The 278,248-nt window shown below is 53.3% G+C and overlaps 13 protein-coding genes across 30 annotated transcripts; 7 read left to right on the top strand and 6 right to left on the bottom strand.

Moving 5' to 3' along the window:
• Nucleotides 1-5,562: 5,562 nt before the first annotated feature.
• Nucleotides 5,563-12,120, bottom strand: LOC137159103 (leucine-rich repeat and fibronectin type III domain-containing protein 1-like protein). Its single transcript, XM_067557302.1, has 4 exons — nt 10,745-12,120; nt 8,338-8,886; nt 6,928-7,175; nt 5,563-5,844 (listed from the first exon to the last, which is right to left on the bottom strand). The coding sequence occupies exons 1-2, from the start codon at nt 12,118-12,120 to the stop codon at nt 8,388-8,390; spliced, it is 1,875 nt and encodes a 624-aa protein (XP_067413403.1). The 3' UTR covers nt 5,563-5,844; nt 6,928-7,175; nt 8,338-8,387.
• Nucleotides 12,121-34,788: 22,668 nt separating this feature from the next.
• On the top strand, nt 34,789-42,689 carry LOC137158828 (cytochrome P450 2B4-like). 6 transcript variants are annotated; one of them, XM_067556747.1, is made up of 9 exons: nt 34,789-35,013; nt 36,109-36,271; nt 37,412-37,561; nt 37,858-38,018; nt 38,764-38,940; nt 39,549-39,693; nt 40,328-40,515; nt 41,003-41,144; nt 41,922-42,689. In XM_067556747.1, exons 1-9 carry the CDS (start codon nt 34,843-34,845, stop codon nt 42,107-42,109), a joined length of 1,485 nt encoding a protein of 494 aa, XP_067412848.1. In that variant the 5' UTR covers nt 34,789-34,842; the 3' UTR covers nt 42,110-42,689. The 6 variants fall into 6 exon arrangements, with proteins under 6 accessions (XP_067412848.1, XP_067412853.1, XP_067412849.1 ...); XM_067556752.1 differs by having other exon boundaries at nt 34,875-35,013; nt 36,109-36,266; XM_067556748.1 differs by lacking the exon at nt 34,789-35,013 and having other exon boundaries at nt 36,132-36,271; nt 39,359-39,693.
• Nucleotides 42,690-59,997: 17,308 nt separating this feature from the next.
• SYCN (syncollin) lies at nt 59,998-60,399 on the top strand. The gene has a single exon (XM_067557301.1). The coding sequence runs from the start codon at nt 59,998-60,000 to the stop codon at nt 60,397-60,399; it is 402 nt and encodes a 133-aa protein (XP_067413402.1).
• Nucleotides 60,400-62,676: 2,277 nt separating this feature from the next.
• On the bottom strand, nt 62,677-67,924 carry NCCRP1 (NCCRP1, F-box associated domain containing). The gene is made up of 6 exons (XM_067557300.1): nt 67,729-67,924; nt 65,841-65,909; nt 65,259-65,346; nt 64,319-64,414; nt 63,346-63,487; nt 62,677-63,066 (listed from the first exon to the last, which is right to left on the bottom strand). Exons 1-6 carry the CDS (start codon nt 67,922-67,924, stop codon nt 62,926-62,928), a joined length of 732 nt encoding a protein of 243 aa, XP_067413401.1. The 3' UTR covers nt 62,677-62,925.
• Nucleotides 67,925-69,250: 1,326 nt separating this feature from the next.
• On the bottom strand, nt 69,251-76,793 carry LOC137158822 (sushi domain-containing protein 6-like). Its single transcript, XM_067556736.1, has 5 exons — nt 76,559-76,793; nt 75,547-75,678; nt 74,053-74,265; nt 71,786-71,933; nt 69,251-71,202 (listed from the first exon to the last, which is right to left on the bottom strand). The coding sequence occupies exons 2-5, from the start codon at nt 75,653-75,655 to the stop codon at nt 70,878-70,880; spliced, it is 795 nt and encodes a 264-aa protein (XP_067412837.1). The 5' UTR covers nt 75,656-75,678; nt 76,559-76,793; the 3' UTR covers nt 69,251-70,877.
• A 10,641-nt stretch (nt 76,794-87,434) lies between these two features.
• Nucleotides 87,435-177,200, bottom strand: PAK4 (p21 (RAC1) activated kinase 4). 4 transcript variants are annotated; one of them, XM_067556709.1, is made up of 10 exons: nt 121,275-121,305; nt 121,026-121,175; nt 119,067-119,290; nt 102,591-103,286; nt 100,839-101,315; nt 98,084-98,217; nt 95,948-96,074; nt 92,870-92,995; nt 89,114-89,248; nt 87,435-87,951 (listed from the first exon to the last, which is right to left on the bottom strand). In XM_067556709.1, the coding sequence occupies exons 3-10, from the start codon at nt 119,268-119,270 to the stop codon at nt 87,796-87,798; spliced, it is 2,055 nt and encodes a 684-aa protein (XP_067412810.1). In that variant the 5' UTR covers nt 119,271-119,290; nt 121,026-121,175; nt 121,275-121,305; the 3' UTR covers nt 87,435-87,795. The 4 variants fall into 4 exon arrangements, with proteins under 4 accessions (XP_067412810.1, XP_067412809.1, XP_067412811.1 ...); XM_067556708.1 differs by lacking the exons at nt 121,026-121,175; nt 121,275-121,305 and adding an exon at nt 177,079-177,200; XM_067556710.1 differs by lacking the exons at nt 121,026-121,175; nt 121,275-121,305 and adding an exon at nt 176,381-176,584.
• A 4,612-nt stretch (nt 177,201-181,812) lies between these two features.
• ACP7 (acid phosphatase 7, tartrate resistant (putative)) lies at nt 181,813-197,326 on the bottom strand. Its single transcript, XM_067556746.1, has 15 exons — nt 196,942-197,326; nt 196,238-196,397; nt 193,864-194,102; nt 192,992-193,192; nt 192,057-192,239; nt 191,461-191,486; nt 190,366-190,463; nt 189,785-189,847; nt 188,210-188,324; nt 187,995-188,108; nt 187,670-187,727; nt 186,187-186,254; nt 185,338-185,409; nt 184,482-184,619; nt 181,813-183,047 (listed from the first exon to the last, which is right to left on the bottom strand). Exons 3-15 carry the CDS (start codon nt 193,973-193,975, stop codon nt 182,982-182,984), a joined length of 1,314 nt encoding a protein of 437 aa, XP_067412847.1. The 5' UTR covers nt 193,976-194,102; nt 196,238-196,397; nt 196,942-197,326; the 3' UTR covers nt 181,813-182,981.
• A 174-nt stretch (nt 197,327-197,500) lies between these two features.
• LOC137158820 (F-box only protein 17-like) lies at nt 197,501-206,902 on the top strand. Of its 2 annotated transcripts, XM_067556734.1 has the most exons (5): nt 197,501-197,968; nt 199,213-199,324; nt 200,607-200,702; nt 201,428-201,566; nt 204,821-206,276. In XM_067556734.1, the coding sequence occupies exons 1-5, from the start codon at nt 197,629-197,631 to the stop codon at nt 204,965-204,967; spliced, it is 834 nt and encodes a 277-aa protein (XP_067412835.1). In that variant the 5' UTR covers nt 197,501-197,628; the 3' UTR covers nt 204,968-206,276. The 2 variants fall into 2 exon arrangements, with proteins under 2 accessions (XP_067412835.1, XP_067412836.1); XM_067556735.1 differs by lacking the exon at nt 201,428-201,566 and having other exon boundaries at nt 204,821-206,902.
• A 588-nt stretch (nt 206,903-207,490) lies between these two features.
• Nucleotides 207,491-211,584, top strand: MRPS12 (mitochondrial ribosomal protein S12). 3 transcript variants are annotated; one of them, XM_067556742.1, is made up of 3 exons: nt 207,491-207,570; nt 209,389-209,488; nt 210,657-211,584. In XM_067556742.1, the coding sequence occupies exons 2-3, from the start codon at nt 209,440-209,442 to the stop codon at nt 211,067-211,069; spliced, it is 462 nt and encodes a 153-aa protein (XP_067412843.1). In that variant the 5' UTR covers nt 207,491-207,570; nt 209,389-209,439; the 3' UTR covers nt 211,070-211,584. The 3 variants fall into 3 exon arrangements, with proteins under 3 accessions (XP_067412843.1, XP_067412842.1, XP_067412844.1); XM_067556741.1 differs by lacking the exon at nt 207,491-207,570 and adding an exon at nt 207,658-207,774; XM_067556743.1 differs by lacking the exon at nt 207,491-207,570 and adding an exon at nt 208,596-208,616.
• A 298-nt stretch (nt 211,585-211,882) lies between these two features.
• SARS2 (seryl-tRNA synthetase 2, mitochondrial) lies at nt 211,883-234,574 on the top strand. The gene is made up of 16 exons (XM_067556715.1): nt 211,883-212,328; nt 213,459-213,554; nt 215,034-215,063; nt 216,543-216,683; nt 218,631-218,685; nt 220,004-220,067; nt 224,910-225,015; nt 225,857-225,904; nt 226,545-226,653; nt 228,515-228,560; nt 229,174-229,261; nt 229,917-230,029; nt 230,274-230,367; nt 230,847-230,939; nt 231,391-231,456; nt 232,699-234,574. The coding sequence occupies exons 1-16, from the start codon at nt 212,077-212,079 to the stop codon at nt 232,813-232,815; spliced, it is 1,518 nt and encodes a 505-aa protein (XP_067412816.1). The 5' UTR covers nt 211,883-212,076; the 3' UTR covers nt 232,816-234,574.
• Nucleotides 234,575-236,422: 1,848 nt separating this feature from the next.
• Nucleotides 236,423-252,328, top strand: CCER2 (coiled-coil glutamate rich protein 2). The gene is made up of 7 exons (XM_067556720.1): nt 236,423-237,323; nt 238,415-238,639; nt 243,799-243,845; nt 246,390-246,483; nt 247,232-247,300; nt 247,914-248,743; nt 249,803-252,328. Exons 2-7 carry the CDS (start codon nt 238,594-238,596, stop codon nt 249,884-249,886), a joined length of 1,170 nt encoding a protein of 389 aa, XP_067412821.1. The 5' UTR covers nt 236,423-237,323; nt 238,415-238,593; the 3' UTR covers nt 249,887-252,328.
• Nucleotides 252,329-255,397: 3,069 nt separating this feature from the next.
• LOC137158817 (inositol-tetrakisphosphate 1-kinase-like) lies at nt 255,398-269,250 on the bottom strand. The gene is made up of 10 exons (XM_067556724.1): nt 268,900-269,250; nt 264,437-264,461; nt 261,911-262,033; nt 260,256-260,367; nt 259,533-259,631; nt 258,761-258,801; nt 257,417-257,582; nt 256,907-256,974; nt 256,012-256,174; nt 255,398-255,663 (listed from the first exon to the last, which is right to left on the bottom strand). The coding sequence occupies exons 1-10, from the start codon at nt 268,992-268,994 to the stop codon at nt 255,398-255,400; spliced, it is 1,158 nt and encodes a 385-aa protein (XP_067412825.1). The 5' UTR covers nt 268,995-269,250.
• Nucleotides 266,595-276,424, top strand: LOC137158819 (proteasome subunit alpha type-6-like). 7 transcript variants are annotated; one of them, XM_067556731.1, is made up of 9 exons: nt 266,595-266,652; nt 267,173-267,302; nt 272,051-272,134; nt 272,943-273,037; nt 273,646-273,727; nt 274,766-274,921; nt 275,367-275,542; nt 276,005-276,099; nt 276,184-276,424. In XM_067556731.1, exons 3-9 carry the CDS (start codon nt 272,059-272,061, stop codon nt 276,239-276,241), a joined length of 738 nt encoding a protein of 245 aa, XP_067412832.1. In that variant the 5' UTR covers nt 266,595-266,652; nt 267,173-267,302; nt 272,051-272,058; the 3' UTR covers nt 276,242-276,424. The 7 variants fall into 7 exon arrangements, with proteins under 7 accessions (XP_067412832.1, XP_067412831.1, XP_067412829.1 ...); XM_067556730.1 differs by having other exon boundaries at nt 271,944-272,134; XM_067556728.1 differs by having other exon boundaries at nt 271,934-272,134.
• Nucleotides 276,425-278,248: the final 1,824 nt, after the last annotated feature.

The raw sequence follows: 278,248 nt of genomic DNA, 5'->3' as shown, positions 1-278,248 counted from the left end.
ACCAAGAACAAAAACAAAATAAACTATAAAAAATAACAAGTCATGCCTGCAAAACATGAGTCGTTAATAATCACACCAAAACGCACGTGCAGCATAGCAAAGCAAAACCGATAAAATCGCATAAAAGCTTACCCGTGATAAAACCCCCCAAAATAAAAACTTTGGGTTTGCTTCTACAATCATCCTCCAGGAGCATTGATGCGGCGCGCACCGACAAGACCCTGCTCCCTCCCGCGTGTCTTAGCCACCTGGCCAGTGGACTAACACGAGCAACTGAGGCTAGTAACTATACTTCATCTTTGTAAAACCTTGTGTGTGTGTGTGTGTGTGTGTGTGTGTGTGTGTGTGTGTGTGTGTAAAAGTGTGCAGGAAATTGCTTTTTAAAATCGTTGTATTCACAATAAAGGTGGCGTATTGCCTTGTCCCCTAAATAAAATTCTGCTGTTTATTTTATAAGCATAACGCCTCCTCTGCCTGCCCCCTCCAGCCTTCCTGCTCCTTTCCCTTTTCCCCTCCCTTCCTCCCCCCTTGTTCTTCTTCCCCATCTCCCCCCCCCCCCCCCCCCCACAATCTCTCTGAGTTAGGACTTTGCCGGGCTAACATCAACCAAAGGCCTTTCCCCTGCTCCAGCTCCATGGCAATTGCAGACCATAAAAGAGGGCAGGCCAGCCAATGAGCTCTCCCATTGGCCGGGGAGGGGGGAATGAATCAGTCACAGAGGAGGGGAGCGCCTGGGCATGTGTGTCTGTGTGTGCGTGGAGGGGGAGTGAGAAGGGGCGTGTGCGTGTGAGATGGGCAATGAGGGAGTCCTTGTATAACCAGCCCCCACGCCCCACCCCAGAGGTGGCTGCATCTCCACACCAGGTGAGAGCTCCCTGTATCAAAAGCTGCCAGAGGTGGCTGCATCTCGCCCTTTCACAGGGAGGCCTTGGAGCATGGACGCCTCTTCCGGGGGGCTGGGCTGGTTCCAGTGCCAGCTGGAGAGAGCTTAATGCCATGGTGCGGTTACATGGCACTGCTCCACGGACATCAGCAGTCAGGCTGCAGCAGGGATGCCTCCTCGGTCGCGGATGGGCCCCAGCGTCCTCTGTCTGCCCCCGCACATTAAGCTGTCAAAGTGACCATGGCCCAGCAGTGCCCAGCTCACTTGACAACATTGCCTGATGGGACGCAGGGCTACCAAGCACTTGTCTGGTCCCAGGGGGCTGGCCCGATCCTGATGTGCCCAGCACTGAGATGCAGCCGCTTCTGGGGTGGGGCACAGCAGCTGTTTATCCAGGAATTGCTGAATCAGCACTGAGATACAGCCCTCCTCCAACAGCTGTTTATATGCCCAGGACTGAGATAATGCAGCTGCCTCTTGGGCAGGTTGCAGGGGCTGTTTATACAGGGATCCCTCATGCAGCACTGAGATGCAGCCATCTCTGGGGAAGGATGCGACAGCTTTTTACATGAGGGGCCCAGGCTGATGAGATTTGCTCCTACGGGCACAAGACAGTGAGATGGGGGCTGGGTACAGAGCCCTTCCCAGCCACGGTCTACCAGCATCTGATCTTCCCAGTTTCAGCCAGGCCATTGCCAGTTCTGTACTTGGGGCGGGGGGTTGGAGAGGGGGAAGGATTGATCTGCCCCAACCCTGACACTGTGTGTCCACCACCTCACACTTGTGCTTTACTCAGGGGCAGTGTGTGTGTGTGCGCAGGGGGCAAGGTGACCACACGAGGGGCAGGGCCGGATCAGGGTCTAGGGGTTGAACAAGGGCCGTGCAAGACTGGCTGCATGGCCCATAGGTTCCAGCCTCAGGTCAGGCACATGCAGCCAGCTGGTTGCAATCAACTGATTTGCCCACACAGCTGCCAGCATCACAGGGAGCCAGGGTGGGGAAACTGAGGCACAGAGGAGGATGTGACATGCCTTTAGGGTCACATGGGGTGGCAAACTGGAAATGGAACCCAGGAGTCCTGACTCCCGCCCCTCCCCTTTAACCACGATGCCCCTTGTTGCTATTTCCCAAGCCGCAAACGCCCCATCGTGCCGGGCATTGCTCATACACAGCAAGTGACAGTCCCTGTGCAAAGGGCTTCCAGTCTAAATGTACACATGATAGGAGGGGAAACTGAGTCACAACTCTTCAGATGTGATTCAGCCAAGGTCACCCAGCAATAGTGGAGCTGGGGATGGAACCCAGGAGTCCTGATTCCCACCCTCACCCCCAGCTCTAAAGTGCTAGACCCCCACCCTCCTCCCAGAGCCAGGGACAGAACCCAGGAGTCCTGCCTCTCAGTCCCCGCTGCCCCCCAGCTCTACCCACTAGACACCACTCCCCTCCTTTCAACCCCCCCCTTGTCTAAACACCGCCCCCCGGCAGTAACACCATTGGGGTTCTTAGGGTGTCTTTGGCTTCTCTGCTGTGGGCTTTCGGGTGACAAATGACCATCCCCCCATGTCTGCCCCCCCCCCACCAAGCTCCCCCCAGCTGTCTCCACGGTAAATGGGCTTTTAAAGAAACCCATAAAGGCAGCGGGGAAAATGTAAGATGTGGTTGCCATGGAGATCTCATCCTAAATCCCAGAGATTAACCAGGCCGAGGCACTCAGCGCTGGGATGAGCAGATGCCGCCGTAGACTTTGTCCTCCACCATGGACCCAGCCATCCCTGCCCCTCCCGCCATCAGGTGCCATCCAGATCAGCTGCTGAAATTGGGGTAGAAGCCCCCCAGCGTTGCTCCCGGAGTCCAGATCCCTGTGTGTGGGCCCAGGACAGGGGCAGGGGGCGCCGCCCCACCTGCACCCTGTGTACCCCGCACTAGTGTCCTGTGGGCAGAGCAGGCCTCAGCCGTGCCTCCCCCCCATTCACGGCTGAGGTTGCCAGAGTCGGTTAGTGCCACAGAGCGGCACCTTTAACCCCTAGGCAGAAGGGCCTGGGGGGCATGTCACAGGGTATGGCACCGATGGGGGGGTTGCTGAGGGTACCTGGCTCCCAGCCGGGTCCAGCTGGCCACCGATGATGTGTCTGGTTGTCACCACGTGGAGCAACAGCCACAGGGAGATCGACACTGGAACCAGCTCCTTCCTTCCAGTCATCCATCTGTCTACCATCCATCCATCCTTCCCTCCATACATCCATCTATCCACTCATCCAGCTGTCTACCAGCCAGCCAGCCACTTACCCAGTCAACCAGCCAGTCACTCATCTATCTATCCACTGATCAGTCCATCTGTCTGGCTACCCATATGTCCATCCATCTATCAGTATAGCCATCCATTCATCCATCCACTCATTCCTCTATCCACTGATCCATCCGTCTACCCATCCCTCCATCCATCCATCCATCCTCTGATCTGTCCATCCATCCACCACCATCTGTCTGTCCCTCTATCAGTCCATCCGCCTTGCTCCCTGCCCCCCCACCCCGCCTTGGTGGAGCTCTGTCGCGGGACGTTACTCTGCCGAGCCAGCCCAGATGGTGGGTGCAGGGCTGACCTCGACCAGCTACACGGAGGAGAGATCTAGCTGCCCCGCATCTCCTGGGATTACACAGAGAGGAACCGTCCCGAGGCACAGGCAATCCCTTTGTTTGCAGTAAAAACAAACTGGCTTTTTAACCGTTCTAGCCAATCAGGTGCAGAGGCCTGTGTGGACGTGCCGCTTTTGGGCTAAAAGAGTCTGAGTCTGGTTTAGCTTCGCCCCTGCTCTGAAACGACTCCGGCTGAGTTTGGCTTAGCTTGATCCAGTTAGGAATCAGCGTTGGTTTGACACTCAATCCCATGCTGCACTTGCAGTGTAGACGTATCCCCAGTGCTCCTCCCCCCCCATCCTCCTCCCGCCCCACCGACAAACACACAATTCCACATGCATTTTTCAAAGCAAAAACTACTTAACAACGCGGCAGCCTAAATTATTCAGGGCCTCCTGGGCAGAGCGCAACCAGCCCTCGGACTTGAAAGCTTTCCACGGCAGGGGGACGGCTGGAAGCAACAGCGCGGGGAATGTCAGGGGAGCCTCCCCGCCAAGGGAGAGCTGATTCCCAGCCCTGGCATGGCAATTTTGTCAGGTTCTTTCCCATTTGCTCGCATCTGTTCCGCCCCCCCATCCCTGTGAATTCACCACACTCTGTCTCCCCACCTTGGGCAGCCATGGTGCACCCCCTCTCCCGTTTGGAGTGAGACCAGCTCTAACCACTAGCCCCCACTTCCCTCCCAGGGCTAAAACCCAGGAGTCCTGGCTCCCAGCCCCCTCAATCACCAGCCCCCCAGCCCCCTAGCAGACCCAGGAAAAGAATCCAGGAGTCCTGCCTGTGGAGAAGGGAATCCAAGCATCCCGCATACAGCCGCCACCTGGTCCACAGGGTACAGGGGGGGGGAGCGAAGCGACACGACGCGGCCCCTGGAGCCGAGTGATGGGATTTCTGGCCATCACGGCCCAGGGATCCCATCGGGGCACCCCATTGGCTGGCCCCGCCCTGCGTCACTTACCCAAAATCAACCCAGACGGGCCTGGGGACATGCCCTGCTGCCTAGCGGTGGCTTGAGGCAAGCATCCGACCAAGACACCTCCCTGAGCTGATTAACACCACGCCCTGATACTGCTTAGCTGATCCGCAGCTCCCCTGGGCTCCCCCCCAGCTCTGCCGGTGTCCCTGGTACCCCAGCCCAGAGCTGGCATCGTTCAAGCTCCATGGGATGCACTTGACATCCCTCCTCCCCAGCAGCATGGTGACGGCTGCCAGCTGAGGACTAACTCGGCAGGACTGGTGCGTTTAGAAGCATTTGGTTTCGCTGCTAATTAAGGCGGGGGAGAAATCGCTGCCCTGGGCCTCATCCCAGGCCCCAGGGCGCCTCTCACGCCTTGCCCGGCTCCTCTGCTGGGGGGCCCAGCCGCAATGGTTATTTCCTTGTCTCGCTCAGCAAGCCGGGCTGGCGCAGGAGGAAACAGCAGCCGGGGGTTGGAACCGGCCGGCTTCCACCAGCTCCGCGGGCCGGTGCGTCCATCTAGGAGGCGGTGGCATGGACGGCACAGTCAGAGCCCGCGGTTAACACCCCCCACACCTCCTGCAGGCTCTAGAGGCTCCTGTCGCACAGGAAACCCGCCAGATATGACCTGAGTGGGCCCGACGCTGCCTGAGTTTGCAGAGAGCCTGAGCCTGTCGCTGAGTGAGGAAGACACGGGGAAAGACCCGCCGTGGGGATACATGGAAAGGCTGGGAAGAGCCAGAGGCTGGGTCTGAACAAGCCCCAGGATCCCATAGAGGAGGAGGGATTGGGAAGGAAACCCAGGAGTCCTGGCTCCCAGGCACTCTCCCTCCCCAGAGGTGCCAGGTGCCAGTTTTTGCTGCCTTGATTCTCCAGGGCAGTGACCCCTCCCCCAGTTCAACCCTCCTCCCCCCATGCAGCGACCAGCCCCAGCTCCTCCCTGCAGTGACCCTCCCCATCCCCCTGATGCAGTGGTGCCCCGCCCCCGACTCTGATCCTCTCCCAATCCTCCCCCATACAGCAGCCCATCCCCACCCCCACTATAATGACTCCCTCCAGACCCTGCCCCTGCCCTGACCCCTCCAAGGCAGCTCCCCCCACTGAGTCTCTGACACCCCCAGGCCAGCAACAGCCCCCAGCCAGGGTCCACTCGGAGCCGGCAAGTTTATTAGAAATTCCCGCCGCAGTTCGAAAGGGGCGTTTGTAGAAAAACAGCTGCCGGGCCTTGGAGAAGAGGAGGGGTCAGGGGGGTGGTGCAGGGACACCCCCCCTCCTCACAGCACAGGGCCAGCCTTGTGGGCCCCGGACAAATCCCGAGCCAGGCCAGGGGTCGGTGGCACTGTGGGGAGAAGCAGGGTCCATGGCAAACGCCCTGAAAGAGAGAGAGAGAGTCGGGGTCAGTGCCTGGGGGCTGAGCACCACAGGACAGGGAACCCTCCCCCATCTCCTTGCTATTCCTGCCCCTCCCCATGGGCTGCAGCCCTGGGGGCTGGGTCAAACCAGGTATCCACACAGAGGGAAACTGAGTACTGCAGATGCCTCCTTGCCCCCCCACCGCAGATCAGGGCTGGGGGGCTCAGGCCCTAGGGAGACAAGCCACCCGGGCTCCCCCAGGGCCCGCACTCACCGCCTGGCTCGGCATACTCCCACACAGCCCCCCTCACAGGCCCCGCTCCATGTGGGGGCACAGTCTGGCTCCCAGGGTCCCATCCGGTCCGGGCTGCCCCAGGCAGGGTCCTGGGAGAGGCAGGGCAGGGGTGTGAAATGGGGAACCCTGGAGGGGCAGGGAGGGGGTCCCAACCAGTCCCGGTGAACAAGGGGATCAGAAGAGAGGAGAAAGAGGGTGAGGCTGGGCAGAGATGGACCCTCAGGCTGTGGGGCAGGGAGAGGCCAGAGGGGGTCTGGGGAGGGGCCTATGGGTCTGAAACCATCAACTGCAATGGGGGCAGGGCCAGGTTCTGATCTCAGCCCCCCAGGACCAATCCAGAGGGTGACCAGATGTCCCGATTTTATAAGGACGGTCCCAATATTCAGGGCTTTGTCTTGCATAGGAGCCTGTTACCCCCCCACCCCCACCCCCCTCGGCCTGATTTTTCACACATGCTGTCTGGTCAGCCTAGGAGTCACCCTACTGCAATAGGGGCAGGGCCAGGTTCTGATCTCAGCCCTGGGGTCAATCCGGAGTCACTCCTGATTGCAATGGGGCAGGGCTGGGTTCTGATCTCAGCCCTGGGGTCAATCCGAAGTCACTCCTGATTGCAATAGGGGCAGGGCCAGGTTCTGATCTCAGCCCTGGGGTCAATCCGGAGTCACACCTGATTACAATGGGGGCAGGGCCAGGTTCTGATCTCAGCCCCTCGGGGTCAAACCGGAGTCACCCTGGGCGATCTTGGGCACCCGCTGCTCGGCTCTTCTGGGTGCAGGGCAGAGGGTCAATGTGATGCCCCTGGCTCACCCCAATCCCTGTTCCTCTGCTTTCCCATCACCCTTTGCAGATGCATCAGCGACGCTGCCCCAGTGGAGGCCCTCGGCGCAGCAGCTCCCGGCGTCCCCTGGCCTCCCTGGGAGAGGGAGTCACCGCACCTGGGGGCGCCCTTGATGGCTGGGCCATGCTCCTGCCGGGCGACATGCTCAGATCTTCACGTCGCTCCATTCGCCGGCCTGTCTCCTCACGCCCACGGGGGGGCACCACCACCAGGGGGGCTGAGCAAAACGGGGACAAACACGGGGGTTGGGTGAGTGCGGGAGCAGCAACAGAATAGGGCCTGCTCAGGCTGCTTGGAACAAGTCTGTCCATCCATCCACCCTTCTGCCTGCATTACCCGTCTGTCCGTCCACGCACCCACCTGTCTGAGTTACCCAGCCACCCATCCGTCTGCATTACCCGTCTGACTGTCCATCCACGCACCCACCCTTCTGAGTTACCCAGCCACCCATCCGTCTGCATTCCTCATCCGTCGGTCCGTCCACATTACCCATCCACCCTCCCATCTGCATTACCCATCCGTCCATCTGTCCATCTAGCCGTCTGCATTACGTATCCGTCCATCCACCCATCAGTCTGCATTACCCATCTGTCAGTCCATTCATCCATCCATCTGTATTACCCATCCATCTGTCCATCTATCCACCAATCCACGTTACCCATCCATCCACCTACCCATTTGTCCATCCACCTACCTACTTATCCACCCCCCACCTGCAGTATCCAGCCAACTGTCCACGTTCTCCATTCACCCATCTGCATTATGCCTACCACTCTGTCCAGCCAGCCAGCCAGCCAGCCAACCATCTGCACATGTATCTATCTACCCACCTTTCCACTGACAGGCCAGGTCTATCCATCCCTCTACTCCGCATATCCATCCGTCCGTCCATCCCGGAGCATCCCCTCCCTTTTTAACTCTTTACAACCCTCTCCAATCCTTTCTTTCCAAACCCTTTGCTTGGCACCATCCCTCGGGCTGCAAGGATCAAATGCTGCCCAGAGAGGCCCCAGCACTGGAGAAGGTCCCGTTGGGAATGTCCCTGGCTAGACATCTGCAGCCCTGAGCTAGACAGGACCCCCTAGCGGCTCTTGCTGGAGTTTCTGCTCCGGTCGCCCCCACCGAACGTGGTGGCCACGTTCTCCTCCCACCAGGGCAGAGCACTTTCCAGAGAAGCCCGGCTGCTGTGGGAGACCCCAGTCATTTGGGTGAGGGCTGAGGGGGAAGCAAGAAATAGGTTCATCTATCCGAAATAGGGCGAGACGCACGACGGTGTGGAAAGGCGTGAGTCAGACCGGCATCAGGCACGGCAGATCCACGAAGCGTGAAACCCGGCCTCCCCCGGGCAGACCTTCGCCACGCCCGTAAGGCCCCGTTACCTGGTTCCTCAGCTCTCCCGGGCACGGGGCTCTTGCTGTACAGGGCTAGACTAGTCCTTGACCACGTCCTCCTCCTGGGAGAGGGCGTCTCCCTCGTGCCCACCTCTTGGCCAGGGGTGGCCAAGCCCCTTCTCGCCATCCTTGCTCAGGGCCACCCCCGTGAGGTCCCCGGTGCTGTCCTCGGCCCCATCCGGCGCCCTGCAGGCTGGGGGCTGCCCGCCGTTGGTCTGGGAACAGCCATGCCTGACCTTGGCCATCCGGTGCCCGTCGTGGGCTTTGCAGCGGCTCGTGAGGAGGAGGATGAAGAGCAGGATGGAGGCCACGATGAGGCCGCCAATGCCGACGATCATGGTGCCACCAAGGAAGTGGGCGTGCCGGGCGTGGCACGGGGGGGAGCCGGGCCAGGTGCGGAACCGGACGCAGCCCAGGCTGCGCGTGGCCGGCAGCGCCGTCGGCCCGTCGGCGGACACGGCCAGCACGCACAGGTCGTAGGCCCGCCCCGCTGCCAGGTCCTTCACCAGGAACGCCTTGTTGGATGGGGGGATCATCCTGGGGGGCGGGAGGAGAGCGGTGAGCGGTGCCTGCGGCCACGCCGGATCCCTGCCCCATCTCAGCTCCACTCCCCTACTGCTGCCCCTGCCCCACCTCACTCCCACCACATGGCCACTCTGCTACCCACCTCCAACCCCCCCAATTTCCCCCACGACCACCCTCCTCCACCCTCCCCCCAGACCCACAGCCACCCTGCTACCTTCCCCCAGCCCCCCCCAACTACCTTACTTCACCTTTTCCCACAACACTTCCCAGCTCCCCCCCACTGCCTTCACCCAGCTACCCCTGCGCTTGCCCCATCTTTCCAGATCCCCAACCCTGTTACCCCCTTGCCCCACCAACCCCGCATAAAGGGCTCATTAGCAGTTTTCCAGGGCCAGTTCCGGGCCAGCTGCAAAGGTCCATGGCTACCGTGGGTGGGGAGGCTCTTAAAAGTCCAAAGCAGCAGCTGCTGTGGAAGGCCCCGGCCATCTGGGTGAGGGATGGGGGAAGGGGGGGAAGGAAAGTGGGGGGGTGAGAAGAATCCAGGGCGCAGGTCCATGGACTGGGGAGGAAGCACTGCCTGATGGTTTGAGCGAACACCGTTCACAGCGGGACGCCTCTGACGGCGCCTCTCCGCTGGGAGAGCACAGAAGAGCATTCATAGCGGGCGGGTCCCTCACCCCACACTGAGCTGCGGCTGGCTCTGGGGTGGGGCACAGGACTGTTTATACAGGGACCCCTCACCCGGTGCTGAGATGTAGCCAGCTCTGGGGTGGGGCGCAGGGACTGTTTCCCCTAACCTATCCTTTAGGACAACAAGCACCCAGGATCATGGGCCTACGTACAGAAGGTGCCTCTGGCAGCTCCCTAGCGCCACGCTGGGATCAGCACTGACTGCAAGTAGAGAGCGCCCCCTACTGAGCCCCCACCCCACCCTGGGAAACTTTAGGCCCCCACTCAGAGCTGGCACATCCCATTGCTCAGGACCCCCCCCCAACCCGCGCTGAGCATGAGGTTGGACCCACACGAGGCATCCAGCCCGTGGCTGATCAACAGCTCATCAGTTTATTCCTCTCTGCTCCCCGCTGGGGAAATTTGGGGAAGGAAACCGATGCCCCGAGCTGAACCCAACTCCAGCCCAGGGGAGCAGGGGTCATGGGCAATCGCCGGCTGGTGGGTGTGGTGGGGTGCCAGGAAAATTCAGGGGGTGGCTGGAGTTGTAGGGAGGCACACAGGGAGGCACACAGGGAGATTAGGCTCTGGGAGGGGGGCAGTTTTGGCCCCAGCCTTCCAGCTCCCCTGATTCACGTGAACATAGGACGGTGGCCACACAGGGCCACATTCCCGGCTGCTTCTTGCCCCCCCATGGGAAGCGTCTGGGATCGGCCCACCGGGCTCAGTTCTCCCCAGCACCAAGCAAGTCCAGACCATCTCACCCTGGCATGAACAGTGACCAAGGTGGCTGGGAGGGCCATGCCCTGGGGTCTGCACTGGGACCCAGAAATGGGGGGGCTGTGTCTCCGAGGGGAGGGGGTGCCCAGGGCTCAGCTCTAGGGCACCCAGCATGGGCGACTCGCGCCAGTTCATCTGTAAGCAGTTTAGTTAAACAGACACCGACCCCCCATGGGGACGCACTGCCCTGGCGTTACAGTCACCTCCAAGCCAGCTGGCTTATGCATGTTGGCTGGCATGGACCCACCCCCCCACCAGCCAGACACCCCCAGACAGGACCTCCCAACCCAGACTCACCCAGATGGGACCCGCCCCCTGACCCTCCCAGCCCAGAGCCACCCAGACAAGACCCGTTGGCACCCCAGGCCAGAACCACTCGGATCCCCAGCCTGGCACCCCCCGCCCGGCGGCACAGGCTCACCTGTACACCAGGGTGTCGTCGGAGGAGCTGTTGTACTGGATCTGGTACATACGGACGCCGGGCACGGACCGCTGCGGGAACCAGCGAATGAGGGCGGAGGATGCGGAGAGCGCGGAGACCAGCACGCCCCTGTCCTGCGGGGCGGCGCTCTCGTGGGCGCCCGCCTTGGCCGAGGTGAGGATGTCGGAGGGCCCAGAGGCGGCGGGTGCCGGGGGGCGGGTGCCATCAGCCAGCTGGGGCAGGGGGTGGACCAGCAGCTCCACAGAGGCGGTGGCGTCGCCGGCGGCATTGGAGGCCACACAGGCGAAGGCGCCGGCGTCCTTGACGGTGGCCACGAGGATCTGCAGGCTGCCGTTCTCGTAGGCAAGCATCCGGGAGCCGTTGGCCACCACCTTGCCCTCCGGCGAGACCCAGTGCACCGCCGGCTCGGGGTCGCCCGCCCCCTGGCAGCGCAAGGTGGCCACCTGGCCCTCCATCACCACCAGCCGCCCCGTGTGGTGGGTGATGACGGGCGGCTCGCAGGCGAACTCCTCCTCGGGGACGCTCCAGAAGGATTTGCCCAGCAGCGCGGGCGGCGAGGCGCAGGTCTCCAGGTCGTCTTCCCGCGCCAGGCGCCGGAGCCACAGCAGCTCGCAGTTGCAGTGCAAGGGGTTGCCGCCGAAACCGAGCACCAGGGAGGAAAGGGGGGAGCCCCTGGCCTTGGCGTAGACGGGCCGGCGGAGGAAGAGCGGGTCCGGGGGGATCTTCTTGAGCCGGTTGGAGGTCATGTCCAGCCGGGCCAGCTTGTGCAGGTTGGCGAAGACGCCCTGGGGCACGTGGGCGATGAGGTTGTGGTCCAAGCCGAGGGAGTTGACGTTGCCCAGCCGCCGGATGGTCTCCCAGGGCAGCCAGGCCAGGTTGTTGTAGGAGACGTCCAAGTCCTCCAGGGTGCCGGCGAAGTCGTCGAAGGCGCCGGGCGCGATGTCCCGCAGCTGGTTGTTGCTGAGGATGAGGTGGCGCAGGTTGGGGAGGCCCCGGAGCTGCTGGCCGCTGAGGGCCAGCAGGCGGTTGCCGTCCAGGTGCAGGGCGCGCAGGCCCCGCAGGCCGGCGAAGGCGTAGGGCACCAGCTGGCGGATGGCGTTGCGGGAGAGGGTCAGGTGCGCCAGCCGCGTCATGTTGGCGAAGTCCCGGCGCCGCACGGCCGCGATGAAGTTGTCCGTCAGCCGCAGCTCCACCGTGCGCCGGTCGATGGAGGGCGGCACGAAGAGCAGCCCGGTGCGGGCGCACAGGACGGCCAGCGAGGGGGACAGGTTCTGGCACATGCAGCGTGTGGGGCACAGCTGGGCACGGGAGGGGCCCAGGCAGAGGGCCAGGACGCAGAGCAGCAGGCGCTCCATGGCCGTCAGGGGGCCCGGCTGCAGGAAGAGAGACAGGCCAGGTGATGGGGGAGCCTTTCTTACCCGGCACTGGGTCCTCCTTCACCAGCAGGGGGCGCCCTGAGCTACTTCTAGCTCTGGGAGGGAAGTGGGATCTAGTGGTTAGAGCAGTGGCTGGGAGCCAGGACTCCTGGGTTCTATCCCCGACTCTGGGAGGGGAGTGGGGGCTAGTGGTGAAAGCAGGGGCTGGGAGCCAGGACTCCTGAGTTCCATGATTGATTTTTTAACTGACTCACTGTGTGCGGCTTTAGGCTACTAACCTCTCCTTTGTATTCCTCGGTTTTCTACCCTGTAAAATGGGCCAAATAACCCTTTAGCCACAGACCCTTCCCCATAGCCCCAGAGCACATGTCCCCCCCGCAAGTCCTTTCCCAGCAGCTCTGGAGACACACACACAGGCACTTCCCAGCTGCCCCCAGGAACAAAGCAAGGGAGGCGACCAGAGTCCAGAGGCAGCTGCCCAAAGCCTTTCCCTACCAGGGCGGGGTGCTGGGGCAGCCACTGCTTCCAAGTGATGCCCCGAGGATTTGGCAGAGCTGGGACAACTCAGCCCTGGCGCAGATTATGGGGGCAGAGGGGGTTTGTGCTGCTTCAACTCGACCAAGCTACTTAAAGCCAGCCAACTTCACTCTGCACGAGACTGGCAGAGCTGGGGGGAGCCCAGGGCTGGGACAGCTGGGGGCTGCGCATCAGGATTGAGGGGCACCGGTAGAGCTGGGGGGGTGGGGAGCCCAGGGCTGGGATATCACAGCGGGCTGTGGGTCGGGAGTGAGGGGCACTGGTAGACCTGGAGTTAGGGGAGCCTGGGCTCTGAGCCGGTCCTGCTTTGTCTCGTGTCTCCCACCCCACAGCTTTACAGGAGGAAACTGCAGCCTTCTTTGGATTCCCAGGGTCCCCCCTTCGCCCCCGCACTTCCTCCCTCCCACTGGGTTTAATTCGGGAATCCAGGGCTCGCATGACACACACAGAGCTGAACTAAGACGCAGCCCCGACACCCCCCACCTTGCAGCTCACATAGGGGAAGGCAGGCAGCAGGGTCTGCCCAGGACACCCCCCCCCGCCCACACACACACACACACACACACACACCCTGCATCAAGCCGTGCTGGGTTCAAAAGGGGCTTCCATCGGATCTCGCCAGGCATTCAAGGCAGGTGCGGGATGCTGGCGCAGGGATGGCTGACTGGGCCTTTCGTGGTGTGGGGGCAGGCCCCCATTTCACAAATGGGGAAACTGAGGCATTCACCCAAAGTCCCAGAGAGTCAGTGGCCCAGACAGAAACGGAACCCACAAGTCCTGACTCCCAGGCTACCCTGCATCTGTAACCCCTTGGTGATACCCCCTTCCAGAGCTGGGAACAGAACCCAGGAGTCCTGATGTCCCTTCCCTGCTCTTGCGTCTCAATGGTGTCCCTCAGTCCCGACCCGCAGCCCCCTGCTGTCCTGGCCTTGGGCTCCCTGATTCCCGGGAGCTTCTCTGACCTCATGCCTGACCCCTTTGGCATCTGAGCTGGGTTCCTGTCCCCACATCTCAACTGGCCCCTCATCAGTCCAGTTCCGGGTCAGATTGGGACCCAGGTGGGGGTCTGATGATTTGGTTCGGGGGGAAATCTTGTGCTTTTGGCCCAGGAGGCTGGGAGTCTCAGTTGTTTGAGGGCACCAGAACCGGCCATGAAAGCTGGGCCCCGCCGGATCGGAACCCTGCACTACAGCCTGAAGCCACCGCAGCTCCCAACGGCACCTCTTGGGCCCAGCTGGGTGTGGGGGACTCCCAGCTGTGTCCCCGCTCACGGAGTTCTCCTGGCCCTGGCCAATGGGCCCATCTAGCCTGGCGTCCCGCCTCCCTGTCACAGGTCAGACCCCTGGGCTGGGCCGTCCTGCTGCCCGGCAGCTCTGGGATCCCCATCCCCCCCCGCCTCTGAAGGTGGGATGTGACCAAGCTGCTGTCCCTCCCGCCATGCGGCGCCTCTCCCCACTGCAGCCGGGACCCTTGTCTGTGCAATGGGGCGGCTGGGGGGGCTGGAGTGAGGTGGAGCAGCCTAGGGGCAAGTGTCGCCTCGGCCAGCTGCCCCGCCTGGGAACTGGGGCAAGACAAGCCCTGCCCCTTGCTTCAACCTGCCCTGCCCCCTAAAATGCCCAAACACCCTACAACACCCTCAGGACCTTCTGCCCCCCAACACACCCCTATGTTCCCTCCCCCCATGCCTCAACACACCCTCTACTGCCACATTGTGGCCCCCCCCCACAGCCCTGCTGTCAACCCCTCACGCCCTCTAGCACCCCCTGCCCTGACACCCCTCACGTCCCCTACCACCACCCCACCTCTGACAACCCTAGCAGCCCCTTCCAGCGGTCCTTCCCCAATGCACCTTCTCCCACCCACCCTCATGCTGGGGGAGACCTTTGGGGCAGGAGCTGGTTAGGCCACGACCCCAGGTCACGGACACCCGCCCCCCACGCGTGGCTGGGATTTGGAGCCGGATGTGCAGAGATCCTGGCCTCTTTGTGCTGTCTGAGGGACCTGGGCGGTTGGCAGGGAAGTGGGGGGATCTGCCCCAGGGATCCAGGCTACCCTCCACCCCCCAATCCCTGCGGGGACAGACAAACTGTGAAATCAACGAGCCCCAGCCCCAAGTGGGATGGGGGAGATGCGCAGGCAGAGAGGGGCCATGGGCGGGGGGGGCAGGTCTGGGGCTGAAGGACAGGCTTGTGCTTTTAGCTGAATTTGACAGCGATGGGGGGAAGGGGAAACAGGTCAGGACAGCTCCCCACCCCCACCCCCATCCTTCCCACAGCACTAGCCCCTCACCAGTAAGGGCTTGGGAGGGAGGGGTGGCTGCCCACCTCCCTGGAGACAGCCATGCCCTGAGGCCTAGGGGTGGTTCTCCCTTCCCAGACAATGCTGCTCTCATCCACGGACATCTCCCACCACCTTTATGCCAATCGAAACCCTGTGGTGGTGAGTTCCGCAGGTTCTTGACAAGAGGCAACGCTCCCAGCCGACACCCCGCGCCCCTTTCTGACATCTCCCTGAGTCGGCCCTGCCCTCCCACGTCCCCCCAATGCTGTGGCCTCCCTCTCGCCCAGGACCATGGAGTAAAATGTGGGGTCCTGTTATACCCCGTTCGTTCCCCCATCCCATTTCACTGTATTTACACAGATGTTTGGGGGGGGGTACAATTGTCCCCCGTTCTCTTCCCCTCTCTTCAGCCCTGCCCCCAGCCTCCCCACGGCGATGGTCACAGTCACAGGGAGGCACTCACCTACCTTGCACTGCGGTTCCAGCGAGCCATAAACCTCCAGGAACGTCTGGCGGGGCTGGGGGGGCCGGTCTCAGGTCAGAGTCGGGCTGGCTAAGGCCAGGGGTCAGCGGGCCACGCCGGCTCTGATCTCCCAGCCGGGGGCTCCACGGGGTCCTGAGTCTGAGCCCGGATGGCCAAGGCGAATCCCACTGGGTGGCCTCATCAAAAAAAAATATTGGGGGGATCTGAGCAGCAGGAACTCTCCCCACCAGCCTCCCACAGCCCCCCATATGCTGTCCCCCCACAGCCAGCGCCTCGCTCCTCCCGATCCAGGGTTCATCCTGGGCTTTTCTCGGTGGCTGGAAAGTGTGTGGGGGGGAGCTGTAAAATATCCACCCTGGATTTGAGATTGGAGGACGTGAATTTCAATTCAGACTGGGGGGGTGTCAGGCAATGGGGGGGGTCAGGCAATGGGGGGAGGAACTAGCTACATCTCCCCAGAACCAGGAGAGCTGAGCCACCCAAGGTTTTAGCTCGGTGCTGATACACAAAGGGTGGGGGGGGGGCGCCTTCAGAAAGAAGCAGTGTCTGGCGGGGGAGGGGGAGGGCAGTCAGGAGTGGGGGAGTCAGGTGGGTCCCTTGATCAGTCCGTAGAGGTCGCTGCACCACAGCCATAGCCGCCTGCCATGCATTCCAGGAACCTTGGGTACCGATTTGGGACCACCAGTCCCAGCTCTGCCTCTAGGGAGGGCATGGTCAGGATTGGGCCAAATCTCCCTGGGATGGCACTATGGGGGGGATGGTGTCAGACAAATGCAACCCCGCCCCGGGAATCCAGTCTAGGCAGGTGCCCCCTGCCGGAGCGAGGCTGGTACCTGGTGCTGGGGTACAGCGGGGTGCTGGTTGCCACGATGCAGCAGGACGCTGGTTGCCGGGCACTGGCCACAGGGATGAAGAAGGATGCTGGCCAGGAAGATACTGTGGGGCACTGGTGCCGGGTACCGGCTGCCAGGCTCTGGTTGCTGGGTTATAGCAGGACGCTGGTTGCCGATGCAGATCAGGGGGATACAGCAGGGGGCTCGTTGCCAGGTGCTGGTTGCCAGGATACAGCAGAGTGCTGGTTGCCTGGCACTGGTTGCCAGGTGCTGGTCAGGGGAATACAGCAAAGTGCTAGTTGCCTGGTGCTGGTTGCCGGGCTACCGCCAGGCACTGATTTCCAAGTGCTGTTTGCCGAGCTACCGCGCTGCTTGCCGGGATGCAGCCAGCCGGGGCAGTTCCCCCGGGCCCTGCCCTCTCCGCTGCCTGGGGCCGCAGGGGCTGGTGCAGGGAGCAGTGCAGGGCGGTGGCTGGCAGGTCCCTGCAGCCTGGCACAGCTGCTCACCCAGGCTGGGAGTGGCCCCATGGCCTCATGAATAAGCAAAGAAGAGGGCAGGGCCCACACAGCCCCCCCCCCTTAAAGGCACAGCAGCCCCTTTCCATCAGCACCACCTCCCCCCCAACCCTTCCCCCCGCATCTTGCCAGCACCCAGCACCCTGTTGTTTCCCCAGGAGGACCAGTGCCTGGCAACCAGCACCTGGCAACAAGCCTCCTGCTGTATCCCCTTGGCCAGCTCCCAGCAACTAGCACCCTGCCGTATTCCTGTGACCAGTGCCTGACAACCAGCGCCTGGCAACCAGCGCCCGGCAACAAGCCTCTTGCTGTATCCCCCTGACCAGCGCCTAGCAACCAGCCCCCTGTTGTATCCCTGTGACCAGCATCCTGCAAAACTACTCCTACCCCCTAGAAGAGAGGTTCTCATTTGTAGGGCGAGTGTGTCGGACTCGGCAGGGGGGCAGGGCCAGCCTGCTGATGGTGGGGTGGTTATGGTTAGGGGAGGAGGGGTGCCAGCACCACTCCTCTGGTTTGGCCTGGCTAGCCCTGCAACCCCAGGCGGCAACCTAATTCACCCATGGCTTGAATGTCTCCCGCTCCCAGAGTTGGCCCAGAGCCGCCCCCCGGGACCCGATGCCTGAGGCGTTTGGAGTCTCCCCCCCCCCCCAACTCCCCACTGTGCCGAGGCAGAGAGACCCAGTGAAACAGCCTGCAGGGAAACGCGCCCCACGGAGCTCGCATCCGGGGTCAGCCCCTCGCTTCACAGCAGCCCACCAGGGGGGCTGAGGTGGGCAAGACCCTCCTCCCCTCATGGGGGACACACAAGGGAGCTGGGGGGGCAGCTAAACCCCCAACTTTGCCCCCGTAAGCTGGGAGCTGCTCAAAACTGGGGAAAGCAGGGTCTGAACTAGCCTCAGCACAGCACTGAGGGCGCCGGGAGCGGGGCAGGGCACAGCAGGGGGCTGGGCTGCAGGACATGCCACCTAACCCCCCCTTCCCCACTGCTCTAACCACTAGACTCCACCCTCTTCCCCCACACCGGAGATAGAACCCAGGCGTCCGGATTCCCAGCTGGTTCTGCCCACCCCAGGGAGCCCTGGGCCCTGATGGGGATGGGGGGGGGAGAATTGGGCAGAGGGGTGGGATGCTGCTGGTCTGTGCCTGGTGCCTCTAAATGCCAGCACTGCAGCACGGCTCCTGCTGCCCTTAAACCACCAGCCGAGATGGGGCAGGCACTGGGGGCCTCATGCTGCCTAAACAGGGCTGTAAAATACCCTTCCAGCCCGCCCCACGCAGCCAGGAGCGGCAGCTGCAAACAGAGCAGAGAGGCAGGGACTGGGGGGCAACACCAAAGATGGGGTGGGGCCGGGTGGAGCCCAGGGCTGGGCTAGCAGGGGGCTGCAGGTTGGGATTGAGGGGCACCAGCTGAGCTGCAGGGGGTCTCTCTGTCATCACCCAGCTGTTGTTTCCACTCTCTGCTCCCCTCCAACGCCCCCCGGGTTCTCTCTGCCCTTCCCCCTCCTGCCTGTCCCCCAGCAATGGTGGGGGGGGGCGGTTGTGCCGCTTTTCTTCTGTCCCTTTTTTCTCTTCCGCTCCGTGACTTTCCTGGCAGCCCTTCTCTCTGCTTCCCGACCCAGCTTTACTCTGATGGGGGGCCCGGGGGAGCTCAAGGTGCAGAATTAACACCCCCCCCCCAGCCATCGAGCGGTAGCTGCTGAGGCGGAAAGCGGGGGGGGTGGGGGGTCCAGGTGACTGTGGGTGCCCCTCCAGTAATCCCTATATTAAGTGGGTCTGCTTGGGAAATCCAAGCCCATGGGGGAATCTCGGGCGGGGGGCAGAGCCGGAAACTGAAGTGTCCCCTGTTAGTGCCGCAGCAATGCGACGGTGAGGGAGGCTGGGGGACGCAGCCCCTTCCCTGGAGAATTGGGGTGGCATGGCCCCCGGCATGACTGCTGCTGGCAGTGGGGTGGGATGCAATGGGGGGAGCTGATCTCCATTGAGCCAGCAGGTGGGATGCCGGGCCAGATGGGCCCTTGGGTCTGCTCCCGGCTGGCGGGGAGGGGGCAGGATGCCGGGCCAGATGGGCTCAGCGCTCTGTTCTGGGATAGAGGAGGAGAAGGGGGTGACAGCATGTCTGTGTCTCACAGACAGCGGCTCCACCCCCCATCTACCCCATTCCTTGGTGCTGGGTCTGGGCCCTCGCTGCCCCCACGCCTGCCAGCTTGGCACAGCTGAACGTCCCTGGGGCCCACCCCACGGGCACCCTGTTAGCCAGTGGCTGAGGGGCGCCGGGTCTCTCGGGCCCATCTAGTCCTGATTGGTGCCTTGGGTGGGTTACGACCATTAGCTGGGTTTTGCAGAAGGTGAAACTGAGGCAGACAGAGAAGCCAAGGGGTCTCCCTACTATCACACAGAAGCTGGGGTAGAGCCAGGGATTTAACCCAGGAGTCCTGGCTTCCTCCCAGTCCCTCCCCGTCTCTAACCACTAGACACTCCCACCCCACTTTAGCCTCTAGACCACATTCCTTTCCCAGAGCCAGGGAGAGAACCCAGGAGTTCTGGCTCTTAGCCCCAGCCTGCTCTAACCCACGAGACCCCACGCCCCTCCCAGAGCTGGGAAGAGAACCCAGGAGTCCTGCTAGGGTGCCAGATTTGATGGCCTCCTCCCCCCCCAATTCTCATGCGCTGGTGCTCGAAGGACAAGGCAGCTATGGAAGGGTCTGACACGTCTCCTTAGACCTACACGTGTAAACAGGCCCATCTAGGAACCAGGCCCAGGTGGTCAGACACGGCGCCCAAGCCTGCAATGGCTGGGAATTTCCTTGCGGGGGGAGGGGTGGCTTTCCCAGACCTGAAGAGTTGTGTGGGGCTGACAAGCGGGTCTCCTCTGGGGGCAGAAATCAGTCCAATAAAAGACATTCCCTCCCCCACCTCGTGGCTGGGTGCGTGCAGAGAGCAGCCAGCCCCGGCTGCTGTTTTGCCAGCCCATCTGAAGATGCACACGCCTGCCCGAGGCATTCACGTCCCACTGGACGCCTGGCAGGGAACAGTGATAAAAGGCAAGAGCTGGCGGTTCGGATCGCGTCAGTCGAGCCTTGTGCCCAGGGCCCCTCCCAAATCACATCGAGTGGAACCAGAGCCAGAGGATTCACAGCCGCCATTTCAGCTACGAAAGGGGAATCGACACGCGCCCCACAACTGCTTTTCCTCTGTGACTGCAGCCTGATCGCTGCCTCTCACACGCAGACCCACACGCTGGGCTCTGCCAGCAGCAGCTCAGAAAGCAGGTCCCCCAGCTCTAGCAACAGGAAGCAGCGAGCTCACAATTCTAACACCCAACAGGGGTCCCAGCTGCATACTCCCGGCTCGCTCTGCGTCTGAGCTGGAAACAGGGCGAGGGACTGGGCACAAGGGTGGATCGCTCCAGAGACTCCCGTGCTGATCCCAGTGGAAATCCAGATTTGGTCATGTTAATTACACACACTGACCACTCATGAAGCAAAAGCAACACCGTGGGATGTCGTTCACTGGTGGAACTCACCACTGCAAGCTTCCAAAAGGTGGGAGGAAAGGGGACCTCGGAGCCTAGACAAGAGCTGGGTGGCACTTGGGTTTTCCTGTCCAGCGGAAAGGTTTCAACCCAGCAAAAGGTTTTGCCATCCGCGACTTCGCCAAAAATGTTTGTGAACCAGGGAGGAAGAATGATTTGGGGCCAATCAAACTGGTTCATTTCAATTCCGACCATCTTTATTTTATTCTGACCACAGTTAAGTTTTTAAATAAGTTGTTTCCAACCAAAAACTTGGACTTTTTTTTTTGCTTCGAATAAAAAAAAATGCTTTGGCAAGCGGCCCGAAATCTCTCAGTGCAGTTTCTAGCTGTGCCACTGACTCTTTGCATGCCCCCGGTCATGCCACTTCACCTCTCTGGGGCTTCTTTGGAACACAGGGAAATGGCTGGGGGGGGCAATGGCTAGGGACAAGACACCGGGGTAGATGGGCCCCTGAGCCTATCCAAGGCAGCTCCTACGTGCTGGGAGAGTTTCTTGGAGTTGCCAGGGTTGGGTGAGTTACTAGCCTTGCCTACCTGGCCCTTATTATTGTAATAACCCCCTCCTCCGGGAGGCAGGCCTAGTAGCCCCATTGTACAGATAGGGAAACTGAGGCACCGGGAGGCTACGTGACCTGTGCAGGGAGTCTGGCAGAGCCAGGAATTGAGCTTGGGTCTCCCAAGGCTAATGCTCTAACCACTGAGCCAGCCTTCCTCTGCTCATACACCTCTGTTCCTAACGCTGGATGGGGGTGGATCCAAAATATTCCCCCTCCCCCCCTTTAATTCAGATCCATCCAAGGAGACATTACTAGCAGGACAAACTGGCTGAATTACAAGACAGACAGACAGACTCCCCTGCCAGTGCCTAGCCCAGCCAAGCCAGGGTCGAACCCCTGTCTCCATTTGTCATTTCCCACTGCAGCGTCTCTCGGGCAAGACATCTGTGCTGGCTCCCTGGCACCGGAGGGAACAGTGCTTCCGTCCCCGCAGCGTGCAGGACGCTGGCTAGAACGTGCCCCCATCATTCCTCCGCCGCATGGTAGCTTCTCGCTGGGGTCAGGCCGACCTTCGTGCCGGGGGCCTGATCACGGACCCACCACCTGCACCTGCACCCTCCTGCTTTTCCTTGGCACTCATCCCCCCCGCCCCGGAGCTGAGACGACACCCTCCCGTGGGGGGATGCTCCACTGGCCCATCTGAACCCCCGTGGGCCCCCAGTCTGAGATGCCGCTTCCCCCCCCACACGACTCAGTCGCCCCCAGCTCATTGCGCTGCCCAGTCTCTCTCTCCCCCTTCCCTCTCTGACGACTTGGGGACAGCACCCCCTACTGAGCAACCCTCCCCCATAACACGGCGCCCCCTAGTGCCGCCCTGGGGCATCGGCCCCAGCCCTGACTGCGAGGGGAGAGTGCCTGCCCCCACCCCACCCCCTGCAGCGTGGTACCCCCTAGTGCCGCACTGGGGTTTTGGGGTCAGCAGGGACTGTGTGGGGCGAGCGCCCCCTGGGGAGCCCCCCGCCCCGCTCCCTGCAGCACGGTGCCCCCTAGCGCCTTTCCTTGTGTGTCTGCCTCCCGGGGGCTCCACTTTCTCTCTGATGAGACCAAGACACCCCAGAGGGGCCCAGCTCTGGGTGGCGGGGGTCAGACCCTTCTTGGCCCCATCCAGAGCAAGGGGCTGCCCTCCGGCTACTTGACGCGTGTGGGTCACTCGGTGCTCGAAGGCTGAGAACCCACAGACTCCTCAGTGGTGAGCAGTGCGGCAGTGACTTGCACAAGGTCACAGAACCCAGGAGTCCTACATCCCAGTCCAGTGGTTGCTCCACTAGGCTGCGCTGCCTTTACCGTAACCCAGGGACGCACGGCCCCGACGTGCAGCTGGGCTCTGCAAGGAGGCAGGGGTTGGGGGCAGGGAAATCCCAGACCCCCGGCCAGCCGAGTGTTGTCAGTCGTTGATCCGTGTTGGCTGCGTGCGTGTGCCCCCCCGTGCAGGTGCTGTCCCAGCTCTGCGCAGGTCACCGAGACAGCGCTCGCGATTGAATGAATCGCCACGACCACGGATTCGCTGAGCAACGAAGGCACCAGCTCAACACCGATGACTGGGTGTCCTGGCCAATGGCACGCGGCGGGTATACGGCTGGGGGCACCGCCAGTCCAACACCACGGCTGCTGTCAAACACCCCCCACCACCACCACCACTGCAGCAGTCATGGGGAGGGGGCGAGGGTCACTGTATGTGTGGGTTGCTCGGTGTGTGTGTGTACATGTGTGTGTGTACACGTGTGTGTGTGCACATGCACCCAGAGCAGTGGCCCCGACATTCAGGACTCCTGGGTTTTACCCCCACAGTTCTGACCTTGAGCAGGTCACTTCCCTGCTCTGTGCCTCAGTTTCCCCACTGAAGGGGGGGGGGAAATCACCATCTCTTGGGCTCTTTCCAACCCTCACTCACCAAGTGGCCATTGGAGTTGGCGCCCCCTAGAGGGGAAAGACCCCATGCCCCATTCCTCACTCCACTGAGCCAGCCAGTCCCCCTGCCATGGGGCTGGAGTGGAGCTGGGGCCCCCTAGAGGGGAGAGACCCCTGTACCTCCACCCCCAGTAAAGCATTTCCCAGCCCATCCCCTTCTGGCCCACGGCCTGTGCTGATTGGCTGGGGCCTGTGATGGGGTGCTGGTGGGGGGCCAAGGGAGGTCCCCTGATACAGACGAGGGGTTGAGAAGGAACATGGGAATGGCCAGACTGGATCCAACCGGGGCCCATCTAACCTGGTATCCCAGCTCCAACAGTGCCCAGCACCAGATGCAACAGAGGCAGGGGAGGCGCCCCCCGCGATCTGCCCCCCAGGCCAGTGTCTTCGTGTCAGCGAGCGGCCGAAAGCCAGACAGCAGAGATTGAACGTCCCCACCCAGCCCTCGTGGCATCGTTAGACGCTGTAACCCGGCTCTGCCACTGAGCCAGGGACACGGCCGAGCCCCCCCCGGACCCCTCCGGCCCTGCACTCTGCGCGCGTGAGATGTGTGTCTCTGGGTCTGTCCGTCTGTCTCCGTGTGTGAGAAGCCATCTCTGTGTGTCTGGCTCTTCCTGTGGGTCTGTCTGGCTGTGCCCAGGCGTACATCTCCGTCTGTGTCCATCCCTGGCTGCGTGTCTGTCCGTCTGCCTCTCTTTCCGTGTGTCTCGGTGGCTGCCTGGGCGGGTGGGAGCCGACCCAGGCTTGCCCTTGCTCCTGACGGGTTAATTTAGCACCAGAGCCAGACGCGGGCGGGCGGTTTCCAGGGTCGCACAACGAGGGTTTTAACGAGCTGGGCTATTTTTAGAGGGAACATTTGGCAGACAGGGAAAGAGCCGGCGTGTGACCAGGCTTGTTTGGGGGGGAGGGGGCGTGAATTGGAGGGAGGGAGTTGGGAGTGGGGGATTGAGCATGTATGTGGAAGTGGGGTCTAGTGGTTAGTGCAGGGGGCCTGGCAGCCAGGACTCCTGGGTTCTATCCCAGCTCTGGGAGGGAAGTGGGGGGGTCTAGTGGTTAAAATCAGGATGCTGCCAATGGCCTGGTAGGTGACATTGGGCAAGTCACTTCCCCGCTCTGTGCCTCTGTTTCCCCTTCCGCCCTTTGTCCATTTAGACAAGGTCTTTGGGGCGGGGGTCTCACGACGGGGCCCTGATCTCAGGCCAGCTGCCATACAAAGGCCAGTGATGCCAGCCGAGGGCCTGGATCCCTCCTACCCCAGGTTGTAAAACTCGGCTGCCTCCGCCCCTCACCCAGCCCTACCGTGCCCCTTCCTGCAGCTCCGGCTCCAGGGCCTCCAACTCCACCATCCCTCCCCAGCCACCCAGCAATGCCGAGCTGGCATTTCCGTGGCCTACTTTCCAAGGCAGGTGATGGTTCCCCTCGGCTCCCTCCCTCCGCCCTCTCCTTTCCTGCCTGACCTCAATAATCGCAACTTTTCAGCAAGTCCTGACGCCCTCCCCTCCCTGCACCAACCCTCCAGCCTTCAGGCTGTTAATAGCTGTAGGGCCCAGCCCTGGTGCTCGCCGCCCAGGCTGGGATTAACCCTTTCCTCGCCCGCCTCGCTCAGGTTTCTCTCTCCCAGGTCCCTTTTTTAGCCTTTTGACCACTCCTTGTTCAAATCCTCGGGGCTTTTGTCCCCCTGTAGTTCCCTGCCTCCTGGACATCCAGGAGCAACCCCAGCCCCCTGTGCAGGGCCCATTGGAAGAAGGGAGCGAGGGGGAAACTGAGGCACGGGGTGGGGGGAGCACCCTGGCCAAGGTCACAAAAGGAAGCCTCGGAGAAAGTCAGGGGTGGAACCCAGGGGTCCTGGTGCCCAGCCCCAACCGCGTGACCCACCTCGTTCCTGGGGTGGGGGCAAACTGTCCAGGCATGCAAGTCATTCAGCCTTGAGTCTCATAACAAGGGACGCGGGTGTGTCCCCAGATCTCACCACAGCGGAGCAAATGGGGGGGGGGGGGGGCTGCAGCTCGGGACTGAGGGGCACCAGCAGAGCAGAGTAGCAGGATCTTTCTTTGCCCATAATCTTGGGAGGCTCCGTGAACTGCTTCCCGTGGGGCACGGATCCTGTCTGCCCCCCAAAACAACCACCCCACCCCCACTGCTCCAGCCTTAATCTCTGCAACTAATTAACATCTCATTAGTTACCCATTCAGAGTCCCAGCGGCTGGCACCCTGACCCCACAGCACCGGGCACAGAAGTGGGGTATCGGCACTCCCCAAAACCAACCTGGCACCCTGCTGGGCCAGGAGGGAGGGCCACCCCCAGACAGACAGACAGACAGACAGCCCGCCCAGAGATTCTACACCGATATTCAGGCTGGGGCAGCTGGGAATTGGCCTGCCTGGGAATCTTGCTGAGTCCAGGGGTTTTCTGCCGAGTGGCAGCTGAGGGGAGGGGAGGCCAGTGGAGCTAGGAGGGTTTTGTCTGTCTGTCTGCAAGGGGGATTGCCAGTCCCTGAGCAAAGTTAGGGGCCCGCAGGTCCCTGCCCCCCCAGGTCTATTATTTATCTAACTGCCAGCAATTAGGGATGGAGCCAGTAACCCCAGGCCCTGCTGTTCCCCTGCTAGCCCAGCCCTGGGCTCCCCCTCCCCGCCGATATCTCTGCCAGTGCCCCTCACTCCCGACCTGCAGCCCCCTGCTGTCCCAGCCCCAGAGGGTGGCAAGGGCAGTACAGATGGGCTGAGGTAGGATGAGACCATCTGGGAGTGGGATGATTGATCGGAAAGAGACCTGGCTGAACCAGACCGGAGCCAAGCAGGATGGAAGGGAGGGTGCCAGGCTGGGAGTGGGGGATGCAGGGGGGGCTAACCTGGGTGGGCCCCCTTCTGGGGGGAGCAGGAGCCGACTCATGCAGGCCTCGAGCAGCTGTTGCGGGAAATCCGGTCCAGCCATCGGGGTTCATCACAACAGAGTCACTGCTGTGTCCATCCACCCGTCCATCCCCCTAGACACCCTTCTGTCCATCCACCTGTCCGTCCCCCTAGACACCCTTCTGTCCATCCACTCACCCATCCCCCTAGACACCCTTCTGTCCATCCACCGGTCCATCCCCCTGGACACCCCTCGGTCCATCCATCCCCCTGGACACCCCTCTGTCCATCCATCCCCCTAGACACCCCTCTGTCCATCTACTCACCCATCCCCCTCTAGCAGAGCCGGCACTGGGCAAAAGCCGACTGAGCAATTGCTCAGGGCCCCGAGCAGCTCAAGGGGCCCCAACTAATTAGTCTGTGTCGTGGGGTGGGGCGGGTCCCCCAGTGGGCTAGCACCTGCATTGCCCTCTGTGCATCCATCTGTCCCCATCCACCGCCCAATGCGGCCCCTTCTATCCACCATACACCTTCCACCAGACCTCCCCGGTCATCCATCCATCCCCCTATACAGCTATCCACCCCCATCTGTACCCCTCCGTCTGTCTGTGTCTGTCCCTCCAGCCCCCTACATACCCCTCTCGCTCTGTCAGTCACTGACTCTCCTCCCCGGCCCCGAAGATCAAGCTGCTTCTCACGTCAGGCTCCCTCTTGGGGTTTTAATTCTTTCAAAGTCAAGGGCTGAGGCATGACCAGCTGCATCTGTTGGATGTGGGAAGCCCAGGGCTGGGGTAGCAGGGGGCTGCAGGTGGGGAGTGAGGGGCACCGGCAGCACTGTGTGAGGGTGGGCAGGCCGATTGCCAAAGACATTTGGGCACCCACAGCGGCAGCTGGGCCCCGAGCGGCATTTCCACACGTGAGGCAGGCGCCCGACGCCCTGAACGCCCTGTGCAGAGCCGGCCCCAGCCCCTCAGCGCCCTCCCCCCGCCCTGGCCGAGGGGGTGTCACTGGCTGGCTGGGGGTTCTGGGCACAGCTGGCAGGTGCCACAGCTCAAGGGCACCCACCATCCTCCCCCCTCACACCCAGTCCTGACAGATGCCCAGGCACTTCCCAGGCACTCCGCTCCAGGGACAGAGAACAGCCGGCCCCTGAGAACCAGGAGGGCTGGTCCAGGCATCCGGCCGGCCCCACAGCCTCCTTGAAATACCTGCTGTCCGTCTGGGCCCAGGTGCGCCCCTCGGTCTCTCAATCCATCCCCCAGCTCATCACAGGACTGAGACCAGCCTGCAGCCCGCAGCTGGGAGGTCTCCAGAGAGGGATCTAGCAGAGGCAGACGGGACTGGAGTCGGCAGAGACCAGGTCTCTGGGAGGGATTTCTTTCTTTGAGAGGAGCAATTCAATAGGCCGGGCCTGTTGATCTGGGAGAAGAGTTGTGCTGAGATGAAGCCACCTCTGGGTTGGGGTTTTGGGGGCTGTTTATACAGGGGTCCCTTGTCCAGCACTGAGATGCAGCCACCTCTGGGGCTGGGCGTGGCAGCTGTTTATACAGGGATCGCTCCCTTGTCCAGTGTTGAGATGCAGCCACTTCTGGGGCTGGGCACGGCAGCAGCCCGGGGCTTCCCCCCACACCCCATCTCGCTGAGCCATTGAGCCAGCTCCCAGAGCCCCAGCTCCGGGCTGACCTGCTTGGATGCGATTCCCAGCAGGAGCAGAAGGAGAGAGGCACAGCTGGGGATGAGCTGGGAGTATCCGTCAACAGCGCGGGCACCAGGGCTATTCAGGGGCGAGGCCCAGGTTCTCGAAGGGATTTGGGCACCTCCCGGCTATTGAAATCCAGGGGAGTTTGGAGCCTCAAACCTTCAAGGCTGTGGCCCCACGTGTGTGAGAGACACCGTGAGAGGTGTCAGCCGACCAAGAATGGAGCCCCCCATTGTGCTGGGACCTGCACAGACCCCAGCCAGGACTTCTGGGTGCTACCCCCAGCTCTGGGAGGGAAATGGGGGCTAGGGGCTAGATGAGGGAGCTGGGAGTCAGTGCATCACGGCTCTGGGCAAGGGATCGCTATATAAACAGCTGCCACGCACCTCCCCAGAGGTGGCTGCATCTCATCCATAGGCTGTGCTACTTTTACACAGTGTTTCATGCACCTTGGGACTCTTTTAGGCTGTGTGGCAGCAGTGAAATAGAAGCTAATTATTATAATCATAACAAATCAGTCGCCGGGGAGCCCGCCTGGGGGAAGAGGTGAAATTCCAAGGAGAAGCCCAGCACCAGCTAGGGGATTTTCTTTCTCCTGAAGCACTAATTTCCCCCTTGCCTCTGTTCTGCAACATATAATTAAGCCGTCAGCGGGACGGCTCTTCCAGCCAAGAGCCGAGCGTGCCCAGTGGCAGACGAGATGCCAGAGCCTGGCTTTGCTCTGCAGGGCGGGTACTCGCTGTCCCGGACAGCAAAGGGATGAGGGAAATTCACCGCCCACCCGCTAGCTTGGCCCCAAAGAGCTGAGAGCAGGATCGTGGAGCCGTCCACCCGCAGTCACCCCCCATCACAGCAGAGGGGATTGAGGCACAGGGCGGGTGACCCAATTCCAGCAAGGTCACGGAACAAGCTGCGAAGAGAACCCAGGAGTCCTGGCTCCTGCCTACCCCCCCGCCATCTGGGCAGGGGGACCCACTGGTGAGGAGACCCAGCTGCATGGACCTGGGGGGGGGGGAGAAATGAGGAGACACAACCCACGACGGGTGGTGACCCAGGAAATCAAGGCCCGGGGGCCCCTGCCTGTCTGGCATCAGCCCAGACCCCGTCAGCGACCGCTGACCCCAGACACCCCAGCCCGTCCAACCGCCCTTGCCCCCAGCCAGGCAGCGGAGAACAGTCCAAGCTGCAAAGCCTAGGGGCCAGTCTCAGCCCCGTGCCCTGTCTCCACGCTGGATGGCGGGACAGATCCCCCTATTGCCCTCCCCCCCTAGCTGGCCCAGCCCTGGCATCTTGCCTGTTCCCCCCACTCCCCGCCAGCTAGAAACACCATGTGACCCCTCCCGCACCCACGCTCTGCTCTCTGCGCGGCTGGCACCCAAGGCACCCCCGCCTCCTCGGGGACTGGCATCACCCGCCCCCACCCCCACGCCCAGCGACCCGCCCTTGGCACCTGATCCAGAGAATCTCTTCGTACCAAGTCTCCCCTCCCCCGGTCACTAAAGGCAGTGACCCCACCCTGCTTTTTCTCCTCTCCCCGCTGCAGGCGCAAGAGACGTCTCCTCTGCATCCTGCACCAGCCAGAAGGGTCTATGTGCCCCCCAAGGCCTCCATGGGGTGCACTCTGGGGGGGGGGGGCTGCATCTTTCAGTGACCCTCTGCCCTGCATGCGTGAGCCCCACTGCTCCCTCCAGCCCATGGGGGTGAGGAGCAGTCGCCAGCCCCCCAGACAAACCCCGCTAGATTGGATTGACATCAGATTGATCCGGAGTGACTCCACTCTAGATTCTCCTCAGCATCCCCGAGACCGGGGCCTGATCCTGGCTCCGTTGCATGGCGGGAACGGAGATCACAAGGCGGCCCCTGGGCTGCGGATCCCAACACCAGCCAGGTGTGTAACATCCCGGCGCCTCGGCACACACGGCAAAGGGGGGAGGGGCTGGTAGCCAAAACCAGCTCAGCACGGGGGAACCTAGCGGTGGGACGCGGGCACAGCCGGTGGGCTTCCTCCCAGGCACTCCCCGGCCCGTCTGTCCTCACAGTTTCTCCGGCCAGGACCCATTTTCATACCCCGCCCCCCCTTTGGGGTGGATATAGAGTCTGATAACGGGGAAACCTTGAGGATCAGGGATCCAGGGAGGGCGAGGATCAAGGGAGAGATTTTCCCGGGCTGGATCCTTCCAGGCTAAGTCCCTGGATTGCTTCCCACCAGACCCCTCGCCTCCCGCAGGGGACAGCAAAGGGCTAGAGAAAATCTCTGCCTTCCCAGAGGCCCGGGTGGCTCCAGCCAGCCTAAATCAGATCAGCTCCTTCTCCAGGATTTGCGGGTGTGGTGGGGCGGGGCTTCTTAACCCCTTCCTCACCCGTGGGGGGGATTGTAAAGTCCACCCCCCCTCCCCAGTGCGCAGGGTGTGTTCCCACTCCCACACCCCCTTGTGCCACACACAAGGGGGCAAGCTTGTGTGTGAGCGGAGGAGAGACGCACGCCGCAGTGCGGGTCTGTGCACCACGGTGAGTGTGCGCGTGCGAGCGTGGCTCCATGTGCGCTGTGTAACACGGGGCCCACGAGCCAGAGGTCCTTCGGTGCCTGTTTTTATTCTAACGTTGCCTGGGAATTTATCCGGGTTCATTACGAACGTTTAAAAAATGGTGAAAATCTACAGAATGACCCAGGTTTCTGGGTAAGTAGCGGGGGCGCTGGTGAGCAGGGGGGCAACAAGGAAAGAAAAGTCAGAGTATAGGAAGCACAAGCAGATGCAGGGGTGGCTGCTTTGCTAAAGGGCATTATTTTGAAAGCGTCCCTGGCCTGTGATCCAGGGGCATGGCCTAGGAAGGATCCAGCCCCGGAACCTCTGAATCTGTTTCACACGCGTGTGTGTGAGTCTCGAATCTTCCACTGCCTCGCCTCACTTCACCCGCCAGCCCCACGGGGCCGCTTGCACCGATTTATTGCACCCAGAAAACATAGCTCCCTAAAGCCTCGGATTGAGTTTGCGTAACACAAGCCGAGTCTTTGTGGACCTGAGCGGTGCAAAATCCGGGTGGAAGTCAGGTGGAGCGACGACATGGAAGCCAAGCACCAAATCTGGGGGGCACGGGGCCCGGGGCACCTGCCTGTGAAAAGCAGAGGTTACCCGCTGAGCGATCGAAGCCCTCTTCGTGGCCTGGCAAGGGCAACCTGGGCCACCCAGCTGGCGAGGAGATGCCCCCGCGTGGAGAGCCGGGCTGCAGTTGCTGGCTGGGAATGGATGGCTCAGCTGGTCTGAAAGGAACAGAGGGAATTAGATGTTCAGAAGCAAGAATTGTGGCCCCTGGTGTGAGATCAGAATCCCTCCGTGCCATTGCAATCAGGGTGTGACTCCGGATTGACCTCGGGGGGCTGAGATCAGAACCCAACCGTGACCCCTTTAAAGCAGACCGAGTTGCTCCAATTTACACAAGTCTTTATCTGAGATCCCCTAAACCAGCAGCTCTCCTCATCTCTCTAACATCCCCCATCTCTCCCCCTAGCCCCCAGCTGCTCAGATCCTGAATGAAGCGTATGGGCAGCGTCTCTGTGACCTTGCTGAGCCAGGGCCTTTGCTCAGGGTGAAACGGCCCAGGCAGTGTTGGAAAATCACAGCTGAATAGCTTCGCTGGGGAACCGGCCCAGTCCATGGGCTGGATGGGAACAGAGAGTGCAGCGCCCGCACTGCGCCACACGGCTGGGCTGGCACCGCGCTAACGCACCGAGCCACCGGGTCCTCTGTCCGCCCAGCCCCAGACGCCGCCCTTTGTCCATCGACCTACTCTGGCAACCGGTCCCCATGCGCCCCACTCGGTGCATCCCTGTACACCCCCGGCTGTCCTTCCATTCATCCCTATACACCCCCACCTGTCCGTCCAGCCATTCCCATACACCCCCGTCTGTCCTTCCATCCATCTCCATACACCCCCGTCTGTCCATCCCTCCATCCCCACACACCCCCGTCTGTCCTTCCATCCATCTCCATACACCCCCATCTGTCCGTCCATCCACACACCCCCGTCTGTCCATCCCTCCATCCCCACACACCCCCGTCTGTCCGTCCATCCATCCCCATACACCCCCTCTATTGACCTGCCCTGGCTAGCTATCACCATGCACCCTGCAGGTCAGTCCATCCATCCCCATATGCCCCATTTGTCCATCCCCATACACCACTGTCTGTCTGTTCATCCATCCCCATCTGTCCATCCATCCATCCATCCCCATGCACGTCTATCTACCTACCCTAGCTAGCTTTCCCCATTCACCATGCTCTATCCATCCATCCATCCCCAGACACCCCCTCTATCTATCTTCCTACCTGGCTATCTAGCGCTATTCACACCATCTTTCTATCACCATTCACCCCCCTCTATCTAGCTAACCCCATACACATCCCGCAAGCATCCATCCATCTCCCTTTATCTACCTATCTATCCAACCCCGTACACATCCCTCAAGCCATCCATCCATTCATACCCATACACCCCCATCTGTCTAGCCATCCATCCATCCCTGTACACCCCTTTTATCTATCCCTCCCTCCCTATACACACCCCTCTGCCTATCTACCCGCCTAGCTCTCACCATTCACCCCGCTTTATCTATCGATCCCCCATCCCTCCCCATACACCCCCCTCTATCTGCCTGCTTGGCTGGCGACTGATTTGTGCCACTATCCGGACGGGGATCAGTAGGGTCACCACATCAGCTTGCCAGCTATGACGCTGTCTGGATTGCGGGGGACCATTTATAAAGTTATTTCACATCAATATTGCAAAATTACAACAATTCGTAGGGTGTAGGCCACGGCAGGTACCATTAGCAAGGTTCCAATTTGCTGAACATGATAATGTTGTTTCGGTGTATGTGTCATCTTGGCAGGTATGTTAGAATTACATCTGGCACATCTGTATTTCAACTTGTACTGCAGTGTTTCTGGGTGACACCCAGACAGGATGGCAGCAGCAATAAACCTCAGTGCTTAATGGCCCATCAAGGAAACTCACAGAAACAAAGAGCCCAGGAATGAGAGAAAGCCAGGGCTACACCTGATGATGACACCAGGACAGGGTGAAAATGAAATTTACAAGCTGCTGCTGAAATTGACCGATCAGTGCCAATTGTCTGTGGAGGGTAAGGAAAATGTGGCCGCAGTTGCACCAGGACATGTAAGAACACGCTGCCCTGGGGACAGGGACTCTCTGAGGCTTTTCCATGCCATGTGCTGACTCTGAGGGCTTGTTTTTTAAACAGGCCACATGGCAAGCCACTATAAAAGGCAGCTGCACCACATCCAAATTCATTGCCTTCAGTCTTTTGTTTTCAATCTTCATTCCTGCTTCCTACCTCTGGATCAACTCATCTGCAACTGAAGCTGTGAAAGAAAGGACTAAGAGACCCAGCCAGGGACCGGATGTGCACCAGAGGGACTGTACAAGCCTGCAAACTCTACAGTTCTCCTGAGAACCTGATAGATGTGGACTTTCAAATCATTTGTACGTATCTGATTGCTTTAATCATATAACACCTCTCACCTTGTTTGTTTCTTTCCTTTTACAATAAACCTTTAGTTCAGTTACTAAAGGATTGGCTGGCAGCAAGGTATTTTGGGTTAGATCCAAACTGACACTGATGTGGCGATGTGGCTGACCCTTTGGGGTCAGGAGAACATTTTGGTAAAAGGAAGAGTTTTAAATAACTTCTCTCTTCACTGGACCTAGCTGCTGCTTGGGTACCAGAGACTGAAATGCAGCGAAGGGGACTGACTGCGTAGTTTTTGTTTCAGCTTCTGGATAACCAGTGTGGGGAATCAGAAACACGGTTTGAAATTGTAGCTGGTTGGTGAATCTAACTGCAGTGTTACCCACCAGCGCTGGGAGAATCTGCTCTCCTTCTGCTGCCTGCTCTGCCCTTGGCATTTTCAGGTGGGTGAGGCACAGATGGATCACACATGCTGCCCACCCGTGCAGGGGCAGGGGCGAGGACACAGATGGGTGGCTGCTTGTTCTCATGCTGGACCCGTGGGTCGCTAGCCCCTGTAGTGTACCCAGGCCTCAGCACTGCTTAGGCTCGTGGGGCAGGGAGGCAATTGTGCAGGGTGTCCTGGCACCCTCGGCTGGCAAGTTCCCGCCACACACCTGGAAATTTCAGTGCCCTCTGCTAGCACCGAGTGCGCAGGAGTCCAGCCCTTGATCCCTGGTTATTACTAATCCCCAGCTCTTATCACCCAGAAAGCTCAATGCGCTTTACAGAGGAGCGTGGTGTCATGGTCCCCATTGCACAGATGAGGAAAATGAGGCACAATGGGGGGTTGACTTGTCCCAGCAGACCAGTGCCAGACTTGAAATAGAAGCTGGGCCTCCTGAGACCCAGTCCAGTGCTCTATCCACTAGGACACACTGTCCAGCGCTCTACCCACTAGGACGCGCTATTTAGGGACCTGAATAAATGGCCATCCATGGCCTCTGTGCAGGGCCTCTCCAGATGGAGCCGAATGCCCCGCCTGTAGCTTCTCCGGGTCTTGACCCAAACACTTGTGCGGCTCCGCCTTCCACCCCAGAGGTGGCTGCATTTCAGGGGCAACTGAAGTGGCAGCTACCCGGGTGAAGGTGCTCCTGGGGCGTCTCGCTAACAAGGGAGGTTTGCGGGGGAGCAGGGAGGAGGCTGTCCCTGTCTATGGGCCTTCAGTGAGCCCAGCCTGCAGCGCTGCCACACCCAGCTCTGGCGTCGCCCCTTCTGACACGACACTGGGAAAGGGGAGAGGACGCGGGGGAGCCGAGTGCCCGTGGAAACCCTGCCTCAGAGGGAAACGGCTAAAGAAAATCGGTTCGGGTCAGCCAGGAGAAGGGCATGAGGGGCCACCTTCAGCATCTGCAATTTCTCCTCTTTCACCTAGTGCCCCGGTGGCATCACGGGGGCTGGTGTTATGGAGCTGTTCATCCCAGGGTGTGTGGCGGGGGAGAGGGGAGAAGCCAAGAGCCCAAAGCTCAGTGAGGGACCGTGCCAAATCTCCCCGGCCCCAGGCCAGCGGGCAAGGCTGCGCCGGACGCTGGGGCAGCTCCCATGGCAGAGCGGGGCCCCTTGTGTTACCGCTTGGATAAACTCCAAGGGGCAGAGGGCACAGGGACTGACACCCGGCCCAGGCCACGGGAGACAGCTGGGGATGCTGGGAACAAATGTCAGGGGTGTTTTGATGCAGGAATGGGCAGGGTGAATCTGGGAGGTGGGGGACACAGTTCATTGATATCTGCAGAGGGATCGGGGGGGGGACCCAGCACTAAGCCTGGTGGGTCACCTGCGGGGGGCCCACCCCAAGCTGCTGGGGTCAATGTGCAAAGGCCTCTGCAGGGGCCGGCCCAGCGAGTTAATCAGTAGCCAGGGGGCAGCCCGGGGCCGGCTATAAGACCCATGGACCAATAGCCGCGGGGCATTCCCAAACACCTCTCCCGTGGCAGCAGGGCCGGAGCCGCATCGGCAGCGCTGATCCCGCCGAGGAGGATGGAGGCTGGTGCCGTGTTGACCCTGGGCTTCCTCCTTCTCCTCCTCTTCCTCTCCTTCCGAGCCTCCCCCCGCCAGGGCCCAGGACGCCTGCCCCCGGGGCCGGCCCCCCTGCCCCTGCTGGGGAACCTGACCCAGAACGTCCTCCCGCTCTACCGCTCCTATCACCGGGTAAGGAGAGACCTGGGCCCAAGCGCCGGGACTGGAGCCCAACAGCTGGGGCCAAAGGCGGCTCCCACCCCTGGCCCGTCTGCCTGGCACCCATCCGGCACCTGGCCCGCGTGCCAGCGGCAGGCTCCATTCAGCTATCTTCCCCCTGCAACCCCCTCGGTCTGTCCCCCTCCCTCTGCCCCGACAGCTGCCTACCCACCCCCCAGCATGCCCCTCGGTCTATGCCCTGCAGACCCCTCCATCTACCTATCCCCCTACACACCCCTCGATCCATCCAGCTTCATACACACCCCTCCATCAACCTAGCTATTCATCCCCCATTCACCCCTCACTCCCGCTAGCTATTCTTGCACATTGTCTCTCTCTCCCCATACACACCCGTCATCTGTCTGTCTATCTATCTATCATCTGTCTGTCTATCTATCTATCTATCCCCATCCATCCATCCAGACCACACAAATCCAAGCCATCAAGAGCCAGCCCAGGCCACCCCAGGGGCAGGGGCTAGCGCCAGGCGCGTTGGGGCTGCGATTCAGTCACACCCGGGTCCCTTTGGGCCCTTCTGCCATTGGCAAAGGCCTTAAAATGGGTGGAGACAGCCGCCTGGGAATGCCCTCTGTGCTGGGCGGTGCGCAGCTCTGCACGGCCCCTCTTCCCAACCCACAGCATGGGGGGGGCAGATCACGAGTGTGGCCGGAGTGCACTGCGCTGTGTCTATTCTCTGCCTCCCAGGGCCCATGCGGGGTGGATCAGGGGCGTGGCTGGGGTGCACTGCAGCTGTTCTCTGCCTCTCCCCCGCAAAGCCCATGGGGGGAGGGGCGATCGGGGGCGTGGCCAGAGCACAATGCGCCGTGGCTATTCTTTGTCCCTCAGGGCTCATAGGGGACAAATCATGAGTTAAGGCAGCCTTGAGGCTGCTCTAAATTACAGTGGGGGCCAGGCAGGGTACAGGAAGCACAAAGGGGTTAGTCAGCTTCCCTCACCTCTGCCTTGATGGGGAAACTGAGGCTTAAGCTGCCATAGCCTTTCCTGATTAACTCCCTCCCACGCCCCATTGTGCTGTCTTACCCCTCCGGTTGTGATTCTCACCTTCAGCTCTGCCAGAAATATGGCCCCATCTTCACCGTCTGGCTGGGCCCAAGGCCTGCAGTGGTGCTATGCAGCTCCGAGGTGCTGCACGACGCCCTGGTGGAGCATAGCAAGGAATTCAGCGGCCGAGCTCCCATCCCTGTGCTCACGCGGGTCTCCCACGGGTACGGTGAGTGAAGGCCAGGGAGGGTCTCTGCAAATCCCTGCTCCCCCTGCCCGGTGGCATCACACTGGCTCCACTGCCTCGATGGCTTTGTTAACCTGGGGAACTGCCTGCCACTGGAGAACACAGCGGGCTAGCAGGATTCACGCAGTGTGGGCTAGCGGATAGACCACTGGCCTGCTGTGTGCCCTCGGGCCAGTCACTGTGCTGCTCATGCCTCGATTTCCCCACCTGTAAAATAGGAATAATGATACTGCGCTCCTGTGTAAGCCTCCTTGACATCTACAGATGACAAGAGCGAGGGATTGGCGTTATTCTATGTTAACGGGACCAGCCCGGCCTGCATCCGCACCCAGAGTCGGGCACCATTTCCCCTTCAAAACGGGACTTCGGGGATTAAATCATTTTTATTTTATTTTTCATCACAGTGGAAATTTCTGCTTAGAAAGTCCAGTCCCAGCCACGTTGTTTTTTTTCGGGGGGGGGGGGGGAGGCGCAGGGGGGTGTTGATGGAACCCTGAACATTTTCAAAAAGTGTTTCAGTTGCCAGCAATCAACCCCCCCCATCCCAACCAGCCTCCAAAATATGATTGATCAGGCAAAACTTGTTCCGTTTCTATTTGCCCCACAAAAGAAAACCAAAGAAAACCACCTTCTTTGGCATTCTGAGGGGAGGGGTAATGAAAAAACTCAAATAATTGTATCGGAAAATGGTGGCTTTTTTTTTCTTTCCCTTTTCAGCCAAAATTTTCACAGGCGGAGGGGGAGGGGCAGGGGGACGGGACATTTCCGAACTAAACCCAGGGTAAGGACTTCTCTATGTCCCCCTCTAGTGGCTGTTTGTATAACCCATGCTAACCTAATGTGGTGGTTGGGGGGTCTAATGGTTAGCTCTGGAGGGGAGGAGGACTGGGAGTCAGGACTCCTGGGTTCTCTCCTCGGGTCTAGGAGGGGAGAAGAAACTAGTGGGGAAAGTGAGGGGGGCGTTGGTCAGGAGAGCTGGGTTCTGTTCCTGGTACTGGGAGGGGAGTGGGGTCTAGTGGTTAGAGCAAGGCGGGAGCTGGGTTCTGCTCCTGGCTCTGAGGGAGGAGCCAGGGCCTCTGTTAATAACATCAGACGGCCGGCGTCCCCGCGGCGCTGTTGCAGGATTAATTAACAGCAATGGCGAGCGCTGGCGACAGCTGCGCCGTTTCACCCTCACCACGCTCCGGAACCTGGGCATGGGCAAGCGGACGCTGGAGCAGCGGGTGCAGGAGGAGGCGCAGCACCTCGCCCAAGCTGTGGCCGCCAAAGAAGGTGAGCAGCACCCAGCAGCGTGCCCCGGGCGCATCCCCAGACAGAGAGCTCCGGCCACAGGCTTGGGCACCTGACAGAGAGTCCGGCGAGCCCTGACTCTAGAAGGGTAGTGTCTGCTAGTGGTTAGAGCGGGGGGGCTGGGCGCCAGGACTCCTGGGTTCTATCCCAGGCTCTGCAAGGGGTGTGGGATGTAGTGGTTAGAGCAGGGGGGGGGGAAGGGCTGGGAGCCAGGACTCCTGGGTTCTCCGGTTCCCCCATCGTGGCTTGTCCCTGGTGTCTGTTCATCCCCCTCACAGGGCGTGAGTTCGACCCACTGCCCGACCTCACCCAGGCCGTTGCCAACGTCATCTGCTCCGTGGTGTTCGGGACCCGCTTCAGCGGCGACAACAAGGATTTCCAACAGCTCCTGCACATCATCAAGTCCTACATGTGCTACTTCCGCTCCCTCCCTGCGCAGGTACACCCCAGCCCCAGCCCCCCTTGGCTAGCCCCTGATCACCAAAGCAGGGCTCCAGCCCCCGTCTCCGGGCACAGCCATGAAACCATCCCTGGAGCCTTGCATCTGGCCATGACACCAGGAGGCAGGGACGTACCATTAGCTGGTTGGGACTTTTTCGACAAACCATTTTTCCCTTGCAAACCGCCAATTCCCCGTCCCGTGTGTGAGAAAGGGCCAGTTCTGGTGAATTTCCCACTTCAGAAAATCCTGTGATCTCCCGCGATGGCCATTTTGGAAAGAAAAAAGTTCCAAGTTTTTGCACCCAAATTACTTTTTGCTCCGAACTGTGCGTTCATTTGTAGTAAAAACAAAGACCAATGAATACGACCAGGGAGAAACCGAAATGAAGTTTTCCATTGACCCGAGCCGGAATTTGTCTCCCCCTGGTTTCGGTCTGTGAGAATTTGCAAGGTTTTGAAGTTATCCTAATTGAGGGTGGGAAAATTTTCTCCACGGCTCACAGGACAGGAAACCCATTTCCCAGCCAGCTCAGGTCAATAGCTTCGTGGGGGAAACTGAGGCAACAAGGGGCAGAGCCTTGGCGCCGGGTCACACAGCATATGAGTGGTAGCGGTGGGATGAGAATTCCAACGCGGTGCTTTAGCCAGAAGGGCAGCCTGCCTCCCTTCTCCTTGCCTGCTATTAAATGACTCACACTCCCCCGGCCCCCGGCTCTGTGCCATCTCTCTGCTTCCCCCCATAGCTGTACAACACCTTCCCGGGGATCATGTCCTTCCTGCCCGGCCCACACAGGCAGATCTTCAGGGAGTATAAGCGCCTGGGAGCCTTCATCCAGGCCCAGGTGGCGTCCCACCGGCACAGCCTGGACCCCAGCACTCCCCGTGACCTCATTGACTGTTTCCTCCTGCGGCAGGCCCAGGTGAGGGGTGTCCCGGCCAGGGGGCCGTGCCCAGGGGGGCTGGAGGTGTCAGCGCCCAGGGAGCCACCGGGCAGATGGCAGGTGGGGAGGAGGATTGTGCCTGGAATTCAGCTCTGTTGATTGGGGGGGTGGATGTGGATCCTGAGGCCAGATCCTGAGGGATCAAGTTATAGACGGTCCCAAGCTGTGCTGCAGTTATGTTCTAGCCGTCCGTCCCTCCATCCACCCTATAGACACCCCTCCATCTATCCCCATAGAACCCCTCCACCCCTCCACCCCTCCATCTATCCCCATAGACACCCCCCCTCCATCCATCCCTCCATCCCCCCAGATACCACCATCCGTCCATCCCCAGTCACACCCCTCTACCTATCCAGCCACTGACTCGACACTCATCACCCTCCTACCCCTCCGTCAGCTCAGAGATTCCTGCCCCAGCGCCCGTTCCTCCTAGCCCCCTGGAGCCGGGCCAATCCCCAGCCATCCCTCCATCTCCCCGGGGCCCCGGGCTGGGAATCCGACAGCCCTCGGCATTCCTTGCTGGCGGGCAGGGTGGGAGGCTGAGACGGTGCGCCATGGGGGTGCCCCCATCCTCGGCCGTTCACCAGGAGCGAGCAGCGCGGGAGCAGACGGAGTTTGGGGACGAGAACCTGGTGGCGCTGACCAGTTCCCTCTTCATCGGCGGCCTGGAGACCACCAGTAACACCATCCAGTTCAGCCTGCTGGTGCTCGGCAACTTCCCGGACGTGCAAGGTGGGTGCGAGTCATGCCGGCTCCCTCCCCCGCCCAGCCCGGGGTGCCGTGAGCAGGGGGGAGGGGGACCACGCCTCTAGGATCCCCCCTTCCATCCACCACACAAGGGGTCTCCCCAGCCAGGGTGAAGCAGATGCAAGGGCTCTCCTCCCAGTTGCCGGCTCAGGGCATGGCGTGCACGGCGCTGTTCTCTGCCCCCCAGGGTCCATGCGGGCAGAACCTAAGTTAGAGCAGCCCTGAAGTTGCTCTACATTACATCAGGGACTGGCCAAAAAGAAGAGCAAAGGAACTTAGAGCCCCATGTCCCAGTCCCGAGGGAAGGGTGGGGGAGCCAAGGACAGGAGAGAGGTGCAGGGGCAGAGCCCCCAGCTGGGAGGAAGGGTAGGAGGAGGTAGGAGCCCTGCCCCCCAAGCCATCGTGGGAAGGCTGGCGGAGTGGGGGAGGGGGAATCCATCACTCAGCTGGGAAAAGTGCTGCAAAGAATCCTGGGAAATGTGTTGCTGTCTGGAAGGGGGGCGATTGGGGGAGAGGCGATGAGCGAGACGGGGCGAGGAGGATGGCTGAGGAGGGGACACAGAAGGCGGGAGCAGCCCCCCTTCCCCGGCGTCCCAGGGCCGTGTGTGTCGCCTTGCAGCGCGGGTGCAGGGGGAGCTGGACAAGGCCGTGGGCAGGGCCCGGCCCCCCGCCATGGAGGACCGTCTGCGGCTGCCCTACACCAACGCCGTGCTGCACGAACTCCAGCGCTACCTCGACCTGGTGCCCATGAGCCTGCCCCACACCACCATCCGCCCCACCGCCTTCCGGGGATACTTCATCCCTCAGGTGAGCACCCCCCAAACCCCTGCGCGGCTCTGGGGGGGTCACTGGCCCACGTGCTCCCTGAGGAAATGCCACCATGCCCCCCCTTCTACCCTTCACTTCCCTAAGCTGCCGCATCCCACCCCAGAGGAAGCTGCACCCCAGCACCAACCAAGCAGCTGCCCCATTCCAGCCCAGAGGTGGCTGCATTTCAGTGGTGGGAGAAGGGATCCCCAGCCAGTTTGGCGATGAAATGTTACCGCTCGTTACTGAGCCAGTGCAGGTCCTGGATTCTCCTCCCCGCTCTGCTGCTGACCTATTGTGTGACCTCAGGCATGGCCCTTACCTGCCCCGTGCCTCAGTTTCCCTCTTTGAGAAAGGGACATCGTGATCCCAAACTGGCGTTGAGAGCTGTGGATTCTAGCCTCTCAGGACTGTTATGGCCTTTCCAGGCCTAGCCCTGTAAAATGCCTAAAACCTCGCTCTGTCGGTGTCTTGTCCTCCCTCCCAGGGTACAACTATCATCCCGCTCCTGGCCTCTGGGCACTTTGACCCAGTCAGCTGGGAGACCCCGGAGGATTTTAACCCGGGGCATTTCTTAGATGAGAATGGAGCCTTCAGGAAGCGAGACGCAGCCATGCCCTTCTCTGCAGGTAATGGGGACATATGTTCGCCTCCTGTCTCTCACTCACACACAGAGCAGGGCTCAGCCCCCACCCCAGATCGCTCGCACGCACGCACACACACACACACACACACACACACCGTGACTCACTCCAAAAGACACTGGAGTTGCCATAGGGTGCAAAGAAAATAAGGACATTTACAAACTCGTTAGAGGTCTGACACGTCTCCAGCAGGCGGGAGAGATCTCAAAGGCTCAGACCTGCTTGAGTTCAGACCAAACCCAGTCCAAAGGCTTGGCCGCCCTCACAGCTGATGTACGACCGGGGACAGCAGCGAGGTGATTTCACCTCTGCGGGAGGCGCTGGTGAGCCCGATACCGGACTGCTGCGTCCTGCTCCGGGCACGCAGAACGCAACGCAGCTGTGCCCTGGGGTTCTAGCCCCCTCTCGGCCACGCCTGCCGGGTGACTTGTCGCTTTCCTGCTCCGTGCCTCAGTTTCCCTTCCCCACCCTTTGCCTGTTTCGACTGGGAGCTCGCTGGGGCCGCCTTTGAAAACTGATGCTCCCCCTCAGGGAGGGGGCAGAGGAGACCCCCCAAAAGGAGCCGAGGGCTGGAGGAAATGCCTGACAGCGAGAGACGGAAAGAGCTGGAGCCATTTAGCTTCTCCAAGAGAGGCGACTTGCTCCTGGTGTATAAGCTTATTTGGGGGGGGGAGAGCAGACCCACCACTGCTTGCTGGAGGCAAACCCTGAGCAGAGCAAGGAGACCCAAGCAACAGGCTTGTTCGGTTTTCCCCCCTCCAGGAAAGCGCATGTGTCCCGGCGAAGGGCTAGCCAAAGTGGAGATCTTCCTGTTCATAACCACCCTGCTGCAGAACTTCACCCTGCAGCTGCTCACGGACCCCGGGGCCATCGACTTGGCCTCGCTGCGGAGGGCTTTCCGCGGCTCGGGCCTGGCCTACAAGCTGCGTGCCGTCCCGCGCCCAGCGTAGAGCGGGCCAGGGAGGGAAGGGGCTGGACCTGCATGAATTCCACGCTGGTGTCAATCTGGAGTCACATCAGCCCAGTCCTTGATCTCATTTACACTATATCCAGCGTAACTCTCCTTTCACATTAGTGCTGCCTGGATCCTGATCTCATTTACACTGTGGTGTACATCCAGCATAACTCTCCTTTCACACCAATGCTCCCTGGGCCAGATCCTGATCTCACATACAGCCTCCTGTAAAAACTCCATTGACGTCACTGGCATAGGAGCCAACGCCCTGGTGCTCAGGGTAGAATGCAGCTGGGCCCTACAGCTGGAACTTGGACCCCTCAATTTTATTCCTGCCTCTGCCACTGGCCCACTTGGGCAAGTCACAGGCCCGGTCTGTGCCTCGGTTTCCCCGCCCCGAGAATTAACTTACCCCAATAGAAATTAATCCTGGTGCTGCTGAGGTGTGGTCAGTGCATTTGAACCTGCTTTTCCTAGTGCTGCATTCTGCTGTATGTGTTTCCCTGAGAGCCCCTGTGCTGCGCAATTGGAAATTAAAGTGGGGTGGAAATTAAAAATAAATGCACTGGCCTTTGCGCGTGGCCTTGGTGTCTGTGTCGCACGCGTGCTGTCTGCCTGTTGCTCCCTTGTAGAAATGCCCTTGGCCGGGGGAGCAGGGGGGGGCGGTGACAAGGTGGACTAGACCCTGAGGCCCCCTGCTGGAGACTTTGTGGCAGTTGTGTCCCTGCCACACCTGTCCCAGAAAAGGGCCATGGAGAGGGTCCTCCAAGCTGCCTAGAGAGGTGGTGTGGGACGCAACCAATTGAGGCAGAGAGCAGCCAATCAGGGCCCAGCAGGCCCATATAAAGGGAGCTGCAAGGCCACCAGTAGAAGGTCAATCCGCTGGCAGGGACCAGAGAGACAAGTAAGGGGGCTCCTGGGACTGGAGAAAGATACGAGCCAGGGGGGAAGTGGCTCAGGGAAATACAGATGGTTAGAGGGACATGGCTGCTACCTAGAAGGTCCCTGGGTTGGAACCCAGAGTAGTGGGTGGGCCTGGATGTGTCCCGTCCCCCCCCAACCGCTGGGGACATTGAGAACTCAAGTAGAGGCAAGGAATCCACAGGGAAGACGTCCTCAGGGTGCTGGTTAATACTAGAGTAGGGCCCTTGCAACCTAGCCGGACCAAGCGAGGGCACCGTGACAGGCCCTGGTGGATGGGTTATGGCTGAGCCCAGGGAGGGCTGCAGGACGTTTTGGACTGGGTGCCCTGGATGGGGTGTGTTTGTTTCACACGGGCTGAGGCACCAAAGACCTGCCTGGCCTGACAGTTGCGGGGGGGAGGTGGGGTGTAAGTGGAGGAAAACGACAGGGATGCACACACTCGGCCAGGGGGCTCTTGCGAGAGGTGGGTACCACGCCATTACAAGGCGTTTCTCAGAACGACAGCCTGCTGCGCTCCCGGGAAATTGACTGACACAACACAGGGAAGAAAAGACCAGGACCCTTGGCAATGTCTCTGTATGTTTTGCACAGATCAGTGGGAAAAGACAAACCGATTAATATCAGGCCTGTAGAAGGATGGCGGTGGGGTGTCTGCCATTCAATCCCAGCTGCCCCTCCCTCCAGACATTTTAGGTAACTCACTTTATGCCTCTGGGCCTCAGTTTCCCCACTGCCCATCCTGCGTCTCTCTTATCGATTAGGTAGGAACTCAGCACGAGTGATCAGGGAAGGGGGGGCGCTGCATAGGACTCAGGAAACCTGGGTTCTTTTCCGGCCACTGAGTGGCTGGACAGGTCCAGGCCGCACTGTGTGCCTCAGTTTCCCCTCCCATTCTTTGTCTAGTGAGACTATAAGCTCTTCAGGGGCTGTCTCTTCCTCTTTAGCAGTGCAGTGCCACCCAGGATAGGGCCCCGCTGTCAAGTGGGGCCTCGAGGTGCTACTGTAATATACCTAATAAACAACACCACCTGGCGCTTGTCATCAGTCGATCTCAAAGCGCTTTACCCAGGAGGTCAGTGTCAGTATCCCCATTTTTCAGGTGGGGAAACTGAGCAGGGAAGAGATTTGCCCAAGTTCCAGCGCTGTCCACCGCAGACCACATGCATAGTAAATAAAATAGCTTCCTGCCAAGAGGCCTGAGCAGTGAAGCCCTGTCTTGGGTCTGAAACTGGCTTCTGCGAGACAGAGATCGACGCGCGGCAATTTTCCATGTGGCGAAAGGCTAAGTGTGGGCCGCCCTGTGGATCTGTAGGCAGCCCGCTGCAGCTTCAGGTTTTTATTAACAAGCCAGGGAAGGCGCGGCCTCAGATGAGTGGGTGACACAAAATTATGTGTTCACTTCAGCGAGCGCTAAGAGACGCCGGCGGGGAATTGATTGCTAACATACGGCGGCACGGCCGGTGACGTGATGCTCCTCGCAAGGGGCACTTTGAGCAGCGCCTCTGAGCTGACGAGCTCTCAATAAACAGTTAGCGTGAGGGGCAAACGATCTCCCTGACAGCTCGGCGAGACGCAGCCGCTCGATGGGCCTAATGAAAGCCGGAGAGACGACTGGCTGCGCTGCAAATGATATTGACGATACGATTGTAGGGTTGTAGCATGACCTCCCTGCCCAGCCTGCTTTGGCCCAGCAAGAGGGGAGCTGGAGCAGAGACTGGGCAAGAGAAATGGAGCGATGGAAAAGCACGAGGCCGTTCCGGGAGCGAAGAAGTCAGAAGGAACGTGGCTCGAAGAGTGTAGCCAGGCACCCTTGTTGGCTCTGATTATTGTCAAACAAAGCACTGATCATTCGTCATTGTCACAGGTCGCCCAGCAAAATCTAAAGACAACATGGATCAAAGGACAACATTGTTAACCTGTGGAACTCATTGCCACAAGATGCCACTGAGGCGGAGAGCTGGTATCCTCCAGGGGGCTGGGCCTACAGCTTCCAGATCTCTCTACAGCTTTAGCAAAAAGTCTAAATCCACCCACCCTGAGGGCAGATAGAACAGGCATATGTCCTTGCTGCATCATGCACAGTGCGGGAGGTAGAATTGTGGGCGATGTACATTTAGACATGTGCCTAGATATCGGGAGCCATACCTACATCAGGTAGGACAGACACACTCCTACAAGGGAGGCAGTGGACAGAACATTGGTCTGGGACTTGGGAGACCTGGGTTCTAGCCCACTGGCTAGCTGGGCAACCTTGGGCCAGTCATTTCCCTGCTCTGTGCCTCAGTTTCCCCATCTGTAAAATGGGGATATTGATCCTGACTTCCTTTGTAAAGTGCTTTGAGATCGCCCTGCTGATAAGAGCAAAGGATTATTATTAGCCAGGCAAGGAGTACCCTGTGCACAGGTTCTGCAGTATTTGAAACTGACATCTGTCCCTCCTGGAACGCAAGGACCCTGGAAAAGATTTAGTGATCGTGGCAGACAAACGTGAGATCCCCTGGCACTGCTGGGCCAAACATGGTTGATGCAGGCCTGGGATATACAAACAGGAGGAGTGAGGGGAATTTCACCTCTGTGCCCAACCTTGGTGAGAGTGATACAGGGCTACAACGGCCAGTTCTGGGAGCCACATTTTCAAACTGATGTTAAAAGCTGGTGAGGGGTAGAGCAGAGCCACAACAATTCTTTGAGAGCGGGAGAAAGTGCCCGGCAGTGAGAAACTTAAGGAGCTCTGTCAAAAAGAAGACAGAGATGAATTGATTGCCATGTCCAGCACCTCTGCAGGGAGAATGTATCGGAGGCTAAAACACTTTAAGCTACCAGAGAAAGGCAGAACAAGCGTCAGTGGCAGGAAGTTAAAGCCAGAAAAAAATTCCATCTGGAAATAAAGTGGTGAATTCTCCATCTCTTGGAGGCTGCAGATCCAGGCTGGCTGCGAGTTCGGATGAGGTGCTTTAGCCAAATTCTGCACAAAGGGGTTGGAATGAAATTCTCTGCTCTGTTACATGGGTCAGACTTGAAGATCTAACGACCCCTTCTTGACTTAAAATCTGTCCATCTAGAAAGTAAGACCCCGGGCGGGATCAGGTGTATTTTCCTGTCTTCAGAGGGCTGTTCCATGGTCTAGAGAGATTTCTTTTTTCAAAGCAAATGATCCCTCCCAAATCCTTGGGTCCCTTCAACCTCTGAATCTAGTCCAACAATTCCAATATCACATCTCTGACAGCGGCTGGTTCCAGCTGCTTCAAAGGGCTCCTGTCCCTCTCTCAGCCGGTGGCAATGAGTTCCACAGGCTAATTTAGCATGGTGTTTAAAACAAAAACAAAAAAGCAGCTATTCCGTCCATCAACTTTAATCTGGCCACGTTTGGTTTGCCAGCATCCCTGGGGCCTGTTTACCTGGTTAGAGGCAACTATTTCCATCAGATTTCTTTTTTTTACATTTCTGTTGGGCTGTAGTTAACGTGGGGTGGGTGTATTTTGTTTTTGGGGGGTTCTTTTTTGGTTTGTTTTTGAGTGGAGAGTGTGGCTGGGGTTTTTTTGTTTGTTGGTTTAAGTTTACTATGTCTCAGCCCCATTTTATTGTGTAGCTTCCCCTTTAAATGCTAGCTGGTTTCAGATTCCACTGACCAGCCTCCCTGGCATCCTTTGGATGCATGCTGCAGGGTCACCCTGCAGTTTGGGACAAAGCACAGGAGACAAGGGGACAGCTGGGTCCTTGCTACTTTAAACAATGGTCCTAGCTACCATAATACACCTAATAGTAATAAAAAATGCACAGCACCTGGCACAATGGCACCCTGGTTCGTAACCATAATACACCTAACAGACAATATTGGACTGTATAACGCAGGAGGTCAGAGGAAATCTTAACTCTTAATTTGGTGGGGTGGGACATAATGTGTGACAAAGACCCAGAACCAGTCAACGCACACAAACTTATTCAGGCAGGAAACTCTGAGTTTGCTGCTTCCTAGTCCTTGCATTAGAACCCAGGAGCCCTGGCTCCCAGCCCCCCGCTCAAACCACTAGTCCCTACTCCCCTCCCAGAGTTTGGAATGGAGTAAAGGAATCCTGACTGCCAGACCCACTCCTGTTTTAATCCCAGACTAACCTAATTTAAGACAGGAAATAAGGTGTACATTTTTAACGGTGAGAGTAATTAGCCATTGGAACATTTTACCAAGGTTCGTGGTGGATTCGTCATCACTCACAATTTGTAAATCAAGATGGGCTGTTTTTCTAAAAGACCTGCTTTAGGGTTTATATGGGGGCAGTTCTCTGGCCTGGGTTATCCAGGGGATCAGACCAGATGGTCACAGTCATCCCTCCTGGCCTCCGAACCTACAAAACCACTAGACCCCTCTATCCTCCCAGAGCTGGGAATAAACCCAGAAGCCCAAGCCCCCATCCCACTTTAACTACTAGGCCTTACTTTCTCCCAGAGCTGGAATTTGAACCCAGGAGTCCTAGCTCCCAGCCTCCACTCTGACCACTAGATCTTGCTGCCCCCTGGAGCTGGGAGAACCCAGGACTCCTGGCTCTCAACCTGCAGTGCAGGCCGCCATTCCGTCCCTCGGCCTGATATAAAGCATCTCCTGGTTCTGCGTAAAGAGGACCCTGAACCGCAAAACTGGCCACAAACTTTGGGGAAAAAATGGGCATCCAGATCTTAATTTCACAGCCAACCTGTGGTCCCTATCACAGGCCAGACCCTCAGAGCCTCGGACGCTCCTCCGAGCCTCAGATCTCTCGGCAGCAGTGGCCCAGCCAAACTGGGCCTACACCAACTGCTGCGGCTAGAACGCTGGCCATCCTGCCTTCAGCACATTGCTGAATTTTGCCTCGCGGCATTGGCCTTTCTGTTCTTGACATTCGCACAATCTTGCCTCCTGGAAATGGAGATAAGGAAGTCTTTTCGTGTGCCCCCAGACCCCAGCCTTCCGTGACTCCTCCAATTCTATCCAAACCAGAGCGAAAACAGCCCAGCTAAGCAAACACGAAATTGCAAACTGGAGTTTCCTAATTGGGGAAAGTCCCTGCTTTATCTCCTCCTGGCGTGGGTGACTATTGGTTGAGACCTCAGGCACAGAGGGGCACATTTCTGCCAACATCGTACAGACCTGCCCAAACCCTACGTCACTTAGCCATGACACCAGCCGGTGGTTCCCCTCAGAAGATCATTCATCTACAACCCAGCCCAGATGCACGCACCTGCCTAAACCTTTCTATTTTCCCTTTCCAAACATGAGTTTTGGGAATTCCCTCCCTCGCGCCAAAAGCAAAAACATATTTTCTTTTTGCAAGGTTACAACAGAAAACATCCAAGGCATAAAAGCGGTGGAAGCAGCAGATCATTAATGATCTGGAAGATGGGATAGATTGCACCCTCAGCAAGTCTGTGGATGACACTATGCTGGGGGGAGTGGTAGATACCCTGGAAGGTAGGGATAGGAAACAGAAGGACCTAAACAAACTGGAGGATTGGGCCAATAGAAATCTAATGAGGTTCAACAAAGAAAAGTGCAGAGTCCTCCACTTAGGAAGGAAGAATCCCATGCACAGCTACAGACTGGGGACCGACGAGCTGGGCAGCAGCTCTGCAGAAAAGGACTTGGGGGTAACAGTGGATAAAAAGCTGGATATGAGTCAGCAGTGTGCCCTGGTTGCCAAGAAGGCTAATAGCATATTGGGCTGCATTAGTAGGAGCATTGCCAGCAGGCCACAGGAAGTGATTATTCCCCTCCATTGGGCATTGGTAAGGCCACATTTAGAGTATTGTGTCCAGTTTTGGGCCCCCCACTACAAAAAGGATGTAGACACGTTGGAGAGAGTCCAGCGGAGGGCAACAAAAATGATTAGGGGGCTGGAGCACAGGACTTATGAGGAGAGGCTGAGGGAACTGGGCTTGTTTAGCCTGCAGAAGAGAAGAATGAGGGGGGATTTGAGAGCAGCCTTTAACTACCTGAAAGGGGGTTCCAGAGAGGATGGAGCTAGGCTGTTCTCAGTGGTGGCAGATGACAGAACAAGGAGCAATGGTTTCAAGTTGCAGGGCGGGAGGTCTAGGTTGGACATTAGGAAAAAGTTTTTCCCTAGGAGGGTGGTGAAGCACTGGAATGGGTTACCTAGGGAGGTGGTGGAATCTCCTTCTTTGGAGGTTTTTAAGCTGCGGCTTGACAAAACCCTCGCTGGGATTATTTAGCTGAGATTAGTCCTGCTTTGAGCAGGGGGTTGAACTAGATACCTCCTGTGGTCCCTTCCAACTCTATGATTCTAGAGACACAGTGAGCAGCAAAAAGCAGGTGGAAAGCGATTGCAGAGTCTGGAGGAATTGAACCAACATCCCGGCAATTACTCACAGGAGCAATGTTTTCAGACTTTAGGGCTGAGCAAAAGTTTTCTGTTGAAACATCCGTGCGATGGAAAAATGGGGGGTGAGATGTGTTGAGTGAATAAAAGTGTTCACAGAAAATGCCTGCTTCCACAGAGTCATACAATCATAGAAGTGAGGACTGGAAGGGACCTCAGGAGATCTTCTAGTCCAGTCCCCTGCACGTAAGGCAGGACCAAGTATTATCTAGATCATCCCTGACACGTGTTTGTCTAACCTGCTCTTTAAAATCTCCAGTGATGGAGAAAACATTCCTGGTTTCCTGGGAAAACTAAAAACAGACTTTTGGGGACTACAAAATTCTTTTTGGTTTGTGGCCTGAACTATTCCAGTTATCTCCTGAAAATGTTAGAGGCTTTGGCCTACATTTTTTAGTTTCTGCCATTAAAAAATAAATCTGCTTTTGGCCTAGATTGTTTTTTCTTTTGGCAGTTTTGGACCTAAATCTTTTTGGTTTTTGCCAGTTTTTATTCAAAAATTTTACATTTCTGATCGTTAAGAAAAAGTCCACATTTTCTGCACACACACGCACACAAAAAAAAGCCTTTATTTTCCAACCAGTGCTAATAGATTTCTTTAGGTCATTTACAACTTGGCAAAACTTAACGCTGCTGAAAAGTTTTCGCCAACTTGACTTTGGGTGCCTGCCTCCTTTGCCATTGGGTGAAAATCTCCACACTCTTTTAAAATGAAGTAAGTTTCTGATCCCTGAGGTTGTGGAGAAGAGTCTGAATCACACCAACTGGGAATCTGGCCCCCATTGACTCCAGTGGAACTATAGCCACTTACCACCAACTGGAGATGTGGCCCTACAAAGTCAGGATAGTATTATTAACCCATTTTAGAGAAGGGAAAACTTAGGCACTGAACAGTGACACAATTCAGTGCCCAGGGAGCTAGGACTCGGCCATCCTGATTCCCTCGGCTGCATTGTAGCCCCTGAACAAGATTTCTGCCTACCTCATGCTAATCACCCCATTACTCAATTTGCTGATATAAATGTTAAAAATAATTGAAATCCAAACTGTGCTTGGCAACGAATGATTTTGCTTGGCAAACTCTGGCCAGTCACACAATTACCTTCCTGCATTTCTTAAAAGGATCATTTCTTTTGCCACACGCACCTCCCGTAGTTTATTTATCTGAGTTTCCAGATACAATAACTGTGCAATTAGCCCACTCTTCGATAGCTCCGAACGTCTGCCTGGGAGTCAACACAAATGCAGCTTGGAAAACTGGAGCTTGATTCTGCTCCATCGGAAGTCCATGAGACGCAATCTTACTCTTCCTATGCATCCCATAGACACACCTCTTTCCTCCCCCAGACACCCACGTCACAAGTGCATATGACAGAAGAATGGCTACACTGGGTCAGAGCCATGGTCCATCTAGCCCCTTATCCTGTCTCTGACAGCAGCCAATACCACGTGCTTCAGAACAGGGCAATTATCGAGGGATCCATCCCCTGTCATCCAGTCCCAGCTTCTGGCAGGCAGAGGTTTAGGGACACCCAGAGCATGGGGGACATCCCTCACCATCTTGGCTAATAGCCCTTGATGGACCCGTCCTCCGGGAACTTCTCATATTCTTTTGAACCCTCTTATAGTCTTGGCCGTCATAACATCCCCTGGCAAGGAATGCCACAGCTGGACTGTGCGCTATATGAAGAAGTACTTCCTTTGTTCGTTTTAAACCTGCTGCCTGTTAATTTCACTGAGTGACCCCTGGGTTCTGGGAATACCCCTTCCTCATTCACTTTCTCCACGCCATGATTTTATAAACCTCTGACATAGCCCCTCTTAGCCATCTCCTGTCCAAGCTGAAAACTCCCTGTCTTTTTAATCTCTCCTCAGACAGAAGCTGTTCCGTGCCCTTAACCATTTTTGGTGCCCTTCTTTGCACCTTTTCTCATGTATCTTTTTTGAGATGGGGCGACCAGATCTGCACACAGCATTCAAGGTGCGTCCATCCATCCCCACACACTTCCTTCTTTCGATCCATCCACCCGTACCTCCCTACCCACGAATCCCTCTATCCATCCAGCCATGTAATCCTCACCGTACATCCCCCCTTCTCTCTCCAGTGCCTCGGAGTTCAATAGAAGCCAACTCTGGTCATTAGATCTGTGGGCAAAAATGACCGTTTCATCCTTAGAGCCGAATTAGTGTACACCCGCAATTTCAGGTCTGAAAACGCCTGCCAGGAGTGATGTAGTACGGCCATAATACAAGGCAAGCAGCTAGCTAGTGAAGCAATCCATCCTTGGTATTAATTAGAAACAAAACTTCCTGGAGTGTTTATGCAAGCTGGCTTAGCAGAGGCAAAATTGCTTCTTTTTTCCTGAGGAATCGTTCTTTAAGATCCATAGAACCCAGCTGGATTTTTAATTATAAGCCTGCGTCGGAGACTTACTCGCACAAGTCACCCTGGTCTGTAATGCAAACGCTCTCTGTAGACGTGCCAGGGTTGCTACGAAGGGAGGCTGTGTCGCTGTGGGCCTGGCGTTCAGCATGTGAGATCGCATAACGGCAGACATTAGCCGCGTTTCAAGAACTATAAACCAGATATGCCAAAGCCAAGGGGAAGCTAGTCGGCAGCTCATTACAGAGCATGAATATTCATGCTCCGTGCTGGAAGGGCGCAGGGTGGCTCGGGGATCGTCAGCTCTTCGGGCCGGGACCAGCCTGTTCTGTGTGTTTATAGAGCACCAGGCACAATGCGGGCCTGGTACACAGCTGGGGCTCCTAGGTGCTATCTTAATACACCTAATAGCAATAAAAATGTACAGCCCCTAGCGCAGCAGTTCCCAAACTATGGTACATGTACCCCCGGGGATACGCAGGCCATCTCCCAATGGTACGCGTCCACCTGCTGCTAGGGGGCTGGCCAGAAGCTGCTTCAGTGCCAGCCCCTCCCCCAAGCAGCATGGTGGCCGCTCCCCCCTCCCGGCCCCTAGCTGTTACAACGCTGGCAATTCTTGTTCTCTGCAGAAACATCCCTTCCTAAATCTTGCGAAATTCCTGCCAAGCACAGCATTGCCTTCCCTGTCTGTCATCAGGCTAGCTGCTGCCTCAGTTTCCCCACCACCATCAGTTCCAGGGGGCTGAGCGACTGCTAATCGAACACAGAAAATCCCAGAGGTGGCCCCTTGCCTCTCTCTGTCTCTCTGGCTTCAGAACCAATTGCAGGAGCCCATCTCCCGCCTGTGCCTTCCCTCCCCCTTGAGCTTTCCCAGCCCTGTACCAAAAACACCTGTCCCTTTCCCAGCTGGGGCTGATAAACAGACTAGGCTGGCTGGCCCAAGGCCCTTAAAGGGGCAGGCCACCCTGTTGCAGCAACCTCACCAATTCCTGTGGCAATGAGTTCCACAGGCCAATCGCACATCACGTGAAAACGTATTTCCTTTCATCAGTTTAAGCTGAGTTGAAAACATCTTAGGATTTCGTAAACTATATTCTTCCAATGCCATGAGTGTAAATATAACACACACACATACACACACACACACAGAGTAAACTACTCACAGCCTTAATTATAGTGGAGCTACTGCTCCATTCTATATACTCACACAAGTGGCGGTGGTTTTATACCACAAGGGCGTAGTTAAAATGTATCCCAGCACATCTCCTCGTTGTCTGTGCAATAACCTTTGAGCTGCTTTGGCCCCAGAGCCCAGGCCCCTTCCAGCCGAACTGCAGAAGTAGCTCCGTGAGCTGGCTGTACACAGGCCCACACGCACGCTTCTCTTCTGGTTAAATCCAACGCGCCGCACGCTGAGGCAGATCCAAAGGGGTGGGAGTTGAAAGCAGCTTGTCTGGCTTTTCCAGAGGCACGAAAGCCCAGCCGGATCTGGGGGAGCCCCATAAAATAGGAGAGCTGCACGAGCCAGGCTGCAGCAGGGGCCACTGAGTGAGCGGCTAGCACAGAGCAGTTGCTGCCCACCCACGGCCCGCAAGAGAAGGGGCCATTTGTAACGCACCCGGCGCCGTCTTTCAAATCCAGCTGAAGGCCCCAAATCACGAGGCCACCACACAGCTGCCTGGCCTTACCAAATGGCTCCGGAAATCCCATGCCAGAAAAAGCCATGTGAGGATGCAGAATAGCACCCCGGCCCTTTGCTGCACAGACCATCAGGTGGTTCTAGGTTTGTACAGCGCCTAGCACAGTGGGGTCCTGCTCTATGCCTCGGGCACCTGAGTGCTACCGTAATACACCTAATAGCAATAAAAATGCACAGCGTCTAGCGCCATGGGGGCCTGGTCCATGACTGGGGCCGTTCAGTCATGGGTAAATCCCTGGGAAGGTCATTTGTCCCCTGGGGCATCGGGGCAAGTTAAGAAGAGATGGGCAGAGGCACCCTAAGCTACTGAGAAGGAAAGACACCTTTGGGACTGTAGTGAACTCTGTGCACTTCTGTACATGTGCCGGTGCATCTGTACCAGCACACGCCACTGCCCTCTGCTGGCTAGAGTCAGAACACTACAACCCTGTGTCCTATCCCTTCTGGTGCTGGCAGCTAGCGGTGATTCTCCTTTAGCCTAAGTGGCCTGGGCTTTGAGAGCCGACTATTCCCTGCTGCCTCCCCGCAGCCCCAGCGCCCTGTGCCGTGCTCCAAATCTGCATCTGGTACAAGCTGAAATGCACATTTTCAATTTCTCTGTTCCCGGGTGTCCGCCAGATTTCTGGAGGGTGCTGTGATCTTCAACCTCCTCCACCTACTGAGAAAGGATCTGATGTATGTTGTCTACAATGAATCCTGCCACTAAAACACTGTCGCTGTCGATCTGCCCTGCTGCCAACAGGGGGCACTTTAGACCGGATACCTACAGAACTGATATGGTGGGGGTAGATGGGTGCGGGGGAGAAGGGCTTGGACCGTATATGTTTTTAAATACTGTATTGTTACATACCAGGAGAAGATCCTGGCTCCTGACTGGCTGGAAAGTCACAGGATGAGTCAGTCGCTTTCTCCTGGCTCGCCTTCTCAGGTCAATGTCAACCCATCAGATTGCATCTGTGGGTCCTGACGGCCTCCTCAGAGGTTTATTAACCATTTCCCGGCTCCTAATTTAATCTCCTTTAAGAAAGTAAAGGCCTAACATTTTCAAAAGGGACTAGTGGTCACAGCTGGTTGACACCCGTCCAGTGTCATGCATTTTCATCCCTGATTTTCAACTCACCGCGAAGTGGGCGGAAAGTTTTTTTTGAATGTTCAAAATGTTGAATTTTCAAACGGGGGATTCTGAAATTTCTAATATTTCTCAGCAATTTTGGTCAAAAGCCCCGTCTGAATCACAGCTGGTTTCTGTGCATTAATGAGAGAAATTCAACCCTTTGTCGACGGAGCTTAGGGTTACACAAGGGGCAAATTTCACTCCAGCAGAAGAAATTCTGCATTCAGTGTTTTTAGGTACAAGCTGCCGTCCCTCACCACAGCAGTGTTACAAAATGTGCGTCTTATTTATGTGATTTATTTTCAGTCCCTGGAATCGTCGGGGTAATCATTTAAACTGGAGTTTGATTATATCTTTATTTATTCATGGTTCGTCGCCTGAGACTTAGATTATATGTTGAGAGAGACCTTCTGTCCGACATGTTGCAATGAGCCAACTTGTGTGTATGTGCAACACTGCCCTCTGCTGGGGCAGGGGGGAGGTGTTGAGAACTGCTCAGACATGTGTCATGTGCCCTGTACTGCTAAGGGCGGTGTTTTTATAATTATTTAATATGCAAGTGGCCGGGACCCTGTGGCTTCAGAACGGGAAGTCGGGGGAGAATCTGAGCTCTCTGCATTGTAACATTTTGAGCAATGATGTGCAACATTTCGTTTGCTCCTGAGTATCACCACGTTGTGCCTTTACGGCACGGTTAATAAAAAAGCTGATGAAAGCAAAAAAAAAAAAAGCCCACCTGTTTTTTGCCATTTTCATCACCCCAGGACTCGGGCTGGGGTAGGGGGAAGCAGTAACTGTATGTGTCCATTTGCATCAGTCTTTCTTGGGGCTTTCTAACGCCATCCCAAAAGCAGCCGTTGAAGGCCACGGGGATTTTTAAATGAGACATGGGAGTCAGTGGGGACCAGGCACGGCAGTAACAGGGCTCAAACCCACCGTCTGTGAGTCCAACAGCACAAGGCTCTACTGCCTGAGCAGCCCTAGAACAACCCCCAGCTGTGAGGATCAAACCCACAAGCCCTGAATTTAACAAGGCCCCCCCACTGCCTGACTCAATTAACACATTTAGTCAAGGCTGGAGCAACACCCAGCCCCCAAAGAAGGAGACAACATAGGCAGGGGTCCCACTCCACGGAGGGCGATGGGTTTGTTCATTATTCACTGCTGGGAATTCAGGGCCGGGAAGCTTGTGTCATCTGGACTTAACATCACATCCACGTTCTCCCTCCTCAGCCTGGGACTTCCTCCCGGCTCCTGCCCCGTTTCACTTTCCTTTTCATCCTCTGCAGCAGAGATCTAATGACAGCCCCAGGGAAGAGGCCTCTAGGATACAGCAGGGTTGAAGACAACAGCAACAACATATGGAAACGAAATAACATTGCATGCATTATGGTAGCATCCGTAGGCTCTAGACAAGATCAAGGATCCGTGGTGCCAGGCGTTGCACAGACACAGGGCGAGAGACAATTTCTGCCTCAGAGAATTCCCAGTGGACAAAGCTGGATTATCATCATCCCCGTGTAACAGGAAACAATGGGGAAACTGAGGCCCAGGGAGGGAAAGTGACTTGCCCAAAGCTATGAGGAGAGTCAAGAATCCGGAACAGTAGCCCACTGTGTTAGCCATGTCCTAGCACCGGCCTTCCATGCAAACCAGCACATCAGACAAGCGTATTATAGTTCTAGCATTGCCAACTCTCGTGCAGTTTGGGGGTTTCCTTAAATCCCCAGCTCCTGGAATCTCAGATTTTGCTTTTAAAAAAATAAAAAGTATGTTTCTAAGTCCTGGTGTTTGCAGAGAGCAGCTGGGAAAGGTGAGTCCGAAAGCCTCAGAAAGAAGCAGATCAAGAAAAAGAACCTAAATACTTTCTCCCCCCCCCCCCAAACCTGGTGATTTTTGGGGGGGAAGGGCAACTCCTGATTTGGGAATTGCTGAATAATGGAGAGAGCTGGTGGGAAGCTGGAGTTTCCTTTCTGGCACTTGGGGGGAAGGGAATGTTAAATTCCAAATAAAAATGAGAAACCAAAATTTCTCGCAAAAATGAACATGCCAAAAAGTTTCAATCCGGGCCCGTTGAATTATTCAGATGTTGTCAAATCATGTAGAGAAGGTACAAACCTTTTGTTCCGCCTTTCTCCTTTTGATTCCATTCGTGTCAAGCACTATATTAAAATCCCTGTGCCAGGTAATATCAAAGTCAAAACCAAACTGCATCAAACCAATAAAGCCAAAGCCACACCTCTTTAGAAAGTCAACATGAGTCGATTTCAACGTTTCCCTGGGAAAAGTTCTGTTGAAATTGGCATGTCCCCTCAAAAGGTTTCGATTATGACAAAACTGTATTTTTCCATGGAAAACTGTTCCAGCCAAGATTTTCCAACCGGCTCTGATACCGGAATCTAAACCCATGCGATGCTGATAACGCTGGGAGCCACACAGCCCTGGGAGAAGCCAGAAAAATCTTGCCTCTTTCACCCGCGAGGTCAGTTGGGTAATTTCTAGCTGCCGTCACCTCAAGGAGAGGACCCACTTTCCACCTGCCCATTGAGAGCACAGAGCAAGGTGGTATAAAAAGAGCTGAAGAGATGGAGGGAGAGAAGACGCTGATGAAACAAGGCACAAAAAGCAGAATCGCAGCGCGGCTGCTAATATTCCAGCTTCTTTGCCCAGCACAGTCGCTGCTAAGAGATGAGGGTAAGGAATAAGCGTCACACGGCCTCCAGGGACACTTGGCTAATGTAGCATTAGCCGCCTGAGAATAGACGCGCGTGTCCTTAACCTGGCTCAGAGGCAGGTCCCGGGGGGCAGACCCTGGACTCCAGAATCCTGGGCTCCGTTCGCAGCGACAGCACTAGCCTGGGCGTACCGGGGCGAGCGGTTAAATCCCACGTTCTCCTTGCGGGCATTCGGGCATGATTGCCTCGGGTCTCTCCATGCCTTGACCGGCGTAATGTCATACCTCAGGCCAGGGGCAAGAAGAGAACCCAGGCGTCCTGACTCCCAGCCCGGGGTCCTGGCATTAGGCCCTCGCACAGTAGCACTTTGTTCAGGTTCTGGATTCTGTCTCTGCTGTCCCCTCTGTTCACCCTTCCTCCATGCTCGCCGGTTAGCTGCACTGGCCCCCCACCACTCAGCAGCCGGTAAGTCCCCCTGTCAAGGCCCTATGATGGCAGCTCAGGGTGGTTGGCACACCCCCCTGGGGGCCCACCCATCTTTTGGATCACAGCAGCTCTCCGGGGTTACAACCAACAGGGCAGGTCACACCTCTCCCCGCCCTCATTCCACGCTCAGGACAACGCGCTGGGGACCGGACCCGGCATTTTAAAAAAGCTGCTGATTTCACCAGGCAGCCCCTGCTGTGCCCTGCCTGCGGTTTAATCCGGCCCTGCTGGGCATGGCTAACGCACCGTCACCCACGTGGGAGCCTCGGCCTCTCTACAAAGATTTGAAGCGCGCAGCCTGCGTGGGGAGCCCGGGACCTGGCCAGTGGGGTTCCCCCCGTCCGCCCGCCCCGTAAGCCAGCAGCAGAATGCTCAGCAGCTTTTCTCCCGGGACAACGGATTCATTTCTCCCAGGCAGAACAGCTCAACAGAAATCAGATGGGGTGGAGGGGGGGGGCTTCTCGCCCCCTTCACCGACCTGCTTGTTGGCCTCTTAGCCAAGAAGTCCAGCCTCAAACCCATGGGCTGGGAAGTCGCTAATTACGCCCAGATGGTGGTGAGGGGCTAAGCCCCGCCCCACCCTAAGAGGCTCCTCCCACCTGAAAGAAATCGGGTCAGGAAAGTAATCACCCCCCAACACCTCTCCAGAGGCTGCTCACCTGCAAAGGCGAGGTGTTTGCAGGACTGAGGGGCCCAGCCGGGGACTCGCCCCGTAAGGCCTCTATAGACAAAGGCAGGGCTGTCCTTCTCAACGTACGCACGAGGAAACAGAGGCCCCCCGAGATTTTATTTGAAGGGGGAAGATTTCCACAGGCGGTCATGACCCCCCACTCTTATTCAGGAGCCCGTTGTACGCCCCACTGATGGCTTGCTCAAAGTCGCTACAGGAAAAGAGGGGACTAGAACCAGGTCCCTAGAGGGCCGGGCCAACCTTCCTTGCATGCAGAAGGGCTTCAGAACCGAGTTAATGAGTCACAAAGCCTCCCAACCCCCCTGGGCTCCGGCCCTGCTATTCCCAAGGAAATACTTGGTCACTAGCAGAGAGCAGTAGGCTGGATTTTACAAAGGGATTTAGGCACGGAAAGCAGCCAGGTGCTTCGTGGGGCTCTCCAAAAGCCCCCCAGGTGCCTAACTCCCATTGGTTTCAATCCCCCCAAGGTGCCTCCCTGCCTCTTTAAGGACCTACCTGCCTGTAGCGACCGGGCTCCAGGCTTCGTCGGCTCGGCTCCAGAAAGGAGCTGCTGTCCCTGGGCGGGGAGCCCCCGGCACTTGTTCGCGGCGCTGACTGGACGAGGCCACGTCCTTCGGCGCGGGCCTGGTCGGAGGCGGATGGAAGGATCAGACTCCCCTGTGCTCAAGGCCATGACGCAGGGGGATGGGCAGCCGGGGGAAAGCACACACCTGCCAGTGCTGCAGACATGGGGGGAGCTTGTCATGTGTCGTTCCAGCCGAGGGGGGTGGGGGAGGGGAATCGTTCTCCGATGGAACGCTGGAGTCCTAGGGCTGCGGTGAAGGCAGGTGGCGGCCAGACCAGCCCTGCACTGGCGCCGGGGGATCACAATGCTCATTTCCTCTCTGGCTCACCAAGCACGTGTTGCTGCCATCACCTTACAAACAGGGAAACTGAGGCACGGAGCGAGTGAAGTGACTTGCCCAAGGTCACATGGCAAGTCAAGCGGCACAACCAGGAGCAGAACCCAGGCATCCTGACTGGAGGAGGGAGGGACCAGGAGCCAGGAGTCCTGGGTTCTAGTCCCTGCTCTGGGAGGGGAGAGAGGTCCAATGGTTAGAGCAAGCGGCACCAGGACTCCTGGGTTCTATTGCCAGTATTGAGGGGAGTGATATCTAGTGGTTACAGCACAACCAATTTAGGGAGTCAGGATTCCTGGATGACCTCTGTGCCCTCCCATGCCTCAGTTTCCCTAGTTGTAAAATGGGGCGGGGGAGGGACAATAACACTTCCAACGGTTCCAAGCCCGTTAAGGGGGCAGTGGTGAGTGACCCCACCCTTCCAGGGGGAGCAGCCTCCACCCCCACTGGCTGTCAAGCCCCCGGGTGCTCACATGAGGTCTCAGCTGGGAAATCTCTTGGCAGGACACACCGTGCGCGGCTGTGCCATCAGCTTTCCTTTTTCCCACCCTTATCACTCCTGCCCCCACCGTCCTTGGGCTCCGCCCCGGGAAGGGGACTCTATAAAGGAGGCTCCCTGCTGAGGGTCCCCCATCAGCACCAGGATGATGACGGCCGTGCCGACCCTGCTCCTCCTTCCTCTGCTCCTGGCCTTGGCCGGGGCCCAGTGCCCGGCACCGGCGGATCTGAAGAACACGGATGGGACCAAGATCTGTGCCCAGCTGTACACGGACGACAGCCCATACTACGCCCAGTGCTGCGGGGGCAAAGTGCTGCAGGTGCAGCCGGGCACCGACGTGCCCTATGTGCCTCTCGGCTGGAACGACAAGATCTCCTCCTTGGTGGTGGCACCGCGCTGCGAGCTCAACGTCTGGTCCAAGACGGGCAAGAACGGCTACAGCCGCAAGTTCAGCAGCGGGGTGGTGTATCGGCTGCAGGAGATCAAGAAGGGGCTCTTTGGTGACTGGGATAACTCCATCTCCGCCTACTACTGCAAGTGCAACTGAGGCGAGGCCGAGGGAAAAACAGTGTGACCAGGACCTGTCCCACCGCTGACACCAGCCGGGCCAAGCCTTTATCCCACTGCTCACACCAAACCTCCAGTTGGGCTAAGCCTTTATCCCACCACTGACACCAGACCTCCACTTGGGCCAAGCCTTTATCCCACCGCTGATACCAGACCTCCACCTGAGCCAAGCCTTTATCCCACTATTGACACCAGACCTCCAGCCAGGCAACCCAAATCCCAGCCTGCATCAGCATTCAGTGCCCACCCCCACCATGCTGTCCGCTGCCAGGAAGACCTATTCCACCATGTCTGAGTGATCGCTGCCCACTCACAGCACCACGGGTTCTCGTCCACATGCCCAACCACTTCTGCAGCTGAGGCTTCTGGGGTGCTTTTAGCCCAGCGGCCTCTGCTCTCCCCGATGTGCTGTTCTTGTCTGGACCCTGGGTGATTTGCCAACAAGAAAATGCCAATGGAAAAGCATCTCGGCGTCAGGGAGCAGCACAGAGCGACTGGTAAATTCCCTTTAAATTGCAAACCCCATTGGGGCTGTGTTAATCTGAACTTTGTCCAGCCCCTAGCACAGCGTTGGCGTACTAAATCACCATCAGTGGTGTTACGATGCTATTAACAAATGGAGCACAAGCTGCAGCTTTTAGCTGGGCTGAGCGACCTAATTCCTCATCCATTTAACATCCAGAAAGGTTAAATGCACCACATAATACTTCCAGGCAGCTGTACATCTTCAAGCACATCAGCCTTGCTTGGTTTACCCCTCAGCTCCACTTCTCCTCAAACACCCTCCCCCGCATCTCGGCTTTATCCCGGCTTTCCCTGCAATAAACACAACTGCAATGCTGAGAAAACCCTAGTAATCGCTGCCTCTTCCAGCAGCAAATCGCAACGTGCCTCGCGGAGGAGGGTGGTATCACGATCCCCCTTTTACAAGTGGGGAAACTGAGGCACGGAGCGGGGGGAGGTGACTTGTCCAAGGTCACCCAGCTGGTGGGTGGCAGAGCCAGGAACAGAACAGAGCCAGGAACAGGCCAGGCTGCCTCTCTCACTCAGGGGTTAGCTGTGAGGTTCTGAGCTCGCAATGAATTTAGCCTCCTGTGAGGAAGGTCGCCCTTGTGCGGCTGGGGAAACTGAGACACAGGCCAGGCCTGTGCAGAAAGGTTTGGCAATGTCAGGTAAGTGTGTGACTGCTGGGTGAGATTTCCACTGTGGCAAAAGCTCTAGTGTCAATGCAGAGATACCAGTGTAAATGCCCTTTTACCGGGGGTCACGCTGGGAATTGGGACAAGTTATATCGGCTAAAGAGGGTCTCCACGACTGGTCCATGGACCAGCACCAGTCCCTGATATCTCCCGGACCCAGTTTAGGAAGGCAGCAAACTGGTCCCTGGTAACAGAGAGGTTGATAAACACGGTGCTAAACACGCTTCTGTCACAAGCAGTGTGGACAAGGCCTACACGAATGCCCAGGAGATTGAGCTTGGGTCACCCAGATCTTAGGTGAGAGTCCTAACCCCTGGACACCAGGACACGGCTGTTTATATAGGGATCCTTCAGTAGGTGCTGAGATGCAGCCATCTCTGGAGTGAGGCGTGGCAGCTGTTTATACAGAGATCTCTCACCCGGGGCTGAGATGCAGTTGCTGCTGGGGTAGGGCAAAGCTACTATTTATATGGGGATTCCCTCCTGCCCTCTGTGGTGGGGCAAAGCAGCAGTTAACATGGGGATCCCTTGCTCGGCGTTGAGACGCAGCTGCTTCTGGGGTGGAGTGCAATGGCTGGTTATACAGGGCACTCTCGCCCAGTGCTGGGTTGCATCCACCTCTGGGGTGGGGAGAGCACTCAATAAATACTTGCTTTGGTGTACAACAGAGGGAAGGGGACTAGGGCTGTGGCCAAGAAGACAGGCTGCAGGCTCACAGGAATTACCAGAAATGTTTTAATGCCGCTGCCCAGCTCCCATCAGTAATGCAGCCTCGCACCTCCCCTGCAGGTATCACCCCATGGGGCAGCTGAGGAAACTGAGGCACGGACCTGAAGTGCCTTGACTCAGTGGCACAGACTGAGTCAGTATCAGAACCGGGAGTGCAAATCAGGAGGCTTAACCACTGCACCCCACTTCCCTGCCAGACCTGGGAACAGAACCCAGGAGTCCTGCCTCCCAGCCCCTCCCCCCCCCAACCACTAGACCCCACTACCCTGCCAGAGCTGGGAAGAGAACCCAGGAGTCCTGAATGCCAGCCCCACCCCCCCCATGCTCTAACCACTAGACCCTACTCCCCTAAGGTACCTTTATTAATCCCTTCCCTTTGGAGCCGACCAAGGCGCGAGGCTGACCTGAGAGACCCTACACAAGCTCAGCTTTGCCCCCCAGGTGTGGGGCAGCGAGAGGGTCAGAGCTCTCTGCTCCCGTGAATTCAGCGCAGGCCCTTGTCTGGGTGCTGCTGTCACCCCCTGGGGACTGGAAACTGAGCCATGCCCTCCCCCGCACCCCGGCTGCCAGCCCGGCCGTCAGTCCCGCAGCTGCACGGAGATGCTGCTGTCTGTCGCTCTGGTGCGGCAGAACCCGCCCGGTGTTTCGGCGTCCAGGGTCTTGTGCTGGAAATGGACGTACCGCACTCCCGGGCCGTAGTCGCGGAAAACATGGGAAACCTTCAAAGCGGGGAAACGATCGAGGTCTGAGCCCACAGCCCCAAAGAGACCCCTTCCCGGTCCCGGTCTCCCCCTCCGGGCTCCATCCAAGTCCCTGTCTGCCTGTGCGCGCAACCCCCCGGGGCCCGAGTCCCCTGGGATGAAGTGAGGAGTGTCTGTAATATTTGTATGATGCCGATGTGTGCCTCAGTTTCCCTCAAGTTGTGGAGGCCGCGGGCAAGACCCGAAACCATCCTCTTCCGCCCCCACCCTTCCCAGGGAGGTCCGCGTCTCCCTTACGTGGCACCAGTTCCTCTTCTCCTGGGACACCCCGTCCTTGGGGTCCTCGTGGTGGAATTCCTGCAGGGACGTCTGCCCGTCGGCGGCCAGCAGCCGGACGTGCAGCTGGTACACGGTCTCCGCCAGCCGGCTGTCCTCATACCTGCGCCAGAAGGGAGTGCAATGAACAGCAGCAGCCCCGCCCCACCCGGCAGGGTGTCCTCTGCCAAGATCGGGGGGTGATTGGGGAGTTGCTCCTCACTACAGGGGGGCAGCGAAGGTTGGGGGGACTCACGCAGGAGCACGCTGTCCCCTGGCAGTGGATGGTCTGAGGGAAGCTCAAGAAATCCCTGGCAGATGATGCAGCCACAATCAAATAATAACAATAACCCCCAGCTCTTACCCCGCGCGTTTCATCAGCAGATCTCACAGCGCTTCACAGTGGGGGTCTGTACCATTATCCCCATCTTACAGGGGAAGCCTAGGCTAGCGTGGGGGCGGGGGGGGAAAGGAGGGAATCAGGACTCCCCGGTTCCATCTCCAGCTGGGAGGGGAGTGGGGTCTAGTGGTGACAGCAGAGAGGATGGGGAGCCAGGACTCCCAAATTATCACAGCGGGGGAAACTGAGGCACAAGAGAAGGGAAGTCCAAGGTCGCCCGGGTGTCCTGATTCACAGCCTAGCGCCCACCCCACTGCCCTATGGTGCTTCCTGCCCCATGGCCCGGGGAGGGCTCTGCGCACAGGGTAGGAAAGGAGACTGCGCCCCCTCTTGCCCAACCAAGGCACTGCACCAAGGTGCCCCATGGCCTGGGTCAGCCCCCCAATGAGATCCAAGGCAGGGCTCGTATCTGGCATCAGGGAGCCGGCCCTGGGCCCATGGCTCAGATGGGGAGCCCCCGGGGTCAAGGCAAGGGCCCCGGGTACCGCGGGGGGGGCAGATGTGGGGGCTGCGATTGGGAGCCACCCCCCAGAGCATTCACAGGAGAGCCGGTACCAGTCCATGACGGTGATGTTCGGCTGGTAGGAGTCCAGGAGCATCTCCCACAGCCCCTCCGCCAGCAGGTCGACCCGCTGCTGCTTCACACACCAGCTGCAAGGAGAGGGGGGAAAGGGTCAGGGAGGAGCAGGGCAGCCAGGAACCACAGGGGCCAGGAGAACGGGGCCGGGCGGGGCTGGCAGAGAGGAGATTGGTCAGGGCTTTGGGGAGGGGGTGTCTTTCTGTTCTGTGTCCACCCGGTGCCTGGCACAATGGGGGCCTGGGCCATGACAGGGGCACCTCGATGCTACTGTCATACACCTAATAGCAATAAAAATGTACAGCGCCTGGCGCAGTGGGAACCCGGGCCATGCCTGGGGCACCTAGGTGTTACCATAATACACCTAATAGCAATAAAAATGTACATCGCCTGGTGCAGTGGGACCCCGGACATGTCTAGTTGGGGGGAGGAGTTGCTGAGGTGCTACTGTAATACACCTAATAGCAAGGAAATTGTACAGCGCCTGGCGCAGTGGGAGCCTGGGCCATGACGGGGGCACCTAGGTGCTACCGTAATACACCTAGGAGCCATAAAAATGTACAGCACCTGGGACAGTGGGGGGCCTGGTCTATAACTGGTGCTTCTGATCTCCACCATAAGACAGCCAATAAATAATGCTAATAAATTCTTCATGGAGCCTGCTGGACTCACACCCGCCCTGTAGGGCGGGCAGTGCCTTGAGCCTGCACTGCCCGGTATCACCACACAGGGGCAATCTACACCCTGGCCTAACCTTGCCCAGCCCCCTCCTTTCAGATCCAACCCAGGCAGGCGCATGCTGAACACGCCCAGCTCTACTGCTTGGGCTGCGCAGGGGGTGACGGTGGGTCATAGCCCGCCAGTAGCCAGCACCCTCTTCCCGAACCACCCCCAGGCTGGCCCAGGACAGCTGCTTACCTGAAGCGTGGTGCCACAGAGCCTGGCTTCCCACCACCCCCCTTGGGGGGGAGCGCCTCGGTGCTAATGACCCAGCCGCTGAAATTACCTAGGGAGGGTTACAAGGAGGGTTAAAAGCAACAGGCAAAAGCTTCCCTGACAGCAAACGGTTCTGCAGAGCCAGGGAAGGTTTGTGCTGGGATCCAGGAGGACAAGAGATGCAGCCAGCTCTGGGGTGGGCCGGCTGCTTACACAGGGATTCCCTCTCACCCAGTGCTGTGATGCAGCTGGCTCTGGGGTGGAATGTGGCACCGGGCAGGGGAATCCCTGCATAAAGTACTGCTGAGACACAGCTGCTGCTAGGGAAATCGAAGGGCCCCCAGTTTAGCCTCACGTGGGAGGCCGTGAAGCAGAGGTGAAGTAAGGTGAGGGTTCCCCACCTGATGCTGCCTCCCTCCGAGCCATCCCACACGTGCCCTGGCAGCTCCCAGCCCCTGGCTCTCCCGCATGCTGCACAGCACCCCATGGGAGGGCAGATATGGTGGGGGCTACTTGGTTCCTTGGCAGCTGTTCCCACCCCAGGCGCCCCTTCCCTGCACTTACCCAAGGACTCCAGCGGCACCCGGGGGCTGTTGGGTGAGCAGGGGGGAGCCGGCTCCGAAATGTTCACACCTGATTGGGGGGGGGGACACGCACAACACAGTCAATCAACGCAGTCACCCTCCCCCCAGCCTGAGAACAGCCCCCCAGCCTCCCACGATCACAAGCCAGCAGCACCCTCTCTCCAGCTGCCCTGCTTTTGGCTGCTTTACAGGCAGGCAGCATGGCTGAGTGGTTAGCACTGGGACTCAGGATGCCTGGGTTCTAGCCCAGCTCGGGGAAGGGAGGGTGTAGCGGGTTGGTGGGGGGGGGGTTCTGGGAGCCAGGACTCCTGGGTTCTGTACCTGGTTCTGGGAGGGGAATCTGGTCTAGTGTTTAAAGCAGGGGCAGAGGCTGGGAGGCAGGACTCCTGGGTTCTCTGCATGGCTTTAGTCAAGCCACTTTCCTGCTCGGTGCCTCAGTTTCCCTCCATGGAGAATAGCCGGAGATGGGGGTTCTGGAAGGCACTGGGGGGGTGGAGGGGAGAACTAGTTGTAAGCCTGGAGGAGGGGAGGAAACACTGATTCATCAAGTTAATGGAGCAACCAGAGCAGCTGGCCTGACAGCGCCCGAGGCAAGCCTGAGTTTATCTTTGGAGCTAAACCCTCTCCTTCCTGAGGAGCTGAGCCGGCGAGTTTAGACAGGCCCCTGCGCCTCCTTCCCTGCAGCGGAATCTGTTCATCAGAGATTCCCCCAGAAATGGGGCTGCCTTTGGGCCATGGGAATGAGGAGCGATGTTAACAGCACCCCGAGGGATCCCACAGCGTGTCCCAACCAGGGAATCCCATCGGCTGAGATGCAGCTACCTCTGGGGTGGAGCGCAGGGACTGTTTATAAAGGGATCCCTCACCCAGCACTGAGATGCAGCCTCCTCTGGAGTAGGGTGCACTAGCAGTTCATCAGCTGCACAGAAACACCACACAATGCAGCCACCTCTGGGGAGTAGTACAACAGCTGTTGACACACAGATCCCTCCCCGGTGCTTGTATGCAGCCACCTCTGGGGAGGGGCATGGCTGTTGTTTACAGAGATTCCCTCCCCACTCCTGAGATGCAGCCACTTCTTGGGGAGGGCGTGGCAGCTGTTTACCTAAAGATCCCATGCCCAGGCCCTGAGATGCAGCCACCTCTGGGGAGGGCATGGCAGCTGTTGACACAGGACTCCTCTGTTAGAGCAGGGGGGCTAGCAGCGCTGATTAACCCTTCCTGCGCTGCACTGCTGTGCTGTACTGGCCTCCAGGGAAGCGCTGGCACGGGGGCCAGTCACCGGAGCAAGGCAGGTACCAAACCCCGACGCCAGGACGTCAGGCTCCCCCGGCACATTCCAGCCCACAGATGCCTGGCTCTGGCCCAGCGCCCGGCTGGGTCCCAGGGGCAGCGGCCGGGGTGGGGGCATCAGGAGGGCTGAGGACCTTTAAAAATAGCTCCAGTGAATGGCCAACATCCCCCACCTCCGAGACTCCCGTGAAGACCCTCCGCTCGATGTTTATTAACACAGGTGCCCCTCTCCCAGCATGTGCAGCCATGGCACTTCCCACCCAAACGGGGCCCTCACCCCCTTTCTGTTCCCTGGCTGTTGGGACTAGTTTTCCAGGGCAGGGACCGTCTGTGTGTGCAGCACCTGGCACGATGGGACCCCGGCCGTGACAGCCCTGCACACATCACCCTCCCCACCCACTGGTCCTCCCCAGCCCAGCTTTCCCCTGTCCGTCCCCCCAGCTGGGGCTGACTCCACAGAGGAGAGGGACCCTGCCCCTAGGATGGGGGCTAGAGTGGGCAGGGGAAAACTGGGCCGGCTGGCTGAGGCTCAGCTGGCACCGGTGCTTTGCGGGGTGGGGGGGGCCGCACATTACCTTCGGGGTTGGGGCTCTGCAGCAGGTTCCTCTCGAAGGGCTTGCGTTCACACAGGGCTCGCCAGTCCGGGTTGCTGGGCAGGGGGACACCCCGCCTGCCCAGCTCCCAGCTCCCCTCAAACTGCCGCTGCCAGTCGTGGGACTCCTCCCCGGGGGAGGGCGGCAGGTCCTGTGCCCGCAGCTGCTGGGACGCCATCCTGAGGGGTTCCCGGCTCTGGGAGACAGAAGCTAGGATTCCTGCCTGGGCCGCCCCACCCTGCCCAGGGCGGGCCGCAGCTGGGGGAAGGGAAGGAGGAACAGGAAGGTTTGTGGGGCAACGGCGGGGTGGGGGATCCAGCCCTGGCAGGGAGTGGGGAGGTGATGACATGGGCTGTGGGTAGCCAGGTCACGTACACACATTGTGCAAACCTCTGAAGCGCAGCCCCAAGGAGGGCGTTCCTGGCCCCCGGTCCCCCTGCTCTGCTGCGGCCCCCTGCTCACCCAGCCCTGCCCCCTCCCCCCCACCAAGCTCTGCCAGGGCCCCTCAATCCTGACCTGCAGCCCCCTACTCTCCCAGCCTTGGGTTCCCCCAGCTCCCAGCTTGCTGATGTCCTCAATCCCAACCTCCCCCCAACACATACCCTTTACCAGAGATGGGAAAGGAACCCAGGAGTCCTAGAACCAAATCCTCTCCTCCCCACAGCCACATTCCTGCTCAGAGATAGGAAAAGACAGAGCAGGGGGGCGCTGATGGGACCGGAGCCAACACCAGCTCCCTTAGGGCCAGGAAGTGGTTTGAAACAAACCAGCTCAGGCATCAGAACCTGTCGGCCCAGCCTGATCAGAACAAAAGAGCCGGGTGCCCGGACAGGCCGGGCAGGTGCCTCCCCCTGCATTCCTTGACACCCAGGATTCCTGCAGCTGGGTGGGCCCTTCCTGCCGCTCAGACAAAGGGCCAATTCAAGGCAGCAGCAGCCTTGTTTCTTGCAGCCTCCAGCCCGAGTCCCAGAGATGCAGCTTGGGCTGGGGCGGAACGTCACAGCTAACAGCAACGCCACAGCCAGCTGAGGACCGGCCTCACCGCTTGAGCCTTCCCGCTAATGGATATAATGCCACTGGCACCGGCGCAAGGGCTGGAATCATCCAACAGCCCCTTGGGGGGCTGCGGTACCTGTGTGTGGGTCACAGCTTTGGGTCCCTAAGGCTGAGGCAGCCACAGACCCAGAGGGGCTCAAGTGCCGAGGCTACTGGGCCACATACAGAAGGGCAAAGATGGGGCCAGGCTCCCTGGGGTCGATTTAACGCTTCTGGTCCCCAGAGCCAGGGGGCAGTGGGGTGAGCAGCCCTTCGGAGGGAGCGCCCCGTGCAGCGAGGAGAAAAGCTGGAGCTGGGCGCAGCTGGGATGAAATCAAAAGGCTAACGAGGGGTTGGGGGGGTGGAAGCAGGAAAAGATGATGAGCGCAGGGGAAATTGCCCCCCTCCCAAGTGGGGGGGAGGCCTGGGAGCCCCCCCCCCACGGGGCACTGGCGCCAGCAAGGACTCATCCTCCAGGGAAGGGGTGACAATCCTAGCATGGGTCACATCCAGCTTGGATTTAAAGGGTGCAGCTCCCCCAGGCTGCAGCTGGAATTGGGGGGTGCAAGAGAAGAGACCCCCCCTTCCCGAGCCTCTAGCACCTACAACCAGACAGGAGAACAAGTCAAAACACCCCCCAGCCCCCATTTCCCAGGAATTTCAAGCACCTGCCTCCCCGCACCCAAGCCCAACAGGGGGCATGAGTGTAGGGGGACAAGCCGGGGAGGGGAGATGAAGAACAAAGTGGGGGGGCTTATCCCCCCCACTCCTAACAGTTAGCCCCCCCCCCCAAACCAGACATGGAAGACAAGGGGGGGATTTGAGTCTCTTTAATTAGCACCTCACCCCCCCCATAAATACATCAAAGCAAAGAAAACCAACCATCCCAGAGTCATTCAACACAAAACTAGAACAATCCATCTCGTGCAAAACACCATCTCTGCCACGGCGGGGGAGGCGCTACCTGCCCCCTGGGCCACCGGCCACTTCGGGCATCTCAGGCGCTGCCCCCTTGCCCAACTCAGGGAGGGGTCAGGAGGAGGCCAGGGAATAGCTCAAGATTCACCCCTGGGCAGCACCCGCCCGCGGGCCCAGCGTTTGCTGTGCGGGGTGGGCCTGGGGCAGCCGGACAATCTCCTCCAGGGCAGCTTGGATTTGAACTTGCAGCCGCTTCCCTCTGCCCCCCCACCAGGGGCACCAGCTCACCCACCTGCAGTTAGGCGGGGGGAGAGGGGAAATACGGTAGCAGGGAGGAAGTAGACAAGAGCCGCCCGCCGGGGGCAGCCCTAGGGGAGACAGCTATTTAAACCAGACCTGCGGCACCCCCTGCTGGGATGTGGGTGCAACTGCCCCTGTCAGCCAGCCCTGGCACCACGGAGCAGCACCCCCGGCCCGGGCTGGGCGGGCATCAGATTGGCCAAGGGATAAAGTAGCCTTGAGTGTTTTAACCCAGGCACACGCCGGGGAGGGCAGGGCTCACCCCCTCCAGTAGGGACAGGGATGGAGACACAGACACAGGGGGCAGGGCTAATTCCTTCCATCCAGACAGACGAGGGTGGGGGGTTGATTTTGGCTCATCCCCTCCCAGCAGGGACATGCACAGGGACAGACAGAGGGACAGGCACAGGGACAGACAGAGGGACAGGCGCACACAGATCCTTGCTGCTGGAGGGAGGTGGCAGCTGTGCTCCGGGGTTGAGAACTGCCCCTCCCCCCCCCCCAAACACACACACTTTGTGGTGGCAGGAGTGTGATGGAGGTGGAGGGGGGGCAGGAGAAAGGGGGGAGCCCCCGGGGGACCAGAGCCGAGAGGTCAGAAGAACAGGCTGAGCCGGGCGGCTCCACTGCCCCCAGCTGGCTGGCAAAGGTCGGCCCAGCGGGGTTGCCACGAAGACGTGGTTTGGGGCAGGGGCCCACGGCCCGTCCCTCAGCCTCAGGGGCCCCGCTCCAGGCGGGGGGCTGCAGGCGCCAGTCCAAGGGGGGCTGCAGAGGCTGCTTTGGTCCCATTGGCACGTTACGAACCCGGCGCCGGCTGCGCGAGTTTCAAACGAGGCGTCTCCGCTGTAGTGTCGGGGCCCTGCCAGGGGCCCCCCCGGCTACCTGCACCGCTCCTTGCCAGCCACGGGGAGCAGGAACCGGTCAGGGGGCGCCGTGGGCTGGGCCGCATCGGAACTGCTCACAGCTGCCGCTTGGCTCTCCTGGTAGGAAGGGGGCGGGCTGGTGGCCTGCGACCTCCCCCAGGGCTCATCTGCTTCCGCTGGGGGGTCGAGGCCTCCAGAAAGGACATGGGGCATCGCCGCGGGGGGGCTGGGCGGCCCGGGGCCCCCCCGGGAGCCGTAGACGGCCTCTTCGTAGGACGGCAGCGGCACCAGGTCGCCATCGACGGTGCTTACCTCAGACTCCTCCATGGGCTCGTACCACCTGCCCGGGGACGGGGAGACCACGTCACGCTCACGGCTGCTCCCCAGGGCCCCAGCCTCCCCCCCTGCCCCCTGGCCGCTGGGGCCCCAACACAATGGGGGGAGAACTGCCATGACAACTGGGAATAGTAGGGGCGGGGTGCAAGGAGTCTAGTGGTTAGAGCGGGGAAGGGGGCTGGGAGCTAGGACTCCTGGGGTCTGTCCCCGGCTCCGGGAGGGGAGTGGGGTCTAGTGGTTAGAGCGGGATGGGTCCTATTCCTGCTCCTTATAGTGACCCTGTGCAGGTCACTTCCCTTCTCGGCGGGCCTCAGTTTCCCACAGCAACCTCTGCGCAGCCCCTTGCCCCGCTCCCTGCAGCACAGCGCCCCCTAGCGCTGCATCGGGGTCAGCACTGGCTGAATGGGCAGAGCCCAGACGAGGCCAGAGACTGAGCCAGACCCGTCGCCCCATGATTACAGGATGGGGAGAGACAGAAGGTGGGGGCTGGACCCCCCCGGGAACATCAGCCAATAGGCAGAAGGGAGCAGAGGTTTGCTCCTGCCCCCCAGCTCTGTTGCGATGACCAGAAAGAAGGCAGAACCCACCTCCAGCACCGGTATCTGCAGGCCTTCGGCCTCAGCAGGACACACATCATGGCCACAAGCAGCAGGGCGGACGCCGTCACCGAGGCCGCGGCCACCATGGGGATTGAGGTGACAGCGATGATGGCTCTGGAGTGAGGCACGGGGGGCCCTGGGGAGAGAAGGGGGGGGGGGAAGGTCAGCAGGTCACGCACAGCAGCTGGGCCATTTCACCGCCCCCTGCAGCTCCAGGCAGTCGGATCTCAGGTGCTGGGACCCCCTGGGTCACCCCAAACTCTAGTCCTACCCCCCGAAAGGGGACGCATTAAACAACAAGCAGCCAGGACTGGAAACCCAGATGGGGGACATGCACCCTCTGGACACCAGATGGCGCTCGGGTGCCTCTATAAAGGGAAATCTGGCCAGTGGGACCACGGAGGCATGTGCAGCTCCAGACACAAAAGATATGCCGGGAAGCTAGGCACGCCAGCCCTACCCACCCCACATGCGGGTTCAACCCCCTTCTTCTTAGGCTGAGTATTCCTGAGACAGTTCCACTCTGACACATCAAGAATATTCAACTGAATACAGCCCTTGCCCTGTATAGGCCGAGCACACCTGAAGGGCCCAGAACCCAGGGCCCTGGTGACCTGAATTACGGTAGATTCTCCCCCTGCTTGGAGTGAAGCCAACTGCAACTATTAGGTGTGTTACGGTAGCACCCACAAGATCCCAACTGACACTGGGGATCCCATGGCAGCTGGCAACACCAAAATCTGGGGGACCCTCATCACGCTGGGAGCTGCCCAGACCCTGGCCAAGACTGGGGGTCCCCCCTCGTGCCAAGTGCTGCCCAGACCTGGAGTGAGAGACTGCCCCCACCCCAGAGAACTCCGTCTACATAGACAAAGAGTGGGTGGAGAAACTGAGGCACAGAGAAGGGACGTGACTTGTCCAAGGCCACCCAGCTGGCCAGGGGAATAGAAACGATGTCTCCCAATTCCCAGCCCGGGACTCTACCCACTAGGCCACACAGCCTCCCTTTGTTTATTAAGTTTTAGTAGTCTGGATCAGGGACCGCTCCAGGGGTCTGGCGCTGGGGACGAACCAAGACTGCTCTCATGGGACTGACCGTGGCTGGATTTCACCTGCCTCCCTGACATGTTTCGTCCCAACCACTGCTGGGCGTAGGGGAGCGGAGGTGCCCCAATTCCTGTGGGTGCCGGGGCGCCTGCTGGCAGAGAGACGGGCTGGTGAGGGCAGGCAGGAGCAAACAGCTCAGGCACAGATGGGGTGAGACCAGGGTTGAAGTGGGGACCCGCTTTGCGCGCCAGGTGCACGCATGAGCCGAACGGCAGGGAAGATCCCCACTACCATCATCATCCTCCTCTCCACCCCCAGCCGGCGCCACACAGGCTGCGCCCCCCGCCCTGTCACGGGAGGAAGTTTCCACTGGCAGCTCCCCTCTGCTGCCCGGTGCGGCGCAGAGAACACAGCCCGGCCTCAGGGACGCCCACCCACCGCCGGACGCTGCTTGCTGAGCGGAGGCACCACACGCAGGAGCGAACGGCCGGCACCGGGGCAAGCACCTGCCTGCGTCCCTCTCCCCAGCCCGGCTCAGGCTCTGCCTCGCGCTATGGCACTAAATGCAGCTAGGTGGCCATTGCAGCGCGGGCTCTGGAGCCAAGGAGGGGGTGGGCTGGCCCGAGCCATCGACCTGGGTTCAGAGACCTGCTGGCAGTCACTGTGCTGCTGCTCGAGCCCCTGGGGGAACGAATGGCGCAGCCGTGAGGGCTGGCCTGGGAGACAGGAGGCCTGGGTGAGTCGCACCAAGGCTCATGGGAGTTGGGCGCCAAAGCAGCTTGGAAACCTGGGCCTCTATCCCCCAGCTGTAAAATGGGGATAATATCAGGACTGTAGGTTTTATCAAGCTCTCTGCCCTCCGTACAACGCCTGGGTCGTGACTCAGGATCCTAGGTGCTACCATAATTCACCTAAGAGCAATAAAAACGTACAGTGCCTGGCGCAGTGGGGTCCAGGCCATAGCTGGCAGCTCCTAGGTACGACACAATAATAATACAGATGCAGATGCTGCCCGGAAGTCACATCTATTCCAGCACCCGCTTCTCAGCACCAGAGCAAGCACTAGCGCAACACCATGTCCGTCTGCCACCAGGCTGAGTAAACAGGCCCTGCGAGCTGTTGCCCATGCCCAGTAGGTAGCACGTCTCTGTCACAGGCTCTTGCCCATCACAGCAGGAGACAGAGAGCAGGGCTGGGTGCACACTGACCTGCCAGGGGCTCGCAGACGACCGACTTCAGCACCCTCCACTGGCCGCCCCTGCACACGGAGACAGCAGGCTGGCCGGCCTGGATGTAGCCGGCCTCACAGAAATGCTGCACCTTGGAGCCAGCCCTGAATGCCCTGCCACCCAGAGACAGCTGGCATGACGGGGACAGGCACCTGTAGGTAGTGTGAGCAGGGGCGTCCGGGTATTGGCAATCTGGAAGGGAGAAACAGGCACATTGAGGGTTAAAATGGGGGAGAAGGGACCAGGAGCTCCTGAGTGGGGTAACAAGGCAGTGAAGCATGACTCAGACTAGTGGTTAGAACAGGGGGGCTAGGAATCAGGACTCCTGGGTTCTTGCCCTAGCTCAGGTAGGGGAGTGGGGCCTGGTGGGTTAGAGCAGGGGGATGGGGCGTCTACTCCTGGCAATCTACATCTATGCTAGGACAGGGATCTCTATCTCGCAGGGTGGGCAAAGGGTGCCCTGCGGGTTTCAATCTCCTTTCCCTCCAGCCCCAAGCATGCACCCAGCCCCTTCTAAACCCCTCTTCTCCCTCCCTCTTGCCCTCAGATCTTCTCCTCTCACCCCAAGTTTTCCCCAGGTCAGAGAGAGGTTCTGAGTCCCCTATGCCCCTCTCTGCAGCGCCTGGTTGCTCTGGGAAGGTCGCCCTCCCCTGCTTCGTTGCCAATGTCAGCCTGGTTTGTGCTGGCCTGAAGACAGGTGAGGTGGGGCTTCCCGTTCACAGCCAGGGAAGTAACGACTCAGCGACAGCGAGGTGCCTGCTGTCCTCAAACCCATGGCTGGACTGGCTGGGCTTTGCCGCTGCTTATCCCCATCCACTCCCGCCTGGGAGCTCACCACAGGGTGGGGGAGAAACAAACCAGCAGCCAGCCCCCATTCCCCATTGTTAGAGCTATGGCAGTGGGGATCACAGCAGGAGCTATGGGGCAGGCTGCAGAGACAGCCAGGAAATGGGCTTTTCCACCCGAACAGTTTTATTTTTCAGCAAAAATTCAAGCACCAAAATATTTCAATAGGGAAATGCTGCTGCAGCACCTCATGGGAGTTGTAGTTCAAGTGCCTCATGCTCCCATTCTCCTCTCCAGGCTAGCTCCAGGACTGGACTACAACTCCCATGATGCACCAGAGCTAGGGTCTCCCATAAGTCACCACCTCCAGTCTCCAAGGTGGCAGGCCGTGGAGCATCATGGAAAATGTAGTCTAACTGGGGAATCTGGCCTATAGAGGAGAATGGGAGCAGGGGGCACCCAGACTACAACTCCCAAGAGTTGCCCCCACCGCATAACAGAATGAAAATATTCTACTTTTTAGGCGTTCAGCTCTTCAATTTAAGAAAAAAATCCAAATTTTCCAGGGGGGAGCAGATTTTTTGTTACCCATTTTCCCACCAAAACCATTTTGATGGAAGTTTCACCCAGGAGGAGAGGGAAGGAAAAGGGAGACGAGGGGGTTGGAAAGTGACAACTAGCCGGTACCTTTCCTCCTGAGCTCTGCACCGGAGCTGCAGAGTGCCGGGAAGAGCAAGGCCATGGGGAAGTAACCCAAGGGCCGGCGCAGCCCGGGACATCCCGTGGCCTTCATCATCTCACCAGAAGCCGCCGGAGCAGCTGCAATAAGCCAACGTGTTATCATCCTGCACGACTTGATAGCCAGCTTGCCGGGGGAGCACCGCCCTCCCCCAGATACCACGCTATGGGGAGTGGGGACAGATCCTGGAGGGAGAAACCCACTGGCTTTGGGAAAATGGGATGGCTGGTTGTTTGTATTTAAATACTCCAGTTCTCCCCTCTCTCTCCCCCACACACACCCCAAAAGAGTCCCAGAAGCCTAGAAAATGGGACCAGCTTTTGCTCGATAAGAGCTTGGGCTGGCTTTGGATCTGGGGCTGGGGGAAGCCACTCGCTCGGGAGTCACAGCTCCTTTCTCCGCATCTCCGGTAGACTTGGCCATGCACCAGCCTCACGGTGCTCTGAGACACAGAGGAATGGGGGGCAGCAGCCACTGGCTTCTAGGCTATTGGGTCCCAAAGGGGCCTGGAGCAGAAGGGACCCCACGGCCAGATCTCAGCGTGTGCCCCCCTCAACCCCCAAAAAGGCCTGGCCGTGCCAGGAGCCACAGGACAAGTGGCCCAAGCATCAGTGCCAGAGTCAAGGGCAGGACTGAAGGGAAACCCAGCACCCCTCACCCCCAAATTGACACCCAAAGGGGCTCTCCCTGCCCAGCAAGGGGTCTCAAGGGGGATCCAGGCGACAGCAGCTGAAGCGATTCCCCCACCCTACTGTTAAGGGGCATCCATCCACCCCAGGACACATGCCCAGGAGCCCAGCCCCAGCCTGCCGCTGGGGGCGGAAGAGAGGTGCAGGCACTGCTCCCCAACCCTGGACACAGCCGCGCAGCCCTGGAGAGAGGGAGACCCACCCCCCCGTCCCTGCGCCCCTGGGTCTCCCCGCACGGGGACCCCCACGCCCCGAGAGACCCCGCCCTCACCGGGTCCCGGCGCTCCGGATCACGGCGGCAGAGTCTCCCCTCGGCCCAGGGGAATCGGGTCCAGAGCCGGAGTCACCGCGCAGGGAAGGGGGCGCCGGGCGAGTCCCCGGGCGGCTCCAGCGGCAACTTGCAAAGCGGAGCCGGGCCCGGGGCGGGTTTTAAAGCAACCGCCGGCTCCGCCCGCGGGGCCGGCTGGAAAATCCGGGGGGTAATTCCCCGCGCGAGTCACTTTCCTCCCCGCAGCCACCCCCTATTGACCCCCAGCCTGAGCCGGACCCCGGCCCTTCCCCTCCCCCCCACTGCCCCTCCAGCCTAAGCCGGCCCCCCTCCTTCCCCCGGGCCGTCCCCTCCCCCCCACTGCCCCCCCAGCCTGAGCCGGCCCCCCTCCTTCCCCCGGGCCTTCCCCTCCCTCCCACTGCCTCCCCCCCGCCTGAGCCGGCCCCTCCTTCCCCCGGCCTTCCCCTCCCCCCCGTTGCCCCCCCAGCCTGAGCCGGCCCCCCTCCTTCCCCCGGGCCATCAATTGGACCCCAGGGGTCAGTAAATTGTTTATGACACCTTAGGACATGGGTCTCTGGCTGTTAATACCAATGGTTATTCCAGTCTTCAAATGCTAGACTATCCTTGAAAGTGGTACCATTTATTCGGGTCTAGTTAAAGCGATTCCACCAGCTACAGCACAGAGCTATTCCCAGAGGGGGCGGGAATAAGCTACCCAGTTAGCACCGCACCCACACTGCAGCAGGTTGCATGGATAGAGTTATACTGATAAAAAATACCATCCCCCTGACCGCCATTGCTCCAGGAGAACCTCCAAGGGTAGGTCAGAACATGCTGCCAGCACTGGCTAATCATCTATCACCAGAACCCGTCTGATGCTATCCCTAGACAAGGGATCTGGTAGGGAGGGTTTCTGCCGGACTTGGTGCCTAGGGGCTGTAAATATGCCACCAGAGAATTTCCTGCAGGTACAAAGCCCACGTAGTGCTCTGCTGAACCAGCCACAATCGTGGGTTAGCCAGGCCAGCAATGGCGGGGTGCTAGCCTAGCGGGGAAGCACTGCCTTATTGCTTTCTTCTTTACAAATCGATGGCCAGTTACTCCGAAGAGCTATGCCACTCTGCGTCCCCCGTGGAGATAAGACCCAAAGATTTGAGAACAGATGCAATTCTCGGGCAAGGGCCGGGCTGAGGAAAACGAGCTGAGGGGAACCTTCTAATTTTCTGGACGCTCTGTTTTTTGGGGGGGTTTTTTTGTCTTTAATATTTTTTCAGCTAAAAGTTTGGTCTGTTTCCTAATTTTCCAAAATAACAACTTGCTTAAAGCTGCAGCTGACACACAGATGTTTTAGCCTCACTTATTTCTGAAGCACGTGGGTCATTGGTGGCTCCCCTGCATCTAGTGGACCGAGTGCTAGACAATCAGGAGTCTTGGGCTCTACTCCCAGCTATGCCACCAGCCTGGTGAGTGACCTTGGGAAAGGTACTTCCCCCCCGTTCCTCAGTTTCCCCATGTGTAAAACAGAGATAATGAGACTGACCTTTGTAAAGCGCTTTGAGAAAGCACTGGAGCTGGGTATTATTATATATGGACTAGATTATTAGCTTAAGTACTTATCTAGCCCCCCTTATTCTAGTGTCTGAGCCCCTCACACCCCTTCTGTAAGGCAGGGCTATTATCCCCACTGTACTGCTGGGGAAACTGAGGCACGGCACAGCTAAGTGACTTGCCTGCAGGGCGTCTGCAACAGAGCAAGGAATCGACCCCAGGTCTCAAGACCCAAGCTCGCCCACTAACCCCTGGCAGGGGTGTGGTTGAGGCCCGGCCTATAAATGTGGAGAGACAGGATGTTATGGGGAGGAGCCACCTGATTTACAGGTTTTTCATGTGCCCTGGGTTTACACCTTTCCCCTTGGTGGGCAGGAGCCTGGCTGTCAGCGCTTAGGTCCATGATGATAGCACACGAGGTGCTAGGCGCTGTACATTTTTTATTGCTATTATGAAGAGAGCTGTCCCATCAGCACAGAGCGTCTTCACCAGACATGTTGCAGCAGCACAGCTGCACTGGTCCAGCTGTGCTGCTGTAGGTGTAGACCCGGCCTCAGACCACTTGAACTAACCTAGGATGATTAAAGTAATCCAGCTGTCTAGCCCAGGCCTGGCCCCTGAGTCCTTGTTAGAGCACAATGAGGATTGAGTCATAGGAGGATTTTTTTTTTTAATAGCTGTTTGATCAAGACGACCAGCATTGTTCAGCCCAGCCGACAATTTCCTGGTGTTTTCATGTTTTTTAACAATGGATGTTTTCTAGTGCAAATGTCAGGGTTTTGTTTAAAAGAAGTGATCTGGGTCATGCTCACTGACAGCTTTGAGGGGAAATGGTTTTAGAAACTGAAAACAATAGTGAGTGAAAACCACAAAATTTTCCATTGGAATTTTAACGGGAAAACCCCAGTTGTTTTTTAAAATTTCACATGGGAAATAAAGTCTCCAGCCTGGCTCTGATTTCCGGGGGTGCTGACGCCTGCAGCTCTCCTTAGCCGCAGCAGGCATGGGGGGGCTCATGCCCCGTCAACAGCCACTCCAGCGACAAGAGTCGAAGGAGCCGCAACCTCCTGCCTTGAATACAGCCAAGCCAGAGCAGTTCCTTGATATGGGAGCAGAGACAGAGCAACCCGCGCAGCCACCCCTTCCACATGAGGAACTAGGGTGTGGATCCCCCTTTCCCAGCCTGAGGCCATATTGTTACAGGAAGGATTGGAACATGGGTAGAATCCAAACTCTCCCTGAAACGATGATGATGATGTGTATTACATGCATTACGGTAGTACCTGAAATCCCCAACCAAGATCGGGGCACCCCATTGTGCCGGGTGCCAGTTTCTGACCAAGATCGGGGTCTCTGTCGGGCCAGACGCTGCCCAATCTCTGACCAGGATCGGGCCCCCAGGCTCCACTCAGGCCCCAGCCAGCCAAAAAGAAGATAAACAACAACAGGGAGAGGAAAGGGGTAAATGGGGGACGCTGGTCTGGAGGAGGGGGTACTGGGACGTAGAGAACCCCTGGTGGGAGGAGAATGAGGGACCTGGAATTTCACGCTGAGGCATTGATCACAGCATGTGCGCAGCACGGTGGAGGAGGTGGGTTTGGGTTGGGATCTCCCCTAGGCCCTGCAGGTCGGCCAGGACTTCAAGCACCTTAACGTGAGTGAGGGTGATGGGAGAGATCTCAGCGCTTCCCTTCTGCAGGGGAAAGAAAGGGACTTTTCTGAGTGTGTGGGAAACCTCAGGTGCTCAGAAATCCCCCTGGCTTTCCAGGCTCCTGCTGTGCTACTGGACCCTGCCTGCTGTGAATCCCCCGGCAGAGGGGATTCTGCTCCTCCAAGCAGCAGGGAATCCCCTCTGTTTGTCTGGCTACAGGGCAGGAGGTGAGCGGAGGCCCTGCCTGGACCGCACGTGATGTTAGGGTTGCTCCCGGGGCCACTGAGAACGCAGACATACCTGTCCTTGTGGAGCTCTGAGCTACGGCCAAAGCCAGAGTTTTCCAACCGGGGGCGAATTTATCCTCAGAGTGTCCTCGAAGCTGGAGCATTATTATCCCGAAGATGGGGAAACTGAGGATGTCGTTTTCCTCTCTCTGTGCCTTGAAGTCGCACAGTCAGCGACAGAGCCGGGAGGAGAACCCAGGTGTCCTGACTCCCAGCCCAGCCTGCTCTACCCCTACAGCTAAAAATCATGCTGTGTAGACGACATAGGTTGTTACAAACACTAATTTACATCTCTTCTAGGTTAATGAGGTCAATCGCCAGGGCCATCGGAATGGTATCTGGCTCTCTTTGAAAGCTAAACGTAATCCCGGTGGCTGACATTGGCCAGGGAACGTCCTTGCCCCTTATGACGATGGCACCATTTATATTGCGGTGGCACCTTGTGGCCCCAGGTGAGATCAGGCCCCGTTGTGCCAGGCGCTGCCCAGACTCCAATCAAGACCAGGCCCCCCTGATCATGCCAGGCCCTGCCCAGGCCCCGGAGACAGTTTGTTTTCCAATGAGAATTCAGTTCCTGTCTCCTCTGGGAGGCTGTGGCGACCTAGGATGTTGTGAAATGACATGCATGTCGAGAAGTTGCTTAACCGCGGCTTTGTCTGTGCACAAACACACCCCCCTTGAACCCAGGGGCCTCTTTCTAACCCCGTTCCGTTGACCCAGTGGCTGCGTTTGACTGGCCTCGCTACCCTAGGAGCGCTTTGCTCGCAGAGCTGTAACCAGGTACCAGCCCAGCAAAGAGCCCCTAGGCTGGATGCAGCTTTTACCAGCTAAATGGTGTGTTGGCTGGCCTGCCTCATCCTAGCTCCCCGCCCAGCACAACCAGCTGGGCCAGTAAAAGCATGGGGGTGGCTGGTCCAGCAGCGTCTGCGCCAGTTTTGCTGGCCCAGCTGTGTCGCTCAGGGATCGCAGCTCCGTCAGCTCTTCGCCGGGCGGACAGGGCCTCCGGCTAGACGCAGAGTTGCCCGGTTTGAACTCCAGGGGCGGCTTTAAATCCATTTGGCCCTGGGCCCCCACCCAGTACACAAGGTTGGCCCTGCTAGCCCGACATCTGGCTTACGGCAGCAGTAAGAGGGGGCCCATTGTAGCCCATTGCCGGCCCCTACCCTCCACTGGGGCAGCCTCCCCGAGCCAGGCTTCAGGGCAGGAGCTGTCTGGGCCAGCTCTATTGTCCAGCGCCACCCTTGCTCCTAAGCTCCGGTTTATCGATACGGGGAGCAGGTTCTGCTCTACGTCGGGAAGCTGTCCCTGTTGAATGAGGGCGGTTTGGAGTGTGATTTTTTTATTGCTACAGTCGCGCGTTTGGATGCAGTTCTACAGGAACATAGGCACCTTATAGTGGGGGGGCTTATTTCCCTTCCCGGAGCTGTACTGCTGCAAACACACTGACACTGCTCTAAGCGCAGCCCCCCTTGGCTTGCTGTGCTGGATTCACTAGCGCCGGAGTAGCAAAGCGCTGCCACTGTCACCTGGCGCTAGATTAGAGCAGCAGAAATGGATTCTAGACACGGGGGTGGGTTACTAGCCAGGAAGCCATCATCTAGGAGCTTCTGTCACAGGTCAGGCCACTAGCGAGCTAGGCCCCATACACTGAAAAGGGGCACAGAGGTGAGGGTGAGTCAAATCACAGTTCGAGCACCGGCGTGGCAGTCCTGCTTTTATAGGGACAGTTCTGATATTCAGGGCTTTGTCTTGCATAGACACCTATTCCCTCCATCCTGGCCCGATTTTTCACCCTACCCAAGGCTGAAGTAAAGAGACAAATCTATGTCCGCTTTTTAGCGCAGTGGGGCCTGCAGCAGATGCCCCCCCCCAGGCCCGTTGGGAAAACTCCAACTTCCTTCCTCCCAGCCCCATGGATGAACAGGCAGCAGCGGATGGTTCTGAAGAGAACGGTTACGTTCTGTTTTAAAAGGGCAGACAGGGCCCCCCACTGGATTTTTTTTTCTTGCCCTTAAAGGTCAGTGGGAGAAGGCGGATGTATATGATTTGCCCCCTACCTCTGCATGTACTGTTTGACCATTTAAACGAGCCTGCCCCTCTCCGCTCCTGTTGGAGGACACCAGGGAGGCTGATGGAGCTCTGCCCCCTCAACAGAAAGGGAGAGGAAAGGCCGCCATTCCTCAGAACCAGCTTTCTCTCACTGCGGCGCTGATTAGATGGGGTTAAGCACGACAGAGCAGGACTGGATCTCAGTGTGTCGGGGCAGTAGCCAGTGAAACGGGCTCCCCCTCTTCCCTGCTACCATAGCTAGAGGCCCAGGGGGCGGTTAGCGACCCCATCAGTTCAGAGAGTTTAAGGCCTGAAGAGAGGGGTTGGACCGCTGGTAGATCAGAAGCCAGAGGAGTCCACTCACATACCGGGTTGGCAAGCCCAAGCCCGCCGGCAGCTGGGGACTGACATGCCTGATTTCCGTTGAAATCACTGAAAATAGGGAGCCTGGAGCTGAAGATGTCAAGAGATGGAGAATGCAGGCCGGCCCTAGGGAGGTGGGTCCTAGGGTTAATCCTCCAGCCCTGTTAAAAATCAGCACCTTTTTTCTAATTGGACTCTGGCTTTGACTTCCAGGCGCTGGCTCTGCCATGTGCCACTAGGTTAAAGAGCGGGGGAGTAGCTGGTGCTTTCGCCCCGGGCACGTACCTAAAGTAGTTGAGAACAGGCAGCATCTCCCCCCCTCATGCAAGCAGGGACTGTTTAACAAGCCCCGTAGCAGGTGACACTATGTGTAAGACCCCCTCCCCCCCCTCCCCCAAGACAAAAACCACACGAGGCCACAGTCTCATTTTCCTCCAAAAAAAGACACACTGTAATTGTCACACTAACCTCAAAACTATTTCAAAAGTCGGGCCTGGCTGAGGTCCAACATTTCCCAAGAAACACACGGCCCACAATCTAATTCCATTTTTATACAAGTCAGCCCGTGGCTGAATCAGCACTCGGAGCATTTAGTGTCACAGCAAATCAGTCCAACCGCACAACCCTCCCCCCGCCCCCCATCAGGAATACTGTAGTGTTACAAAATTACAATATAAATAGCTTCTTTTTAAAAAAAAATAGTAACAAGAAAACAAATCAGTAGTTGTTTCTAGACAGAGTTCACCAGTTCTTTGCATCACCTACGAGTTGGTTTGCCAGGACCACTCCCCCCCAGCGATTCTAGTCTCGTTTCTCAGAAGACAGGAGTACTGGAAAGGCTTCTGAGGATGATGTGAAGCTGGGGGGAGGAATCTAGTGTCTTACACGTCAGTGGGAGAGCTTGGGCTGATTGCCACAAGTCCCCTACAGCTTGTGCTGGCAGTTGCATTGGTAACAGGTGTTGGAAGCAGGCTGCTGATACCACAAAGGGCTGTAGCACTCATGTGACTGCCTGGTCATTTAGCACCACAGCTGGGGTTTTCCCAAATGCAGCAGGGACCGGTTCAGAAAGGTGCAGTGACTCTTCTAGGGGCAAGCACCGGCGGCAGGGGGGACCAGGAGAAGTAGCAAGTGAACAGATCAGATCCTCAGCTGGTGTAAATTGGCATAGCTGTGGCCTGGATTTATGGCAGCTGAGGATCAGGGCCCATTCGTGTAGTGCTCATTTAAGTAGCTGGGGAGCTGGCCTAGTAGTCCCAGCAGCAGAGCCTGGTACAGGGATGTCAATCAGCAATAATAGCCCTGACTGAGTGACATTGAACAAAGCATGCCGCCCGCTGCAGAGAGAAAGCCTGGCTCGAGGGAAGCAGGGCTGGGTGTTTACAGGATAGGGAAATGGCCGCTCTAAGCAGATTCTATACAGAGGTTGCAGCATGGCCTCCTTCGTTCAGCAAGGACCAGGAACAGAGCCTGATTTTCACAAGCACCAGGACGGTGCAGCTCCCCTCACATTTAAACACCAATCAGGTTTGCTTGGTTGGAATTAAATGACAATCCAGCTCCATGTCCCTTCTCCCTGTGGGCTCAGTCAGCATGGGCCTGTCACCCCCCTCACAGCACTGGGCTAGACTCGGGTCTTGTGACACAGCCCTTCTGCTCTAGTCCATGGGGCGCACAGGGGGCCTAGGCAGTTCATGCAGCCCTTGGGAAGCCGAGTGGGAAGTTAGGGGGTCTGGGCAGTAGCGCAGGGGCTCAGACAGTAGCTTAACAGTACGGGTGACTGGGTGGAGTAGGGCACAGCTACGCCTAGGGAAGGACAGACAGGAGGAGGAGGAGGGAGGTCTGTGTAACTCCTCTGAAATCCCACTGACAACAAATGTTAATTAAAATTTACCGTGTGGAGAGACCAGGAAAGTAGGCTGCAAGGAGAAGGAATTCAGAGCTGGACGAGGTACTAACCTCCCTGGTGGATGCTTTACCTGAGAACATGGACATAAGGAGTGGAAAGGCGGGTTGTATCTTTCTGCACAACTGGGGTGTGTAGCACACCCACGGGTTTAGTGCCCAGCTTTAGAGCCTAGTGGAAAAATGCATCCGTGCCCCTGCTGGGCCACAGCTGAGAAAACCACCTGAGCTTGAAACAAACAAGGGGCATGAGCTGAACGCAGGGCTCCAGAGTGCACGGTGCTGTATCAAACAAGACCCACCCACATTGTAAACAAGGCTGGGTGTAGCTCTGAGGTTGGGTGGCAGAGACCTTTGCCCCAAGGTCACTCGTGGGTTGCTCAGCTGTGCATGTGAATACAGCGCTAGCTGGGACCTTCATGCTTCTGGGGACGTCAGGGGGGTAAGCGAACTGGTTTATACATTTAAAAACCAGTAAGGCTAATGGGAAAACAGCATAAACTAGATAACGTCCTGGTCACCCGACACAGGCATCACATCAGGAATTTGGACTAGAACGCACTCAGCCCTGGCTCAATCCTGCTCTCCTTAAAATCCCCAGTAAGACACTGACTGCAGGGGCAGCCGAATTAGGCCAACACTGAGCTCCCTGGAAGATCCCACGTGTTAGACAACCTTCAACACGTCAGTGGCTGGCTCCCAACCGGACCTTCTTCCGCTCAGCTGTGCGTTCAGCATAGTCGAGTCCTGATTTCCACCCATGTCAGATTTAGGCCCAGAAAATAAAAGTATCTAATCCCTTCCCTCCCCTCCCCTCCCCCCTGCAGTCAATCCCTAGAGCCAGGTTTCCCTGTAGTTCTCTCTGTTGTAATGAGAAGCACAACTGATGTGCAGCTCTGCAGAGAAGAATCCAGCGGCCAGGGAAACAAGATAAAATAACCATGAACAATCCCCTTGTGCTTTTAACCAACCCACTCCTGCTGCATTAGGAGGTCTTGAGTACACACGGAGGCTTTAAAAAAAAAAAAAAAAAAAAAGCAGCAAACCAGTTGCTCTAACGTACAAGGTAAGTTTCTAAAACCAGGTAAAGAAAGACCATCCATGCGCCCCTCTCCCCCTCCCCCCAAGAAAGCATGCAGAGGAGTTTGCGCTATACAGCATGCGTGTTCAGTGTGTGACGCAAGGGGTGAGGAATCCTCAAAACGTCTGAGTTTCCACACACCTCAGACATCTCCACATTCGGGCCCCTCCCCAAGCGACCCCAGGGTGGAATGGAAAGTAAAAGCAACAATGTTCGGGCTAATTCTTCCTATTGCATCGCCCTCTATCTGACGGCACAGCAGGCTGCATTGCCGACAACACCGCAGCTGCCAGCCTCGGCCTGAGGAAGCTCTCTCTGCGGGGTGAGGAATCTGCTCCCTTTCCTCGCTGGTGCTGGAGGGCACAGCTCAGTCCAGCTCCACTCCCCCCCGCCCCAATGCAAGCCATCTCCAGAGCTCAGAGAAAGCCTGGGCCAGGGGGCATTGAGTTCCCAGCTTCTCGAGCCCTTTCCAACCCCTCAGAGGCCCAGAAGATGGGGATGCAGCCGTGCACTGCCCTTGGGGTCAGCTCTCCCTTCCCACACACTGACCAGAGCCAGCCGCCTCCCTACGCTGAGCCGGACGCACAGGCTGCTCCCCACCCGTTCCCCTTCGCACCCCCACAGGGCCAGGGATGCAGCTCAACTGCTCTCATCCCTTCTTCAGAGCCTGCAGCTCACAGACTAGCCCCCCCAGCCTCCCTTTCCAACCATGCTCCCAGAGGGGCAGGAAGCCACACCCCCTCCCATGGCCCCATCATGCAATGGGGCCAGAAGGGGTCACAGTGCATTGGCTGCTTTCCCCCCTTCCCTGCAGCAAACGGCTATGCTAACAGGGAGCACCAGCACATGCCTCCCTGCACTGGGGCAGCAGGCTCCAGGAGGGTTTGGAATAGCCTTTGCCAGCAAGCCAGAGCCGGGTCCCCTGGCCCCCTAAAGCAGAGAGCTACAACCTCCTCTGCTCCCCTAAGCCACTGGGCCTTTGTTTTTCTTACCCCGGGAGGTGCTACCTCGCTGCTCAAAACTGAGGGCAACAGGCCAGGAGCCTTGGCTCCCCCCCCCCCCCCACTCATTGCATAAAAGGGATCAGGCTGCAGCTGTCCGTTACAGTGGAGCAGCCCTGCACCGCAGACACTTCAGGTATCCCAGCATGCAAGGCTGCACACATCAAGAAGCATTGCATGTTGGGATATCAGTTTCTTTCCCCACCAGTTCTCTGCATTCAAGATGGAGGGGGCTGAGTCAACTCTCTTTTAGAGCCTACGGGGTCCAGGTGAGCCATGCATGTCGGGCTACCTGGATGCAAAGGAACCAGTGAAGCAGAGGCCAGGGAGCTGCTCTGCTCACCCACCCCTGGGGACTGAGCAGCAGCACATGGCTAGGCCTCAACAAAGGAAGAGCGTGTGAAAGAGACTGCAGTGGGGGACGGGGGAGAGACCAGAGTCGGCATCAAGTCTTTCACCTCCTGCGCGGGACAGCGTGGTGGAAACCCAGCACCTAGCAGAGTAGACAGACTGGGCCTGCACAGCACAACCAGCTCAGATCTCCCCCGTTACTCAGCAGGGTGGAGCTGGCAGGGGAGAGTTGGACTGTCAACAGCGCAGCCATAGATGTTTGCTTTCCCTGCTGCCATCTGGAGGCAGCTCCTTGCAGGAGCTGGGCGGGAGGGCGGGACGCCCTGCCACAAGCTCACGGCTCTGTTCCACCCTATGGAAAAAATGCAAATGCTACAGAGCTAAAGCAAACCGATCCTACCTAGCCTGACCGCTCTGTCCTGACCCAAGGAAGAGTTAGCCTGCAGCCACAGGAGAACAGGCAAAGCCCCTTCTAGACATGGCCGCAAGTTCCAGTGTTGAGTTGCTTAGTGTCTCTCACTCCCTTCCCCGCCTTGTCTTTTTGTGTGTGTAAAAACTACAATTTTGATCAGAAATTTTAAAGTCATTAAAAAAGCCCATCCCCCTCTTCCCCTCCCCCGCCCCCCCCCCCCGACTCCCAGCCCCCACTCAGCAGGATAGTGCGAAGGGCAGGAGAGCTCCTGCTGCAGTCACACAGTAGCGGCACAGTTGTAAATCCAGTTAACGGAACCGCTGGCCCTGCCGGGCACAGGAGGCCAACGGAAACCTGCAGAGCCCTCAGGACTGAGAAAGCTGGCCGCTGCCGCCGCTGCTGGTGATCCGGCTGTTCGGATCCACTGTCCCCGCTGCCGAGTCCGAAGGAAACGGCAGGAGCACGCTGGAGAACAGAGGGCAAGATGACAAGGCAGGAACGTGCCAATGCCGCGCAATTCTGGCCACCGCGGACGGCCACGTAGGGAGCTCTTCGATTGCGTGTGCGCCTCTCTTTGGGGCAGCTGACGCTCTCATCTCATCCTGTTCTGCCGCATGAGTGGCACGATGCTGGAAGGAGGCCCAGCCTTCGTCAGGAAGGGGTGTTTCAAGAGTTCGTTGGCGGAGGCTCTCTGGACCGGGTCTCTCACCAGCAAGCGGTCCAGGAATCCTTTGAGGGAAGGAGAAACCTAAAGAGGAGGGGGAGGAAGCAGCTGCCGTGAGTCACGGGCTCAGAAGAGCACGGGCCACAGGGTTTCTGGGAACTAGAGAAGCCACTGCCAGAGGAGCATGACATCAGTCCTACGGCTCCCCCTGGGTCAGCCAGTTGCTGGGAAATCCACAGCAGGCAGGAACTGGAAGGTCTGGAGGTGGGGAAGGGAAGGAATTAGGGACTGGCACAGCTTCTCTCTCTCCCCGGCCAGAGGAAAAGCAGAGAAAGAGAAGTTCCTTGAGCTCACCCTACTTCACTCACTCCAGGCCTTAAAGTGCCAAGTCATCTGGCTTCTGAAGTCAGATGCAGAACAGAGCCGTTAGCAATGATGTAGTCACAGATAACACATTGCAAATCCTGGAAGCTCTCTCCCCTACCCACAGAGCAATCCATTCCCAGAAATCAAACCCGACTGCATGCAATACAAAAGTCCCTGAAGTGCAAAACCCCGCACACACCCAGAGAGCCCCATGCCAACAAGTAACTCCTCTCCCAGGGCTTTGTACAGCTGCCATCACCATTGCATCCGGGCGCCTCTCTCTCTGGGGGTGTCACTGATGCTAACAGAGGGGACCAGAGCACATGGAAGCACAGCTCCCCAGGGGAGACCAGCAGGCAGAAAGCTCTCTGCCTCAGCTCTCCTGAGCACAGCACTCTCCCCCAGCAGGTGCAGACTCGGAAGTGAGTCTGTAAAATGGGTGGTTGACGTTAACTCATTGCCCTATGCGAAAACATCACCATCGCTATGCGAAAGTGGAGGCTGCACGGTTAAATCTCCAAAGAAGTTCAGGTTTCATAGGGCAACTGACGTCAGCCCCCAGCTGAGGCTGTGACTAAGGGAAGCCCCTAATTAGAAGATCAAGTACTAACTGCTCCTTTGTGCATGCAAGGAGTCCCTGCCTCAAAGAGTGCAGAATGGACAACGGGTGGGAAGGAAAACTGAGGCATGGAACAGCAAGGGCTCGGAGCGGTTTGGCTAGCCACTGCTAGGATACATAGGCCCAGGCCGCCCATATTAGGGAGAACCAGTCTCTCACGCCACGGAAGCGGACTGCATTTGTGGGTCTCCCATCCAGGTCCTGACTAAGCATGATACTACTTAGCTTGGGAGAGGAGATGATGATCAACACATTCATTACCTTATGCACATTTTTAAGTTTGGGAGGCAGGTTGTCCCGGATCATCTTCATTGCCTTTAAGGGGGGCTCATTAAAATAAGGGGGCTCTCCATCCACCATTTCTATCACCATCACTCCAAGGGACCAGATATCCACCTGCAGAGAGCAGAGAGGGGCAAGAGGTAAGCAAAGTGACAGCAACTGGCAATTGAATCATTATTGGAGGGCTGCTGTACCCACAAACCTGCCCCGCTGTGTTGGGCACTGCAAGATGTAGAGCAATGGACAGTCAGTCTCTGCCCCCAGAACTTACAGTGTAAATATACAAAGAGTGGGCAGGGGAAACTGAGGCACAGAGAGGGGCGTGGCTTGCCCAATCCAGGAATAGATCCTGGCCCATCCACTGCTCTAGTCACTAGGCAATGCTGCCTCTCTGTGTTTATGCTAAACTGCCTGTGCAGCACATCCGTGTCCTATTTAAAATCAGAAAGACTGGTACCTTCACTGGCGGTGAAAAAAGCCACTGCAGCGTCTCACTGAAAGAGTGATTAGGCCACACTCCCCCAATCAAGGCAGCCTGGCTTCTGGATCCAACAAAGATGGCAGCTGCATGTTCGAAACCCAGAGCCAAGGATGCTAGACCAGATGACTGGAGTGTTGCTAAATCTGTTCACAGCAGGAACTCAAAACCCCACCTTATATACATTTGCCCCTTGATTAGCAAGGATGTAAAGGTGCCTAGTGCTTTATTACTACGCCGACATTTCGAAGATGTTCTCACAGTACCCAGGACCTAATGGCATGAATTTAAAGCAAGCAGGTGAGTCTTCAAAGACCTGTCAGCTTAAGCAGTTTTCTTTTTATGACCCAGATGCGTTTAAGGCTAGTTTGCATTTATACACAGCGCCACCCAGTGGCCTTTGTTGCTACACACATGCCAGAAGCCAACTTCAACAGCTAAATGGATTTTGCTGCTACAGCAATAGTGGGCCACCAGATAGAAAGCCTCTACGGCATTTCTCCTGCCTAGGAAACGAGAGAGAATATCAGGCAGACCTAGCTAGTACATATGATTTAACTCCACCCCACACTATCAGCTTTTCCTAGTCAAGACAAACCCCGGGGAATGGGAGAAGGGTGCATGCAGAGAACTGCGTGCTGGTGGCATGGGAACCAACAGTGTGACCTGTCCGTGCCTAGGGTGGTCCATCTGAAAACGCCAAGGTCAGGGTAAGCTGCAAAAGGAGAGCAGATTCTCCCAAACTGGTGGCTGACACTGCCATTAGATTCACCAGCCAGTCACAGTGCTCCTGATCCCCCATAGCTATTAGCACAGAAGACACACCAGGCAAGATCACATAAAACATGCAGGGATTATGCTGCAAGAACAGATCCAATCCACTATTGATCTAACCAAACCCATGGTAATGTTTGTGTTTAAAAAAATATCCCCCACCCCCCCAAAAAAACAACATTGTTACCTCCATAATGAACCTCACAAAAAAGCCTGTTTTAACCAAACATGATTTTGATGTTAATATCCTTGTAATTAAGTTACTGCTAATGCCAAGAACGGTGAAAATGTGCCAAGTGAATGATCTTCTGACAAACCCTTGAACGTGGTGGAAGCTGTAATACTACAAAACCAGGAATGGAAAACTCCTGCGATGCATTCAGCAGTGTGTAGGGACATCCCTTTCTGCATCAATTTTGGGGTGAGGAGTGACATTGTCTGGATTAGGAGTGACCATTTATAATATTTAATACCAATATGACAAAATTGCAGTAAGTATCTTACAAGCTAGGCCATCAGGTACCATTGGAAAGGTTATAATTTGCCAAGTATGATGATATTGTTTATGTGTAGATCATCTTTGTACTGTAAGTTATGGATGTATGATAAATCAATATCACAACACTTTAAAAGTATTGGCTCTTGATGAGTTATCTGCGCTGACACTAATGGGCCTGGGAGGCATAACCCAGTAGCACAGCACAAGTGTTTGGATACAGATATACCACACATATCCATAACTTACAGTACAAAGACGATACACACACAAACAATATCATCATACTTAGCAAATTATAACCTTTCCATGTAGTTTCCTGTCCTTGCCTGTAGTACATGGCATATCTTGTAAGGTATTTATTGCAATTTTGTCATATTGGTATTAAATATTATAAATAGGCACCATAATCCAGACAGCGTCACAGACAGTGCCAGTGACTGACACCCCCCGCCCCCCAATTCCCCTTTAGAGTGAGACAAGCTCAGCTCTGACTAGGAAGCGATTGTTATGGGGAGATGTCAGTAACCATCAATTTCACGGCACACACACAAACTGAGGAAAACATTTCCACAGATGATAATCGAAAAGTAGACAGGCAAAGGAAGGAAAATGCTGCTTGAGAACGCATGAGCGTTTGATTTAAGGCTATTTACTCTGTAGATGTTGAAATGTGATGTTGACAATTTACATGTTAATAGTGATAAAGTTTTTCACTTTTTGAATCTCAACCTCTATGGTCATTAAATTAATTGTGTCCCCCCCATATGAACCCTCCCCATGATTTCCCACAAATGTGGACAGTTAACCCTATAAAAACTTGAAAAAATGCAAATAGCAATATTGATCATCAAAATTATAAAACAAGACAAACCAAATTCTGCCCCACTGGCGACCCCGTGACCTGCTGATGAAAGGACCAGTTAGCATAAGTGGGATCTGGACTGTATTCTACCAGCTCATTTCACACATGCTGCTGGGAACTTGCTGATGCTATCTGAAAGGCTCCATTCATGTTTCCATCCCAGAGCCTCTAGTGATTAGCATTGCTAGGGGTTTACCATCTACTCATCTCCCCCATAGGGTTGAAAGGCAGATCAGAGAGCCCTTGGCTGTGCCAAGGCCCACCTGATTGTATCTCCGATGGGGGGAAGCATGCCATATCAGCTTATTTCTCAGGCACTGAACTAGGGCTATCTCACTGTGATCCTGGGGTGGATCCCAAGATCAGCCCTTTCCCTGCCCATCTAGGTGCATCAAGCCATCTCTTAGCAGATGCCAGATGGGTCCCTCCTCACAGAGCCAGCCCTACCCCAGGTCGCCTGGTTCCTCAGGGCACAGAACCCTTCTGAAAGAGCCAGCTGGGTTTTCCCAGTACTGGGCTGCACAAGTGGCTGGAAATCCCCAGGCCCTGGTGGTTCGTTTCCTTGAAACACCATCGTCTCATCAAATTCTAATCCCTATTGCTATCCTCCTATCTCCCTTCTTTAGCAGTGGCCTCCCTTACCTTTCTCAGGAAGGGGCCAGACTGAACTACCCACATGGATCCCAGAGCAGGGTTGCCAACCATCCGTAAATTTACAGACAGTCAGTAAAAAAAATGTACGTTAACACTGTCTGTAAACCCGTAAATAAATGAAAATGTCCATGAAATAAAACATTGTTTTTTACATTGTCGTTCAGAATCACTTCTTGTATCATAAAACCACACTGACCGTGACTTTATCAGTTTCCTGTTTTCTATCTGCACATGCCCAAAGAGCCCGATTGATCAAATAGCTGTAGCTAAAACAATTGCATATTTCTGAATTCCTGTGTACAGAATATTGCGCGCAAGTACACACTTGTGACATTGTATCGTTTATGGTATTTTTAGTGAGGTCAGTAAAAAGTTTACGGTGTCAGTAAAAAAAACCTACCAACTTCAGATCTTCATGTCAGTAAAAACTAAAATGCAAGGTTGGCCACCCTGCCGGGGCAGCCTTACCTCGGGTCCATAAGGTAATCGGGAGATGAGCTCTGGCGCCATCCAGTAGGGGGTTCCCACCAGAGACTTCCGCCGCGGAACCTCTTTGTTCACTTGTGCACAAAACCCAAAATCAGAGAGCTTCACCTAGGAAGAGGGGAAAAGAGGGGTCAGTGCTAGCACAGGGAAAACAGCTAGCAGCTGCAATAATGGCCTACAACACCACAGACAACAATCCCTGACCACCAATAAAGAAAGAGGGTCAAAACAATGCAATTGAGGTGATAACCATTAAAAGGCAGCATAGATGAATATAAAGTTTAATTCTAAAAATAATCTAAACTGCTCAACATTTCCGTGATCAATTCTGTTTTGCAAAGTTGTTTAGTTTTTAAGTACACAATTCCTCCCCAGCCCCCACCGGCTGTTATCTGAACCTCTGAAGTACAAGATTTACAATCTCCATATTCAGGAAAGTAAAAACCCCACAGGAGTTTCAGTGTAAACAAAACGCTCTTTTTGCATCTCTATAACCCCAAAATCGCTCAGATTCAAAAGTAAGCTAGGAAGGCAATTAATCCATAATAGGGTATAATAGTTTTGGGCCTTCTGGACAAAGGAGAGGAGAAAAAGCCAGAGGGAGTTACTGAGATTTCAAAATCTGCTACTGATCAGCCTCCACTGGGCCTAGATGGGAAACACCCTTGGAAATTAGGAGGATTTGCAGTCAGACAGAAAATGGATCAGAAGGAATCATCAATAAGGCACTACTTTTTTTTTAAAAAAAGCATGTCAAATGGAAATCTGCACGAGGGATTTAAGTCACTTCCACATGATTTGCTGGTGAGGAAGTCAGATTTGTAGCCATAGGGGTGCCTAGTGAATCGAATGGACTGCCCAGAAGGTCATGGACAAGTCAAGATTCATGCCACATTGAAATAGAGATTGGTGTATTTCACTACACAATCGTTTCTAGCTATCATGAGTCGGGTTAGGTTCTGAAAGAAGGGGAAACTAAAGATGCTGTAGAATCCGAGTTGCCTCTTCAATAATAGAGGAAACAACATTATTAAACAATGCTTAGTGCTTGAACTTATACACTAAACACAAGAGCTAATCAATTCCCGCAAACAACCTGTTAGGAAAGTAGAACTTCCCTTTTTACAGGGAAATTCAGCCACAGAAGGCAGGTTTCACATAAGCAACCAACCTCAGGTAGCAAGTCAGTTTCAGCGCTGGGAATAGAACCCAAGCTTCCTAGCTTCCAGTCTCAGGTGGAGGTTGCTATAATCATGCAGTTAAGACCTAGAATAGAGCATTCTTCTACCCAGCTCTAGGTGCTTAGAATCATGAACCACTGAAGGGAAAAAGCCAATTACTTCGGTCTTGGTAGGAAATTCAGAGATTAATAATTTGATTTTAAAATGGAACTGTTATTTAAAGAGAAAACATGGATATTCCATTACCAGGCTAACATTTAGATCACATTTCTACCATGCTCCGAAGATGTACATTTGGAAAAAAAGCGTTTTTTGTTCTGCTTTAAAGGGACACAATCATCTTACACCATCTGAAGGGTTTTTTTTTAACCTACTTTTTTACAAACCATGTGTAAAAATGATGGTAATTGAACCATATTAGAGAAAACTTTTTTCCAAGTTCATTCGCACGACCCAGTTAATTTCACAGTTGCCCCTCCACAGCCTGTTTCCTTGTCTGCCACACACAACAGAAAAGTATTTTAAAATCAATAGGAAAGGAGGTGGTTTAAAAATTTTTTAGGAGAATTCTCACTCCCGAGGTCTGGTCTACACCTAAAACTTAGATCAACCTAGCTATGTTGCTCATGGGTGTGAAAAAGTCACACCCCCGAAAGACATATTTAAGCCAATCCAAGCTCCAGCACAGACGCCGCTAGGTTCACAGAAGAATCTTTTATCGATGTAGCTAACGTCTCTCGGCAAGGCAGATTTACTACTGCTTCTGTCACTGTAGTAAGTGTACACACTACAGTGGAACAGCCGCCATGTAGAGACAGCCAGAGTCTTCAGCTTCCCCACACAGGACAGGGGCCTTGTTTTCACTGGGGAAAAAAAAGGAGGTATGGTACTGTGTCCTGAAATTGAGTTAACTCACTCAAGGTCAAATCTTAGGTCAGGTCCACACTACAAACTTATATCAGTAGAACTACATCACTTGAGGGTGAGAGAAATCCACACCTTTGAGAGTGACGTAGTTATGCCGACCTAACCCTCGGTGTAGACAACACTAGGTTGATGGCAGAGCTTCTCCCATCAACATGCTACCACCTCTTCGGGAGGTGTATTAACTGCACTGACGGGAGAAGCATTCCCATCGGGATGCAGTATGTCTTGACTCGAGTGTGGAACGTGAAGACAAGTCCCTAGTGACGACAGGGCCATGTGGAGTTTTCACATGAGTTAGCAGGTTGATATGGGCTTTTCTTCCCTGCAAGTCTGAGTTCGTACACTCAAGTTCCTGCAGCCTAGCTAGTTCTAATGAGCACAGCCACACTGCGTAACAACCCGCCAGCTGATAAGGGTTTGAGCAGGGGGTTAGACTAGAGACCTCCTGAGGTACTTTCCATCTCTGATCTTTCTTTGATGCTAGGAGTTGTTGTAATGCAAGCTACTGAATCTCCACTGCATCCTTCCCCATTGAAACTCCAGCTTCAGGAGCGCTCAAGTGTGAGCAAACCCCCTCTGACGGCCAGCGAGCTCAAGCGTAAAGCACCACTTAACTCAAGCTAGAGATTTCTGGGAATTGGGTTGGGGCCCCACTGAAATTCCACCTCACGCTAACGCTGCTATGGAGACGAGCCCGACGCAGGAGCCGTAGCCAACGGCAAGAATCCTGGGACGATGGCGCTTCACACAGCAATTTATGGGTGACGGAGATACCAAAATGCACCCTTAGGTGTCGCTGTCCCCACAGGAGAGGGCAGCTGGGCACAGCGATCATTCATCCAGCTCCATGTGGTGCAGAAATCCTGTTATCACAGGACAGGAAGATTCATCGTGTCTGAGGCTCTGAACCTGCAGCCCCACCCCCGGCTAACAGCCTGGGAGTCTCCCTTACCTTGCCGTCATGTGTGAGCAGGATGGAGTCGCTCTTGATGTCTCGGTGGATGACTCCCTGGGCGTGGAGAACAGAAAGTGCCTTCAGGACAGCCAGGCAGACAGCAGCAATCTGCTCTTCGTTCATCCTGGAAGAAGGAGAAGGTTCACAGCGCTGAAATGATGCCCTCTTCATGGTGCTATGCAGTAACCAGGGGAACTGCCATTGTCTCGCCCTCAGCGTCAGAGACAGGAAGTGTTCTGCAAGCTTTCATTAAGCTCCATACCCACCCTATCTGGGGGAAGCATTATCACCACTTCAAGATGGGGAAAGATGAGGGATTTGCTCATGGGCACATAGGGAGCCTATGGCAGAGCCGGGCACAGACCCCATGAGTCCTGACTCCTTGTGCCCCCTGCTCTAACCACTAGCCCACACTCCCTCCCAGAGCTGGGAACAGAACCCAGCAGCCCTGACCCCTGGCACTGAGGAGCCCTTCAGCATTCTACATTTGGAGTGGGCATTCAAAAGTGCTATGCTAAGCTGGAAACTCCAGGAGAGGCGCTATGCTAAGCTAATGACTCCAGGAGAGGCAAGGCCTATGACTGCAGCACATCTCATCTGTAGGGTGACTCCATGTTTATTAGGAGTGGAATCTTCAGCGCTGGCTTCGCTCTGCTCCCACCGAAGTCCAAGGTAAAACTCCCCTGTTGGCTCAGTGGGTGACTGAGCAAAGCCAACGGCGAGTGCTTTGGAAAGTCCCATCCTGTGTTTAGCAGATGCACGCAGCGATAATCACTACACGAACACAATGGGCTCACAGAGAACTGCTGACCAACAAGGAAGACGCAACACAATCGGATGCCGAATGCAGTCAGAACAGGGGTTCCAGGAAGAAAAGCAACTCAGAGAACCATTATGCAGCCCCACTGTGGGTGAGCTGGTGGGGCAGGTGCTCCTAGAACAGCATGTGCAGCACCCCTGTAGGCAAGACTCACCTCTAAGGAAGGTCTCTGCTGCACACAACCTGGGCTTTAGCCCTACCACCCACACAGAAAGACCCCTGGCCTGGGTTTGGAGGGGTTTTAAGCCCAGCTAGCTGACCCAGCAGCATGGCTGGGAGTCAGGTCTGCTGGGTTCTGTCCCCAGCTCTAGTAGGGGAGTAGGGACTACTGCAGTGACCACACGGGCTAAAATCACTGCAGTACTGATAACCCTCTGATGCCCTTTCCCAATCCCCCTCCCTTCCGGGACAGACATTCTCCCACAGCTGACTGTGCTGAGACATTAGGATTCTTTCCCAAAGAACCATGAGATGGGTCCTTGGACAATGCAGAGACAGTAACTAGGGTAGGACTCTGCCGAAAGGCCGCTCATCCCCAGGCTATGCTAGCCCAGGTGCTGAGACCCAGGGACCCCAGTGCCAGTCACCTGAGTTTGTTGTGTAGTGTAGATCTAGCCTGTCTGGGGTTGCTAGTCTGTCACCCCTGTAGAGTGAACTTGGGTGATGGACCTGTGGATCCGCCCCCCCGGGTTAGCCTCACCCAGCTCTGAGGAGCCACACTCAAGTGAGTGCAGCGCTAGGACTTCTGGGGGCACATCCCATGGGTCTCTGTGCTGCAATAAGCTGAGCCGCTCTAGAACTCTTTCCCAGTAAATGTGTCTGTCTTGGGTGCACAGAGGGAATTGTGGGAATGCACTGCAGGATTATCAGCACACAGTGATTTACCCTGTGTCCTCACTGCAAAGTGGGCGGGATCCTGGCCTGCAAGAAAGCCTCCCTCGGGTCCATACAGACCAGCTGGCCTGGGTTTAAAGCACCACTACACTCAGGCGAGAGGGTTCTGGGTGTGGATAAGAATGAGGGGGTTGGGACAGCACTCGAGTTAACACTGCAGTGGAGACATATCCACAACCATAACCTAACCCTCCATCTCCCTTCTGAGCTGTCTGTCCTCTTGCCCGCTGGCTTTTATACGCCTGAGCTGGAGCTACTGCGATCCAGCCAGCTGTGTGCACACCCCACCCGTGTCATTTCTAGCGCTCTTTTTCCTAACTATGACTCCACTTCCATGCCTGCTGCTCTGAATCTGGGATCAGAGGGATGAGCTGGCCCAGCCGCGAGTCCCCAGGGCAAGGTTTGTCCCCGCATCATACCTGGTATGCGTTACGATATCCGTCAGAGCTCCGCCTTCAAGGAACTCCATCACCACCCACAGCTCATCCCCCACCAGGTAGCTGTTGTACATCTCCACCACGTTCTCGTGCTGGTAGTCCCTCATAATCACCACCTGAAAAACAGGGAGCAAAGCGGGGCATTACGGCCAATGCAGGGAGCAGAACGGGGCTGCCAGTGTTAAGAGAGGGCAAAGCAAACATGGGCGCAACTCTAACATACAGAGGAAAAACCCAAGAAGACTTTTTAAAAGGAGGGGAAATAAACCTGACTTGAATGTGGTTCCCTAAAGGGCAGAGTTCAACCAACCAGGAAATCCACCCGAGCTAGAGAGAGCAGTTCGGGTGGCCCTCAATCTACAAGAAGACTGCATCCCTTTGGCATTTGCTATACTGGCAATGGAAGTAACAGAGGTAGAGATAATAAGCCTGAGTCTCTCTAATAAATGCTTACTGGGGATGGTTGTCCCTGGAGGATTGGGCCTTGCTGGTTCGCGGATGCTAACAGGGTCCTGCCCTAACGAGCCCATGCTAGGCATGGGTGGCGAGTTTCCATCCAAACTCTTTGGCTGACCTGTGGTAGTGCCGGAGAGGGCCAGATTCGGCCTCCCACCACAGTCAGGAGACTCAGCGTTAAGCTAGCTGGGGATTTGCTTCGGCTGCTGCAGGGTGCACGGACTTTGCCAGACAGTGAATCAAAAGGAAATGGTCACGCTTGGATTTCAAGCAGGTGGTGGCTGCAAGTGGGGAGTTGGAGGCAGGCAGCAGTACTGCTTGGGTCAGATGCACGGCCCAGGGATAAAAAGGATTCTTAACAGCTGCGCATTAACACAGCCTGTTTGACCATCTATCTTCCCCCAAGGTTCCTGAGGTGCATTTTGTGGTGTTTTCTCCAGCCCAGATTGATGAGACTCAGGCAATGGGGCTTTCATGCTTTCCCAAGGGAAGGAGATTTCCCCAGCACAATGCAGCAGGGCTCCCCAAGCATACCACCACATGGCCAGGTCTTCACTGAGATCGCCTCCCAGCTTCCTCTCCCCTCCCATTCCCCATCGCTCACCTCGCACTCCAATCACGGCCACCCAATTTCCCCACTCAGAGAAGGGATATTAGCTGTGCCCGATGCATTTCTAGCTTCTTTCGCAACTGGAAATGAGAAGCAGCCAATCGCCCCTGACCAATCCACACTATGAACCACATTGAGACCAGCTGCTTTAACAGAGTCCAAGGCAAGGAAGCATCTCCTGAGACTCAGCCTAAATACTCCATGGCTGAATCGCATTCCACTCCTCCTAATCATACCCCCTAGGATCATCCTAAATAATGCCCCCTGCTCCTTTGAGTTCACCCTCCCAATGCCTGGAGGTTTACCAGATCCCTTCTCTTCTCCCCACCGCATCCACAAGCCAGTCTTTTTTCCCCAAACAGACAAGACTAGCTTGTACCATAACCTGCCACAGCCATAACCTTTGCTCTGTGACACCCCAGCTCCTTCCAAAGACCTGGTAAACCAACTCTTTGCTTCACAACCAATATCAGAGTGGAAGCCCACCTGGGGGAGGGGGGCAGGGACCAGGAGCACCTTTGTGATTTAGGAGCGTTCATCTATTTTCAAAACTGACTTCTTACGAGTCTAGTCTGTACAACTTTCAGGAGGAACTGGGAGCCTAAGGGCCAGATTTGCAAAGGAATTTATGTACCTAAAGATGCAGATGAGAGCCAGTGAGATTTTTTCAAAGTCACCTAAGCAGGACAGGCACCTAACTCATGTAGGTTTTTCTGAAAATCTTACTAAGCGCCTGTCTGTCTTGAGATGGCCAAATACCTTTACACCTTTATCTTCAAGGCACTTAATGTCCTGGGCCCAGGATATCTAAAAGATGGACTAAAACTCTGCACAAAGATCATGGTCATGAGTGTTATTCCTCTGGCACGATGGCACGTTCTACAATAAGAGTAAAGCTCAACTGTCCAGGAGACAAAGCCGTCTCAGAGGCTGGTCTGAGACAGTGGAATGAACTACCCCAGGAATGACGGGCCATCTCAAACCTCTCCACCTCCTGCTCCAAGTGTGAGGCAAATTGACAGCATGACAGAACACACACAGATGTCAGTCACGTTGCTTCATGCATGTCTGAAAGGTGCTCAGATACTATGGTGACAAGTGTGGTACAAGAACCTACCTAGAAAAACTATAAATCTGGTCCTGTGCTGCTTCTGAATTTGGAACACAAGAGCCTTTGAAAATCTCCCCCACTGCCCCAAATACCTTTTTCTAGCGGTGCTGTTAAGCTCTTAGCATGCTCCTGGCCTCCAGATGAATACAGAGCTCAGCTACAGTCAGCACTGCTTCAAAAGACTGCCCGAATGGACTGCTACTCTTGGGCCATGCTTGCCTTTAGGATTCCAAGTTTGCACCCCAACCAGTGGTGCTGACAGCACGTCCCATGCCTATAGCACACACTCAGGCCCGAAGGGGACTGCAGTCCCTACCATCCCTCGACCCTGCTGTAAATCAGGGCTCTGAAGAAGTGAGGACGGCATGCCGGGAGTGGGGTTCTACATGGGCGACTGTCTTGAAGGGGTAAGTAGCCACTTGCTCTCCCTGGAGAGGCTCCCGCCTGTGGGATGTGCCTGGGGGTCTGATCAACGTAGCCAAAGTCATCCCAGGCCTAGATGGGTTCAATTTTGGAGACCTCTTGGGGCAGGAGGCAACTTCCGTGCCCACCTCACTTACCTCATTAAATAGCAGCTCACGCCTCTGCTGCTTCCGCAGATCCATTTTCTTCACGGCCACCAGCTTGCCCGTGCTCTTGACAGTGGCAATGCACACGATGCCTGTTGAACCTTCGCCGATTTTAATGAAATTATCCAGGTAGGTCCTGGGGTCGCCCGGGTCGACCACCATCTGCAAGGCGGCTCGGAACTGTTCGTGGGAAACTCGCTGGGGCTCGCGCTGTGGGGAGCGGGGCTGCTGGGAGGCCATGGGGGGAGGAGGAGGTGGTGGTGGCTGCTGGGAGTAAGATGGCTGGGGGTTTGACTGGGGGATGCGAGTTAAGTGGGGGTCTGATGCATGTGGGGAGAGTCCTGGATGGGGTTGCTCTGGGTTTTTGGATCTTGGCTGGCCTGGTTGGTGGACCTTGGACGAGCTACTGTTCCCACTTACTGGCCCGTTGGATGCCATTTCCTGGGGCCTCGCAGACCTGGGCTCTGCCTGGAAGGAGAGAAGAAACAAAAAACAGCCCATCAGCAGCTGAACCTATGGCAGAGAGACTGGGCGACGTAGCATCAACCCCAGGCTCTCCGATCGCTGGCCGCCTCTGCGCGGAGCACGAGCAAAAGCTGCTTCCTACTCCAAAATCTTCCCTGCCAATTGAGTGCAGGAAGCAAGAGGAAAAAGACGTCAGTGTTGCATTCCCCCATTGGGTTACCAGAGAAGCCATGCTGAGACAGTGTCTAAAGACAGACAGCAGTGGTTAGAGGTGAACTGGAGTTTATGTATTGCCAAATGGGATAGCAAGAGGAAAAAAGAGAGAGAGAGAGATCTTCATTGGGATGGCTGTGGGGAGAGGGAAAGGGAAGAGGTGTGAGGAAAAAGAAAAGTCTATAAAGGCCTGAGGCACCTACACAGCATCCACAGGTGTTTCTATGGGACACGGCCTTGTAAGAGGGGGTCTCAAGCATCTGTTAGCATGGCGCTGTAGCTAGAAGGACAGAGCAGTGACGGTGCAGGGTTGCTACAGGGAGTGCAGCTGCAGCAGCGGAAGTGCAGAGCCCACAGCTGCCAAAGGCGAGCGCGCGCGCATGCGCACAGTGGCAGTGCAGGATAGCTACAGGATCGCTACAGAGAATGCAGCTGGTGAGGAGGAGACAGGTGCTGCTCCAGGAGACAGGGCAGTGAGCACAGCTGCTTCCGGACTACAGCACAGTGCGGCAGTGCAAGGCTTGCTAGAGGACAGGAAGCCGGTGCAGCAGTGATGCAGCGCATACAGCCATGGCAGGAAGGCAGCTGCTGAAGGAGGCAGTGTAGCAGTGGCATCAGCTTCAAACAGGGCTCAAAGGCAGCGGAGCAGGGAGCCGACTCCTGCAGGAGGCAGCGTCTGTTTGCTACCAAGCGTGCAGCTGTTAGAGAGGATCCAACCATCTTCTCTGCACGCTAGATGTTTGACACTGTGATGCACAGAAGCGTCCAGACAAGCAGGAAGCTGGCCACCTAGCCATCCCGCCACCCACTCCAGCAGCCTGCCAGAAATACCTGATTCTATATGCCTTAAAATCAATCAATAGTGGATGTACCTTAGGGAAGAAGCCCCTTTGCTTCAGAAGTTAATCAGCTAGGGAGGAAAGGTGCTTTGTCAGGGAGGGTGCATCTGCTTGTGGGGTACTGATCCCGAACATGGCTCAGTCTTAGCTGCTGGATAGTTCGGAGGGGTAACTAGGAGACAGAGCCTAACCCAGATCATGGCCTGAGGGGTGGGGGAACTTTTACCTGGGAACCTGGGCCCCTGACAGGATCAGTCTCAGCTCGTGGATATGTATTAAAAGGCCGCCCGGTCTGCTGAGCTGTCTTCATCACCCCTTCGGAGACGGGGATGTTTGGAGTCCGGATATTGGGCCCCGAGAGCGGGCGCTTGTCGCGTGGAGATTGGGGGCTTTTCTCCCCGGTGTACGTGGATTTGGGCCTCTTGTCGGAGGCTTCATTGCGATCCCTCCTGACCACACGGTCGGCCGGTTCGCTGTAGTCCCTCTCCGCCGGGTAGTCTCGCCTCCCATCCCGGTCATGTGCTCTGGGCCTGCCCTCTTTGGAGGGTTTGTGGTAATCAGGAGGGGGCGGCCTCCTGCCAGGGTGCTTAGTGGATTTGCTGCTGGGTTCCTGCCCTTGGGGCTGCTGTGGGTGGGCCTGGTTCTCCTCCCTGTCCCGGTTCCTCTCCCTGTCCCGATCCAGCTCATTCCTGGCCTCACGGCGACTCCTCTCCTTGTGTTCCTTATTCCTGTCCTCATGGGGGCGGGCTTTGGCCGGGCCCTCATTGAGGCCATTCTCCTGGAAGAGCTGGTCACGGCGGGACTGGAAGGGCGGGCTGTCCCGGCGCAGTGAGTTGGAGCGGGACACCGACATGTTCTCAAATTCATCCAGCAGCCAGGTCAGGGAGCCATCCTTGGCAGCTTTGTTCCCCCGCACAATGGTCTTCATGCAGGACATAGGATGGAAAACACACACAGACACAAAGAAAAAGGGGAAAAAAAAAAAAAAAAAAAAAAAAAAAAAGGGAAAATGAAACGTCTGGTGGTGAACATGATGCACCTGACGGCAACCACGCAGAGACACGGCCCAACTGCATGAGACACCAACGAGGACAAACAAGGGACAGGGTTTTACCATCTGCCAGTGCAAGCACACACCTCCACATATACACTCCCCCACCCCCAACTGGCACATAGTCTCCAGCCATATCCACCCTTGCGTCTCTGCTACAACCAGACTGCCAGCAAAGGCACTGATAGTGGGTATGGCAAGGTGAACCCTTGCCCACTAGGACCGGAGTTGAGATCCCCACCAGCTCATTTCAGGTAGGAGTCACTGCACTCTCAGTCCTTGACCTGTCAGTCAGTCTGCTAGGCTGGGGGATTTTATATCCTTCCTTGCACCATTGACTGATGCCTTTTCTCTGCAGGTTAGAAAAGCCTAAGTAGTTTAATGCTCCCAACCTGACCTCCTACGGGAACCCGTTTTCTCTAAATACTGTGATCACTGCCCATTTACACAGGACATGACTCTTCCCCACCTTCACCTGTGTCTGGTGATGGCACAGTCCTCCCCTTCTCACCTGGCTGTCCTGTCTTACCAACTCCAGCCAGGAGGGGCAGATGCTTTGCATGGCTGAGGGTTTCTGTGCACCACACACTTATGAAACGGAATGGCTTGCTCGCCTGCTTGATCATGCAAAGACATGCAGCTCTTACAAAACAGCAGCCTGTGCCTCGGCTCGACCACGTTTGCAGTTTACTGACAAAATGAACTGGACTGTGCACATTGAAAACATCACCAGAACAACCCACAGACACCACGTAACTCAGAAGGAGTGACATTCGGTTGATCCACCCCAGGGCGTAGCAGATCGGGACTGGAGGCAGAGCCCAGGGCTGAAAGAGCAGACGGTGCTGCAGGTCCGGATCAAGGTGCATCGGCGGGGGAGTCCGTAATAGCAGGCCTGTGGGAGGTAGCAGGTCGGTGCTTCTACCGTTTACAGCAGAAAGGCTAAAAGATCACTGAATCCAAAAGCAATTTGTGGCAGGGGCAGACACATTTCTGCATGATGTGTTGGTTTCTAGCACAACCGGGCCCTGGTCAAGGCATGCATGTGCTAGTGCAACTGAAATAATATAGCAGTGTAGGGCCTGAGTCCATCACATAACAAAACCATCCTTCTCATGGCTACAGCAGAGGAACCCATCATGGCAACACGTGCCAGAAAGCTATTTAGGGAAAGGAGGGGGGAGGGGAGAGAAACGCCATCCAGGTGCCCAAAGAGGTGAGCAAGATCTGTAAGAGAGACAATGTTAATACAACCACCAGCCATGTTCAAGTTCAGGTCAGAACCATCTTGACAACTGCTTATCTGGTGAAAGAATCCCATTTACAGCTTCAAGCGCTAGCAAGCAGCAGCAGCAACTACACGGGATAAGAGTAATACAGAAGCCAGAGCAGAGCAGTTGCATCTCTGCAATTAAGAAGCAGTCACTTTCATGCCAATCAGCCTGCCATGCTAAAATGGCAGTGCTTTTAGTGGCTAGAGCAGGGGACTGGAGTCAGGACACCTGAGTTCTACTCCCACCAACTCACTGCGAGGCCTTTGAGCAAGTTGCTTCATGTTTCCAAGCCTCAGTTTGCCCCATGTGAGAGAGCTGGTGTTTACAAGATGGGGATACTGTCACCTCCTTAAGAGGGGGCACTGTGAAGCTATTCATAAGGCACTGGATGACCCTTAGAGGAAAGAGGCTAGAGGAATGCAAAAATTGCTACTACAGGCTAAAAGCAGAGTCACTTTGGATTCTAATCACCAGATGCCTGACTGCCAGAAATTCCTGGGATCACAGATTAAGAAACCTCAAAGCAATTTAGTTTTAAGCCGCTAAGCCCTCCCTCCCTTTGCTTGTTTACACTTCACTCTCCTGTGTTCCAGGGGTCATAAACGCCTCCACAGCCAACTCCATGGGCTGCTCTGTGCCAAGCTGTTCTCCCTCCTTTACAAAGCTCCATCTCAGCCTCCACTCTGCCCATCTCCAACTCTGCTTCCCTAGAGGCAGCTGCTTCACCCACCCCATGAGAGCCAACCACTTGGCACCAGAGCTTTCTTCCTTGCAGCAGCAGCCGCCACCAGGAGCAGCCTTCCTGTACCTCTCCCCCTCTCCATCCCATCTGAAGTCCCAGGTAAGGCCAACTCCTTTCTCCCCATCACTGAACCACACAAAAGCCAGCATGCATGAAGACACACTGCACAATACAAGACCTCGAGCCTGCAGGCAAGACTCCCAAAGAGTTCAATGAGCTTTCTGCCAGAGTACGTCTTGCAAGAGGAATCCCCAACTCATTAGGGCAGATCCCAAAGGATCGACAGCAGCCACTCCACTTCAGGGCTGGAGCCCCAATGGACTCTGGAGATTTCATTTGATGGCCTTGGCTCGTGTCTCGGACATGAGAGCGGAGGGAGCTTTGTTTTGCCACAAATACAACTAAACAAATGTGCAGAGGCAGCAGATTTCTCTCCCTGGCTGACATCCAGCCTCAGCAGGCTCTGCCTTCTCCCCGGTTCTAGTTGGAGGAAGAGATGGAAGCCTCAAACTCCATTTAAAAGAGATGAGGAGGGATGGAATAATTTAGGCTGTTTAATACTTCCAAGACCAAGACCCATGTCCTCCAGAGACCTGCCCATGCTAGGGCCTCTGTGATCATTTGAAATTCATGCAACAACAACTGTTGCACTTGTAACAGCTGTGTGAGCCTGCCTGATGCCAATTCACGAGAAAGCCTTTCAAACCAGAAAGGCTCTGGGGCCAGAGCATTAAGTCACTGCAAACGTTTCCCCCTCAGTCAGCACTGGATGCCCCAAGACATGAACAAGGTTAGAAGCCGTGTATAAGAACAGCAGCTGTAGGAAGCGATAATATTGAGGAGTTTGCTTAGGCAGGAGCAGGCATGATCAAAGCAAGAGGTGGGGGTGGGAAATAATGCATTGTACTGGTTAGGGGGTTGCACACTTCTTGGCCTCTCTCATTTTATGAGGTGGGGGGGGGAGAGGAGAACCACAAGAACTGATCAGGGCAGTGTCCAACCTTTGAGTTAAATTCTAAATAAGGTTGTGATTGTATTATAGTAGCTCCTTCAGGCCTCAGCTGAGATCAGGATCCCACTCAGGGTGACTAGACAAAAAGTATGAAAAATCGGGGGGGGGGGGGGGCAGTAATAGGCACCTATATAAGACGAAGCTCTGAATATCGGGACTGTCCCTATAAAATTGGGACATCTGGTCACCCTAGCCCAGAGATCTTTAATCTGTGGGGCATGGGGGCACAGAGGAACATTAAGGGGGCATGCAGGGAACGCTGCCCTGCTCTGCCCCAAGCTCTGCTCCGGTCACTGTTCCCAACTTGGGCCCCGGCTGCTGTGACCCCACTCTCAGATGCAGCCCCTGGCTCCAACCGTGGCCCCACTCGGGAAGGAGGCATGGAGGATGTGGACAGGGGTAAGGGGGCATGACAAAGTTTACGGACTGTTGCCCTAGCCCCACTCTGCACACGGCCACAGTTCCCGCCCTGAACAGTTTACCATCTAACTAGACAAGACAAATGGTGGGAGGAAACCCCCCCCCTCATTTTATAGGTTAGGAATTGAGGCACAGAGAGATTAAGAGATTTACCCAAGCACAAATGGGGAATAGAACCCAGGAGTCCTGACTATCCCCTATTGTTTTAACCACTTCCTTCCCAATCCTGCAATATTTGAGAGTCCAGTCCCAGTCCTTCCTCTAACCGCTCATCTGGATTTCCCTTGTAAGTCTAGACATTTGGAAGACTGTAGCCCTAAGCCCAGAGGTTTCTGCCCAGTAGCTGATGCAGTCTGTGATGACCCGCTGGTCTCCAGAATAGCAAGAAGGTGCCACCTCAGTCAGGAGACACAAGAATTAAGACTATAGATTGTCCAGTCCTTTCTTGTAAATATCCTGGTTGTACCTGCCTCTGCCAGGGTACTGAACAGGAAGCAAAGTTATGGGGGGTTATAAGTTCTAACAACACAGACCAAACCCCCAGGACCCCAATCAAGTGGTTATATAGCCCTGTGACCCAAAAAGCATTGAACAAATGGATCACCGTGGCGGATTCATGTCCTGCAAAAGGTGCCTGCTGCAGTCCTCTCCATACCTCTCACAGGCAGTTCCCAGATGCCCTCTCCTCCCCCAGCCCTGCTTTCAGCAACTGCAGAGAGGATGGTGATTGATAGCCCAGTGTAATTTACGAGGACCCTCTCACACACTGAATGGCAACGGTTTATTTAAAGCACCCACTGCAGTGCAATGCTGCAATCTGCATCCCATCATCCACCATGCTGTCACCATCACCCCCATCGCACCTCCGGCTGTCCCCCCAAGCTCCTCCACAGCAGAATCAATCTGCATGAGTTTGTTCCAAGCCCGTGCCTACACCACACAGATTTATACTGTATAGTATCTTTCATACAGAACACACGGTTGCCCAGTGGATGACATGCAAGACTCCAGCCAGAGCAGTTGAATCTCATCCAAGCAACCCAATCCTCATAAGCTTGAGTTCCCCGCTGCCAGGGAAAGTGGATTTGGATACAGATGCAAGATTAAACTGATCCTCAAGAGCATAAGAGCCTAGGAAATCTTTCACCATAGCAAGAAGATCTGACTAACAGCTAGGAAGTAGCCAAGCTAGGGCTGTGCTGTGGACCCCTTCTTGTAAAGACTCAGGGCAACGGAGGGGGAAGGCTCAGATGTCACTGGCAATGAAGAAAGACAGACAGAGTCTGACCAAATGCCTGGCCTCATGTAGGCCTTCTCTGGCCAATGCCAATTGGCTTGACTCGGCCTGCACCAATGCCTTCTGAGCCAGGCTCTGCGGGGGAAGAGACCCATTGTCTGTCTGGTCCATTTATGGCATTGTAAATTAAACCATTGCCATGACCATCAAGCAGCCTCCAGTTCCAAATCACACCCAGCTTAGTATTCTGCAACAGCGAGCAGGTGACAGTGTCCGTGTCAATACTGAGGACACTGATAAAAAATGCTCAAAATATGTAGCAACGGCAACTGCTGTCATGTTTCATGCCCTTCAATAGTCTTTGTGGGGACGTCATGACAGGAAGCTTTCTACAAAGCTGTGGACCTACAGAGCTGCACAGTTATACCAACTCTGTCATACTGCAGTGAAACATAGGCACTAATGAACACCAAATTGACGTTTTCAGTTCTTGTTACCTTCCTCTGCTGCTCCATATTAAGTGTCAGGACAAGATTAGCAATGAGGATACTCCTCGCCAAACTCATCAATAACTTCTACCAACACTTGTTCAGTTTCAGCAGCATTCCTGGTTTGGACACATCGGGCTGGAAGACAACAAATTCTGGAGCTTGTTTATCAAGGAGTGCTGCCACTGGGCTGGCAATTATGTGGTTGTCAAAAGCTGCAGCAGCTTGATAAGATTATGTACAACATTGGCAAATTGACAGGCCCCCTTAAGGTCATAACTGGAGCTCAAACCAGGGGGCACTTGTAGCTGCATTGCTGATCAACATCCCTTTGGAATTCTCCATGATGAAGAATCCTTCTACTGTCACCTCCAAATGCTACACTAGACTTGGAGGACAAGGTGGATAATTAGCGGAACATGAGCTCCTAGTGTGATATTGTGCCCAAAAGGGCTAACATGATCTTTGGATGTATAAATAGAGGAATCAAGTAGGAATAGGGAAGTTATATTACTTCTGTATTTGGCACTAGTGCGACTGCTGCTGGAATGTGTGTTCAGTTCAGGTGTCCACAATTCAAGGAAGATATTAATAAATTGAAGAGGGCTAAGAGCCACAAGAACAAGAATTGGAAAACCTGCCTTATAGTGATAGACTCAAGGATCTCAACCTATTTAGCTTAATGAAGAGATGGTTAAAGAATGACTTGATCCCAGTCTATAAGTACCTCCACATGGGAGACAAAACCCCCCCACAAAAACTGATAATAGGGTCTTCAATCTTGCAAAAGTCTAACAAGACCTAGTGGCTAGGAGTTAGAGCTAGACAAATTCAGACCAGAAATAAGGTGCACATTTTTTTTTTTTTAAACAGGGAGAGTAATTAACCATTGGAGCAACTTGTGGTGGATTCTCCATCAGTGGCAACACTTAAATCAAGATTGGCTGTTTTTCTGAAGAGATCTGCTTTAGTTCAAAGGAATTATTTTGGGGCAGTTCTCGGGCTTAGGTTGCACAGGAGGCCAGACGAGATGATCTCCATGGTCCCTTCTGGCCTTAATAGTCTATGAAAGAACTGCAAGCATCAGCAAGAAAGACCCAGTTCTATACTCACAGTGGTAAGGAGCCAATGCAGCTCTAATGAAATCAAGGACGTTACTCTCAATTTACACCAGTTTAAGTGAGAGAAGAAGCAAATCTGATCAGTCTGTAACAGATTTCAAATAAGATGAAGAGTAAGCGAGGCAGAGAATGAGTACAGGGAAGCTGATCCACAGGAGCTGCAGAGAAGGCACTCCTGTATCCCAGCAGGGAGATTGTGAGGAGAGGCAGACAGGGGAGGATGAGTGGAGAGGTGCTGGAGCATGTCCATGGTGTACTTTGCCATCCTTGGGAGTTCATAATTTCCCACCGCATCCTACATCGAAGGGTTGTGGGGAGCTATTTGAGGAGGGGATGAGGTGATTGCTTCATACGTGAAGGCAGGCAACAGATGCCACAGTCAGCCAGCAAATTGTCCATTACATCAGAGCCAGCATCACCACATCCCATAGGGAATGGGGCAGCTTGTACTCAGATAGCAACCAATACCCAAGAGTATATCTATCAACAAGCTCATAAGCACAGAGGCGGCCGACCTGAAGAGGCAAGGATTTGGCAAGTGAAATGCGCTCTGGCAGCCAGAAGAAAATCAGTTTTTATTCCCATCTATGCCAAATCCACCCAGCCCACTCCTGTGGTCCGGCTCTCCCTCCTCTTGGAAAAGACGGCTCAGTGCAAATTGTCAAATGCATACTGAGCACCTTCATACTTAATCCAAAAATTCAGATGAAACCAAAAGAGGCCCAGCTGAATGAGAGCCAAACTGCTGAGTAAACACCATGTGACCCTATGTTCTGCAAATACAATGCAGCTTGCTTTCATGTGGCTAAATGAGAATATAAGCCAGAAATGCTACAGGTGGAAGAACCAGAAGTTAAGCTGAAAGTACAGGAATCCAGACTCCAAAGACCTAACCCACTTCTACCACTGACTTGCTGAATTTCCAAGTAGAAACTGGTTTTCCCTTTGGATTTGAACATTTGCCACTGTCTCCAGTGGGAAGAGCTCACCACGGAGCGAAGAACGGATTCCACTGCTGCTGGGAAATTGGGATGTGCACCCATTTAACTGGGTTGCAGGAGGGGAGAGGATTGTGATGGCACAGTGGCAAGAGCACTGGACTGGGATTCCGGAGACCTGGCTTCTATTCCCAGCTCTGCCACTGGATGATCTTGGGCACATCACTTCCCCCGACCTCATTAAGTGGATGCCCACTCCTCTAAGCCAGCAGTGGCGAGTAAGCGCATATTGCCGGCACCAGAGCTTCCTGCTGGCGCACACGGAAAATGTGCCGATCAGCAGAGGACTGAACAAAGCCAATTTCCATTGGAAAGGTGGGGGTGAGGCAGAGGAAATGGATGCTCCAACCAGACTGGTTTAGTGGGTACAATAATAGAATTTGAGCTCCAATATGAGATCCAACTGCCCTGCTGGTTGGTCTCAGGTTTATGGATGCACCATCCCAAGCGGAAGGGCAGCTGCTGAAGGTGGCATGACGGATAAGCGCACTGCTAGGTCTGCGGCCTAGACTGTCAGCACAGGAACACATCTCTGGCTGGAACGCATGGTGTGAAGATCCCGAAGGTTGGAGAGCTGGAATGCAACTAGGTGCAGGGGGACAACTAGAGGAGGCAGAAGAGGAGAATTTGCAGCTAAATGCTCTGCTCCAAAGACACCCTCCTCCAAACTCAGCCCCTTGAGGGAGTTTGCCTTTATCGTTAAAGATTAGCCTCTCCAAGGTCTGCTGTCCCAAGGGTTTTCCCTGCAAGGCTCCCCCATCTCTGCCCTTAGTTCCCTCTGTCTCAACAGGGACACACCAACCCACCAGTGTCCTAGGCTGAAGCTAACACGACCATCTGCATCTTCAGGAAGTGTTTAGCACCGGATGCTAAGATGACTTGGCAGAAGAGCCCTGACATTCCTAAGTAGGGCCCTAGAACGTGCCACCTCACCATTTATACTGGGCTACAGTCAGGGAAAAACAATCCCCTACCTCAGGAGGACTGGCCTCACCCTTCCACCACACCCAAAATGGTTGGGGGGAGGGGAGGAGGAAATCACACTGACCCTAATCCCACAAAACTTTGTGGGTGCAAAGGACTGTGGGACATGGTGGGTCTCACAAGAGAAGTTTTTGGCTAATTTGTTGGTCACAGACTTAAGAAAGTTGCAAATCCAAGCCCTATAAGGGAATATGGGAGCAGCCTATCCAGGATCAGGCCACAGGAATAGAAACAGGAGAGATGAATTCCAGGACTTGCTCTGCCACTGATCCACTGCACAGCCTTGGTCAAGTCATTGCCTCTGTGCCTCAGCTTCCCCATTACTTGGAAACAGGAATACTAACTGCTCTCCATGTGCGCCTCTCAAGGGCCTCTCATTTCCTTCTTTCCAAAACAAGCAGCTCACCCAGAAAAGCTTAGCTGCACACTTGCAGTAATAAATCAATAGCAGCAACACCCGCTAGTAAACGGAGGTTGGCTACAACTGCCTCTGCTGCTGGGCTCCAACACGGTATGCATCTCAATCACAGGTCCAAAGGCAACAGCAGTAATCGTATGGCACCTTCCATTACAAAGTACTCTATTAGCAGCATGGGCCTCTCCCACCACTGAAATGCAGCCACTCTGGGATCGGAGAGCTGCACAGCACTGCACAAGTGTTTGGGCTAAGAGCCATTTCCAGCTGGGGAATTTTATCCAAACTGGAATTTAGCCAGCATCCCAACACCAACACCCCATTCTGGCAGACTGCCAGGGGGTCTCTGATGACCACAGAATGATCTGGGGATCTTGGCTGACCCACACAGCAAAGAGGTGCCACATTCAGAGCTAACACATTGTCCGTTATACTCCTTCCCCCACCCTGCGTCTGCCTCGTCTATTTAGATTGGAAGCTCTTTGGGGCAGGGACCATCTACTACTGTCTGTATACAGCCTGGCCTTATGATAATACAAACAGTCAAAAAGCTCTAAAACTATTCCAAGCCACTGGGGTCAGCATAAAGTCAGAGGGAGGAGTCACAACTACCTACTCCACCACACCCATAGTTATGCTGGGGTGAGCGCTGACTCAAAGAGAGGGAAGCACCCCCCTTCAGCGCTGACGCCACTTCCTGCAATCCCTAGGTTCAACTTCCTTGGAGGTCTCCCATCCAAGTGCTGACCCAGCAGGCCTTTGCTGAGCATGTGAGATCAGAGCCTGAGAAGAGAGAGCTGCACCAGAGTCAGACAGCAGCCACATTCGTGGAGAGCAATGATTTATGGTGGGCTTCCCTGGTCTGCGGTAGCAGAACAAGAAGCTGCAGAGACCTCAGTGGGGGCAGATTCTTAGCCCTCCCCAAGTCCACAGAGCCACCAAGACACTGCAACTAATAAGGGCAATGCCATGCCCACCACTTTTCATGCAGCTCTTCATTGCCCTGGGAAGAAACCCAGCGTGCCACGAAAGCGCTCGTCCTACGTGGTAACTGGCAATTTTCTCTGCAAAAATTACAAGATGTAGCAGCCTCCGCAACCCAAAAAAACAGGGCTGTTTCCTCTTCTGTCTGGAACAGGGCTTTATTTTTAGCTCTGTCTGTAGCAGATGAAGAAGAGCAGAGCTTTCACGCCTGTATCCCACAAAATGAAAGCCATCCACATCCTGCTGCAGGAGAAAGAGGACCGAGGGAGGTGGAGGACCCAATCATGTTAAATAAAAACCAGAAAGATTAAAAGGGATCAGTTCAGCTCTGATATCAGGAATGAGGGTCTCCATCAGGTGGCTCAAGAGATGATTTTTAAGTGATTAGGGATTTCAGGCCACCTTGAAGGAGACTTGATTTTCAGATAGTGCTGGGCACCTGCCCGACATTGCTCTGCCAGTTTACATTTTAAGTGTAAACTAAACTTCAGGTTGGGCACCCACAAAACGCATTAGCTCCTCTTGGCCCATGCAGGTTTTTGCAACACCTGGTCTCTACACAGTGTGAGGATTTAACTGGATTTCCAAAGGAACCTAGAGGTCCGCAGACTCTGTCTAAGATTTCCAAAAAGGGTCTGTACCTCCAGTTGACATTTTTAGGGGTCTGCAAATGAAAAACGTTGAAAGCCACTGCTTTAGAGGACAGAAAGAGCCCCATAATTCTTCCCATGCACGTTTCGTTAGGTGCTCTGCAGTAACCTGTTCCTCTTCTGCCATCCTGCAGGTTCTGCAGCGGCCTGTATAAGAGGCAGGAGGAGGAAATGGGCTTGGCTGGTGGAGCCAAACATTGCACAGCCACTGCCCACCCTCCCCAGCATTCCTGCATGCTTCTGGGAATGGAGCTCTGCAACACACAGGTCTGGGTCGCCTATCGCTTTCCCTTTCCAAACCCCGGCGCTGAGTGGCACCAGTTTTGCTTCCTATTGGCCCTATTTGAAACTTGTCAGGAGCCAAGAGGGGCAGAACCCAATTGGCACATAAACAAGTGCCTATGATGTATTCAAAATAAAAATGCTCATTCCTTGGAGCTTGCCCGACTTATGTAACTGGTTGGCTGGGGTTGCTTAATAAACTCCCATTGAGCAGCACTGTCCATGCAGTTACAGAGAAAGGGTAGCCATCAGCCACATTTTTAGGAAACCACTGGCTACTTTCCTCGATTTAAGCGGCAGGGCAGGAATCACAGACGACCTTCCAGGTCACAGCTGTTGAACAAAGGTCATGTTCCAATACTATGGAGGTGGTGGGATCACTGCTCACCCATCTCCCAGGAGGCGCCCTGTAAAGCTGAGAAGGGATTTCAGTGAAAGGCAGGCTCCTGCAACTCCCATTTTCCTCCCAGTCATGTTAAATGGAGATGGTGGTGTAATCTTTGCTTCAGCGACAAGTTAGCCCAGCTCAACCTGTTTGTGTTTTATAATCCCTGCTTTTTCTTCCCCTCAGGATTCCTATGCTGCTGAGCTCAGCAAATGAGAGCGTGTAGGACGGGTATGGCATACAGCTAGAACCAAATGAGTGCAAGCAGGGATGTGAGGATAGGAGGGGGATCAATTCCCCAGACCAACCAATTCTCACCCCACACCTCTCTGCAACTGATCTCCCCTTCAGAGATTGTTTCCTCAACAGGTGGAACCCCTCCCTCCCCTCAGTCACACCCCTGGCACTGCAGTTTCCAGTTCTGGCCGAATCAGTGCTGCAAGAATTCAGCTGAGCGTGCACGGAAAGAGATCCCGCTTGCCCTTCAGGTTCTGGTTTGCCAGCACAGATCCCGTACGGATCCTCCCCAGTAGGGAGAGCTGCCAGCCCTCCCCTAGGTCTCACCCCATGATACCTAGGAAAGAGATTACACAAGAGCTGCTTCAGAGTCTGTCTCCACAGGCCTGACTCTGCAATGTATTGAGCAACCTGCACTCATGTGGAGGTCAAGGGAAGAATGGGGTCCTAAAAGCTATTGGAAAGCAGTGCAAGTGATGAGAATCCATCATCTAGCTGTCCCAACACTGAGATCCTGATCAAGACGGTCTCATTGTTTCCTTGTGCTCCCCTGTCTCCATCCAGGGGATCATCTTATACTTCGATTGGAAGCTCCTTGGGGCACGGCCTGTCTTTTTGTTCTATATTTGTACAAAGCCCAGAAGCTAGGACTGTGACTAGGGCTCCTACAGGAATACAAAAAGCAGCAGCACTCAGCTTGGGTGCATTGGAATAGCCACTGGTGAATGCAGGCAGTGCAATTTCCGTGCCTGGTTTGTGGCTCAGTCAAAGGGCTTTGAGGATGGACAGGATGGACAGGGGATTCATTACGATTCTGCCTAATGCAAGCATGGAGTCAGATGGGCAAGGCTGGAAGAAGCTCCCATTTTCAGACATTACGACAGAGCCAGCATGGTGAGGCCAAGGGGAAAGGCACTCGAGCAACAAAAAGAGTTCAAGAGCGTTCAGAGGAGCGCCACTACAGCATTAATGTCTGCTTCATTGTCGAAAGTGGATGAGCTGAGGGAGCGGGGCTGGTCAGCCCTGCAGGAATGCAAGCTTCAAAACTTCTCTGCTGCTACACTTAAATGTTTACCACAGACGGATGCTGGTATCCAAAAGATCAATGGCTGGAGCTCTCAGTGAGGCTCTCAGTGGAGCTCTCAGAGGGGGCAGAAGGGACAGAGGTTGAGTGGCTGTAACCTCTCCCTTCTGGAAAAGCAATGTGGTCTTCCAGAGGGAAAGAAAAGAGACCACTGGACATGGTCTTCACATAGTTAGTGTAATCTGGGAACCTCTTTTTGTGCTACCTGGTGAATTGGGGGGGGGGGCCCACAGAGTTTTACAGGAATCCCTCAGCTCAAGTATGTGGACAGTAAATTCACCAAAGGGTGGCCTGTGAGATCTCTACCAAGAGCCAGTAGCCCACTGGTTGTCATAACCATTGCAAAATGTGAACACAATTGATATTTAAGTATCTATGCTGCAAATTGATGTTTTTAGATTCTTGACATTAAAGGCTGGTCACTAGAAGGTGAAATGCCTCACATAGGTTCTGTTCTGGCAGGAGATAGACGCTTCTCGTTCTGCCTGCTCATTGTGTCTCTCACACAATGCAAGTCTATTTGCATATTAAGCCACCAGCTAATTTAGATTGCTAAATCAACAGAAGATGGCAGAATCTAGAGGAAGGAACACACAGCAGGAAGGTGCCACGGTTATGAATGAAGATCAAAGGACTGTTTTGATATATCTGGGGTTGCAAAGAGACCCACAGAATCCTTCCCTGAGAAGACAAGCTGACAGCCTCACGTGTGTCATGGAAAATGGATCACAGCCTGCCTGGCTGGAAAACGCTGTCAGCAATACTTTATTAGACAGGAAAGTATTTTGTTAAGTCTAGGCTCTAGAATGCATGTTTTATTTTCTAAGTAAACATTTCCACTCCTTCTCTACTTGCTATCATTTGAATCTCTAGACTTCGTTAAATAACATTTTACTTGTTTTCCCTACAAACCCAAGTGCTGTGGGCTCTCTCATTAAGGGCAGATGGTAGCAAGGTGCCTCACAATGCTGGGTACCTCCAGGAAGCGTCACACTTAATACCACTAACGTATCTTGATTCACCAAACCTAGCTTGCAAGGGGCTGAGCCACTTCTATTCCCATCGACTTAACGATCCAAGAAATCACCCCCCAATTTTAAAGCAGTTTTACTTCCAAGCACCATCCAAGTGAAGGCTACTCCTGGGAAGATCGCAATTAGCATGCAACCTTGTTGACAGAAAATTGAAGGCTGGATCCCTGAGTGAAGTTGAACTTAGAGCTACAATGTCACATCAAATGCAATGCAAGGTAGCTCATGCAAACATCCAGCATGTGGTCTTCTGAGCGAGGACTTTTTGGAAGTAGTCAGAACTTCTGTCTACAGTTCTTATCTGGCCGCCATATCTGATCACCTCATGATATTTAACATATTTATCCTCACATCAACCTGCTAGGAAGGGACCAATGAAGATCTCCCTTTTACAGGTGTGGAACTGAGGCAGAGATCACACTGGATGTCTGTGGCGGAGTAGGACTTGAACCCAGGTGTGTCTCAGTTCAGCTAATGCTTTAATCACAGCACTTATCCATCCTCTAAGCTGGAGCTGGCTTCCTCAGAGGCAAAACATTGACATCTGTTGAGCTTGCCTAGACTCTCACTTCACTCACACACCACACTCCCTGCAATTTACTGCTGAAGGGAAGGCATATAAATAGCATAAAAACCAGTTTAGCCATCTGTAACGAATATAGGCAGAGGGCTTTTTAAACATAGCCAAGAAGAGCATTAAATGACAGGTTTGTCTTTACCAGCAACCTCCCTCATTGCTGGAACTCAGCTCTTTTTACCTGCATATCTAAAGTGCTTTAAAAAGGTGAGTCACTATCATCATTGCACAGTATCTACCCGCCCCACTCCCTTTTAAAAAGCCGCCTCCCTGTAACTGAGGCCCAGAGTTTTAAGTGACTAGTTCAAGATCACACAGCGAGTCAGTGGCAGAGCTGGGACTCTAGATCTATCCCCGCTTCCCCAGTCCTGCTCTCCATCTAGTAGCCAATAAGGGCCCCCATTCCTCTGTATCCCCCAGCTATCTCTCCCGTCATTACAGTTATTGAATTAAATGTTATTTGACATTCTAGTTATTGCACGCTCAGTTTCATACTCCACAGGACAGTCTCTTAGGTGACATTTAAGGCTCTCAGTCAATTGTTCTTCTCTGTGTACCTTTGGGAACTTCTTATTCCCCATGCCCAGGTTTGGCATGCAAGCTGAGGCATTACAAGACTTCCATATACTCCTGGAAATCAAGGGGTTCAAGATTACCAAGCTTTCTCCATACACCTCTGAATCTGAGATGTAGCTATTTCTGGTTTTAAGGCTGGCCTTTAAATTGCTTGGTTTCCGTGCCTTACCCAGTTCAATAGTTTTTGTTTGTGGGTTGGTTTTTTTTTTTTAAATGAGCTATCATATGCCTGGGGGAGACAGTGCATGAAAGGTGCTGCGGAAAACTAGCAGACCCCAATACTAGAGACTTTGCAACACTGCAACAGCAGACTAATTCTCCTCGCTAAGGGCTAATGCTTCATTTAGATGCATTCACCTAGATAGGTTTAGAAAGATTTAATTAGGGTTAGCACGGAAGCAGCAGCGATTCCAGAGGCTGGGTCTTCTAGACTAAAGCAAACAGACAAGCCATGGTCAAAGTTTAAAGGGCAGTGATGATGGAAGAGACAAGCACTGGGAAACGGGAATAGGTGAAATGCAAGAGGGGTAAATGCCATTTAATACTTGTGTTTCCCTGAACACATTTTTAAACTTGCCATTGAACCAGGAGGACCAGGTGGCTCAGAGAAGGGAATATGAAGCCTTTGGCCCTAACATCTGAAATCCATCCAAGTTGGCAATAACTGGAAGAAGCAGCTCCCATCTGACGGCTCTCAGCGACTAGTAAGAGGCGATTTGGTGGGGTCAGTCCTGTTCCTAACAAGAAGGCAGGGCATCATGGACATAAGAAAACCTGCACCCTCGCTGGCAGCCTTAGGAGAGAGGTGGTGAAATATTGAATGGGCTGTGGAGAACAAACTACAATATTACTTGGTCAAACTGGCACCCCAAAAAGATACCAAGAAACAGCAAATTGCCCCGGCCAGGCTTTCCTTCTCCATGGCTACACACAGCACTTCAGCACTGTCAACATGGCATGTCTTGAAGCTACCAGTGCAGGTGCCTGGATCTGGTAGGGGTGGTGTTACTCCTGAACTATAAGTGTGATCCTCTAGATATGGAGGCCACATGAAAACCCCATTAATCTGTTAGACTCTGTAGTCCCTCCTTTCCCTCGCGATCTGACTTAATTTAGCAGAACTCCCTTAGATCTTACAGACACCGGCCACCTACCTTCTGTGAGCCATGCTGAATAGCTGTGATGCACACGGGATCCACCAGTGGCTTGGGTCGCTTGGCTGACTCCTCGATGATGCCCTGCCATTGCCTTGGCAACCCGGTGAACTTCTGCTCTTGCTGGTCATATCCAGTGTGGACCCGGTGCTCAAAGTTCGAGGGAGCAGAGATCTCAATGCGTTTCTTCTTCTTGCTGAACATGGTGAAGTTGGCTAAATGACCTAAGAGAAGAAAAGAGAGGAATTGAAAAATAAATGTCAAGGAGGAAGGGGAACATGTATCATCATGGAACTGCCTGAGAATCTTAGTAGGCTACAAAAAAAACTCCCTTATAAAATAGAAGGTGATACAGTAGAATACTCAGTCACCTATCTAAATACAATCAGACGGGATTTAGAATTATGTCACCCCATAGTACTTGGATACCATTTCACCAAGTCTCTCTCCAGACGGATGCTCTTCAACAGAGCAGAGATGCTGATTTATTTGCACTTTTCTCGCTTCCTCTGTCAGAGTATCACAAAGCCTCAAGAGTCTATTAAGTACTGTCCCCAGAGGGGCAAACTGAGGCAGCTAAGACAGGAAGTGATATGCCCAAGTTCACACAGAGGTCAGTGGCAGACTTGGGACTACAACCCAGATCTCCTGACTCCCAGTGCACCCATTACATATGGACAGACAGACTAGAAGTTTGTTTATTTGTTTTTAAAATAGTCTAAACTAAATTTTAGTGCTTGGGAAAGGAGTTTGACAGTCAGTCTTAAGTAGTAAGTTCTTATAACTTAGCCACCTATCATGTACAGAATTAACATATGTCACTGCCCCACCATGTTCTGGGATGGGGTACCTTGTGAGGTACAAGAAAGCAACTCAGCCTCTAAGACCCATCTCCAATTCTTGCCCTCTGCTGAACTCCCCCATTGTCAAGTCTGCCAGAGCAGATGCCTAGGTGTATGTTTCCAGAAGTTATTTAGCAATTTTGGGTGCCCAACTTGAGATACAATTTTGGGTGCCCAACTTGAGATACCGCCTGAATTTGAGAGGGCAGGGGCTAAGTAAGTGCTTTTGGGGGAAAAAAAAAAAAATTTAGGCTCCTTTAAAGGTGTCCCCAACCTGGGCACCCAAAAAATCAGTCACTTTTGAAAACATAAGGCATAAGTTTCCTTAGATTGTGAGCTTTCCGGGGCAAGAACTGGCTGTGTTGTTTGTACAGCACCAAGCACAAAAGGAGCTAAGGTCTCTAGGCATTACCATAATACAATAGCATGGTCCAGCAATTAAGTGCAGGAACAGAAGTGCACTCAGCATGCGATTCCTTTGGGGGGGGGGGGAAAAAAACCAAACCAACCAACCAAACCACCCTTTACATGAGAGGAGGAAATTGCCTTGCACGCAATAGGTTCCTCCTGCTAGGCAGATTTATAAATCTGTCTTCAACACTTGTGCAAACTAAATATGACATCAGTCCTCATGCTCCTTCAGAGGCTTGGAGGAAATATCTAATTGGGCTCCACCTCCATGTAATAAGTCAGAATAACTGGGACAAACCAGCTAAAATTCTCCCACTTGGATAATGGCCTTAGACAGTCTCATCTCTCCCCCCATACCCTCTCCCCACATCCTTTCCCAAAAAGCTCAATATCTCAATGCTCACATGGACACTGAAAACAGCCAGCCAGAACTTTGTCCCCACAGCAATCGGTCAGCCAGCTAGAAAAACTGGAGAGGCACTCCGCCCACTGAGCCAGCATAGCCATGCTGTGCACATGGCACGTATGGCAGCATGCCCCAGCTTCATGAATATGACACGTCTTGGCAGCTTGAAGGCATCTGCTCTGACAGATGCTTGCTGCGTGCACAAGAGACAGATTATGATGAATGGGAAATGCCCAGGAGAAATCCCAACCTTCTGCTGTGCTACATTTGTCCTTCCGAAGCTCAGGCAGTAACATTTACCAGAGCAATGCAGATTTCTGATCCCGGCGCAGGCAGGTGAGTCAGGATTGTTTGCCAAAGACAGGATGCAATAAAGCCAATCCTCATCAGCGACTGTCTCATTTAAGGTCCCTCCACTTGCATCATCTTGACTGTGGGATCTGGAAACTGCTACACATCCAAAATAACATGGAAAGTGTTTCAGGGCTCCTGGCAGCTCACCTGTACCTTGCACTAGCTCATACTGAAGGAACAGTGTGAAAAACTCACCTCGATCCCATCCGTGCTACTTCTTCCACTTTTGGGCTCTCCCATATGCCATTCCTCGTCAAAACAACATTCCTGTCCGTGTGTCTTTCCTCCTTCAAACCCTTTCACTTTCAGATGGCCTTTCCCCAGAGGACCATCCTTCTGCAGCCACCTGCTTCTCTCTCTCTCATCTCCTTTAAAAACCTGGTTTTATGACAAGCATGTTTTGCATCATCTTTGTTAGTTTCCCCTCAAAACTCTCACTTCCTTCCAGGTCAGCCTGATTTGGCAGCAGATCCTGCAAACCCTTTCATGAGTCCTCAACGTGGCTACTCATGTGTACGTTTTTACAGGCTCACTCTCTTTGGGAAGGGAGAGTGTACTTCTGTTCCGTACCACACACTTCTGGCACTAACAAGAACAGCTGCACAGACATTTCAAGGTCATCTTGTCGTAGCACACACTGAACCTCCACCTCAATTGTTCTGCTTTGTGGACACGTCACAACTCATTCCTTCCTCACGCATTGGTTGGTTTGTTTAACTAGTTCTCCACTTAAGGCTCAGCACAGTTTAAGACAATCACTCTTCCTGTTTCCTCCAAGCTGCTCAGTACCAGCTGCCCAACAGCAAACCAGTTTTGATTCAGGAGTGGTCCCTCATGCCCCATTCTAAACAAGTAGGAAGTCTCTGGGAGGCAAATGAGCACAGCTACCAGAGGATGAGGGAGGAGCCAATAACTTGTTTTGACTGATACACCGAACAAACAGTACACAAGTCACAGGAAGTAGCATTCTCCCCAGACAGACAAACTAGCCCCTGCCACCCTCTGGGAAGAAGCATGTAACCAAACTAAGGAGAGGACGGATGGCTTTTTGGGTTACTACGGGGCTTTAAGATGTGTAAAGGCAGTCTGATGGGTTATTATAGATGAGCTATAAAAACATCGATGTTGATCCCATCACTATAGTGCCTCACATTCCACTGCATTTATCCTCACAAACCCCATGTGAGGCAGGACAGTGCTATCGTCAGAGGGGTAACTGAGGCAAAGACAGAGAGACTTAGGGCTTGTCCGTGTGAACACTTAGTGTGTGGCAAGCTGGGCTATAAATCTACCCTACACTAGCCTGCCACACACCAAGTGTTCACGCAGACTCTAAATTCTGTAATGTGCTTGGATCTTCCCTGCCTTGAAATGGGAGGTCTCCCAAGCCCCAGGCTAGTACCCTAAGCACTAGACCCCCAACGTATTAGAAATTCCAGTCCCATCTACCCAAAATTTCAATCCCTTCACAGGCCAGCTTTAAAGAAGTCATTTCACCTCTCTGTTCTTTGGTTTCCCATCTGCAGAATAGGACTAATTCTTCTCTGTGTTGGACATCTTGGGAGACCAAAGTCTTTCCTGTTTGTAAGGGACTTCACCCATCTCTAGCACTTTCCATGCGAGGATCTCCAAGTGCTACTGGAAGATTAGAGCTGAGGATTCAGGACAATTATGTATGGTCAATCAGGTAGTGCACTGGATCAGCAATTACACCAAGACCATTCTAATTACCCTGTCTCCAGTACCAGATGCTATTTGCCTTAGGAGAGTGAGTCTCAAGCAGCCCTGAATAAACCGGGAGACAGAACCAAACCCAACAGTAGGAGACAACAGCCCAGGCAATCCCACACATCCATTTAGCTTTTACTTGTGCACATGCAGAGAGAGATGAAGTCTGAACACCTAGAAAACTGGAGTCAGCGCTGATACGTCAGGATACAAAATCTGGCCCTTCTCACCTAATAATTTTCTGCTTAAAAATAAGCATTTTTAATTACTGGGAAGCAGCCCCCATACATGGCTCCAGTGTCTAATGTAAAACTAATTAATGTTCCAAAGGGAAAAAAACTTTTATATAATTAAGCTAGCTCCAATGACTGGTGCTGGACTGAGAGCCCTAGAGAGTGAGCAGGTACACAGCAGGGAAGAGAGAGAGTAAGAATCCTGCACCCAACCCTGCCCTGGAGGGATGTCTGCCAGGGGTGAATGGGGAGCTCAGTCTCAGTCACCCAATTCGGGGCTCCGCTTCGTTGCCAACTCTGCCACCTTTTAACAGCAAGGGAGGCTTTGCAATGAGCATGTGTGATTGCTTACTAGGGCTTGTTTTCAGTGACTGTTGACCTTATCTGTGCATGGACGGAAGTCGAGTTAATCCTTCATTCACCCATGGTGATGTTTTTAACTCAGGTCGGCTGGCCCAAGAAGGTGGATAGGCTAGAGCTTGAGTGGGCACAACCTGTCAGCTGCTAATACAGCCACTCTGCACTGCAGACTCAGGCTAGCGCCGCTTGAGTGCTGCCAGTCCTCCAATGCCTTCCCACTAGTCCCCCATGTGCCCCAAAAAGAACAGACAAGTTCTCCCACAGTATACAGCAAAGGAATTCCTAGTTCAGCTCAGCATACTGCAGCACTAAGATTCATGGGATGGATGTGCACTCAGAAGTCAGTGCTACATATAAAGTAGGTGCTATTTCACAGTGTGGCTGTTCTCACTGGAGCTAAGCTAACTCAAGTTGATTCTGAAGTGAAGACAGACCCTTAGAAGCCTGTTAAGTTAGTTTTGGTTTCAATTTCTTAAGGCTATAGATAGCTTAAAAGTAACCTGCAAAGGGAAAAAAAATATTGGGCTTGTTACTGGGTTCCATTTCCAATAGTATCACCAACCCACCACGATATCTTGTGCCAGTCACTTCTCTCTTTTTACATGGGAAGCAGAATCCCAAGGCTGCCAGCTCTGGATCTGCACAGAGAAGACCAGTCTTTTTAGAGGCCTGAGATTTCAAAAGACAAAAAAGGATAAATACAACCCCAACAAAAGTAATCCTGATTTCTCTTCCTTCATTTGCTCTATGCTTCCCATACTAAATAAATTTTACTTGGGTTGTTGTTCTTCCAGCAAAACAGCTGGTTTTGGATCCCGACCTGAAGGTATTTTGCCTTACGTGCTTGCCAATTTTCCCTGATTTTGGATTAATCTTTAAACTTACACCAGGAAGAAAATAAAATCATTAAAATGAGATGTTCTAACAGTTACGGAGCAAGGAGAAGAGCACACAGGCAAGCTGCTAGGGAATGTGAATCTAGAGAGACAATGTTCGGGCCATCCAATCACGAGTTTAAAAGCTTTACCAAAATGGCCATAGTTAAGGCGGCCATCTTCACAAGTCCCCTTCTGCAGAGACAATGGCACCTAGGCCCTCACCAAGCAAGCTCAAACAGTCCCTCTATAAGCAAACAGGGTTTTAGGAGGGACACTAACTAGAAAGGCTGAAGACAAAGAAGGTGAAGTGAAAAGGAAATCTGGCAGTGACCTAACAGGCAATCTCTTGCTCGTATCTTTACAAAGTTGCCCTCCTGTTCTCAAGAAGTGGTTAGAATGGAGACCAGAGACCACGATTTCTCCTGCCTGCGGTACAGTCTAGTGGTTAACCTACCCCCCCGAGGACAGACAGCTGGGAATAGAGCCGAAGAGTGTTGACCTGTGTGATCTAGTAGTTAGAACACGAGACTGGAGGTCAGCAATTGTGGACTCTACTTCTTGTTCTGTCACCATGTGGCTTCATGCAAGCCACTTCCCTGCTCCATCTCAGTTTCCCTACTTGTAAAAAGGGGATAATTGGCCCAACTCACAAGAATGAGGCAAGGTTTAATTTAGATTTGCAAAGAACATGGATGAAAGGCGCTAGAGAGAAAGGCAAGAGAATTACTGGGGTTTGAGCAAAGAGGCACCTTATATTTAGAGTGATAACTAAATATCTCAAACATTTTAAAGTGCCAATGTATAGAGGCTAATTAAGCAGTTAAAGAATAATCCATTTATGGCTTTAAGCATTTTCCAAGAGGAACCAACTATAGAAATAGCCTCTTTTTTTTGGCTGTTCCATTTGCCCCTTTTCTGGCATCCAAGCAGCCTAGATAAAAAGGATTAGAAGGAGCTAGGATTAGAAGTAGGACTAGAATCCCAACCTAAGGCAGCAGCAGATCCACACTTTCCTTGTGCAAACCGCAGGGTGAGAACATGGCTGCTGGGGAGCAGCTATGTTCTCACCATTTCTAATCCCATCTATCTAGGAAGATGTCCGTGCTGCCTCAGGGCAGGACACTGGGCTAGATGACCTATTGAGGACCCCTCCAGTTCTACATTTTTATGATTTCTATCAGCAGCCCTAATCTGTTCCCATTGAAATCTGTCGGAAGTTTTCCTCCACTTGAGTGGAAGCAGAATTGGGCTTTCCCTGTGCAGTTTATCCACTATATTTTAGTATAGAGGCCACTTATGGCAGCCCCTGGGCTCCTGGAAAATTACTAGTTTGGCACTCTGTTCTATTGCTCGGCACTACAATAAGGTAGAGCAGCAAGGCTGGATTTTCTCCCCATGCTGCCCCTCTCCTCAGACTTTCTGAAGGCCTTTTGTCAGTTTCCAAATAGAAAAGTACATTCTGGTCAGACACAATCCAATATTAGAGAAGCCTAAAAACCCCACACCCCTCTCTGAAGCCTGTAAACCTAGCAGCCGTAAGCTTCCCAACAATGCATCAACTAGGAGCATGTCAGGTAGGGTTTTGTCTCCATGGCCCACTCAGTCCTCACCAGGGGACCTCGTTTGTGTCAACTGTGGGTATTGTTTGTGATTCTGATACCTGTTCAATAGGAATTGGTCTGAGAGCCTCAGCAACTCATCATCGATCACCATCAGCCAGCTCCCACTGTTTCTTTACTGGTCTGGATTGGAGCCAATGGCCTCGAGATGAAAGGTTCTATGGAAATGTCTACACTGCACCGTGGACCTAAGTCTGTGGAACCCGGGCTTTAAGCCTCTTCCCACAACTCTCATCCTGACTACTTGGAAAAAGGAGAAGATCTTGGCAACATGTAGATCGGAGCAGGAATCCCTCCTTGTTACTAGTCACGTGAGTTCACCCAAGACCACGCTGGAGTCTGGGAAAGTTGGTGGTCAAGACAGTCACTTCTCATTAAAAAGGAAGGGATGGAATGAGGAGTTTTAGGAGAAGAGTCTCTCCCAATGTCACAAGAAAATCTGTCCCAAATTTAAAAAGCAGAAAAGTGTCTTCAGCACTGGACAGATATTCAGAGTGCATCCTGCCTATCTAATCTTTGGCAAACACACCCCACTTCTCCCTCCAGGCTGTACCAGGCAGATGGTCTGGAATACGAGTGCACAATCAATCAGACCGTGACACTAACATGGTCAGAAAGCAACAGCCCCCTGAGCCCAAAAGGAGCACACCATCTCCTCTGCCCTGGCCTGTTTGACCTTTCAACCCTAGCAAAAGAGCAAGAGCAGGATTAGACACTGAGGAACTTTCCCAAAGGATATATAGATGCTGCAAGTTGCTCATGCAACCGTCTGTATTTTAATGCTTCTAAAGAGAATCCACCAGGACCCTGGCTGTCTTCTCCCCGCACTCCAGAACTACACACTAAAACACACCAAGACTTGACCCTCAGGAAACCTTTTAATCAACTGGGAGACATGGAGAGCCACCAAAAATAAATCACAGAACATGACACCATGTTGCAATCATCTCCAATGGTGCATTTGTGATTAGTAGCAGCAATTGCCAATAGTGAAACTACAACATACACTAGCCAAGTTTCCTACTAGTACCATAGGGTGTATGGTCTGTCTGAAACAGAAAGGGAACCTACCACAGTCTGGGTGGCTCAGCTTCTCAGCAATGATGCAGCACCCAGTCTCATCTCATGTGCCATCCGGAGCACAGTGCTCATTTTGCCCTCCCATTTCAAAGAGGAACAGCTTCCTCAGAGTTCCACCACCCACCCTGGCCACCTATCAGGAGCTAGAACAACATCAGAAGAGCTCAGTTGCACTTCTTAGCTCAGCATTTCTGCACCCAGATCTTAACCCCACACACAGGATTGTTACACCACTAGTTCCCTTCAATTCCCGAATCACTTCACAGCCAGACACACCAAGACAGACTGGTCTCCATGCAGACTCCTTCACTGAAAGGAGAGAATGTGTCAACTCTGACACCCCTCAGACTCATCCACACAGATGGGACAACCATCAGTAATTCGGGAGAGAGGAAACCAGACACCAATTGCATGTGGATATGAAATTAGGGTCACGAAATGATTCCAAAAAGCAGACAGGTACCAAGGAGCTCATGGAAGATACTGCCTCAAAGTATCAGAGTTTCAAAGACTTTCCTTTAACAAGCAAGGAGGAAAAAGGCACACCGGAATTGCCACATCTAATGAGACCAATGGCCCAACTACTCAAGTATCCTGTTTTCAACAGCTGCCAGTATCACATTCTTCAGAGGAAGGCACAAGACCCAACGCCCCACCTCAGAGTGGGCACATCCCTCCCGTACTCCAGTCTCTGCATTGGTTTCGCATTGGATGGAGTCCAGTTCACTGGTGTCCACCCTGATATTCAAAGCCCTCCATGGGACGGAAGCTAGGTATTGTAGCATCTCTTCCATGACAGCTCCATTCCACCCAAACCATGAAACTACTGACCAAGAAAGAAGGCTCCTAAGGGCAGCAGACAGAAGCTTCACAGAATCTGGCTTATGGAACTCATCCCTTGAAGAAATCAGGCCATCGGCTTCACGGCACCCAGAATTCAATGCAGAAATAATCAACTCTTTGGGCTGCCTTGCCTTCTATTTCTGCATATATACATGCATGCATCCACCAAGTATTCTATCAACTGTTCATTTCTACCTCTACTGGAGGGAAAAAGGACCAGCAAGGGAGATAACTTCTGAGGGGCTCTCACACTACATTGATATGGAAGGTAGGTAAGAAAGGCTTCAGTAGTAGAATTTGTTTCTATGGTGGTAGTACCTAGAAATTCCAGTTATGGCCCGAAACTCAACTGTGCTAGATACCGTACAAACAGATCAAAAGGACTCTCCCTGCTCTAAAAATTAGACAACCTACCTATTAGACAAGAGGTAACAACAGGTAGTAGACAGACAGAGCACAAGGAGACTAGGAGACCATATCGGTCACAGCACACCAGCTGCCTCTCATCAAGCTGTTCACAGGCATGACATCAAAGGAGGACATGGGGGTAGCTTTGCAGATGTTTACTGGGCGCTCCTCTCCATGGTGACAATTGAGGAAATCAAGGGCCCGATCCTCATACAAGCAATTGTTAGACAGAAATAGCCCCAATGGCATCAAGGCTCGGGTGAGGTAGTGTTTGCAGGGTTAGACTTCAAAGTTTTCCAAATTCCAATCAACTGATAAAAATAAGTATCTGGTTCAGTAATGTATATGCTCCACAGCTAGTTGACTGGATCTGTGATAGATCTGACTGATCTACAAGTCTCTGCATGCTGTGGGATCATGGAGATGCTGGTCAAAGGAAAGCCCAGGTGGTAATGACCCAAACAGCACTACAAAGCGAGATTCCTCCCAAAGGGGGTTATGGTATTTCTGTAGTGCGTGTTGTGATAATTGGGTCTACAAATGTAATGTGAGCTCAACTGTGAGAAAGTTTATAAACTTATAATAAATGTTGATGAGAACATGTGCAAAAGGGAAGGGGAAAAAGCTAGGTTAGTCTAAACAAAAAGGCTGACTGATATAATTCAAGCCCTGCATTAAGATTGTGCCTGGTGAACGAGAGGAGAGTGGGACCGGAAGATAGTGAATCAAAATTGGTGTGTCAGAAACTAGGTCTAATTGGTGGACAAAATAATGAGGATATGGGCTATTCCCCTCATCATTCTCTTTTGGATTCTTAAAAAGGAAAAAGACTTGGAGAAAGTTAGCAGAGATTGATGGGCAGAGGGGCTACCACAGTGCTGGCTGACAAAGAAAAGAGAAGAGGAAGAAGCGAGCTCTATCATCATGGCTGCCACTACCACCACCACCAAGTCCTCCTCCTCCTGGAACTATGGACCTTCTTGATTCTAATCCTGAGAGATGTCCTTACCAGACTGGGCCAGAGAGCCAGATAACATTGCCACCTTCACCAGCTCTGGCTAAATCCTGAATACCACCTGGGTTTTAAAAACTGTCACATTCCTTCCCTTCCCCCCCCCCCCCCCCCCGCCAGCTTAGTGCATTCTTTTTCTTCCTCGCTGCATTGCTCCTCTAGTCTATCACTACCCTTTTGCCTTCTGTCTAATAGTCGGTCTTAGCTGGCCAAGACTAAATATTTTGCAACACAGCTGCAAGACCAACCAGAAAGAGGCAGTTAAATCCAGTGCCCTGAACAGCCCAATGCTGGCACCAGTTTGCCAGGTCTCAGAGCGGGGCCTATTTCTCTTCCACCAGCGAGGTTGCAAGTGAGTCAGAACTACAGACAGAAGCTGCATTTTCTATCTTTGCTCTTCTTTTCCTTACCCTTGTGAGTGGTGGTGAGAGGTGTTTTGTCTTCTAGGAAACAGGATCAGATTTTAACAGCACCAACTCATCTCAACTAAATTTCTTCCCTTTCCCCTAAAAGGACAGTTATTACCATGTGTAAAACCACTGAAGACTTTCAAACAGGGGTGGGAGGTGTGTGTGCAGAAGGACACTCTCTTAGGGAAAAAATGGATGTGAAAACGAAAGCCTTATTTAGTACTTGACATTACAAATGCTTTATCTGTTTTCCTCTCTTTTATTAAAGGTTAAATAGGATTCCTAATGGTGTGTTTACTAAGGTACTCAACAGGCAGAGAGGTCTCTGTATATCAAACCCTGAACCTGGTTTAAAAACTGCTTAATGTTGGACAGTTACAGGCCTTTGACTCTTTGGGCCCATACATTGCATCTAAGGCAGTGGTACTCAGATTGAAGCTCAGAAGCCACAAGTGGCTTTTTACAGCACATAATATTAAAACACTGTGTGATTTAATTATTAACCAGTCTGGATGCTTTTACTAGGTTAAGAACAGTGGCGTACCATGGGTCTCTGGGAGACTTAGGCGCCCAGGGGCCAACACTTACATTTGTGCCCCCAGTCTGCAGGAGCAACAGTACTGGGTGGGTGGGTCTCTGTCTGTGGGCCCGTTTCCCACTCTCCCCCCCAATACTCCCCACTGTGGGGGCAGTGAGTGTGGCAGGGAGCATAAGTGACAGGGGCAGATGCCCCTGGGCCACTCGCTGGCAGCAGTGGGGGGGAGGGGGAAAGGACAGGATGGGCTCTGCCTTTGGCGGCCTGGCCCCTGCACAGCCAGGGTTCCCGCTGCTCCCTCGTTGTGCACAGTGAGGGGGCGGAGGGGCCGGGAGGACACTTGCTCCCCACACAGCAGGAGCCCTCAGCTGCTGGCAGGCCTGAGCTGGGGTCAGCATGGCCACAGGGGATGTTAAAGTCCAGCAGCTCCTGGCCACCTGCAACAGCGGGGGGGCGGCTTCTCCGAGGAGGGTCCAGCCGGCGCCCCCTACCAGGCCAGCGCCCGGGAGCATGGTCCCCCCTTGGTACGTCACTGGTTAGTAACCAATTGTAGAATACTTGGTCAGTCATTTGCTGTGAGAATATATAAAAATGGTAAATGACAATGAATTCACACTACTGTGGCTCTTTTGGATAATGATCGTTAATTTGGTTCCTGAACCACTGAGGTCTGAGTATCACTGACCTAAAGTAACACAACAGGCCTTTAATCATAAAGGGTGCCTAAATGACTTTGCAAGCTATCCGCATATTGCCATATGCCTGCTGTTGAGCAAGGAAGACTATGATGCACTGCTGCGTTTATGCCATAGACAGCAGGAAAATCTCCTACTCACGAGGGGTGCTGCCATGAGATCTTTCATGTTCACGCACAAGCACTGGGAGTCACTGGTTCAAAAGACAACTCCTCCCGCCCCTCTATCACGAAAGATTAATCCAAACTACAACAGGGGTGGAGACTACTAGGATAATCAGAGGAATGGAAAGCCTAATTTATGAGAGGAAGCTGAAAGAGCTTGGCTTGTATCTGACTGCTCTCTATAAAGACATTGGGGCGGGGGAGAGGAGAGGTAAGCACCAGGGAGAGAGAAGAGCTATGGAAGCTAGAGGAGGATGCTGGCACAAGAACAAATGGGGATAAACTAACCAGGGATCAATGGAGGCTGGACAAGGTTTCTAGCCATCAAAGGAGGGAGGCTCTGGAATAACCTCCCAACGGTAGCGTGGGCGGGGGTGGGGTGGGGGGGGCGGCGGCACACCACCAAACTTGTTCTAAGTTGGAGCTTGATAAGTTTATGAATAGGATGATCTGACAGAGTCACCTGTGATAGCAGGGACTAGACTCGATGATGCAGGAGTTCCCCTTCCAGTCTTACGTCCCTATATTCCCTTCTTGGACTCCAGTTTATCTACCTCAGCAGGAGTAAAGGGGCTGAGCCGAACCAGCTGGGGTTTGGACCTGCAGTGCCTGGGAGTCTAGGGGTTCCAGCTGTGAGTCGTACAGCCAGATCCCAACCCTTTTCAGTTAAGTACAAAGCACTCGGACTTGGGTGTAGTTTTGTTGATCTTGGGCAGAAATCAAAGTGGCAATTTTCCCCTTTATGGGGGGAGAAGGCACAGTTTTTAAAATAGAGTGTCCGATTTCCAGACAGTGTTTCCAGATCACTGTTTTGTTTTTAACTACAGACTCAGAAGAGGAATTTGACACTGGATGGTCTGTTATTGCCATTTCAGTAACTCCACTATGCAAGGTACAAAGCAGAACCGAGAGGGCTGTACTCAAGGCTTAGAGCTATGCTCTGGATTGGCTTTCCACAGGAAATCTGGCTGTGGGGTGGACCCAAATGCATTTTCTCTTGTATAAACAAAGCCAGGCAACAATAAAAGGCTGTTTACATCATTAAGCATCTGTGTCCTTTAAAAATCAAAGATACAGTTTTGGTCCTGCCCAGTAGCAGCTCAACATGCTGGCAAGCCTCTACTGAAAGAAACCTACCAGAAACTGGCACAGAAAAGATAGATGAAGGGTTTGTCCATCCAAGAGGATTCTGACAAGTACCATCCTCTCCCATATCCATCCTCTTCCTTCCTTTAGAAGAGACAAATTATATCTGGGGGGAAGAAAATCCAATCAAATGCACTCCAAAGCGTACCATAGCTAAGAGATGAAAGTGAGCACGTAAGAGAGATCCTCTTGGCTATTAATAATGTTGTTGACTTAGAGGGGATGGATATCAAAACCTGTTTTCCAAGCTCTCAGTTGTTAAAAGTACCAACACTGGCCTCGACCCTGTAGAGGATAAAACCCCATGATCCATGCATGCTATGAAGAGCTAACAATCCAACAGACAAGAAAGCACCAAGAAGCCCTCAGTATAACAATATGTTTCTACAACTGAAAGGAGAGTAGCAACTAGTAAATGGTCCTTGTAATCCAATGTTCCCTACACCAGCAATCTTGGTCACACAAGAAAATATCTTCATCCACACAAACCCAGGCTTCAACTCATAGCTACTCCCACTTACAACTTCACTGTTATTACACACAGCGCTGGTAGCATTACAGTTACCTGCTCAACTTCAATCCGATATGGGCCACCATGTGAATACATAATAAGGACACTTCATTTTAAAGAAGACAAACCACAGTCCTCAATCAGAAGAGGAACAGAAGAAAGCTGATAAACTACAGAACAGGTGACAACCCTTCCGCTGGCTCATCCTAACCCATTCCAGAATACAAAGTTATTATATGCAACTGGTTGGCACAGTCATCCGGTTGGCTCCTCCACAATGGTTCGGTATCTAGTGCAAGGGAGCATAGATGGCAACCCCTTTACCAAGTAACACAGACATGGAGATGTAGGCACTTCTCAAAGCATTCTATTTCTAACCAAATCCCTTCAGATTCAATTGCACACATTTCTAAGAGGCAAGTTAAATCCACGGTATAAACAAACAGGCAGATAAAATTTTCCACTTTTGAATGAAAAGCTAACAAAAAACCATAACCAACCAAGTGTGGGCCAAATTTTGTAATAGCAGCGGGGGGGACACGACACCACAACGACGACACACGGACCACAAGAGGAAACTTACTCCTCCTTTGGAGAAATTCAGAACCACATTTGTCCCTGATGCAGGGGAATAATCAGTTGACTGCATTAACCTGACATGGAAAAACACCTGCAAATACCCTGGCTTCCTCAAAGCAGTGGTGGGCATGGTGGTTTTAGTTAGCTGACAGAAATCAGGGGTTAATAGTGAACATAAAGCAGATTCGCAATAATCAGGAACCAGAGTACGTATGTATGTAGGTGCATCTGCAACACACAGAAACACAGTTAAACTTATTGGTCAAGCCTCAAGCAGGAGAATTAGATAGGAACACTGGCTTCTTCTTCTGACCCCTAGGGAGTCAGGCAGCTGAATTTACAGTTGAAAATCCCAGTCTAAATATACTGTTTATTATTTGTAGTAGTGTAGCACCTAGGCATCCAATCATTGTAGTAGGCACCGTACAAACATAGAAAGCCCCTCTAATCCATAGAACAGGTATAACCCAGGCTGCAGCCCGGCAAGATTCCCCTATATCCTATCCTCTGGCCAAGTGCCTCAGCCATGACCTGGAAGGACTAGTGGCAACTGAGTAATTTCCATCCCCATGACCCCTGGGCAGAGCCTGCCAAGAATGATATTGGCACTTGTCCACTAGGAATAACACAGTGCTCCCAGCTCACATAAACTATTGAACAATCGTTGTTTTGGTCACTACAGACCTGTTCTGGATTTATAGGTGTCTGGTTCAAAAAGTAAAAAAAGTTCTTTACCCATTACCAGTCCCCACAGCTATGCAGACTGCCTTGTCAAGACAGAAACAGCAGCGATCCTTACACGGCTTGTTGAGCCAACAATTCTAGAGACACTATGTATTCATCTGATTAGTGGAGACTTCTCAGCTGGATGTGAACTGATGCACAGTGCACCTGACTCCATATTCCCTTACGCTGCTCCCACTGATATAAAGTCCAAGGCTGAAGAACATCACAGCAACTGGGTAAAATTCCCAGCATCCTGACCAAAAACTGTAGGTGACAACACTGGAAATCTGCCAATTGATACAGGTGTGTTTAACTTGCCTGAAAACAAAATGGCAAAAATCTGAAAGCAAAGAAGATTTGTAAAACCATTCAGGTTTTTTACATCAAAAAAGCAAAGAAAAAAGGTGCCCACCACCCTTTTCTCTCTGTACCTTTGCAGAACACTTAATATCCTACTATTGTCCTTCAGTTCACCTTTGTTACATGAGGACTAGTTTTACATTAGCAGGGCCACTAATTAAGATAATCCCGATAGACCATCACATCAGCAGTCGTGTTAGCAAGATTTCCCCATGTGCAGCACCAGAAAATGATTCCAAACCTGATGCAGCATCTGGAGCCTGAGAGCAGAAGAAAAACCAGTTTGTTTGTTGATAAAAGCAGCCAACTCAGCAGAAACTCTAACAGCTAACACTGACATCAGGAACGTGGAAGCAGATGATTAAAACAAACAAAAGGAAGCCTGGCATTTTGGACCGCTCCCTTGTTTGGTTTTTTTTAATGATTTGTTTCTCAAAGCACTAAACAAGAGAACATATGGAAACTGATGCCATCATGCAATGAATAGCCACATCCTTCTTTTCCCCACCCTCTACCTCCATCAAGATGTTGGCCGGACTCTGGAAAGGCACATCAGATCCATGGTTTCCACTGAATGGAGAGGATCTGCAACCTTTCCAAGTACAGCACAAAGCATGGGAGATGGACACAGCCTGATCAGCCAGAGGCTGATAGCACCACCGAGAAACTTCATATTACAGCACCTACCAACAAAGTGCTTGCCATAGATCAGGGGTTCTCAAAACTGGAGGTTGGGACTCCTCAAGGGGCTGTGAGGTTATTATAGAGGGGGGGGGGTCGCGAGCTGTCAGCACCCATGCATGCCATGGCTGCAGTTGTCAGCCCCATGCATGGCAGACAGCCAGAGCCCTTCAGCGCTGGGTGGCCAGAGAATGGCGGCTGCTGGCTGGGTGCTCTGAAGGCAGCGCCACCCCCCGCAGCAAGACAGAAGTAAAGGTGACATGGCATGGAGGGATGGATGGCATCACATGGGGGGGGGGGTCATAACTTTTTTTTGGGGGGGGTCATCACAGCCTGAAATGTTTTCAAAGGGTGTCCCAGAAAAAAGCTTGAGAACCCCTGCCATAGATAGGTCACGGGTGAAGTCTGCGGGCAGCTATCAGCTCTCACTCCACTAACTCAGGCTGAAATATTTAAACAGACTTAAATTCTGTTACATCAGAGATGCAGTCTGCCTGGTTGTACCACAGCAGTAAGTACTGTCTCCCAGGCTTGTTTTGAGTTCCCTGCATCTCATTCCCTATTTACTTCTGCTAACAAAAACCAGAATAGGTCTGGCCGTCAGCTACAATGACTAGGATACCAGGCCTTTGATAGAGGCGTACTCAGAGCAAACGCCTTTGAAATGAGGCAGTCAGAAAGGATCACAGAGCATTTATTCATGCTACTTACCAGGCTTCAAGCTATATTAGAAGAAACATGAAGTGAGAGTAGATTACACAGAAATCCCATCCCTGAAATCTAGCTAAAACTTTGGGTATGGCTGGCAGAAGACTCAGTTTCATTGGGAAAAGGCAAAGATGCCTTCAAAAGAAACTTACAAGCCCATTCTACAGGGGACCTCACTTCAACCTGTGTAATGAAGGAAGCTGTGTGACAGCCACAGGGAACCAGCAACTTCCTTCAAGCAGGTTTTATTTATTACTTTTAGGCCCCTCCTCTTCAGTGAGTGTCTCATTGCACCTCCTTCCACAGAAGTCAGCTGGTTGGTTTGAAGCTTCCTCCCTTCTACAACTGAATCCCATGTGTTAGGCATATTCCAGCATCAAACAGCTGGCCTGCCCGTTTGCTCCTCCCAGGCCAGGAGTAAGAGATCCCCGCCCACACTATACTTGAATTCCACCAGCACTCAACCTTGCTCTGGGAGGATCTGCTTCTGCTAGTTTCATTGGGAACTTTTCCAATCCCACAACAAGGTAAGATACCAAGACAAAAAACCCCCGCCATACAAAAACAGATGTTCTATTGCCTCTCAGCTTTACAAACCCTGCATGGATACAAGCCATTTCCCCCCCTCACTGAAATACAGCCATCTCTTGGGTGGAACATGGCAGCTGCTGAACAGCATACAGCAACTTACACAATAGTTAGAAGATGAAAGGAAGAAGGCTGTAGCCTAATAAAATTGCAGGGGATTTTTAGGTAAGTGGAACTACATACATCTGAATTCCCACAGGAGTTAAATGATACTCTGCACTTTTAGAGCACCCTTGTCAGAGGATCTCAAAGAACTTTATATACTTAATGCATTAATGCCTACCTCATGGGCTGCTAAGACAAGCATTATTCTCCCCCCCCTTCACATCGAGGGAAACTGAGGCATAGAGCTATTAAGTGACTTGCCCAGCTCATACAGGGAAATCAGGGGCCAAGCCAGGAACAAGACACAGATCTCCTAAACCAGTGTTTCTCAACTACAGTCCATGGACCAGCACTGGCCCCCAGAGATTTCCTTTACAGAGTTTAGGAAGGCAGCAACCTGGTCCCTGCCTGGTATCAAAAAGGTTGAGAAACACAACAGCTCAGGCTTCGGTTTGGGACCAAGAGTTTTCCTATCTCTTGCAGAAAATGCCATCGGACCTTTAGTGACCACGAAAGAGAGGCCTCTTTTACATGTCCAGCACATGTCTATCAAACTGACCATTTGTGACAGAGATCTGGACTCACAGGTTGTGAGTGAAGTTAGATTGCAAGCGAGGGCCCAGGAATACCGGGGGAAAAGGCAGAATGTACCCTCTAGATCAGTGGTTCCCAACCTTTTTGGCTCGTGGGCCAGAGATATAATTTTTACAATCCTGAAGGGCCACCAGCCTCCGCTGGCAGCCCCCTCCCCACTGCAGTCAAACAAGGAGTTCAGTGAGGAGGCTGCCTCCTGTAGCTCTGTGCACTCCACCTGGGTCCTGCAGTGGCTCCCTTCTGCAGCCAAGGGGACAGAGGATCAGTGCTCCCCTCCCTCTGGCTCTAGCAGGGACCCCAGCGCCTATGGACTTGGGCAGAGCGCTTTGCCATGCTTCCTATTACAGCCAGGGGGAGCGGAGCACTGATCTCCCAACTCCTTGGCTGCAGCAAGGAGCCTGCACCGGTCTTGTAGCCCTGTGGCAACACGCTCCGCCTGAGTTCTTAGGCAGTGGCTCCCTTCTGCAGCCAGTGGGAGGGGAGCGGCGGGCTACCTTGAAAGACCCCTGAGCCACAGTTTGGGAACCATTGCTCTAGATTATATCCAGTGTTTCGTCCCAAGTGAGACTAGGGGATCTAGCTTGTTTGCCAGCTGGCCCAATGTTACCATTTTCATTGGCCTTAGTTAACTGTAACTTGCTCGCACTATAGTCTCCCCAGCACCCACTTTCCATACTTCTATTCATCCAAAAATGTTGCAGCTGCTCACCTGAGCCCTTCCTTGAAGAGGGAAGGCATCATTCCAGTCTCTAACTTTGGATGCTTGTGTATTTCAGGCACCTGGACAGAACTCCCTCTCCCCTCCCCCACCAAGCCTGCAACATCTTTCATAGCCTCGGGGATTTCCCTTCCCACCCACCACATCCTTTAATGAATCTCAAAGCCACCTGGTATCTGTGGAGCACGTGGCAAGCCCATCCAGTATTTTGGAGTAAAGGGGCATTTTCCCCCAAGTGGATACCTCTACCTCCATCTTGTTTCTTCGTAGTGAGTAACGAAACGCCCCTTTATTAGATTGTAAGCTCTTTGGGGCAGGGACCATCTATTACTCTGTGTTTGTACAGCACCAAGCAGGGGGCCCCAATCTTGGCTCACCTTTAGGCTCTACCATAATATAATTATGGTATAATAAAAACAACAGAAAACAACCTATGTAACCAATACCTTGATTTTCATGAACTCCTTCTTTGTCCTATTAAAGAGCCCCAAGTTTGACTGCGCTCCCAGCCCTCATGCTCAAGTCATCCTCTTCACAGTGTCCCAGCATCCAGACACTAGCCACCCACCACTGTCACCTACCTGGTTTATTGGCTCAGTGAAACCTGGGCTAACGACCCTCTGATGACTATAGTCACCTATGCTAATGACTAGTAAAAGCCTCAATACCCACAACTATGCCTTCCTATTAGTCACAATGGTTTTCTGTGGCCAGCTTTCCTAACATCCAGGAAAACTGCCCTCCCTTTGGAGGGCATTAACAGTCTCACACCATTTCCACATAATGACTCAGTTTCACAAGATAAGTCACAGATGCTAACTAGACACTGAATGAACAGTAATCACCTCACACCCTCCTCCTTTCACTTCCCCAAAAGAGTTTCTTTCTATGATCTTTGGTCCTGATCGGACTGAGTCAAGTTTCTCCTTTCTTTATAAGCAGAAACCTTCATAGATGAGCAGCACACAGTTACATGGACTAAAAACTTGGGACTGAATAATTTCTACAGGAAATGAAGACGCTCAGTACATCACAAGATCTGAGCCTTACTCAGGAAAAAGGAGGAATTCACTATACTTCTGAGGTAGCATTTTCAAAAGGGCTAGTATTTAGCTTAAGCCTGCTTCCAATGAAGTAAATGAAAGTTTTACCCAAGATGTATTTTTACATACACACAAAATATAATATATTAACACCACCACCTAGGTCTTTTATAGTACTTTTCTCCAGCATCTCTCAAGATCTAGGATACTGCCATTTAATTATTGAACCTTGAAATATAAGCTAACCTTGCAAAAGTCTACTTCATGTTTTTTCTAAAAGATTATGCTTTAGGACTTATTTGGGCAAATTCTATGGTCATAATAGTCCCTTCTGGCCTTGGAATCTATGAATCCAGGGTGAATTTTTTTATTTTTGGAAGAGGCAAGGGAAAGATTAGCTTTTTCATCAAGTTCAGTAAGCAGATTTTGTACCTCAGCTGCTGAATTTTCATGATCATTTTGCCCAACTAGTCTAAACCTTCCCCACCCCTGACAAGAAGCCAACATTCCCTTTGCTGCCCCTGTTATTGCTAGCTATACCAGGTTGTGCTCCAGTTAGAGCTACACACATTCCACAGCCTGCTGGCTTAACCCAGGTCACATTCCCTTTATCTCTCTGCCTTGTTTAGTCAGTCAGCCATTAACCAACACTTTTAGCAGCCATGGATAAATAAAACACGCCACAGCACTCCTTCCTGCCAGCATACACCCAGCAGTTAGAGTTTTGCCAGTGGCTGAGAGATTACCACAACTCTCACTTAAAGTAAAAAAAGATAAGGAGGAAGAGAGTTTGATTGCAAGAAAAACAGTGGGTTGACAAAAAAATTGGTTCTTCAGGATCAAATATAACCTGGAAACAGGCTGCTTTGGGGTTTATAAATTGGTTGGAAAGTTTTCTGCTATAAATACAGACAAATTATAAAGAGCTCAACACGTAGCTCAAAAAATGACTCCAGAAACAGACTTGCAATGTCCTGATTTAGCCACACTGGTCAGAGTAAGTTTCCTTCTCCTCTCCGCCTCCACTCCCCCCCAACTTTAAAAAAAAAGTTTTATACAATTTGAACACTTGACTTTGTTTTTAAACACATTGTTTTCTGAAATTAACATGAGCTCAGTGGTGTAGTGGTAAAGAAAGTGGGTAAGCTAAGCTAACGTAAACCTCATGTTCCCCAAATGAGAAGTGGGTAAACTCAGTTTACCCTTGACTATATTCTATTGCTGATGATGATTGTGGCTATAGAAATGATTTGTGTGTGTCATAACAACACCTAGGAGATAATCATGGACCAGGGGCCCATTGGGGTAGACACTGTACAAGCACAGAACAAAGAGAATCTCTGCCCCATTGATCTTACCAAGAAATCCTACCACGCATAATATCAGGTCAGCTGAACCAGCGACAGACAGAAGGTACCTCAGAGCTCTGGCCAGATCCCGTTTTAGTTAAACCTACTAAAAAAAGCTGGTCTAATTAACTGTTATTTAAAACAATCCCTCCGCCCCCCAAAAAAACAGGTCTGACCTCTATAACCCTGGCCACACTATGGCTCTCACTAGTTCAGCTAAGCAGGTAAGAAACCTTTTGTAAGTTTCTTTAGTGTAAGCAAGGTCAACATGTGTTACACTTGCAGTGATAAGACAGAATAGTAAAGACAAAAAGACAGTTCACTGAAATCATGTCAAAATAAAGAAGTTACAGAGGCACACACTTCCACCCTTACTACCGGATGCAAAAAAACACACACACACACACACACACACACACACACACACACACACACACACACACGCTGTCCAAACCCCTGGAAACCAAATCCTTACAAGGCTGTCACTACATTGAGGGTTATTTTGAAGATTCAGGATCCGTTATGCAGACCTCAAGCAGCTAATCAGTTCTGAGACATGGCCTTCTCTAAGCCAACTGTCCCCAGAGTAAAACTGTGATGACAATTCAAACTGGTCACCTCTTTCCCTAGTCCCACTATCAAAGTTTAAATTCTAAAACAAATGTTCAGAAGGGAAAGTTATATCTTCATGGAACAGTAAGGTAATACAGGGCAAGTTATAACATTTCAACCTTATTCTTATTAAGCATATGAAGAGGTTGCATATTACAAAAGGTGTTTGGCATGAAACAGATCTACCCAGTTGCCTTAAGTTTGCTCCTGGAATTTTCACTCAAAATATCTACTTAAATTCAATGGCATTTAAATTCTATTACATTGCAGATAGAAAAAAATGGAAGACTGCTCTCCAGAAAAATTATGACATAAACATTAAGGGTCTCAAGACAAAGGTTGCCACATTTTGGTCATGTACACAGTCTTTCATCCAAGGATCTCAAGCCCTTTTTCAAAGACTCATCAGTCCAGGTTGGTGGGGAAATGTTTTAAGGTGCTTTGATAGCACCCAGCACTCCCAAAACGTATCACTCCCAAATCTCCTCTTTTCTGTTGATCCCAGTGATCAGAATCAACTAGTTCGATACGCTGATGTTTTGTGACATCATTACATTTTTCTCATCATTGACTCAGACTCAGACACCTATACAATCAACCTAAAAGCATGTGGCAGCTGTATTGAAACTGAATTTAGCGTGGTTACTTGGGTTTTAATTTTTAAAATATTTTACCATATTGTATCAGGCAGTCAGCTCTCATTTTACCTTTCCTCAAAAGCAAAGGGCACAGAAAGGAAAAAAATGTTTCACTACCCCCCGTTTTATCAGAAAAAAAACTGGGCAGCTTAGATTTTCACAAAAGCGAGGTAGAGAAGATTTTATTACTTTAATGTGGGATAAAATGGAACCCCCGCCCCACAGCCCTTATAGGAAATATATCTGTCCTTATTCTCTGGAGAATAGAAATGTGATGCTGCCTCGGGAAGGCGGATCTCCAAGAACTCCCCCCACCTCCCAAAAGCCAGCTAGCTAACAGGTGTTCATTTCTCCCATCTTCAAGATAAGGAGACTCTTCCTGTTTTTCCAAGCTTTTGAAACACGGCCACCCCCAGCTCCAAATCAGGCAGGAGACGATTCAGAGTAAACTCTTCCTGCTGAAAAATGCAGTGCTGAACTCAGCATAAAGCAATGAGGCAGCAAACCACTCACCTTCACCATCCTTCTGCTTTCTGCTAAACAGGAGAGGGCGGTGGGGGATGGGGAAGGAGAGGAATTCAGGAAGAGCCCTAACTCAGCAGAGGAAAAATAATGCTGATAAAAATAAACGATTCCTCCTCCCCCTCCAGAAGAGATTAGATTTCCTTCTTTGCTCTGTTCCTTGGTCTGGTCGCTAACTCAGCTGCTCCTCTGCTTGCAGGCATGCCCTCAGTTTCAACAAGACCCAGATTTCTGTTGTTGCTAACTCAAGCGCCTCCCTACATCAATGGCAATTGGTCTGCACTGGGGATAATGGAGGGGGGGGGGGGGCCACAGCACCGCCCCCCTCTTGGCAAGCAACTACACGCCACATTGGGACTAGAGGACAGGGAAGGAGCAGCTGGGATTGTTTCTCTCTGCTAGACCTTGGGGTTGCGTATGTTCCGATTTATTACAGAGAAGGTGGATGAGGTAATATCTTTTATTAGACCAACTTGATGGATTTAAGTGCGCTCCCATCACCACAGTAGCTGGTGTAACCAGTCAGTCAAGATCAGCTCCTTAAGCCACCTTTTCAACCCAAGGCCAAGACACCCACTGCAAATTGCAGCACTGCTGCTGCTCCCAGAGCAGGGATACTCAGATTTCCCTCAAGAGGAAGTGCTGGACAAATCCTGCATGGCAGTGGTTCTCAACCTTTTCTCACTTGTAGACTGACCCCTACAAAATTTCAAATGGAGATGTGGACCCCTTTGGAAATCTACGACGTGTATACAGAGTTGAATTCTGTTCAGTCAGTTTTCAGTCTAAGTCTTTTGGGGACCCCATAGTCCAGACCCCCAGCGGTCTATGGACCACAGGTTGAGAACCACTGCTGTAGGGAACAACCATGCACTAACAAAAAGTGGGAAGATTTAGAGGTGACCTGATCCTTCACCTCACACCCACCCCAAATCCCTCTAACGGCAGATCTCCCAGTTACCTCCAGGTTTCCCACCTGACAACATTTTATTAACACAAACCAAAACTGTTATATTTAACATACCCATCCCTCCTCCAGTCACACAGTTCTGGGATATGATCTGTGCATACACTGCATACAGAGTGTGGAATGAGGTTTTATTAACAGGGCATTTCCTCTTCACCCTCAATCCCCCTCCCCCCCCCCCCGCATTCTCACTTTCCACTCTTATTCTGCTCTACCACCACCACCACCACCACCCTTATCACATGACAGAAATGGGCAGCTCCCCATAGCAACACAAATAAAGTGCCTATTTCTAAGGTCCAGGAGTCTGCTCCCTGCAATTGACAACGAAACCCGGACTTTCCCTCCCGATCACCTTGCAGTTACACTTCACTAGGCTGCCAACAACCGAAACTGAACCTAAGGCAAATCAGAGGGGTAGAGTGGCATTAACTCCTTAGCACAAAGAACCGGAGTGAAAAGGCAGAACGGCTTCCAATACCTGCAGCGCAACCTCCTTCACTGGACGCCCAAGTCCCCAGACACCTCTCAAAACTGGAAACTCTGGCTTGAGGTTTACAGGGGGAAAAACACAACAAAAAATAGGTCACATTTTATCTCAGTCCTTGACAGCCTTCCTACAGGTTACAGGCATTAATTACAGTCATTTTACTATGCAATAACCTGACAGCTAGCAATTTAACAAGGCTTTTGTTAACATTTATCTGGGGCTGAAAGCACATCCAGATTTGGTAGCTAGCAATATTAGAAATTGGAACAAGTGACAGCTTAAAAGAGAGTCAGCTGGACTCCCACATCACCCTGTCCGCTGGATTTGGAAGGGCAAGGGTTAAAAACGGAAGCCAGCAAGAACAGGAGCAGGAATACAAGATTTGAGCCTGCAGCCAATGAAACAGCAAAGTTTGAAACAAAGTAGCCAGTCAAGTGCTTCACTGGGTGGATCAGGATCAAAAGAGGAAGAAGGAGGGGGAGCATAAGGGCAACCCAAGGTAGGGCCACTGCAGCCTGAAAATACTGAAGGGGAAATTATGCCAGGAGAACCCGGCAGGTTCCCCCCACTAGCCCCATAAGCAGCTGCTGCTCGCCCAACAGCTGCCACTAGCTGGGCATTTCTCAGTCAGTGGACCCCCATAACAAAGGGCCTACAAAACAGCAAATTTAAAGGACCTCGCCCCCCCAGCCACTGCAGTCAATCCTGTCCTCACCAACTGGACACTTTTACAAAACTGACACAATGGCACCTCTAGATCTCAAAAGACTTCCAGCATTTGTCATTAAAACTTCATAACACCCACTGAGAGGCATTATAGACATCTGAGAGAAAGGGAAACTGAGCCACACAACAGCAAAATGGTTTTCCCTTCCACACTAGGTATTCCTGGGCACCAAATACTGCAGTGGTTCCCAACCTGTGACCCGGTGACCAAGTTACCCACAGGGGCTTTCAAAGTGGTCCACTGCTCCACTCCTGCTGGCTGCAGAAGGGAGCCACTGCTTAAGGACCCAGGCGGAGTGCGGGAACCACGCAAGCAAGCAACTCTTGTGGTTATAAAGAAAAAGCTTTAAAAACCTGACCCCTAGACATTGCAATACCAGAAAGCACGTAAAAAGAATGGTACTTGGCTAGATTTTTTACGTCAGACTCATGAGGTTTGAATCCATGGGGTCAGCAGTGCAGCTACAGCAGGATGAATCACACATTGGTATGAGATTATTCCATGGACAAACCCTTCCCTGTTCAGGATAGCAGACCCCCCTCTATTCATGAGCATGATATCCCTGTTGTAATGACTGCGCTTGCTTCTATGGAAGGAGGTTTATTGTATTTTTTGGTTTGTTTTAAACTTGAGCAGCTGTAAAGGAGACCACCATCACCTAGCTCTTTTAATCCATAGATCTGTGTGCTTTACAAAGGTGTTAAGTACCATCATCATTTTACAGATGGGGAAACTGATGTTTGGAGAGGGTAAATGACTTGCTCATGGTCACCCAGTAGGCCAGCGGCACAGCCAAGAATAGAACCCAGGTCTCTGGGGTTCCAGTCCAATGCTTAATCCACTTGGCCACATTAACCCCTGAGCACCCCAGAACCAGTCAGTTTCTCCATGGAGCTTGGTTTGGAAGCTGCTGTATTAGAGTACATTCCTTTCCTTCCTCACTGGGTTAACATCTCCCTTAGAACTGGTCTACACTTTGAGGTTTTGCTAGCATAGCTGTTGGTTAGGTGTGCGATCCTTTGCTGATAAAGCCATGCAGGCAACTGCCCTAGTATAGACACAGTTATACCATCATAAAAGTCCTCTTGCCAATACAAACACCATCATCCACACCAGGATGGTTTATTGGTATAGCTAAGTGTAAACAAGGCATTAATAAAGCTCTACACAGAGATTTTATCTTATGATCTTAAAATAAGAGAAAGATTAAGATTAACCCAAGATTAAGATGCTTAAATGATAAAACCTAGGCCAAATTACTAAAGGTGGTGATTTAAACCCTCCCCAAAACCAGGAAATTTAGAGCCCAAATTTTATAAACTTGTCTAACACTTGGCCTTAAATCTCATGGCTGTCTAAAACGTCTGTCTGCCCATCTGTCCATGGCACACAGTCAGTAAGTAAGCCAAGAATGGCATTCTCTGCCAATCTAAATTGCCAATCCTCTGAGGTGGCGAGTAGCCTCAGTTTCCATGGACTTCAGGGGAATAGCAGGAGGGGGACTGAAAAGGCTTGAGACCTTGCCACATCTAGCTCTAAACCTATATGAGACTTTCAGTGTTAAAAGTCAGACCTATGATGTCTGTGTCCATATATTCAGTTGTTTCTTGTTTTGTTTTTTAATGTTAGCTCAAACAGGAAATGTCCTGGATGGGTCCAATTAGCTGATGTATCCTGTAAACGAACGTGGGCATTTCTTTAGCACCACAAATTCATCATGTCCATCTGCACAAACCATCCATGTAGTTAAACACATTTGAGAAAATCACTGCAATATGCAGGAGCTTAAGCTTTCAATTCTCCACCCCCACTCAAATGCATGAGCAGGTTCAGGAAAAAAAAAATAGTAGCTGCATTGAGGTCCTATCAGCACAAATGAACTCTAAGAAAAGGAAATCCTGAACAGCAAACATAGCAGGAATGTTTCAATACAAATGTGAAAAAAAAAAGTCTTATTCAGCTGCGAATCAGTGGTGTTGAGAGGGGACTTGAACAATGCCACACGAACAGCAGCTTAAATCAGACAGCTGCATTTGATAAACTGAAAATAAAATGTACTTTAAATACTAGACAGTATCTAGAACTCGTCTAAAAGGCCTGTGCATTTTTATGTAAAAAAAAATGTTTAGATCATTTTTTAAGTGGAGAACACGTTAATCATCTGTCATGATTTACAATTGGACAGTTCCCTTCCCATTTGTGCTAATTTTCCTCTTATTTATTTTCTTTCATAATATATTTTGATCCATGAATAGTCACATCACCCTTGGACTGTTTAACTGCTACTTGGAAGCATTCCCAGAATCACACAGGAAAGATGTGGGATCTCAGAAAAATCATTTTCAAATGAAAACCAAAACCTCCCACAGTTGAGAGAAAAAAATAAAGGGCAAGCCAATTTAGTCTCGCACTACTTGTTGAGCCTGAGACTTAAATGCCATGGCAATTTTAACAGGTTATCTTTGAGATAAACCTCATACTGCTGGGAGATGCTAAGAAGGATGTACTTATGTTCTAGCAGTCTCTAAATACTCCTAGAAAGAACAGGTATTTCAGGAAGGCTGGCACTGTACACGCAGGGAACTATAAGTGTCAGGCAATCAAGGGGACATGCATCCCTTTCATGTCTATGTTACTAATCAAATGCAGTGACTGGAAGTTGTTGCAATCCAATGGCTGTTCACAGGCAGACACAGAGGAAATGAGGGATTGGGCCCATTCCCTAGACAACAGGTGTGCATATCACTAGGGGTATGTCTGCACTGCAACGGGGGGGCTGTAATTCCCAGCTCCGGTTGATGTACACACACTAGCTCTATTCAAGAGAAACACTAAAAACCAAGTGTGTGGCCACAGTTCTGAGGTCCAAGGTATGTACCTGGGTGGCCACCCAAAGCCACCATCACAAGTGACCCCTCTGCTGGCACTCAGGAGAAAAAGACGTAAGCTGAAAGGCACGGGGAGGGTGACTACCCGAGTTCAGGACTTAAATGTGTCAGTGTGTGTAAGGGAAGGTGGAGCATACTTACATTACCATTGCCCCGGCTGCACCTACTCCTGCTGTGCGGCTGAACAGAGGACTGCCATCCAGCTGATTTAAACTATTAGAATACTGTATGACCATGATCCTCCTGAGAGGTTTGAACAATAGTCTCATTCTACAGACAAGGGACTATGCAAGAAAATAAAGACATGCAAGCAGCAGAGGTACACAACAGGAATAGGATTTCTTGTTTTAAACACTGAGTAATTCCCCGTCTTTGCTGTTTCTTTTGGGGTGAGTGTGCGTTAGTAGAACTGCACTGTGGATAAAGCTGACCAGCTTTTACAAGGCAATTATTCAAAGCAATTGCCTTCAGCTAAACATGCTGTTAACTCTAAAAGCCTGCCAGTACAGCCATCAGAAAAGGGCAGATTTTCATTCAAATGCACCACACAATGGCAGAGCCCTCCCCCCCAAGTCCTCAGGAGCAGGTTGGTTTGAGAATGTCAGATTACTGGTTTTCTTCCCTTACAAAAAAAATATTTAAAAAAAAAAATCTCTAAAGCTACCACTAAAAGAAATACAAGACAACAATGCAAGCTTGCAATGTATCTCAGCTTGTGATGGTTTTAGTGAGGTACATGAATCCTTTACCCTCCTGGAAGGTTATTTCTCTATTATATCAGTACAACAAGCTGTAATTTCACAATCTCCAATTTATAAGGTTTCAAAAGCTGCTATAAATACAAAAATTCACTACAACTGCTTTATCTGGTTGACAACCGCAACAAAACAAAAACAACCCATCCAGCATCCATAGCAGCATTTTCCTACCTATTTACCACTGTGGGCCGTATCCACACAATATATATGCTACCTGTATAGCCATGAGGATCTCACACAGGCCGCAGCTGTGTGCTGATGGGGGTGCAAGCGGCCCATGGGCTATGGACTGAGAACTACTGATCCAAGTCAAGTCTATCAAAACCCACCATTAATTCACAGAAAGATAAAAGCACATCATGAGAAATATTTGTGTCCTAAAGATCTTGAAGACTGATACAATTAGTAAGAAAACCGCAAAGTCCTAGATTTGCCAGATCCCGAAGTGTTCTGAAGGCAGTCCTAGGGACAGTACACAATATTTCTGTTCTACATCACCTCGTAGATGGACCCTTACCATTTATTTATTATTAGGTGTCATGGTAGCACTTAGAGGCCCTATCTGTAAAGGCAACTTAGTTATAAACTAGTGTTGCCCCTAACTCAGCATCATAAACACACAGAAATCTCCAGTTGAATGGACTGTTTTTAACTCCAGTTGGCTGACTCCTCAGTAGACATGGGCTAAAACTCAATTAAACAGGTCAGCAGCTAATAACCACTGTGCAGTGTGGATTCAGGTTAGCTCCACTCAAGTACTGCTAACCTTCCAATGACTTCCCACAATTCCCCCGTGTGCCCAGAGAAGACAGACAAGTTCTCCCACAATTCAACAGGAAAGAAATACAGCATCTTTGGTAACTGCAGTTCAAAGAACCATAGGATGTGTCCCCAGAAGTCTTAATGCCAGGCACAGGTGAGTGAAGCATCAGTAAAGACACAAAAGCTAGAGCCCCATCGCAGTACAGCTGCTTTTACCAAGGTTGAGCTAACTGGAGTAGACGGCAGTAAAGGCTTACCCTGAGAGAGCCTCATTGTGCTAGATGCTGCACAGACAATGAGGCTGTGACTGCAGCTCTGTGTATATACTTGAGCTAACCTGAATTTAGCTAGCTTGAGTACTGAAGCAGTACTGTGCAATATCCGCCCAGAACACTAGGTAATTGCTCAGGAGGCTATAGCCAGCACAGAAGACCTTGCTGTTGCGGTTTCGTTGCTACTGGTACTCAAGCTACCCAGATTGAAGCTAACTTGGTATGTCTAAATCGCACCCCATTACAGCAGTGTAGACACACCCTGAGAGAGAGTTCCCAAAGAGCTTACCCTCTAAACAAACAAGGTGTGGGAGAGAAAACCGTGGCATGAAGAGGGAAGTGCCTGGTCCATGGTCAGATAGCAGGTAAGCCACAGGCCACATTACTTTTCCCACTAATGGTGAATTTTGCAAATCAGAACTATATATGTCAGTCCAAAAAGAATGCACAGAGATTATAGAGATTCCATTCTTACAATGCTGCAATATAGCACATGTACATGCAGTCAGTCTTGGGACCACATTTTATTTAATGATAGAAATGTCATTTGGCCTCAGCCTGGGATTGCTAATAATGTGTGGCTAAGTTTATCATCTCAGACTCTGTGTTCCTCACATACAAAGTTTTATGGTCTTGATTTTTTTTTTTAATATGATTCTTTGCTAAAGTCTTTAATACCAAGTGGTGTGCACTTGCTTTTTAACTGCAGAGACTGATAACTGACTAGTCTGCTTCTTAGACAGCACGCATATCTGCCGGTAAACTCTAGCCAGCTTTCTAAAATTGGTGTTTAAACCAAAACGGGATGTGCCCTAATTATAGTCCAAGCCCTGATCCCTTGTTCCCACCCTTGCCTTCAATTATATCCATCAAATATTTGAGTTGTGAGGGCTGTGGCAGTCACAAAACGGAGACAGATGATACTTCCAGCAGCACAGAGTCCCTTAGCATCACAATGGTTCAGTACTGATGGAGAAATAGCGGCATACTGGAAGGAACGTTGGCAATTCAGTTAGAGAAGCCTGGTATTTCTTTGGATATCTCCCATGACAGGGCTGCTTACACCCACCCCTGTTTAGCTGGAGATCCTCCAAGCCATAGACAGAAGAACATGGGAACGAAGAGATGGAAGCTGAGCTAGGAACTCCAGTAATTCAAGTGTCTGTGCTCCTGTTGTGCCATGATATACTAAAGAGACTCATCATCACAGAAGTTTCTGTGAGGACAAGACATTCAGATTTTTCACAGATATTAGGTGTGCGTGAGTGTGGGCTAGTGGCTAGAGCAACTGACTGACAATTGTCCCAAAGGGTGCACAGTGGAGACCTAAACGATGCTATAATGTCAAAAGGATTACAATTTAAGTGATCCTGCCAGATAATTTCATGACCCAATAACCCCAGGCAGGAGGTGAGAGAAGGGGGTACAGGTAATCACAAGCGTTTCTACCACTAGGTCTTCTAGCCCTGCTCAAAGAAGATCTAGACAACCCTGTGGTAGTACAGCCATCGGCAATTCTGTTCATCTCTGCCTTCAATTTCCCTTTTGTAAAATTGTTATTGGTAAATATTTATATTAGGGTAGCCACCAAAGCCTGCAATTGGGATGAAGATAATACTTCCCCTATCTCTAAGGGGGCGAGTGAAGTTTCACATTTGTAAAGTGCTTTGAGATCCTTCAGTGCTACCTATGCAGGAGGCTGTTACTGAAGAGAGGGTTAGAAGTAAAATGCTAACTGGAATGACAGTTTTAGGCTCCAGCATCAAGTGGCCAATGAGGGGATAGGGTGTTTGCCTGGCCAGGAAGTTCTCCGGTCGTGGAGACAGACCAGTGTTCAGGAATCACTTTGACCCTCTCACTCCAGCACACAATCACTGACCAATCTTGCCTCCACATTCCTCACTAGCCAGTAATGAGAGGCAAGCGCTTAGCTCAGCGCAGAGCCAGCAGTATTCAGATCTGCCAGTGCGTGACATAAGGCATTCCTTGTGTAAGCTTACAACAGGCCAGGTACCAGACAACTCATATGGAGGCTCCCTATGCTGGCAGCGGAGATTCGGCAATCTGCTGAGGTTGCTCTATGGGTCCTTACACAGCCTTGATGTCCCACCTGAGGATACAATCCTGACTGAAGAGGTCATTAGCATCACATGAGGAGACATTAATGCCATTGTTCGTGCCCCAAGAGCATCAGGAATAGGTTTGCACAGAACTTCTGTGCACAAGAGCCTGCTGATTTCGACAAGCTGGGGCCTGTGGCAAGTATGATTCTAACTCTCCCCAAAGACATGCACACAGACCTGGGGATGTATTTTAAAAAGGTTACTTTATAAGCAGCCAAAAACAGCAATCAAACACTCCAGAGAAATCTAAAGGGAAAGTGACTTCAGGAAGACTTATGGGGTTAAAAAGCAGGGTGATCAATTAATTTAGGCTCAGTAGTTGGCTTCTTAGCTATAGGGAGGAAGTGAACATTGTGTGTGGCATGTAGTAGAGCAGGAAGTGCATTAGGAATATCCAGGTTCCAATCTCAGCTCTGTTCCTGACTCGTTGCAACACCGTAGCCAGACGTGTCATCTCTGTGCCTCAGTATAGTGCTAGTGTAGTGCTGCCTCACCCACTCCATAGCCTAGTTATACTGAAGCATGGTCTACAGACTAGTTTTATCAGCATAGCTATGTCCATTAGAGAGAGGTGATTTTACTGAGTGCTAGATTGGTAAAAGCGCTAGGGTGGATACAGTTATATCAGTGTGAAAGTGCTTATACTAATATAGCTTATGCCAGTTCCCCGAACCAGCCCAAGCTGGTCAAGCACTTTCACATGGATGTAACTGCATCTACACAAGAGGATTTTGCCAATATAAGCATACCAGTGTAGAAAAGGCTTGAGAAGGGCACTGCAAGAGACTGGATAGATATTTGTATGCAGTTGCACATCCACAGGCTGGAAGTGCTACATAATCACTAAGCATCATTAGTCTCATTAGCCCGGCACACCACAAACTGACAGCAAAGAGCAATGCTGGACTGTGTGTGGCTTCCTAACTATTTTGAGGGCATGTGGCAAAGTGCAACTGGATTTCACTGTCCTGTTGCCTTCTGGCCTGCTAGCCACATCGTTTTCTCTGTGGGCAAAGATCACCTACACAGCCTCCTGCTCTGCTAAATAACTATGCTTCTGGCTAACTCAGAATATGCACAAGCTCCTTCCCGCACTGCTTTACATTAACATGTAGTTAGATTTCCCCAAAGCAATCAGCTCTGATGCAATCCGCTACTGCTGTCTGAATGGCCTGACCATGTGTGCAGATGGGAACTGCTGGACCTTCCTGAACATACAGGCTTCAAGAGAATGAGAGTCCCATTTCTTGTCGTGAATCCCCAGTAAAATAGTGGCAGTGAAAAGCCTGTATAAAGCTCACTCAGCTCCACAGCTTTCCTAAACACAGCTCCGATTCTCACACTCCTGGAGCCAGGGAGTGTGTGCTGCTCCCTTCCCCTCCTAGAAAACAGCTCTGTGGAGTAAAGGATTTCACAAGTGACTCACATGCAGATCAAGGACATTTCTTCTGTATGGGAAACCTGTTCTTATGCTAGCCCTGCCCCTTTCCCAGTCACTCAACAAAAAGGGGAGGTACCAAAAAGGCCAAAGAACAGAGAAACTCAGGAGTAGAAACCTATTAATCATTCTTCTGCCTTAATTGAAAGTGACAACTTGAGCAAATGAGCTGGGTCTTTTGGAGCATGTAGCAGACTTGTTTCATTACAGAAAGCTTTCCTTTTGATTTAGGGCTAGTCTACACTAGAAGTGCTACACTGGCACTGTAGCATGTCTAGTGAAGACACTATGTGCTGATGGGAGAGAGCTCTCCCGATAGCATAATAAATCCACCTCCGTGAGAGGTGGTAGCTATTTTGGCGGAAGAAGCTCTCCTGCTGACATACACCATCTACACTTGCACTTAGGTTGGTGTAAGTTAAGTTGCTCCAGGGGGTGGCTTAGTCACACCCGAGTGACGTAAGTTATACTAAAGTAAGTGGTAGTGTAAACCTGGCCTTAGACTTCACCTTTCCCCATTTTCATCTAACCACACGCCTACACTCTGGCTGTGTTTGTCAGAGGATCACTCAACATTTAAACAGTGCTGCTAGAAGCAAAGGACTTCAAGTTCCAATTCCTGGGCTCAATTCCTGGTTCTACCACTGACTCACTGTGTGACCTCAGCCAAGTCATTTCACTTCTTTGTGCTTTTGTGTTTCCTGTTGCATGAAACAGGATGAATACAGATCTAACTCAAAGGGCAGCTATTTGTAATAAAAGCTTTGAGATCCTTAGATAACATGCTAGAAGGCTGCCAGTATCAAGTATCCAAAAGTGAGATATTTGGGGAAAAGGATTCTAGACCTTTGTGCCTGGTTACAGCACTAGAAAAGCACCTTTTCTACAGCACTTTATATCTAGAGTTAAAAATCTTATTGTGATCCTAATGCACAGAGAAGAAGTGACTCCCAAATCTGAGAAGAGGTTACTCACTTTGTTCTTATGGGTGTGCTACTTCAGGTGTGCACACCCCTCGAGCCCTCGATTGGAGATTTTCCCTGTTATTGGTGCCCGCTTGGCCTGTGCCCTATGCCTCCACGTGCTGGACACCAAGGATATGTAGGAATGGGCAAGCGAATCGCCCTCAGTTCCTTCTCCCTGAGAATGTTCCATTGAGAACAATCTAAAGCAGGGGTGGAAAGATAGGTGCTTCACTATAGGGGAACAACTCAAAGAACCATAGTTACTACACAAGGTGAGTAACCTCTTCTTCGTTGAGTAGAGACCCTCCCCAGAGGGAGGATAGCGCTTCAGAATTGAAGATGGTTCTGCTGTATTAAGTGCCACATCAGATCTGACTGTGGATCAGGATGCGTTTCAAAAATGTACATACTGAAGCACATGTCGTGGCCCTACATCTTTGACACTGGTGCGTTCTTAAGCTGTGGAAATCACTTGTGAACTAGTAGAATGTGTTATTCTCAGGGGTGGAGGGAGGGTAAGGGAATGAATACCTGCAGCATCATAACAAGTGACAACATACCAGATATCCATCTCTATAGTCTCTGAGCAGAGACTGGGGACACCTTGGATCTATCTGCACAAGAGATAAACAGCCTAGGTGACTTTCAAAATTGCTTAGGCCAGCACCCTTCTGCCATCCAGAGTAGGAAAACAGGTTTAATGCATAGAGTTAAACAGTTCGGGGGGGGGGAAGGGGGGGGGGGGAAAAACACTGGCAGATGAATGGATTGGTTAAGGTGGAACTCCGAGACAGCCTTATCCTTGAAGAATACCATAATATGGTGGTAGTCTGGAGAACAAGGTCTTGGTACCGAGAGGCGCTCAGTACCCATAACGGTGATTCTGGCTCATCCACTATGGACAGGGCCCTTGTGTATCTGAACTCCTGCACACTGAGTGGAGAATCAGTACCGACGGGGTAGTCGAGAACACAGTAGCTGAAGTGGACGGTTCCATCAATGGTGGGCGTACTGATGTAGGTGCCGATGGAGTTGGCGCCATTGCTTGCTCAGTATGAGTGTGCTGAATGGGTAGGTGCCAACGGCAGGATAAACTGGACGATACCAGACTGGGTGCTTATGCTTGCCATCCTTGTCCCTGGAAGAGAGTAATGAAGGCCTGTCAAAGCCACGTCACTCCCTTGAGCTCTGGGGCTTTCTGGCTCAGCCAGCACCTGAGAAGAAGTCCTTCGATTTCAATGGTACTGAGGAAGAGGCTGAGGCTTCAGAGACCCTAGATCTCACAGGGGACCAGGCTCTCTAAAATGAGAGTCCATGCTCCTCTTTTGGGAAGTCTTCTCTGAAGCCTCCAATGGCCTCCCCTTCTTAAGGGAAACCTGTGCAAGGAGGAAGGGTGAGTGCGGTGGCAGAGTCTTCTGATCTGACTCAAAAGCTGATCAAAAAGAGCACTCCATCACTAACACACTGAGTTCAAGCTCCCTGTTCTTCCTTTCCCAAGATTGGAGGGCCAGGCAGACATGGCACTTTTGGGAAACGTGCGACTCCCTCAGGCAATGGGCAGAGTGGCCATCACTCATAGGTACAGCTTCTCGGCAAGAGAGGCAGCATTTGAAACCTGGGGAGTTTGGCATCTCCTGTCAGGAAGACAAGGCTCCAAGAGAAAAAGATGAGGAAAAAAAACCAATCTCACTATTTAATGCTAACTACAACTAAACAAACAGCTACAGGTAAAGTAGAATACAAAATAGCCAAGGCACACTCCAGGCAGGCACACTAAAGCTCAGTCTGAGGCAGCAGAGAAGGAACTGAGGGCAGTTCACCGGCACAGCCCTATATAGTATAGCCTCACTGTCTGAAACGGAGGCAGCACAGGGCCCGTGCAAGAGCCAAATGGGTGCTGCTAATGGAAAAAACTCTCCAATCAAAGGCTTGAGGGGCACATGTGGCTCTGAAGTAGAGCATCCAGAGAGACACTATTTGAAGAAGAATCAGTCGTTTCCTAAGAAACAAGCAGACTATCAGTGTCTGCTCATGTGGACAAGACTTCAGGGGGCTGTCTTTTTTTAAAGTTTACAAAGAATACAGGCTTTGCAATTACGCTATCAAATCCAGGCAGCTGGCCAACACCATGTGGTAAAAAATAAAAGCTATAATACACCTGACCAACTAACAAGCTTTAAAGATAAGGAAAAGTTAAGGAATATCTAAACCATCCACCTTGGGGGGGGGGGGGGGGGGGGGGGGTGTGTGTGTGTGTGTGTGTGTGTGTGTGTGTGTGTGTGTGTGTGTGTGTGTGTGTGTGTGTGTGTGTGTGTGTGTGTGTGTGTGTGTGTGTGTGTGTGTGTGTGTGATCAAAGCACAATTGCATTCTATTTTCCAACATTCACCCAGCCTGCTTTTAAGTGACCTAAGCCTTGGGGCTTCAACTACTTTCCCTTTTACACCAATTGATAACCATAGATCTCCAACCACGTAAAATAAGTGGAATAAATCTCTCTATCCTCATTGTACAGAGGTAAAAGACTGAAGGCACAGGAAGGTAAGGTGACTTGCCCAAGACCACAGCATGAGTCAATGACAAGGCTGGGAATAGAATCCAGGATTTCAGACTCCCATTCCAGTGCTTCCATCCACTGGGCATTACTGCCTCCCTGGAAAATTTTGACTAATGCCTCCTTCTGGCAATGGATTCCACAGGCTGCCTATACCCTGCCTCGAGCAATTTTCCCCTTTTATTTATTCACCATTTTCTGCCCATTATTTTTAGTCATGACCCTTTCATATTATGGGACAGCATAAAAAGGACAGTCTATTTTCTCTCTATCTTAATTGATAACTTCTATCTCTTCCCCTTTCACATCAGACTCCCCCACCATGGTACCTGAGCAACATGCCCCCGTGCTCCCCCTCAAAGTGGCTGCTAATGTAAAATTCCTAGTCTAATACCAAGGAGCCAGTACTGTAGTGTCAGACTAACTGCCAGGAAGGGAGAATGTTGCATCTCAGGGCTCTAGAAAATAATTCATGCAGAAACATTAAGCATGGATCCAGTCAAAATCACCACACAGTGCTCATGCCTAAATGAAGCACATGTATTTAAACCCAAGAAGGCGACCAGTAGAGTAGTGTGATCTTCCCAGGCTACTTCAACTTTCACAGGGTTTGTCGAATGAGCCCCTGAAACCAAAGAAACTTCGTGCAGCCTCTGTTGCATATTTCCAAGTCTCTTCCAAGGCTTAATGGGACACATGCAATTTCGTTAAAAAAATTAAAGTAGTTTATGAGTTTATTTAATATTTCAAAGAGGCTTAATTAGAGGATTACTGATTGTTTACACACAGCTGCATTCTGAAGGCAAACCAGATAAAATAGGCTTGCTGTTGTAAACTGTTTAAAGTGTTTGACTAGCACAAAGTTTGGGGAAGCTTTGGAGGTTTCTTGATACATTTTACCTAATTTAACTGGAGAATTACTACACTGGCTAAGATTTTTCCAAAAAGGACTAGTGATTTCAGAAGCTTTAAGTTTTTGGATGGCCAATTTGACATGCCTGAAAGGTACCTGAGTTTTAGAGGGTGGGAGCACAAAGCTTTCTGACAATCCAGACCCTTTAAAGCATCTCAAGTTGGACTCCTAAAAACAAAGGTTCAAAGACACAAGGCACTTTTGGAAACTGACCTGTATTTATAAAAGACCAAGTTTTCATACTTGGGTGCAGAAAGTCCGGTTTCTGAATCTGTATTCCAGTATGTGGCTTGATTTCCATAAGCACTGAGCTTCAACAAATAGGGTTGAAGACACAGGTAACCTAGGTTCAAATCCCTGCTCCACCACAGACTTCCTGGCAAGTCACTTACAGCTTTGTCTACCAAAAGGACAAAAATTGGAATGGGTTCAGAAGACAGCAAGAATAACTCACGGTCTGAAAAGCCTTGTTATTGCAAGAGGCTCAAGAAACTCAATCTAGTTAGTTCTTCCATGAAACAATTAAGTAGGGACTTGATCATGGTCTTCATACATCTATCAGGGGAAAGATTTCTGATAGCTCTTTTAATCTAGCAGAGAAAGGCAGAAGGCAATCCAATACTGAATGATCCTGCTTCAGCTTCTAACATCAAAAATAAGGTGCACCAATGAAATAGACAGAGGTCAGGTACTTAGATATTTGATTATCTTTAATTCAATACTCAACATTTACTTGCACAAAACAAAAAAACAAAAAACAATACACCTGTTCAACTTCTTTGAATACTAACATTTGATAGATATGCCTGGTCTGTTAAATGTGTGTATATAAGATTTCACTCAATTTAATAAAATCATTAAAAATGAGATTGGTGTTGTAATTCTATATTCCAGAGTAACACCCAAACAAGCAGCAATATCTGATTACTATATTCCTGTATAATGCCTCTTTAAACAAAAGCTAACTGTTGTAATGATTGTTTTGTTTCTGATATTTACATGGCAAGGATTTGTAAGCTAATTAAAACTCCCTAACCAAATAGTTCTAAAAAAAGAAAGAAGGTGCAGTTTAATAGTCAGGGTAATTGACCATTGAAACAAATGGAGAACCCAAGACTTGGAGTCTTTAAATCAGGGCTGTGTGTCTTTCAGAAAGATGGACTCTAGCTCCATCAGAAGTCAGGAGCTTGATGCAGGAATTTTGTGAGGTTCTATGGCCTGTGCTGTGCAGGAGGTCAAATGAGATGATCAATAGTCCTTTCTGGCTTAAAAATCTGTCAAGTTATGAAACTGAACTCTTCCGAGTACAGAGTGTCTTGGGAATTATGGTGTGTGACATCAGTCTGTGGTAGCAATGAGTACATTTAAAACAGTCATTACCATCATCTGAGCCAAGAGAAAGCCCTCCCAGTGATAAACCAAGTCTTCCCAGTGCAAAATGGCTGCGCTTCTCATTCCTTCTAGATGGCTGTGGAGGAAGGGATATATTGTAGATGATTATTTCTAGAGCCAATCTTTTTCTTTCTTTTAGTAGCACAAGTTTCATTCAAAGAGACATCAACACTGACAAGGAAAAAAAATTGTGTCCACATCAACACAAAAAACAAGGTTACTTACCAGTAACTGTTGTTCTTCGAGATGTGTTGGTCATATCTATTCCATTATAGGTGTGTGCATGCCCACAGTGCATGGTTCCCGGAACTTTTTTCCCCTTAGCAGACCCCATAGGGCCGGCTCTGGTGCCCCCTGGAGTGCCGCAGCACATGAGGCACTGGGGAGCGTCCAGGGTGGCTCCAAGGAACTCTATGCGTTTCACTGGGGTCAGTGGACGTCTGTTCGTTTATGAGTAGACCCAGCCTGCTGCACGTGGAGCAGCGTAAGTCGCACTGACCTGCACTGGGAACCTGGACCTACCCCCTATCAACCAATCGTCCAGGAAGGGAAAGATGTGCACACCCTTTCGCCTGAGGTGGGCCGCCATTACCGCCATGCAAGTTGTGAACACCCTTGGAGCCGAAGATAGGCCAAGGGGCAGGCTGTAAATTGGTAGTAGGAGCCAGCCCCTGTTGGCTCCGGAGGATGGACCCATGAATGTATGCGTCCTTGTAGGCTGAGGGCGGCATACTAGTCTCCTGGATCCAGGCATTCTGGGTAGATGCTGCACCTCCTGGACGGGCCTGATGGTGGCATAGGCCGGCCAACAAGGCTCATGCCACCAGCCTCCACGTTGGCAGGGGCACTCTCCCACTCCGGAGAGTCAGGGGTGGACCCCTGCACAGAGATGCAGACCTGGAGGGGGCTCGACGGGTCGTGGCTGGTGCATCTCTGTCCTCGACCCTGCCTGTACCCACAGCGCAGGGGAGTGTCCGCGCTCCATGCGCTCTCCTCGTCGTCGACATGGGGGATGCTGCTCCGTGCTGAGTGGAATCCGGTGCCGGGGGAGCAGGACGATCCGGACACAGAGCGGAGCGCTGCGCTAGGAGCAAGGCTTTAAACCTGATCTCTCTGTTCTGCTCACTGTTTAAAGCCTTGCATATCGTACTCGTCTGCTCTCCCCCCAGGCACTTAAGGTACCGAGTTGGGGGGGTTTAAACCCAGGTGGCCAGGACATAGCCCGGCCACCTTAAGTCAGTCAGGGACTTCTTCCTAAGCTACAACACTTAACTACTTAAACTAACTAAGTACTTTGATTAACAAAGAGATAAAAGAAGGGGGAATGGCACTTGCAGAGAGAGCAAGTGCTAGTTCCATTCGACCGTCGGGGCGGAAAGAAGAGACTGAGGGGGCATAGGGCCGGCAGTGCCTCATGTGCTGCGGCATGGGCGCAGCACTCCAGGGGGCACCAGAGCCAGCCCTACGGGGTCTGCTAAGGGGAAAAAAGTTGCGGGAAGCGTGCACTGTGGGTGTGCACACACCTATAATGGAATGGATATGAGCAATCACTCCAAGATAGAACTACATTGAGAGGTCAGACACACGTCTGCCTGGAAAATACCACTGGCAACAGAAACAAAAAGGAACAAAATAATCACAAATTAAGTCCAAGTCCCTTTCATTGATGCATAATCAATCCTACTTGTCCAGTAGCCTCAAAGGGTAATTTGTTGTAATGATGATTTTAATGTAATCTGTCAGCAGACTGTACTTCCAAATGCTAGGGTTTTTAAAAAACCCTACTCTTTTACTGAAGAAATAGTTGTGATTTCCTCCTCCATTGCCCCTTCTATACCACTCTGCTCTCACTTACAGCTGTGTGAATCCAAATAACTGCATGGAAATAAATGAATTTACACCAATGAGAGATTAGAAGCTGAACCTGGATTTCCCATTTCAAAAGGGTGGCAGACTTAGCAACATAGGCCTCTTAATTAGACTCTTCTCATGTAAGACTGAGGGAAGCTGCTAGCCTCTGAACAGCTCAATAAGTTGCCTGCATATACTGGAACTTGACCAGGGGATTTTAATGCCTTCAGGATGATGTAATAAACTGCAGGGCAACCACCTCCCCAAAAAGCTATTGCTGTGCATGAGCATGAATGTCTGTGGCTGGAATCTTCTGCCACACCAGTCCAACTGTCCACAGGTTTCATTGTTCCAATACCATTCTAGACAGCACACCCTCTTCCTTCCCCATCTCCCATGTCTGTTCATTGGCATCTCTTTAAATACCGAAGAGGCCCACCACATTGGTATCTGAGCACCCAGGAAGAATCACTAGGGCTGAGACTAATGGCTGCTAAAGTCCTCATCACAGGATACTTTGCTTCTTGACTTACCACAGTGTTTTCTTTTTTAAACATTTGTAAGTCAGCACCAAGATGCCAGCGGGCTCAGGGTCCCACTGTACTAAGTGCTGTACAAACATATGGTAAATGACAGTTCTCAAAGATTTAAGTAACTCCCTTCTCCAATGCTTTCAACTCTCAGCTCCCTAGACTCCAGCATGCCCAAAGGCTGCTGCTGGCCTTCTCACATGTATTCTAAAAGCATGAGCATATCACCATGCTATTATCCTTAAACCCCTCCCCATCGATCCCCCATCCCTCAATATCTCAGGATCCAATTCAAAAATTGCTCTCTGCAATTGAAGTCCTCCACAGACCTGGTCCAAGCTCTCCTACACATCTCATTTCTTTAGGACCATCTTTATTCCCTCTATGCACCCAGCATGGCCCTCTTCTGTCCCTCCACATATTCCCACCATGTTGGCACAAAAACCTGATACAAGGAGGCATTCCTAGACAACAGGAGATGCAGAATATGTCTGCTTCACTGACATTTCCAGCAGAGATCTGATGGAAACATTTCCCTTCATGAGTCTCAGGGGTTGTCTACACTTAAAATGCTGCAGCAGCACAGCTGCACCACTACAGCTGCGTGTCTATAGTGCTTCAGTGAAGACAACCTACGCCAACAAGAGAGGTTCTCCCATTAGAATAGGTAATCTACCTCCCCGAGAGGCAGTAGCTAGGTCGACAGGAAAATTCTGTGCTGTCTACACCGCAAGTTAGGTTGGTTTAACTGTATCGGTTGCGATGTAGATTTTTCACACCCCTGAGCAACATAGGTATAATGACCTAATTTCTTAATTTAGACCAGGCCTAAAAAAAAAAAAAAAAAAAACACCATGGCAGATAAATACCATTAAGAGTTAAAGTTACGGTTATGGGATACAAAATAAACAAATCACTTTCTATGGGAAGGTAAGAGCCACTGCTCCCTCCAACTTTTTTTTTTTTTTTTTAACACAAAAAAGCAGCTTTCCTCACCACCTTGATTTACTCCTCCCCAGCTGTTTCTCCATGTGATAACTACCCACCCCACTCTCACAGTAGGAGCAGATAAACTGAAATATGATCAAAGCAATTCAGTCAGATGCTGCATTTGTCAAGGTCTCCCATGGAGCATTTTTTCTTCAAAGCTTTAAAAGGTTCTGGTACAAGGGAATACGCTAACGAAGTGCAGGCTTCATGCAGTATGTTCAGCATGCAGTGACATTGGAATTTATGCCAATCAACTCCAGTCAAGTCTACAGCCACCCGTTGCTTTTGGCAGTGAAGTGTCAGGAGCACAGGTCAAGGATGGCAAAGGAAACAGGCATATTTACAGGTAACCACGTTGCACACATTCTAACTGCACAGATAACATCCTCCACTCTGAAAACACTACTTTGCCATTCCAAAGCACCAAAGTATGTTCTAAACCCCATTACCACCCAGTCTGTGATAATTATATATGAAGCCCTTTTACAACGAGGAAGCTGAGGCCAGCAACTGGCTATCACAATGGGCATGTTTTTCCAGCAGCAATGTAAACATAGGAATGGCCTTTACTGGATCAGACCAATGGTCCACCTAGCCCAGTACCCTGTCCAACAGCGACCAATGCCACACACGTCAGGGAGAACAGGGCAATCACCACGATTCTTCCCCTGTTGTCCAGTCCCAGCTTCTAGCAGTCAGAGGTTTAGCCATCTTGGCTAATATCCATTGATGGACCTATCCTCCACAAACTTATCCAATTCTTTTCTGAACCCAGTTACGCTTTTTCAGCTTGGGCAGACATACTGGCTCTAGCTCGGATTGAGCGAGCATGCTACAAAATAGCAGTGAAGCCATAGTGGCACAAGTGATGTGGTGGGAAGGGATAGCTCTCCAAGTACATACCTAGGGTCTTGGATGGTATCATATTCAGAACAGCTAGCCTCTCACCCCCCTCGTGCCTACGCTTCTATTTTAGCGTGTGAACTCAGAGCTAGCATGAGTACGTCTACCCACATGCAAAATTACACCTCCATCTCCAGTGCAAACACTACTCACTGCCTCACCGGGAAAGCTTGAAAAGAGAACCCAGGTGTGCACCCATTCCGAAAGTCATGATCCTATAAGGCATCTCATGCTGGACGCTCCAATATCACTAGTACTTTTTAATGTCTTGGCTCCTGCCGTTTAGTACTACTGATGAAAAGCATTATGTAAGAGCTACATATTATTACTACTACTACTACCTGCTGAGTTTTATAACGACCATCACAACAATCCACAACTTGTATGGCGACAACAATAGAGGGTCACAGGAGATACACAGAAGAAAAATATCTTCCAATAAGGAAGCTATTTTGCACAGATTTTTTTTAAAAAGGAATAATTTTTGGGTGATTTTATAAGGCAATCAACATTATCATCAGCTGAAATATTTGTAACAGAAACACATACAAAACCCAGAACTTCTGAGATATTGATAAGATGGTGACATTTTCACAGGTCTTATTGTTCCTTGCATTTCTCAAGCGGTCCCGTGTGCTGTTACATATCCATTGACACACATACAAGAGGATCCAAATTCTTCAAAATGCAAGTTCAAAGAGGTGATTTCTGATCCCATCCAGATAATTGTCACTATGAATGAGATGAGGGGAAGGGAGGGGGGCAGATGAACAGAGGGCAGTCATATCTCCATGTGTGATTACACACTTTTTCAAAGCACAAAGATGCAACAGATTAGTTTGGGATTGCTGCAGTGTCTGAAGAGGAAGGAGGGTGAGCTCAGGACTGGTAATCAGGGCACCTGGCTCTGCTGCATGACCCTGGCAAGTCACATCCCCTCTGTGCCTTAGTTCCCCCATTAGTAAACAGGATTTGGGAGGCTAAAGATATTAGTGCTTTGAGATCCTTCTTGGATCGAAGGCATCTGAACGGGATTGCAGAACCGTATTATTTTTCCAAGCCCAGAGCAATATACCAGGACTGGAGAGCACAACACATTCCTTTTCTTAAGGACAGGTGGAAACTCAATTCATCCTTGGTGGAACTCTACAGGGCTTGCACCAGAGAGTAATTTAGCCTCTTTGTTTTCCCCTTTTATCATGGAAGTTTTAATCCAGCTAGGAGTTGTTTCCCCATTATGCTATTTGAGCGAGGTTCTCTTTTGCAGAAGAACTGAACACAAGGGCAAGTCTCTGCTGGAATCCAAATATTCAGCAAGGGCTATACGCCTTATTAATGTCACATTAGGGAATCAGCCAAGGACATACACCAAGAGACTTATTTACAGCAGCACATGAAGGATGTTGAGCCATTCTACCCCACCCAACATTTGTTGCACAGATGCCAGAACATACAACATCATACACACACAGAGCTGAGCTGCAGAGATTGTCAGAAGGCCAGGTTAGGAAAACAGAACACACGCTTTTACCTCCCCTTAGAGGCCAGGCACTTGTGATTTCATCTCATGAGATTCAACCACCTAGAAAGCAGAAGCACAAACTTAACCAAACAAAGCTAAAGCCAATAGCTTGGCTCCTTAGCACACAACAGACAGTGACTAACAACTTCATAAAGACAGACAATCCAGACTCTACCAAGATCCAACAAGCTATACCAATTTAGCAGTGCTGTGGCTGGACTTGGCCAAAATGCTGGCTTTTCCTTTCTACTGCACAAGATTTCCACACTGAGGCAGTACTGTGGGGATGAAGAGGGGTGGGGAAGGCAGGCATGCAAAGAATGCAAGAAGATCTGACACAGGCTTCTCTGGCTATCCCACCTAAATAGCACATTAATTACACATACATACTAGCACGCAGCTTTCTCCAAGCCGTTATGCTGCTGGAGCAATGAGGCTCCAATATCACCAAGTAGCAGGATAGGGCATTTAAAAAAAAAAAAAAAAAAAAAAAGGAAAATCCAGTGTAATAAGTTCAGTCATCTCAGAATCTTTAAGGTATTTGTCTTCAACATCCCACTGAGGTAAGGAAGTGTTATTGTTCCCCACTGTACAGATGGGGAAACAGAATCAGAGAACTTAAGTGACTTGCTCAAGGTCACACAGGGATTCTACATTAGAACAGAGAATTGAATTCAGGTCTTCCAAGTCCTAACCACTGGACAATCCTTCCTCTCTAAATTCAGCAACACCCTTTGCAATCCCCATCAGGTGTCTCCACACTACCTCTTGTTCCGTCAAACTCCCCACCAGTGCAGATCCACCAACGGGAATGCTGGCTTAGTCTAGCCCCACAAACAGGCTACAGTGGGGACACAGGTAAAAAGTAGGGGTGCACAATTTTTAGCCAAATCAGTAGACACAATCACAACTTGCAACCTATCTTGCCTTTAGAAGGTTGCAGTTCTCTGTATACATTTCAGAGGCAAATTTTAAGAAAGAACAAGATAGCAGCTTTATGGATTTTGACTAGGAGTTTTTCCCCTGCACAAGAAAAAGCACACCAGTGCTTGCTGGAGAAGCAAAGAATCAACTGGCATCACTGCCTTTGCTCTGCCAGGAGTCGACCCTATGATGGGATAACAGGTCAGATAAGTAAGGAGGTCTAGAGATCACTGAGGGATTTGAAAGTATGACAGGGCATTTGTGTTTGATGCAGTGGAAGGGAGGAGCCAGTGGACGGACTTAGGAAGGGATCAGTCAGAGTGACACCAGAAGGTGATCTTAGCAACAGCATTTTGAATGTATTTGAGCAGGGATCAAGTATAACACAGGAAATGGAGGTTCCTCACCCCACGTTGTGCCTTGACCTGTGCAGTGGGTGAAAAGGGCATTCAGTCTCCATTTGTTTCTAGGCCCCTCTACGGAGAGAGGGACCATTGCTTGTTTATACAACATGCACACACCCATCCAGCAGGAACAGGGTGGAGACCCAAACCCATTTCACAAAGACAGCTGTCAGAAGGTAATGAATTCTGGTCCCCTGGGGTGAATTCACAAACAGCCCACCCAGAAATCAGCATGCAAACTCCACAATCAAATATGCTACAAACCAACACCCACGCTCTTCCCAGCTTTTACAACTCTCTGAACACTGCACTTTGTCAGGATGAGCCAGACTTATTTAAAACCCATCCTCCTAGAACAGAAACATTGCTGACAACCCCAGGCAGTTTCTCCAGTCTGAAGGGAGCCCCCATGATGTGACAGAGCCTTGAAGGAGTAGCATGCCTACATGGGACCACATCTCTTCATACAACCCACGCTCCTCCAAAACAGCTCAGGCACTTAAACATAATGTAACAGGCTGGTAGCAGCTGAGAAGTCAATTTATGTTTCAGCAAGTCATTACCATTTGGTGCTAATTAAACTGCGAGCTGATTAGCCAAGTAAAACCTTTAATTAGCCCTTTATATCACTTACTAAAATTATAGCTTATTCACACCACCTAATTGTGTGCGTAGGGAAGGCAGGGGGTGAGCAGGATGGATACAATTCTAAAGCATTAGGTTTCTCATTATAGCACTACTAATTTTCATTTTAAAAAAAAACCCAGTCATTATTTAAGTATTTCTTTGTCCACTTCTTGGTCAGTTGATCTCTGACTTCATGTTCTTATTAAAACGCTTTAAGGAAGATGAATTGTACACATCACACACGTTTGGAAGGTTGTGTGGCCCTGTAGATAGGGAACTGGACTCCTGGCTTCTACTGCTGGCTCGGCAATTATTAGGTAGGTTATGGTGGCACCGAGGCACCCAATCTTGACCAGGACCCCACTGCGCAAAGCTCTGTCCAGGCACAGAAAAAGATCAAACATAACCTCCTTGAATGACCTTTGGAGAATTACTGCCCTTCTGTGCCTAGTTTTTCCCCTTTCTGCAAAGCAGGGATGATACTAACCAACTTTTGGAAGCTCTTTCCTATCAAAGCCCCCAGCAGGTGTCATCCACATTCAAAGCCCTTCACCAGGCTTCCATAAAGTTAGCCTCCCAATACTCACCTTTGAGACCCTGTCCAACGCCCGTCCTGCCTGCCTGTTTCAATGCTTGCCTTCCCCACACCCTCTTTGATCCACTCTAGTCTTCCCACCTTGTTGATCCCTTTCTGTCCTTCTACCACTCAACTTTGCTTCTTGCATGATACCTCTTCCGCTTGGGGCTCACAAAGGCAAGGAGGGCGTTCCATCTTCACTGAAATCATTCCTTAAAAAGCATCTTCTGTGAAGTCTACCCTCCACAATGCTCACTCAACGTTAGTTACCAAAGCAGAAAATTTAGATTGGCCAACCGGCAAAGCCAATTAGCAAAAAGTGATGTCTGTGCAGGATTAGGAGCCCTCACTCCACTGTGGATATGCTGACATCTTACCCTCAATCCTTTGTTGTTGTTGCTGCATTCTCGATCCAGGTAGAGGACTCCATTCAACAAGCCTGTTGACTTCACTCTGCACACCAACCATTTGCAGAACTGTATACTGTGAGAATCCAGGGGCAGGGACCTAGCTTTATTTGCTTGTAAAGCACCATCCACAATGTGTGTGATTGCATTTGCACACAAAAGAGGAAGATGGATTACACCTGGGCTCTAACATCAGTCTGGTCTACACTACAGACCTATATTGTATAACTACATCACTCAAGAGTGTGAAAAATCCACAGCCTGCAGCGACATAGTTACAGTAATCTAACCCACTCACATAGACAGCGCTATGGTGGTGGGAGAGCTTCTCCCACTGATAGAGATACCATCTCTCAGGGAGGTGGATTAACTATGATGACAGGAGAGCTCTCAGCATAGAGTGGCTTCATTAAAGCACTGCAGCTGCTCTAATGCAACGTTTTCAGTGTAGACTTACCCTAAGAGTTGGTAGCAGATACAGACCAGCAACATCGAGTCTAGATTAGGCCAAAATAAAGAGGTGGAAAATTCAGAGTTTAAGAACACTGTCCATAATCCCTTGCATCATGCCGACTGACTGCAGCCCACATAGTACATTAGATCCCTCTTCCCAGGAGTTCCATGAAAGACCTTAACAGGATGAGTTAAGGGCAGAGCAGCAGCTGTAGGACTGGATTTTGATGGCATAACTGTCCCTCTAGTTTTGCTTTTTAATGGACTGTAATTACTACATTGCTCTTCCATCTCACTTTCACTGCAAGTTTCCTATATGCATTTCAAGCATTAATTAAAGATGCCTCAAAATCCCCCCATGGGGCAGGAATTATCCCAACTTTACAAAGGGGGAAAACTAGGGCACAGAAAAAGTGAAATGACTTGCAGTGTAAATCAGGGTCAGATGTGAGAGCAGGAGGCAAACTAAAAAGACAAGAGTGGACAATCCTAACCTCTAAACTCATGCTTCCACCCGATTTTCTCGCTAAAGCGGGAAATTATTTTCTCCTTACACCATTCTGACCCAAAATAATCTTTTTAGTGCTGTGATGGATTAGATACTACTCCCTGTCCTCTTCCACTAAAAGTGACAAGTCAGAACGCACATTCCAGCATGTGAAAGCTATATGGGAGTTTGAAGATTCCTAAAAAAACCCAATTACCACTGAGCAAGCCGTACCAGCAAAGCCAACAGGGTGATGCTGCCACCGAAGCGTGACACAGCATCTAATCCCCACTACTGTGTTCAGAAGACACTTGAAAGGCAACACGCAACCTTCCTCCACCTCCAAAAGAAAACTGAACTCGAAACTCACACTCAAATGCTGAATTATTTAGGCTCACGAGAGCTTTGAAGGATTCGGTTCAAAGCTGCAGAGACAGTGCAGGAGCTGCTGAATAGCAGACAGATTTATCTTTTTTGGGGGGCAGGGGGGGAGGAGGAGGAACCACACAAAAAGACACAGATTCATCCCAAATCATTAATGTGGCACTCTGACCCCAGACTAACAGTTGATCCTGCCTCACCAGGCCCACATAAGAAATTACCTATCTGGAATTATTCAGGCCAACAAACCGCTATTTCGGTTTCCAAAAGCACCTGACTCTTCTGAATGGATGATTTCCATTATGCCTGGGGAAAGAGTGGAATTAACAGTGCTGCTTCCATTTTAACAATTGCCTAAATCTTGGGATAAGCAACTCCTTGGGGACACATTGCGCTGAGAAAATTGTTTTGAAATGCAGCCTCCACCTGTGCCGTATAAAGCCGTCTTTGAAACACTACAAGCCTGCCACAGCTCAATTCAGAATACATTTTGCAACTATCCCTCCAGTTCTCTCCTAAGCTCAGGAGAAATCAGCTTTTATTAAATAAAAAAAGATTCAGCCATAATTAGGTTGCATGGAAGCAGCAGAGCATTATTGGGAGGTATGCTGAGCCGTAAAGGCCTTCTGGAAAGCAGCTCATTCAGAAAAGGGACCCATCACTTTCATTACAACCCACGCACCAGCCTGGGATGAGTTTGTGACCCTTAAGTAACTGATCATAAACTACCACTCCCCCATCAGGCTTCAAATAGCAAAGGCAGAATGAATACACCATGCCTAGCAGGAGGCCTCAAGTACACCTACAACACAAACAACTAATAATAATACTTCAGTTACAAGAAAAGCAGTTCCTGGGATATTCAATTTCAGTAGCGCAACCTCCCAGAGCTCAGGGGTATCTGGTTTTACGGAATCTGGTGGGGATTGGCAAGACTCCCGGAACGAGCATTAATTATACAGCCTGCATCACAATCACTATGCCTTGGAATGGCAGAGTCTAGTCCTAGTTGACTCACTCCAGCTTTTCATAGGCTCACAGGACTTGTCTTCACTGCCATGTTAGCCCAACATACAACTCTGACTCCCATCCATGCACAAAAATCTCTGGCTTGACATAGATGCTGCTTTCAACTAGAGCTAGCTAAAGGTCCAGGACAGGGTACAGGTTGAAGGTCAAGTGCTGCTGGAGCTCAAGTTAATAATGCAGTAGGGGGACAGCTGCTCAGTAGTGCTCATAATCACAGCATGCTACATGAGTGTTTGGCACTGTGGCTGCTCTCACTCACGCTAAGCTAACTCGAGGCTACCTTGTGTACAGATAACTTGAGCTAACTCTGCAGTGAAGCATAGGAACTGGACGAGACCCACAGTCCATCTCAACAGGACTATCATGTATGTAAAGGCAAGTGTGTTTCAGGATCAGGATTTAAGGTGGTAAGTTTACCACCACCCAGAAACAGTCAACCATTGCTCATCTTGCTGTAGAATTCAAACATGTAACTAAGGCTTTGTTTACAGCAAGAAAATATAGAAGTCTTCATTCATCACCAGTGCATCACCAGCAGTAATAGCAATGATAGACATGGCAGTGTAGGCAGGGCTCTGGCATTTTTAACCTTTAACCCTGCTCAGAGAAAGTCATGGAACTGATCCTGAGGCATACAGAGTAGCTGCCACCCCCTGGCTCAGTGGAAGTAAAAGGTGCACTGCTGCTTTCAAGATCAGACCCAAAGTCATAGAATCATAGAAGATTAGAGTTGGAAGGGACCTCAGGAGGTCATCTAGTCCAACCCCCTGCTCAAAGCAGGACTAACCTCAGCTAAATCACCCCAACCAGGGCTTTGTCAAGCCGCAGCTTAAAAACCTCATGTTCCCAAATTATGCACACAGACAAAACCACAGCAGTGAGACCATCCATGATAAGTTTATGAACGGGGACACAGCATGATCCAGGAGTACCCTTACAGTCCTATGTCCCAATTAAAAAAGGGATCAACGTTTAACTCCTTTCTTTCCAGGTAGGCTGACCAGAGATTCACAACACAGAATCGACCTAGAAGAGGAAGTCTTAAAACTATGCAGCACTGTCAGGAAGTTCCTCAACTCAGGAGCAGCTACGTACAGAATTATGGCTTCTAATGAAGAGGAAAGATTCAAAAATTGAGCGTGAAACAGCACAGCTGGGTCAGTGCTTTGGCCCAAGCCAACAGTTCTATGATCTATGTTGGAAGCTGGCTGAAGAAAGAACCAAGAGAGGAGCCAACCCAAAATCTAATCCTGAAGTAGGGTGACTGAGGCTACCCAATTTCCAATAAGTGGGAAGATGTCTCTTAGGGTGCAGATAACTGCCATCCTACAGGACAGATTCAGTCAGTAACTAATCAACAGATAATTCCATATGGTGCACATAACTGACAGCTTCTCTCAAACAAAGATGTTCCAAATTGGGGGGGGCAGGGGGAAATGTTCAAGAGCTCAAAATTAGCAACAGAAGGTTCTGCAGAAAACAGATCACAACTCCAATGTAAAAATAAACTTCCTCCCCCAACCCCATTCTGCTCTGCCACCCACCTACCCCTAAATTATTAATCTGAAGAGAATAAAAATCAAGTAACAAGGAATCAACACTGCAAATCAAAGGAAAGGGAAGAGTATTCAATGCACATTACATAAATGTACTCTGCACCCACTGCCTTCTCCACCTCAGGCTTTCTAAAATTGAACATCTTTTCCTCTGATCACCCCCTGCACCTCCTTTCTCTACCCATGCTGGCATTTCCACCATCATTCTTGCCTTCTGAACTAAACCTTGCATCATAATCTGTAATTTTTCTCCTCTCTCAACCTCCCCCATTAACTGGCCTCTCACTAAATTCTGCTGCTTTGGTTCTCTATACACCAAAGTCCACTCATTCCTCAAAGTCTTCCATTATTAGTAACCCTAGCAACATCTTAATTGCTCTCTTTCTTTTCAGTTCTCACCACTCCAATCTCCCTTCCATCCATCTATTCACCTTCAGAGATGTTCAGAATCTTGCCCTCCTTTGTGCTTTTATTAGGCCTTTTCTATGCAAAGGGACTATCAGGAACTTCTGTTCTCCCACACATAACATGCAAGCATGGGGACATTCAATACAATTTTAAAAGGTAGCAAATTCTGAACCAATAATTAGACTGTGGAACTCATTGCAACAGGAAGTCACTGAGGTCAGGAATTTGCCAAGATTCAAAAAGGCATAGGTTTTAGGATAAAAAATATCCAGAGTTCTCATAGCTAATGCTAACAAATTTAAGAGATATTAAGCCTCCAGCTTCAGGGCTTAAATCAATTTTCATTAGGAGACCAGAGTGACACCCAATGTAGGGGATAGATTATCCCACATCTGCTCTGCTTTAGGGGGTTCTTACACCTTCCTTTTAAGCACCTGGTGCTGGCCAATGTCAGAGACACGATACTGGACTAGATGGACCTCATGTCTGACCCAGTCTGACAATTTCTATGCCCTCAGCTTTACATCACTATTCATCCTCTTCTTCCCACCACAGCTTTTAATAATCATGGTGCTGGGTGGTTGGAGGGCTCCTTCTCCCTCATGCTCCCTGACTGGGAAAGTGGCAGTTGCCCTCACTTAGAAGCCTACATTACCATTGAAAACATCTAGAAGGGAGGGGCAGAGTCAAGGAGAGAAGGTTAAAAGGCAACTTGATCAGTCTACAAAAACCTACGTAGATAGAAGATATTGGATACCAGGCTTTTTAATTCAGCAGATAAAAGCACAAGAAGAGCCAACAGCTAGACACTGAAGTCAGCAGAGTTCAAACTGGATTTTTTTTTTTTTTTTTTAAACTAACATCAGTGGCAACTAACCACCAAAACAGATTACCACAGGATGCGGTAAATTGTCCATCACTTAAAGGTCTTTAAATCAAGATTTAGAAAGACAGCCAGAGATATACTCTAGTTCCACCACAAGTTGTTGTATTAGATAACTTCACTCAGTGGTTCCTATATGTGGCCTGTATTTTGCAGGAAATCAGACTAGATAACCACAGCGGTCCCTTCTGGCCTTAAAATCCAAACAAAGTTTACATGTATCCTGGCAGGGTAAGGGTGTGGCTCAAAAGCTTGTCTCTCTCACCAACGGATGGTGGTCCAACAAAAGATATTACCTCACGCACCTTCTCTCACTAATATTCTGGAACCAAAACAGCTACAACTACACTACATATAAGGTTTTCTGAATGACATTTTCCTGTATTGAGCTAATGGATGAAACAACCGTGAGAGGACATCTTAACAGGCAATTTCAGAGTCATGTACACCTGAACCTTGTAACAGTTCCATAGTGGTCCTTCATCATGTTACTTAGAACATGGATGTTTTATCCCAGGCACATATTCATGTCAATAAATCCAAACCATGTGGGATTTTTTGTGCTTCACATTATGTTTCTGTTTATTTGTTCAATTTAAATCAGGATTTCAAGAAAACTTTCCCCAACTAGATTTGCAAGATGCAAAGGACGACAGATATATTCAGCTAACAGGTCTTAGCCCTTTATCAGAAAGGAAAGCACTTTCCTTAAAAGATTGCCAGGATTAGTTAATGTTTTTACTGGCAGCAAACCACTAGTTCCTTGGCGACATCTCAGACTTTGTTTAGGGCTTTTGTATAAAGTTACTAAGGTCTTTGTATCCTCCTTTAGCCAATCTTTACAGTGGTTATTTTCAATAAATCCAATTTACATCTGTTTACTAGCTCATTATGAAAGATGCTGCCCATGTCAACTCGCAAGCTTGAAGAGTTAATTTTTGCCAAGTTCAGCCATATTTTTTTTAATTGCAAGTAAAATGTAATTCTGAAGTCTTCCTAGTTTTGCCATGGCACTTCCCTGCTGGAAAGTTACTGAAGCCCAGACCCTCACAGGTATTTAGGTTCCTAACTTCCAATGGAAGTCACCTTTGAGGATCTGGGCCTCAGAGACTGATGAATGATACACAAATGATCCTCTCTTCTCTAGGTCATTAGCTTAACCTTGTGGAAAACCAATTAAATGAATGGGTGGGGTGCCATCTCATAAATGCTGCAACCATAGCTGGCACTAGCCATCTGCATTGTTGGCAATCTCAGCAGAGGCTGCTGTCTCTCTCCTCCAAGGGCTGAATGCCCCATGGAGCACTTCCCATCCCTAGTGGAAGCAGTGCCATCAGGTTAGGGCTGAGGCACGTGAGCTGAAGAGAAAATTTACCCTGTTATTGCCTGTGCTGTATATGGTCCAGGGATAAAGAGTGAAGTTCTCCATCCATGGCTGTCAATGCAGCACCTTTGCCTGGCATCGGATTTATTTAAGAAATAACATTAGATAGTGGTTAGAGGACAGAGTCGGGAGAGGAGGCTTTCTAGTGTTCGGCTGTACAATGTTGGTGGCAAGCTCTATTTTGAGCACCCAGTTTGAGACACTTTGGGCCTGAGTTTGAGGCTTTGAGTATTCACAACTCCCATAGAACTCAACACCTCCGAAAGACCAGCCCAAAGTGTTTCTCATTGGGCACTCAAAACTAAATGTCACTTTGGAAAATGTTGGCTTTAAGCTCCCCATGATTTAATTTATCCATCATCTTACCTAGATCCCTCCCTCCCTCCCAGAGGTGCTGGGAAGATCTGTTAGTGTTTACAGAGCTCTTCAAAATATGAGAAATGCAATTAAAGTGCTCAGGATTATTATTAAAAATATAAATATTTAGGAAAAATGAAAGCTATTGGAAAACCAACCAATTAACATTTCAAGAGTGTTATTATGATCTGCTCCTTCTAACTGCAACAGCTATGTGGAGCTAGCATACACAGCTGGATTCATTCTCAGACCCGCTTTGTCATGGCTATAAATGCTACCCCAACATATCCTCTGCATGTGGCAGCTCCTGCTGGCCAGAGATATTGAATGCCTTAATTATCAATTTTGATTGAGTTACAAACTAGGACACTGTCCACTTTGATAAATCAGTCAAAAAGGCAGCAGTGATGACAGAAATATCCAAGAGCACATATGCTGATCAATGTGCCTATATAGGAAGATTAAGTTCTCTCCCTTTGTTTCTGGCTTTGATACCCTATGATGTCTATATATTTCCTAAATAAAAATACCTTCAGTGTTTGCAGGCTGAGCCTTACTTCACTTTTAATTTACACTTGCTTTTCACTTGCTAGCAATTAGTGGCATCTCCACTCAGGCTAATTGAAGCTTAGAAGCTCCTAACGGAGACAGCTGTTCCCAGAGACGGTTATACACAGTGCAGTTACCAAACAGAGGAAAAGGACCAACTCATACAAAAACACTTCAACAAGCCATCTGGAGGCTTGGAAAATTTTATATTAGAATGTTCCTGTAGCCCTCTAGCAATAAGTCCCGTTTTACTTATTCCCCCGTTTTGATTTTCCACATCAGGGGAAAAAAAAGTCAGCATAACCAGCATTAGTAGGAGCATTGCCAGCAGATCACGGGAAGTGATTATTCCTCTCTATTCAGCATTGGTGAGGCCGCATTTGGAGTATTGTGTCCAGTTTTGGGCCCCCCACTACAAAAAGGATGTGGAGAAGTTGGAGAGGGTCCAGTGGAGGGCAACAAAAATGATTAGGGGGCTGGAGCACAAGACGTATGAGGAGAGGCTGAGGGAACTAGGCTTGTTTAGCCTGCAGAAGAGAAGAATGAGGAGGGATTTGATAGCAGCCTTTAACTACCTGAAAGGGGGTTCCAGGGAGGATGGAGCTAGGCTGTTCTCAGTGGTGGCAGATGACAGAACAAGGAGCAACAGTTTCAAGTTGCAGGGGGAGGTCTAGGTTGGACATTAGGAAAAAGTTTTTCACTAGGAGGGTGGTGAAGCACTGGAATGGGTTACCTAGGGAGGTGGTGGAATCTCCATCTTTGGAGGTTTTTAAGCTGCGGCTTGACAAAACCCTCGCTGGGATTATTTAACTGAGGTTAGCCCTGCTTTGAGCAGGGGGTTGGACTAGATGACCTCCTGAGGTCCCTTCCAACTCTATGATTCTACGATAACCTTTCAGGATAAATAGCACTATTTGCTCTTTTAGCCTCATTTTGCTGAGACCTTGGCTATCCAAAATTCCCATCTACCTGAAACAAAAGTAACACCCTCAACAGTAAAATCCCTTATGTATTCAAATTATTGCCGCATTCCACCTTCTCATTTAACTAAGTGAGATCTGCCGGCATTGGGAAGCATAGCTATGGTGGAATATGCAAAGCTGCAGAGGATACTTTAAAAGCAGTGGTTCCCAACCAGAGGTATGCAGAGGTCTTCCAGGGGGTACATCAACTAATCAAGATATTTGCCTAGTCTTACAACAGGCTACATAAAAAGCACTAAAAGTCAGTACAAACAAATTTCATACAGACAAAGACTTGTTTATATTGCTCTATATACTATACACTGAAATGCAAGTACAATATTTATATTCCAATTGATTTATTTTATAAAACTGTATTGTAAAAATGAGAAAGCAAGCAATTTTTCAGTAAGTGTGCTGTGACACTTCATTTTTATGTACGATTTTGTAAGCATGTCGTTTTTAAGTGAGGTGAAACTTGGTGTACGCAAGGCAAATCAGAATCCTGAAAGGTGTAGAGCAGTCTGAAAAGTCTTTAAAAAGCAGCGGTTCTCAACCAGGGGTCCAGGTCACCTGGGGAGCCGCAAGAAGGTTTCAGGGGATCTGCCAAAATAAACCAGAGAGCAGGGCTAGCATTAGACTCACTGGTGCCCAAGGCAGAAAGCCTGAGCCACACTGCCCACGGCTGTAGCCAAAGCCCAGACAACTTAATTTCATGAGGCCCCCTGTGGTGTGGTGCCCTGGGCAACTGCCCTGCTTGCTACCCCGATGCCAGCCGTGGATTTTAATCCACTGGATATGCAGAAAAACAGTTTTTGTGGCACAGCTGGGCCATGGAGTTTTTATATCATGGGGGGATGTTCAGAAAGAAAAAAGTTGAGAACCCCTGTTTTAAAGTACTACAACAGCAATCTGGGCATCAAGGCACCTGGGTTGTACTCCAGCTCTGGCACCCATTTGACACAGGCCAGTCACCGTCCAGGTCTCAGTTTCTTACCTGACAGAGGGGGGTAATTCTTACCTACCTCTGCAACACGTTTTGAGGACCTCAGGCAAGAGGCACTGCACAAGCACAAGGGGTTTCTCTGAGGTTCCCTGCCATGTAGTAAGTAGTGGCAACTACAGATGCTACATGTTTAGGATTAGGTCTTGACATCATTTGGAAGATTCCTGCGCACCCCTACGCCTCGCAACAGCATGTCACGCAGAACAGAGCCCGACTTCTCAGCCATTCTACTGACCCCCGCCAGCCTCCCCGGAGCATTTCTAGCTCACCCACCAGCAGAGCCTCTGGGGGCCTCCTCTATTGTCCTGCCCCCTAGTCTCCAGACCCCCACTCCCTACAACCCACCCCCAGAGCCCCTCACCCCATCCAGCCACCCACACAGCCCCTCTAGCCTCAGCGCCCTCACTTACATCTCCAGTGGCCCCATAACCCCCCTCACTTCCCTCCCCTCAAACCCTCTCTACCTCCAACTCCCCCTCCGCTCACATGCCCCCAGCTCCCCTCAACGCCCCCCTCCAATGCCCGCTTCCCTCACATCTCCTCCCCCAACTGGGCTCCCCCGCCCACCCTCACCTCAACCCCCCCACCCCCAACTGTGCACCTCCAATCCCGCAGCTACCCCATGCTCCACGCCCCTCACCTGCCCTCTCCCCCCCGGAATTCAAACAGTAGTTCGCTCCTCCCTCCCTCACGCGCACCCCGACCCCACACTCTCACCTCTGGGGGCGGGGGCTCTCGCGCTCTCTCCCCCGGCTCCTGGTCACTCCGCCGCCGCAGCCACCATATTAGGAACCAGCCAACATCCGGGGACAGCCCCCTCCCTCCCTGCCTCTTCCCCGTTCCCCTGGCAATAGGGACCGCCCCCTTAGGGGAGGTGGAGGCAAATCCGCCCCTCCAAGTCTCCACTTCTGATTGGTCGGAATCGCCGCCGCTCTGCTGGTACTGCCGCCTCAGAGGGGGCAAGCGCGCGGCGTCATGAGCCCTGATTGGCTGGAGAAGAGACTGATTGACGGGAGGAAATGGGGCGAGGCATCTCTTAAAGGGGACGTGGCCCCCACTGGGAGCGTGGGTTCAGAAGAGGGCATGGGGGAGTGGGGGTGGTTCCTATTGGCCTTTCCCAGAGTGCCACGGACAGGAAGGATCATCTTGTGAGCACGTGGTGTTGTCATGGCATCCTCATGAAGTCATCAGAACATGACACGCTGTCATCATGTTGTGCTTTTATGTCATCACAAAAAGACATGGCATCATCTAGCCACAGCGGACTGTCATCATGGCATACGATGGCACCGCCACTGTTGTTTTGGGACCTGAGGTAATTTGATCCCAGTGTGATGTCATCTTTGAAATGTGACATCATGGCATGCTATGACCTCATTACCCTGGGTCTTGACATCACTTGGTTCCGCTGAAACATGACATCATGCTGCAAGATGGCATCATGGGGTGAAGACCCTGCATCGCTAGGTCCCATTGTTGCACCATGATGTATCGTCAGGAGGTGAGATGTGAGACCCAGGATTATAAACCTTTGTGATTTTCTCATGGTATTTGATTAGGAGTCCTGAATCCCAGTCACCACCCTGCTCCAGTCAATGGGCAACATGCCTGGATTCCTGAGTTCTATTTCCAATTCTGCTACTGAGTTTCTGTGATACCTTGGTCAAGTCAGATCACCTGCCTATGCCTCAGTTTCCCCATTTATAAACTGGGCATGATACCTATTTCCCAGACAGGTCATGAGGCCGATTGCGTCCACACCTGTGCAATGCTTTGAGCAGTCTGGGGGCAGGGAAAGGTAATTATCCAAAGGGCATTGCCACCTGGGCTGCATTTAGGACCAACGCAGCCTGCACTGCCCCTTAGAACCCAGCCGTTCTCAGCAGTAGCAGCAGCATTTCCTGCCAGCAAAATCAGCCCAAACCGACTTGCTAGATTAAGTGCTTTGACAGTGCAAGGCAAAGAACAAACCACCCACACGGCAGCTAATAATAGTCATTGGCTTCTCACTGGAGTTAATTCAGTGCCAGCCCTACAGAGCGACAGCCCGTACTTAATCCCAGAGCAGGTACAGGAGCATGCTCCCCATATGCACACCGGCCTTGGGTCCTGGAGGGACTCTCTGTAGCAGAGAGAGAGGAGATTCAGCATGGGCACCCAGGCCCCAGCCCAGCACAACGGGGCCCTGGGTCACAACTGAGGCACCTAGACGATCCCATAATACAAATAATCAAATGATATAGGTGCCTTATACCAGTCTAGTCAAAGCAGTACAAACCCCTGGTGTGGCTGCAGTTATACCAGTCTAAATGTGCTTTATAGCTACAGTTATCCCTGTACAGGAAGGGAAATAAGCTATACTGGTATACGGCACCTTTATACCAGTATAACTGTCCACAGTAGAGTTGTACTGGTATAACTATATAGGTAACACCCCCCCCCCCCCCCCCCACACACACACACCTAACTGCTATAGTTATACTGTTACAAAATCTTTGTGGCGAGCAAGTTATAGAATTTCAGTCCTTCCGAGTAAGTCTGGTATTTAGTGTTTTTTTATTCCTTTCTTTCATTGAAAGGTTAATCAATCAGTTGTGGATTTCCTCAGCTCATTTCCAAGCCTCGAAGCATTGACAAGACTACAAACGAGCTGCAAAATGGCTAGTGTTTAGAGTGGGTGGCCATGGGAGCCAGGGCTCCTGTGTTCTGTGCCCAGCTGTTTGAGAAGTGTCGCTGTTAGTGCAGGGGAGGACTGGAAATCCAAATTCCTGGGTTCTGGTCTCTCTAGGAGGCAGTGGTGTCTAGTGGTTAGAAAGGGGGTTACAAGTCAGGATGATTAGAATGGGGAGGGGGCATTGCAAGGCAGGACACCTGGTCCCATACCCATCTCTGCGGCTGACTTGTTGTGGCACATCACTTCCCCTCTCTGTGCCTCAATTTCCTCTTCTGCAAAATGGGGTGGGGCCTTTTTTGGGAGGGAGGGGGATAAATTATACCCACCATTGGCAAGTGCTTTGAGATCATTGGATAAAAAGCCACGTAAGTAGACACAGACATATTGCACGGCTGCTTTTAGCAAAAAATATCCTACATTACAGCAATAGATGACTGGTAAGTAATAAAATCCCCAGAGCCCCATCCTAATCCCATATGCCTGGTGCACGCTGACCAGTCCTTTCTCCTAGGTGTGTGCGGGTTATTGCTAGCTCTCTGCCAACCTTTGCTCCTTCGTTGGCAGCCAGAGTTCACAATGCTGCTGGGACTTTTGCAGATGAATTTCCTGGGCTTAGTTAAGGTCGCCCTGAGGTGCTCAGCAGCAGAGAAATTCCGCCCCCATGTGGAGAATCCAGCTGCTGCAGATCTCTGTCTGTAACTGGCATTAGGGCTGGTGCCATGGAGACTGGATGCCCTGGGGTTATTTCAGCACCACCAGCCCTTGGACACTGCTCCCAGCAGCAAGGATCAGCCTCTCTGCAGCCAGCTCTGTGTGCCTCTGGCAATTCCTACCACAGCTTCTACCCTATCAGGAACAGAAGCTGGATCAGAGCACAGTGTAATGCAACCAATAGCTTAGGCTTCTGCCTCCTCCCAGCTGCTTCAGGGGAAGGTGCAGGAGACCTTTCCTCACCCAGTGGACAATTCTGGAGTCACCTGCATCCAAGGGAAGTCTCTTCCTGACCCCGATAGTTAGAGGTCAGCTCATGCCCTGAAGCATGAGGGTTTATAGACCAGCCAAAACCCAACCAAAAGCTCTGGGAATATGCTACTAACTCGTCCTGTTAACCAGGGCCCCACATGGAACTGTGCTAATGAGCTCAAACAAAGATGAGGAAATTGAGGACCCTCTGGAGAGGCAAAATTGAAGCCCAGCTACTGTACTCAACTCTCTGGGTAAACTGGCAGCCTAAACAGTTTCAAGGCCACCTTAACTAGGAAGGTGCCTCTCTTCTACTACCTGAGTATATTAATCTGATCTATTGGAGCATGATCCTCCAGATCGAGGCCGTGATTTAATTGAGCACATCGGTGAATGGTCAAATGGTCAATTACATGGAATTTATCGAGCGCCTTCCGTACCACTGCCAGGTGCAAGATTTGAGCTCTGGAACTAGTGTTCTCTCCTCAACACATCTCTCTCCTAGACACGTGCAAACCAAGCCTGGTATTCTGAAGACCTTGCAATAATGAATCTTCTTCTATTCTACCCAGATATAGATACAGCCATACATCCCTCCCATTTAAATGATTTGATGTTGGGGCCATTCTGTACTTGGCTGCCTCATTCATAGATTGTGAATCAGAAGGGACCACAGTGATCATCCAGTCTGACCTCTTGCCTAACACAGGCCATCAGATTTCCCTGAACTCATTCCTGTTTGAACTAGAGCCTGTCGAGGGATATTTGTTAAAGTCAGCATTAACTAGTCTAACTCGAGCGAGCTGTGTTCTTGAGCTAGATGCCTTCTCGCTCTTTGAATCCTGCTAAACACTTGACCTCCATGAAATCATGTGGCAGTGAGTTCCGCCGGCCAATGGGTGAAAAAGCTAATTTCATCGATCAGTTTGGAGTGCCCTTTGCTCTGGTGATAGGAGACCAGAAACTCTCACTCAACCTTCTCCAGTTCATCCATCAGACTGTAGATTTTTACCATGTCCCCTCGTATAGTCACCTCCAAGGTCAGCAGTCTCACTCTTTCAGTTTCTTTTAATAGAAGTCAATAGATTAAGACAGTTAACACAAGCAAGTGACATTTAGTTATCAAAGCCAGACAAGAAATTGACCTCCTCCATCATCAGTGTTCTGTATTGCATTAGCACTCAGGAGCCCCACTCATGGAGCCCATTGCGCTAGGTGCTGTACAAACATAGAACAAAAAGACAGTCCCTGCTCCAAAAGAACAGACAAGCCCCGTATAGGAGAAGAGCTGGGACAGATGGGGGAGCACAGTGAGACTATCTTGGTCAGCAGGATGGGCAGTGGTCTCGGCTGTGGTCAGCACAACAGGCAATGCCTAACTGCCGCAGCATAGGGGTCTGGAAAGAACAAACTCTAACCCGGGCTCTGCACGGCCTGTGCCCAACTGTCACAAGGATCTATGAGGAGCCTAGAAGCCAGTGGGCTCTCCCACTGGCCCAAGAAGGGTGGATGCTGCAGCAGCGTCTATCTCATACCCTTGGTGCAGGGCACCGTGTATCGATAAACAGAAAACAGGCAAAATACCCAAGTTAAGCAGCTCCTCTGCCCCACATGGGTGATAGCTTCTAGAAACCCTCCCCCGCACACACCTCTGAGCCAGTGCATGCACCTAGAGACTCTCAGAAATTCTCTCTGCCCAGGTCACCTATCTGGGAGACAAAGCCAGATTGTCAGCCAGCCAGCCAGCCGGTTGCGCTGCCGGCCAGCCAGTCAGCCATCTGCCCCCTCAACTGAGCTCTTGCTGGCCTGTATAAAAGACCAGGTGCTCGTCAGGCCATCACCCGACCTCTACCCCCACAGCTTCATCTAGGATGCAGCTGATCCATCACAGGTGGGGCTCAGCCCACCTCCCCTTAAAGGGGCCGGTGACAGAGCTGAATTCTCCCCTCTGCGACTCAAGGATTTGGAGGGGCCACCTCCTGATTTACACCAGAGAAGAATCTGGCCCTAAAACAACCCAGGCACCAAAGGAAACAAAGCGTTGGCAGAAGGAGATGGGCATCGCCTACCTTTTGAGGTTGGTTTTGTTTAGTTAGTTTCCCAGACATCAATCCAAAAGACCCAGCGTGTTGCTTGAAGCATCAAGCACCATACAAAGAACCCCAGGAGTGTACCCGCCCCTCCTGCCTCATGCACAGATCTCACCCCAAAGAAGTATCACGGATTTCAGTGGGGTCACACTAGCTTGATGTTGAAAGGCAAATCTAGCAGCCTAACAGCTCTTTCTAGGACTTATTGCATTACAGGGACCAGCACCAAGGGAGAAAGCATGGTACCGATGCTTGGCTCATGGAGGAAAGAAAAAACAAGGAAGAAAAACTGTCAGATCCCGCCACCACCACCCCGCACACACTCTGAGGGCTTGGAAGATTAAAGTGGTGACTGAGTTATCAGCTGAGATGCCCCAGGAAAAGTCTGGAGAACATTTTAGATCTAGTGGGGTTTTTGTAAAAGGCAGAATGGGCCAATGGCTAGAACAAAGGACTGGGAGTCAGGACTTCCGGGTTGTATTCCTGCCTCTGAGAGGGGAGTGGGATCTAGTGGTTAGGGCAGGGAAGATTGGAAAGCAAGACCCCTAAATCTATGATTTTGGTCAAGTGTCTTCTTTTCTCTGTGCCTCAGTTTCCCCGGAATACATGGACACAAACCCGCCTGTATAAAGTGCTCTGAGACCTAATTGACTCGATCTCAGGAAAGGGCTTTTTCACCATTATAAAGATCCAGCAGCAGGTTTTACCCAGCTGCAGGGGCCGGCGTGTCCTTCCAGTGTCATACACCAGGGCTTCCAGGAACGTTTTGTGTTTAACCAGATTAGTTTGTAGCCCTTCAAGGAGCTCTGACTCCAGCCAGATAACGAGGACCTCCGGGTGTCCTGGAGATGCAGTCCCTCTGCTCAACTCAGGGCGGGGTGCCTGCTGCCAGACTAATGCCAAGCATTGGGGCCATGCAACTCCTTGATGAGCCAGATCCCATCCACGACTTTCCCGTCCTGAAAGACAAAACCAGGACTCGGTTTCAGGGGCGGCTCCAGGGGACACCCCTACCTGCTCAGAACCCAGAGGGGCTTCATGGCAAGCCTCGGAACCCGGGCAGGGTTTATGGTGATGTGTCAGGAATAGGGACAGATTGGGACCACAAAGGGGCAAGGCTCACTCTGGTGGCAGCAGTGGGATTGCAATACATTCCCACTGGCGTGAGGATGTTCCCCATCCCCACCCCAACTCTCTAGAGCTATTTCCCCTCCCCCAGTTCCACATTCTGGATCTCCGCAAACCCGCCTCCTCCGGCCCCCTTAATCTGAACCACCGATTAAGGATTCAAAGGAAGTTGATTATCACGTCTTTAATGAAGGAAACATCCTCGCTTAGGAAACCGCAGCTACTTGGGGCAGGAGTGGTTTGGATTTATTCCTGCCGCGGGCAGGAGCGTGGGGTCTAGCGATTAGAGCAGGGAAGGCTGGAAATCAGGACCCCCAAGGGTATGATTTTGGACACGGATCTCAACGTTAGGCCACTGAGCAGGGGGAGGAGTCTGGGAGGTTCAAATCTGGATTCCACGGCTCAGGCCTGTTTCCAGTGCGAACCCAGGGAAGGAGAAGAATCAAAACTGCAGGGACTTGCCCAGCTTCCCACCCAACTCCCGCAACAAAGGAGCCAGATTCCCCACAGTCTTCGGCACCTACTCAGGCACCACCTGATTCCCAGTCTCCCATCCCACATCTGCCCACTAGACCCCATTCTCCTCCCTATTTCCCCGTTACATCCGCCAGGAGCCAGACAAGCCCAAATGCTTCCTGTGCTCTTCTCCAGAACCACCCAGCTCCAGCTTTTCTCACCCTAGGCTGGAGGAGAGTTCAGGGCTATGTTTATTCCGGGGTTTCCCTTCTCTGCCACTGCCCCGCGGTGACACCCCACGGGTGCCAGCTAGGATTCAGAGAAAGGTCGCTATGGCAGGAGCTGTCCACTTGGTGACGCTGGGACAATGTGTGAGTGGATACAGCTGGGTGCCGGTGGAAGCACTCTGAGAGGGTGGGGGGGCTGGGAGTCAGGACTCCTGGGTTCTATCCCCAGCTGTGGGAGGTGAGTGGGGGCTAGTCCCTGACTCTGGGAGGGGAGCAGGGTCTAGTGGTTTGAGCAGGGGGGCTGGGAGTCAGGACTTCTGGGTTCTATTCCTAGCCCTGGGAGGAGAGTGGTGTCTAACAGGGAGGGGAGCGGCTGAAAGTCAGGACTCCTGGGTTCTATCCTTGGTTTTGGAAGGGGAGTGGGGTCTAGTGGCTAATGCTCAGTGCCCAGACACCACTGTGATGGGCCCACTACAGATCAGTCCAATGCACACTGAGCTAGCCTAGTTAGGGATCGAATTGGGGGTAGGGGTGGGCTGGGGGGGGAGGGCATTGGGGATCTGATTGCCAGCCATGCCATACCTGGTCGTCCGACACTTGCTCCAGCCAGATGTGGCTGCCGTTGATGATGCGCAGGCGCGTGTAGCCATAGTCCTCAATGCGCAGGGCGCTCCACTCCCTTGGCTCGAGGACAAAGGGGTCCAGTCTCTCCTTACAGCCCTGCAGGGGGGCAGAGCCCATTGTATGACTGTGCAGAGGAGGAGAGGGCAGGGCTACAGCGCTAGGCAGTCTCTCCCTGGGTGGGAGGTTCCTGGCTAAACTCCTCCTCCTGCTGTGTCAACCCGACTGCACATCGATCCCTCCACCCCCTCCCATGTGGCCTAGCCGATAGAGCATAGAGCGTTGGATGGAGACCTGGGTGCCCTTGGGCGAGTCACTGCCCCGCCCTGTGCCTCAGTTTCCCCATCTGCCCAAAGGGGGTGATGGGGTCAGAAAAGAGCTAGCAATTGTTATTATCTCAGCTCTCCCCCTTCTCAGCCCACTCCCAGCTTCACGCCTCCTCTGCCGACCCCTCCATCTTCTCACAGAGCCTCTTACACTCACCGCCACCCCCAGCCCTCCATCCTTCCATCCCTAAGGCAGCTGGGGCCTAGTCCAACTAATGCCCCCCCCAAGAAGCATCTAAATTAGGGCCTGATCCTGGAAGCGCCCACCCTACCCGCACTGAATTTCAATGGGATTTGGGGGCACCCCGCACTGCCCACGAGGTGTTTGGCGCATAACAGGATCGGGCCCTCAAACTGCAGGCAGAGACATCCCGGCCCCGTGGCCGCCAGTGGTAAGTTTGAACAGTGGCTGCAACGGGAGCAGAGCCGGGCCTGTGGTGGCTGGCATCAGCCCAGCGGGCTGCCAGGCTCGGGCCCCAGCTGTCACTTACGGCCGATCCGGTGATGATGTGGACGGGCGCCCGGGGGTGGGTGTAGGGTGCCGCAGTGCTGCCGTTATAGACCTGCAGTGAGGGGAGGTGGACGGCATCGTTTCAGGCTCAGATCTCAGACGCAATCCCCTCACCAAGCTGGATAGCTAAAATCCCAGGCTCCCCACCGGCCCCTGCCGGCTCTGCCCGGTGAAAAATTCCCCCCCAGAGCAAAGCTCACCACAAGAGGGGGAAGCCCGTGAGGACACGATAGGCATTACATCCGTGCTGTGGGAGCCAGGACTCCTGGGTTCTTGCCCAGCTCTGGGAGGGCAGTGGGGTCTAGTAGTTAGAGCAGACCTAGGCTGTCCTATGGCTGGGGGTTCATCCAATCACGGGCTAGGACAGGGGGCAGGCAGGGGTACAGATTAACCTCTCGTTAGCCATGTGGGCAGGCAGAAGGGGTCAGCACCTGACCGACTCTGCCTTGTGCGGAGAAGGGGCTAGGGCAGCAAATCCCTTGGGGTGATCCAGGGGCGCTGGGAACCTGCCTCAATAGCCCCATCCCTACTGACCCAGTGCTTGGGGATCCCAGCACTCAGAAAAGGGGAGGGGCCCATCAAGCCACACCCCCTGCTCCCAGACCTACCCATGGCCTGGCTCTAGGATTTGGAAACCCAGCCCCCTTCCCCCTGGGCTGGCCCTCCAGCGTGACTGCACAGCGCCACCAGGCTGCTGACGGTGGAACAACGTGGGGGCGATACAGCCTTTGGCCCAGGTTCCCCCCACCTCCCCAGAGGTGCTGCACAGCTGACATCCATGTAGACAGGGACCCCAGAAGGACACCCGCTCACCCCAATCAGGAGTCACCTGATAGTTGTAGACTGGCCACAGCCTCTCATAGGAGTGTTCATGGGCCCACAGCTCCAGGTCCACACCTGGTGAAGAGAGCAGGGAACTGAGTCAGGACTCTGGCCACTGGATCTTAGACCCACAGCTGGACTGGGGCCCTGTCGCCCAGGCAACTGGTCCTTTACCGGGTTAGGGGGCTCAGTCCACATCCCCAGGTGAAGGGATAAAATCCCAGGGGAGCCTGAGTAGGAGATGGGCAAAGAACACTCATTTCCCGACACGTTGCTGTCACAATTTGTATCTACAAGGTGTCGTGGAAGGGAAAATGCCAACTGGTGACACGCTGGCCCTTTATATTAGTGCATGGCCTATGTACAGGTGGGGTAGAAAGAATCAGAGGGACGGGCTGGAAACAGGCAGGAAAAGGAGTTATGCAAACCCCCTACAGAAGCCCAGCCTGCCCTAGAGACAGGAATGTTGTTCCGCCTGTTTTCCTGGGCCTGCGATGTAAACTGAGCCAGGCGAGACCTCGGAGGGCAATGAAAAGTACAGCCAGATAGAAGGCAAACAGCGCTATCAAGCCTAACGAGCAGGTGGGGAAAGGGGGAGACTGCTTAGTGCTCACGACGGGACACCCCCAGAATCTTTCCTGGCACTGGAAGCAGAGACAAGGGACTCTAGGAGAGAGACGCAGAAGCAGAAAGTCCTTTGGGGCGTCCGTCACCCGGGGAACGGGCGAGGCCAGAGCAGAGAAAGGTGCCAGGGGGCTGAAGACCCAGGGAACGGGCTGCAGCGAGACAGTGGCTCAGAGAAAGACAGGAGCAGGCCGCTGTGAGCTCTGTCTCTTCAAAGGCAGCGAACTGATCGATGGCCGCGAGCGTCCAGGGAGGGGGACTGGGCCTGCAGCGGAGACTCAGGGCTAGAAGGGCTGCTGGGGTCACCCTGCATTAGCACCCAGGCTGGCGGAAGGGCTCATACCCACGCTACGAGCCAGCCACGGGTGGCAGGGCGCTCGGCTAGTGCTGCACGGTGCAGAGGCGCCCAGGGCAGGGGGTGACAGAAGCCCCTCCTGGTCGGAATGAGCCCCCAAAGTGGCACAGAGGGGCAAACTATTTCCCACTCACCCTGGCCAGCCGTTTCTCCTGTAGGATACAGGCCAGCAGGTTTCTCCCTCTGCCCCCTGCGCTGCCCCCAGTTGCTTGGGCTGGGCTAACATCTGAGGCTGAGGACTGGGGTATGAGCCCAGCGGGGAGCAGGGGGCAGGGTTGGGTGGGGAACGGTGGGAACGTGAGGAAAGAACAGGGCTCTTTGACGCGCTGGCCGGCCAGTTGTTATCACATGGGGCTTGGGGATCTGCATCGGTGCCGTCAGCCCACTTCCTCCCTCCCGTTACCCCAGGGCGCCAGCAAACAGCCCCAGCGCGCACCATGCAGGGGGAGCTTCCCAGACTCCCCCCCTGCGGAGGAGGCTGGAGGGATGGGGAGAGAGGTGCCGCGGGTACCGTATTTATAGAACAGGTCCTCCAGGCCGTACAGATGTTGAGGGAGCCCTCGGCGCACCTAAGGGGAAAGACAGTGGGGTGCAGATCAGGAGCTGGGGGATGGGACCTGGCGGGGCTGCCCCAAAGTTGCCCCACACTCTCTGCTTGAAGTCGTCCAGAGAGGTGCCACCCCCTGCCCCCTGCCTCTTGGAATGGCCAACCTGGATCTGTCGGTGGGTCCCCTCTCTGCTCCCCATGCGCCTCCTCTGCAGCCCCTCCTCCCCCCGGGTCTGTTTACGCTTCCTGTCTGTGACCCCCAGTGCTGCTGCCCTCCCCCCCCACTCACAATACTCTCGTGCTCCGTGCAGTCGTCAAGGTCACTGTTGGAGCAGTACATGGGCCGATGCCCCATGGTGATGATCCATGGGCGCTGCCGGCGCCGATCTGGCCGCGTGGCCTCCTGCCACGAAGGGGGAGAGTCAGTCTGTGAGCAAGACACTCTTGGGGGCTGAGCAGCCAGGAAGGCTAGGGGTCGGCTGGGGGTGGGGAGTGCGTATCTACCTGTAGGTCTCTCTCCAGCCATTGGTACTGCTCCTGGACGAGGTGCTGGCCGTACTGCAGGTAGAAATACACCTCCGTGGAGAAGGAGATGATGTGGGCAGGGCCGATGTCCCAGCTAGGGGGCAGAGAAGCAGAATCATATGTGATAGGAGAGGGAGAGCAATGGACAATGATGGCTAGAGAGCCGGCTAGATCATTGGGCTCAACGGGTAGTGATCAACGGCTCCGTGTCTAGCTGGCAGCCGGTAACAAGCGGAGTGCCCCAGCTGGGGCTGGGTTTGTTCAACATCTTCATTAATGATCTGGAGGATGGGATGGATTGCACCCTCAGCAAGTTTGCAGATAACACTAAGCTGGGGAAGTGGTAGATACACTGGATGGCAAGGATAGGATACAGAGTGACTTAGACAAATTAAGAGGACTAGGCTGAAAGAAATCTGATGAGGTTCAACAAGGACAAGTGCAGAGTCCTGCGCTTAGGATGGAAGAATCCCATGCACAGCTACAGGCTGGGGACCGATGGGCTAGGCAGCAGTTCTGCAGAAAAGAATGTGGGGGTTACAGTGGACAAGAAGCTGGATATGAGTCAGCAGTGTGCCCTGGTTGCCAAGAAAGCTAATAGCATATTGGGCTGCATTAGTAGGAGCAGTGCCAGCAGATCGAGGGCAGTGATTATTCCCCTCTACTCAGCACTGGTGAGGCCGCATTTGGAGTATTGTGTCCAGTTTTCGGCCCCCCACTACAGAAAGATGTGGACAAACTGGAGAGAGTCCAGCAGAGGGCAATGAAAATGATTAGGGGGCTGAAGCACATGACTTATATGAGGAGAGGCTGAGGGAACTAGGCTTGTTTAGCCTGCAGAAGGAGGGGGGATTTGATAGTGGCCTTCAACTACCTGAAGGGGGTTCCAGGGAGGATGGAGCTAGGCTGTTCTCAGTGGTGGCAGATGACAGAACTAGGAGCAATGGTCTCAAGTTGCAGTGGGGAAGGTCTAGGTTGGATATTAGGAAAAAGCTTTTTCCCTAGGAGGGGGTGAAGCACTGGAATGGGTTACCTAGGGAGGTGGTGGAATCTCCATCCTTAGAGGTGTTTAAGGCCTGGCTTGACAAAGCCCTGGCTGGGATGATTTAGTTGGGGTTGGTCCTGCTTTGCTCAGGGTGTTGGACTAGATTCCTGAGGTCCCTTCCAACCCTCATCTTCTATGACTCTATGACGAGCCCTGTGCCATGGTGGGGGAAACCGAGGCACGCAATGGGGAAGCAGCATGCCCCTCAACACACACAGTGAGTCAGTAGCTCAGCAGTGGAACCCAGGAGTCCTGGCTCCTAGTTATCCCCCTCCCCCCATAGCTGGGAATAGAATTCAGGAATTCTGGCTCCCAGCCCTCCCTGCTCTGACCACTAGACCCCACTCCCCTCCCAGAGCCAGGGAAAAAACCCAGGCATCCTGGCTCTCAGCCCCCCCATTCTAACCAAGTGTGGCCAGGCCCAGAGAGCCCTGCCCCCAGCGTCCTTATCCCCCTGTGCCTCTGTCTGTCTTGAATGCTGCCCCCTGGGGGCGAGGTGAGGCACTCACCTGTACCACAGGCCCTCCGTGTCACCCGGCATGCTGAATCGGGCGCGGTAGTTGGAGAAGTTGCTGGGGGAGGGAAGAACAATGGGGGGCTGCAGCAGAGGTGTGTGTTGGGGGGTGGATTTAACCCTTCCCCCCAACTCCCAGCCCTGCCCCCCTCACCATGGTCTTTAGGCGGCCACCCCTAGTCCTTCCCCCGGACTTCGCCATGCAGCCACCTCTTCCCCCTCCACAACCACGGGCTGAGATGCTCCCAGGGTAACAAATTTGCCTCGCCATCAGGCCCTTATAGACCCATCAAACCCCATCTGAACCACATGCTCTTCCCTGAGGGGCACCTGCCATGTGTGTCCTACAGGGGGCGCAGTTTGAACACAGAGCATGGCCGAGAAGAGCAAATATACCCCGGCAGACAAGGCCAGTGTGCAAGGCTGCGAGGGGATCAGTGGGCAGCATCTAGGGTGGGGAAGGGGGAGAGAGCTGGGTGGTAACCATGGTGGGGAAGGGGCAGATGCCCAGGCAGAGCCAGCTGTCGTGCCCGTAGGCACCCCGTGCGAGATCAGTCCCCCCCCCCCCCCACTCACTATTTCTCCTCGTGGTTCCCTGGGCACGTCATATACGGCACCGACGCGGCAACTGGCTCGATCTTGCGCATGAAGGCGTCTCCAACCCGGGCATTATTCTGCACCCCAGAGAGAGATGCATCAGTCGAGACAGAAGGGCAGGCGCCCAGAGTGGGGGATTGCTGAGCCCTGGGAGCGTGGGGGCTGTGTGTACCCAGGGTGGAAGTGGGTGGGCAGATCCGTGTGCAAATGCACCCTCATGTGGGTTTGCACATGGCAGCCAGGGCACGGATGGATAGCGGGAAGGGACGGAGCCAACCCTCAGGGCATCATTGCTTCAATTCCCAACACAGCACAGCTGTACTGGATTCGCAGGCTACCAGCTCTCTGGCACATCCCAAAGCTATTGGAATCTCTGCTTGGCCTGGGCAAGTTGCCTTGTGTGGGAATCAAACCCACAAGCCCCACATGCCAGCCTCTGCCAGCTGGGTTAGTTCAAGGGCTGTAGCAGCTTTGTAAATCTCGCTATGGTCTGGCCACTAGAGGGAGACAGAGAGCTGCTCTGGGTTGCCATGGGTGTGTCCACACTGCACACTGAGCCCGGCTTTGATTCAGGTTTGAGCTCAAAGCCCACTTCCGTTCACACACAAATCAGCCTGGCTCGGATTGACAAGCCCTCAGGACCCACTGAGACTCTCACATGATCCGGGCACTGAGACCCCGGCCCAGCGATTGTAAACACAGTGTGGACGCTCACGCACGGGCTTGGAAACCCCGAGTCCACAAGCCCGGGGCCCAGAGATCCAGGTTTTGTATGCAGGATAGAGATACCCATACAGGCCGATTGGGGATGCAGACAGGCGAGCGTGCATGCATGGATGGGAGAACCCCTGGGAACCCCTGCACGCAGGCATGAGGGGGGGCAACAAGAGGGGGGCACAAGCATCTCTTGTGCTATAAACCCTTGGAGCTGAGTGCAGCCCCTTCTCCTAGGGGATCCCTCCCAGCGTTGGCCCTAAATCCCCAGGGCAGAGACACCAGCGAGTGGTGCCAACCCACGGAGTGTGGCCGGAGGAGAAGGGAAGGTGCAGGAGGCAGCACAGAGGCAGGATTTACCTGGTCCATGTCATAGGCAAAATCCCCTGGGAAAGACAAGAGGATCACAATGAATCAGCTGCTCTGCCCTCGGGGGAACGGGGCGGCCTGGGGGGGATTTTACCCAAACTACGGGTTATACCCATTTGTAAGCAGGAGGTGCTGGCTCAACACCCCCTGAATCCTGCCCGAATCCCTGGCGGGGAGGGGAGCGCTCTCTAGGGCTGAGAGAGGAGTTCAGTCTTTGGCTGAGATCCCCAAAGAGGGGGGTAATTAGAGCCCACGGCGGCGCTTGGGGGGGCGTGGGCCCTGGTGCCCTAGGAGCTGGATGCAGACCCAGCGAGTTTGTTCCAGGGGCCACCAATGGGTCGTGAGATGGGGATCACTGGTGGTCATTCCTGACATGGATGGCACGGGAGCCGGTGCCCCCTAGGGGGAAAAGCCCCGTGTCCCATTCCCCGCCCCCCTGAGCCAGCCAGTGCCCTGTCCAGGGGCCAGATGGGAGCCAGCGGCACCCCCTAGAGGAGGAAGGCTGCATGTCCCATTCCCCACCCCCTGAGCTGGTCCCTCCGCCAGCCCCGATTCGAGGGCCTGGGGGAGCGCGGCGTGACACCCACCTACGTGCAGCACCACATCGTACATGCCCTGCTGCGTGTCGCTCTGGAGCCTGGGCAGAGACTGGGGGTTGATGTTGCCCATGTCGCCGAAGACAGCAAGACTCGGGCTCCAGTCCGTGCCATTCTGCAGAGCCCGGAAGCTGTAGGGCCGGCTCCAGCCCAGGAGGCTCCCGCAGCGATAAGCTACAGGGGGAAAACAAGGAGAGACTCAAACACCTGCCTCGTGTGCGTGCCCCGGGTGTGTGTGTCTCCTGCCCCCTGCTGGAGAGGATGAGCCCTGCTCGGTGTGTGTTCACACATGATTGCATGGAGAGCAGAGAGTTTGCACACCTGGCGGCTGTGTGAGCTGACTGGCTGGGCCGGCGCTCTGGCGGGGTGCATGTGACTGGCTGAGGAGTGCAGCTTGCACGTCTGCAGCTGTGTGTGTGTGAGACAGAGAGAGAGAGAGAGAGAGAGATTGGGGAGTGTGCATGGCTGGGTGCCTGGGGTAGGCTGGGTATTTGGGATACCGTTGGGTGACACTGTGTTTGTGTGTGTGTCCTAGCACATGGCTGGGCGTGTGCATGTGTGTTTGGGCGCCCCACCTATCTGTTCACGTGCATGTAGCTGGGCATGTGTGAGTGTGGCAAGGCGTGTGTGAGCGTGGCAGGGTGTGGGTGTGCATGTGTGTACGTGGCAGGGCACGTGTGTCCGGGCACCCCACCCATCAGTGAGTGTGTGCGCGTGCGGCAGGAAGATGTGTGTGGGCACCCCACCCATCCGTGCGTGTCCCCAGGTCTCAGTGGCTCTGCTGCACCCCTTGGCGTGTGTAGCCCCTTTTATAGCGGTGCCCCTGTGTCTCTCCATCCGTCACTATGGTGGCATGGGAGTGGCTCAGCGTGGACAACGCCCGCAGTGTGCTGGTCCCCCCCGCCCCGCTACCAGCTCCCCCTCACCATAGCGCTGCCCGGGCACCAGGCCCCGCAGGGTGACCCGGTGGATGAACATGTGGCGGTGCTCACAGCCGCCGTCCACAAACAGGCTGGCTTTGCCCTTCACGGAGGCGGTGAAGGCCTTGCCTGGGTCCGGGCCGAACTCCACGACAGACCCAGCCAAGGCGAAGGTTGTCCAGGTAACGGTCATGGCGGTGGGGTCTCCTGCCAGGTTAGAACAGCCATGTGAGCGCTTGGAGCCGCTGCCCGCCCCGGGCACCCACCCTCTCCCCCCACTGGCCCTGTTGAGGTACTACGAGGGCCAATTCCACACAACGCCGGCTCCATCCACTCACTCCCCGCACCCCGTCACCTCCAGCAGCACCGTCCTCTGGCTCTCACTGGCCATGGATGAGCCTATGATCAATCCGGGAAAGAGACCTCGGTTTCCAAGGAACAGGATCCGCCTGGGAAGCGATTCAGCCTTCCCCCCATCTCATCAACACCCTGGAACTGAGGCAGGGAAGTGTTTGCAGAGTGGGGGGAAACTGAGGCACAAGAGAGGGGAAAGGACTCACTTGAAGCCAAAGTGGTCACTGTCTGAGCTGGAAATAGAACCCAGTTCCCCCGCCCTCCCCCCCCCCCCCCGTTCTAACCACTAGACCCCACTCACCTCCCAGAGCTGGAGACAGAACTGTGGAGTCCTGGCTTCTAGCCCCCTGCTCTAACCACTAGACCCCCCTCTCCCAGAGCTGGAGACAGACCCTGGAGTCCTGATCCCAAGCCCAGTGATATAAACATTAATAACCCCCTGGAGCTGGCTTCCCCATAGCCTGCTCCCCCCTCTCCCCCTCACTTGTTCCCCCAGCCAGGAGATGGGGTCCCAAGAGCCTCACCTGGGTAGGAGAGATGCACTTGCTGGGGCTGGGAGTGGCTGGTGCCCTGGCACAGCAGCCAGGGGAGCGCCAGGCAGAGCAGGCAGAACCAGCTGTGCCGCCCCATCTTCATCCTGCTCTTCCCAGCCGCCTGTGGGAGGAATGGGGAAATGAAATCCGTGGGGCGCCGGCCTGCGTGCGGGGTGGTTCCTGCTGCGGTCCGGAGTCGGTGCTACGTCAGCAGTGAGGCCAGGCAGCTCCTGGGGGGCAATTCAAATTCACAGAGTTGGGGGAGCTCTGGTGGGGGGCTGGAACTTGGGGAGGCCCTGATGTGAGGGGCTGGGAGCAGGGGGAGCTGAGTCTGGGGGTCTCCTAGTGCAGGGGCTAAGGGGGTCATGGGAAGGCAGCTCTGGAGGTCCCTGATGGGGCAGGTATGAGCAGGGTCATTGGGGTGCTGGTGGCAGGGGATAAACACGTTCCTTATGGTAGAGCTCTGTATAGATAGCGACCCACCCCACCCCAGAGGCAGCTGCATCTCAGCACCAGGCGAGGGATGCCTGTATAAACAGCCCCCACAGACCCACCAAAGGGATCTGGGGGATACAGTCTGTTGGGGAGGGCTCTGGCAGAGGGAAAATGAGGGTCCCTGTGCCCAGGGCCATGGGACAGGAATCAAAATTCCCACGCCCGCCACAAGCCCCAGCTCAACACCGGTTGCCCCGGCTTCACCCCGTGGCACTAAGCTGGTGCCCCTCCACACTGCGATGCCCTGCCGGTAAGGGCAGCCCCGAGTCCCCCTCCTGGGCGAACCCGAGAGCAGGGCAGAGGCAGATAGACGGGCACGCCCTGTTACCCAAGCTGCCACCCTGCCAGCTGCCCCGCCCCCAAGTCTGCCTGGAACCCCAATTACTTAGGGGCTTGGTGGTGCCGGAAAGGCAGCCTTGGAAACAGAGGACCTAGGCAACCACGGACTGGGCAGCGCCAGGGAAATACCCCCTCCCCTCCCGACACCCAACCTGCCAGGGCAGGGAAGGCAGTAATAGGGCATCTCTCTGTCTCTCTGCTTCCACACCCCAAGCAGTCCTCATTCAATGTTGGCGTCTGTTATGTGGACCCCAGCAAACCGCGAGCCTCGGCTGAGAACCCACCAAACTTGTGGCGCACAGAGGGCCCCAAATCCAGGGCCACGGAGCCAAGCTACTGCCCTAGAGAGTAAAGCTCCCCTCCCCCCAACCACCTGCCTTGCCACTCCCCATCAGGGTCAGGAGCTCCCGGGAGCTTTAAACGGGCAGAAGCATTGTTCCCAGAATCTCTGGTATTTGAATGCAGCCTTTTGCTGGCTCATGCAATATGGGGGAGTTTATTAAAGCCTCAGCTCCTGGAGCCATGGGATGACAGGAGAACCTAGAGAGACCCAGGATGGGGCTCAAGAAATCAGCCATTTGAGAAGCACCGAGGGATGGATCTGCGTCATGGATTCTGTGTAGGAGGGGATGGGGCACAGACAGGTAGAAACATCAGCTTGATCTGACCATCTGGGTTAACCAGAGGTTGGTGTTGCAACATTAGAGCAGGTCACAAGACGGAAGGGAAGATGGGGAAGAAAGATCTTGTGCTTAGATCAGGGCGCTGGGTTAGAGGCAGCGGCAGTGGGGGAGGGAGCAGATACAAGGCAGGACTCCTGGGTTCTATTCCCTGCTCCAGGGAAGGAAGAGGGAGTGGCTAGTGGTTAGAGCAGGGGTCTGGGAGCCAGGACTACTGGGTTCTATTCCAAGCTGGGGAGGAGGAGTGGGTCTAGTAGTTAGAGGAGGGGGCTGGGAGCCAGGACTATTCTCAGCTCTGGAAGGGGAGTGAGGTCTAGTGGTCAGAGCAGGAGGTTAGGTTCTAAGCCCTGCTGACTCACCATCTCCCTATGTGACTTTGGGCAAGTCCCTTCCTCTGTGCTGTGCCTCAGTTTCCACATCTGCAAAAATGGGGCTAATGACACTGACCCACCTCCCCTGGGTGTGGCTGACAGAAGCCAGGGAAGGAAGGACGATGTCTTCAGCATGTAAACTGGTGCCCAGCAAATTGCAGAGCACAGGCACGGAGCTGGGCTCTGACCCCAGGAGTGGGCAGTCCAGCTGCTGCCCTGCGGGGCAATGCCATAAGGGGGTGTCGAAAGCTCCCAAAGGCAGAAATAGAACCCAGGAGTCCTGAGTCACAGCCCTCCTACTCTAAGCGCTAGACCCCACTCCTCGCCCAGAGCTGGGATAAAACCCAAGAGTCCTGGCTCCCAGCACCCCCCTGCTTTAACCACTAGACCCCACTCCCTGCTTTTCCCTGCCTTCTTATCTCTAACCACTCATTCACACACCCCTGCCCGGGACGGGGATCTCCCTAGCCCCATACTCACTGCCTCTGTCCCAGAGCTTCTGTGCAGCCCCCCGCACGGCCAGGGGTCCACGCTGAGACTGGTGCCAAAACGCAGGGCTGAGCCCGGCCAACTCCACACATGCACCAGGCTGGCCGGAGGCAGAGTCCCTGGCTGCCGGCTGCCGTCGCGTCGGCTTCCTCTGCAGCAAAACAAACAAGCCCAGGTGCTGGGGAGGAGAAGGAGGGGGCAGAGGCGGAAGGACGTCAGCCCATAGGAAGAACAGAAGGTTGGGCCATGTCCTGGGCCTGGGGTTGGGGAGGAGGGCAGGGGCAGGGAGGCAGAGTCGCACTTCCCGGCCCCAGCACATGCCCAGCCTGCCAGCCGGCAAAGGGGATGCACCAGAAAAGAAGCTGAGATGGGGCGAGGTGGTGAAGATTTGGGGGGGGGGTGGCATCAAGATTCTTGGGTTCTCTCCCTGGCTCTGGGAGGAGAGCGGGGGTGTCTAGTGGTTAGAGCGGCAGGAGGCAGGACGCCTGGGTTCTCTCCGAAATGGGAGTGGGGTCTGGTGGTTAGAGCAGGGCGGGGGGGCCTGGGAGTGAGGATTACCCAGCTGGGATCGCACGGAGGGGGCAAATCCGGCGAGGGTTGCCTGCCAACTGTAGGACAGTCAGTAAAAAAACTGTACAATGTTAACACTGTCCGTAAACCCGGCACGAAATGAAAAAGGCGGGTAGAAATCAAACCTAGGGTGTTTTGACACTTGATTGTCCTCCTTCGGACTCGCTTCTTGCCTCATAGAACTGCCCTGACCAGCGCTTTATCCAGTCCCTGTTTTCTGTCATCGCACCGGCCCACAGAACCCGATTGATGGATTCGCTGCAGCGAGCGCCACGGCCTAACTCCGAATTCCTGGGCACAGAGCAGCGCGAGCGAGCACACGCTTCCGTGAGGTTCCTGTGTTGTTTATGGCCGTGTTCCTCAGCCTCTTCGATGCCAGGGCCCGGCTTCCTATACGGTGCCAGGGAGATCTCAGGGACCGGTGCCGGGTGGCGGAGAAACACTGGGTTTATGGTATTTGAAGCGATGCCAGTCAAAGGTTTCCTGTGGCAGTAAAACAAATCAACTTCAGATCTTCCTGTCAGTACAAACTAAAATGCAAGCTTGGCCAGCCGGATTAGCCGGGGCTCACTTGGCACCGGTGTAAATGAAAAGCGGAAGGAGGGATCCGGCCCCCCTGGGGGCGGAGCTGGGGAGGGAAAGCCCATCCCCCCAGCTCTGGGACCCGCCCTGAGTCAGCTGGGGGCCACTGGCTGCCCGGACCGGCCCCGCTCCGCCTGCGCGCACGCAGGGGCTCTGCCGGGTGTCCGGCCCTCGCTGCGCTGCCCCGGGCGCGGGGCGAGGCGGCTGCGCTGAGCCGGCGGGGGCCGGGCATGGGGCAGGCGGGGAGCCGGGACCCCCGAGCCGCCCAGCCGCTGCCGAGCCGCCACCGGGACCCGCCGCCGCCCTGCCTCCTGGACCCGCTGCCGGACGAGCTGCTGGCGCTGATCCTGAGCTGGGTGCCAGACCGCCTCCTGGTGACCCGCTGCCGGCTGGTGTGCCGCCGCTGGCGGGACCTGCTGGAGGCGCCCACCGTCTGGCGCCTGCGCTGCGAGCGGCGGGGCCAGCGGGCCGCCCTGGCCGCTGCCCGGCTCTGCCCCCCGCCGCACTGGAGCCGTCTCTGCCTCCTGGAGCCCTTGGGCCGCAACCTGATCCGGAACCCGTGCGGGGAGGGTGAGGCTGGGGGCACCGTGGGGCCAGCGGGGAGAAGCGGGGGGGCCCATGTGGAGAGCACTGGGGAAGGTGGGGTTGGAGGGGTGAGGAGAAGCCGGGGTGGGGTTCCCAGGGGAGGAGTGAGGGGAGATGTGGGGGGGCATGGAGCACAGAGGAGTGGGTTTGCGGGAGGGGGGGGGGGCACCAAGGACAGTGGGTTTGGGGGATGGAGCGAGAGGCTGGGGAGTGAAGGAGGGGGGCACTAGAGTGGGAAGAAAACTGGCCCTGGGGAGTGTTGCCGCAGTGTCCTGCCTTCTCCTCACCCCAAAGAGTACCTGGGGGTATGGCATGGGCGAGGGAGGGGGGGTCTTAGGAAAGGGGGAGAGTGTCGTCGTCGTCGTCGTCGTCGTCCCCCCCCCCCCCCCCCCCCCCCAAGGATACAGTAGAACCTGAGTGACAAACACTCGAGTTAGGGACTGCCGGGTCAGCCGCACACTCATTTGGGGGGAGTTCGCAGTCAGGCAGCAACAGAAACCAAAACAAAAAGCGCAAACAGCCCAGTGCTGAGTTAAATGTAAACTGCTGAGAAGGTAAGGGGAAAGTTTTAAAAAAACCCAAACCTTGACAAGGTTAGGAAACTGTCTGTGCTAGTTTCATTGAAATTCAAATGGTTAAAGGCAGCATTTTTCTTCTGCACAGCAAAGTTTCAAAGCTGTATTAATCCTAGTATCGTAGGCCCGGAGGGGATCTCGTGAAGTTGTCTAGTCCAGTCCCCAGCACTTATGGCAGGACCAAGCATTATCTTACACCATCCCTGACGGGTGTCTGTCCAACCTGCTCTTAAAAATCTCCCCTGATGGCAATTCCACAACCCATCCAGGCAATTTATTCCAGTGCTTAACTACCCTGACCGGTAGAAAATTTTCCCTGATGTCCAACCTAAACCCCCCTTGCTGCAATTTAAGCCCCTTGCTTCTTGTCCTATTAAGTCAATGTTCAGCTGTAAACTTTTGAAAGAACAACCAGAATGTTTTGTTCTGAGCTGCGAATAACTGGCATCCCTGAGGGGTTTGTAACGCTGAGGTTCTTCTTTATTTATTTCTCTCCCTGTTTATTTTCCTTGGTGCCAAGAGGCACGTTAGCCCACCCAGCCCCCTCTCCTGGGAATTCGTTCCCACCAGGGTGGTGTCGTTTCCCCCCCCCCCCCCTTTGTGAACCAGTGCCCACCGCACCTCGCCCCCTCTCAATGCATCCTCTTCCCGCAGGTCAGTTCTGTCACTGGCAGGTGCAGCATGGAGGCCATGGTTGGAAGGTGGAAGAGAACTGCAGTCAGGTCGTGGGCGCCACGGCCCAGACCTGCTTCGTCTCATCCTTTCAGTGAGTGAGTGAGGGTGGGTGGGTGGGTGAGTGAGTGGGTGCGTCCCCTGTGCCACCCCGCTTGCCCCTCAGCTTCCACGTGCAGCTGAGGGCTACCAAGTGTCACAGGCTGTGGGTTACCCATTCGCCAAAGGCCAGGCTGATCCTGATCTTGCGTCTGCACCTATGAATCCAGAGTCACTCTGGATTGACCTAGCATAAATGAGTCCCTGAGATGCCAGGCCTCAGTCTGCCCTCCACCTTTTACTGTCATGTCCTAAACATCTGTACACACCAGTATATCCGGAGTCTCTCTGGATTTCGGCCAGGGCTACACTACAGATTTCTGCCGGCACAGATCTGTTGCTCTGGTGTTGTGCAGTGAGCTGTGCTAGCAGAACCTCCAGTGTGGATGCAGTTACACTGCCAAAGCTGCACTGTTACTGGGGTAGTTTGTTTCGCTCAAGGAGGGAGGTTTTATTATACCAGGATGATGCACGGCTGCGCCATGCTGGGAGCAATTTGCCAGCAGGGTATACTGGGATTCCTATACTGGCAAAGCGCTCCTACTGTGGATATGGTCTAAGTAAATCTGGAGTCGCTTCACGGGAGTTGCTCTGGATTTGCAGCGGAATGAGCGAGATCGGATGCTGGCCCTGACTCTGTGCACCCTTGTGTTCTCATGATACACACACACCCGCTCTGCACAGGTGTCAGCCTTGACCCAGTGTGTCCAGCAGGGGAGAACTGGGAACGGTGTCGCTCCAGATTTACGAGGCCTTCTCTGCAGTGCTGATTTGCCCCAATTCCAGCCCCAAACGTAGCTGCCCCAGCAAACTCCTGCAGCAGACCAGCAAATACATTGTTTTCACTGGGGGAGGTGATCCCATGGGTTTGAATCATGGCTTATGGCAGCTTTGCCTGCCTTCACCAAGGAGCTGTACTGCTGTAGTGCCAGGGCTTCAGCACCTGAGCTCTCTTCCTGGCCCTGCTGTGTGACCTTGAGCAAACCATTTCCTCTGTCTGGGCCTCAGTTTCTCCTCCCACCCTTTGCCCACCATGTCTGGACCATGAGCTCTTTGGGGCAGTGATCGTCTCTTCCTAGCATTCATCTTGACATGCCAACACATTTAAACCACAACTGCCTTATATTCACTAGGATTTTAACATGTGTCCACTAATACCCATTTGTCCCCCTAGTGTACAGAGGGTCCTTGCAGTGCCCAGCACAACATGGCCCTGATCTCAGTTCTTGCCCCTAGGTGCTATTGCAATATCATAAGTTTCCTTTTCCCCTCCGCAGGTGGTGTGTCAAATCGCAGCTCGTAGATCTTCTAAAGGAGGGGTTGTGGGAAGAACTGCTGGATACCTACCAACCAGAAATCTACATCTGCGATTGGTAAGTTTCACCCTCATCTCCCTCCTCCCCCAAGCACATGTGGCCTTAATGGTGACCTGCAGAAAGAAATGGGTGTCTTTCTTTCCTTTCCGCTGCTTTCTGATGAGTAGATATAGACCTCTGCGGTTTCCTTTATTTCTTTTTATCGGAGCCACCTGTGCCCCAAAATCAAAAGGTTTGGATTTCTTTGGGTTTTTTTTTTTAAAGCCTTAAAAATATAAAGCCTGCTGAATCTTGTTTGATCTGTTTTTTGCTGGCGGTCCTCTGATAGGACCCAGAGATATGGGTCGGGAGCCCTCTTAGCCCTTATTTAAAGGGGTGAGAAGGGTTGGGTTTTTAACAGTGAGTTTCTCCTGCCCTCTTGGTCAGTGTTTTGTGTCAAATGTACGTCAAGAAGGTCACATCTGTTCTCAGACTTCGTTGGCTTGCTGCCTAGGATAGTAGCAGCCTTCTCTGAAGTTCCTGGAACATGCTGGGCTAGACAAGGCCTGTGGGTGAGGGGAGAGGATGTTACAGTAGTTAGAGCATGAACCTGAGAATTTAAAGATCCTGCTTCAATCCCCTGATCTATAGGGACCAAAAGGCTGGTGATGCTGTGTGTGTTGGATTCGGCTGTGTGTTCCCAGGACTCCTGTTTAGTTTTACATTCTGGGGGCCGTGTCACTTCCCCCTCCTACTGCCCCCCCAAGGGTCCTTGTACCCCAGCGTCTGCTCCTGTCCCACAGGTGGGGTGCCCGGGAAGATTGTGGCTGTGAATACTCCATCTGCATCAAGCTACTGGCTGCCAACAGAAGAACTGTAATAGCTGAATTCCAGGCCAGCCCCAATCCCATCCACCAGTGGAACGACGCACAGTATCACCAGGTGAGCCGGCTATGTTGCCAGCTTTCCCAGCCCTCTGGGAGCATTAAGGAACTGGGAGTCAGGACACTTGGGTTCTAAAACCAAGTCAGCTCCCGGTTTGACTTTGGTGATGTCACTTTCCCTTCCTGTGCCTCGATTTCCCTGTAAAATGGGGATGATGATACCAGGCTCTACTGTCAAGCACTTTGAGATCTACAGATGAAAAGCGCTAGGGATTGATTGTTATTAATTACTGGTGGCTGAAAGCTTGTGGCATTCGTAAAGTTGTGCAGGAGGAGCTCAACGTTACGAACCCCGCGGGGATGCAGGTTGTCCGCAGCTCTGAACAAAACGTTCTGGTTGTTCTTTCAAAAGTTTACAAATGAACATTGACCTAATAGGACAAGAAGCAACAGGTTTAAATTGCAGCAAGGGCGGTTTAGGATGGACATTAGGAAAAACTTCCTAGTTGTCAGGGTAGTTAAGTAATGGAATAAATTACTTAGGAAAGTTGTGGAATCTCCTTCAGCGGAGATTTTTAAGAGCAGGTTAGACAAACTCCTGTCAGGGATGGGCTAGATAATACTTGGTCCTGCCATAAGTGCAGGGGACTGGACTAGACGACCTCGCAAGGTCCCTTCCACTCCTACGATTTTATGATTAATACAGCTTTGAAATTTTACTAGGCAGAAGAAAAATGCTGTTTTTAACCATCTTAATTTCAATGATACAAGCTCAGAAACAGTTTCTTTACCTTGTCAAGGCTTTTTAAAAAAAAACAAAACAACTTTTCCTTTATTTTTTTTAGTAACTTACATTGAACATAGCACTGTTTGCTGCTGCTTTTTTGGGGGGGGGGATTTCTGCTGCTGCCTGATTGCATACTTCCACTTCCAAATGAGGCGTGTGGTTGACCAGTGAGTTCGTGACTGGTTTCTTCACTGTGAGGTTCTGCTGTATGACTTTAAAAAAAAAAAAAAAAAAGGCCAAGACTTAACAATGGGATGGTACCAGACAGGTCACTTGCTGGTGGATTCTCAGTTTAAGAACGTCAAAGTACAATGATTTGAGGATGTCAGTAACTCAGTCATAGGTTCGGGGTCTATTACAGAAGTGGGTGGGGGAGGTTCTGTGGCCTGCGTTGTGCAGGAGGTCAGACCAGATGATCAGAATGGTCCCTTCGGGCCTTAAAGGCTTTGAGTTTCTGACTGTGAATCCCAGTGATGGTTCAGCCTGGTGATACACCAAACGAAAAGAGCTCTCACCCAGGCTTGTAGCTGCTTTCATCACTTCACGCCGACTCAGCAGACGCTCTGAAATCAAGTTTAAAAGGGATGCTTGACAGACAGGGGCAGGGTGGCTCTCTTCTCAGCTCTGCCCACCAAGTGAACGCCGCCCATGGGTCTTGCCGAAAGGGAACGCCATGCTTCAACCGCGATGGCGGCCTAGCTGTAGCGCTGCGGTGTGAGACCAGGGGTCCCCAAACTTTTTCTGCTGCAACCCCCAGGAGCTGCGGTCAGGGGACCGGAGCTGCAGCTGGTGGCGGGGACAGAGTGGGGCTGGCTGGCGCTCCCTCCCTGCCCCCCATGGGGTCTGATCCAGGCCTTGTTGCATGATCCTCCATGACCCTCCCAGCGGGCTGTGCCCCAGTTTGGGGACCACTGGTGTAGACGGGAGGGGTTCTCCAGTTGCTGTAGTTAATCCACCTCACCGAGAGGCCACGGCTAGGCTGACAGAAGAATTCTTCCATCAACATAGCACCGTCCACACTGGGGTTAGGTCGACTCAGCTGCATTGCTCAGGGGTGTGGATGCGGCTGGGTCGACCTAGCTTCTGAGTGTAGCCTGGGCCTTGCTGTTCACTGTCCAGGCGTTCCAACTGTGCTGGCATGTATCTGCGGGCCCCGCGGAGGTCCCCCTTCGTGGGCCTCGCCTGTGTCCCTAGGCCTGATTTGGGCCACCCGCTGAACGATCAGGTGAAAAAGAAATCCTGAGCGGCCATCCATTCAGGGTACCCTTGCGCTGCCAAAAAACCCTACTACCCCGTGGCAGCGAGTCTCTGTGCCCGGGAGGACAGATGTGGGCTTCTGCTGTGCTGTTAAAATTAGCAGTGTAGACATTCCCGCTTGGGGTGGCGTTCTGGGTCAGAAACCACCCCCCTTCCCTGGGTTTCAGAGCCCAAGTGGGAATGTCCACACGGCTGTATTCAACGCTGGCATGCCGGCTTGAGTCTGTGCACGCGCATTCTGAGGCTCACAGCCGTGGAGGGTGTTTTTGCAGCCTGGACGTGCCCTCCGTGAGTGCCAGCCAGCCTGTGCCCAGAAGGAGACTGGGGTCCTGCGGGGAAAATATGCGCTCGTCTGATTCAAGACTGGTATCCAATGCATACACGCAAGGGGGCTGAACGAAATATGCATGGGTAGCCTGAATTCTGCCGGTTCCTACTTTTGCAGGGCTTGACTCTGCAACCTTAATGTTCTTTTAGGGTCGTTTTTATGGCTATCATACGTGCGAATAGTTGAGGTGCCCTTTACGTGGCAGAAAAAGATTGTGCAGCATCGATCATGGGATCTCTATAGGACCGATGGCTCCCTCTGGTGCCTCTTTACACTGGGGCCGGGGGGGAATCTGCACGGTCCCTGTGGGTGTCTGTTTTTATTAGGTGTGCTATGGTAGCACCTAGAGCCTGTAGCTGCGATCGGGGCCCCGCTGTGCCAGGTGTGGGCACAGCATGAGACACAAAGAAGGGAGACAGATTGTCGTTATTACGGAGGAGCTGAGGCACAGGTGGCGGTGGGAGAGTGAGGAATAGAACATGGGTCTCCTGACATCCCCTAGCCCTCCGCAGGGGGGCAGGTGGCTAGGGCTAGAACGGGGCTCAGCCCCCATCTATTCCTGCATGGCCTGCTCGGCAGGCGAAGCCCTGCACCCAGCTGCACCAGAGCCAGGAAGGAGGTTGGAGGGCCTCACCTGTGCGTGAACACGCGTGTCACATGATGCTTTCGCGGGCTTCTCTGAATTCTGTGGGCGGCGAGAGCCAATGGAGTGGAGCCAGGCCCAGCCCCATGGAACAGGAGCCACCAGTGTGCGGGGAGTATGGGGCAGGCTTACTCTCTGGCCCTCTCCCACTGCACAATAGCTATTTAAGTTTTGCCCAGCCGCCCCCGGGCAAGAATATTTTCTCCAGCCACCTACGTAGCCCCTCCTTCTCTCTGGAGTGCATGGATTTGTGAGAGGGTCCAGTGATCCAATTGGGTTCCTCTTCCTTCCCTCCAGGTGTCCCACACATTCAGGCAGTACGGCCCTGGAGTTCGGTACGTGTATTTCCTCCACAAAGGGAAGGACACTCAGTTCTGGGCGGGCTACTACGGAGCACGGATCACCAACTCCACGGTCATGGTGAAGTTCAGTTACCCTCCATGAACCTCACGTGAGCCAGAAGGATCTTCTTCCATTGGCCTCTGGGCCTCCCGTGAGCTCCCCTCCCGTCCTAGAACAAATCAGAGGTATCCATCTCCTTTAAATTGATCTCAGAGTCGCCCCTTTGCCTGATGAGCTCTTCCTGTCCATTCTTTCTGGCCAGCCTGGTCCTGCACAGGGAAAAAGAGTGATTGGGCCAGTCCTTAGCTTCCTAGTGACTGACTTCAATCACAATGGACCAGCGCCTCCTGACAGAAGCAGCAAGTCTTTAAAGATGGCAACAATTGAGCTGGTGCCCAGTTGGGGGCTATTTTGAGGGTTTGGGGATGTATCATCAGAGCATGAAAGGGTTAAAAAACTAGTTAAGTTGGGTTTGGGTTTTTTACCACCAAGATGAGGAATTTTCAGATCTTCTCTACCACGTTTCCCTTGGGACGCTCCAGAGCAGTGAGTTGGGAGCTCGCTGTGTGCTCCTTTTAACGTAAGATTTTTTTCTGCCAGCTGGTGCCTGTGGTATTGCCTAGCTGATGTAAATCCAGAACAACAGGTGGGTGAGCAAAATGGAACTCTGGCCCTCCGAGTACTAATTAGATTGCAGGGGTCTCAGGAAGGGAGAGGGGAGGGTTAGAACCCAGGTCCTTCAAGCTGTGGGCAGTGTGCTGCTCAGTAGAACAGCAGAGACTGGCCCTCGAATAAATGTAATTAGCAGCTTGTTGATTGTCCAGATGGAGTTTATGGGGCGCATAGCCACTAGGTCTGTTCTCAGTGCACTCAGATCCCAGCAAAGCCAGCTGTTGAAGGCACACAGGCCTTTGCAGAGTCAGGGCTTTTGCTCACCTAAACCAAGGGCCAGATTCTGATGTAACTGACGTGTGTAAATCTAGGCAGTGAAGAATGAGGCCCACTGGCTCCACTGGCCTGATGCCTGGTTTACACCTGAGAGAATGAGACAGGAGCTAGGGTAGCTAATTCATCCTAGTACTGAGCGACTCACAGCCCATTCCCTTGGTGCCAAGCAAGCTGGGATGAATGGTGCACTTTGGGCAGGGGGTGTTAGTGTTTAAAATGATCCCTGTGGCCTCGGCTGAAATCCCTAGTGGGTTACTTACCAAAAGATTTAACTGGTTTCCTGAATTGTTTTTTATTAATAAAAGTGCATGGAAGTTTGAGCTGGTCCCGCAGAAGAAAGGAGGGGCCAGCGAATGTATTAGCTGCTCAGTTTCAGGGTCATGTCATGAAATGGAGTAGCTGAATATGCTACAACCATCTGTATGGATTATTAATGATGATGAATTTAAAGTGGTTTTCTGAACAGTGTGTGATGTTGCTGCTTTCACAACTCAGCTGGTTTGAAAGTGAGACAGGCCCAAACTGAACATCCAGATTTGGAATGGCTCCCAATTCTCCTCCCTTCAATGAGAGGAAGAAACTTGAGGACCAGACACAGCTGAGAGAGCAGAAGCCTGGGTGTAGGGGGATGGAGTTTGTAGTGGGGGTGGCAGAAATTAAATGATGCAATGGGTGGGTTGTAGGGGAAGAACCCTTCCCTCCCCTTGATCTTGGAGTTCACAATGGGCCAGGAGGGGCAGGCAGCTGTGTTCCCTCAGTTGCCTGAGCAGCAAGAACCACAAGGCAGGTCTGAACCTTACCCAGCATTGCAAAGCTGGTTTGCAAGCCCCCAAGAAACTACCCAAGGAGATGAGGCTGCCCAATGCAGCGAGAGCCATCTGCTGCCTATTCGAGAGGGGCACTAAGCTCGGGAGGGTGCAGGCAGGCCTCAGTGGGCATGAAACTGCAGATGAAGCTTGAAATGGCTCTGCAGTGAAATGTGCCTCAAGGGGAAGTGGGCAGGGGCCATGAAAGGTGTAAGTGGTGCTGGGGGGAAGCTGAGCATGAGGTGGCCACTGTGGATTCACTCAGTGGGGCACTAGCTGCCTTGACAGCCAGTAAGGGGGAAAATAATGCTGGGTGTGATTTGGGCCCCTGGGCTCCCCAAGCCCTGTCCAGACAGTTACTGACCCGCCCCCCCAGCTGCGGCCCAGAGAGGGGAAAGGAAGGACAGATCTAGCCCGACGCTCCCACTGGCAATGGGGAGCACAGCTGGCAACAGAATCCAGGAGTCCTGGCTCCCTCCCTCTGCTCTAACCACTAGACACCACTCCCCTCCCCTCCCCAGAACCCCAGAGATAAAACCCACGTCTCCACTGTCCTGGCTTCCTCCCCCTGCTCTAATCATTAGATCCCACTCTCCTCCCTTCCCCCCCCCCCCCCTTGAGAGAACCCAGCTGTGCACTGTCCTGGTTCCCTCCCCCGAGGAGATGCAGGCAGGGACCCGCCTCTCCCGCGGCCACTGGCTGTGATGGGGGCGGAATGACCCATGCGCCCTGTGAGTGTTACTGGGTCCCGCGAGAAAGAAAAGCGGAAATGACGTATTAAATAAACGGAAACGCTGCCCCAACATGCCCAATTTGGTACCCGCGACAAAAATGGCGGCTTTGACGTTTCCGTTTCCGGGACGAAGTGGTGGAGTTGGTATTTCTGGTTCCGGGGGGCGTTGCACCGGAAGTGCTCGGAAGCGACTCTGGGCCAAAAAGAAGCGGGAGCAGGTGCGACCAGGGGGGAAAAAAAGCAGCTGCCGGAATGCTCGAGCGAGCCCGAATCCCGCGACTCTCGCGAGGCGCAAGCTACTCGCTCAGCTTATGATAAGCGGACTTGGCATGATCCCGCCTCCTCGCTCTCCTTGGCCAATCAGAGAAGGAGCGAGGCTCCCTGAGCGACAGTTGGGCCTGGCCGCCCCCTAAGCCAGCCGGGTAGTGGCCAATCAGAGCGGCGCCAGCGGGGGAGAGGCGGGACTCGCTAACCATGAGGGGGCGCGGTCAGAGCCAATCAGAGAGTGGGGGGGCGTGGCCTAGCGCAGAGCCGGGCGCCGCCGGCGGGTGGGGCGGTTCGTGTGGGGGGAAGATGGCGGCCGCGGAGTGAGGTCAGTGTGGGTGGGGGGAGGAGAGTGAGTGTCTGCGCTACCCCCTTCCCCCCCGCTCCTCTGGGGGAGGGGAACATCCCCCTCCCCACCGCCCAGCTGCTCCCAGGGGGCAGACAAACGTTCCTGTTCTTCTGGTGCCCAGCCTCCCCCTTCCCCGGCTGCTCTTCTGCGCTGGAGGGGGAGCCCCTCCCCCTGGCTTTCCTCGTGACCCCATACCTGACCTTCTGGGGCTGTGGTGGATCCCCTCCCCCCACATCTGAGGTCCTGGCCAGCTGCTTCTCAGGGGTGGGGGTCAGGGGAAGACACCTCCCATTACCCCCCAGCTTTCCCCCATCCGGTCCTCTCTTTGCCCCTTCCCCCAGCTGCTTGTGTGTCACTGGGGGGCACATTTCCCCTATTCTCTCCTCCAGCTGGTGTCCTAACTTCTCTCTATTCTCCCCCCACTGCTGTGTGGACTCATCTGCTTTAGCTGGTGCCCCTAGTTTCCCCCTGTGTCTCTCCTCCAAGCTACTCCCCTGTGATCGGAACAGGAGTGGGAAAAGCGTCTCCCATTCCTCTCGCCACTCAGTGCCTGCCTCTGCTTCCCTCTGCCCTAACTGCTATTCTGGGGTAGGGAGGGGAACCCATCTCCTCTTCATGTGGTGTTCCCCTCCTAGCTGATCCTCTCTGGATGTGAGTGACCACCTTCCTCTCAATCTTGTGCCTATCCTTCTCTCTCCCTCCCAACTGCTATGCTTGGAGGGTAGAGCAGATTCATACTCTCCCCAAACCAACTGATTTGTCCTGTTGAAAAGTCCCACATGCCCCTCTTCCTCAGCCCCATTACTGTGCCCCCTTTTTCAAAACGGGGTGGGGGTGTTCGCTAATGATACAGACATGGCAGGCTTTGGACTTTGATATGTGCCTGGTGCTGGAGGGGGTGGGAGAACAGCTCCCCAAAGATTTTATCCCCGCTTCTGTGTAAGGAGTGAGGTTGTCAGATTCCCAGCCCTGGTGGGCCAGGTGTGTCCCCACAACAGGCAGAGCACAGGTTAAGCCTTCCGTGCCCCCACACCCCATGACCCTTCAGTGGGCCTCAGTCCTAATCTGCTCTAGGGATGTGGGAAAAGTACAGTCTCTCTAACTCTTGTGCTTGGCTTCTCTGCTGAGGCTTCAGGCCAGCTGCAGTGGTAGCTTTGTAACATGGACACATGGTTCTCCCTAGGAACCTGGCAGAGTCTTGCCAGGCCCATGCCACATAGAGCAACAAACCCCTGTCAGATAGCAACAACTCACTCCTTTTCTTCTGGACTAATGATTTTTAAAGTGACAAGCTCTGTAGTCCGTTACCAATCCCATAAACCGTTTTGTCTCACTTGACTGAGACCAGCGACATCTATTGGTGTGGTAGCTGGAACTCCCCTTCCCTCCAGAAATATTAACTTCCTGTCTTCCTTTCTTCCAGGGGACCTGTATTCATGGTTTCTGGGGCTTTAGTGATCTTTTCCTGAAGAGAATGGCATGCAGTGGTTTCCTGAGGATGTTGGTATCCCCTTTGAGATGGAGTATGTATCTGTTCCACTCATTGCATTGTGTCTGATTGGTTCTGGAGTGTTACTTTGCTATGCAAAAAGTGCTTTTAGCAACTATACAGGCTTCCAGTCCTCAAGAGAAATTCTGGGCTGGAAGGGACTTCAAGAGATCATGTAGTCTTCCCCCTATGCTGAGGCAGGAAGGCAGAACCATCCCTGACAGGTGTTTGGTGATTTTTAAGAACAGTTAGACAATGATAGGGATTCCACCAATCCCTTGGTAACCTGTTCCAGTATTTAACCATGCTTGTATTTAAAAAGTTTCTTAATTTCTAACCCTTGCTGAAACTAAGCCGATTCCTTCATGTCTTCCTCTCAGTGGAAATGGAAAACAATTGATCAGTCCTCTTTATAACAACCTTGTACATATGTGAAGACTATTATCCTGTTCTCCCTCAGTCTTTTCTTCTCTAGACTAAGCGTGCCCAGTTCTTTCAACCTTTCCTCACAGGTTTTCTAAATCAGTGTTTCTCAACCTTTTTAATACCAGGAACCAGCTTGCTGCCTTCCTAAACTATGTCAGGGAGATCTCTAGGACCAGTGCTGCTCCACAGACTGGTCATTGAGAAGCACTGTTCTAAATCTCTTATAATTTCTGTTGCTAAGGGAACAACCAGCTGGGGGACAGGGAGAAATAATCCAGATGTTGCACAATTTGATTAATTGGGCAGGGGTTTATGCTTTTCTCTGAAGCATTGTTGGGAGGCAAGGTACTGTGGTCCTGTCTAGTGTGGCAGGAGGTGGGAAAATGGATTAGAAAGATGTCTGATGCTGTGTTAGATGGGGCCCAGTGCAGCATGAGACATAATCCCTAGTGGGTAGAGCACTAGAGTGGAACTCAGGAGACCTGGGTTCTATTCCTGGCTCTCTCACTGGCCTGCGGAGTGACCTTGGGCAAGTCACTTCCCGACCGCATGCCTCCATTTCCCCATATGTAAAATGGGGATGATGATGCTTACCTCCTTTGTAAAGTGCCTTGAGATCGACTAATGAAAAGTGTGAGGTAAGAGCTAGGTATTATTATAGATGGACCATTGTTCTGGTCTTCTATAGCAATAGATGGACCATTGGTACAGAAAGGGATGCAGCCTGGAATAGATTACCCCTTGGGAACAATTAATAAAACTTCTCTTCTCTATAGGTATCAATGCTTTCCCTCGTGCCTGCGTGCCAGGGAGATGGCCATTAGCCCAAATTCTGGGCCAGCAGCAAACCTGCACCATGGCAACCCTCAACCAGATTCACCGTAAGGGCAAACCAAAGTTCCCTCCACCCAAACTCGGCCCCACCTTTGGCCACCCCCAGCTCAAGGGAGTAGTTCTCAAAACCATGATTCGCAAACCCAAGAAGCCCAACTCTGCCAACAGAAAATGTGCCCGGGTGCGGCTCAGCAACGGCAAGGAGGCCATCTGCTTCATTCCTGGAGAAGGTCACAACTTGCAGGAGCACAGTATTGTCCTGGTGGAGGGTGGAAGGACACAGGACTTGCCTGGGGTGAAGCTCAAAATAGTGCGTGGGAAGTATGATTGTGCCCATGTTCAGAAGAAGAAGTGAGCGCCTCATTGCTGAGAGGTGTCATGGGATTGTAAAGTTCCAACCTTAGTGGAAAGGGGTTTTAATCACGTCTGCATTTGTATAATTGCAAATATCCTCCAGAGACACTATCATTTGCTCTGTACTGTTGTGAAGTATTTACACGCAGACCACACTCATTAAATTCTAACTCATCTCCAAGAGTCAGGGTGGACTTGTGTTCAGAGCTGAGTTCTAATCTCAGTTCCCAGGGGGCTTGCAGGGGTGTGTCTGGCTATAGTGTCTATTTGGGAGAATCACTCAGTCTGGGTGTGTGTGTGTGAAGGGGTGTCTCTCTCTACCCCTGTGGGAGGGGCTGCTAGATCAGGCTGTGGGATGTAAGGGGACTCTGCAGGGTAACAGATATATCTGAGTAGGGGTCTTGGGGTGTCACTTAGGGTGATGGAGCACTGGGGGGCATCACTCAGTCTGGGCATCTTTCTGAAGGAGCTATTCTTGGCTGGAGTGGCCTCTGGGGTGTTGCTCAGACTGGGAAATAGGAGGGTCATATGGGGGGGAGTCGGGTTGGGGGAGCACTGGGGGTTACTGGGTGAGGGGTGGGTGGGTCTGTGGAGTGTTGCTCACCCTGTGGGACAGAGGAAGGCTCTGTAGGATACTGGGAATCGGTGGGGAGGCACTGGGAGGGGTATGGGGGGAGGGATCTGGGGAAGTCTCCCCCTGCCCTGAGGCACTGTCCTTGGCTGGGGGGGTTGTTCAGGCTGGCTCTGCAGGGCACTGGGGGGGTATATTGAGGGGGGAGGAGCCATCTCTCTTTCAGCATCCCCGTCCGCTCCCTTGGCAACCAACTGGTTCCCTCCTTAGCGGTCAGGCTGCGGGGTGGAGCCAGCGCGAGCAAAGGGTGGGTTCTTTGCTCTGATTGGCCCGTCTACCTCGCCCTGGGGGCGCACTGCGATTGGCCAATCTGGCCGGCGCGCGGGTGAAAGGGACGCACCGGAGTGCCGTGGCTGCGTGTCACAGGACTGGCAAACATGGCGGCGCCCATGGCGCTGCTGGGCCGGGGACTGTGGCGGGCGCTGCGAGGGCTGGGGCTGGCCGGCTCGGGGAGGCGGTGGAGCAGCGAGGGGGTGGCGGGGCGGAGCCGGCTGTACGAGCACGTGCGGGAAGGGAACAGCGCGCGGCCCCGCCTAGACATGACTGCGCTGTGCGCGCGCCCCGAGCAGGCAGAGCGGGAGCTGGAGTTCCGCAAGGGGCCGCTAGGCCCACGAGACCTGCGCGAGATAGTGAGTTAGAAGCGGGGCCTAGCGGAAAAGGGGTGGGGCTTGTGGACTGGGTAGGGTTTAGTGGGAGGGGGTGGGCTTTGTGGGCAGAGGCGGGGCCTATCGGAAAAAGGGTGGGACCAGGGGAAATGAGGGTGTGACCTGGGACGGGGTTGTGGCTAAAGGGGGGACCTATGGTCAGGGATGGGGCCTAGAGGGAGTTTTATGGGGGGATAGGATAGGGCTGAGGGAAAGGGGCATATAGGGTTTATAGAGTGGGTGGGGCCCATAGTGAGACTTGTGGGAAAGGGCTTATAGGGAAATAGCTGAGTGGGTGGGGTTTATGGGGAGAAGGGGCTGAAGAGGGGGGGTTTATAGGGAAGCATCATGGGAACTCAAAATAGGGACTTTTCAGCTCGGAAAAGAGAGGTCGGGGGAGGGCATGATGGAGGTCTATAAAATGATTGATGTGGAAAATGTAAATAAGGAAGTGTTATTTTCTCCTCATCACACAAGAACTAGGGGGTCACTAAATGAAATTAATAAGCAGCAGGTTTAAAAGGAACTAAAGGAAATATTTCTTCACACAATGCACAGTTAATCTGTCAAACTCCTTGCCAGATTATCTTGTGAAGGCCAAGACTATAATGGAGTTAAAAAAAAAACTAGATTAATTCATGGAGGATAGATCCATCAAAGCTAGATGGTCAGGGATTGCTGTTTAACAGAAGCTGGGAATGGATAACAGGGATGGATCACTTGATGATTATTTGTTCTGTTCATTCCCTCTGAAGCACCTGGTATTGGCCACTGTTAGAAGACAGGATACTGGGCTAGATACACCATTGGACTGACCCAGTATGGCTGTTCTTATGAGTGGGTGGGGCTTGTTGGGAGGGATTTTTGGGGATTGGGGAATCCTTATTGGATAGGCTTATGGGAAAAGAAATGGAGCCTAGAGAATTGGGAAGGGGTCTATGGGAGGGAAGGGGATGCTTTTAAAATGGGAAAGGAAGATAGAGCGGGTTTGGGAGAGTGAGAGGAAAAATGATCTGTAGAATGGAAAATACGTGCTGCTCTTTAGTGTTCTGAGGAGCAACTATTAGAGAAACCCCAGCTATGAGCACTCATGCTTCTGTTTTCCATCACCACAGTTATCCACATGGAAGAGACTGGTGAATGTGCAGGAGGAGATCGGAAAACTTGAAGCTGAAAAAGAGGAAGTCTCCGGTCAAGTGAAATACCTTGTGGTGAGTCTACACAACTGCAACCCCCTAGTCCCCAAAATAAAAATCCCCACCACCACACAGAAGCCATGCTGCAGCGCTTATCTGAGAGGCATCCCTGTTGGAAAAAGCACAGACATCTTATATGCTGTATCCTGGCTTAATGTACCACCTGAGTATGAAGTAGTACACAGTTGCCACCGCTCCACAGCCATGAATGACTTCTGGCCTTTTTGAAAAGGTGCCTGTGTGTATAGAATCATAGAAATGTAGGACTGGAAAGGACCTGAGTAGATCTTTTGGTCAAGTCCCCTGTACAGTAGCCAGGGGAGATGGCATGGTGAACCAAACATTAGGTTTGAAACCCCTAAACTCTCTGGATCTGGAGTGTAGGTCTAGCAGTTGATGCAAACTTTTATTCTTCCCATTAATTCAGAGTCCATGTATTTTACATTCTGTGGCTTGTTCAGATGAGGCCAGAACTTCAGAAACTGAACAGTAAAACCCCTATGTGGCACATGTCTTAAGCACAGTGTCCTTGAACTCAAATCTTCTTTCCCTTCCCATCACTATACAGTGTCCTGGCTGCTGATCACTAGTGAATGGCTTTGCGTTAGTGCTGATTGAACTGTATCTGTTAGAGATTGTCTGGAAAGTGCCTTTCACCAGAAAGCAAAGGACTAATTGAGCCCAACTTCTGTTGGCACAACTCCCATTGACTTCAATGGATGCATGTTTCAACCTGTGGCTGTATGCCCTCATGGGCTCCCAAAGTATCTCAAAATATGCAACTTTGGGCTGACATTTTTTAAGATCGGTGGTTTTTTTGGGGGTTTTTTTTTTGTTTGTTTGTTTTTAATCCACTTGCTGCTTGTGGGTTTTTCTGCTTAACTCTGTGGGCCATTTGTGTATGTTTTGTCTGGGTTTTTTTTTCTTCCGTCTGCCCCTTGCCCAGCATGATTGACTCACTCTGCCCCTACGCTGCCCTCTAACCCTGCCCCCACAGGTTTTGTGCTGATTTTAGACCCATTTCAAGCTCTGGGTCTTTGAGAAATCCGGAGCCAATCTTAGGCCTTGATTCTCCCCTCACGCTGATGCAAAACTGGAGTGACCCCATGGAAGCAGGTGAATTTACACTGGTGTAAAATTGAGATAGTTAGGTGCACAATGTGCAAATTTACTCCCAGGCCCTGGGATGAGATTTGCAGGTAGGTTGCAGGTCTCCCCTTTCCCCTTATGCTTCCAAACAGCTCCAGTGTGCAATACAGTATTTCTATATTTAAAACCCCCACTGTTTGTGGCTTCTAACAGGTGGTGTAATTTTCTCTCATCACAGATGCTCAGTTTGACAATCTGATCCCTTAAAAGAGCAGATGCCGGGGTATTGTGTGGTTGCTCACTTTCATACAATCCAGGCACCCCGGTTTTATTTTCTGTAGGTCAGACACCTTTCCGCAAGGAAATAACTCTTGTTATCTACTGTTTTTCTTTTCTGCCTCCCAGGAAACCCAGGACAAGAGCACATTGGAGTCGGTAAGAGCCAGATTTTGTAAATTGTATCAATTTGTAGAAGTGGAAGGAAGCGTTGAGTGCATGGCTGACCTCTGCAGATGGTTGCTAGAGGGTCACACCCTCCATTCCTTATGTAAGATGAGCTGTAAGCCCAAGGAGAGCAGAATATTATACTGGTGCCTGTGATGTGTAGGCAGCAGCAGGGGGCGCCAGAGAGATTCCCACGCCTGCTGCATCAGACAGCCACTATAGGTCTCTGACTTTGTTCTCATTTAGAGCAGTGAAATTAGGCTTTTCTGGTTTTCCGATTCTCCACAAATTCAATAGGGCTCTGCCTCTTGATGGCTAAATGCTGTGCAGGGACTGCTTTGCTCATCTGCTCAGAATCCTAAAGGTCACACTTAATAGTCACAGAAACTGACACGGGTTTTTAAACTATGAAATTAAACATGCACCTATCATTAGATTTCTTGCTAGCTATCTGAATAGATCTGATGTGTTGGCTGAGTTGTGTGGCAGAAAACTGCAGGTGATCAGCTGTGCTAGAGGCTTCGTTTTTAGGACTCTGTAGGGCCTGTTTGATCTGTGGCCTCTAGTTTTGGCCTCTCCCTGCTTTTAGCATGAACGTGCTGTTAGCAGAAAGTCTCATACATTACAAGCCCTGTCAGGAGCATGTGGAGGTCTCCTGAGAAATCTTCCTTTACTGTTTTTCCTAGGAAGGATGGAGGTTGGGGCAACAGGATGAGGCGTAAACTGGTTGCTTTGAGAGGCAGACAGGCCATGGGGGTTAGGGCCCTGGACTTCCTGTGTGACCCTGAGCCTCAGTTCTCCACCTATAAACTGAAGACCATACGTCTTTTATTTTTTCCCCACCTTTGTCTGTCTTTAGGTTTTAAGCTCTCTCATGTGTGACCTGTGTCTTATTCTCTGTCCTAGGGCAATGGGGCTCCGATTTTCATTGTGACCTCTGGGCATTACAGCAGTTCAACTCACTGATCTTCAGAGCTTTAAAGAAAAGAGGGGTTATCAGCATTTGGAGCTGGTGGAAGGTGTCTAGTGGAAGGGTTCCATTCCCAGCTCTGGGAGTGGAAGCATGGTGTAGTTGTTGGAACTGGGTGGCCTGAAGTCCGAGTTCTGTTCCCAGGTCTTACCACTGAATAGCTGTGTGACACTGGGCAAATCACCTTTCCGTGCCTCCGTTTCTGAATCTCTGAAAGGGCTGATACCACCTCCCCCTAGCAGAGGCTGACGATACTTTGAGGTTCGTGGTTGAAAAATGCAATGGAAATGAATGCTGTATTACAGTGTGTGGGATATGAGCTGTTGAGAAGACCCTGTAAGACCCAGGGGCAAATGAGCAATGAACCACTAAGGATATGATAAAACTCAGGCCTTGGAATCCATTTGATATATATTAGACTCCTTTTTAGTCCTGGATCTATCTGAGACTCACCCCTCCTCGCGATACACTAATCTGCTCCCCCCCGCTTCCCGGCACAGTTCCCTGATTACCAGACACTACGGACCCGAGGGAGGGAAATACGGCACCAGCTGAATTCCCTGTACCAGGCGGAGATGGAACTGGATGAGAAGTACTATCTGAAGGCTCTGTGGCTGCCTAACTGGACACACCCTGATGTGGTAAGGAGGGGCTGCTGTGTCATGGGGCAGAGGGTTGCTATACGTGCGAGCAGAGTCAATCAACATGGGGAGGTCTAAAATTAAAGTTGATAGGAAACCATATAAATACAGAAGAGATCTAGGTAAACCTAGGTGCCTGTATATGGATTGAGTCACCCAGGCTTTATATATCGATATGGAACTTTCACCTTATTTCAATCAAGTCTGTCCCTTAGCTTTGACTTAAACAACGGCTCATGTGTATGAGAGGGTGCAGAGAAGAGCCACAGGAAGGATTCAAGGCTAGAAGAAATGCCTGACAGTGAGAGACTGAAGGAGCCCAATCTGTTCAGTGTATCAAAGAGAAGATTGAGAGGTGACTTGATTATAGCGTATAAAATTACAGTGTATAAATACCTTCACGGGGAGAAAAGAGCAGGTGTGAGAAGATTCCTTAATCTAGTTGAGAAAGGCAGAACTAGAACCAATGGCTGGAAGTTAAAGCCAGACAAAGTCCAGCTAGAAAGAAGGCACCAATGAACAGTGCTGGTGATTCACCTGCTCTCTGTCTCTTGATGTCTTCAGATCTAGGCCTGGTCTACAGTGCCGCGCCCGGTTGACGGGAGATACCAAGCTACGTACTGTAGAATGCGTTCTCTCCCGTCGACTTACTTATGCTCCCTTACCACAGCGTCTTCACTTTGCTGCACCAATGGGAAATGCCCTCTGGTCAACACAGCGTTACTCTTTTCTGAGGGGTGGAGTTACTGTGTCAAATGGAGAGCATTTCTGGGATCGATTGAGCGGGTTTCCAGTGGCCGCTCAATTGATCCTGCTGCGTTGATCTGTGGAGCCTGACGCAGCAGAATCAGTGTAGACGTACCCCTAGACTGGATACCTTTCTGGAAGACGTGTTAACCAGGCGTAAGTGCTTGGACTCAAAACAGGGCTGACTGGGTGAAAATCTACACCATGTTCTACAGGAGGTCAGACTAGATGTTCTAATGGTCTCTTGCCCTGGCTTTAAAACCTTATTGATCTTATCTGTCAATCAATCCATCTGTCCATCCGACGTGTGTACGCATATACACACACCACACACCCACTAAGGGGAGTGTTGCACACAGTGATGCTTACAATAAATACCCTGGCCTGATTTTTTCCTAAAGGCGTGGTGTAGCTGCAGCTCTAACCACTAGACCCCACTCCCCTTCCAGCTAGATATATTGATTTGGGCTCTGTTCCCCACCCTGGTAACCCAATCGCCTCTCCTCCACCCCCTCATAGACACAGGAGATGCAAGGGGGTGGATTAGGGAGCCTGGATGTGGTTACTGCCAGAAGCCAGGAGGAGGAGATGACAGGGTGGATGTCTCCACGATTGCCCTGTTTTATATGCTCTCCCGAAGTTCTGGTACTGGCTTCTGCTGGAGACAGGATATTGGGCTACATGAACCATCGATCTGACCCAATGTGGCTGTTCTTATGGTTTTACAGAACCTAGCTAGTCATACTTATGACTTGTCTACTGTGGAAAGGATGTTTTGGGTCTAATTATACAGGTATAAGTGACCCAAAGGCGTGTGCCCACACTGCCTTGCTAACCCAGCTTCAGTGGTGTGTAGCAGCACTGTACTTTTTCAAACACAGGGGCACTGCATTCTGGGTAAGCATCCCAGCATGCAGTGTTCCACTGCTGCACACTCTGCATTGCAGAATTTTTCTTGCGCTGCCATTGGAATTGTGGGACTTCGGGTTGAACTTGCAAACTCCCATGATTCCCTTCCTGGTGCCCTGTGATTCATGTAGTCTCTGCCTGGTGCCGTGTCCCGTGGCAGGGTCAGAAAGAGACATGCACCAATTGGTGTAATTATGGGGTTTATCCACTTTGGTTTTTGAGTGCGTTTCCCATGTGTCTTTTGACCCTTTGTGGTGATCCTGTGTGAGCTTTGACCTTTCCTTCCTCCAGCCCATCGGAGATGAGAGCCAAGCGAGGGTGATGGAGGTCGTGGGAGAGAAACCAGGTAGGAAGCAGATTCTCAGAGAGGGGTTTCAGGCCCTGGGTGTGGGCAAGGCTTGCTTGGGCCAGCTGCAAAGCCTATCTGCAGCTGGTATTTCTGATCCCACCTTCCCCCAGATGGGGGAATCTGGCCCCCCGGTTAGCCTTGGTTGTGACCTAAAATATAATTGCCATCAAACCCAAGGAGAAGAAAATGGGAGGTGTGGGCTGAATGCAATAGAAACCCTGATCGGTCAGGTGGATACCTGCATATAGGAGCTGAGACGTTGAAGTCAGTGGAAAGATGCTCATTGATTTCAACGGGCAACAGGTCAAAGGATACTCAGGCCCCGCTCGCCTTCTCTAAAGCTGTCTTGGAGATGGGAACAAATACTGGAGAGAAGGGGATAGACTGGCCTTGACCCTGTGAGCCCCAGGGAACTCTGGGAGCAGCAACTTACAGGCAGAGAGAGCCTGGGGATGGGGATCTTGTTGCTAGCTCAGTGGGTTTCTGTAGGTCTTTGGCAACAGTGTGTGGGGGGGGACGGGGCGGAGGGGGGGAGCTAAGCTGTAGGGTGGGAGCAATCGTGTCATCCTTGAGAGGGGAGAATGCTGGTAGTCGGAGGGCATGGTCACTTGCGCATCAGCTAACGGGAGTGTCAGGACTCCTGGGTTCCATCCCAGGCTCTGGGAGGAGAGTGGGATCTAGTGGTTAGAGCTGGGAGGGGAGGACTGTCAGTCAGGACTTGTGGGTTCTATTCTCAACTCTGGGAGGGGTGTGCGATTTTATGGGTTAGTAGAGCAAGAGGACCAGAAGCCAGGACTCCTGGGTCCTGTCCCGCAGTTGAGAAACAAAATAATTTTGACAGCATCTTCCACATACTCCCAGCTCTGTCACTGACTTTCTTTGTGACCTTGAGCAAGCCACTTCCCTGCTCTGTGCCTCAGTTTCCCCAACTGTAAGAGAGGCCCACTCTACCAGGTGGCTTACCCAACTGCAAAGTGTTTTTAGCTCTCCGGATCCTGCACAGTACCAGGTGGCTTAAGAGTCCCAACTGCTTAAAGTGTTTTTCATCTAGCTCTCCGGATCCTGCACAGTAGGCTAAACCTGCTGAGAACCCTCCTAGTAAAAAACTTTTTCCTAATGTCCAACCTAGTCCCCCTGCACATTCCTTGTTCTGTCATCTGCCACCACCGTTCCTGGGTAGGAAGCAGACTAAACAAGCCCAGTTCCCTCAGATAAGTCCTGTGATGTGTCTTCTCTCCAAATTGTCCACATCTTTTTTGTAGAAAAACTCACAGTTGTGACTTTAACCCTTTGTTTCCCCTCCCCTTCATTTTAGTTTTTGATTTCAAAGTGAAGGGGCATCAGGAGATTGGGGAAGACCTGGATATTGTCAGACAAAGGTAAGACGGGGGACAAAGAGTTTGTTAGTGGGGCTACGTTACACTGAAATACGGATAGAAATCGGATATCAAGGCCTGCCTGATACCTAGACTTAACCATCCTGGCTCTATTCCCTCCATGTTCAATGGTACGGAGTTCCTTTTAATTAGGCAGAGAGCAAAGCCAGGAAAATGATCTTGATGCATCTTTGCCCCCTTTCTCCATTTCCCCCTATTTCGGGGACATCTGCAGATGAATTAATATCCCCCCCAGCAATTTAAGATGCACTACCGTACAGGGAGTTAAGAAGGAGTTGGGGGAAGGGAATATGTAGGGATGGTAAGTAAAACTACCAGCAGTTACAGGTTGGAATAGGATGCTTTTCGCCCGTAAGTGTTGCCGGTTTGAATCTGGTCTGGGTCAACAGTGGCCACAGACTGTGCTGGCAGTGGTTTGGTGGAACGAATTCATGCTTCTCAGCCCACCGTTTGCACTCAAAAACCACCGTCACTGCTGGCCCCATACGTTGAAAGGCTGCACGGACCCTATACCTTGTATATCACCACTGTAATTGGCACTGGTGCGACTGCTCCTGGAATCTTGTGTCCAGTTCTGTGGCCCACGGTTCAAAATTGGTCAGAGGTCAGAAAGGAGCCACAAAATTATTACAGGGCTAGAAAACCTGCCTTAGCGAGATCGAGCTCTATGAGTTGATTTGTTTAGCTTAACAAAGAGAAGATTCTGGGGAGACTTGAGCACGGTCTCTTAGTGCCATGTGTACATGGTGATCAGAAATTTGACATGAGGGCCCTTCAGTCTAGCAGACAAAGGGTTAACAAGATCCATTGGTTGGAAGTTTGAAGCTGGACAAATTAACTAGAAATAAGGTGCAACGCCTCAGGGCTGCTCTAACTCATGCTTCACCACCTATGGGGTTCTGGGGGGCAGAGAATAGCCACAGTGCAGTGTGCCCCGGCCATGCCTCCAATCCACCCCCTATTCTGGGGGCTGTGAGCTGGGCCCTTTGTCAGTTTCACACAACCTGCAGAGACTGCTGGGCAGGGTGGATTCTCAGAGGGCCGTCTCCATCCTCCGTAAGACCCCTTTACACTGCCAGAGGGTCCTGAATATAACTGAGCATCAGCCCCTTTGGAGCATAAAGTGCCGTGACTTGCCGGGCCCCTCTCCAGCATTTATACACTCCCGTCACTGGCGGAGGGTCAGATCTGGAGAGGCGACTCTAGACCGAGGGCGAAGAGAGGGCTGCATCTTGCTATCCCATTGGTGAGCCAACAGTTGGAGGTGGCTGGCTGTTGCGCCTGCCCTTGGGGAAGTCCTGGCAACAACCTGGGGGATGAGGAGGGGGGAATCTGCTCTCCTGATCTCTGGCTGGGCTAGATGGTTGGGAGGTTTTAATTTTCTGCCTCTTGCACACAGCAGGTTGGAAGGGAGGGGTGGATGTTAAGGAGCAGCTTGGTCTGTCAGTTTCACAGCCATGGCTGCGACTTGCTTGGTTCTTAAACCTCTTGTGTCCTTTGGGGTCTTTGAAACGCAGGTGATGGAGTCGAGAGGCTCCAGATAGCACCGGCAAGGAACAAGGTATCTCCTTGCGCCGGTCTCTTACAGCGTGAAATAATAAGAAAGGTGTTGTGGCCTATGGGCCGAGGCGCTAGAATGGGAATTTGGACACCTGGGTTCTATTCCCGTCTCCGCCATTGACATGCTGGGGAACCTTGGGCAAGTCACAGCCCTGCTCCATGCCTCCGTTTCCCCCATCTGATCCTGGCCTCAGCCTGTGAGCTCTTTGAGGCAGGCACTGTCTCTGCAGTGCCTGGATTTCAGTGGGGCTACTGTAAGATGCCTAATCAGGGGGAGCTGAGGATTGATTGGCCGGGGGCCTGTCTTTTGGTTGTGCTGAGTAGTTAACCTCAGACTTGCGGGTGCTGAGGACCTGTGAAAATCAGGGCCTGGGCTTCTGTCTACCTGGGCAGTCCTGGGGGAGAAGAGAGGAGAACCTTTGTCCAGGCAAGATGACTGATGGCCTGGCTCGTAGCCCAGACTGGGGCTTGGTTGAATCTAAGGGCTTGTCTGCATGGGCAAATAGAGGGGCTGGACTGCAGCAGAGTAATTATACCACTCTAGCTGTGCTGGGCAATGTCCCCTTGTCGACAAGTCCGGAGTTTGGGTAGAAACTAGTGGGTGGAGAAGCTCAAAGCTAAGTCCATGGGCAGGGAGAGATGTCAATTGCTGGGTCAGATGTCTCCTGACCCCATTAGCTTAATAGGCTCGTGGTTTAGAGCCTGACCCAAGGGGCACTGAAGTCCGTGGAAGATGTCCGTTGGTTTCAGTGGCTGTTGGATCAGCCCTGCGCCTGGGGGGAGGGTCTCTTTAAAACAGCCGAGCCAAGGCGGCCCCCAGAAGCTGTTGATCACTCATAAATATTGCCCATCTGCCTGCCATCAGGCAGATATGCCCTGAATCTTCAGCGCGTCGTGTGGGGAGAGCCATCAACATGCTCTGGCAGCATGGCAGATGGTTGCTGGAGGAGCAAGCTGCTGCTGCGTAGGCAGGAGTGCTGCAGCCCTCGGGAGAGCTGGGCTGGAAAGGAAGCAACCATCGCCCAGACCCGCATCCTCGACCAGCTACAAACTGACAAAGCAGCTGAGGAGCTGGCGCTTGAATGCCTGAGCATAACCCACTGGGCCGTGTCTGCAGGGGACGTGAGTCTGTTAAGAGCCAGCTCAGGCGGCCTGGCTCTTTACCTCAGGCTATAGCAGCTCGGGATTTCAGCTCCAGCGGTGCCTGGTGCCATCCCTGGGGCGTCTCCCAAAATGGCAGCTGTCGCACACAGTTATATGGAGCCTATCTCTGGCCTTTCTGGTGGTTAACACAGTTAGCCCTGTGATCTGATCCGGCTAGGCTGGAGCACACAGCTACCAGCTGACAGGGTGACGGGCCCCATTGGACATGTTCCTGGAAGATCCTAGGTCTGAATTATAAAGAGGAAGCGGGGTCTAGTGATTAGAGTACGGGGGTCCTGAGCCAGGGCTCCTGAGTTCTCTACCTGGCTCTGGGAGGGGAGTGATGTCTAGTGGTTAGAGTGGGGGGGGGGCGCGCGGGGGCAGGATTCCTGGGTCTTATTTGACTCTGACACTGCCCTGCCGTGTGAGTTGGGGGTAAGTCCCTTCATCCATCTCTCTCTCTCCATTCCCTCCTCTCTGAAATGGCAAAGATCTTGAACTTCACAATTATGAATCAGCCCTTCTAAAATCCCCACCCTTGATAGGCTGGGACGTCTTATTCTCACCTCGTCACAGGTGGGGAAACTGAAGCACAGAGCGATGAAGTGAACTGAGGGGTTCAGAAGCTGGACTAGAATAGAACCCAGGAGTCCTGATGCCCAGCCCCCTCTGCTCTAACCACATCAAAAGGGGGACCTGCCCAGTCCTATGGGCACCGTCTGATGGGCATGTTGCTCTTCTAGCTAGTACATCAGGTGACACAAAAGCGATCAGCCATCTGCTGTTCCCGGAAGCCTCTGGGACCATGAGTTACCGATCAGCTGTCGCACTCTTAGCACCCATTAGCTGATTGCTAACGCCCCTGGCCCCCTGCAGAATGAAGGGGCTATAAATGTTGTATGGGCTGCCCTTTCTCCTCCCTGTTGTTTGGACACGGGCCTCGGGCACTTTCCGACATCAGGTGCGCCTCCCCCGCTGCCCTCAGGTCGGGGGGATTGCCCGTCATGGAAAAAGCCTCCTCTCTCCGCATCCATGCGGGCTGCACACGTGCGTCATGGGGCCGGCATGCGTGTCATTGCGTATTCTGGCTTCGTGAGTCGGTTGAAACCATCTGGCTTGGTCAATTTCTCTCCCTCTTCACCTGGCCGTGACTACAGCAAGGCTGGAGTCAGTGGAATCACTCCAGATTGACACCTCTGGAACTGAGAAGTGGGGTGGGGGAGTGCAGAGCAGAACCCACGAGTCCAGATTCCCCGTGTCCGTCCGTCCGTCCATGTCCCCTGCCGCTCCATCCCCTGCTGTGGAGCTATTGCTGTTTCACACCAGCCGCGAATCTGGCCTTTTCTCCATTACACACGACGATAGCTATTTGCATCTAAATTCCCTTGTCCATCCCTCTAATATCTTCAGACATTCCAAGGCCAGAGGGCACCAACCACTGCAATCATGTTGTCTGACTCCCCCTGTATAACCCAGGCTGGAGAACTGCCCCCAAATCATTCCCAGGGCAGATATTTTTTAAAAATATCCACTCTTGATTTAAAAACTGTCGGTGACGGAGAATCCACCACGAAACTTGGTCAGTTGTTCTAATGGTTAATTACCCGCACTGTTAAATTGATGCCTTGTTTCCAGTCTGAATTTGTCTCGCTTCAACTTCCAGCTATTACATCATGTTATTAGACCTTTCTCTGCTAGATTGTTATTAAATATTTGTTCCCCGTGTAGGTACTTCCAGACTGTGATTAAGCCATCTTTTAACCTTCTCTTTGTTAAACCATTTAGATTGTCTATCGCTGTAAGGCAGGTTTTCCAATCCTTTAATCGTTCTCGTGGCTCTTCTCTGAACACCCTCCAATTTAGCAACGTCCTTGAGTTGTGATTGAATATCTGAAGCTCTTCACAACCCTGCTGTGAGGTAGGGCAGTGCTATTACACAGCTGGGGAAACTGAGGCACAGACACTAAGCGACTTGGCCACTGTCACACAGGGAGCCACCGGCAGAGCTGGGTTCCAGGTGAGTGTCCTACCACCTGCACCATCCTTCCAGTAGCAGGTGGTAGCTTCCTATGCTATGTTGCCCAGTGGAAATTGTCTCTCTTCCTTTCTTTCCCCACCCAGGCGCCTCTCTCACATCTCAGGCCACCGCTCCTATTATCTGCGTGGGGCTGGAGCAATGCTCCAGCACGCCCTGGTGCAGTTCACCATCAGCAAGTTGATAAAACAGGTACAGCCAGCTGGACTTCCCATGCGGTGTGGGGGCAGCATGGTTTAATGGTTAGTGCGGGGTACAAGGCGTCGGGGCTGCTGGGCTCTATCCCCAGCTTTGGGAGCAGAGTGGGGTATGGTGGCTGGAATGGGATGGGGCTGGGAGTCACGACTCCTGGATTTTGTTCCCAGCTCTGGAAGGGGAGTGGGATGTAGGGCTTAGAGCAGGGTGGGGTGAGGAGGTAGGGCTTCTGGGTGCTATTCTCTGGCTCAGGGAGGGGGGAGTGGAATCTAGTGGTTAGAACGGAGAGCCAGGACGCCTGGGTTCTATTCTTGGCTGTGGAAGGGGAATGGTGTTCAGGGTGGGGCCAGAAGCCTGGACATCTGAGCCCTATTTCCAACCCCAAAGGAGAGTGGGCTCTAGTTGTTAAAGCAGTGGGGAGCGAGGGGAGTGTAGGGGGGAGTCCAGACTCCTGGGTTCTGTTCCAGACTTTGTCACTGACTAGCCCCTCTTAGAGGGGGAGCCAAGGATTTGGTTCATTTGTAGGCTTTTGAGGCTTTCACCTCTGAGTTGCTGGTCCGCGCCTAGCTGGCATCGTCGGTAGCTATAAAGCTGAGGCCGGTGGATAGACCCTGTGTCCTGCGTTTGCTCGGTCTCAGTCCAGCTCCTGGTGCCCACAGCACCAACTCCCTGCCCCCAAATTCAACCCCCTCGTCGGCAGGACCGATTGGTGCTACGCAGCCCAACTCCCTTGTCCCCTGGAGCCCGTGCAGGGCAGGCTGGGAGAAGGGGCAGTCGCCCTGAGTCCGCTGCTGAGCGCTGGCCTGTAGGATCATGTCCTTTCTCTCTCCCTGTCTAGGGCTTCATTCCGATGACTGTTCCCGACCTCTTGCGAGGAGCCGTGTTTGTAAGTGCCCTGGAGACAGAGCCCTGGCCCTCCCTGCCCAGGACCCTGATATCTCGGCCCCCCAACCCTGCTGGCCCCAGAGTCCTTGGCACTAGGGTCTTTCAGAGGCCAGCTGTCTCAGTGCTGCATTCTCAGCACTACCAGTGGTTTGATGGCTGGTCCCCAGCTTCTGGCATCCCAGTGACACTGGCTCCCAACCCCTCCCTCCCCACACGCATTCCCAGCAATGCCAGTTCCCCAGGTCCCCCGTTGCCCCTAGCTCCCAGGCACCCGCCCCCAGCTCTACATTCAGAACGGCAGCTGACCCGACTCCCCCAAGCCCTGTATTCCCAGCACCACCCATTCTCCACCAGCTTACTCCTCCCTGTGTTACTGGGACTCCCTGGGGGCTGCCTGCCCAGCTCCTGGCCCTTTATGTTCTCCCTTCCTTCCCCATTTTCCCCCCAGTAGCAGGGCCATGGAGAGAGGCCAGCCCCCTCTCAAACTGCAAATGGGGGGCCCTGGGAGGGAGGGCAGGTGCGATTCTGGATGAGCCACAGAGCTCATGGGGGGAGCTGCAGAGGAGAAGGCCCTTGCGGGCCTCTGCCAGAGAGCTGGGCTCCGCGGAGATAACCAGGGTTCTGCCAACTCTGCCCTTCAGGAAGGCTGTGGTATGCAGCCCAACGCCATCCCCTCCCCGGTGTACAACATAGACCCGTCCCGCTTTGAGGACCTGTGCCTGGCTGGCACCTCCGAGGTCGGCATCGCAGGTGAGGCAGGGACCGGTAGGCTGTGTCCTTCTTCTGCTTCCCGGGGCGAAACCAAAACGCGCTCTGCCTCAGAGGTGGCTTGCTGTCAGCAGCGCTGGCGGGGATGTGACAGATGGGCCTGGGTCAATGTAAGATGAGGTTGGTCTCACCCCACGCCCTTGGGGAAGCCAGGCCCCTGGATTGGTGTCTGATCTCTTACAGTCCCTGCGTTCGCTGCACCTCCAGTCCCCACACCAGTGACTGGGTGCATTAAAGGGCCTGGCTGCTGGCAGCCAGGGTGCAATCACAGCACACCCAGCCCTGCACTGGGGCTGTGTGTAAACAGGAAAAGGAAGCAGAGCAAAAGAGAGAAGGGACCAAGGCCTGGGAAAATTGAGTTTCAGGTTGTAAGTTTGGAGGCTCTGAGGTCAGGCCCTTAGCAACTGGGCTAAGCAGCTTCTTCCCCGAGTGCCTCAAATGCTACGGGAGCTGGGAACGCTGCTGGCTGGGGTTGCTTTGGAGGCTGTAAAAAGGACACTTTTTCGTTTTAACTGGCCCCTTGTGGGATCCCCGTCCTCCTCCCTGCTTAGATCTCAGGCTTCCAGCCAGCACCTTCTTCGGCACGGGATTCCACCATCCTCTCCCTCCAGGCAGAGGGTTTTGCGTAGGTCTGCGCTGGAGCTGGGAGATGTAGTTCCCAGCTCGGGTGGGTATACCCGCGCTAGCGGTGTGACCTGTCTTTTCCAAGACCCCAGGCACGTGCTCCTTCTAGCATGGATGCCGCTGTGCCTATGCTCTTTATTTTCACATGCTAGCTCGACTGGTGTGAGCACCGCTGTTTTCGACGACCGCGCGCCTAGGCAGCGGAGGGTCTGTAGCTCCAAGTGGCCATGCCTGCACTGTATGGCTTTATTCCAGGCATCTCCAAGATCCACAGGCTTATCACTGCTCTGATGTGGCCAGGGTAATAGTGGGCTGCCAGTCTGCCCGGCTGGCAATGCTGGGGCTGACCCCCTCCTGCCGGGGCGGGTTCTATGACAAGGTGGCCAGCGGACGAATGCTGTCCTGTTTGTGTCCGGTTCCTCCAGGGTGCGATAGACTTGGTGGGTTTTCTTCAGTAGATGGTGGACAGCCTGGGAATTATGAAGTCGGGCCTAAAGCGTGGCCCAGTGTTTGGCTGGGTCCCTCTGCCCGTGCTGGGAATTACACCCCGAGCTCCGGTGTAGACGTAGCCCTCAGGCAGCAAACTCCTGCCCTTCGCCGCGCTCTCCGCCTGCACGCTGCACCTGCTGGTTTGTTCTCTCGGGGCGGCAGGGTTAGCCGGCAGCCAGCCACGTACTGTTTATTCAGAACAAAAGCATTCCAGAGAGAACAGATCTGGAAAAGGGAAAAAGGAAAAAAAAAACCCCAAACAATAAAGCGCAAATGGTCACCCATCTTCTAACTGGCAGGTCTCAAAGGCCTCCAAGTGCCCAGCAGGGCCTGTCTCTTGGATGGAACATGAGTGACCCTCTGTCCTGGGTCAGGGCTGACACTTCATGCTTTCCCAGCCCAGTGTGTGCCAGGGCCTTTCAACCAGGTTAAGCCAGCCTGTGCTGGTCCCCACAGTGTGGGGGATGGGGGTGGAGAAAGTCCATTGTTCCAGTGTTTGGGGGTTTCATTAATTCTCCCCCCCCCCCCCCCCCACTCCATTGTCTTTGGATCCTATAGCACTATAGGGGTGGGGTGGGGTGTGGTGGCGCTTGCTCTCATTGCTGCGGTACCCATTACAAGGGCTTAGCATGCCTGGCATACGGAGGCTGCCAGTCCATCACCCTCTTCCATGCCCTTCGTGGCAGCTGTTGTCTCACTGAAATTCTCCCCCGGCTTCCCCCTTTTCCAGGCTACTTCATGGATCATGCCGTGAATTTGAAGGACATGCCAATCAGGTAATAACTTCCTCCCCCAGCCCCGGTCTTTTTGTTTTTTCACAATCGGCTTTTCCCTGCCTGATCTCTCTGCTCCCCTCCCAGCTCCTGCCCTGTGCCTGGCCCCTCCGGGCAATCCCACCTCGCTTGGCGCAAGAGCCTTCCTCCCCGCAGCTCTTGCCATCCCGGGCACGTGCCCTGTATTTCACCCACCCTGGTGGCCCTCTGTCTCATCCGCAATCTCACCTGCCCTCCCTGCCTTGTTCCACTTCATTTCTCTGGCTCTCCGGTGTCGCTTATTCCCTGGCAGGGGGTTGGGGACACTGTGCAAAGTAAAGTCCTGTTTTTCACAAGGGGGGGGATAGAACCCAGGAGTCCTGACTCCCAACACCCTTCACTCCACACCCTGCCCCGAGACCTCACTCCCATGGAATCTTGGGTTCTGTTCCCGGCTCGGTGGGTGACACTGGACAAAGTCGTACCTCTGTGCCTCAGTTTCCCCACTCTGCCCAAAGGGGTTAATGATGCTTTCCCCCATGGCAGCTGCGGGGTTTCATTCCTCCACCCACCCCTGCAGAGGGCTGGCTCAGTGGGTTAATTTCATGGCCTGTCCTGTCCATTTCCCCATTGCCAGAACCGTGTGTTCCAGCACGTGCTACAGGACCGAGACAGACACCGGCAAGGAGCCCTGGGGACTCTACAGAGTCCATCAGTTCACCAAGGTAGGGGTGTCGTTTGTTCTCTCTGAGAGAGCGGGAATTGGAGCTTAGAACCCAGGAGCCCAGGCTCCCAGCCCCCCGGCTCTAACCACTAGACCCCACTCCCCTTCCAGAGCTGGGGGTACAACCCAGGAGTCCTGGCTCCCAGCCTCCTTGGCTCGAACCACGAGACCCCTCACCAAGAGCCGGGGCCACCTTCCCTCTGCTGATTGGGGTGGGGGGCGGGGATGAGCAGGGAGTCACTTAGTTTCCATGTTGGATGCCGCTCGTGGCTGCTCCAGGTGCTGGCTGCAGGGGGTATCTGCGTTGGCGACTGGGACCCTCCATGGCACCCAAGCTGCTGACCCAATGGGGGACGGAGTGCCGGCACCTCCCCCCCCGGGTCTGGGTCAGAACCAACACCCTCTGGGCCAGCCAATCCCCACCAGCCTGGCTTTGAGGAAGGCATCTTCAGCCCAGGCCAGGAGGGTCCCGTGACGGGGATCCCAACCCCAGGAGGTGCCTGTGTGATTTTTGGGGTGGGGGACAGGGTCGATGCAGGCTGAGGACTCCCCTCCCCAATAAAGGGCTCGTAGGATGATGTCAGGAGCAGTGCCTGGTACCGGGCGGGGTGGAAGCGGTTCCTCCTGCCTGATGCACCTGTCTCCCTCCCCCACAGGTGGAGATGTTCGGGGTGACAGCGGCGGAGAGCGGGGAGGAAAGCGCTGCCCTGCTGGAGGAGTTCCTTGCCCTGCAGAAGGAGATCTTCTCTGAGCTGGGGCTGCACTTCAAGTGAGGGGGAGGGGCCGGGTGTTCTGCATGTCCTTGTCCGAACGGGGGCGGGGAGGGCAACTACGGGCCAGGGATGTACCCCCACAAGGGTTACCCTTCTGCCCTCCTTGGCGGTGCAGGGTCGCTTACTGGGCCCGCTCGGCTGGGGAAATGGTGCCAGCAGCCCCGCTCCAAGCTGGGCGCCCTGAGTGCTGGGATCAGTCCCTCCCTCCCGCTGCCATCCTGATCAATCTCTCTGCGGCAGGGTCCTGGATATGCCCACCCAGGAGCTAGGGCTGCCCGCCTATCGGAAATATGACATTGAGGCCTGGATGCCTGGAAGGGGCAAGTATGGCGAGGTGAGCGCCTCCAGCTGGAGTGATGGGGTGGAAGGAATCCTGGTGCCAAGGTTAGCAGCTTGTCCAGGGCAAAGGGTGAGATCTGCTGCCCAATGTACCTTGATTTTCTTAGCTTTGGATCCCAACCACAGGGGCTGTCCATCCTCATGCTTGGGGGTGAGGGGTGGACAGCCGCATGAGGGGTCAGGAAGGATCTCTCGCATGTGCGCGCACACAAGATAGAGCTAGTGCACTGGGCGGGGGGGATAGTGGGTCCATCTGTGATGGTTGGGGGAAGAGGCATGGAGACACCAAGCCCGTTGGTCTGATCTGAGGAGGCAGGGAGAGGGAGGGGAAGACTGGTTTGGATGTGGGGACACCCTAACTCCTTTGGTGGGTCATGTGACTGCTTTGTGGGTCACATGACTGCTGTCCTTCAAGCCATCTCCCACCCCACTGACCCTCCCTTTTAAAGCGGCGGTCCCTCTTCGCTTCCCCAGATCTCCAGCACCTCCAACTGCACTGACTACCAGAGCCGGCGCCTGAACATTATGTACTACGACCAGACGAGGCAGCTCCATTACGCACACACGGTGAGCGCCCAGCCTCCTGACCCCGGGGCAGCAGGGAAATAGGGAACACACCCCCAAAAGGAAAACCCTAGGGGTAAAGGAGGGAGGTGCGTTTCTCAGGCGAATTCACAGGAGCATCAGATCTAACAGGACTTGGGTGAGAGACCTAACAGAGCCAGGTGCTGCATCTCAGTGCCGGGTGATGGATCCTTGTATAAACAGCCCCTATGTTCTACCCCAGAGGTGGCTGCATCTCAGTGCCAGGTGATGGGGACCCTTTGTCAGTTTGGATCCTGCAGGGGGAAAGTTGCATGTTAATTAATCTGCCTATCTTGGGGCCGAGCAAGCGGGCTTGATTCTTGTGGCTACAGATCCTGGAGCCACTCAGGTGGCCCCCAGATGTGGGTCACTGGCTGGTGACCACTGGGGTGGGGGGATTAAAATCCCCACTGTCATCTTTTGTTCTCCCCAGGTCAACGGCACAGCCTGCGCCATCCCTCGGCTGCTGATCGCTCTGCTGGAGTCCAACCAGCTCAAGGTGTGCTCCAGCCCTACCAGGAGGGCTGTAATGGCCCAACATTCATACCCTGTGTGCCTGAGTTGAGAGGGAGCAATCAGTGCTGGCTGAGCCTACGGCCCTTTGTTCAACTTCTGGACTTGCCACCTCCTGGGCAGAGCGTGTCTTGCTGGGGGCAGCTCTCCCCACTGATGATCAGCTGAGTGAAGGTGGCTGGCCACGGGCCCCAGGGCTCTGTTGCAAGGAAGAGAGGGGAGAGTTGTGGTGGCCTGGGTTCTGGGGGAACCCTGTGCCAAGGGCACTCAAACCTTTGTAGAAGTGGGGGGGCCAAGGCCAAAGGGCCCCCTCCATCTCTGTGGCTTGCTGCTCTAGCAGTGAACCAGCTGCCCTCTCTTCTGGTGCCATAGCAGTCCCTGGTGGGCGAAAGGTGTAATGGCAGCGCCTCCCCAGCAGAATCTATTATTTGTGGGGAGAGGAGGGGAAGTCTGCGGGGGACATGAATTCTGCACTTCGATTTCTTTTGTTAAAAAGCGGGGGAGGGCATTGCCTCCTGCCTCCCTGGTTCTGGCACCAGTGTCCTGTCCCCCAGCCAGGAGCGGAGAAGCAGGGAGGTTCCCCCACTGAAACGGAGTCAGGCTGGGATTGAATTAGCAGGAGTTCTCACGGTTCCAGTTTCAGGCCAGAAGGGATGGTTAGATCATGTGGTCTGACCCCTGGATAGCACAGGCCAGTAAGCGATTCCTGGACTGAGCTCAGAGAGTGAGTCAGAGCAAAGCATTTGTCTGCAGGAAGCTCAACCGTGGCATGAGAATCGGGCCACCAAGGGCTGAGGCCCCTGCACTGGCAGAGAATCGATTAGGGGAGATCTCCCCAGATGATCCCGCACCTAACTCAGTCCCCTTGCTGCACAGAAAAGTGGGGGGGGTCCCAAGGTCTCTACCGAGCTGAGGGAAAATTCCTTCCTGCTCCCCTTCCCTCCTTCAGCAGTGGAGCCGCACAGAGACTCTGGGGGGTTGGCTGAGTAGCGAAGGCTCCATTCCAGAGTGGATTTCCCACCCCCACCACTGAGATCCAAAATTTTTATGAGTGCGGGGGAGAGAGAGCACCCAACAAACAGCTGGCTAGAGGCCTGGAGATGGACAGGCTGGAGAATGGGAGGGTAACATCCTCAGTCACTTTTGTTGTTTAGCCATGGGGGAGTGGATTTCACACCCACCCCCCAATGCTGTGTCTCAACCATGCCCTGTCCCGTTCCTCCCCCAGGATGGCAGCGTCCGAGTCCCCACGATCCTGCAGCCGTTCCTGGGCATGGAAATCATCACCAAGCCCAGCTACGCCCCCTTAAAGTACATCGGGCCCAACCAACCTAAACGCCGCTGACCCGTCTGCCAGCAGCAGCAGTCACAGCAGGGCCCAGCCCGACACAAACGAGACACCCCCCCGTCCCTTCTGCCTCCTGGCATTGCTTTGCAGCACCTGGATGGGGCTGATGTGGATGGGGACTCTGAGATGCCAGCACCCCCTCTGGCACCAGACTGTGCTGCCTGGAGCCAGACCCCAGCACTGGCAAGAGGCAGTGAGCTATTTTCTCCCCAGGACTCCTGGGTTCCTCCAACAGTAGCCGCCCTCCCGCGTTCCTCCATCAGTAGCCGACCTCCCGCTCCTGGCGAGGGGGAAGAGAGTTCTCCCAACTTACAAGCCATTGAAGGGACTGGGGGGGGCATGTAGATTTCATGGCTAGATGTGCTCCTCCCCACTCCCCCCCTTCACTATTTCCTCTCTGCGTCCTGCTTCCCTGCTCCTCATCCTTGCTGCTGGTGCCAGCCATGGCCAGAGGAGCTTGATGACTGAAGAGATGGCGAGTTTTTCGCCCCACCGTCCGCTGTTTCTCATCTGACTTGGCCTGGTGTTGGCTGCAGCATGTTCCCATCAGCTAGCCCTTCGGAGACGCTGCTGTGAAACAAGTTTGCCGGATCTCAGCCCGGTTCCCTGGTGCAGCTGCATTACACAAAGCAGGAGCGGCAGCCTTAGCCGAGAGGTAGAATGGGCCGTGGAGACTCAAACACCCCTTCCCACCCCACCCACACACTTGGCCCTAACCAGGGTCCCCTGGGGCTGAGGCAGCCAAGCAGGGGGCAGAGTGTGCAGTTGGGAGGTTTGCCCTTGCGATTGCCCATACTGTGGGGCAGGAGAGGGGCCCTGCCGGGTGAGTCAGGGTCCCAGCCAAGGGGCTCACAGAGGGAGAGAGCATGGAGGGGGAGCATCCACACTTGGTAATGCCAGCTTGGAGCGGGGCAACTGCTGGGGGGTCAGAGGGTGCCAAGCAGGGGAATGAAATTGTGCCACCCATTAAATCTGCAATTGAGAAGGGCTCTGTTCTCATAGGGTCATGCTTAAAGCACCTGTGAGGGAGAGGGGTCTGGTGGGTTACAGCAGGGGGGACTAGGTCTCAGGATGCCTGGGTTCTATTCCCAGCGAGAGGAGGGGAGGGGGGACTGAGGGTCTGGACCCCTGGCTTCCCTCCCAGCTCTGCCACTGACCCATGACCTTGGAACAAATCACTTTGCCTCTCTCCACCTCACTTTCCCACTGTGTATATGGGGGTAACCCCTCCCCTCCTGGCTTTGTGGATCCTCGGCCGAGCCTTCCTCGGGCAGGCGAGAGGACAATTGGTCTGGAAGAACATGAGCATCTCCATTGACCTCTTCTGCTCAGCTCCAGCATCACCAGGGAACAGAAGAGCTGCTGCCCCTCGGTCACTGTGCTACTGCAACTGTTCCACCGTGGCCAGTGCCTCCTGCAGGACAGAGCTCCTAGGCCAGATCCAGGACCCTGCACCCCCTCTTTCTTGATTGTACAGAACTGCTCTGCCACTGAGGGGCAGCCGCCTGGGGGGTGTGGGGTGGCAGCTGCTTATTAATGAATTTAACCAGTACTGAAATGCTGACACCTCTGGGATGGAAGGCAGTAGCTGTTTATACAAGGATCGCTCCCCCGGTACTGAGATGCAGCTGATTCTGGTGTGCAACACAGCAGCTGACTGCTTGAAGAATGACAGACTCAGGTGGGAGGGGGTGGATTGGTGGGAGCCAGCTTGGGATCTCATAGACAGCTATTTTGTCCATCACCTCTGCCCTTGCCAGCCAGTTTCAGAGAGATGCAAGTGGTCCAGGTGGACGTGAAGGTCTTCTAACAGCAGCTCCTCCTGGGGCGTTTTATTCATTAGAAATTTGCCATGTTGGCTGGTTTAATTCAGTTACTCCCTGGGGCTGCTTTGCTGCTGTCGAGGGACTGGGTTGCAATCTGTTACGCCTTGCTCAGCCTGACAATAGCTCTGCCACAAAGCGGCCAGCGGTGTCTACAAAGGCGAGGGCCGGGGACATAGAACAGCTGCCAAGTGCCAGTTCCTGGCTGTGCTGAACAATGGCGAGGAGAACGCCCCTAGCGCCTTGTGAATTTATTATCACACGCGATGAGCTAAGGCCTGGCAGGGACAGGCGCCAAACTCTTCTAACTTGGGTGCCGAAGCTGAGCGGGGAAATCAGCACTGAGGAAGGAGCGCCCCCCCAGAACCGCAATGGGGTAGTGAGGTCAGCACAAATGGTAAAGTTAACCCCCTCCCCCCCTTACTGGCAATTTCAGGGCACCAAAAACTATCTGTACATTTGGGTTGAATTCAGCAAATAATTTTGGCTGGAAAAAAATGGATTTTTAAAAAAAAAGTCTTAATTAGCTAAATTTCTTAATGAAACCGTTGTTTTAGGTTCAACGCAGCGGTCAGCCGAAGCCTCCCTCCCAAAAAATATTTTTATTTTATTTTTGACTGTATCCAGGAGATACCAAAAAAAATTCACTTTTGGCTGAAACCAGCCTGCTTCTCCCCTCTCAGATTATTTTGTGGGGGTGTGGGTCCAAATTGACAAATCAATCGTTTGCTCAGGGCTAGTCAGTATTGACGGCAGGGGAAGAGTGCCTGCTTCTCAACCTCCCGCTGCGCTGCACGGGGGCCAGCGCCCCCTCGCACCACAGTGGGGTCAGCGGTGACTGCCGGGGCAGGGTTCCCCCGCAGCATTTTCCACAAGAGTTTCACATCATTGCCGCCTTAATTTTCCCCACCAATTTCACATGGAGGTGGCATTATGCAGGCCCTGGAGGAAAGCGGTTGCATGATGTTGCTCTGAGTTGTTGAGCAGCTGACCTCCCCAGAGCCAGCTGCATCTGGGCCCTGGGTGAACGATTGCCGGTAGGAGCAGCTGCCACCCCAGAGGTGGCTGCAGTCTAGTGCTGGGGGAGTGATCGTCATCCACGCAGCCTGTGAAGCATTTTTCGAGCCTGTGATTGTAATGTACTTTATTACGGACAAAGTCACTCTGGATCAGTGGCCAGGGACATGGCATTGTTCTGGGTGTCCACCTGACTCCTTTGCCCGCCACAGCTAAGCCCTGCTGACATTTCACCCCCTCTGGGCAGGAGAGCATGTGGGCCACCAGCCAGCTGAGTATCACACTCGACTTATTTCAGACTGAAACTGAGCCAGCGCTTTAAATCAAGGAGGCCGGAGCATCAGCTGCTGTGAGTCGGCAGTGGAGCGACGCTGATTTACACTAGCCGTGGATCTGGCCCCATTGGCTGCACCGGAGTGACGCCCATTCACGCCGGGAGGCCTGGCCCCAGATTGGGCTACAAAAATAAGAGGGTTGTTATAGGAACGACATTTTAAAAAAAAGATGAGCTGGATTCAAGTTTCCAAGGGGAAGCGCATCCTTCGTGAGGGCTGATTGAAAGAGGGCTGCAGCAGGGACCAAATGAGAAATGAATTTCATTAAAGTGAAGGAGGAATTTTTCAAAGCCAAGGTTTCCTGGGCTGGGGTTTGCTAATGTTTCCTGCCAGGCGTCAAACAGGAAGAGTCGTAAGAGGCTCATGTATTTTTTCATCGGTGGGGTGAGTTTCTCTGGAGCCGGGGAGCGCCTTCTCCCCGAGCGGCTGTACAATCGGATGCTACTTGGTACGCAGCACACTCCAGCCACAGCTTGCAGAGCGCTTCGCTTAATTAATTAATTGCGGCTCAGCCCACTTCAGCCAAGAGGGCACCATTGTTAGCCCCTTTTTTCCAGCTGGGAAAACTGAGGCACAAATCCTGGCTCCCCTGCTCTACCCACTAGACACCACTCCAGCCTGTTCTGAACATCCTCCAGTGAGGGGGATTTTGCGGGGTCCCATATGCTGCAGCTGCTGCCTCTCTCAGCCCAGCTAGTGGCATGTGCAGCCGCCAACACTGAAGCCGGTTGCACTGTTCATCTCTTAGCTGAGTGGGGGTGAGGATCACTGGTCACTGGGGGGATTCCCTAGCAGTCAGGTGGGGGCTCCACCGCTCGGAACAGTTACACAGGAGGCAGTGTGAAGGGGGGACCGGAACTCATTGCTCGCCTGCTGGGTGATCTTGGGCCAGTCCCAGCCCTGTGCCTCAGCTTCTCCATCTGTATAATGGGGAGAAGGCTGCCGACCCTCGACTGTAAAGTGCTTTGAGGTCGATGGCTGAGCAGGGCTGTAGAAAAGCAAGGGGTGATTGTTAGAGCATCTGCTTTGTTTTCACTCTTGAGTTTTTCCAACTTCCAGCTGCTGGATCTTGTTCTACCTCTGCTCTTGGATGTCTTCTCCCCAAGAAGGCACTTCAGGGTCCATGATCAGCTCCATGCCTGCTTGCTGCCTCGGTTTCCCCATCCACATGCTTCCTCTCTCCTTAGCATAGCTGAGCACTTCATGTTCGCTCATGGATTTCATCCATCTCCCAGGAAATATTATCCCTGCCTTGCAGAGGGGGAAGCTCCGATACAGGGCGGATGAAGTGACTTACCTGCCGTCGCTCAGGGAGGCTGTGGCAGAAGCGGTAATTGAATCGAGATCGTGTGAGGTCCATTTTGCTGCCTTTTCCCCTCCACCATCCTTCCTTCCTCTGGAAAACACAGATTATGGCTTCCCCACCTCCAAGCGTTATGCTACATACTTTGTTGGTGCGCAGATGTCCCCTTTGGCTTTGTCTACACTTGGACTAAGCCCACGATCTGACTCAGGTTTGGGCCCAAGTCCCGCTTCTGTCCACATGCAAATCAGTCTGACTGGTCAGCAAGCACTCAGCACCCAGCTCCTAAAACCCTTCTAGGGGGGTGGGTCAGAGCTGCAGACCTGATGTAGTGTGCAGTGTAGACTGGTGGTTCTCAACCAGGGGTACATGTACCCCTGGGGATAGGCAGAGGTCTTCCATGGGGGTACATCAACTCATCCAGATATTTGCCTAGTCTTCCAACAGGCTACATAAAAAGCACTGGTGAAGTCAGTGCAAACTAAAATTTCATACAGACACTGACTTGTTATCCTGCTCTACATACTGGACACTGAATGTAAGTCCAATCTTTATGTTTCAGCTGATTTATTTTATAATTATTTGGTAAAACTGAGCGGGTCAGCAATTTGCCAGTAAGAGCATGCTGTGACATGTCTATTTTCATGTCTGGTTTTGTAAGAATGTTGTTTTTAAGTGAGGTGAAACTTGGGGTACACGAGACAAATCAGACTCCAGAAACGGGTACAGTAGTCTGGAAAAGCCAAGAGCCTCTGGTGTCGACATAGACAAGTTCTGATCTCATATGCACGCATGTATTTCCATTACCTTCCACAGAGTCACTCCTGCTTTACGCCAGTGTCAGGTCAGCCTGTGGCCCATCCAGATTTTTTAGCCACCTCGGTAACCCAGGCTAAACCCAGCGACCTGTTTGTGCTATGGGCCAGCTGGGTTATCTGCTGTCCAGGGTCGTTGAGTCACTGGAGTGGCTTGGAATAAATCCAGTGTGAAGCGGTGACGGGAGGGGAAGAGCTGTGACTGGGGGAAGGGGGGAATTTTCCACACCCCCCCCCCCTGCAAGCTGACATCACTTCCTTTGCAGCCTGCCTCCTATTTAAAATCCCTCTGACTTTCCTCAGATGCAGAGACAGCACAGCTGACACACACGCGTGGAGGCTTCACCCGTGGGGATTGAAGCACGTTCGCTGGCCGTGCCTCCAGAGCCCTTCCACAGCGGCCTGCCTGGACCCGTCCCACCCACGGCTGCAGCTCGAAGGCAGAATTTTGGCAGCTCTTCAGGAATCGCCACCCGGGCAGCATGCTGGCTGTCAGCCTCTCCATCTTGCTCCTCTCCTGCTGGCAGGGTAAGAGCCGAGCAAACTGAGGGCCCGATTGGGAAAGAGGCAGGGTTTCAAAAGTGCCTAGGTGAGTTAGGCACCTGGTCTGCTGAGGTGCTTTTGAAAATTCCCCTCAGTGCTGCACTGCATCTTTAGGTGCCTAAATACCTTTGTCAATCTGTCCCAGGGGCCTTTCCCATGCCTGATGTCTTTGATCGTTATCAGTTTCTGCTGTGCTGTCTGGCTTGGGTCACTCCTGCTTTCCCGTTCCCCTGCCTACTGGACTGGGACAGTCTGTGGCACATGTCTCTTTAAAATGGGGCTGGGGAGGAGGGCGTGGGAAGGTAGTGTTTGTTTCCCCCAAGGAAAATGCAGCCCCCTTGACAGATCTGCCAGAACTCCGTGTTCCGTGCCATCTGGGAACATGCTGCCTGGTGTTATTCTCTGGCTGAGGATATTCTGCATGGGGTGGGACAAAGTCATATTTTACGCTGGATGGCACAAAATAAAAAGCTGGTTTGACATCAGCCAGTGTGTGCCAGCCCCCGACCCTCCACCCTGCTCGCCCAGTGTGTACCCTGTGCAAAGGGGTTTGAAAGATTTCAGCACCTTAGACAGCACCCCACCTCTGTCATATGGCCGAGGACTCTCTTAAACACTCAAAATGCCCTGGGAAAGCGCTGCAGAATCAGCTCATTAGTCCTGGGATCCTCCCTGGGGGAGAATTTGAAATGTGTCTACTTTCAGAAAGGTTCAAAGGCAAATCCAGATTGGCCCTGGAAGAGCCTTAGGGGACCGGCTGTGGGCAAGAAAGGGCTGCTTTCAAACTAGACCTGATGCTGTTAATCAAAAGGCCTGTCCAATAATGGGGTGTATAAGAGGGAGAGCAAGAGTGTGTGTGTTTATGTATGCAGATCTCTGTGTGTAGGTGTGCACACGCAAATCTGTGTACACAGGAGTGTGTGCATAGCGAGTGTGTGGGTGCATATACACTTGGGTGCATAGTTCTGCGTGCATGGGACCCGTGTGCATAAAGATCTGTGGGTAGCTCTGCGTTTGTGTGTGTGTGTGCGTGTGCGCGCGCACGAATAGTCGGCTAGATGTCTCAGTGTATCTAGATCTGCGTGCATGGGGAAGGAGGCCATGGGGAACTTCCAGGCATGGGTGCGTTTGACAGAGCAGATCTCAGTCCACGTCTGTTTCTGTGGTGCAAAGTCTCTGCTGCACAGCTTTAACTTGATAATCCCTCAGTCTTTCCCAGCAGTTGCTGAGCCAGGTGACAATCATTAAAAAGGAAAAGGCTTGATTCTGCTCTCCTGCCTCCATCACCCCCGTGGCTGCTGCTTTACCCCAGAATTGGGCCCAAGATTTCAGGATCAAAGCCCCAGTTTCAGCGCTAGGTTTTCAAGGATTCCTCCATCTGAATCCCAGCCACTTGCATTCTCTGGCCTGTTGTGCGTCATCCAACATTACATAATGGCATTATATAAGGCTCTTGGCCTCTCTCACTGCAGCTTCTAAGAGGCCGATCAGTGGCTCCACTTGAGCACTTGATCATTTGTCCTGGGTGTGCGCTGGGGGGAACATCCCTGGGAGTGGAGGTTAGACAGAGTAGCCCCCGGGAAGGAGTACACCCTGGGGGAAATTGTACATAAGGAAGCTGTTAGATAGGAGGCGATTGGTCAGACTTATTTGTATTATTATTATACTTTGCTCTCTGGCTGCTTTTCAGTAGCAGGTCAGGGATCCCAAACAGTTGCTGTGCCCAAGCCCGGAGGTGGCTGTATCTCAGCACTGGGTGAGGGATCTCTGTAGAAACAGCTGTTGTGCTCCAGCCCAGAGGTGGCTGCATTGTAGTAATGGAAGAGTGATCCCTGTAGAACCAGCTGCTGCATTCAACACCAGAGGCAGCTGCATCTCAGTAGTGGGCAAAATTATCCATGTATGAACAGCTGCCCTGCCACACCTCAGAAGTGGTCCCATTTCAGGGGCGAGTGAGTAATTCATGGAGGAACAGTTGCTGCACCCCACACCAGGGCAGCACCAGGTGGAGCGATAGGAACATTCGTTCCTGATCTGGGCGAGCTCTTTCATCAGATTTCAGGGAGGGAACAATTTGCCACATTAAAGCTGAACTCTCCCTACACACACACCCTGAAAATGAGGGTTTCAGACACACAAGCTGGCAGGAACATGACTCAAGTAGAACTAGAGGGCAGGGACAGAAGGAGCTGTGCTTTGCATTTGCCTGGCTCGCCCAGGAAGATCCCAAACCCTGCGGGGTCACGCTGTCCTACGGCAGGAACACGCTACCCAGCTGGTGTATGGTTATCAAAACAGTTTCAGCCAAAGCTAGCTGAAGTCTGTTCTGGTGGTTGGGGCACTGGCCTGAGAGTCAGGACAACTGGGTCCTGGTCCTGGTCCTGTTCTTTGATGTTCGGCCAGTCACCGTGCTTCAATTTCCCTGGTCCATGCCTCAGTTTCCCCTTTGTCTATTTAGATTGCCAGCTCTTCAGGGCAGGGACTGTCTCTCACTCCATATCTGTGCCATGATGGGGGCCCCTGCTCCCAGTCAGCGTCTGTGCAGCACCTGGCATGACGGGGGGCCTGATCCTGATTCTAGGCACTATTGCAACACCCCTAATCCTCAGGCAAAGATTCCCACTGACTCCCTGGTGCTTTGGCCCCAGCCCCAAAGGGCTGGACAGCTGGGGAGCTGAGGAGCACCATGTGCTTTCGCTGGGAGGAGGCCACACAGCCGCCTCAGCCAGGTGCCAGCTGGCAGGCGCCACCCCCCGCCCCATTCTGGGCAAGGATTAGTCGCCCCCTGTGCACTGATCTGGTGGGCTGCCAGCTGACGCTGCGGACAGGAGATGGAGCACCTCAGCTGTGAGCTGGGTCAGCACCTGGGGGGGGGGAGTTCTGTGGGGCACAGCCATTGCAGGGGGCCCTATAGATAGAGGAGGGGGTGCCCCCCAAGCTCTCAGCGTAAGGGCATGAGGGCAGCTAGAGTAGGAGCGCGGAGGCTGGTGGACACCCAGACATTCAACAGCTCCTTTCAGCCAGGGAGCTCCCCCAGCTGGGGCATCAGTATCACCCTCCTCCCCCTGGGGGAAATGACTTAGACCCGGTCAAACAGCAAGTCAAGGACAGTGCTGAAAAATAGAACCCAGGAGTCCTGGCTCCCAGCCTCTCCCCTGCTCTCACCACTAGCCCCCACTCCCTTCCCAGAGCCAGGGATAGAACCCAGGCATCCTGGCTCCCAGCCCCCGCCCCATTGTAACCACTAGACCCCACTCCCCTCCCTGAACTGGGAATCAAATCCTGTGCAGCCTGTGGGCCAGGTGCCAAGCTGATTTGCCTCTGTCTAACTTGGATTGGAGCAAAGATCCTTCCCTCCCACTGTGCCAGGGAACGCAGCCACCAGCTGCCCTGAAACCTCCATGCCGGGGTCAGCCCTCAAACCCTGCCTGGCCCTTTTCAGCACCTGGCGCTGGGTCCCTGCCAGGGAGGCTGTGGGGAGAGAAGGTGCTGAGAGCCATTGAACCAAACTGTAAACCCTGGATATGATGGCTGGGCAGCTTCCCCAGTTCTGAGCGAGCAGCCTGCCCTCTGGGGACAGTTGATGGATCCACCCCTGCTAAGTGCTGCTAGCAATAGGTGAACACCCGCTGCTGGGGCGTGTGCACCCCCCAGCCCCCTGCTCTGCCCCCGCGTGGCCTTCATTCTCTCTGCAGAGCGATCAAGCACTGCCATCCCAATCCAAAGCCGGTGGGGGCCCATGGGGGGGGATCTTTCCACTGGTTTTGGATCAGGCCCGGAGGTGCCCAGATTCGCAAGCTGCATGCCACGCGTTCTGGGGCGTTGGCAGCTCCCGATTGTTTGTGGAAGGCCACACCACTAGCCTGGCACGCCGGACCCTGTACACAACCTGGCAGCTTCGCCTCCCCCTCCGAGGGCTTGAGACTCCACCGGCATGAGCTGTCTTTGGACACAAGTGGGTGCGATCGCTATTCCAGAGCGCTGACTTGCCTTCACTAGACAATGAAGTGCCTGTGTGTCATGCAGCCCCCTCAAGTGACTGGTTCACATATGAGGATAACAGCCTACCGCTGCTAACAGCTCATGGGGTTAATTCTTTAGCTCAAGAGATAGAGACCTGTGCTTTTAACAAGCAAGGCAGAGGGCTTGATTCCTGTGGATGAGCCATCATTGAGAGGGCTGTACACTGTCACTCTGTTTTCTTTCTTTCCCTCCCAACCCCTAGATGAGTGGTTCCCAACCTGTGGCCCGCAGGGCCAAAAGTGGCTCGCAGGGGCTTTCAAAGTGGCCCGTGGCTCCCCTCCTGCTGGCTGCAGAATGGAGCCACTGCCTAAGGACCCAGGCGGAGCGCGTTTCCGCAGGGCTACAAGACCGGTGCAGGCTCCTTTCTGCAGCCAAGAGGATGGGAGATCAGCGCTCCCCTCCCCCTGACTGTAGCAGGGAGCAAAGCAAAGCGCTCTGCCTGGGTCCATAGGTGCTGGGGTCCCTGCTGGAGCCAGAGGGAGGGGAGCACTGATCTCCAGCCCCCTGGCTGCAGAAGGGAGCCGCTGCCTAGGGACCAGGTGCAGCGCATGGGGCTACAGGACAGGTGCGGTTTCGCTGCTGCAGTCAGGGATCAGCGAGGCGGCGAGATCAGCGAGGGGCCAGCCTCCGTACTGAACTCCTACCGTCTGGCTGCAGTGGGGAGGGGCCTGCTGGTGGACACTGGTGGCCCTTCAGGGTTGTAAAAATGATATCTGTGGCCCTCGAGCCAAAAAAGGTTGGGAACCACTGCCCTATATTCTCCTCCAAAAGCAACACCCCGTGTCTGCCTGCAAACCTGCCAGCCTTCAGTCACTCAGATGACTTTGCTCTTCACTAAAAAAAACCCAAAAGCCCATCTGGAAATGGGGTTAATGATCCTTTCTTTGACTTGTCTCTTTAGATTGCAAGCTCTTGGGGGCAGGGACTGTCACTTACTATGTGTCTGTGCAGCACCTAGCACATTGTGGCCCCTGATCTCCACTGGGGCCTCTAGGAGCTACAGCAATACCCTTAATGATGAAAACACCATTGAAGCGGTAGAGAAGTCGTGTTCTAGCGATTGCATTGCTGACCAGGGAAAGCATGTAATAATATATTGCCTCGTCTCTTTTATTTTGTAGCCCGTTCTCTACCTTTGTCCACCCAGCTCTCGGCAGACGATGAAAAGGTAAAAAAACAGGAAGCCAGAAAAAGAGACCAGACCAAACCAAAACATCCCACTGAAATGAGCGAGAAACCTCAAGGGGTTCAATTGGGGGTCTTGCTTCTGGAGCAGCGCCGCATGGTCCAGTGGAAAGAGCCAGTACTCAGGACACCTGGGTTTTTTTCCCAGATCTGCCACAGTCCTGCAGGGCCTCTCTGTGCTTTTGTTGCTCTTGTCTATCTACGGTGTTGCCAATCTCAAACATCCAAAAATCATGAGATTTGTCTTAAAAATTACAAAGGTTTTTTTTTAAACAAAACTTTTAGCTCCTTTGATTCACCTTCCGCTGTTTGAACCTTGTAAGATTCACATATTTCAAAGCTTTGCCCTACAACCATGCGGGTTTTTTTATTTACTGAAAATTGGCCAATGAGGAAAGGTTAAAAAAACGGCATATTTAGTCTTGAGACACGAAGCCTGAGAGGGGCCTCAGAACAGTTTTCCATTATGTCAAGGGCTGTTATAAAGAAGACAAGGATCAATTTTTCTCCATGTCTGTGGGAGATAGGACAAGAAGCAATGGGCTTAATCTGCAGCAGGGAAATTTAGGTTCGATATTAGGAAAAACTTTTAACTCTAAGGGGAGGTAAGTCCTAGCCCAGGCTTCCCAGGGAGGTTGTGGAATCCCCATCATTGGAGGTTTTTAAGAACAGGTTGGACAAAACCCTGTCAGGGCTGGTCTAGGTTTGCTTGGTCCTGCTTCAGCGCAGGATGCTGGACGTGTTGACCTCTCACGGTCCCTTCCAACCCGACATTTCTATGGTTCTATGAGATTCTCAGGAAGTCACATAATTCCAGGATCTGGGGCTATCGAGAAATCAGCAAATATCTTGAGAATCCCACTAAGTTTCTGAGAGTTGGCAATGCTGCGTAATTTTGCCTGAATGCTCTTAGAGGGAGGTGCTATCTTTCACCAGGTGATTGTGCAGCACCTGGCATGACGGGGACCTGATTTCGGCTGGGATCTATAGGTGCCACCGTAACACAAATAATCAATAACATAATAATTCTCCCCCAACGTCTTACTCGTTCTTCTCCCCTGCACCACTGGGTGTCCCCAGCTGTGCATGGGCGTATATAAGCATGTGGGAGGCAGTGTGACCTAGTGGATGGTGCACTGGAACAGGACTCAGAAGATTTGGGTTCTCTTCCTGGCACAACTTGCTGGGGAAGTCATGTCCCAGCTCTGTGCCTCAGTTTTCCCTCTGCAAAATGGTGATAATGATGCTGACCTTCTTTGGAAAGTGTTTTGAGATCTGCCAATGAAAAGCTCTAGGGATTATTATTGATTGATGATGATGATTGATTGATTGTGTCAGCTCCTTCTTTTTCGATGCAGTATCATGGAATCCCCATCCTTAGAGGTGTTTAAGGTCTGACTTGACAAAACCCTGGCTGGGATGATTTAGTCGGGGTGGGTCCTGCTTTGAGCAGGGGGTTGGACTAGATACCTCCTGATCCCTTCCAACCCTAATCCTCTATGATTTTATAATAAGATGCCACACTCGTAGATCAGGCCCAGCCAATGTTGCAAGGAGTCGGTCTGCTGGGAAAATATAGAACTAAACAGTTTCCAGTCAGAAAACAGGGTTTCCTCTCAATCGAAATTCTCCACGGGAAAAGATCAATTTTGGTGGAGTTTTTCCAGCCAGAAAATCGGACCATGGCAGGTTGACGCCCACCGGAGTCTCCACAGTGCCTCATGGGAGTTGTATGCTTTCATCCCCCTGCCCTGTTCTCCCCATTAGCTCCACTCCCCAGCCAGACTAATCTCCCATGATGCACCCTGGTCTGTTCCTAAAAGGTTTTGGGGTTTTTTGCCTTTTCAGGAGAACAAAAACCAGCATTTCCCCTGTCACGGATTCCTAGGGTCTGTGCGCTGCTCCAGCCCTTAAAAGCTCTCCTGAGAGCACCCCTCTGATAGTGCTAGCCCCTGGGGCCTCACTTTTCCAGAAAGATAGGCCCCATGGTCTCAGCACCTCCTCGCCTGCACCTTGAGAGCAGTCTGTTGAGACCCAGTGCAACTGACTTACCTTTCTAAGGTGATCGGGAATCTATGCAAAATCCATCCAGCACGGCTTTCTGTTGTTTCCAGCTGTCATGCTTCCCTGCAGAGTGGTGATGGAAATTGCCTCCTTTTGGCTGTGTCAATGTCCCGGCCATCAGAGCCACCTTCTCAACTCACCTGTGTTGATTCGGGCCAGTTCTTGATTAGCTGATTCCAGCTCAGACAAAATCGGGGACAGTTCTGCCGGCCTCTCATTCCCTGAGGTGCTCAATGTACGGCTGTACAAAACCAGAAGGGAAACTGAGGCACGCCTCTGGCTCGTAAAAATATCACCCACATTCGTCACTGCTGTGCTGCTCCCGTTTTCTGATCACACTGGCCCTGAGTGGTCGGAAGTGTGAGGGAACTGACAGAAGATGGGAGAGGAGGTGAAACCTTGGGGGATCTTTGGGGTATCATCACTGTAAACCCAAATTCACTCTGACCACCCCTTTGGCCAGGTCACCAAGTGCATCACAGACGTTCTGGCTGACACCCTGTCCAACCCCAGCCCGGTTCCGGTCGCCAGCGAATGCCTGAAGATCCTGAAAGAAGGTAAGTGCCTGTGGTCGTCGGGTCCTATGGAAAGCAGAGCTGGACTGAGATCCAAACACCCCCGTAGCTCAGCGAGGACTCAGTCCTGTCTGGGATGGAACAGGCGCAGGGTGCAGCTTCTCATTGTTCTCAGACTGCTCAGGGCTGCCTTGGGGGCAGCCAGGGGCCTTGGTGGGGTGGGAAATGGCCCTGAGACTCTCCCCTTTGCAAGTGATGTGGTTGGAGTAAGGGGACAGGTCAGGGTATGACGGCCAAAGCATGCTATGGCTATGCCCCCCAGGGCCCATAGTGGATGAAGCATGAGTTAGAGCAGCCCTGGGGCTGCTCTGGCGCTGCGGACCTTACAGGGCCCAGGACATGAGGATTGCAAAGGGGTTACAGCCATCTCCCCCCATTTCCACCTGAAACATTGGGAATGTGACTGTCAGCAGGGCCTGTCTTTTCCTTCTATGTGTGTACAGCACCGAGCGCAGCGGGGGCCCTGCTCGGGGCACTTTGGCTGCTACCTTAATTCACGTAGTTAATCTGCCCCCAGAATTTCCTTTCACTCTGGAAAGCTTTTCCCTCTGCACACGCGTGTTAAAGGCAGCTCAGAGACACGAGTGCAGCTGGCATCTGCTATTTCCTTGCCCATGTCCTGGGCTGGGCATTTGCCTGTGGGCACCGTGGCATGAGTTAAACGTGGATACCCATTTAGCGCAAGCTCACGATTGGGGTTCGCCCTTTTCTCCCCCATTGTCTTTTCCAGATGAGAGGGTCCTGGCCATGCTGCACCACCATTACCTGCTGAAAGAGCTGAAGGAGCTGGTACATGAAGGTATCTGCCCTGACTCCCGTCCCACCCCCCCTGCATGAATTTCAGGGACTGCGCTGGGGTCAGGATGCCTAGGTCTTATTCCTGGGTCTGTCGCCAACCTGGGGCTGGATTGCAGCTGGCAGCCCCTAGAGGGGAAAGACCCCATGTCCCATTCCCACCCCCACCCACCCTCCCCGAGTCAGCCAGTCCCCCCACCCTTGGATCCAGGTGGGAGCTGGCGCTCCCTAGAGAGGAAAGACCCCATGTCCCATTCCCCCCCCCCAACCTGGGGCTGGATCAGAGCCAGCGCCCCCTAGAAGGGATGCCAGTTTCATCCAGCCTTAGTGTGTCTGGTGGGGCCTGGTTGGTGTAATCAGGGAATGGGATACGGGGCGATATCCCACTTGCCGCTCATTGGCACCCGAGCTGGCATTCAGAACAGAGAAGCCATGGGAGAGAAATCTGGGGAAGGGGCAGAGCCGGGGACCCCTGAGGATAGGGGGCCAGGATGCATGTGTGAACAGAGTCCCGCAGCTTCCAAACCTCTGTCCGCCCATCCCCAAAGGGGTCGGCACTGCCACGTGGGGGGCACAGCTCCCCGCCTGGCTGTCACGGTTTTCCTCCCCGCCCCTAGAGAACGCCCACCACCACCCAAGCCATGGCCCATGGCCGGTGCTGGAGGAGAGCCCCAAGGGGGAGGAGCTGAAGAAGTGGGACAAGCACCTCCCGCAGAGCGAGGCCACCTCCGAGAGGGTGGAAGAGAAGGAGAAGGAGGGCGAAGCCCAGAAGGAGGAGTACGAGAAGATGGAGAAGATCATGGAGAAGGTGAAAGAGGAGAAGGTCTCGCACGGCGAGGACAGCACCAAAGTGGAGGAGGCTAAGGAGATCCTGGAGGGCGAAGAGGAGGAGGAGAAAAGGAAGAGGGAGCATGAGGAGGCAAAGCGGGCATCGCCCAAGCTGAGGGAGAGCAGGGGACCTGGAGCCAGCAAGAAAACGGGGCTGCCGGCCAAGAGGCACTTCAGCGAAGAGGACAGTTCAGAGGAGGAGGAGGAGGAGCAGTCGTACCGCCACGGAGGCCAGCCCCATGGGGGACTGGAGGACTGGGAGGAGGAGGAGGAAGAGGAGGAGGAAGAGAAGAGATCAGGCCCGGCCAAGCGGATGGACGAGAAGGCCAGCGATGAGGAGACGGCCCAGTTCGAGGCGGAGGAGAAGGGCGTGAAAATCTCTGACTCGCACACCCACCTCCACGGGGACAGGAGGCTGTGGAAGGAGGGCGAGGAAAGGGACAGCCACCGCCATGGGCCGCCTGGCCTCGAGCTGAAAAAGAGGCACCACGAGGATGAGGGGCACCTGAAGGGCAAGCACCATGGCCACCAGGAAGAGGAGGAAGAAGAGGAGGAGGAGGAAGAAGAGGAGAAGGAGGAGGAGGAAGAAGAAAAAGAGAGAGAGGCCAAGAAGGACAAGGTCAGTCCTAGCTCTTTTCCATGGGCTACATGGCCACTAGTGATCCTGGGGGGTAACCTCCAGCCTTGGAGGGGAGCCTGCCAGCTCTCAGGGCCGGGCAGCACCCGATTGTGGGTGGGACTGGGAGACCTCCAAGCCACCAGCTGCTGCAGGAAGTGCCGGTGACGATGCCCTCAGGTCCCCAGGAAGGGCTGCATGAGGGCGGCTATATGCTCCCGCTTGCCCTGAAAGCCATGAGGTGTTGGGGCACCCAAATGGCCTTTGTGCCCATGGAAAACAATCTCCCCTGCGTACCCATGACTCCCAAACCCCGGCCTTGGAGGGCCCCAGGGGTCCAGCCCTCCGTAGGCACAAAGGGGCTGGCTGGGATTTTTTTGACAAAACAGTTTTTCGGTGGAACGTCCCAGTTGCCACCCCACTTTTGCCAGGGGCCCAGCAAGGAATTCCTGGTCAGAAGCAGGCAGCTCCCCTGCCCCAGCCTAGCCAGTGCTCGGGTGGCTAAGGCTGTCAGCTGGCACGGGAGAGATCCAGATTTGAGTCCCTGCTCCAGATCAAGTAGAGTCAGGGCTCGGCGCTGGGCGCCCTGCTGGGTGCTCTGACCCGGGGCTGTGGGCTTTTCTGGGGTGAGGCATTTTTTTGGCAAGCACCTCGAAAGCTCTTGGTTTTGTCCTCATGCTGAATGGGCTTGATGTTTGGGCAAGCGTCCCACCAGGCTCAGGAGCCCCATCCACAGCCGCGGGGTCAGCTGGGTGGAGAGGTGCAGCCCACGGCATTGCTAGCCCATGTGGTCGGCTGGGCCTCCTCGCTCCGTCCCCTGATCGGCCCAAACGCCCCGGCACTGGGCTGTGAAATAGGTGCTGCAGGAATGCCAGAGCGCACCGGGGCAGCCACAGGTGCAAATCCCCGGCACGGGGGGTGGCAGAGACAAATGAAGGCCTATTTAAGGTGGCTGATGTCACCCCGGCCAGTGCCTGTGGGGTGGCAGAGACCTTGTGCCCTGGAGGGGTGGCCCTGAGTACCCCCCATTCTCACCGCTTCTCGTGTTTTCTCTCCATCCAGGAACGGGAGCTGGAGAAGCTGGAAGAGATCGAGCGCGTGCTGAAGAAGATGGCAGAGAAGCTGCGGGAGCTGCGGAGAGGGTGACCTTCCCAGCCCCCTTAGGGGAGTGAGGAGCAGTGGGAGGGGGACAAAGGGGTGGCTGTCCCTTTAAGAGTCACTCCCCCACCCTACAGGCCCTCCCCCCACGTGTGCTTTCTCTGTATATATCCCTCCTCTCCTCTCCCACTCGGCTGCAGACTGTTATCAAAGCCTCAGAGCTCCTGCTTTTCTACGCCCCATCTGCCCGTCCAGCACCGGCAGGGACCCAGCGCAACCACGTCCCCCGGCTACCTGAGGCCAAGGAAAATATCCAACCCGCCAACCTGCCCCCCAGGCGCCTGCAGGAAACATCCCTCCAGAACCATGGGACATGTCTCAGCAACTGGGCCGTTCTGACAGTATAAAGTGGGTGGGAATGTCCCTCTGAGCATTACCCCACACTGCGCTGTGCCTGTTCTCTGTCCCCCAGAGCCCATAGGGGGCGGATCGGGGGTGTGGCCGGGGCACACTGCGCTGTGCCTGTTCTCGGCCCCCCAGGGCCCATAGAGGGGATCAGGGATGTGGCCTGTTCTCTGCCCCCAGGGCCCATAGGCGGCGGATCGGGGGTGTGGCTGGGGCACACTGCGCTGTGCCTGTTCTCTGCCCCCCAGGGCCCATCGGGGGAGGAGCTCATTTCACTGGTGGCCTCTTGTTTAATGGCATCATCCAGCAGCCCCCCCTTCCCTTTAAACCTTAAAGCAGCCCCCCTGGGGCACCAAGCAGGGGATAGAGCGAGGGGCCCTCCACTGCCAGGTCGCCTCTGGCCCTGGGACCCTGCCTGGCTTCCCGTGTAGTGGGAAGACAGGACTCGGTTCACCTGCTGCCTCGGGTGACCTGGAGCTCAGGAGGGACCCTCGCCTCTCGATCTCGGCTTCCCTGATCCCCGCCGCTTTGGGCTGAGGGATCAGCTTCGCCCATCTCCCAAACTTCACCTTCACTGGACACCGGACACTCTCCGTCCGACAGGACCATCGTCCCCGCCGGAGGCCTGGGGAACACAAGGGGGAGGCAGCCGCGGTCACCCCAGGAAAGCTGAGGGGCAGCAGCTGGAGGAGGCAGCAGCTGACATTTACGGGGCTGAGATGTTCTGAGATGCTCCCCGTGCAGCTGGAGGCCACGGGACCTTTGCCTGGCTCATGAAGTCAAGAGCCAGGTTCTGTGCATCCGGTCCCCCTGCTCTTCCTGCTCCCTTCAGCCCGGTGCAGCGCCGGATCCCTCCCACCCCCGCTTGCATCTCGGTGTCGCCAGCCAAGCTCCCGCTGGTAGGATCTCCAGGGTGAGGCCTGAGGCAGGTAGAGCCTGGCTGGGATCAGGGTGGCGTTGGCCCTTAGAAAAAACATCTGGAAATCAGCGCCAGAGAGAGCTCAGCCTGGGGCCGCCGGCTGACCTGGATTTGTTACAGGCCACCTGCGGATTGCAGCAGCTCGGTCAGGGGAGCTGCTATGCACCCCCCAGCTTTGCTGTGGAGAGTGCGTTAGTCAAGCCATGTCCCCCACCTCCCTGCCAGAGGCTGCTGTGTTTCCACTGCAGAACGGGGCGCACGGTGTGACCCCGGGGCTAGGGGCAGGAAGCCAGCCTCTCCTCGCTGGCGATGTGATGGGGGACGGGCCCGCAGCAGCTCCCCGGGGTCATCAGTCCTGGATCTCTTCCCCAGCAGGGAGCTGGCTGGAAAGGCGAGCTCTCTTCCCAGCCAAGACGGATCAGCGCCCACAGTGTGAGCTGGCCCGGCCCAGCTGTTCCCGGACAGCTTGCCGTCAGATCCTGGAGATGTCCAGGGGCGTCAGCGAGGAGAGAGACCGCATACAACCCCAGGCGAGAAGCTTCTCTGTCCCAGGCAGAACAGAGCCCATGCACTTTAACAAGCCGGGAACCCACGTCCTGTAGCACCGTAAGTACAGGTCAGGGCCTTTGCTGCAGGAGCTATAGGCTCCTAGGAGGCTGCAGTAGTTACCCTCAGCCTCACTGGAGGGCGACAAAACACAGACACAGCCATTGTGTTAGATGCAGACGACACACACACAGCCATTGTGTTAGACACAGGGGTCTCTCTCTCACACACACACACACGCACATCCAGGAGTAACACAAAGCAGTGGTTACATTCCCTAGCTCCGTTCCTCAAGCGAGATCCCTCGGCCCTGGCCCCTCCAGCAGACCCGGTTCTCCCACTCCTGGTTTCTTGTGCTTTTTCCCATTGGGTTTTTTGCTGATTTCTCCCTGCTTCCCCCCATTCGAGCTGGAGGGCTCCCTTCCCCTGGCGGTAGGCATCGGTCTGAGGCGGAGAGCTTGTCTCTTGCTGCTGCTGCTACCGCGTCACTGCTCGGTGACCTGGTCTATCATGTGTTGGGATTTTTCCGGTTTGTTTTGGGGTTTTTTTTTAAATCACTGTCGTTGTGTTGCCTGCTCTGTGGAACAATAAAGCACAGTGAAAACCAGCCTCAAAAACCACCCACGCCTCTTCGTGTCATGTGTATTCTGTGCGGGGCTTTCAAAGGCACCTGCTTTGAGCACGCAGTGGGATGAGCAGCATGTAGCAGTGGGTGTTTCAAGGACTGACAGTGGAGGAATCAGAGTCCAGCTGGAGACATGGGTTCAAGACCTGCTCTGCCACAAATGCTCTGTGTGATCATATGCAAGACTGCCCTGTGCCTCAGTTTTCCCACCTGTACAAGGGGGATAATAATAACCTTCCCCTGCCTCAGTTGGGAGGATCAATCCTCTGATGATGGTGAGTTACTCAGATAGTGTGTGATGGGGTTACCTAAGAGCAATAGGTCCTGCGTCTGCCACAGACCTCTGACAAATCACGTCAGCTCTCAGGGCCCTGGTTTTTGCACCTGTGAAATGGAGATGGTGATCCTTCTTTTGTCTGTAAGGATTGGGAGCTCTTTGGAACATGGGCTTGTTTTTTACTGTGTCTGTGCTGCACCCGTCATGACGGGGTCCTGATTTCGGGTGGGGGCTGTGCAGCGCCTGGCGCAATGGGGCCCTGATCTTGGTTGGGACCTACAGACATTACCATGGTATAAATAATAATTAAAAGTACGCTAGGGGTCAGAGCCCTATGGAGCCGCTTAATTCGCCTGAGTGAGCAAGTGACATAGTGCAGCTTTTATGCTGGAATCTCTGACTTCACCACTTCCTGCCGTTGGCTGTGGAGTGGCAGGTCAATTAACAGCACATCAGGAAGGAGGTGGAGCCTAAATTTGGGTAATTTACATAATTTATGCACACAAATGAGAGAAATTTGCATGGCATTTGTATGATCTCTCCCTACCCACACTCCCCTCCCCTCCGTACCCCCTTCAACCCTAGCTGATTACATAGCTTGTCCTGTCCTGTCCCGAACCAGCCAGACAAAGATAGGCATTTACTACCCTCTCAAAATAATAACAATAATCTCAGTTTTTATTCTCATATATTACCCTAGCGAAATGTAGCCATCAAGCGTTGCAGGGGGAATGAGGAATTAAGGCCTTGAAACTCAAAGCACATGTATATTTCAGTGGGGGCGGAGACAAGGGACTTCAAATTTCTAGGGGGTCCTGCAGTATGTTCCAAATAGATCTGAGTGAATAACTGATTTTTTCAGTTCACCAGCAATGCCAAACAACGTTTTAAAAAATCATTTTGGGTAAAAAAAATCCAAATTTTTTCAAAACTTTTGGCAAATTAAAAAGTCGGAAAATGTAATTTCAGGTTGAAGGAAATGTTTTGATTTCGAACTTTTTTTAACATTTTTTTTTAATTTCCTCTCATTTTGTTTTCAAAACAAGCCTGAAAGGGAAAAATCATTCTGACTGAAAACCCGAGCTGTTTCTTGTTGAAAAGGTCAAAACGATGCATTTAAATTTTTTTCAGATTTTTTTAAAATTTCTTTTTTGGGTTTTTCCAACCAAAATAATTTGGCAAAATTGACACAGATTCATGAGATGTTCAGTGTTGCTGAATCTGCATTTTTTGCCAGGAAATAAACATTGGCTGAAAAATTTTTGCCCACTTCTAGTTTCAAGACAAGGCAGGGTTCTCCACAGGGCACAGAATTGTGGCGCTATGAACCATGGGAAACGCACTCGGACCCCTTTACATCTCTCCTAGCTGGATACACGATAGATAGACCTCGACTGCTCTTCTGTAACATGGTGGTTCCGGTTGCTGGTCAGTTATTCCAGATGCAGAAATGGTGTGAATTTAAAGTGAATTAACTATTCCTGATTAATTCCATGAGCTGACACTCTTAATTCAGAATAAGAATATCTTGTTCCGGTTTAATTTAATCCATTTCCAAAGTGGATCAAGCAATTCAGAGCAAGGCACTCTGTGATGAAGGTGAAGACCTGTAGAGCCAGGAATGAGGAAAAGAGAGCTGATTTGCCAGATGGGCTGTCAATCACGCAGGGAGACTAGGGCGGGGCTTCCCTTCCCTGCAAAGGATTCTGGATAGGAAATCCCTCTATAAAACTCCCTGGCTTCCAGCTGGAAGGATCTCAGAGCTTCCAAAGAAGGTCTCTGGGCAGAACCTCGGTGCAGTGAAGTTGTGGTATGGAAGCTTTACTGGGGTTTTTTAAATATATCTTGGTATTATTTTTTTAATTCTGTGCAAGCCGCATCTTGCTGCATCACTGGACAACTGTGCTGCTGTCCTCTGTGACCGCCTGTACAGTCTGCAATGACATTTTCCACACATGGCGTTTGCCCTTTCAGATGCCACTCTGCGGGGTGCAGAGCCCACCTCATGGCCCAAGAGGGAAGGGGCAGGAAACCCACATGGGTTTGGAAAACAGAAGCAGCCAGTCCCCTGCCTTAATTCAGTGCTGAGGCTCCTTCTGAGGAAGGAGAATCTAATAAGAGGGGCCTCAATCATCCCCCTCCCCCCTCACATACACGTCCCCTAGGCTGCAGCATGCAGCGAAACATAGAACCCCAAGTTCTTTGGCTGGGGCTAAAATGTGATTAGTTCTCCAGGACTCCCCCGTTAGCTGCGTTTCTTCCATCACGCCCTAGGGGGCGTGAATGGCTCTGCCACGCCCTTGAGTTTTTGGCATGTACCAATAGGAGGGGTGCTTGGAGGTTGGTGCAGCCTGTAGCTGTACAGACCAGTGGAGTGGTCTGGTCCAAGCAAGGAGGTGCAGTGCTGCACTATTGTTTATAGGGACCGGTGGTCCAAGCTGGTCCATACAGGAAAGGAGGTGCACTATTGCACTATATGGACTGGTGGTTTGGTCTGGCCCAAGCAGGGAGGTGAGGGACTGCACTATATGGACTGACGGGCTGGTCCTATACTGCAGCGGATGAGGGTGCCACAGCATAAGGCCCAGTGCTCTGATCTCACAGGGCGAGCCAGGGAAGGTGAAAGGAGCCATGGAGATCCTGCTGGCTCCGGTACCAGTGGTTTGGGAATTGTCTCTGCGGGAACTGGCATGATGTCCCTCCTGCTCTCTCTGGGCACCAAGCATTTCCCAGCTCCCTCGGAGAGGCCGTCCCCTCTGCAGCAGACAGCCAAGCACAGTGCCCCCGTCAGTGCTGGGAGAGCACTGCAGGCAGGACAGTTAAGGTGAAGAAGCTGCTCTCAGCTGGTGCCGGCTTGGGTGTCTGGAGGGAACTGTCCATCCAAGGGGCCCCTGGGCCAGTGTCATGGGCTTGCTCGTGGGTGCTCTCCTGGGCCATGTCCCGGTGCAGGGAATACTCAGCCATGAGCACCCTGGCCGCCTGCTCGTGGCTCTCCAGCAGTGTCTCAATGTGGTTCAGGAGGGCTGAGAAGAACTCTGGGACCCCTTCATAACCTGCGGAGGGAACCAAAGAGGCAGTCAGGCTCTCCCAGGGCATCCCAGAGCCCCTTACATGTTAAGCACCTGCCCTGTCCCATCCCAGAGGTTGCTGCATCTTGGTGCTGGGTGTGGGATCCCTGTGTAATCAGCTGCTTTGCCCCACCCCAGAGGTGGCTGCACCTCGGTGCAGAGTGAGATCTCTGTAGCAACAGCTGCTGCACCCCACCCATTTCCACTCCCTGCAGCGCAGCGCCCCCGAGCGCAGCGCTGGGGCATAGAGGCCAGCACGGACTGTGAGGGGCAAGCGCCCCCTACTGAGCTCCCACCCACCATGCTCCCCGCTGAGCTGGCTTGGGCTCTCACCTGGGAAGGCATTGACATCTATGGCCATGCACTGCCCCGTCTGCTTGTCCACGATCAGATCCACCCCAAACAGAGAGAGCCCCAGGGCGGAGCGCAGACCTCGCACGGCTCGGCAGACGATGCTGTCGGAGGGTGGGGTGGGCTCCAGCGTGGCCTCATCCAGCTGACAAAGAGGCAGAGAGCACCAGGGCGTTGGGGACATCACCAAGGGGCACAAAGCCGGGGGAGTGAAGCTAGCTCTGGGAGAGAGACAGATCCCCTCCGCCAGGACCGACAACGTGGAGGAAAGAGCAGCCCCTGCCCCGCTCCCTGCAGCACAGCACCCCCTAGCACCGCACTGGGCCTGGTCGGGCCAGTCCGATCTGTACCCCAGAACCAGCAATGAGCGCTCTACAGGGGACAAGAGCCCAGCCCCTGTTCAGCCAGCCAAGGGCTGTGATGGGCGCTTGGTCCCCCCCCCTCCAAAGCTGGGCCTCCCCACCCTCTGCTCCCTTCCCAACAGTCCCTTCGAGGCTGCCCTGCGTGACCCCACTCAACAGGAGATCATGGGGGGGAGGGTGCCCCCTTTGTGGAGGGAGCCAGGGGCTTTACTTCCCTCCGGGAGCTGCCCAGATGCCACAGTGAGAGGCTCCAGTTCAAACTCCTCGGCTCAGGGCAGCTGCAGTGCTCTGTCCCGACGCCTTGCGAGCGCCTCCTGGTCTGCGTCTCTAGCCCCCCGGCATGGATTCGCTCCATCCTCCCCTAGCCCCTCTCCACTCCGGGGCATGGCAATCTCGCCCCTTCCTTGGCTGGGCCCCTTCCTTCCTCTGCCTGCCGCGCTCACTTATTCTCCCTCTGTCTCTTGCACCGCGACCTGTTCCGCAGCCACCCCGCACCAGCTGCGTCCCCTACTCACTTCGGTCAGGTGGGAGCAGGACTCCGGCTTGGAGACGTCGTGGCTGTTGAAGAAGATGCTTCTCCTGGCTGCAAGGAACAGAGCGAGGTCACGAGCCCGGCTCGCCTGAGCTCAGGCTGCACCTGGGTCCAGAGAGACTCTGGGCTCCAACGTCACCAGCTCCGAGCTGTTGAGCCCGTCACAGATGTCAATGGAGTGGTGCCCTGGCTGCGACGGATGAGTGACTTTGACCCGGGCCCGGCCCTGACACTCGATGCCTTGAGGAACGAGGGCACGTGAATGCCTTTTCAGCCCAGCTCGCCTGGCTCGAGCCCAGCTCGGAACAGAGCAAACCTTTTGCTGGGTCTCCAGCCTGTTTCACCAGCAGGACAGGAGCCTGTGGCACCGAACTGCCCCCGGGACGGGCACTAGCTGCTCCCCACCCGCCACGGCTGGCCGCAGCAGGGAGACCGAGGGCTGGAGGGGCCACTGAGTCTCCATTGCAGCCCCAGTGCCGCCCCCCACACGCACCTGATTGCCCCCGGGGGAAGTTCTTCAGCGAGGGGCGGCGCACCACGAAGTGGGAGGAGCCCACCACGAAGACCTTGAAGAGGACAGCGTCGTGGTTGACAAAACTCTGCAGCAAGCAGGAGGCATTCACCTCCCCCAGTCCCTCCTCGTTGAAGATCAGCACCATCTAGCGGGGCAGAGAGCAGCAGTGGGATGAACAGAGGGGTCTCCGTAGATAGGGTTGGGGATAGAGGGGGCCTGTCTCATGGAATGGGAAAGGGGAGGGGCTTATTTAGCCCCACCCCCTTCTATCATCCCATTAGCCTTGGCTGCCGTGGCAACTTGCCAGTAGCCAATTATAGCTAGAGCCAGAAGCATGGCCTGTGGGTGGGGCACAGCTCCCAGCATGCACTGCTCTGTGTTGGGCCGACTCGTTGTAGGTGGGGAGTTCCAGCCACTGCCTGGCCCCACAGCATTCTGGGATGCATGGGGTCACCCCTGTGGCTGCATAACAATGGGTAGGAGGGTCAGAGAATGGGTGATGGGGGGTGTGGCTAAGAAAGAGTCCTGGTGCCTTATGGGAGTTGTAGTTCAGATGCCTCATATCTCAGTGGGTGGGGCTTCCTAACTCTCATGCTGAATCAAGCTATCCCCTCCTTAGCCACAGTAGTGCATCATGGGAGATGTAGTCTGCCTAGGCAGCTAGGCCATAGGACAGAGAGCATCTGAACTACTGCTCCCATAATGCATTGTGGGGGCTGAGGAAGAGGAGAACACCCTGGTACAACATGGGAGATTGAATTTGGTGTCTAGAGAAAGAAGAAATAAAGGTCCCAGACTACAACTCCCATGATGCACCTGGCAACATTTTCAAATAGAGATTTTTGGGTGTTTGGCCAAATTTGTGGGGGGGGGGAGGTGGGGGTGGTCTGTGTTCTTTTTTCTGGTGAAAAGTCAGATTTTTCCAGTAGGAAGCAGCCACTTTTTGTGTAGCTGAAAACCCGATTTTTTTCTAGCAAAAATTATTTCAATGAAAAACTTCCCAGCGTCCCCAGTGCTAACCCCGCCCTGATCTCTGGCAATGCCTCTTGGTGGGTAGAGAGGGAAGAGGGCACTTCCCGCTGCTTTCTGACCCACCACAAAGTCTCCTAGTGCTTTTATTCCCCCCGCCCACAAATGGGTCAGCAGCGGGATTTGAACCCACAACCTCTCATGCTGCCACACAGGCCTCCACTGCTTAACCTAAAAGAGTAATTCCATTAGTGAGCAGTAGTAGCAGGCTGTTATTATCTATGTGGGCTAGCCGCTGGAGGGGAGCTAGAGCAGACCCTTTCTGAGCAGGTTCTGGGCTGCGACGCTACTGACCTCGTGGGAGCTGGGTCCATGAGCCACCCGGGTTTTGCAAACTGAGGGAGGAAGAGGAGGAGACAATTGAGAATGAGGGCAGGGGGAGGGACTGACTCATCAAGCAAGAGCCAATGGGACTCCTGGACCTGGAACTTTCTACCCCACATCCCTCCCCGCTCAGCCGTTGGGATGTGACCGCAGATGAGCCTCCCTCCCCCCAGTGCTTCCCCCACTCAGTGGCCAGGGGCCAAAGCAGCCCCCAGTAGCTGTAACCTGCCCCCTGTGGGGCTTTGCATGAGCACAGAATAGCTAGAGCACAGCTCTGCCCTGCCCTGCCCACACCCCTTCCAACTTATTTGGCCAGCATTCCCTTAGGTGGGAATGTATGAACCAGTCCCACCCAGATGACTAGCGGGATTTGAACCCGGGTCTCCCTGGAGCACAACCTGCTACCGCTTGAGCCAAAGGAGCAACTCCACAAGCTAGCGGCAGCAGTAGACCATTACCCCTCCCTGCAGCCCATGCTTTGCCCACAGCTTAGCATTGCAGTGCGGGCTGAAGGCCCGAGGCCTGAAAACTCATTGCACTGGTGGGATTTCAAGAGCAGCACGGTGGGGTGCACCGCAACACTGCTGGGGTATCAGGGCAGGTGGGGGCGACAGGGTATTTTGATTGGCTTCAGCTGCTCTGGTTCATCATCGGCACCTATCGCCATGAGGCTGCATTCACACAACCCACCCACCCCACACACACCCCAGGTATAAAGGCCGGAGGTGCTGGGCTCACTCACTTAAGGGGAAGGTGAGGCCGTGCTCCCGGATCCGTGCCACCGCGTCACGCCCGCTCCCACTGTTCAGCTCCACGTAGGGCGGGGAGAAGATGCAGTTGTCTGCGGAGGGGATGAAAAGAGCAGGGTGGGGAGGAAATAACAGGGAGCTGGTGAAATTTGCTCCCCTCATCTCAAATGCATGAGCCAGGGTTTGCATCGCTGTGACCTGTTCTCTGCTCTGCTGGGAGACTCTGCTGCCCGCCTCTCGCCCATGGGCCCAGCACTGCCTCCACCCCCCACCCTGGCTCCCCAACAGACCCAGATGCACACCCCATCCCACTCAGCTCCTGCATTCCCAGCCAGCACCCTGGACCCACGTCTCTTCCCCCCATTTGGGACACAGCCATGAGCCGTTGGATTCGAATGCCTGATCTCGGGCTCTAAATGCACCTGTTGCTGTTACTGGAGCTAAACACCCAGCTCTTAGCCAAGCTTGTAGCAGGTGCTCTATAGGGTCCAGCCGCCACTGGCAGGCCGTGGGTCACCACCTCCCTAGTCTTGCCCCACAGGGAAGCCGTTTCAGAGCAGAGAACTGAATGCGGGACTGCTCACTGGGCCCCGGTCTGACAGCGCCCCCTTCTGGTGTGCAATTAAAATTAGGGGGCTGCTCCACTCAGTTAGGGGGGGAAATCGCAGCTGGAGATGGGAACCCCGGCCTTACCCGGAGAACTCAGACTTGCATACCTTGATACTGAAGGTCCTGGAGGAGGCGAGAGGATTCGAACCGGTCCAGGAGCGGCCGCACAGCTGGAAGTGGGTCAAGAAGGATGATGCTGGGGTAGGTTTCCACATAGGCCTGCAGGACCAAAGCAAATGTGTAATTAGCAGCGGGGGTTGGTTAACGTCACAAGACCAATTAGCATGTTTGTGTTTATCACCTTGGTGTGCCCGGCTAACAATGCACCTAGTCGCTGTCTGCACCCCGATGTATCCAAGTGCTTTGTGAAGCATTCTGGGTAATGGAGTCCGAGAGGCACTTCCTGTACTAAGTAGCAAGATCACCCAAGCTACCACTAGTGGGAGACAAAGACACCACAGGCACCTAAGCACGGGACACGGAAGGAGGCGTCAAGAAGTTATTTTCCCTCTGTGTTTGGCCCTGGTGTGGCCGCTGTTGGGATCCTGTGTCCAGTTCTGGTGTCCACCGTTCAAGAAGGACGTTGATACATTGGAGAGGGGTCAGAGAGGAGTCACCCGAATGATGAAAGGGCTGGAAAATCTGCTTTATAGACTCAAGAAGCTCAACTTATTTAGCTTAACGAAGAGAAGGTGGCTGGATCCCAGTCCAGACGGACCTACATGGGGAACAGACGTTTGATCCTGGGCTCTTCAGTCTGGCAGAGGAAGGTCTAACAAGATCCAATGGCTGGAAGTTGGAGCTGGACAAGTTCCAATGGGAAAGGTGTGCATTTATAACAGGGAGGGTAATCAGCCAGTGGAACACCGTGCCAGTGGTTGTGGTGGATTCTCCATCGCTGGCCATTTTAAAATCAAGAGGGGATGGGTTTCTAAGATCTGCTCCCATTCAAACAGGGAATTGCGGGGAAGCTGGGGAAGGCCTGTGTGTGCCAGAGTCCCCCAGGAACCGGGCTCTGGAGCCACTCGGGACGCAGCCAGTCAGGACTTTAGTACTCGGAGTGTACCCCCCGCCGGGTCTCCACACACCCGTGCAGCCGTCTCCTGAATCTGGCCTCGGAGGGTTCAGCGCCGCCTGAGCTGCCCCATGGGTCCCCTGGGTTCTTGGATGGGCCCCTGGGGAGCTCTTTCACACCCCCAAAGGGGCCATGCACCCCGCCTTGCAGGCAGGAGCGATTCCCAGCCAATGTAGAAGTCAGGAGGGTTTTAGTTCTCAGGATCACAGCGTAGAAAGATTTTGTTAGCAGATTAATTAGAAGTTACAGCAGCGACCAGCTGGAGAGCTCAGAGCCTCACTCTCGGGCTCTGCTCCCCTGACCCCTCACAGGGGACTGCCCTTCCACCCAGCCACCAGACAGACCCCCCCCCCCTCCGGCCCCTCCCCAATCCTTTGTCTCTTTCCTAGGCAAGATGTTACAACCTGTTGCAGTTGGTTGACCCAGGAGGGCAGAGCGGTCTGGTTATGGTCTGCATACGTGTGGCTGGGGGAAGGCCTGAAGGCTGGGGTCTCTGCAGTGATCACACACCCAGGTCCCATCACCGAAATACACGAGTAACATAGGGGGGAAACTGAGGCGCGCACAGAGGAAACATTAGGAGCATCTCCACTTGGTCACACTGTGTTAGACAAGACATCGGACTAGGTGATCTCACTGGCATCCAGGAACCTACTAACCGGCTGCTGGGCTGCCCACAGTCCTCACCTGGAAGTCACGGATGAGTTGGTGAGACTGGCTGTCATAGCTGGATTCGAGGATCAGGTCAGAGAGTTTGTGGATGATGACGTCAAAGGGGCCCTGCCCACAGAGGGGCTTGGCCAGGTCAATCTGGGAGAGGAGGAGAATCGGAGATTAAAAACCCACCTTTGCTGGGAACTCAAACTAGACTGGGAACCCACCCCAGGAGATTGTATGTCCCCTCCTGTTCTTTAATTATAACCAACTGTAGGTTATCTTACTGAGTCCACCCTCTCTAGTGAGATGCCAAGGAACTTTATTTTAGCTTTTAACTCCTTCATAAAGCCAAGCAAACTGGCCCAAGAGAGAGTGAAAAGAATCGTTTTAAACAATGGCTTTTAATATTCAAACCCCTTTTGGACCAACTTCATCAAAGAGAAGTAACCACACTCTTTAGATTGCCTGACAGACTAGTGCACTCTTGGAGTGTGATCAATGGGTTAGGTACTAAAGGATTCATACATTGGGGGCTGGTTACGAAGAAGCAAGTGTTCCGATTTGAGAAATACTGTTCACGTTAAAAGTTGACCCGGAAAGAAAAGCATTCAGCTAGCAAGCTAACGCTCTCTGGACTATAAAAGGGAGTTATTGGATGCTATTATATATCAGCAAACCTACTTGGTTAGATTTCAGCTTTAATACCTAACTGGCACGCTGGAAAATTCATAAACTGACTCCATTTCATGCGTCCATAATTTGGTCTTTCTCATCCCAGCTGCGAACTCTGACCTTGAGACTATGAGCAAGTGGGGGGTGTCTTACACTTTCCGGTTTGAGCTGTCCCCAACTCCAGCTCAGCTCAGAGCAGGGATCAGAAGCCACGTTAAGGCTGGAAGGTGAAGCGAAACAAATTCAGAGGGGGGTATAACGCATGTATTTTTAACAGGGAGGGTCGCTAACCTTTGGAACGATCGGCCAGGTGTCCTGGCGGGTTCTCCATCGCTGGCAATTTGTAAATCAAGATGGGATGGGTTTTTTTGTTTTTTTTTTTAAAGATCTGCTGAAGTTCAAACAGAAATTAGGGCCCCTGTGATGCAGGAGATCATGGAGATGGCTTCAGGCCTTGAAATCTATGAGTGCCAGGGGCTGCCTCGAGCCACTGGGCTATTTGCGATGCTGGTGGCATTCCTGCTTTCTACTGTTTTGACCTGAAATTCCATCCTGAGCCTGAGACCCTCTTCCTCGGGAGAAGTTTCGGTTTGAACAAACCAATATTTTCTGGCAAGACAACTTTCACTGAAAAATTCCTCTCCAGCTCTTCTGAGAGCTTCCTTTGACTTTCATCCCTGCTGTTCCTTCCGCCTTTGGCACCACCATGCAGCCTCTGCCACCACCCCTGGCACTGCTAGGTGGCCAACCCGGTTGTCTCCAACCAACACAGACAGTCTAGTATCTGGTTCATCTCTAGGAATCCCTCCAACGCTCAGCCACTGCAGAGTAACAGTACGGCACAGTGGGCAAAGCAAGCAGAGCATCCCTCCCCAGAAGTGGATGCATCTCAATGAGGGGGACAGGAAATGATCCCTTTATAATCAGCTGCCCTGCCCTACCCCAGATGTGGAGGTATCTCAGTGGGGGGGAGTGATCCCTTTATAATCAGCTGCCCTGCCCCATTGCAGAGGTGGAGGCCTCTTAGTGGGGGGGAGGGGAAGTTTGTAAATTTCATTATGATTCTTCATGCCCTCTGAAAGTCGTGATGATTCATCACCTGAGGGGGGGGGGCGGGGAGGACTGACCATACAACAGCAAACAAAGCACCAGGTTCTTTCATGCCTGCCTTCTAAGTCATCCTCACCCGGTGCCACCCGGAAACTGCTCTGGCTTTATCTCTGTGGACTTTGCCAGCTGCTGTCAGTTTAAACCAGTTCTTATTGACAGACCGGCGCCGATCCCAGTGCAGGCAAACAAAGACGAGCACTAAATCCTCAGCCCAGCCGAAGAGGGAGGCGATGGGTTGTGGCACGCTCCATCTTGAGTGCCCATCACCCTGGTATCCAGGCGGCTGGGTCATTGGCCCTGCTTGATTTTTATCAGCTGTCCTCCAGCCAGCTCCACATTGCGCTGAGCAAGGCCAAGACCCAGGCTGGGAGTCAGAGGAAGGAAGACGGAGGGTGGGGTGCTCAGTGCAGACCCAGGAGCAGCACTCAGTAGGGGGCACTTTCTCCTCTGAGTCAGAGCTGACACCAACGCCCCAGCACCGACTCAGAGGCGAGAGCGCCCCCTCCTGAGTCAGCCCCACCGCGCCCTGCGGCACTGCCCCACAACACTGACTCATCGGCGAGTCACCCACTCCCCTCCTGATAACGTCAGGGTGTGCCAAGGTCTCCCATCCAACCAGGCCAGACCCTGCTTAGCTTGCCAGCTCGGACAGCTGAGCCAAAGCAGCCAAAAGTTCCCAGTGGCAGCAGCTTCCCATATAAGCCCCGCTCCGCCAGGGTCTCCCCTTCCCCCATGCACCCTTCCGCTTCCAGGCAGCCCACGGCTCGGACTCACCTCAGTGACTTCATAGCCTCGTTTCCTGGGCAAACAAAATAAAGGAAAATGGAGTCAGGGATTTGAACCAGAGCCCTGTGCTGAGAAAGGAAACGTGGTCCAATAGTTAGCACACAGGCGTGGGGATCTAGGTGTCATGGGATCAACCCCCCACCTTTGCTGCAGACGTGAGCAGGTCATGCCTTAAATCTCTCCCTGCCTCGGTTTCCCCACTTGTGAAACAAGGATAATAGTTCTGTCCTGTCTACTTAGATCAATAGGAGAATGAGGCACCCTTTTATCCTAAGGGGAGTTATGCTGGAAGGTCCTAACGCCTTTGATCCAAAGCCAATCACAGGCCTTGTTAGGCCGAGCAACCTGCATCAGGCTCAGTGGGAGGAGCAATGAAGTCCCTTTATGGGCTCAAGAAGGCTGCAGGCAATGGGAGCTTACCACCCAAGGCATGGCAGGTCAAAACTAAGCCATGCCCAGTGTGGGTTTTCCTGAGTCTGCAGGCTGTGGGCTATCTGCCAGTGGAAGTAGTTGTGAGTGTGACACTGGGCCGAAGCAGAGAGACACTGTTTCTTGGGCAAAAGAGCCGCTGGATGGGTCAGACTTGGGAATTTCGGCCAGCTGCTGGTTTGACCATGCTCAGGAGAGCAGAATGTGTGTATGTTTCTTGTAAATAAACAGGATTGGGCCAAAGGATACTCCTGCTTCGTGGCACCAGTTTCTCCTCCTCACAGAAGCAACTCTGCAAAACCTAGGACCATGGCAAAACCGGTGTAACTTTAAACTGGTGCAAATCCCTGTGTGGAGATGCATTTTCGTTTAAACCAGGCGTCTTTCGCTTTAGTTTAATTTGGAACAGGCTGAAGCTAAACTGAACTATGCAGCTCGAAATCAGAGCTTTCACACTGGGGTTTATGCTGCTTTACCTGGAGCAGCTTCGAAGCAGGTTTAACAAACCTTTCCCATGAAGACAAGGCCTACACACTCTGGGGCAATATTGTCAGCAATAACCACACCGGTTTTAATTTACGCCTCTTGTTCTTTCGGTAGGAATCTGCGAGGACCCTCGTTTTGGAATACAACTATCTTTGTCTGAGTCAGTTGTGCGCTCAAACTAGGATAGGGCATGTTTCTTCTGAAATTAGAGACTTGAATGCAATTGACCAAAGGTGTGAGTTACACCTGATTTTGTTATTTCAGTGCAAATGTGTGTGTAGTATGTGTCCGTGCAGCACCTGGCACAATGGGGCCCCGATCTCAGTCGAGGTCTGTGCAGCACCAGGCACAACGGGGGGACCTGATCTCGGTCGAGGTCTATGCAGCACCAGGCACAACGGGGACCCTGATCTCAGTTGGGGTCTGCTGTGGCATCTAGGCGGCGTGGTGATACACATAATAAAGAGGGACTTTCATTCCTTCTCCGTTCAAATGTCACAAGGCGATGCCCTAAAACCTGCTGAGACAGAGTGAGGGAGAACAGGGGAGGGAGAAAGGAGAGGAGGGAAAGCTAGAGATAAGAGATATGGAGAGATAAGATAAGGAGCAAGAGAGGGAGAAAGCAGATCTCTTGTGTGTGCCTTTCGTGTGCCAACTCTGAGAGACTTTAATCACTACAACACAGGGAGGGTGCCCCTGGGGGGGAGGGCGGAGTGATCTCCTGATTCATGCTGCGAGCATGGGAGCACACATTACTCTATGCCTCGGTTTCCTCCTCTGTAAAATGGGGTTAATAATCCGCCCTTTGCCTATTTAGACAGTGAGAGCTTTGGGGGCAGGGATTACCTGGCACTCGGAGTCTGTGCAGTGCCCGACACAAGGGAGACCCTGATCTCAGTCGAGGAATGTGCAGTGCCTAGCACAATCTCAGTCGGGAGCCTCTAGACTCCGCTGCAGTTCACATCGTGAATAAGGATCCTGAAGCGCTTCACGAACCATGGTCCTGATCTGACGTCAATGGAAAAGGATCCCAGCAGCTCTGGATCAGCCCCTCGGGCCAAAACCCCTCTGACATCAGCCGTGGGCGGGTCGTTTCCCCTCACCAAGGCTGCCCTAGGGTGAGCCGGCTCTTTAAGACAGCAACCATCCAACTTCTCCTGGGCCAGGTAGCCTTTCTCCCAGGTGAAGGGAATGAACCCTGGGGAGGAGGGAAGGTGTTTGCATAAAGTGGGAGTAGATGAGGCAGCTGCAGACCTGCTGGAGGAATATAAGGATAACTTAAGAGTGAGGTGAGGGTTCTTAGCTCTCAGAACAGGGCTAAGAGTTTGAGTGTGGGAGAGCCAGTTAGCCAGCCATGGAAAGACAGACTGAGTTAGCTGGAGTTGTGTTGTTTTGTGCTGTCTGTTAATAAATCACAGTGTTGGCTGGGAAAACAGCCCCCCCTGGCATTCAGATTAACCAGGGAAGGAAGGACAAGGGAGGCAGTAGCAGGGTCCCAAGGCCAGACTAAAGCATGCCCATTTGGGCCCCTCTAGATACACGAAACACTTGTCACAGCTGGGAAGGACCCAGAAAGTCCCTTTGTTTCCTAGAGTGGAGGATGCCAGAGGCAGCGTGGCCTAGCAGATGGAGCGCTGACTGGGAGGCCCTGGGTTCTATGCCTGGCTCTGTGACTGGGGCAAGCCACTCTCTGTGCCTCAGTTTCCCCTAGCTGAAAAATGAGGCTGGTTATAGTAACTTCCTTGGTAAAATGCCTTGAGATTTCAGGGTTGTCTGGAACCAGAAGCAGCATATGCTGGTCAATTCCAGGTTCCCACACCTGCGAGGTAAAGGACTCGCCGAGGTTGCAAAAACGCAAGCCGGAGCTGGCCTGAGCCAAAAAGAAGCCAGCTCAACCCTGCAGAGCCAGGCGAGAGCCTCAACCCAGGCAGGAGTGAAGGTGAGAATCCTGGTGCCCTTATTTGTGCAAACCAGCCCCTGGGCTAGTGTAATTCTGGGAGCTGGAATCTGGAGGGGGGGAGAGAGGGGAAAACACAAAGAAAAGCCCGATTGAAATTCACCCCATGCTGAGAGCCTAGGTGGCACCCCTTAAATCTCAGGACTCCTGGGTTCTCACTTCCCACCCAGAGCTGGGGAGAGATCTATATAGGGCAGGCTGGATTAAAGCAGGGAGCTGGGGGTCAGGATTCCAGGGGTCTTTTCCCAGCTGGTAGTGTGATCTAGGGGTTAGCGGAAAGGGGGCTGGCAGGCAGGATTCCTGGGTTCTATTCCCCGTTCTGGGGGGAGGTCTCTTGCGGGGGTTCCCAACCTTTTCTTTGCCATGGCACATTTTGATACCTTTAATTATTTTGGGGCACACCACCATGTAGTCTCCAAATGAACTCATGAATATTCATGAGCCACTCCAGAATTCTTCAAGTAGTTTTTCAAAAAATTCCATGGCAGACCTGCTCAGGCCTGATCACACACCCCGCGACACACGGGTCGGGAAACGCTGGTCTGGTGGTTAGAACGCAGAGGGACTCTGAGTCAGGGCCCATCTTCAGTTTAAGAGGTGACTATGGTCTAATGGCTAGAATCAGGATTCCTGGGTCTCATTCCCAGCTCTGCTACTGACTCGCTGTGTCCCCTATGGGGGCAAAGGTGCCTTAGTTTCCCCATCTGTAAAATGGAGATCACAACACTGACCCAGCTGAGAGATCCTCGGATGAAAGGCGCTATGTAAATGCAAAGTGTTTATATGATCTTAACAACTGAGCTTCTGTCTGCTCTGTATCACTATTATGAATCCCTGCGGGGCATAGTTATTGATTAGATATTTACTATAGGACCCTCAGCCAACATTTTCAATCTTCTATCCCCAGTTAATGCATTAATTAATGCTTAGTTCTTGGGGCTAAATGGAAGCTGAAGGATCTGGAAGCTAGTTCCCCTATAGCATTTCTGGGATTGTTACACACGGCCGTGTTCTGTGCTCCACTTTAGAGGTAGCTGCATTTTGGTGGTGCTTTGCGTATGTTGCTTAGGGGCTTGTTTGGGACAAAATGCATCAGTGTAAAATATACTGGGGAGAGGCTAAAAACTTTGGAGCATGGACAGATCCTGTTAACCATCCTGGCTTGGGCAGGCTATGGCTAGAGTACTAACCTAGGATGTGGGAAACCTGGTTTCAATTAACTGTTCGGCTCAGATCCTGCAATGTATTGAGGCTCCATTGGTAGGACGGGAAGTTAGGAGTCTCAGTACCTTGGAGGACAAGGGATTTAGCCTTTCTGTGCCTCAGTTTTCCCAGTGGTAAATATATGAAAGATGGTGTGGCGCTCAGACCCCACACCCTATAGCTAAATTAGGGCTTCAGATACAGAGTGAGAAGGCTGTCAGAGATTCAGGAGCAGAAAGCCACCCAGCCCTGCCTCTGGTACAGCTGTTTTCACCAATCTAACGTGCACACACGGGGCTACCAGTCAGCCCCCCTCTTTTTGCACCGCTCCAAACGATCTCCCAAGGTGCAGCGCGACAGAGAATCAGTCCCTTACCTGCAGAGATCCTCAAAGCCCTGGAAATTCAGTTTCTTTTTCTTCTTGTCGTTCAGGCAGTACCCAATGCGCTTTCCTTTCGTCCAGCTCGGCATTTTTTTACAGCCGTCTCCTTTTAAAAAAAAAAAAAAAAAAAAGCCAACCCACACCTCTCGGTGTGGAAATCTCCCTCAGTGTGAAATGTGCAAATATTGTCTCCTCTGACTCCGGGCCTCTTCGATCCGAAAGCTCCAGCCCCTCCCCGACTGGCAAAGTCCTTTGCGAGCAGGAACTGGGCCGGGTGAACGAAAGGTGGCAAATTCTACCGTCTCTTGATCAGCTGATCTATCTGCCATAAATATCAATTCGCGTTTGCTTCATAACTTGCAGAAAGGAGCCTGTTACCTGATCCTGGGCTGTGGCTGATAAACACCACAAAGTGCTTGCTTAGTACCAGACCTCTGGTCTTATGATGCCATCGGGTTGTTTATGCCCCGCATGACCCAGTGCCTTGCGAGTGCTGAAGCTTAAGATTTCTGCTGAGCCCTCTCCCCGAAAGCATCCCTCATCCGGCAGCTAACTTGGGCGTGCATGAAATAGGGGTCTCCCCCTGTGTGTGCGTCACCCTGGTGGGCGCTAGGATCATATTGCACTAGCGGCCAGGGAAGAAATGGAGTGATTTATTCCCCCCAAGGTGGAAATCCGAGCTAAAGGATATGCAATCCCTTCTGCATTTAGATGGGGGGAGAAGATCAAAGGCATCCGAGGCTGTCTAGACTGGTGCAGGGAAAAACTTCAGAGGCCAGCTCGCGTGTGAAAATCTCTCCCCTCCCATGGCTGTCTGCTGCTCCGTTTTAGAATCAGACCGGTTCATAGCCACCACCCCCCCCTCCGGCTTGCCAGGGTCTCGATGGCAATGTGGGTCAGGGGATAAACCTGGGTTCTGTTCCTGGTTCTGCTACTGGCCAGTTGGGGGACCATGGACCAGTCTGGTCCCTGCTCTGTGCCTCAGTTTCCCCACCTCTAAAAGTGGGATAATGCTGCTGATTTCCTTCAAAAGAGGCTTTGGGGATCTACTGATGGAAAGAGGCAGTGGTTATAATTGTCCAGCCCATCTCTTTACTTTCCCTGCCCCCCCCTCCACCCCATTTTGTGATGCCTGAAATTGACAAAGCTGTCCCACTCCACCCACAGGGGTTGGGATTGGGGGTATGACCCGCAGTGCCTTCCCCTCTTGGCCAAGGTTGATTGGCTGCCTGTCCAGCAGAGATCCCCCATCAGCCTGCAAAGGGGCAGGTCTGCCCCCATCTCAAGGTGTGCTTGCACCTGGCTAACGTTGATCAATTGTCTGGCTGAGTCTCATGTGTCCCCCTCCGGCAGGGGGAGAGAGTCCCTCGCCTTGGATTCACCATTAGGAAGTTTGTAAAATCTCCCCCTACCTCCAATTATAACAACGTTGGATTTTCACGGCAGCACAGGAATTAGAACTCACATCTGTCTGCTCCAAGATCCCAAGAACCTGCTGCTTGAGTTTAAGGGGGGATCTCCCCATTAGCTCTATAAAGGGTTATGTCCCATGGAGGTGCAGTTCTGCGCTCAGCCAGCAGAAGGCAGAGGTGCATGCACACCTGCCCATTGCACCAGCTGCTCCTCACAGCCGGGAATCGTTTCATCAACATCCTGTTGTGTCTTTAAAGCTGCCAGGATTCCCTTTGTGCGGCACTGAACAGAGCTACTCCCCCTCCCCCCCGGCCCCATTATCTCACCGCTAAAGGTGCGAGTGCTGCCCCCTTGGCATCTCTCCACCCCATTCCCAGCCCCCTTTTCGCTCCCCACACTGGGATCTTGCAGGACAGCTGAGTTGCTGCGGGAGGCGCCGGTAGATACAGCAAGGCCCACGGCGTCCGCACGCATCTAGATGAAATCCTGCACTGACAAAGACTTGTCAGGGCTGGGCTAGCTGCAGTGTAAACGCTCCTTACGCCGATGGGAGGGGTTCTCCCGTTTGGCGCAATTAACCCACCTCCACCTCTTCCATCAACCTAGCGCCGTCTACACGGGGACTTAGATTGGCTGAAGTACGCTGCTGGGGGGGGGAGGGGGATTTCTCACACCCCTGTGCGACGTAGTGGCTCATTTCCTCGTGTAGATCAGTCCTTCATCCTGCCTCGGGGCAGGGGCTGGACTAGGTGATCTCTCGAGGTCGCCAGCAGGTCCCTGCTTCTGTGCGACCAGGCTGTATGCCAACACACGGGCTCAGATCTAATCCCAAACGGAGTTTTTGAGGGGTTGTGCCGGATAGGGCAATGTCCTGTGATATCGTGGGGAGATCTCCCTGTCTCAGGTTTGTTTCATGATGGGCCAGGGATTATCTGCAAGGCCATGGAAGAGGGTGACCACAGCCCGCTCAGGGCTATGGGGGAGGGGGCTGATCAGGTGGATTAACTCCAGAGAGGTACCACCTGCACCCCCTGGAGAAGGTTGCATATACTGGTTCAAACTGGGGCTCCAGAGGCAAGCAGGCAAAGGAAGGATTCTTGGCTAAAGCGCCTGGGGTTAAACTGGCCCAGGGCCTGCTCTCTGATCCCACGCCACCCCGGCTCATGCGCTCCAGTCCTTAGGGAAGGGTTGGAAGGACAACACATGCCTGAGGCTGGAGCTGGGGGGATCCCCGGGGAGCTTTTTCGCCCACGTGGAGGCGCTTGGCTGGCTGGTGACGCGTCAGCGCGGGGGCCGTTCCGTGGCTCGTAGCCGCGAAGGAGGAAGCAAAGTGTGGCTTCTGGTTTGTTTAGGCCACTCTGGCTTGCTCGGGAATGACCAGCGCGGGCAGGGAGTGGCACAGGCTGGAAACACCCCTATCAGGAGGGGACGAGATGTGGGGCTCTGCCCAAGAGAGGTGACAGCTGAGGGGGCCACAGAGGGGCAAATACAGGTGCAGTTGCCCTGAAATGTGACAGATGCCAGGGCAGGATCGTGACCCTTCCCCCTCCGGCTGCCCTGCACCCCCCAGTCCCAGTGATTGCCCCGTATCTTCCCAGCATCCCCTTCTGCCCAGCCTTTCCCAGCAGGGACTTTCCACGGGTGAGCTGAAAGTGAAAGGGAAAGAAGCTGGTGTCCGTGTCTCTGCAGAGGGCCTTGTCTGTCTGTCTGTCTCCCTCCCACTGCCCCCCAGACAACAAAATGTCCCGTGGATCCAGCGCCGGCTTCGATCGCCACATCACCATCTTCTCCCCCGAGGGGCGTCTCTACCAAGTGGGTCAGTCTGTGGGGCACAGTCGGGGGGGTTGCACGTGTCCAATCCCTCTGGATTGGTGCCCTCATTCCTGAATTTGGAGCCTGGAATAAACCAAGGCTGGAGGGGGTGAGGGGCTGCTGGAGGTCAGGACTCTTGGGTTCTATCCCCAGCTATGAGACGGGAGTGGGGGCTAGTGGTTAGAGCAGAGGACTAGGCACCAGGACTCCTGGGTTCTCTCCTCAGCTCTGGGAGGGGAGTGGGGACTAATGGATTAGAGCAGGGGGGACTGGGAGCCGGGACTCCTGTGTTCTATTCCCAGCTGGAGGAGGGGAGTGGGGTCTAGTGGTTAGAGCAGGGGGCCTGGGGTAGGCGCCAGAACTCCTGGGTTCTATCCCCAGATCTGGGAGGGCCGTGGGGTCCAGCAGCTAGAGTACAGGGTTGGGTGTCATAAATCCTGGGTTCTGGTCCTGGTTCTGAGAAGCAGCATAGTCTAGTGGTTAGAGCTGGGGCATTGGGAGTCAGGACTGCTGGGTTTGATGCCCAGGTCTGGGAGGAAAGTGGGTTAGAGCAGGGGTGGGGCTGGGAGTCAGAACACCTCGGTTCTATTCCCAACACAGTCCTGATTTTCAGCATGGCCTCAGGCACGTCCGTCCTCCCAACCCCCCGTCTCTGTGTGCCTCAGTTTTCCTATCTGTAAAAGGCGGATGAGGAGGCTGCCCAGCAGGAGTGTGTGGGTTTTCACCTGTCAAGCCGCTAGGGAAAGCCCTTGAGACGTGCCACCACCCACCCTCTTCTCCTTGCATTTACTGATTGTTGTCTCTGCTTGCAGAATATGCCTTCAAAGCCATCAGCCAAGGGGGGCTGACAACCGTGGCCGTGAGGGGTGAGGACTCCGTGGCTGTGGTCACTCAGAAGAAAGTGCCGGTAGGAGCCCAGCATGTGGGGGAGAGCCAGGAGACAGGGAAGTGGGGGGCAGGAGTCAGATGGGCCCATGGCGTCCTGCCTTAATTGGGGCAGCCTGGGCTCTTTGTTGGCACAGATCACGGCCCCGCGCGCCTGGGGAGGCAGAACGTGCACGCACCTGAGCTGGGGTTTGGCCAGCGCTAAAGCCTGGACGCTCGTGCATCATGCCACGACCCGCTAGGGTTGTGCTATGGGGCAGCACCCCCTACTGAGCTCCCACCCTGCTCCCTGCAGCACAGCGCCCCCTAGTGCCACTCTGGGGTATTGGGTCAGCCCTGACTGTGAGGAAACAGCGCCTCCTACTGAGCCCCCCCGGCTTCCTGTCTCATTCCTTTGGAGGTTTCCAACCCTGCTCGGCGCGTAAAGCCTTAAAGCTGAGCAGGTCCAGTCGTGGGGTGCCGGGGCGATTTCCACCTGGGCCCCATGGCAACCCCCCTTTCAGCAACCCTCCTTTCAGCCTGATCCCCCGAAGGAAGGAGCCATCAGGGAAGGACGTGACTGGCTGGGGCATCTTGCACTGCAGAGGGAAGGGACTCACCTGGCTTTGGTGTCTTCGCTCCCACCCCTAGGACACGCTCCTGGATCCCAGCACCATCACCAACCTGTATCGCCTGACGGACACCATCGGCTGTGCCATGACCGGCATGACGGGTGAGCTGCACGTGCGGGGCAGAGGCGGGTCCTGATTCCCTAGGAGGGGATGAATCATGACATGGCACTAGCCGTTGCTGGGGCCTCCCACTCTGTGCCCGTCCAGGCAGGGTGCGAGTCTGTTACAGCTCCAGGAACGGCACCTTGGCTCTGCCCCCACAACCTTTTCGCTCTGGAGTTGGCTGGTTCAATCCTCTCGGCCTGAAACCAGATCCAGATTTGACCCACTGGGTGCCCACTCCCCCACTGTCCCGATCTAGAGCGCAAGGTGCGCGGCGCGATCTGGTCAGGCTGAACTCTGTTTTACTCTTCAGGAAACACACCAGCCTGGACGCACCGAGATCTCAATGATGAGGAGTGTATTACAGTACCATCAGCTGAGATCGGGGCCCCTGTTGTGCTGGTGCTACCCAGATCCCCCTGGTCGAGGTCAGGGTTCCTGTTGCGCTGGGCACTGCCCAGACGCCCCCAACTGAGTTCAGGATCCCTGTTTTGCCAGGCACTGCACAGACAAGAGCTCACACACTCAATAGACACCGGCAGGGTGATTATCCCTATTTTACAGATGGGGAAACTGAGGCACAGAGAGAGGGGAGTGTCTATGTCAGAGCCAGGAATGGAGCCCAGGAGTCCTGGCTCCTAGCACCATAACCATGGGACCATCTTTCCCTAGCCCACAGGTTCATTTCTCCCTCCCCCCGGGTGCATCCGGCAGCTGCCACGGGGTCAGAACTCTGGTCCTGTGGCCAGGCTCTGTCATTTGAGCTATAAGAAGACGGCTCTTGGGTGTGGTAGTATTAAGGCTTTTATCCTGTTTGTGAGATGTTCGGCCAGTAGAGAGCGATGGAGTCATCCAACGGTGCAGCTCTGGTTCCCTGTAGCGGGTGGGACGGACACACACACACCCACAGAGCACAGCTCAGCCCCTCCAGCAGGGGGCAGCGGTGACACACACACACACACACACACACACGATGCAGCAGAAGGGAATGGTGTCGTGTTTGTGTGGTGTTTGATGGGGTTCCTTTCCCCGCCCAGCCGACAGCCGGTCCCAGGTGCAGCGTGCCCGGCACGAGGCCGCGGAATGGAAGTACAAGAACGGCTATGAGATCCCGGTGGCGGTGCTGTGCCGGCGCATGGCTGACATCTCGCAGGTCTACACGCAGAACGCCGAGATGAGACCCCTGGGCTGCTGTGAGTGATGGGGTCAGGGGTGAGCCACCCCACCAGTGCCCCCTCCCTCCTTGTCCCTGTGAACCCACCCAGACGAGAGTCACCCCTCTCCTTACCCAACCTCTGTCTGTTCCCCACTGAGCCTCACTCACTCGCTGACTGGTCACCAGCGCCTGTCCCCACCACCCCACCCACTGAGCTCCGCCGGCAGCATCTCTGTTACCAGGGGAGTAGGTGGAGCCTAGCTGGGAGGTCCTGGGCCTTCGCAGCATCAGCTGTTTGGCAAATTCCCCTGTGGGAGCCCGTTTGCTCTGGAAGCATCCCGGGGGAATCGGTAACGGTGGCCACTTCACTCTCTGGCTCCAACCCCCTCCCCCGAGTTCTGGCTACATGGAGCCGGGCTCTGGTTGGAGACTCAGGATCCCGCCCCTTCCAACAAACTCTCCGTTCCCGCTGCTGTTGGCAGGCATGATCCTCATCGGGATTGACCAGGAACAGGGGCCCCAGCTGTTCAAATGCGACCCGGCTGGCTACTACTGTGGCTATAAAGCGACCACGGCTGGGGCGAAGCAGACCGAGGCGAACAGCTTCCTGGAGAAGATCTTGAAGAAGAAACAGAGCTCACCCGTGGATCCTGTAGAGGTCGGTGTGTGTGTGTGTGTGCGCGCGCGTCCATGTGTGACTACATGTGTGGGCATGCATGCCTACCTCCGCATGTAACACTGCTCATGTGTGTGACCGTACACGTGTGTATCACTGCACGTGTGCACATGACTGCGAATGTATCCCCTTCCCAGAGCAATGTCAGCCCTGTGCTGGTATAGATCCATCAGCAGCATGCCACAGTGGATGCCCATGTATACTCAGTCCTCCACCAACCATCCCACAATGCAACATGCCCTTTAGCAGTGACCTGTCTGGTATAAGTTTTGAACTTTGCTGTCCAGGAGTCACACGTCCCATTTAAAACACTAGCACAGGTAGAAGAGTGGAAGAGTCGGGACCTTTGTTATCTGTCTCAGTAATATTCTGCAGCGGGGAGTTCCACGGGTTAACCACAGGCAGAGTAGAAATAGCCTTTTCCTTTTCTTCCTCTGCTGACAGCTGGCAATTACGTGCTTATCGACGGTCCTCTCCCAGGACTTCAAGGCCAGCGAGATTGAAGTGGGAATAGTGACATCGGAGCAGCCCAAATTCCGGTAAGACCTCTTGGCATGCAAGTACCTCCTGCCCTTTTCCAGAGCGGTCTTGAATTAACAGCATCCTGTCTTGGTGGCTTGCAGGACACTGAGTGAGGATGAGATTGAACACCGCTTGGTCGCCATCGCGGAGAGGGAATGACCTCCATGCCCATCGAGTCCTTCAGGTTATGTGCCTGGCCAAGAAACCACTTTGGAAAGGAAACAGTTGAAAGACTGGATCTTAGTTATCATATTAACAGGTGGATTTGCCCAGAGCAATCCTCTTACCACAGGCCTAATGTAACGATAGTCTGCAGTGCTTTTTAAAATGTTTAATTACGAACCGTCCTAGTCCAGTTCCTTCCTGACCTCTGTGGCAACCAACTTGATGGCCTGAAGCATGAGATTTCTCTGTCAGGCCTTGTCTTTGTTAGGAAAAAAGGTGCATGTAGCTCAAGCACATGTGGGACGTGTGTAAAATTAAGACAGTGCATAAGTCTTCACAGCAGTGGCCATCCCGGTAAAACCTAATACCTGTCTAGTTGTGATGCCTACAACTCAAGAAGGCTGCTGGTAAATTGGAGAGTGTTCGCAGAACAGCCAAGAGAATAATTAAAGGAGTGGAAACCTGCCTTATAGTGATAGACTCTAGGAGCTCAATCGCTTTATTTTAGCAAAGAGAAGGTGAAGCGGTGACTTGATCACAGTCTGTAAGAACACGTAGAACAAATATTTACATCATCAAATCAGAGGCTAAATTTAACCAATACGGCTGTGTGTGGGCAAGCCTGTAAAGCCGTGCTTAATTCTTATGGGACTGGTAACACTAAAATTAAGCACATGCAGGAGTGGAGTGTAAGATTGGAGCAGTCACTGGAATATCTAAGGCCTGGTCCACACACCATGGACTATACCGGTCTAGTTAGTGCATGCAGTTATACATCCAGTGTAAATGTGCTTACACAGGGTAACTGTTCACTCCCTGTAGGGGAATACCTTTACTATATCGATTAGTTTTTAAATCACCTCCTGAGACAGGATACTTATACCAGGATAAAATCTGATCACACTTGAGCCATCAATCAATGATCAGTAACTAGTTTTGTAAGGCCAGATCCTCAAAGCTGTTTTGGCACTTTAACTGCTTAAAAAGAGCCCGCTTCTGCTGGAAAATGGGATTCCCTAAACTGAAACCTGGCGCTTCTTGTGTATTGCACGTCCACCACTTCTCCTCTGCATGGGCTGTTTGTTGCAGGTCTTTCAGATGGCAACAGGGGCAGACACACACGTCTGTTCCTAAAGAAAAGGGATACTGGTTTTGAAAACCACACCCAGGTAGCAGGGGGGCGATTCAGGGCAGCTGGGGAACCCAGAGACACTTTTACTCACCCCTTGAAATGGACTAGATGGTTAACGGGTGTTTTGAAACTGGCAACACTTGAAGTTGTCTGTGTCCCCTTCCAAGAGCTGCACCACCCATTTGACACAGATCTGTTCTTTTGCAGCTAAAGCTCTGCCTCCTGTTGGATTTTCCAACAGCAGAGCTCTCGTGGACTGTGGGAGAGAACTCCCAGCACCTGTTCAGCTACTGCTTTAATAAGCAAAGGGAGAACTTGAATCTGACTGTTGACACTGAGCTGTAGTAACTGCCCCCCCAGCTCTATTAACGCAATTACAGTTGCTCAATTGTGCTTCGTGCCCTTCCAGAATGTGGCAACTAGCCTCTGACACCCAGGAAGTGAAGCGTTAAGGTACATGACACCCCTGCAAATGCAAACATGATTGTCTCGGTGATGGCAGCTTAGCTCAAGCCACACTGGCGAGCTGTAGCTGTTTAAGTATTGCCACCCCAAAGGGGCAGTGGCTGCCAGATACTAGATGAGATCGATTGCAGGTGGGTGGTATCAGTTTGGGGGCCACAGTTTGACCCTCAGGGGTGTGCAAAACATAGTGAAGACCCATAAACTGATTGTCACGGGATATTTGGGGTGTGGGAATTGCATCTCTGGCACCCCTTGCTCAAACCACCCCAAATTTAGCCTATTAACCCCAACCCCCGCCCTCACTCCGGACCTTTTTGAGGCTCAGCAGTTTAAAACAATCCAGATTCCAGCTCGTTTGTGCTGTGTGATGCAGCGAAGTCAGCAGAAAGTCTGACCCATTCTCT

The sequence above is a fragment of the Emydura macquarii genome, unplaced genomic scaffold (assembly GCF_026122565.2).
Source record: "Emydura macquarii macquarii isolate MOO-44397 ecotype Brisbane River unplaced genomic scaffold, CSIRO-AGI_Emac_v2 contig_1790, whole genome shotgun sequence".
Classification (NCBI taxonomy): domain Eukaryota; kingdom Metazoa; phylum Chordata; order Testudines; family Chelidae; genus Emydura; species Emydura macquarii.
This window is presented reverse-complemented; position numbering and strand designations above follow the sequence as displayed.

Bases quoted from the DNA above. Each gene is read 5' to 3' on its own strand.
- LOC137159103 (XM_067557302.1), bottom strand. From the start codon at position 12,120: ATGGAGCGCCTGCTGCTCTGCGTCCTGGCCCTCTGCCTGGGCCCCTCC. The intron at 8,887-10,744 runs GTGAGCCTGTGC...CCCGCCCCCCAG, and splicing joins GACGACACCCTGGTGTACAG to GATGATCCCCCCATCCAACA.
- LOC137158828 (XM_067556747.1), top strand. From the start codon at position 34,843: ATGGAGGCTGGTGCCGTGTTGACCCTGGGCTTCCTCCTTCTCCTCCTC. The intron at 37,562-37,857 runs GTGAGCAGCACC...TCCCCCTCACAG, and splicing joins AGCTGTGGCCGCCAAAGAAG to GGCGTGAGTTCGACCCACTG. The intron at 38,019-38,763 runs GTACACCCCAGC...TTCCCCCCATAG, and splicing joins TCCGCTCCCTCCCTGCGCAG to CTGTACAACACCTTCCCGGG.
- SYCN (XM_067557301.1), top strand. From the start codon at position 59,998: ATGATGACGGCCGTGCCGACCCTGCTCCTCCTTCCTCTGCTCCTGGCC.
- NCCRP1 (XM_067557300.1), bottom strand. From the start codon at position 67,924: ATGGCGTCCCAGCAGCTGCGGGCACAGGACCTGCCGCCCTCCCCCGGG. The intron at 65,910-67,728 runs GTAATGTGCGGC...CCCCCCAATCAG, and splicing joins GCAGAGCCCCAACCCCGAAG to GTGTGAACATTTCGGAGCCG. The intron at 63,067-63,345 runs GTAAGGGAGACG...CCCGCTTTGAAG, and splicing joins AGAAGAGGAACTGGTGCCAC to GTTTCCCATGTTTTCCGCGA.
- LOC137158822 (XM_067556736.1), bottom strand. From the start codon at position 75,655: ATGATGAAGGCCACGGGATGTCCCGGGCTGCGCCGGCCCTTGGGTTAC. The intron at 74,266-75,546 runs GTACCGGCTAGT...TCTCCCTTCCAG, and splicing joins TGCAGAGCTCAGGAGGAAAG to ATTGCCAATACCCGGACGCC. The intron at 71,203-71,785 runs GTGGGTTCTGCC...GTCCCCGGGCAG, and splicing joins TGCAGATACCGGTGCTGGAG to GTGGTACGAGCCCATGGAGG.
- PAK4 (XM_067556708.1), bottom strand. From the start codon at position 119,270: ATGTTCAGCAAGAAGAAGAAACGCATTGAGATCTCTGCTCCCTCGAAC. The intron at 96,075-98,083 runs GTATGATGCGGG...TCCTTCTTCCAG, and splicing joins GATATCGTAACGCATACCAG to GATGAACGAAGAGCAGATTG. The intron at 89,249-92,869 runs GTAAGGCTGCCC...TGCTCTCTGCAG, and splicing joins GATTACCTTATGGACCCGAG to GTGGATATCTGGTCCCTTGG.
- ACP7 (XM_067556746.1), bottom strand. From the start codon at position 193,975: ATGAAGATGGGGCGGCACAGCTGGTTCTGCCTGCTCTGCCTGGCGCTC. The intron at 191,487-192,056 runs GTGGGTGTCACG...TGTCTTTCCCAG, and splicing joins CGATGTGGTGCTGCACGTAG to GGGATTTTGCCTATGACATG. The intron at 190,464-191,460 runs GTAAATCCTGCC...TCTGGGGTGCAG, and splicing joins TTGCCTATGACATGGACCAG to AATAATGCCCGGGTTGGAGA.
- LOC137158820 (XM_067556734.1), top strand. From the start codon at position 197,629: ATGGGGCAGGCGGGGAGCCGGGACCCCCGAGCCGCCCAGCCGCTGCCG. The intron at 197,969-199,212 runs GTGAGGCTGGGG...CTCTTCCCGCAG, and splicing joins CCGGAACCCGTGCGGGGAGG to GTCAGTTCTGTCACTGGCAG. The intron at 200,703-201,427 runs GTAAGTTTCACC...CCTGTCCCACAG, and splicing joins GAAATCTACATCTGCGATTG to GTGGGGTGCCCGGGAAGATT.
- MRPS12 (XM_067556742.1), top strand. From the start codon at position 209,440: ATGGCATGCAGTGGTTTCCTGAGGATGTTGGTATCCCCTTTGAGATGG. The intron at 209,489-210,656 runs GTATGTATCTGT...TCTTCTCTATAG, and splicing joins GGTATCCCCTTTGAGATGGA to GTATCAATGCTTTCCCTCGT.
- SARS2 (XM_067556715.1), top strand. From the start codon at position 212,077: ATGGCGGCGCCCATGGCGCTGCTGGGCCGGGGACTGTGGCGGGCGCTG. The intron at 225,016-225,856 runs GTACAGCCAGCT...CTCCCTGTCTAG, and splicing joins TCAGCAAGTTGATAAAACAG to GGCTTCATTCCGATGACTGT. The intron at 230,368-230,846 runs GTGAGCGCCTCC...TCGCTTCCCCAG, and splicing joins GAAGGGGCAAGTATGGCGAG to ATCTCCAGCACCTCCAACTG.
- CCER2 (XM_067556720.1), top strand. From the start codon at position 238,594: ATGCTGGCTGTCAGCCTCTCCATCTTGCTCCTCTCCTGCTGGCAGG. The intron at 243,846-246,389 runs GTAAAAAAACAG...CCCTTTGGCCAG, and splicing joins TCTCGGCAGACGATGAAAAG to GTCACCAAGTGCATCACAGA. The intron at 248,744-249,802 runs GTCAGTCCTAGC...CTCTCCATCCAG, and splicing joins GAGAGGCCAAGAAGGACAAG to GAACGGGAGCTGGAGAAGCT.
- LOC137158819 (XM_067556727.1), top strand. From the start codon at position 267,156: ATGCTGGTCAATTCCAGGTTCCCACACCTGCGAGGTAAAGGACTCGCC. The intron at 267,303-272,007 runs GTGAGAATCCTG...GTGTCTCTGCAG, and splicing joins CAACCCAGGCAGGAGTGAAG to AGGGCCTTGTCTGTCTGTCT. The intron at 274,922-275,366 runs GTGAGTGATGGG...TGCTGTTGGCAG, and splicing joins GATGAGACCCCTGGGCTGCT to GCATGATCCTCATCGGGATT.
- LOC137158817 (XM_067556724.1), bottom strand. From the start codon at position 268,994: ATGCCGAGCTGGACGAAAGGAAAGCGCATTGGGTACTGCCTGAACGAC. The intron at 260,368-261,910 runs GTGAGGACTGTG...TTGGTCCTGCAG, and splicing joins AACTCATCCGTGACTTCCAG to GCCTATGTGGAAACCTACCC. The intron at 259,632-260,255 runs GTATGCAAGTCT...TCCCCTCCGCAG, and splicing joins CCAGGACCTTCAGTATCAAG to ACAACTGCATCTTCTCCCCG.